Source organism: Nomascus leucogenys, chromosome 24, assembly GCF_006542625.1.
Source record: "Nomascus leucogenys isolate Asia chromosome 24, Asia_NLE_v1, whole genome shotgun sequence".
Taxonomy (NCBI): Eukaryota; Metazoa; Chordata; class Mammalia; order Primates; family Hylobatidae; genus Nomascus; species Nomascus leucogenys.
The window spans coordinates 10,992,676-11,198,736 of record NC_044404.1 but is presented as its reverse complement, the minus strand read 5'-3'; the positions used below and the strand labels follow the sequence as shown (position 1 = coordinate 11,198,736).

The window sequence follows — 206,061 nt, the reverse complement described above, 5'->3', positions numbered from 1 at the left end:
TGGGTGGATCACCTGAGGTCAAGAGTTTGAGACCAGTCTGGCCAATGTGCTGAAACCCCGTCTCTACTAAAAATATTTTTAAAAATTAGCCAGGTGTGGTGGCGGGCACCTGTAATTGCAACTACTTGGGAGGCTGAGGAAAGAGAATTGCTTGAACTGGGGAGGCAGAGGTTGCAGTGAGCTGAGATGGTGCCATTGCACGCCAGCCTGGGCGACAAGAGTCAAACTCCGTCTCAAAAAAATAATTATAGGCCAGGCACGGTGGCTCACGCCTGTAATCCTAGCAGTTTGGGAGGCTGAGGCGGGTGGATCACAAGATCAGGAGTTTGAGACTAGCCTGGCCAACATGGTGAAACCCCTCTCTACTAAACATGAAATCAGCCAGGCGTTGTGGTGAACGCCTGTAATCCCAGCTACTTGGGAGGCTGAGGCAGGGAGAATCGCTTGAACCCGGGAGGCGGAAAGTTGCAGTGAGCCGAGATCATGCCGCTGTACTCCAGCCTGGACGACAGAGTGAGACTCCATCTCAAAAAAAATAAATAAATAATAATAATTAAAAAATACAAAAATTAGCCAGGCATGGTGGCACACGCCTGTAATCCCAGCTACTCAGGAAGCTGAGGCAGGAGAATCGCTTGAACCCAGGAGGCAGAGGTTGCAGTGACCCGAGATCACATCACTGCACTCCAGCATGGGTGACAGAGCAAGACTCTGTCTCAAAAAGAAAAAAAAAAAAAAAAAGCCAACACAACACTACAAAATTATTGGAAGGCATACAAGGAGGCTTCAGGAGAAAAACGACAAATCTTCTAGCTAAAATAACCACTTACATCTTTGGGAGAAAAGTACTTTCAAAGAAACAGCACCGTATTAGCTTTCTTGGTTATATAAAAACCACCATTTTGAATATCAGGAATACTTAAGCGATGATATCGTGACTTCTGTCTTAGAAAGGTATTATCTTTGAAAATCAAGAAAAGAAATCTTTGTGTAATTACCTTTCAAGGGGTGCAAGAATAAATGCACATCGAGAGCCTTCTGATGCACTGGCTGTACCTTTATTATTTTTACCTCGTTCACTAATAGTTCCGTGATGCAAGGTTACCATACACAGTTAGATAATGTCTGCATTGCACATCTAAGGCTATACAGCAAAAGAATCAGAATTAGTACAAATACAAGAACTATATTTACAGTCTGTATACTCAAGCTCCAAACATCAGATAATATTTACAAAATAAAACATGAAAATGAAAATCCAAAATTCATGTACATTGTTGCTAATGTGCTCAACTCCTTCACTGGGGAGAGATCAGTTTGCAAAGTCTTGGTTCAAAAAGGCCACTTATGCTTTATGGGTTTTGTTGTCATGTGTGAGGATGGTGACAAGAGACTTGAAATCTCAACAGACAAGTACTTCAGAGCCGCAAAGTCTAAGACGATGCCTTAAATACAAGAAGGCTGATGGACTCAAGTGAACTGATGCCAGAATACGCAGAATGAAAAAAAAATGAACTCGAAGACATGAAGAACAACACACAACAGCCACAGTTTGGCAAGAGACCAACCTCAGCTCAGACTGAGCACAGCCATCTGAGCACAGCCGTTTGGCTATGAGCTTTTTACGTGAATTTTATAGCAACTCTGATTTCTTCCTTTAAATATTGGAGGCTTTTTAAAGATCTTATGGGGCTCAAATACTAACTTCATAAATGGCCTTTTGAACAACAGCAGCAAATAATCTCTCAGCTGGTATTTCAATTTACTAAGGAAGCACAAATTAAAACATTCCTGCTACACAGTCATGGCCTGGCCACACACCGGGGTGAATCACTGGCCCTGGTGAACAACTGTAGTGCACACAAGTTAGAGTCCTATGTAAACACATCCAGCAAACCTTCTGGGAGCAGCAGCAAAATGAATCTTTTCTTTTTTTTTTTTTTTTTTTTTGAGACGGAGTCCTGCTCTGTCACCCAGGCTGGAGTGCAATGGTGCAGTCTCAACTCACTGCAGCCTCCACCTCCCAGATTCAAGCTATTTTCCTGCCTCAGCCTCCCAAGTAGCTGGGACTACAGGCACACACCACCACACCTGGCTACTTTTTGTATTTTTAGTAGAGATGGGGTTTCACCATCTCGGCCAGGCTGGTCTCGAACTCCTGACCTCAGGTGATCCACCTGCCTTGGCCTCCCAATGTGCTGGGATTACAGGCGTGAGCCACCGCACCCGGCTGAATCTTTTCTTTTTAAGGGGCAGGTTAACAATCACATTTTTAAAAGGGAACCAAAAGGAAAACTGAAAGACCCAAGTCAAACAAGCCCTGATACTGTCCATTGGAACCCGAGCAGGACACAGCATGAGGGAAATGCGGAAAGAGTACCGATGAGTGTGCACACTGGAGAATCCCTTCTCTCCAATCCACTGTGCAAGTAAGTATAGCTGGATAAATATACACAGACCTGACAAAATTAAATATCCCTGTAAATTAGACAATAAGCAGCAGGCCACAAAGTCTTTGCTTTGGAATATGTGCCAGGAAAAGTCATCTTGTTTTTAGATCCCAAGAGACAGTTCACAATGACTTAGTTCCTTCATTTGAAATGAGCTGAAAAATCCATAAAAAATAGGAGCAGTTGTCTGAAGTTTATGTGACTGAAGGGAAAAAAATATATCAAGTAATACTGGTTTCTTAGTTGGGAAACTCACTCCATTGCCCCTTGCCATCAGCACGTTTAACAACGAGCTGGGGCTTAGGTGCCTGGCCACTGCCACAAGCAGCCCTTGCCTGTGCTCCTGACTAGCGCATGGGCTGGCTGGCCCTGCACAGTCCTGGCCTGAGCGCTGACTGACTCCCAGGAGGGCACACAGACACAGAGAGGGTCTGAGCACTGATTTGGGGCTGGTAGTGAGGCCATATTTTGCTTTGACGGGAGAAAGGAGGATGAGAGGAGGAGGTGATTAGTTTTAACTAGCACTTATTTCTCTGAATTTGCCTAAGAATTCTCTTTCCTGCCTTTTAAATTTTTTGCTTATTTAAAGGGGTAATTTAAGAAAATAAATAAAGGTGGTTTCCTTAAGGGCTCTGTTTCTTAACTTTCCCGCCACAACAGCAACAACTAGAGCCTCATAAACAGTTCCTGCCACAAATCTTCTCTCACAGCTTCACAGTGGGGATGGTTCTGTCGGGCAAGGGAGCACCCACCCTGGATGTGCTAGGGGCCAGCAGAGGCTGTCTGCACCTGCCAGCCGCAGCAGGGGCGCCCCAGAGGGTGAAGAGCACGCAGGACATGACCACTCTGCTCCCTCTGGCTCCCTAAGAGGCCTTCTTATCCGGGCACGCTATGAACAGACAGTCCAGTTTGGCCTGTTCTAATGACTGACACTTCCAAAGCAAAGACTTTCCAAACCAGTTTTCTATGAGTTAGAAGAAAAAATTTATTTCAGTGTATCACATAATTTCACTCTCTCTCAGGCTTCCCACCATCCTGTGTCACAGACATGGATCCTCTGTCACACTTTGTAACAGCAGCATCAATGACTTAATTTTAAAAGTGACCTTCAAATTCCATCTTCATTTCCCTGAAATTAGATTTGATTCCAGTCCAGGCAGCCATCTCTAAGCACCGACAGATCCTGCTGGTTTGAATAGAACCAGAAGGGCATATTGTGTCCATCAGACAATGCAACTTCTAACTACATTAAAAAAATCTCACATACCACTTAGAAAACAAATAACATCACAGTTAGTGACCTATGTTTTAACAGGAGGAAGAAAGTTAAAAAAAAAATCCGCCATAGAGTTTCCGCTGGTCACTTTTCAGGTACAGACGCAGCCTGTGATTCTATCCTCTCCTTTCTCTCTCCGTGATTCACTTTTCCTCCTCTTCACAATGAAGTGATAAGGAGCGAAGCTGGGAGACCTGTTCTTCAGAGATGAGCCCAACCAGGAAGTGAGAAACAAGGGTGTGGACGATGACACAAGTCTCCCTAGCAACAACTCTAGAGAGGCGCGCGAGCCCCTGGCCTTTGCTGCATGAAGCGGGAAGTCATCCAGCTGCCTATCGCCTGAGAGTCAGCAACCTCAAGGCCGAGGACCTCACCAAGTGGGAGTGAGCAGATACTTTCCTGAATGCCTGAGCGATGGTGAAACAGAGAGGTCTGAGCAAGGGAAGTAAAGGATGGTGTAAAACAATCCCAAGACAACTGAAGTCACTGGAGGCTTTTTCCCCTCTCATCCTGGAAAACTTACTGGCAGCTGAAAGAGACAGATTTATCTTCTCTGATGGTCTCGGAAGCCAGATGACCTGGTCTGTCAGAAGGAAAGAAGACTGTCCACAGTGAGCTTCCTCCTTCCTCCCTGGGCAGTGTTTCCACACCAGATGGAGAGGAGCAGGGAACATGCAACAAAGCCTGGGGCCTGGGCTCCCTGGACGCTCATCCGTGCCCCTAGGCATATTGTGTTTTGTTTGTAGTAGTGGTTGTGGTTAGTTTTAATCCTGGGATCCAGAAAGCAAAGCCTGCCACATTTGCTTATTTATGAGTATAGAGAGCATCACTGAAAGCATCTTCAACCTGAGAAGCATCAACGAAAACGACTGCTGGATTCAGAGGGAGACTTCCAAGTTTATGCCTGAAAGCTACATTTCTTTGATCAAAGGGAGCTGTAACAATCACAAGGTCACTACTCAGCATTATTATTTTTTTTTTCTGAGACGGAGTCTTGCTCTGTCACCCACGCTGGAGTGCAATGGCGTGATCTCGGCTCACTGCAACCTCCACCTCCTGGGTTCAAGCAGTTCTCCTGCCTCAGGCTCCCAAGTAGCTGGAATTACAGGCATGTGCCACCATACCCGACTAATTTTGTATTTTTAGTAGAGACGGGGTTTCATCATATTGGTCAGGCTGGTCTTGAACTCCTGACCTCGTGATCTGCCCGCCTTGGCCTCCCAAAGTGCTTGGATTACAGGCGTGAGCCACTGTGCCCGGCCTACCTGGCATTATCTTAATCATAACAATGACCATCGAGTTTATCACCAGAAAGTGAAACACTCCCGCCTTGTGGAACATTTGTGTATGACATGGCACTAATTCCAACTGTACCAACACCATCACTAATGCCAAAAACAGAACTGAGACACTCCTAGAAAAGAGCTTCCCTCCCAACAGAGAAAAAACAGTGGGCAGGAATCCTGCTGTGAGGAGCTACAAGCATCCCATCGCCTGCCGCCGTCATGGCCCACGGCCAAACCCTGGAGTCCCCTGAAGTCCACCAGAAGCATCCTTAGCATTTCCCTTCACACGAGGTCAAGAGCAGCCGCTGTCCCAGGCCCACTGAAAAAGCCTCTCGTCTCCTATCTACCAGTAAATAAAAATTCCATAATTATGCCCTAAAAAGCCCCAACTTTGACTCAGAATATAACTATTCCAGTTCTATGCTCACCACCACCTTTTCCCTGAATGGAAATGCAGGGATTAGCCATGGCAAAAAGAGACAGAGGGGAAAAAAAGATTGGTTTTTTCCTCTCAGGTTCTAAAAAGGCCAGATGTCTCCTCCCTTAGTCTCTAAGCCACCCAAGAAAAATTAAAGTGATATCACAAACAGAGAAAAGAAAAAAAAAGTATGTTGTCTTGAAAAACAAAGGTGCCTGGTGACAGCAGCACAGACATCAGAAGTGGTCATGATGGAGACCTATCATACAAAAGGAAGCCAAAGTACACCCACAATAATTTGGAGATTCACCAGATCGCCTCAGAGTTTTTGTGTTTTTTGTTTTTGTTTTTTTTTCTTTTTTTTTGTGTGTGTGTGTGTGTTTAAAAACATTTTTTCCTTTTGTTAGGCCACATGCTACTAACAAGATTCTCAGCACAAGAAAAAAGAAAAGAGTACAGAGCAATGGAGATGGGGAACGGGAGAGCTAGAAAAGTGCTGGACAAGGAGGGAGAAGTAGTTAAGCCACAGGATTACATACAAGAGTCACCGTCAAGAATCACAAAGAGAAATGAGAGGTAACGCTTTCTTTATCTCTCGAAGGCGAGTGAGGGCACTCGGCAGAGTCACTTAGTATTTCGGCTGGCTCGGGCATCTGCGGGAAAGCTTTGACCTATGGGGGACAAACGGGGAGGTAGGATTAGAAGTCTGGGTACAAGTGTTGTCCCCTCACAGCCCTCTCCCTCTGAGGCTCCCTCCTGGAGCATCTTCCTATTTGGCACCGCAGGCCTAGGCCTCTAAGCTGTCTCCTCCGGGACCCCATGACACAAGCCCTCAGAGAACCTGAGGCTGAATCACAGGGCTGGAGGTTGGGAGACCATTAAGGTTCTCACTGTCCTCCCTTTACTCTCTCCCCTGAGCTCCATCTGCAGACTTCTTGAGAACAAAAAGACAAAGAAGGAAAATAATTGGTGCACATGAGTCTCTCTGGTGGTTCAGAACATGACAATGCCTTACAAGATGCAGAGGCCTCATTACCACCCCACAACCAATTTACACTCCTGTCCTTCCTCTCTTTTAAATTTATTTAGAAAAATACTTCCTTTCAAGCCAGACGTGGTGGCTCACGCCTGTAATCCCAGCACTTTGGGAGGCCAAGGAGGGTGGATCACCTGAGGTCAGGAGTTCAAGACCAGCCTGGCCAACATGGTGAAATCCCATCTCTACTAAAAATACAAAAAAAAAATTAGCTGGGTATGGTGGCAGGCACCTGTAATCCTAGCTAGTCAGGAGGCTGAGGCAGGAGAATGGCTTGAACCCAGGAGGTGCAGGTTGCGGTGAGCCGATATCGTGCCACTGCACTCCAGCCTGGGCCACACAAGAGCGAAACTCCATCTCAAAAAAAAAAACAAAGAAAAGAAAAAAAAAAGAAACATACTTCCTTTCCTATTTATCCTAATATTCCTGAAGCCAAAAGCCAAAGAGAGAAAGAAAACACAGAACAACTTCTAGGCTGGGTGCAGTGGCTCACGCCTATAATCCCAGCACTTTGGGAGGCCGAGGTGGGTGGATCACTTGAGGTCAGGAGTTTGAGACCAGCCTGGCCATTGTGGTAAAACCCCGTCTCTACAAAAAATACAAAAATTAGCCAGGCATGGTGGTGCGTGCCTGTAATCTCAGCTACTGGGGAGGCTGAGTCAGGAGAATCGCTTGAACCAGGGAGCAGAGGTTGCAGTGAGCCAAGACCAAGCCACTGTACTTCAGGGAGAAAGAGTGAGACTCCATCTCAAAAACAACAACAACAACAACAATTTCTTACTGTATTGTGCCAGCGAGAAGTGGGTTGAAGGCATACAACCAGTCGTTCATGTCTTTGTCATTGAGGGCCTGCAAAAGGACCCCACGGTGCTTTGTGCAGACAGCAAAGGTGTTTGGTGTCTGAAAGAAAAATGCAGGTAGACATGAAAGTTACTACACAGACAGCAATGGGGACTGCCTTGCCATATTCCCTAGGCATACAGCACTTCACAAAGGAAGTTCAAGACCAGAGAGAAAGGGGAAATTTCACACCACATAACAGAGAGTGCAGAACTCAAAAGGGAAGGGCACATGTAGCGATAAGAAACCAAGACAGGGCAGGACGGACCTTCACCATGGCCTGCTGGTCCTCACTGTACTCCACCTGTGCTGTGGACAGGTTAATGATTCCACGCTCCACAGGGTCTTTGTCACTGTTATAGATGAAGACATAAGGCCGACGGACGACAACAAAATGTTTAGCCCAGTTACTGTAAAGTGGCTCCTTGAAATGAAGGTATCCTTTCTTAGAGACCACTGAGCTAAAAACGACAATATGACAAAAGTTAGTTTCTCACAAAAAGAAAATAATCGTGCTGAGGACCATCAAAATACGCCACACCTAGGCCAAGTCCTTAGATTCGATGAAACAGGCAAATGACCTATTTGGCCTAGCATCTTATCTGCCAAAGTAATATAGCAAAAGCGAAACCGTGCCATGGCAACATGCTGCGCCAGGGTGCAGATGCATCATGAGACCCACCTGGAGAAACCCAGGCCGGCCCTCTCACCCCAGACTCAGCTTGCATCAGACTACAGTACAGACCTCACAGGGAAGAGCTGGCCAGTCACTTCTTCCTGTGGATTTGTTTTTTATAGCTGGCATCCCTGCTCAATATAGTACTCACCCTGGTCTAATTTCTTCAATATCTGGAACAAGATTGAGAAATTCGTTTTTTCCTGCTCGGGCCAAATAGGGCGTTTCCACAGCTGGGACAATCTGAAACTGTTCAAATTCTGGGCAGGGACTAGAGGCCCGGGAATTGGCTTCTGGGGTCCTTTAAAATAGAGAGATTAGAAAGAAAAGGGTAATAAGAGCATCAGTTACGATCAAGGCATACTGAGTACTGTCTCACTGGGAGGAACACAATGCCCCTCCCTAAACCCCAGCTGCAAACTTGAGTTGCAGAGAGCTCAGCTGAGGAGACAAGCTGGCTTCAGAAAGTTAACTCTGAATTCAACTGGTGTCATCCTTCTGAAGTTATGAAAGGAAACTGATCATTGATGACCACTGGGTCACTTAGTCTCTCTGCCTATATTAAAGCCCTCTGAACACATTATCTGGAATATGAACTCTATTCCTTTATATGTTTCTTTTTAGTCCCATGGCCACACCAAAAACGGTGTTTCTCAAAGTGTGCTCCCAGCCAGCAGCATCAGCTTCACCTGGGAAACTTCAAAAACTCAAATTTTTAGACTCCAAGCCAGACCTATGGAACAGGAAACTCTGGGTGGGGTTGAGCCATGGGGGCTTCAGCAAGCCTCCCAGGGGATGATGATGTACACTGAAGTCTCAGAGGCCCACTGCCTTAGAAAATGGCAGAAAAAGCAAACAAATGGGAAGACCCAGGGTTCCTGAATGGCTGTGCAGAGTAGACCTGCACCACTGACCTGGACCTGGACCAGCCCTCATGACTATTGTGTGAGAAATAAATTCCTGTACTCTGTATTGTTAGGTATCTTTGTAGAGCAACATAGCATTGTATCTCACTAAATCTAAAAAGCCCATTTTTTTTTTTATACTTCATTCTTTTTTTTTTTTTTTGAAATCGAGTTAGCCGGGTGCAGTGGCTCATACCTGTAATCCCAGCACTTTGGGAGGCTGAGGTGGGCAGATCACCTGAGGTCAGGAGTTTGAGACCAGCCTGACCAACATGGCGAAACCCCATCTCTACTAAAAATACAAAAATTAGCTGGGCGTGGGGGCAGGCGCCTGTAATCCCAGCTACCCAGGAGGCTGAGGCACGAGAATTGCTTGAACCTGGGAGGCAGAGGTTGCAGCACTCCAGCCTGGGTGACAGAGTGAGACTCTGTCTCAAAAAAAAAAAAAAAAGGCCGGGCGCGGTGGCTCATGCCTGTAATCCCAGCACTTTGGGAGGCTGAGGCTGGCAGATCATGAGGTCAGGAGACCGAGACCATCCTGGCTAACATGGTGAAACCCCATCTCTACTAAAACTACAAAAAATTAGCTGGGTGTGGCCGGGTGTGGTGGCTCATGCCTGTAATCCCAGCACTTTGGGAGGCCGAGGTGGGTGGATCACGAGGTCAGCAGTTCGAGACTAGCCTGACCAAAATGGTGAAACCCCATCTCTACTAAAAATACAAAAAAAATAGCTGGGCATGGTGGTGGGCGCCTTGTAATCTCAGCTACTTTGGAGGCTGAGGCAGGAGAATCACTTGAAACCGGAAGGCGGAGGTTGCAGTGAGCCGAGATTGCGCCACTACAATCTAGCCTGGGCAACGAGAGCAAAACTCCGTCTCAAAAATAAATAAATAAACAAAATAAAATAAAAAATTAGCTGGGTGTAGTGGCGGGCACCTGTAGTCCCAGCTACTTGGGAGGCTGAAGCAGGAGAATGGAATGAACCTGAGAGGCGGCAGCTTGCAGTGAGCCGAGATTGCGCCACTGCACTCCAGCCCGGGCAATAGAGCGAGACTCCGTCTCAAAAAAAAAAAAGAAATAGAGTCTTGCTCTGTCACCCGAGCTGGCATGCAGCGGTGCAATCTCAGCTCATTGCAACCTCTGCCTCCCAGGTTCAACCAATCTTCCTGCCTCAGCCTCCCCAGTAGCTGGGATTACAGGTACATGCCCCTATGCCTGGCTGATTTCTTGCTCTGTCACCCAGGCTGGAGTGCAATGGTGCAAGCATGGCTCACTGCAGCCTCAACCTCCCGGGCTCAGGCAACCCTCCCAACTGAGCCTCCTGAGTAGCTGGAACCACAGGCGCATGCCATCATGTCCAACTATTTTATTTATTTTTTGTAGAGATGGGGGTCTCCCTATGTTGCCCAGGCTGGTCTCAAACTTGTGGGCTGAAGCAATCCTCCCACCTCAGCCCCCGAAAGTGCTGGGATTACAGGTATGAGCCACTGCACTCAGCCACCATTTCTTAAATTGGGATTCATCTTATAATTGATGGCATGCTTAAGTTAGTTGCCAGTGCTTTTTCTTCTTTTCTTAGTGGTACAGAATAGTCCCTACAGTCTGTGGCATCCTAAATTTAATGAAATTACCTGGTTGTGTTATTTTCTCCAGCCACCTTTGCCTGTGTCAGAGTTGGTACAATAAGATAGACAGGTGGATGATAACCTGGTGGGCATAATTGATGGAGATGCACAAGAGGGTGTGTTGCAAAGAATGGATTATGATGATGAATCATGGACTCGAGACTAAATTTGTCTTTTTCTTTCCTTTTTTTTTTTAGGGACAGGGTCTTGCTCTGTCGCCCAGGGTGGAATGCAGTGGTGCAATAATAAAACCTCACTGCAACCCTGAACTCCTGGATTCAAGCGATCCTCCCACTTCAGCCTCCCGAGTAGCTGGGACCACAGGCACAGACCACCACGCCTGGCTATCTTATTTATTGTTTGTAGAGATGGCATATCGCTATGTTGCCCAGCCTGGTCTCGAACTCCCAGCCTCAAGCAATCCTCCTGCCTTGGCATCCCAAAGTGCTGGAAGCCACTTCACCTGGCCTTGTCTTTATTTTTCTTACCTATATAATTTGCTGTGGAACCGAAATATTTTTTTCCAAAACAGTTTCAAAATATTTTTCCCAAGATAGCACTTCCTATGTCTGGTATTATGACTGGGGAGACAAGCAGGGGTAGGAATGGAGGACAAAACTAGCAGAAAGGGATGAAGAAGACAGTCAGGATGAGTTGATGATGCAGAAGGTTAGTAAGCTGTGATGTGAAGAGATGCCAGTAGCTAGCACCTCTCCAGTCACTGTGATAGCCAAAAAGGCTCCCACACATTTCCAAATGCTGCCTAGGGGGAAGGTGCTGCCTTCAGTCAAGAACCATTGAGCTAGAGGAAGGTTGACATTTACCTTGGTTCGCAGATTGACTTCTCTCAGTGAAATCTGGGTACTTACTTCTGATCCAGAGAGTTGCTCCTAGAGTCTACCAGAGAGGGACAGGTGGAGGAGGGAGTGAGGGTGGCACTGCTGAAACTGGACTCAGAGGGATCCCGTCCAATTGGAGAGATATCAGACAACTGGAAGCAAACCGAACACTACAAGTTACATTCAGCTGAAAAAAGCTGCCTCTACAATAACAATAGGGAGTTTCAACAACCAGAGCCTCACTTGGATACATCTTGTTTCAGAAGGTCATTTAAGAAAACAAGCCTATACATACAATTATTATTTATCAATAAATAAATACATAAATAAAATTTTAAGAGACAAGGCCTTGCTCTATTGCCCAGGCTGGAGGGCAGTGATGCAATCCTAGCTTCCTGTGGCCTCCAACTCCTGGGCTCCAGCGATCCTCCTGTGCCCTGGCTTCCTGAGTACCTGGGACTACAAGCGTGTACCACCACAACTGGTGAAAATATTTTCAAAAAAGAAAAAAAACAAGCCCACAAATATTTTATGGCCTAAGTGCCACACTAAGAATCAAGACATTTATAAAAGGGGCAAGGTTGGTTTTTTATGTTCCGACTGCCCTCCTGCATTGTTATTATTATTATTATTATTATTATTTTCTTTTTCGAGATAAGGTCTTGCTATGTCTACCAGGCTGGAGTGCAGTGGTGCGATGTTGGCTCACTGTAGCCTCAGCCTCCAGTACTCAAGTGATCCTCCCATCTCAGCTTCCTGAGTAGCTGGGACTACGGGTGCACACCACCACACCCAACTAATTTTTGTATTTTTTTGTGGAGATGGGGTTTTTGTCATGTTGCCCAGGCTGGTCTTGAACTCTTGGCCTCAAGAGATCCATCGACCTTGACCTCCCAAGCTGGCAGGATTACAGATGTGAGCCACTGTCACCGGCCTCTCCTGCATTATCTTTATTTATTTATTTATTTTTGGAGAGACGAAAAGTCTCGCTCTGTCGCCCAGACTGGAGTGCAGTGGTGCGATCTCGACTCACCGCAACCTCCACCTCCCGGGTTCAAGCAATTCTCCTGCCACAGCCTCCTGAGTAGCTGGGATTACAGGCATGTGCCACCATGCCCAGCTAATTTTGTATTTTTAGTAGAGACAGGGTTTCTCCATGTTGGTCAGGCTGGTCTCAAACTCCCAACCTCAGATGATCCACCCACCTCGGCCTCCCAAAGTTTTGGGATTACAGGCATGAGCCGCCATGCCTGGCCCATTATTTTGTTTTTTTGTTTTTTGTTTTTTCCTTTTTGAGGCGGAGTTTCACTCTTGTTGCCCAGGCTGGAGTGCAATGGCGCGATCTTCGCTCACCGCAACCTCCACCTCCCAGGTTCAAGCAATTCTCCTGCCTCAGACTCCTGAGTAGCTGGTATTACAGGCATGCGCCACCACACCCGGCTAATTTTGTATTTTTAGTAGAGATGGGGTTTCTCCATGTTGGTCAGCTGGTCGCAAACTCCCGACCTCAGGTGATCTGCCCGCCTCGGCCTCCCAAAGTGTTGGGATTACAGGCATGAGCCACCACAGCTGGCCCCCCAGTCCATTATTATTAAGAGACAAAAAAATACTGTCACACAGGTTGGGGTGCAATGGCACAATCATACCTCACTGCAGTCTCAAACTCCTGGGCTCAGGCAATCCTGCCTTGGCCTCCTGAGTAGCTAGGACTATAGTTGTGTACCACCACATTTGGCTAATTTTTCAAAAATGTTTTTGTAGAGATAGGGTATTTGTGCTATATTGCCCAGGCTGGTCTCAACCTATTGGCCTCAAGCGATCCTCTCATCTTGGCCTTCCAAAGTGCTGGGATTACAGGTATGCGCCACCACACCCAGCCCCTGAATTAATATGAGTGGTATTACAGTGGTGCGCCTTCCGTGTACTAGGCATTGTTCTAATAATATGGCAGAGGATCTGCCTCCCTGGAGCTTAAGACAGACAATAAACCACTCAACAAACACTTTAAAAAGCATCAGGTAGTAATTAGTGCTATAGCAAAAAATAAAGCAGGAAAGAAGGGTGGGTAGAAAGTTTCAGACACCTGTCAGATTTATTATCAGGTGTTAACAAGTCCACTCACAGGAGGTGATAATGGAGTAGAAAAATGAAAGATGTAAGGGAGCCAACCATGGCAATACCTGGAGAAAGGCAAGTCCAGGCAAAGAAACAGTAGGTGTGCAAAGACCCCAAGGCAGGAATGAGCTGGGAGGGTTTAAGGTCAAGCTGACTAGAATTGAGTGAATAACACAGAAATTCTCTGAAGTGTTTACTTCACTCTTTGCTGAAGTCAATAAAACTTTATGCCACCAGGAACCTCAGGGTTTCCTTGTACCCTGGCATAGAATAACATACCACCTCCCTATAGAATATTCTCCCCCAAAGTAGTCATGAAAAAGCCAAAATGTTTCCCATCTGATAATCACTCTAAGAGACACAAAGGAGTCCTTTTATCTTCAGAAGTCAGTGTTCAGACTCTGAAAAATCAGAATGAATACCAGAGCAGTATGTCATAAATTTTCAAATACAATGCTATGCCCATGACAAGTTGCTTAAAAGCAGCAAAAACCAGGAATAGGTAATGTGGGCTGCTGTGGAGAAATCAGTTATCAACACACTGGCTAAAAATTACAGTCAATGTGCTCACCTTACAGTCACTGATGCTGCCGTGCACCTGGCTGAATTCTCTGTTGAAAGTGTGGGTGAGAAGTTGCAGGCACTAAAGAAGAGAAAGAGAGTGCAAGCTGAACATAAAATGTCAACAGCCAGGAGCCTCGGGATAGCTGACCACGTGGAGGCTCCTGAAGGGCTGAGTTCCTGGGGAGGGCATGGAAGCTCCACATCTCTTCTCCCTATGCATTCGTCCATCTGCTGTTCAATGCATTGGTCTCCTTTGCACTGTCCTTTCTAATAAACCAGTAAATTTAAAAACAAACAAACAAAAACCTCATGACTAAATGAAGCCCTGGATGCAAGGCAGGAGGGGAAATAACAAATCCTAAACCAACAGTGCAGCTCCGATGTTGCCCAAACAGCTCTAGAAATTAGAACTAAGTATATAGCAAGGGAAGTTCTATGTATGTCTAATAAAGATAAAGCAAGTGGCTTAAAAAAGCCTTTCTCAAGATTACCAAAGTGAATTACTAAAAACACCATGGTTTTGGCTGGGTGTGATGGCTCATGCCTGTAATCCCAGCACTTTGGGAGGCTGAGGCAGGTGGATCACGAGGTCAGGAGATCGAGATCATCCTGGCCAACATGGTGAAACCCCATCACTACTAAAAATACAAAAATTAGCTGGGCGTCATGGTGGGTGCCTGTAATCCCAGCTACTCGGGAGGCTGAGGAAGGAGAATCACTTGAACCCAGGAAGTGGAGGTTGCAGTGAGCCGAGATCATACCACTGCACTCTAGCCTGGAAGCAGAGTGAGACACTATCCCCTCTCCAAAAAAAAAACCTACAAAAAATGAGCTGGGCATGGTGGCGCACACCTATAATCCCAGCTACTCAGGAGGCTGAGGCAGAAGAACCACTTGAACCTGGGAGGTGAAGGCTGCAGTGAGCCAAGATCATGCCACTGCACTCCAGTGTGGGCCACAGAGGAAGACTCCATCTCAAAAAAAAAAATTTAATAAAAATAAAAATAAAAAATAAAAACACCATAGTGATCTCTTGACCTCACAATCTGCCTGCCTCAGCCTCCCAAAGTGCTGGGATTACAGGCGTGCGTCACCGTACCTGGCCACCTCTGCCTTCTTTAAAAAGCTTTTATCTGGCTGGGTGTCCACACACCTGTAATCCTAGCACTTTGGGAGGCTGAGGTGGGTGGATCACCTGAGGTCAGGAGTTCAAGACCAGCCTGGCCAACATGGTGAAACTCCATCTCTACTAAAAATACAAAAATTAGCCAGGTGTGGTGGCACATGCCTGTACTCCAAGCTACTTGGGAGGCTGAGGAAGGAGAATCGCTTGAACCTGGGAAGTGGAGGTTGCAGTGAGCCAAGATCACACCACTGCATCCCAGCCTATGTGACTGGAGTGAGACTCCATCTCAAAAAAAAAATAAAATTTTAAAAAGCTTTTATCATTTCTCATCGGATTACTGTAATAAAGAATTCTCCCTTCCTCAGCATATCTCTTCACCATCAATCCATTCTCTTTATTGCTGCCAGAGAAATCTTTTTTTTTTTTTTTGAGACGGCATCTCACTCTGTTGCTCAGGCTGGAGTGCAGTGGCGCGATCTCGGCTTACTGCAACCACCGCCTCCAGGGTTCAAGCGATTCTCCTGCCTCAGCCTCCTTAGTAGCTGGGACTACAGGCGCATGCCACCACGTTCGGCTAATTTTTGTATTTTTAGTAGACACGGGTTTCACCATGTTGGCCAGGATGGTCTCGATCTCCTGACCTTGTGATCCACCCACCTCGGCCTCTCAAAGTGGTGGGATTACAGGAGTGAGCCACCGTGCCTGGTCAGAAATCTTTCTTAAACACAAATACCTGTTTAAAATATTTCTGCCTTGCTCCCATCATCCATGCTAAACTCTTCAGTGCAGTATACAAGATTCTTCACTCCACACCTCCTGTTCCAGTCCCACATGAATTCCCCCAGACTGATCACGCAGGACACCACTGCCTCCCTCCTGCGCATCCTTCCAAGGTCAGCTCATGAGCTCCCCACTATAGACACTTCTCCTCTGACTCCCATAGCATTTGAAACACACACCTCTATTATATGCTTGTGACCTAATATTCTGTAACCTTTATATTTTTAAATTTTTTATTATTTTATTTTATTTTTTGAGATAGAGTGTCACTCTGTTGCTCACACTGGAGTGCAGTGGAGCTATCTCGGCTCACTGCAATCTCCACCTCCCGGGTTCAAGCAATTCTCCTGCCTCAGGCTCCTGAGTAGCTGGGATTACAGGCACCCACCACCACGCCTGGCTAATTTTTGTATTTTTTGTAGAGATAGGGTTTCACCATGTTGGCCAGGCTGGTCTCGAATTCCAGACCTCAGGTAATCCACCTGCCTCAGCCCTGCAAAGTGCTAGGATTACAGGCGTGAGCCACCATGCCTGGCCTAATTTTTGTTTTTGTAGAGACAAGGTCTCACTATGTTAGCCTGGGCTTGTCTTTAACTCCTGGGCTCAAGCAATCCCTTTGCTTCAGCCTCCCAAAGTGGTGGGATAACAGGCATGAGGCACTGAGCCTGGCCCTGTAAACTTGTTGAGGGTAAGAACTGCATCTTTTTATTTCTACATTCACAGTATTATCACAGGCCTTCAAACACCTCGAACAAAGGTGTTGAAAATGAATAAACTGAGAGGCTAGTTTGTGGAGCCTTGTGGGAAGACGTTCAGCAAAGAGGAAGGGATTCACACCTTGGTAGCCAGCTCTTTCTCTCGGTCCACCAGGCTTTCGATGTCTGCTGAATCGTAGCCACTGCTCTCGCTGGGTGTGATGGCGCTTTCAAAGGTGGTGGTTGAGATCTGAGAGGAGATACTGGTGGAGGTGCTGAGGGTCCCACTGCTGAGGCTGGGGGATAACGAGTCGCTCAGGGATTTGGGGATGCTGTCACCAAGTCTGTCACGCAGCAGCAAAAAGTGGCGGGTTTTTTCCACCTGAGAAGATCAATACTACTGCTATAGCAAACACAAAGCTAGTTAAGATCTCAGGAGAGAAAAGTGAAAAGCTATGATCACATGCAGCAGGGGGGAGGAAGACTGATACTTTGGCAATCTTGTCCGAGAGTTCTTGCATCTGAGCAACCCTGCCCCTGGATACCTCATGTAGGAGCTCCAGCTTCTCCAGCTCCCACTGGTGCTCAAGGATGAGGCTGTCTCCACGGGGCCGCCAGCCTGCTAAGTTCTCTTCTCCCCGCACATATGCCACTGATGTATCTAAGATTTTTCTTCTCCTTCTCTGCATGCCTAAGACAAGAGGAAACAAGTTTTTTTTTTGGTTTTTTTTTTTGAGACGGAGTCTCACTCTGTCACCCAGGCTGGAGTGCAATGGCGCAATCTCGGCTCACTGCAAGCTCCGCCTCCCGGGTTCACGCCATTCTCCTGCCTCAGCCTCTCCGAGGAGCTGGGACTACAGGCGCCCGCCACCACGCCCAGCTAATTTTTTGTATTTTTAGTAGAGACGGGGTTTCACCGTGGTCTCGATCACCTGACCTCGTGATCCGTCCGCCTCAGCCTCCCAAAGTGCTGGGATTACAAGCGTGAGCCACCGCGCCCGGCCGGAAACAAGTTTTTGTTTCAGAAAAAAATTGAATTCCAAGTTTAGGTCAAAACGAATTAATAATTTTTTTTGTTTGTTTTTTTTGAGACGGAGTCTCGCTCTGTCGCCCAGGCTGGAGTGCAGTGGCGTGATCTCAGCTCACTGCAAGCTCCGCCTCCCGGGTTCATGCCATTCTCCTGCCTCAGCCTCCCGAGTAGCTGGGACTACAGGTGCCCGCCACCATGCACAGCTAATTTTTTGTATTTTTAGTACAGACCAGGTTTCACTGTGTTAGCCAGGATGGTCTCGATTTCCTGACCTCATGATCTGCCCGCCTTGGCCTCCCAAAGTGCTGGGATTACAGGCGTGAGCCACTGCACCTGGCCACGAATTAATAATTCTTATACGTAGCAAACTAAGACAGTTTGGTCTCAAGATATATGGGATTTTGTTTAAATACCAAAGCAACTGAACGTTTTTAAAAACTGAGTTTTACATTCTTTGATAATTATGAAGACTGGGATGCAATTTAAGAAAATGATAAAATTATGATGTTAGGTGAAAATGTAGAAATATTAAATAGTCTGTAATAGTCTATGCACTATGGAGCCGGGAGTGATGGCTCACGCCTGTAATCCCAGCACTTTGGGAGGCTGAGGTGGGCTATCACCTGAGGTCAGGAGTTCGAGACCAGCCTGGCCAACATAGTGAAACCCCATCTCTACTAAAAATACAAAAATTAGCCGGGCGTGGTGGCAGGTGCTTGCAAACCCAGCTACTCAGGAGGCTGAGGCAGGAGAATCGCTTGAACCCGGGAGGGAGAGGTTGCAGTGAGCCAAGATGACGCCACTGCACTCCAGGCTAGGCGACAGAGCAAGATTCCGTCTTAAAAAAAAAAAAAGTCTATACACTATGATTGCAAATAAATAAAAATATACCTAGATGAAACAAGGGGGAGGGCCAGGCACAGTGGCTCATGCTGTAATCTCAGCACTTTGGGAGGCCAAGGTGGTAGAACCACTTGAGCCCAGGAGTTCAAGACCAGCCTGGGCAACACGGTAAGACCCTGTCTCTACCAAAAATTAAAAAATTGGCCAGGTGTAGTGGCATGAGCCCAGGAGTTGGAGGCTGCAGTGAGCTCTGATCACACCACAGCACTCCAGCCTGAGCAACAGTAAGATCCTGTACCTAGGCTGGGCGCAGTGGCTCATGCCTGTAATCCTAGCACTTTGGGAGGCCAAGGCGGGTGGATCACGAGGTCAGGAGATCAAGACCATCCTGGCCAACATGGTGAAACCCCGCCTCTACTAAAAATACAAAAAAATTAGCCGGGCGTGGTGACGGGCGCCTGTAGTCCCAGCTACTTGGGAGGCTGAGGCAGGAGAATGGCATGAACCCAGGAGGCGGAGCTTGCAGTGAGCCGAGATAGCGCCACTGCACTCCAGCCTGGGCGACAGAGTGAGACTCTGTCTCAAAAAAAAAAAAAAAAAAAAAATAGATCCTGTCCCTAAAAATAAAAATTTTAAAAAAGACAGAAGGGAACACACACACACATACACACAGTAGCTCACTGGCTGACAGATGACAGAGAGCTTTAGCCTCTCTTATTTCCTGTTAATTTTTTTGAGTATTATACTGGTTTTACATATTAAATACATGAATTTATATTAATTTAAAAAATTCCTCAAGGAACTATCTGGATATTATAATAATTAGGTGCTACTTGGATTCATGCTCAAAGTCTTCTTTACTTATCTAAGTCTTGCCTGTGGGCCCTGACTTGTTTTCCATGTATATTCTGTAAAATGACTCAAACTCACATTAATCAAATGCTATTAGAAAACCTTAACTTTTGTTCATGTTTCAGTTTACAAACATAGAAATGCTAGGTGCTGCTTAATACCGCCTAGCTAGAGGAACAACAGCAGTTTAAAAACACATTAAAAAGAATACAGAACAAATCTGACTTAATAATTTGATTTTTTTTCTTTTTTTCTTTGAGACTGAGTCTTACTCTGTCACCTAGGCTGCAGTGCAGTGGCACAATCTCGGCTCACTGTAACCTCTGCCTCCCAGGTTCAAGCAATTCTCATGCCTCAGCCTCCTGAGTAGCTGGGATTATAGGCATGTGCCACCACACCTAGCTAATTTTTGTATTTCTGGTAGAAAGGGGGGTTTCACCATGTTGGTCAGGCTGCTCTTGAACTCCTGGACTCAGGTGATCCACCCGCCTTGGCCTCCCAAAGTGCTGGGATTACAGGTGTGAACCACCTGGTGCACGGCCAATAATTTGACTTTCTAAAACATGGGAAATTTAAATTGCAGTCTGATAGCATCTATAAAGTTATACTGCTAAGTCATCTTTGGGCTAAAGTGGGGAGAGAAATGATTATGAAGTTTTCTAAACCAAATTCATTCGAATTCACATGAATATTTTTTTTTTTTTTTTTTGAGACGGAGTCTCGCTGTCACCCAGGCTGGAGTGCAGTGTCGCAAACTTGGCTCACTGCAACCTCCGCCTCCCAGGTTCAAGTGATTCTTCTGCCTCAGCCTCCTGAGTAGCTGGGACCACAGGCGCATGCCACCATGCCCAGCTAATTTTTGTATTTTTAGTAGAGACAGGGTTTCACCATATTGGCCAGGCTGGTCTCAAACTCCTGACCTCATGATCCACCCACCTCGGCCTCCCAAAGTGTTGGGATTACAGGCATGAGCCACTGGGCCCAGCCCACATGAATTTTTTAACTCAAATTTTACTCATAGCCTAGTGATATTGTGATACAATTTTAATACAATTGTACATCATAAACCAAACAATGTTGCAACTCTGAAAAAGGTAACTCCTACCACCCCTCCTCAACCAAACTGGCTTGTAAAACACACATGGTTTCTAGAAGGTTTTATATCTATCCTACTTGGGTAGAATCTCCAGTTTTTAAATACAGTATATTTTTTATTTACTTATTTTTTTTTGAGATGGAGTCTCACTCTGTTGCCCAGGCAGGCTGGAGTGCAGTGGCACAATCTCAGCTCACTGCAACCTCCGCCTCCTGGGTTCAAGCAAGTCTCCTGCCTCAGCCTCCCAAGTAGCTAGGATTACAGGCACATGCCACCACACCCGGCCAATTCTTGTATTTTTGGTAGAGACAGGGTTTCACCATGTTGGCCAGGCTGGTCTCCAACTCCTGACCACAGGTGATCCGCCCACCTCGGCCTCCCAAAGTGCTGGGATTACAGGTGTGTGCCACTGTGCCCAGCCAGCCTAAATACAGGATACTTGAAACATACACAAAGATAACTATCACCTCCTCAATCCGCCAAGAGCTTACCTGGACTACCTGTGTCTGACATTTTGCATAAGCTGAGTTCGTAAATGCCAGTGACTCGATTCCTATTTGAAGAAAATAAAACAATTGTTTAATCTCTTACAGCACAAAAACAGGAAAATTTCAATTTCTGCTACTTAAAATAGTGTCTTCTCTGCAGGGACTCAAATATAATTATAGGCATTTCTTATTTGTCACCACTCTTATTTTGAACTTAAGTAGCATAACTTTTCCTAGAGGAGTCTGCTTTCATCTCAATTTTATTTTTTTAGAGATAGGGTTTCCCTGTGTCACCCAGGCTGGAGTGCAGTGATGCAATCACAACTTGCTGCAGCCTCGAACTCCTGGACTAATGTGATCCTTCTGCCTCAGCCTCCTGAGTAGTTGGGACTTCAGGCATGCACCACTATACCCGGCTAATTTTTAAATTTTTTTGTAGAGATAGGGTCTCACTATGTTGCCCAGGCTGGTCTTGAACTCCTGGCCTCAAGTGATCCTTCCACCTTGGCATTAGAAAGTGCTGAGATTATAGGCATCAAAAAGTGCTGAGATTATAGGCATAAGCCACCATGCCCCCACCTCATCTCTATCTTTTAAACACTATTTCAATAGGGTGAATAAAATTGAATGATAAACTAGAAAATTTAAAATATAAATGTGAAAACTAAAAATTTGTCTTTTCTTATTATAAGAGAGAAGATATGAGGGAAACAATGACTAGAATGAAACGATAATCAACAACTTCTGGGGACTGTGAGTAGTAGGAGGTATAATACCTTCTATTGTATTAGTAACACTTAATTTTAAGCTAGGCGGTGATACACAGGCATTCATTATATTGTTTTGTTTTGTTTTTTTCCTTTTCCTTTTTTTAAATTTTGAGACAGGGTCTCACTGTTTCACCCAGGCTGGAATGCAGTGGTTCTATCATGGCTCACTGCAGCCTCAACCTCCCAAGCTCAAGTGATCCTCCCACCTCAGCCTCCTGAGTAGCTGGGACTACAGGCGTGTGTCATCACACCTGGGTAATTTTAAAATTTTCTGTGGAGATGGGGTCTGTGTTGCCCAGGCTGGTCTCAAACTCCTAGGCTTAAGCAATTCTCAGTCCTCGGCCTCACAACGTGCTGGGATTATAGACATGAGCCACTGTGTCTGGCCTTCACTGTATTATTCCTGACATATTTTGTACGCCTTAAATATGCATAACAAATCTTAAAAAGAAGAAAATTTCAATGGTACTCTGTTAGAAATAATAATGATGACATTTAAAAGTCTTTGCAAATTTACTCTTTGCAAAATTGTTTTAGACGTGTTCACAATGTAATACTCCTTTCTTCCCTCATAACTCATCCATCCATCAACATTTTATTAAATGTCAGCATGCAAGTCAGTACATTTCAGGTGTCAGTTACCAAAATGGTTCATAAACTGTAAACTAACCGTGAGACAGTAAGCCGAGGATACTTAAGGACTAATGATTCTGTTGTACTGAACAAACAAACTGGAAGCTAACTTGTGTGAAAAACTTACGAATCTGGTGACTTTGAGTAGCCACTGCCAAAGAGGCTACGCAGAGAGCGTGGTGGTGAGATCTTGGCATCTCGGGAGTAGAAGACCATGCACACATCCTTGGTGATGACAGCTGGCTGGATGCAATGATCCAGCTGAAAGCAGACAGGGTAGGTGCTGATGAAGTGCAGGCAGAATACTGTGACTAGAGTCTATACACGAATGTATTTGGAAAGCTAGTCCCAGTTGTGAGAACTGAAGGATTTCAGCTCCACCAATTATTTCAACAGCCACCCAATGGATAATATATGCAAGAGTAGGTAGTACTCCTTAGAGATGCATTTATTTTTATCTGAGGCAAATGTTGTTTCTCCTGATAGGTGAGGAAACTGAGGCAAAGAGTTTCTCCAAGGACATAGAGGAAGTAAGTGGTAGCACAGGGATTTGAACCGACAGGCTGGGTCTTGGGTCTGGGCTGTTAACCACTATTACACTCTGTCCACAACTACAAAAACAAGAGGTGACATTTTCTTAAAAATCACACATTCTTCAAACAATGGTGATTAGGCTACTAAAGCTGAAGCTGGAATGAAAGTCATGTGATTTTTTGAGTAAACAGAACCCAGGAATAGAATCTAATATAATCAGAAGAGTTAGCAAAGTATAATAAAATGAAAAACTTAAGGATGTGGAGGAAGAAAGAGGACAAAACAAGTGGAATCTTCACTGACCACTTCCTGCTGTAACCTGCACACTGTTCAGGGCTGACTGTTGGCATCAACTGAAGTTCCGAGTCTCCTCACCTCTAGGTAGGCCGACAAGGTCATGTAGATCTTTTCTCCATAGGGTGTCACTCGGTTCAGAAGAAGGGAGTTATGCAGAGAGCTATCCCACACAGCCTCAAAGCGGTAGAAGGTCCTAAGGTCAGAAAGACAAGACAGAATCATCCAAAACAAGCTAAAGTCACCTTAGTCCAGGTACTGCCACTGTCAATCATCCTAAAGAACCGTATGCCAACCAATGGACACTTTCAATTTATCAAACTCTAATAACAGAGAGGAACCCTTATTTCCTAGAAGGAAAAGATAGGTCCCCATCCTCTTGCTCCCAACCCCACCTATCATTAAGGAACACTTAGTTGTGCTTTTTTTTTTTTTTTTTTTTTTTGAGACAGAATTTTGCTCTGTTGCCCATGCTGGAGTGCAGTGGCACAATCTTGGGTCGCTGCAACCTCTGCCTCCTGGGTTCAAGTGATTCTCTTGCCTCAGCCTTCCGAGTAGCTGGGATTACAGGCGCCCGCCACCACGCCTGGCTAATTTTTGTATTTTTAGTAGAGACAGGGTTTCACCATGTTGGTCAGGCTGGTCTCGAACTCCTGACCTCAGATGATCTGCCCACCTCGGCCTCCCAAAGTGCTGGGATTACAGGCGTGAACCACTGCACCTGGCCAGCCGTGCTTTTTTAAATTTTGTTTTGACAAGGCTGCCTCTGTCTATAAACATAAAAATAGTAAGGTCAATCAAAGGGATTAAGATGAAATGGATAAGTGAGTATGGACAGAAACTGAAAGAAGAAAGACTAAGCTCTCCTGTCAGTTAGTGATGACAGCAGGAAGTCAATGTTCGGTAGTTTGTCAGCTTCGATCTTCACATCACAAGAGGGCTAAACATCATTCAATCCAGTGCTGCTACGCCTCAGAAATGCCACAGATATATCTAAGGGGATTAATGGTAGAAGGGTTTAAGTATAGAGAGCCTTATTTTATTTTTGAGATGGAGTTTCACTCTGTCACCCAGGCTGGAGTGCAGTGGCGCAATCTCAGCTCACTGCAACCTCTGCCTCCTGGGTTCAAGCGATTCTCTTGACTCAGCCTCCTGAGTAGCTGGGATCATAGGCACGCACCACTACACCAGCTAATTTTTCTATTTTTAGTAGAGGAGGGGTTTCACCATGTTGGCCAGGCTGGTCTCAAACTCCTGACCTCAAGCGATCTGCCCACCTCGGCCTCCCAAAGTGCTGATTATAGGTGTGAGCCACTGTGCTGGCCGAGAGCCTTATTTTAAATAAAAGAATATGAGGTTATTCTTAACTGATGTTTCAGTAAAAGAGAATAAATTGTTAACACTAGAGCCAGCCAAATGCCATTTGTTAGCTTTAAAAAAAAGGCCATTTGAAAAATTAATCTTACATTTATATAACAAACGGAAACTTAATTTAATAGATACCCACAAACTGTTTTGTTGTTGTTCTAATATCATTTTTTTTCTACTGGTAAAACAACATTAACTCTAATTGACATTAAATCTTCCAGTTCTGCAAGTCTAATGTGAAATATGGCACTTAGTTTAAAAGCAGTGTTACAGATCGATTCCCAATTCTGCCCCATGTTTCCCTTCTCAGACCCCTATGACAAGTGGAGGGGAAGATGTCTGGTCTGCCCCACCATCACTAGTTCTCCGCAGATAGAACACAGCTCACCTGATTCACCTAGAAGAGTCTGTGCACACTCTTTCCTGCCCAATACATTCCTTCTTACTCCTTTTGAAATAGTGACCTCACTATGGCTGCCTTTTCTAGACTTCCTATGGCAAGTAGCTGGCATATCCTCCCTCTAAACACATCCCCATGTTTCTTCCTCCAGAAACGATCAACAGAGAGAACACATTTCTGAAACTGAACCCCATGACCACACCTCATCTTCCAAGTGGCAGTGTATGAGGTCTGATCATCTAACGTAGCTGCTTCTAGATCTGAGTCTTCTTCAAGTACTTAACACTCTCTCAAATGTCTAGTCTTTGAGGCAGTGAGTGTGGGTCAAGAAAATTCTCTACAAAGACACAGAAGATAGAGAAACAACTAACAAGTCAAAGACAAAGCCACCAAGTGACCCAAACAGGAACAGAAATGATGGACAATGAAGGCCTTTCTATAGTTCTTGGGCTCCCTGGGCACAGGAGGAAACCCTTCATGTGTCCATAAAACTCTGTGTAAAGGAAATTTTTAATTTGGTTTAAGACATATTCTAATACTGGGTGACAATATCCACTGCTTCAACAGATGCCACTTGAGAACTGACTCTATCATTGCGAGATGTTTTTTTTTTTGAGACAGTCTTGCTTTTGTCACCCAGGCTGGAGTGCGGTGGCGTGATCTCAGCTCACTGCAACCTCCTCATCCCAGGTTCAAGCAATTCTCCCGCCTCAGCCTCCAGAGGTCTGCTCTTTTATTGTGTCCCTGTTTTTGCCAAAGTACCTAGAAGGGGTGGGGCTTATTTGTCCCATTTCAGAGGCTGGATACATCCATGCTGAAGTTAAATAAACCCCTCTTCTTAGAGTGAGGGCATTTATGACTTTGGTGATATTTGACAGAAAATTCTATCAATGCTGCTGCCTTCATTAAGTTCCAAACCATAACGTGGCACCTCCCAGGACCACTGCTGAGGTTTCATGACACTGACTCTTTCAAGTGAGGCAAATGTTTTGAACTTGTCTAAGAAAGCCTCTTCACATTTCTGTTTTCAGGCTAAGCTTTCACTTAACGTAAAGAGAAAACTGCATTGGCAGAAACCTGGTTAACACAAAGGAAATTTTGACTCCACTAAAGTCTTCCTGTATTTTTTTTTTTTTTTTTTTTTGAGATGGAGTCTTGCTCTGTCGTCCAGGCTGGAGTGCAGTGGCGCGATCTCGGCTCACTGCAAGCTCCGCCTCCCAGGTTCACGCCATTCTCCTGCCTCAGCCTCTCCGAGTAGCTGGGACTACAGGCGCCCGCCACCACGCCTGGCTAATTTTTTGTATTTTTAGTAGAGACGGGGTTTCACCGTGGTCTCGATCTCCTGACCTCGTGATCCGCCCGCCTCGGCCTCCCAAAGTGCTGGGATTACAAGCGTGAGCCACCGCGCCCGGCCTATTTTTTTTTTTTTTTTAACGTGAATCTTTTTATTTTATTTTTTTGCACACAAAACAATAAACATTTTCTAAAAGTACATACGAACAAAAAGATGCATATCAAACATATTAGGAAGGTTGCACATGGGAAGATGGGGAATAGAAATGGGGGGGTGGGAATTAAAGAAAATAAATGAGAGAGGGACTTTGTATGGATCAATGATAATAACTCAATCCTCTATTTGACAAAGAAGAAGGAGAAGGAAGAGGAAGAAAAAGAAAGTGGGATAAAGGATCAGAAAGGGAGGAAAATAGAAAAAATTAGAGTATGACTCCAGGGTAGACCTGTTTTGTTGTCGCTTGGTTCGTTGGTTGGTTTGACAGTTGTATTTTTCATATGTTTCGCCATGTTGGCCAGGCTGGTCTCGAGCTCCTAGCCTCAAGTGATCAACCCACCTCAGCCTCCCAGAGTACGGAGACTACAGGCGTGAGCCACCACATCCAGCCCCCACATTGCTTCTGGCCTCTGTGGTAGACCTCCAAGATGGGGCGGCCAGGCAGAGGCGCTCCCCACATCCCAGACGGGGCAGCCAGGCAGAGGCGCCCCTCACTTCCCAGACGGGGCGGCCGGGCAGAGGCACCCCTCACTTCCCAGACGGGGCGGCCGCGCAGAGGCGCCCCTCACTTCCCAGACGGGGCGGCCGCGCAGAGGCGCCCCTCACTTCCCAGACGGGGCGGCCGCGCAGAGGCGCCCCTCACTTCCCAGACGGGGCGGCCGCGCAGAGGCGCCCCTCACTTCCCAGCCGGGGCGGCCGCGCAGAGGCGCCCCTCACTTCCCAGACGGGGCGGCCGCGCAGAGGCGCTCCTCACATCCCAGACGGGGCGGCCGGGCAGAGGCGCTCCTCACTTCCCAGATGGGGCGGCCGCGCAGAGGCGCTCCTCACTTCCCAGACGGGGCGGCCGCGCAGAGGCGCTCACTTCCCAGACGGGGTGGCCGGGCAGAGGTGCTCCTCACTTCCCAGACGGGGCGGCCGCATAGAGGGGCTCCTCACTTCCCAGACGGGGCGGCCGGGCAGAGTCGCTCCTCACATCCCAGACGACGGGCGGCCGGGCAGAGGCGCTCCTCACATCCCAGAGGATGGGCAGCCAGGCAGAGATGTTCCTCACTTCCTACACGGGGTGGCGGCCGGGCAGAGGCACTCCTCACCTCCCAGATGGGGCGGCCGGGCAGAGGAGCTCCTCATAACCCAGACGATGGGCGGCCAGGCAGAGACGCTCCCCACCTCCCAGACGGGGCGGCGGCCGGACAGAGGCTGCAATCCCAGCACCCTGGGAGGCCAAGGCAGGCGGCTGGGAGGCGGAGGCTGCAGCGAGCCAAGACCACGCCACCGCACTCCAGCCCAGGCAACACCGAGCACCGAATGAGCGAGCCTCCGTCTGCAGTCCCAGCACCCCGGGAGGCCGAGGCGGGCAGAGCGCTGGAGGTCAGGAGCTGGAGACCAGCCTGGCCGATATGGCGAAACCGCGCCTCCAGCCAAAGGAGAAAAACCAGGGAGGGGTGGTGGCGCGCGGCGGCAAGGCGGCAATCCCAGGCAGCCTGCAGGCCAGGGCAGGAGAATCACCGGAGCCGCACGCAGGGGGTCTGCAGTAAGCCGAGTTTACTCCAGCCTGGGCCACAGAGGAAGGAAGGAAGGGAGGGAGGGAGGGAGGGAGGGAGGGAGGGAGGGAAGGAAGGAAGGAAGGAAGGAAGGAAGGAAGGAAGGAAGGAAGGAAGGAAGTCTTCCTGTATTGAGGGAAAAATTTTTCTTTCATTTTTTTTTTTTTTATTTTGTCAAAAAAACTTTCTTTTTTTTTTTTTGCTTTGGACTTGCTGCAGCAAGTTCTGTTGGAATACCCACCAAAGGTGGTTAATTCAATTTTTTTAAAAAAAATTTATTTATTTTTTTGAGACAGAGTCTCGCTCTTGTCACCCAGGCTGGAGCGCAATGGCGCGATCTTGGCTCACTGCAACCTCTGCCTCCCGGGTTTAAGTGATTCTCCTGACTCAGCCTCCCAAGTAGCTGGGATTACAGGTGCCCACCACCAAGTCTGGCTAATTTTTTTATTTTTAGTAGAGATGGGGTTTCACCATGTTGGCCAGGCTGGTCTCGAACTCCTGACCTCAGGTGATCCACCCGCCTCAGCCTCCCAAAGTGCTGGGATTACAGGTGTGAGCCACTGCGCCTGGCCTATTTTATTTTTAGACAAGGGTCTTGCTCTGTTGCCCAGGCTGGAGTGCACTGGTGCAATCTAACTCTTGGGCTCAAGTGATCTTCCCACCTCAGCCTCCTGAGTAGCTGGGAATATAGGCACGAGCCACCACACCTGGCTAATTAAATTTTTTTTTTTTTTTCTGTAGAGACAAGTTCTACATTGCCCAGGCAGGTCTTGAACTCGGGCTCAAGTGATCTTCCTACCTTAGTAGGAAAGTGCTAGTATTACAGGTGTGAGCCATTACAGTGGCAATTCTTGAGAGGTGGTTGTAAGAAATACAACCAAGACTGGGGAGAAATGTCAATTTAATCAAGCTGGCAACAGAATTTAGGGTTACAAACAGGGCTGAATCCCAAGACATATTTTCCTATATGCCTCCTAAGGTGGTGAGAAGTAATTCCAAATGGATTTTTCAAGATGTTCTGAACAGCAGCAGCATCAGAGGAAAAACAGGTTTCAAGGTGACTGCTTTGAAGGATATATTCCTTTGAATTTATTATTTATGAAAAATTAAAAACCAACTTCTGGTCAGTCGTGGTAGCTCACACCTGTAATCCCAGCACTATGGGAGATAAAACTGGCAAGATCACTTGAGGCCAGGAATTTGAGGCCAGACTGGGCAATACAGCGAGACCCCGTCTCTACAAAAAAATTTTAAATTAGCTAGGCATGGTGGCACGTGTCTGGAGTCCCAGCTATTCAGGAGGCTAAGGCGGGAGGACTGCTTGAGCCCAGGAATTCAAGGTTGCAGTGAGCTATGATCATGCTACTGCACTTTATTTATTTATTTATTTATTTTATTTAGAGATGGAGTCTAGCTCTGTCGTCAGGCTGGAGTGCAGTGGCGCGATCTTGGCTCGCTGTAACCTCCGCCTCCCAGGTTCAAGCGATTCTCCTGCCTCAGCCTCCTGAGTAGCTGGGACTACAGGCACACGCCACCACGCCCAGCTAATTTTTCTATTTTTAGTAGACACGGGACTTCACCATATTGGCCAGGATGGTCTCGATCTCTTGACCTCGTGATCCGCCTGCCTCGGTCTCCCGAAGTGCTGGGATTACAGGTGTGAGCCACCGTGCCTGGCCGTATTTTTTTTTCTTTTTTTTTTTAAAGCATCTACAGGTATAGCTACTACACTCTAGCCTGGGCAACAAAGCAAGACCCCCCGTCTCAAGAAAACAAAACAGAAACCACCTTCTTATATTATGGTCACATCTGATGAACCCTTTTGAGTTCCTTAGGAGAATCTCTGAAATGTAAACTGAATGGAGTCCAAATTGAGGGATAAAATAATTATATCAGTAACATCAGTCAAATATATAAATATATTTATGTGTTGTTTTTTTTTTTTTGAGACAGAGTCTCGCTCTGTCGCCCAGGCTGGAGTGCAGTGGCACGATCTCGGCTCACTGCAACCTCCGCCTCCCGGGTTCAAGCGACCCTCTGCCTCAACCTCCTGAGTAGCTGGGATTACAGGTGCCCGCCACCATGCCAGGCTAATTTTTGTATTTTTAGTAGAGATGGGGTTTAACCATCTTGGCCAGGCTGGTCTTGAACTCCTGACCTCGTGATCCACCCGCCTCGGCCTCCCAAAGTGCTGGGATTACAGGTGTAAGCCACTGAGCCCAGCCCGTTTATGTTGTTGTTTTTTTTTTTTTTAACATTTTAGGTTATATTGTCTTGCATCACTTCCTTCAATTTTCTTCCCTAAATGAGACAGATTTTTTAAAAACTTCCTTTAATACCAAACCAGGATTTTTCCTATTCTAAAAGAAGAAAATAAACAGATGAAACAAGCAGCCCTGACAGGGGAAAGATAAATGTTAAAAAATATATATAAAATATTTCTCTCAGACTCAGCTATCCAAATAGCCAAACTTGTCTCTATTACCGCACAGGACAAAATGGAGAAGAAAGTGAACAGTTTTGCAAGGCTGCAATGGACTCAGGTTTTATAAAGCAATAAACCCTTCAAGCTTTTGACAGAGAGAAGACAGATAAAGAGGAGAACAGAAAACAAAACCTGAGATTCTGTACGAAATGAAGGGAGAAACATTCTACTTTGTAATGTAGAAGAGGAAAACTTGAAAGGGTCTAAGAACAAAATTGACAAGTTGAGCAAATGGAATGAGAAAATAATTTGAAACTCTAAAAATCATTTAAGAAGCTATAGGCTTCTTAGGGTACAGAACAGGGTCTACTCTATCCTAGGTACAGTAGGTTTACATGGGGAGGGGACTACAAAATTAAAATAGCAATCAAAGCAACATAAGACAGAAAGCATTCTGATAAACTAGAATCCTATGTGCAAAAAAGCAAACAGAAAATACCTAGGAATATCCTTATCAAGAAAGAGCCTGCAAAAACATAGAAAAGGCTTTAGTTAGTGCAGCAAAAAAACAAAAGAAATAAAGGGAGAGAATCAGAAAAAAAATATATATATAAAAGACAAAATTTGCTGATAAGCAAAGTGAATTCAAGTGGACAGACAATTAACAGAGAATCCCATGGAACACAATTCGATAGTGGGCTTACAATAACATGGGTCCCTCTCCTGAGACTTCCACCTAAGGAAAATGCCAGACATAGGAGGGAAAGTGGAGACCATCACCATCCCCTTTCAGTGGTGACTTAGTACTGAGAATAACAGGAAGTTGCTGTGGAGTTAAGGGAAAACCAAGTCAATGCATTAACATAAATGTAGGACTGGGAAGAAAAGGAATAATGGTCCCTTGTCAATTATACTCCACTATCAATATATTAGCAAGGCTCTCTAAGATACACACATAATATACCCAAATTGGAGGTAAGTTCAACTTTAAACATGAAACCTTAGACAAACAGAACAAAAGTTCTCTTAACCAAACTCCATTTTGCCACTTACCATATTAACCTATGTTTTCCATATCCCTAAAATATACAGATTGATGGCTAGTTCTCCTTGAGCATTCTAAACTACAAAGATGTCTCATTTGCCCAGACACCTCGCTCCGAAGAGTTGAGTGCTTATCAAATGTCAGTAGTATCTGGTCCCAAATCTGTTTATGCCAGTTGTATTTATTATTATTATCTAACTTCATTAAACATTAGGCAAATCAATGAAATATAAAAACATAAAATTTTTGTTCCTGTGAAAACTAAGTTGAATGTTTTCAAAAGGTTTGATAATGGTGAGTTGTTTAAAAATAACTGTTAAGTTTGGGTGAGATAAATGCAAAAGAAAGGGGAAAATGATAAAATGTTTAAATGATTAATGTTAATAAATGATAAAAAGTTTAAAGGATTTTGAACTTAGATTTTCTTCACAGGTTTCTAATTCTTGCTCCACCAAACTGAAAGTCATAGATGATGAATTATGGGTGTGGTTTTGCAAGAAAGACAATCAGAACTCCAGTAAATGATCTTATAATTAAAGAAAAGGCCATGGCCTTCCAGCAAAAGCTTGATAAATTAATATAGATTTATATAGTTTAAATGAGAACAGAAATATTTAAGGTGTTTTTTGTTGTTGTTGTTATTCTTGACTTCAGCCTTTTTTGATTAACTTTTTTGATTTTAACTCCCAAGATAAGCTGCTTCTGACAAAGCCAAATTCATTTCTTGTAGCACCTGACCTGTTGTTGGGCATGAATTAAAGGACTTCTTAAAGTTACTCTAATGGAGGCAAAATTAGAATAACCAGTATTTCAACCAAAGCCCATCTTTCCCTGTACATTTTACTAAGTACCCTAGGGAAATTTACAATACACTTTTCGTAGCTACAAAGAAAATGTGGTGGTAAAACCCCGCTGAACATTGGCAGAAAACAGAAAGCTATGCAGAATTACTGCTGACTTCAGGGAAATAGTATTGTTCATGATTTTGCCCATGGATAGTCAAAGCACCCCTCTTTATTTCTGCCACTCCTCCTCCCCAGACATACATATGTACCCTCTCACTCCCTCCCTGTTTCTCCACAGCCCCTGCCAGCAAACAGAAGTTTGTTTCTTTTTTCTCTTTCCTATGGTAAACTATAATACAAGAAAACAACACAAAGAAATTAATGCTGGTCCAAACCTTTCATTCCATTTCTGCCTATTGTCTTATTCCTTCCCTCCCTCCTCTCAACGTGGATATAAACAAGTTTTTCAGGAGCAGACTGAAGCACAGCAGAGTCCTGTGGGGGGAAGGCAGTATGCTCAGCCCACATTAGAAGAGGCAGCCGCTCCTGTTTCCCAGCCCCTAGGATATAGAGACGGAGCCTTTGAGACAATGAGAAGTCCTTTCCTAGGTGAGGTAAGAGGATCTCAGCTGGTTTAGTTCTAGTCTTACAAGGGAAAGTAGAATGGCTATGTACTTTACGAACTGTCTGTTATCACCTGATTATAAAAGATAATTTTAAGTGAAACATTTAAAATAAAAAACAAAGTAAAATCTATTATTTATGGCAGCCAATCTTGGTCATAAGAGTTCATATTATTTATCGCTTTTGTGCATAAATGAAAAACAAATACTAAGGATAATGGAGCCTACAGCAGCAGCAGCAAAGACTTAACACAAGAGGCTTCATTTTATCTCAGAGGGCACGTTTCCATGATACTTGAAAGTGAGAGAAACCTTTCTCTCCACAGCAACCATTTCACAGGAAAACATTTAGTTTTGGCAATAATTAATTTGTACTTTTAAATCTTTGGAGAATATACTGAGTTTTATTTCTCCAATTTTCATTTATCACTTGTTACATCTATTCAAACTTCACATGGGACAGATCACTTCCATTCTCTAAGAGTGACTGATCACATACAAATATCTCCAATACTTTCTTTCTTTCTTTTTGGAGAGCACAGCAGGCAGGTGAAGAAATAAAGAGATTTTTGAAGCTAGAAGGGAGAAGGGAGTTAATTTCTTAGTCTGAACTGGGAGTCATTAATGAATAAGGAACCTAACGGTGTACCAATTAACGCCCGCAAGTGTGGACTCTTCACACTGCTCTGGGTGTCCCACCTGCTAGAGTTGTGGGAAGACTTCAGGTACTTGGCAGAAATAATATTTAGGGAAAGGATGGCATCAACTGCAGCTTCATCCACCTCAGGCTTATTCCGAATACGACCTAAAAGAAAGGATAAAGAAAACAGAGCACGGACACATTTAAAAACAAAACATGAATTCATTAAGCCCAAAAGAGACTTTTATATCTATGTGTAAGTTCAGGAGCTGGAAGGGTCATTTGGTTACCTGTAGGGTCCTCCACGGTCTGACTCCATTACTTCCCACATTGAGTTAACTATGAAACCATATTGATTCTTTCTCACATTCATCCCAACTTTTATTTACAATATCATTGGCCTGATCACAAAAGGCCACCTCCTCTCTGATCTGGAACCTGCAACAGCCATTTAACTGGTCTCCCTGCTATTCACACCTCCCCTGTTCCAATCCATTCTACTCTCACCTAATAGCAACTTCTTAAGCCACTGACTGACAGTTTCTTGTTTTTTTTTTGTTGTTTTTTTTTTTTTTAAACAAGGTCTTGGTCTGTCCCGGCTGGAGCAGTGGTGCTCATAGTCCTGCAGTTTTCTGTATACCTACCAGAGTATGGACTTTAGGCCTGCACAACATGCTTTTTTTTTTTTTTGTAAACCCCACTATGTTGCTGGTCTTGAACTCCGAGCCAAACGCCTTGGCTCCAAAGTGCTGGATCAGGCATGGCCATGTGCTTACCCCTTTCTTGCTCAAAATCCTGCACTCTGTTTTCAAGTTAACACTAGGGGATGCAGCATTGCATAGAGGTTAAGGACTTGGCCTCCAGTGCTGGACTGCCTGGGTTCCAACTCCTACCACCTGTGAGGCTTTGGGCCTAAGGCTCAACCTCTCTGAGCCTCAGTTCCCTCATATGTCAAGTGATAATAACAATTCCTTCCATATATGGTTGTTATGAGGATTAAACAAACTAGTATTTTTGGAGCATTCAGAAAAGCACCTGGCATGTGGTAAATACTACATCAGAGTTTGTTAATAAAACAAACTAAAAATGTATCATAGGATTCTTCAGAGAAGCCATAGTAACCACTGCCTCTGCATCCCCGCTCTCCTTCTCTGGTCAGAAAGCATCTCTTCTGTTTCGGTATTAGGGTTCCATATAAACATTAATTTTGTCAAAGGACATTCAGTGCTTTGTAAATAAAGTTAAAAAAACTAAATTAAAAAAAAGAAAAATTTATTATGAAAAATATTGAAAAGCTACTACCACTGCTGCCCCAGACAAGAGAGAACATAATCTCCCTTCCAAGGATTCTTTTTTTTTTTTTTTTTGACAGAGTCTCGCTCTGTCATCCAATGGCATGAGCATGGCTCACTGCAGCCTCGACTTCTCAGGTTCAAGCAAGCTTCCAGCCTCAGCCTCCTGAGTAGTTGAGACTATAGGCATGAGCCACCACACCCAGCTTATTTGTAGAGAGACAGGGTTTTGCCATGTTGTCTAGGCTAGTCTCGAACTCCTGAACTTAAGTGATCCGCCTGCCTTGGCCTCCCAAAGTGCTGAGATTACAGGCGTGAGCCACTATGCCTGGCCCCAAGGTTCTTAATCTGGTCCAGAGAGACACAAGCACTCTGTGAACAGAATTCAGAGGGTCCTTGAGCTTGGATGGGGAAAAAAATTACATCTTTATTTTCATAACCTTTAACTAAAAATTGGCATCTCCTTCAATCACAAAGGAAGGCAATAAACCACAGAAGAATTGGCCATACCGTGACTCTGTCCCCAGTAAACCACAGATGTTTCCATGTGCAAAATATTTTTTTTTTTTTTTTTTTTTTTTTTTATTTTTTTTTTTTTTTATTTATTTATTTTTGAGACGGCGTCTCGCTCTGTCGCCCAGGCTGGAGTGCAGTGGTGCAATCTCGGCTCACTGCAAGCTCCGCCTCCCGGGTTCACGCCATTCTCCTGCCTCAGCCTCCCAAGTAGCTGGGACTACAGGCGCCCACCACCACACCTGGCTAATTTTTTTGTATTTTTAGTAGAGACGGGGTTTCACCGTGTTAGCCAGGATGGTCTCGATCTCCTGACCTCGTGATCCGCCCATCTCGGCCTCCCAAAGTGCTCAGATTACAGGCATGAGCCACCACGCCCGGCCTATTTATTTATTTTTAAACAGAGTCTCAGTCTACTGTCTTGGCTCACTGCAACCTCTGCCTCCCAGGTTCAAATGATTCTCCTGTCTCAGCCTCCCGAGTACCTGGGACTACAGGCGCCCGCCACCACAGCCAGCTAATTTTTGTATTTTTAGTAGAGACGGGGTTTCACCATGTTGGCCAGGATGGTCTTGATCTCTTGACCTTGTGATCCGCCCATCTCAGCCTCCTAAAGTGCTGGGATTACAGGCGTGAGCCACCGCGCCTGGACACAAAATATCTTTTTCATTGATCACTACTTGGAAATTATGGTAATTAGAATAACTACTAAATCTTGTTATTTCATGCATCAGTAAAGAAGAGCTTAATGTTTTAACAACTGTATTTCAATATCATCGGTTTCCTTTGTAATCCTAAATACTTTATTTCTCACATTTGAAAACATAATTCTAAGGCTTTGCCACTGCCAAAGAGGTCCATGGCAACAAAAGTTCCAAACTCTTGCCTCAGACTGCCATTCTAAAGTTCACACTATCTAGCCAATATGCCTTAATTTACTTTCTCCACTCTGGCCATGGGGTTTCTTGTCATTTGCATGTTAGACATATTCCTGAGTCTCTTACTCAAAATGCTTGTGTCTGGAAAACAAACAAACAAAAAAACCCTCTATTTTTTTCTTGAATCTATTCAGTCCCCCTGGCTTGTTTTCACTGTTAACTCTCTTAGCATAGATTTTCCTTTGTCTTCATTTTGGTATTTATTCATCAAAGCATTCTGCACATATATATGCTATCTCCCTAACTAAACTGCAAGCTCACAATTAGCAGAGATTTTTCTTTTCTTTTTTTTTGAGACGGAGTCCCACTCTGTTGTCCAGGCTTGAATGCAGTGGTGCCATCTCGGCTCACTGCAACCTCCACCTCCCAAGTTCAAGCGATCCTCCCACCTCAGCCTCCTGAGTAGCCAAGACAACAGGTGCATGCCACCATGCCCAGCTAATTTTCATATTTTTCTGTAGAGATGGGATTTTGCTACCTTGGCCAGGCTCAAACTCCTGGGCTCAAGTAATCCACCCATCTCCGCCTCCAAAAGTGCTGGGATTACAGGCATGAGCCACCACACCCAGCCAGCAGAGATTTCTTTTATGCCCTCTCACAGCCTCTACCACAGAACCATTCCCTGGTAACTGAGTTAGTTAGTTGGATAACATATCACTAATGATAGAGTGAAGAAACGGAATACAGAGTTTCAAACTCAAGGCCTCTACATCTCCATAGTCTGTGTTTCCCAATATGGTCTTCTACACATTCCGTGTACCGCAAACAGGGAAGAATAACATCTCTAACAGGGCACAGTGCCTCACACCTGTGGTCCCGGCTACTCGGGAACCTGAGGCAGGAGGATTGCTTGAGCCCAGGAGTTTGAAGCTACAGGGAGCTATGATCTCATCATTGTACTCCAGCCTGGGTGACAGAGCAAGACCCTATCTCAAAAAAATATAAAAATAAAAAAATAAAAATCTCTATAAGTCCTGGTTCTATCTTTGGCTGATGAAATGTACTCACCTACCACCAGTTCACGAACATCTTTCCAATGGAGCTCGCTCCCCTTCTCATGGATAATGGTCACTGTGATCCTTCGCTGGATGCCCTAGGTAATGAAGCAGGGTTGCAATTTAGCTGAAGCAATCTGTTATCTCCTCTCGTCTATTGTTTTCTGGCCTGTATGGCATGGCATGGGGGATGAGCAGGAAGGAGAGGTGTGGAAAGAGGGAAAATGCTATCCACATTGTTATTCAAAAAAAAGGGAGATGTATCAGGGACTAAGGAACAGTCAGGTTCTGATATGGTTTTCTTTGTTTTTTTAAAAATTATTTTTCTCTATGGTTTTAAGAATAAAACCATAATCTGTCACAGGAGATTATGTGGCTGCATCCCAGCCCCTTGTATAATAAGTATTCAACCATGCCCTGATTGTATGTCCCAAGTGTATGGTATCCCTAGCCCCCATGCCCACTTGGGTCTTAAGTACTTTTGAACACTGACTGAACCTACTTTTGAATTACCAAAAGGGGACCTATATTTCATAACCAGATTTTTAGTCCATAGAAACCTTCATCCTCTATCCCTATTAAGAACTTTTGGTGTGAAAGCACAGAGCTTCCAAACATCATGAAATGAAAAGTATTAAAAGTGACACAGGAGCTACACAAATTAGAGTAATTGAATGAAATAAAATATTTTTCAAAATAGCTATTCTAAATACATATAAAAGCAAGGATACATATAAGCCAAGGTCTGAGGAAGAAATATCTAAAAACAGACACAGGAAAAAAGAAAAAAAATGACAACAGGACAATGCCCCACCCACCCTCTGAAATAGAGATGAAAACAGAGAAAAAGAAAGAGCTCCGTCTCTTATTCTAAATTCTTTTCAGTATTCCCTCCGATGCCTGTTTTGGTCCCTCATTAGTACCTGATGAAGCAAAAATGTCCCCTGGCAAGGCAAGCCTGCTGTATGGTCAACCACAGCTGGGATATACCTAAAAAACAGAAACGCAAAAGAAAAAACTAAGTGCTACTTCATCTGCAAGGGTTAGCCCTGGTGGTCTTTGTTTCGATAAATTCTGATCCCATGTCTTTCTCACCCACGCTGACATTTAATCATACAGTCATTTGCATTTACTCATCCTTTCCACACATCTGTGTTTCAATCCTCTCTAGACTTGAGTAGTCAAAGGACAGTAACATCTTTTGGTTGTATCCAGCCCCTTGATATTAAGTACTCAATAAATAATGTAGAAGTGCGATGGCAATTGACAGGAGATAAGAAACACAGATAATACAGTTTTTTTTAAGATTCAGAAAGCAATTAATTCAGTAGAAACAATTACTGTAACTACCTCTCCCTCCTAATGCAACTTGTAATCACATCATAGGTCTGTCTATGAAAAGCCAAATTCCTCAAAGCACTGTCACTACTGACAACTACGTACAAGATTGACAGAACCACACTTAACACAGTATCCTACACATAATAGGAACTTAATAAGTGTTTCCCGATGATGACCATGATGGTGGTTCTCAGAATTACATATAGGAGAACATTAGGATAACATTTACCCCTACCCTTTACATTAACTGATACAGCCCCCTGCCTCTGTCCTAAGAGTAAGATCTCTTTCATTTGTGTTTTTCCAAAAGCATTTTAGAGATGATTATACACAACAATTAATCACTAACTCAGCTCATTGAGGCAGAGTAAGCTGATGGTATCACTTTGATCTAGGACAGTGGTTCTCAACTGAGGATGCCCTCCCTGGGGGATATTTGGCAATGTCTGAAGACATTTTTGGTTGTCACAAATAGAGTGGAGCTGCTACTGGCATCTTGTGGGTAGGGGCCAAGGATGCTGTAAAATATTCTAAATGCACAGGACAGCCCCTCACAACAGAGAATTATCCAGCCCCAAATAGTGCTAAGGTTGAGAAACCCTGGTCTAGGAAAATATTCTGCCCTTCTACGTCCTCCTCGACATTAGTAATATAAGTCTTTACCATATTCTATGCAATATGCTACTTTTGCTTTACTACTGATAAAACCCATTATGATAAAACCCTTACAACAAGGTGCTGCCGGGTGCAGTGGCTCACGCCTGTAATCCCAGCACTTTGGGAGGCCGAGGTGGGCAGATCACCTGAGGTCGGGAGTTCGAGACCAGCCTGGCCAACATGGTGAAACCCTGCCTCTACTAAAAATACAAAAATTAGCCTGGCGTGGTGGCACACACCTGTAATCCCAGCTACACAGGAGGCTGAGGCAGGAGAATCGCTTGAACCTGGAGGGCAGATGTTGCAGTGAGCTGAGATCGCGCCATTGCACTCCAGCCTGGGCAACAGAGCAAGCCTCCATCTCAAAAAAAAAAAAAACCAAAAAACAACAAGATGCCTGTCTCCGTGATTTTGCTGTTGCCAACAAGAAGGCAAATTATTATGCTGAACAGTCAGTTCTCTGATAAACATCTGATTCAAATACCAAGACCACCAAAAATCAATTCAAAACTGGAATTCGGCCAGGTGTGGTGGCTCATGCCTGTAATCTCAGCACTTTGGGAGGTCGAGGCAGGAGGACTGCTTGAGGCCAGGAGTGGTCAAGACCAACTTGGTCAACATAACAAGACTGCATCTCTATTAAAACAAAAACAAAAACAAAACCATCCCTGGAATTTGACAGCAACAATGATTCATGAACCCAAATACAAGAAGATTCAAAATTGCATTTCCTAACTGGAAACATTTTGCCTTATTTAAAAATTTATTAAGTTGGACTTACTCTCCTGTAGGCTCCAGTTCACTGATCTCAAACCAAACCAGGAGGTCATACTTGCTCATGCTCTGGCCAAGGCTGGTTTTGCTCATCGTGTTTAACTTGGTGGCTGGAACTTTTAAAAGTTTTTAGAGTACGTCAAAATCTGGTCCAAGACTACTCAGCAAAAATACAAGCTTCTCTAATGTCAGTCTTTAAAGACATACTTGGGAAAGGCAGCAAGAGTCAGAGGAAAGATTTCAAAACAAAAGACCCAGAGAAACACCAATATAAACTTTTAAGTTATTAGTTATCTCTACATTCAGAGAACAGGGAAAATAAAGAAATCAGTATCTTTTTTTTCTCAACAACTGTCTCTAATGATGAGAAAACAGCTTTTCTGTAGAAGGTGTGCTCATGAAACCTTCCAATTCCAGAACCTCAGATTGTGTGGCATGTAAAGCATGGGACTAACGTGGGAGAGACAATGCTTGGAAAGCCTCACACGTCACAGGGGCTCAATCAAAGCTGATGTCCTGAAGAAAAGACCCATCCTCCACCCCAGTGGTTCCCAAACCTCCCTGCACATAGGAGCACCTGGGGACCTTAAAGTCCAGGACACACCCCAGATCAATTAAATCACAATCTCTAAGGGAAGGACAAAGTTCTTCCTCCACGAGGGGTAAAGTTTCCCAGGTGATACCAATGTGAGGACAAAGTTGGAAACCACCCACTGGTCTCACTTATAAATACAGGATTCTGTAAATGATCTTATGTTACACATTTTCTTCAGATTTAAATTCCATATTCTTTTTTTTCTTTTTTATGGCGTGATCTCGGCTCACTGCAACCTCTGCCCTCTGGGCTCAAATCATCCTCCCACCTCAGCCTCCTGAGTAGCTGAGACACAAGGCGTGCATCACTGCACCCAGCTAATTTTTGCATTTTTTTGTAGAGACAGGTTTCGCCATATTGCCCAGGCTGGTCTCTAACTCCTGAGCTCAAGCAATCTGTCCGACTCAGCTCCCAAAGTGCTGGGATTACAGGTGCGAGCTATCATACCCGGCCAGATTTAAACTCCATATTCTTAACTGTACTGATGCTATGTGACTTTAGTTAAGCTGCTTAACCTCTGGGAGTCTGTCTCCTCATTTATAAACTGTAGATCCTAATATTTAGCCTGCTATCTTGAAAAGCAATCATGACGATCCACTAACATAATGTATATAAAGGGGCTAGCATCTAAGGGTCAGAAAGCAAAACCAGAAGTATTCTAACAAACCAACTACTAGTAAAATCTTCAAAATTAAAAATACTATTGCAAAGAATCCATAAAAACAAATGCAAGGGCCTCCCCCCTTGCGATGGTGATGTGAAAGAGGCACATGTAGAGAAGGTGCTTCCCAAATCTCTAGGAAGAAAATGTGATACAACCTTGAAAATGTGCTGAGCTCTACATTCAGCTCAAGTTGCAAACGGAAATGTCAGTGTTTCATATGCAGAGAGCCAGGCTTCAGGACAAGCGCCTGAGGTTGGTTCTACATCTAAGGTGGAGCTAATTCAGCTGCTACTAACCATCTCGTTTGGGTACCCTCTCGCTCTGGCAGCTGGGAACTGGCAGAAAGAGAAAAGGCGGCAATGGGTCAGCCTCATCCTGGAAGGTGGCAATAGCGGAGGATGCAAGCACACTGGCGTGCTCAGAAAATGTGTCCAACATATGCACATTCACATAGCCAGACACGAGAAACCGAATCAGCTCAATCTTTCTCTCATGGTCTGAAGGCAGATGAAGATGGGGAATACAGAGGGTGGAGAGTGAGCACAGGGTGGGGTGGGAATTTGGCAAATAGGCAATGAGGAAAAAGGACAGAAATAAAGAAAAATCAAAACAAGATCACTGAACATGCAGAATAAATTTACTATGCAAAGAAATGCCTAGTCCCTTGACAGTTATGGGAAGTTACATACAAAGCAGAAAGATTTAGGAACAGAGTGATTATCAAAATCTGCAAATAGAAGACCAGAGAGTTGGTAGATAAGGCCCCCTATTGTTTCTTACTTCTTATTTTATTATTTTATTTTATTTTATATTGTTTTGAGACGGAGTTTCGCTCTTGTTGCCCAGGCTGGAGTGCAAAGGTGCAATCTCAGCTCACTGCAACCTCCACCTCCCCAGTTCAAGAGATTCTCCTACCTCAGCCTCCCAAGTAGCTGGGATTACAGGCATGTGCCACCATGCCAGGCTAATTTTGTATTTTTAGTAGAGACGAGGGTTTCACCAAGTTGGTCAGGCTGTTTTCGAACTCCTGACCTCAGTTGATCCACCTGCTTCGGCCTCCCAAAGTGCTGGGATTACAGGCATGAGCCACCGCGCCCGGCCTTTACTTCTTATTTTAAATCAGGAACTAGGAATTCTGGTTCCTACTAGATATATACAAGAGGAGCAGGAATACATGTGGATATATAGAATAAGAATTTGAACATGACTTCTATTTGAAAAGTCATTCAGAATAAGAGATGTATTCACACAGAGATCATCATGCAAAAAGCGGAGCGAGTGCTCACCTGGCTTGGACAGTGGCATGGGTGGAGGGAAGAATCGGCGACACGGCTGAGGCGGACTGCAAAGAAAGGAAGACAAAGATCAAACTATAAAGAGTTATTTATTTTAGAAATTCTCCCCTTTGTGCTGGACTGCAAATTGAATTTCCTTCTCTTTAGGTGTTTCACAGCTAGGAGTGAGAATGCACGTAAAAGTTCTGTGACAGTACAGAAGGAAACAACGTTTTATGTATAGCTTTTAAAAGCAGGGAAAAAGAGAGAAACTGTTTGACTTTCACATGCCTATCTCAAGACATTCCATTTGCAGATTTGAAGTTCTGGATTCCAAGTTGGAGTTTTCCAACATTAACATAAACAGAACTGGCACACAGACATTAAGATGAATATAATTATTATTCCTCTTGCTGGTCATCACCATCGCTTTCTACTTCTCTTTGTGTGAATTTATTTAAAAGAAAAAAGACCTTTTTAATGACTATTTGCAGTGTAGAAATCAATAAGCCCCATTTTTTCAAGAGAAAGAAAAAGACCACAAAGAGTTGGATGTTGATATCAATAGCACGTTTTAATTCCCTTTAAGGAAGCAGACTTTTGCATTTTCAACTCTGGCATAATACCAGATAATACAGATAATCCTAGATAGTGAAACAGGCTAAATCTCATTTAAAAAATGTCTCCCTCTAAGTCTTAGCTAATAAATAAGAAAATTCTTCTGCCAACACCAACACTCTGCCATCATCAGAAAGGCCCACTGTTGCTTTCCTCAGCAGTTTTGATGACTGTACTTAGAGCTTCTGTTTCATAAAGCTGTGGGCATTAGGAATACTTTTTAAGAATTTTCATGTTATATTCCTATTACCTCAAATGTCTACCATATTCAAAGTCTCTTCCTACAAAAAGATGGTATTTGAGGTCACCTGGTCAAAATTTAATTTGCTCTATCTAAAATCAGTGATTAGGTGGCTATAAGATGATCGTGAAGTTTCTAAAGAGGAAACAGGGTAATATAGAATACTTATTTAGTTATCTTAATCCCTCAAAAGATTTCTTCCTTTCCAGCAATTGAGAAACTAAAAATCAAAACAATACCATCAAAAATGTTTGCTTATCTGGTCCAAACCTGTTAAGCTCCTGTCCTTGCAGATGAAGTGGGTGCTGCTGATAATGCCCAAAGACTTCAAATACAATAGGCTTGGTTTTGATGTAATCCACAAATGATTCAGTGACCTCCACTGCAATCTAAAGCAAGCAAGATTAGGAAAAGATTACAAGAAAATACACATTTTTGCTTCAGTCAGAACTTCAGTACTGTATTTTGGGTTTTTTGTTGTTGTTGTTGTCATTGCTTTTTTTTGAGGCAAGGTCTTGCTCTGTAGCACACAAACAAGGCTCATGTGGCCTCACCCTCCCGGGCTCAAGCAATCCTCCTGCCTCAGCCTCCGGAGTAGCTAGCTACAGGCATGCACCACCATGCCTGGCTAATTTAAAACAATTTTTTGTAGAGACAGTATCTCACTATGTTTCCCAGACTGGTCTTGAACTCATGTGCTGAACTGATCCTTCCACCTCAGCTTCCAAAGTGCTGGATTACAGGCATGAGCCACTATGCCTGGCCCAACTTTACTACTGTTGAGTGTCCAGTATCTGCTGGGTATTTTACTATGCAGGCCTCTTGCAACAAAAAACAGGGGATCCCCTATGTTGTTTTTAATTCTAAAGTAACTTTTCCCAGCTTCAGGTATTCAAGATCTTCCATAATTTGCCTCAACTGATCTTGGCCCCTGTTGTCCTTCCCACACTTACTATTCTGGCTCACTCACTCACCTGCTGCTCCTTTCACCTGCTCTCTCCTCAGCTGTGCCGAGGACTGGCCCAGGCTGCAACCCTGCCTGGAAGGCCCTTCCATACATCCATGCATGTACTGACTATGGCCTATGTGCCAGGCACAATGCCAAGTTTGATACACCTTTTCTTGCTTATACTACATCCTTCAGGGAGCTTCCTATCCCCTTTCTCCACCCAAATATCCTCCCCAACAAAAAGTAACTTAAAATAGCTTTCTATTATTAGAAATAACTTTCCCTTTCTCCACTCCCACTGCATTTAGTGAATATTTTCTCATGTTCATCTTTGCATGACTGGTGTTTATGTATGCATTTTAATTCCCCTATTGTAATTCAAAGCTCACTGGGAGCATCTGAGATTCATCTGCATTCCCCAAGTTGTCAGGCACAATCCTTGTGCACAGCAGCTGATCAAAGTTTATCAGACACATGCTTGCTTATATTTATACGAACATGAAAAAGAAGATGGCATATTTTGTGTTTGCTTGTTCCATCTTTGAAGTTCTCCTTTCCCCTCTTACTTTAGATAGCAGACATGGTTAGCAAGAGAATGAGAGTTTCATGTAGTAGTGAAGATCCTGAATGCCAGAGCTACATTTCTCTGAGCTTAAGTCCTATCTCTGCCTCTTGTAACACTGATGAGTAACTTTATTTTTATTATTATTTTTTTTTTTTGAGATGGGGGTCTCGCTTTGTTGCCCAGGCTGGAGTGCAGTGGTGCGATCTCGACTCACTGCAACCTCCCCCTCCTGGGTTCAAGCAATTCTCGTGTCTCAGATGGGATTTCACCATGTTGGCCAGGCTGGTCACAAACTCCTGACCTCAAGTGATCCACCTGCCTCGGCCTCCCAGAGTGCTGGGACAGGTGTGAGCCACTGCGCCCAGCCTGAGTGACTTTAATTGCTCTATGCTTCAGTCATCTCAGCTAACACAGGGATTATCTTAATCTATGGTATAAAGGTAAAGATTAAATTACACAAAAACTCTCAGAACAGTGACTAACACAAAATAAACTCTCAGTGAATGTTAGCTATTGTGATGAGGATGATGACTTTGGAATAGAGTTTGAGTGAAATTTCACGTAAGAGAGGGAAGGGTCTGTTTTCTTACTCCACGAAGGAATACAGTTGTAAAGGGCAATAATGTGTTAATTATACTATCAGTTGCAAGGAAAACAGATCGAAATCTTAATTTAGCTACAGAAGGTATCTGATATTTTTTATGTTATTTGCAATCGAGCAACGTTAAGTATCTTAGGGTTTAAAGGACAATGCATTCACTTTAACAAAACTCTTATTAAGCATGCTTATTTTTCTAGGACAGAAACACTAAAACAACTCATTGCTTTCAAACTGACGGAAGATTTTATTGGCAGACGAACCCACATTCCACTCACTAGGCCCATTGTAATACAGACAAGGCGGCTTGCTGCTCAGGCCACTGTGGATGACCTCACTACTCTAGCCACGCCCTCTATTGTCTACTCTCCCCTGCACAGCCAGTGACTTGTACCTCTTCTTATCACTCTTCCTGGGCTGAGAAAGCCAAGGTACCAGAAAGACATATGTTTGGCAAAAAGGTCTGCGTCACTTACATTCTGCACATGATAAAAGGCCAGGGGACTTCCTCTGCCATTGTTTTTGAGGGGCTCCGTGGAGAATGCTTCATCATGGCGATGCAAAAAGCTTCATAAAAAAAATAAAAAGATTCGTGAACACTGCGTTAAATGGTTTTATCAGAATCTGTTTCAAGAGCCCAATGTGGATCCTATAGAAAGAAGCATTCCACTTAAGCAGATTCTTTAAGTTATTTACATTCCTTGTCAAGAACCTTTTCCATATCGCACAGAGGGCATTTTAGATTTTATTTCAAAAATGGCTGAAAAATTAACTGACCCTGATCACTTAGCTATATGGAGGTATATGCAACAATGCTTTAGAGAGAGTGAAGAAGTAAATTCAATTAACTCCTCTTCCTTTGTAAAAGCTTTTTACTAAAAATAAAAACAATGTCATTTTGTACAGACAAAATTTAGCAGACTCAAGCTTCCACAGTTAGTGCGAAAGCCTGTGGATGGCATAGTTACCTAAGAGTCTGTTGTGGATTCAAATGTCACCTCTTCCAGGCAGTCTTTCCTGACTTACCCTGACAGTTTTGTGTTCCCACAGTACTAGTAACGTTTTTTTCCTTAATAGCAATGATTTCACTGTAATAATGTATTTACATGCCTCCCTCCCCACCAGACAGCAAGCGTTTTCCCACAGGTCTCGACACAGAAGATACTCTGGAAAGTTCTGTTGAACCAATGGGCTATATTTAGTTATTTTCATAGATAGTAAGATGTTATCGTTCTCTCTCTCTCTCCCTATTATTAGTCTGAAATAAAAAGAACTGCACAGTTAACGAGGACTCAACACAAAGATTTACTGCCAGATAGAAAAATCCATCAGAAGGACACCCCTTCCATCAAGAAAAAATGGAGAAAAAGAAAATATTTTCAACTGGGGGGACAGAGAGACTGGTAGTATGAACTTGTTGTCTTCCAAATTAGTTCACCAGTCTGAGAACACTCGCATGCTTTTCCCAAGTGCTCCAAATCCCTGATTCCTGTATTGCTGGCACTGCAGCATTCTTGGGGTTCCCTGATGACAGGTGAACTCATTCACAGTGCTCTGCAGCCATACCTTCCCGGCACAGGCCAGAGGAGCGACTATAAAAACACAGGATGCCTTTGAGGCTGCTTTCAACACAAGCAACATGCCCTTTTCCCCAGAGCTAACACCAGGTAGAGATGCTGCTCTTTTTAGGAGATTGTAGGACAAAGGTCAACCTACTATTATTGTCACTTCAGACATTAGTTAACCAAATAGATGTTTTCCATCAAATGTATCAGTTGCCTGATTAGAATAATAGCAACAGTTCCAAAAAACAGATTCATCTGGTCAACACTATCCTGCCCTAAGTTTGAGGGTATGAGTGAAAACACATTAAATAGGTGAAATCAATGCTCAATCGGTAATATTTCAACAACTACGAGTTGTAGCAAATGATATTAGTGGCTTACTATATAGTGATCACATTTAATTTAGATCACATTTAACTCAATTTTCTGTGATAAAACCTATACAAAAGCTTTATAAACTGCACTAGGACCCATGGGAAGGCCAAGGCACATTCTGAGGGGAGAGGGATGGCAGAACCCAAAGCAGCCTCTTGGTGGCACCAGTGGCAAACTGAGGGTGGTAGGTATGGAAGGGTCAGACTTCAGTCTCTTGTACTGTGGCCCTTTCCAAGTACTGAAAAGACACATTGAAGTTTGGAGGTATTAAAACTGAAGATTCACAAAAAAGTGTTTTCCTGGGGCAGTCTTGAGAAGAAAGCATCCAGAGCACAGGGTTTGAGAGGGCCGTGGGAAAGAGCAAGTCCTATGTAGATGAGAAATGAGAGTTATCACATCTTCTCTGTATACTAGCTTTTCTCAGTTGATGTAGAATTTATTCTACTTTACATTGTTTAAATTTTCCTTTTCCCGAGTATTAAATAGGCGTAATTGGTAGCTGGATAAGTCATTGCTTTCAGGCTTATTAATAAGACATTTCAACATGAAGAGGACTAGAAAGACTCATCAACAGGCTTATGTGATCAGACCCTACGTTCCTGGTAAAGGGAGACTGGTCACAGCAGAGCCCTGCAGCAGGATGCGCGGCAAGCTCCTCCCACCAGGGAACCCTGTTGCTTTCCAGGACAGGTTTCTGGTTCTCACTCCCATAGGAATGATGAAAGCATTTTCCTTCAGAGACTGGTCAGTCTTTGTCTCAAGAGTGTTAATCCTTCACACATGTAAAGCACTCTACAATGCACAAGAGATGTCACCTCAGTTAGCAACTAGCTGGGAGGCAGAGCAAAGGGGCAGCTTACTTGAACTGACAGAAGATATCTGCATACTCTGGGAGGATTCCACTGGCCTGCAACACTGTTACACGGAAAGTGAAGGCACTGCCCAGTTTCAGGTGGTTGCCAATCTCTTCAGAAAACCCTTCCATTACCATCTTACCATCCAGCAAAGTGCTTGACTTCAAATCTAAAGAGGGTCAAATGAAGACACAGATGGTTCAAATAATGCAAAGAGGAGGGAGTTGGGCATTCTTTCCATTCCTAGTTGATGAAGGCCACTATGTCCCTTGATAATGGTCAATATTTTCCCTTTGTCGAAAATGTCCCCGAGCACAGTAAACTCTGTCTACATACCTAAGTCATTCATTCGATTAATTTCTTCTGGAGGAGTGATGACCTCAGAACTCTGACCCTGTCCTTCCACAATCCTCAACTCCTCCAAGGACAGACCGGAACGAGTCATTGCAACAGATGAAAAGTCACTCTGAAAAAAAGGCAGGGGCAGGTACATGGTAAAGTAGTATAAAAACATATTTTTCCCCAGTTGCCTTACTTCTGTTTATCTGCCCAACAAATGATAGTGACTGGAAAATTATATGGACTGAGGGCTGTCTGAGGAAAGCCAATGAATAAAATATGAATGTTGAGTCTATACACCTTTACCTTCATAATTGTTAGACATGTCCCATATTCTATTGAACTACTCTGTGGCAACCAGCATCCTGTAATTTTCAGTTTTACAGGAGAACTGATCTCCAAGGCTGAACATTCTTTCTCTTTCCACAGGGTTTTCCTTCTTCCTGACGGTTTCTCACCTGATTAAAGTATTCATTATCAAAAGATATTTTAGCTGTTCCTGACTGTCGAATTCCAGAGCCATAATCAGGAGCTTCTTCATCCGCTAAAGCAGAAAAAAAAAATTAGCAAGATTTGAGTGAGACTACACAGGGTGAGGGAGGGAAAAGGCTCTTGCTGGATTATAAACTCAAGTCTTTGGCATGAGAGAATGATACCAAAGTAGTAACATGGCATGGGCTGCTTTGCACTCTATTCATGTAGATTTATCAACTTCCTCAGCTCAAATGAGACTAGTCAATAAAGAATCGGTTTTAGACCGGGTGCGGTGGCTCACGCCTGTCATCCCAGCACTTTGAGGGGCTGAGGTGGGCAGATCACGAGGTCAGGAGTTCGAGACCAGCCTGACCAACATGGTGAAACCCCATCTCTACTAAAAATACAAAAATTAGCCAGGCGTGGTGGCGGGCGCCTGTAATCCCAGCTACTCAGGAGGCTGAGGCAGGAGAATTGCTTGAACCCGGGAGGCGGAGGTTGCAGTGAGCTGAGATTGCGCCATTGCACTCCAGCCTGGGCAACAGAGTGAGACTCCGTCTCAAAAAAAAAAAAAAAAAAGAATCGGTTTTATTCTTGAGATTGTTCAAATGTCATACCTAGAAATCCTGACTGTCTCCATGCTGGCAAGATAATAGTCAATAATACCCAACAAGTACTTGAAAATATTACATTGTACTTTTGGAGGAGACTTCCATATACTCAACACTGGGGATTGTGTCACAAGTTTCCATGGGGGAAAGGCTGAAAGATCACTGGACACAGCACAGCATTTGGGAATTAAGACAGAAAGATTACAGAAAATGACCACATTCTTTCCTCAGAACATAGGCTGGATCATGGAAAAATGGAAAATACCAAAATCTTTTTTTTTTTTCAATTGTTTTTTAAGAGATGGGGTCTCACTGTGTTGCCCAGGTTGGCCTCAAACTCCTGAGCTCAAGCAATCCTGCCTCAGCCTCCCAAGTAGCTGGGATTACAGGCACGAGCCACCACAATCAGCTTATATCAGCTTGACCCGTGCATTACAAAACAGCAGCCAAATGTCTATTATAAGTACTCTGAGGAAAAAAAAAAAAAAAAAAAAAACCTAAGCAAGACAAAGGCCTAACAATCCTTTGTTAATAATGAAGCAGTTAAGATACATTATTTAGGCAAGGCTGGGCGCAGTGGCTGACGCCTGTAATCCAAGCACTTTGGGAGGCCAAGGTGGGCAGATCATCTGAGGTCAGGAGTTTGAGACCAGCCTGGCCAAAATGGTGAAACTTCGTCTCTACCAAAAATACAAAAATTACCTGGGTGTGATGGTGGGCACCTGTAATCCCATTTACTAGGGAGGCTGAGGCATAAGAATTGCTTGAACCCAGGAGACAGAGATTGCAGTGAGTTGAGATTGTGCCACTGAGCTCCAGCCCAGGCAATACAGCGAGACTCCGTCTCAAAACAAAATAAAAGGCCAATGACTGGCTGGGTGCAATGGCCCACACCCGTAATCTTAGCATTTTGGGAGGCCAAGGCAGGAAGATCGCTTGAGCTCAGGAGTTCGAGACCATGCTGGGCAACACAATGAGACCCCAAACTCTATAAAATTTATAAACTTAAAAATTAGCTGGGATGGTGGTGTGCATCTGTAGTTCCAGCTATTCAGGTGGCTGAGGTGGGAGGATGGCTGAGCCTGGAGGTGAAGGATGCAGTGAGATATGATTGCACCATTGCATTCCAGCCTGGACGACAAAGTGAGACCCTGTCTCGAAAAAACAAAAAACAAACAAAAAAAAACACGCCGATGACTTTTATATAGTTAATGCAAGAGCTGTTCTTTAACATGTTTAAGGAAATCTCTTTACCCCATTATTGCAAAGTGGCAGTAGTCTGGACTAAGCAGGATCTATTTGTGATACTTGGGAACAATTGCTAGAAAGGAGCAATAGGCCAGGCGTGGTGGCTCAGGCCTGTAATCCCAGCACTTTGGGAGGCCGAGGCGGGCAGATCACGAGGTCAGGAGATCGAGACCATCCTGGCTAACATGGTGAAACCCCGTCTTTATTAAAAACAAAAAACTAGCCGGGCATGGTGGCGGGTGCCTGTGGTCCCAGCTACTCGGGAGGCTGAGGCAGGAGAATGGAGTGAACCCGGGAGGCGGAGCTTGCAGTGAGTCAAGATAGAGCCACTGCAGTTCAGTCTGGGTGAAAGAGCGAGACTCTCAAAAAAAAAAAAAAAAAAGAAAGGAGCAATAAAGGCTTTCTCCAAAGTATGTGTATGTATATTACACATACAAACTCCCCACAGTTTGTATGTGTATGTATATTACACATACAAACTCCCCACAGTTTGTATGTGTAATATAAGTGTGACCCAGGCCGAATCAGCCTGCTTTGTCTCTAGACAAAGAACTCACAGCTCTCATTTCAGAAGAGAGTCACCTACCTGCGATGGCCTGTACAGCCACACGCAGAAATCCCCGCACTTCACCTTTCTCACTGACGATGGCCACCCTGTGGATCAGGGGCACGGGATACAGCAGATTGCTCAGGTAAACAAATGCCCTAGAGACAGAAACCAGGAGACAAATGTCAGAGCATCCATGGAGAGATAAACTGGCTTTCAGATTCACTGAGACAATCTTCCTGCAACTGTGAGCTGACTTCTGGCCTTGTCTTAAGACCCCTTCTCAGTCCTATCCTCTCAGATTTGCCTCCAGCTGCCTTTTCAGCACAGATAATGAACAAGCAAACGCTTGGCAGAACTGTTGACGAAGACCAACACACACCAAATCATGCTCTAAAACTTAACTACTGTAGGGAGAAGAGTCACACCTGGAAGCAGACATTCAAGATACTGCTCTATGAATGCTGCTGTGGGCAGGTTGGAGGAGGAGCCCATTCAAGAGCTTAATTTTTTTTTTTTTTTTTGAAACAGAGTCTCGCTCTGTCGCCAGGCTTTAGTACAGTGGCATGATCTCAGCTCACTGCAACCTCCAACTCCCTGGTTCAAGTGATTCTCCTGCCTCAGCCTCCCGAGTAGCTGGGATTACAGGCATGCGCCACCATACCCAGCTAATTTTTGTATTTTTAATAGAGATGGGGTTTCACCATGTTTGTCAGGCTGGTCTCAATCTCCTGACCTTGTGATCCACCCGCCTCGGCCTCCCAAAGTGCTGGGATTACAGGTGTGAGCCACCGTGCCCAGGCGAGCTTAACCTTTTAATTTAAGAAGTTATAAAGAGGTTTTGTTTCATTTTTCCCAACAGATAAAACAGAAACCAAGAGACAAAAAAGGCAGGGAAATGGGACAAAATACAGTTAAAAACTCTAAAATAAATTCCATATCACAGCATTACAGTCTTTATTGGTTATTTTTTGTTTGATTTTGAGATGGAGTCTCACTCTGTCACCCAGGCTGGAATGCAGTGGTGCGATCTTGGCTCGCTGCAAGCTCTGCCTCCCAGGTTCAAGCCATTCTCCTGCCTCAGCCTCCCGAGTACCTGGGACTATGGGCGCCCACCACCACGCCCAGCTAATTTTTTTGTATTTTTAGTAGAGACAGGGTTTCACTGTGTTAGCCAGGATGGTCTTGATCTCCTGACCTCGTGATCCGCCCACAACAGCCTTCCAAAGTGCTGGGATTACAGGCGTGAGCCACCGCGCCTGGCCTATGGGTCTTTATTGTTACCTTATTTATTTTGAGATGGAGTTTCGCTCCTGTTGCCCAGGCTGGAGTGCAGTGGTGCAATCGCAGTTCACTGCAACCTCTATCTCCCAGGTTCAAGCAATTCTCCTGCCGCACAGCCTCCTGAGTAGGCTGGGTTCCTCCCCATTGGTCAGGCTGGTTTCAAACTCCTGACCTCAGGTGATCTGCCCGCCTTGGCCTCCCAAAGTGCTGGGATTACAGGCGTGAGCCACCATGCCTGGCGATTTATTGTTACTTTAAGAAATGACTATTATTGGCTGGGCGTGGTGGCTCATGCCTGTAATCCCAGCACTTTGGGAGGCTGAGGTAGGCAGATCACCTGAGGCCAGGAGTTCGAGACCAGCCTGGCCAATGTGGCAAAACATTGTCTCTACTAAAATTATAAAAATTAGCCAGGCATGGTGGCATGCACCTGTTGTCCCAGCTACTTGAGAGGCTGAAGCAGGAGAATCGCTTGAACCAGGGAGGTGGAGGTTGTGGTGAGCCAAAATTGCACCACTGCACTCTAGCCTGGGTGACAGGGTGAGACTCTGTCTAAAAAAAAAAAAAAAAAAGAGGCCAGGCGCGATGGCTCATGCTTGTAATCCTAGCACTTTGGGAGGCTGAGGCAGGCGGATCACAAGGTCAGGAAATCAAGACCATCCTGGCTAACATGGTGAAACCCCATCTCTATGAAAAATACAAAAAATTAGCAGGGCGTGGTGGCAGGCGCCTGTAGTTCCAGCTACTCGGGAGGCTGAGGCAGGAGAATGGCATAAACCCAGGAGGCGGAGCTTGCAGTGAGCCGAGATTGCTCCACTGCACTCCAGCCTGGGCGACAGAGTGAGACTCCATCTCAAAAAAAAATAAAAAAAAAAAAGAAATGACTATTATCTTCAGGCAGGGTGACTGGCAAGTTGAGGTCAGCAGACACATATGGGCAGAGAAGCTCTGCAGCAAGAAATTTTTGAGTTCTAAGATTAGAGGAGACTCTGAATGGGCACCAAGATAAATGTTAAGGGCCGGGCATGGTGGCTCATGTCTGTAATCCCAGCACTTTGGGAGGCCGAGGCAGGTGGGTCACCTGAGGTCAGGAGTTCGAGAACAGCCTGGCCAACATGGTGAAACCCTGTCTCTACTAAAAATACAAAAATTAGCCAGGCGTGGTGGCAGGCGCCTGTAATCCCAGCTACTCGGGGGGGCCGAGGCAGGAGAATCGCTTGAACCCAGGAGGTGGAGGTTGCAGTGAGCCGAGATCGCGCCATCACACTCCAGCCTGGGGGACAAGAGCAAGACTTCATCTCAAGAGAAAAAAAAAAAGAAAAAAGATAAATGTTAAGGCAGAAGATGACAACTGATGCCTAAAATGTTTGCTTTTGCTCCTAGAGTTCAAAACCTAATTCAAGCTGGGCGCGGTGGCTCAAGCCTGTAATCCCAGCACTTTGGGAGGCCGAGGCGGGCGGATCACGAGGTCAGGAGATCGAGACCATCCTGGCTAACACAGTGAAACCCCGTCTCTACTAAAAATACAAAAAATTAGCTGGGTGTGTTGGCGGACGCCTGTAGTCCCAGCTACTCGGGAGGCTGAGGCAGGAGAATGGCATGAACCCGGGAGGCGGAGCTTGCAGTGAGCCGAGATCGCGCCACTGCACTCCAGCCTGGGGCACAGAGCAAGACTCCGTCTCAAAAAAAAAAAAAAAAAAAAAAAAACCTAATTCAGAAATGCATAAGTAAAAGGTAAATTATAGCTCTAACACTTTATATTTCAAGCAAACTAGCAAAGTCCTATCACATTTGTATTTTCTTCTTTATTTTGTAGCTATTACTTTTTTAAAAAAGCAATAAAAACTGGTGGTCACAAAGCTAAAGAGTGTTCATTCCAATTAGTGAAAGGGAAATAGAATCTAGTTCCTACTATGATTCCAGTCTTCCCATTTGGTATATGCTGATCTTCGAACATAAGACAAAATACAAAGATAGACACTTGCATCAATAAATCAAACAAAACCAAGTGACACACGTTTATCTGATGCTTCTCCTACTCTGAAATCTATTTTAAAACAAAGAGAGGAGGAGGATGGACTGGGTATTTGGGATTTCAACTCAAAGTAATGAAAATTATGAAAATTATGAAAACAGACATAATACATCACAGAAAAACAAATGTTAACATGACTAGAGCATAAATGAAATACAAATGAAAAATATAACAAAAATAACTGCAAATGAACATTAAATCAGATGAAATAATGCCACTTCCCTTTCAGTCTGCTCCAAAGCAGGAGAGAGAGAAATGCTAAGAAACAGAGAGCTGAAGCTCTGGTGTAAAAAAACGTGAGAATGAAAAGTTCTAAAAAGTTCTAAACAAGACCCCCAAACAACAACTACTGCAACAGAATTTAAAAGACTAAGAATTTGGCGTAAGGTATCAAATGGATAATTTCACTTTCAAAGACATACACAGATCACCCTCCTCTATTATGGGCACCCCAGCTAGACCTGCCCATTTCAAGGCCTGGGCCATTAAAGAGCCATCGCACATGTCCCCTGCCTGGAGTCCTCTCTGTACTCGATGCCTACACCTCATGCCTTTGATGTCTTTTTTTTTTTTTTTGGGACGGGGTTTCACCATGTTGGCCAGGCTGGTCTCGAACTCCCGATCTCAGGTGATTCACCCACCTCAGCCTCCCAAAGTGCTGGGATTACAGGCGTGAGCTACCACACCCGGCCTCATGCCTTTGATTTCACATCTTCAGGTCTTATTTCAAACACCACTTTCCTATAACAGGTCCCCCAATGTTATGTGATCTCCGGCAACACACACAACTATTTCATCACTGCTATAATTTACATTTATTTGTGCAATTATTTAATTTATGTCTGTGTCATCCATCAGACTATAAGTCTATGAGGGCAGAAACCATGTCTGGTTTTGCTCACCACTGTCTGCAGAGGGCTGGGCCACTCTATAAATATTTGGTAAGTGAACATCTACGTACATAAGGGAACAGGAAAATGATTTGCCTCTTATCTTTAAGTAGAAGTGGAAGCTTTTCTAGAAAAATGGGTTATACCAGAAGCAGAAAAGCAAAGCCATCCAACTGATACTAGGTTGGTTTTTCAGAGCCACCTCATAATGGATATTAACTATATAGAATATATTTAGATTCCTAACTATATCTAATTTATCTTAAAAATAGCTATTCAAAAACAGGAGCCACCTTTTTTTTTTTTTAAGAAAGCTTGTATTAAGCACACATTACATTAAAGTACTGTTTGCGCACACAGTAAAGATGAGATTGCCTTTCTGCCTATGGCAATGGCCAGTCCAAGTGTGGGAGCATTGAAGGCCATTATTATAGATTTCCCTTTCTAGATAATTCTGTAATTCTATGGCAGGGACATCAGCTCCATGACTATACAATCACACATTCACTAGGCAGTACCTTGTTATGTTACCAGAATATAGCCCTTAGCTCCAAATCAATGCTATATAAACATTCTATTCTGAGGCTTTTTAAACAGAATTTTGATAATTACTCTGCATTTTTAAGAATCCTTATACTTTGACCTAGCAGACTGAAGGAGAACAGGGATGAGAGAGGGGAATATGTAAAGGATACATTAGCAGAAAGTTCAATGAAGTTACTTCAAAAAGGGAAACAAACTGGTCAACATAAAGATAAGAAAAATTAGCAAAATTATGGTGCTACTTATAGAAAGAATGTCAGTTAAGGTACTTAGAGAGATCACAGAATAATCATCTTTAACCCCCTTTTAACCCAGAAGACTAGCTTAAATATTTTACATTTCATCGCAAATTATGAAGGATGGTTCATAACATCGCAGCATGCCATAAGAGAATAGCTAAAGGGACAAGCTCTTTTTCACTTGCAATATAAAGTTTTAGCAGAGGCAGTCATGGCTAAAAAACAAACTTACTAATGGAATTTCACAAGAAACTAATTTTTTTTTCCCCCTAGACGGAGTCTTTGCTTTGTTGCCCAGGCTGAAGTGCAGTGGTGCCATCTCGGCTCACTGCAACCTCCACCTCCCGGGTTCAAGCAATTCTGCCTCAGCCTCCTGAGTAGCTGGGATTACAGGCACAAGCCACCATGCCTGGCTAATATTTGTATTCTTAGTAGAGACGAGGTTTCACCATGTTGGCCAGGCTGGTTTTGAACTCTTGACCTTGTGATCTGCCCACCTCGGCCTCCCAAAGTGCTGGGATTACAGGCGTGAGCCACCGCACCCAGCCAGAAACTAAAAATTTTACAAGTGATTTATATTTGCAATTATATGCCAATTGGAGAAATCCAATCTTGTGAATCACAAAAACAGGAAAGTAGTTACTTTCCTTACACATATAATGACCACTACACAACTGGGTGATGTTGCATTATTGTAAATTTTGTTTGTAGAAGAGAAATGTAGTCAAGGGCAAAAATGGAAAGCTATCCTTCACTTTACTGATTGCTATTATATTATTTCACTTCCTCCCCCAGTCCTTTCTTGCAAGGTTAGAACTTGGGAACCTAAACAAATGGAAAAATCAATTCCTGAGCCATAGCTCCTTAAGTATTTTATGTGAAAATCAAAATAGAGTTGATTGCTTTATACTTATACTTACATCTGATATGATTAAAAGGAAGAAAACTATAAAACTAGAGAGAAAACAATACATGTATCCTCAGTTAATTTCCACATGAAGTGGGATTGTTTTGAGTTTCCATACAACTTCCTCAAAATACAAATGCTTCTTAGTAGAAGTCTTAACCAGGATATTCATTTTTGCTAGTGTAGATGACAGAATATGAAAGCTGAAAAAGATCTTTATGGCTCTTTATTTCTACCTGTTATTCACTTTACACTTGAGAGCCCAAAAGGCTTCAGTTTAAGTTGCTTGTCGTAGTGACAGAGATGGCCTAGGACCCAAGGCTTCTCCTGACAATTAGGTCAGGCTTCTCCTCACCATGTTACGTAAGATGAAGCTGCCTACTCTTCACTGCAATGGTATAGAACACAAGCGAACAGTTTTAGAAACTGTGTAATTAGCACTGGGACAAAGTTTATGGCCAGAAACTGGGTTTTAACTTCCAACTCCCTTAGAATAGGATAGAAATGTGCTGAAGAACACAGGCAGCCATCGAATGAAGCAAGCATTATTGTCCCATTATTTGTACATACCTTTCTCAATTTTAATAAAAATCAGCTTCTCTGAAATTCTAAGTATCTATTCATGGCGATACACCAGTAGAAAACAATATTCGTGGCCACATAATCCCTTTATGTTTATTCATGGAAAAACTGAATTCTAAATGCTCCTTTGCCATTGGAAAACCCAGAGACTGTCTAATACTATGACCTACGGTTACACTTGAGACTTTCATTTCTATCAAAAAAGCTTTTCTTTTCCCCCTTTCCATAACAATGATCATCTTCTAATTTAGTTATGAGGTTCTGACCATGTGACCAATACCATACTACAAATTCTGTTTTATTTTATTTTATATTTTTTGGTAGAGTTGGGGTCTTGCTCTGTCCCCAGGCTGGAGTGCAGTGGTGCAATCATGGCTCACTGCAGCCTCAAACTCTTGGGCTCAAGTTATCCTCCTGCCTTAGCCTTCCAAGGAGCTGGGACTACAGGCATGCACCACCACACCCAACTAATTGTTTTTTAAATTTTCAAAGAGACAGGGTCTCACTACGTTGCCCACTCTGGTCTCAAACTCCTGGCCTCAGCCTCCAGAGTTGCTGAGATTACAGGTGTGAGCCACTGCGCCTGGTGAGATAAATTTAAGAACCTATGTCTCTACTAGGTCAGCAGACTCGCTATCCTTTAATTTTTAGATAACTGGTACTCATCCATTTAACAATGACATAATTCCCTTATTTATAAAGGATTCAACAATATGTGATTCTAATGTACCATTAAAGTTAAATTTAATACTTTTAAACCTGGACATACTTTTTGGTTAATCCAATGCATGCTCTACTGTTGAACTTGTAATTTAAATTACCTCAGCATGAAGGCTGGAGATGAACAAAGACACCAGTATTAGGAACACGTGCATAGAGAGTTCTGCATCACTGAAAGATGGATGCACAAACTGAGAGCCAGAGACAATGCCTCAGTTTGGTGAACTAGTCTTAACACAAAGCAGTTTCATATAGCACCGAACAAATATTCATTGTTTTCTTTTTTTTTTTGAGACGGAGTTTCGCTCTTGTCACCCAGGCTGGAGTGCAGTTGTACAGTCTTGTCTCACTGCAACCTCTGCCTCCCGGGTTCAAGTGATTCTCCTGCCTCAGCCTCCCAAGTAGCTGGGATTACAGGCACCCGCCACCATGCCCGGCTAATTTTTTGTATTTTTAGTAGAGACGGGGTTTCACCGTGTTGGGCAGGCTGGTCTCAAACTCCTGACCTCAGGTGACCTGGCCACCTCGGCCTCCCAAACTGCTGGATTACAGATGTGAGCCACCGCACCCAGCCTAATTTTTGTATTTTTAGTAGAGACGGGTTTCACCGGTCAGGTTGGTCTCAAACTCCTGACCTCAGGTGATCCACCCACCTCAGCCTCCCAAAGTTCTGGGATTACAGGTGTGAGCCAAAGTGCTAGGATTACAGGGGTGAGCCACCATGCCTGGCCAGTATTCACTGTTGATGGGGTCAATAGATGATTTTGTGAGCTTTATCATTATAAACCCTATAGGTTAAAATTTTAGCAGATGCCAAAGATCCGTAGATAGGCTCAGTGAAACTGGCCAAAGAAAGGCATCCGTTTTAGGTAAAGGAGGAGCTTAACTTTCCTGATTCTTTTTAGGACTCAGTAGACTAAGCAAAAAATAAATTTAACTGTACTCCTGAATCTACTTTTGTCCTCTGACTCCTGCAGTACCACAAATTCTTCAGCCAAACCTTGGCCTCGCTCTGCCCCCTCTCTCATGTTACCTCCGTATGCTTTTTCAATCACAATCCTTTAAAAAGGAAACATCTAGACCATAATACTATTCACTGAACCCACTACATTTGACTCTTAGCTTTATTTTCTCCTTTGGGGTTCCCTTCTTCAGAACAAAATTTCTGGGCAATTTAAGACAAGGTGTCTTCCATGCAGTCTTTATATATTGCTATGTATTGTGCTGAGTAGACTGAGGACCTCACACACAATGCCTGAGAACTGTCTCAGACCAGCATTGACAAAGAGCTTGAAGTATTGGAGAACTTGAAAAAGAGCATTCATGAGTTGAAGTGGCTAATGCAAGGTTATCCAAAATTGCGCAAGCAGGGAGGCCTTCAGAGCAAGAGCTGGTCCCTTTTCGCCTTTCTCACAATAACCTCACCAACCTTCCCACTAAAATGAACCAAGGGGATCGGTCGTAAAACGGGTCATGCCCGTCACTGAAGAGATCTGATCCCTCCTCCGTCCCTGCGTCAGAGCCGGCGTCATCCACGAATGCCTCATCATCAAAATCCTCCATCTCATCTTGCTGCTCGTCAGCCAGCTCAGTGATGTCAGAATCGGCCGTGGAAAAAGTGGGGGAGGGTGTGCGGTCGGCAAGGCGCTCATTCACACAGCCGTGGAAAATGGGGGAGCTAGACACCAGGTAAGACGCCAATTAACACAGCCAGGGAGAGAGGAATAGTTGGTTAAACAGGAAGCAATAGGTGCCAACAGGACAGAATCCACTGGGGAATCAACACAATAAAAGCAAATGGAAAAGCAAAAGGATAAAATAAGCATAAATCATTTGGGTCAGGTGAAAGGGAACAAGGGCAAGTTGAAAAAGTTATGTAAGGACTGATCCTTAGAATAAGAAAAGCAAAGGAAACACGTGAATAGACCATCCTAGGTAAATACTGTGCTATAACACGTTTACATTCTCCAGTTCACATAAAAGATCAGCATCCAGGCCTCAAAGGACCCACTCAACATCAAAGTGAAACAAGAAGGCTTTCAATCTTTACTGAAATTCTCACGTCATTTTGGAGCAGAAACCAAAATGGATGAAATGGCATATGGCAAAGCAGCATGTGCTTTGCTAGGGTAAGATGTGTTTGGCCAATTCATCTCTTTGAAAAACTACTTTGCTATCAGAGTAAAGTGGAAAAGATTTACTTCATTTCCACAACATACTATGACTTCAGCAACTCCTTTTTACCCAGCCTCTTTAAAAACCATCACAGGGTTTTCTGCAATTGAAAAAGCAATTCAAATTCTGAAATCATAAGCTCAAAGTTAAATTTCCCTGCTTTGAAAATTCGAAACCTCTAAGAACACTTGACTCAATATGGACTCATAGAGGCACTATGTGTTTTCATTAAGTGCTGGAAATAATGTATAAAAAATGAGGCTGAAGGGGACTACCAAGGTGCAATTAATTTACCCTTGCAATGACTAAAGTGGGATGAATTGCTTTTTAAAAAAAGGAAGAACAAATCAGATCACGAAGAGATTGTGTCTGATAAGCTGTACTATGAATTTAAACTGTGTAGAATACAGGCATAAGTTTTCTTTTCCTTCTAAATTTATCTTAATCAATTACAGAACACTTTGTAAGTTTAAAGTCAGGGAAGATTTAAATACTTTGGCTGAAAGTTTGAGACTCGAAACAAAAATGCCTGCTGAATATAACTGAAGGGAAATATACCAAATGATGCAGTGGTTGTGAGTGGATAAGATTACAGACAAGGCCTTTTTACACCTTTTTTTTTCCTCTTAACTTTTTATATTATCTGCTCAGGTTTTAAACACTTAAAACTATTCATTATTTTAAAAGAAGACATCAACAAAATCATCACTTACCTCCCCACAAGTTTGAACCAGTGGAACCGATCATAGAAGGGATCGCTGCCAGTCACAGTGGTTTCGCTTTCATCTTGGGCACTGGAGGCCATCTCCCCTGCCCTATCATACATCTCTCGCATCAAATCCAGCCTCTGCCTATTTAGTAAACACAAAGCACATTGGGTTAATATAATGAGATTGCATTAAACTTTCACTTTGGAAGCATCTTCTGTTCAAGATTTTCTTCAAAAAAAAAGGAGTTGCTCCCACTATTTAATGTTACTTAAAAAGAATGAAGCCCAAAAATTCAGAAACCAACACTCAGTATCTAAAGTGTCTTGATTCTAGAGATAAGCCATCAAAAGTCAAGAATGGCCACCTATCCTCTACCGGGTGAAAAGTCATAAGAGGGAATATTGTAGGTCAACTGTATGTGACATCTCAAATACACTGAGACAGGGGGAAATACCTCATCATACTACATGTAAAAGAGGCTAGATTATAACTTCCATGTTTATTATTTATTATCCTGAGGTCCAGGATAGAAAAGATGAATAAGTTCTAAATCTGAAACAGAAATATGATGAAACTGGAATATTTAAAATTTAAAAGAGGGTCTATGGAGGGTAAACTTAAATATCTACAAATGTCAGAGTGTGTGAGGAGTGCATTTATTCACTTAAAAGAAAACAGATGGATGGTAATACCATTGGCCAGCAACAACATTTAGAAAGTACAGGGAAGTAAGCAACAGTGTCCCCAGAGAGAGGAGAGCTGGAGGGAGCTCACTTGAGCAGGTCATTGTTATTTCCTAAATAAAACAACCAGCCTTTATGAATGTTTTCATACTTGAGTTTCTCCAAAGACCAATAGTGTGTTGCTCCATTCTTCAAATCCTGGACTTCTACTGCTACCACTGTGCGAGGGAAAGGCCTGTCCTCATGAGTTTTTTCCATCTCAGTGGGAAGTAATTCAGGAGGCAAAGGGGAGTACAGTGTGTCAGTCAGCAGAACAAACTGAAACTGCACCTGAATGGAAAGAACAAACCATTGACAAACGGTTTTCAGCAAGCAAGCTTCAGAGATGAGACGATACAATCATGCCCAATGGGAAAGAGGTCTAATGTGCTCAACAAATATCTTGTGACTAACTTTCTACTGAAAAATATGGCCACCTGTTAGCAGTCATAGGGAATAACCCTAACTTCAAATTAAGCTATTTAAGGACTTTGTTTTCCTAGCCTGACAGTGTTTTTAGACATACTAAAGTCTTCTTGAGGGGAGGCACGGTGGGGACAAGGTTACACTCTGTCACCCAGGCTGGGTGCAGTGATGCAATCACAGAGCACTGTAGCCTCCACCTCCTAGGCTCGGGTGATCCTACCACCTCAGCCTCCTGAGTACCTGGGACTACAGGCATGCATCACCAGCCTAGCTAATTTTTAAAAATTTTTTGTAGAGATGGGGTTTTACCACGTTGCCCAGGCTGGTCTTGAACTCCTGAGCTCAAATGATCCACCCGCCTCGGCGGCTCAGATCACAAGCACAACCCACCACGCCCGGCATGAAATCTTTATAAATACATTTTGATTGAATGAATGAAGACTTTTATAGAATTTATACCAGAGACCAAAAGGTGGGCCACAAAATGCATATCTAGTCCCTCACTAATGAGAGAGGATGAAAACACAGAAAGGTTTCCCATTTTAAATTCAGAGGATTGCAACTACTGCTCTTAAAAGCGTTTATTTGGCTGGGCATGGAAGTTCACACCTGTAATCCCAGCACGCTGGAAGGCTGAGGCGGAAGGATCACTTGAGCCCAGGAGTCTGAGACCAGCCTAGGCAACACAGTGAGACCCTGTCTCTACAAACTGAGCCCAGCCCAGAAGGTGGAGGCTGTAGTGAGCCATAATTGCGCCACTGTACTCCAGCTTGGGCAACAGAGCCAGATCCCATCTCATAAAAAAAAGTGTTTATTATATGGTAAGTACTTCATGACATCGCATCATTTATTTCTCACTACCACGCTATAGTTTCACCAATAAATTATTAAACAATTATTTAATATTAATTAAATGCTATGCACAGTAGTAAGAAAAAAGGACAGTTACTGCCTTTATTTAGTCTACTTGAGGAGAGGAGTGGCTAATAAATAATTATAAAATGAGAAAGGCTGCCGAGATTATGAATGAAGAACGTATCATATTCCCTAAAACTAGAATTTAGTTCTAGGAGAAGATAATCAATTTCCCCAAAGTTAGGTGGTCCATGCTCTTACCTACTACACAATATGGTCTTCCACTGTAATCTTAGCAGTGAAGAAACTGATAAACATGGGGGCATACAGAAGACTGAATCTAAGGTTTGGTGTGAAGTTTTGGTAATACTTACAAAAATGAATAACATTTATTGCCTTTTACCATGCCAGGCACTATAAGTGCTTTATGCATATGCCCATTTTCATTCCTCACAAAATCCCTTGGTGCCAGATATTGCTGCCAACCCCATTATGTAGATGGGGGAATGGAGGCACAGGGCTAGGGGGATCAACACCACTCGTGGAGCTGGGACTGGAACCTGGACTGTCTGGGTCCAGGGTGCATGTGCTTGTCCACTACACAACAGTGCCTCTCAGACCCTAGAGGAGGAGCAGATCAATGGCAAAGGGGCATACCAAACTTAGAGGTGCAAACTTAATAATAGAAAAGCAGAAGAAAATTAAAATTATTCATAAACCTAAGAGAAGTATTTTTCTATTACTATGTTTCTCCAGTTTTTGTGAGGAATATAGTCTATTTGTAAAATAAGCTAGAAAACATCTGTTTTTTTAAAAAAATTTTATTTAACAAAAATTTAATTAGTGCCTACTATGTTCCAGGCACATATATTAAATAAAGACATATATAAAGCTGTTTTATAGCACAAAGTGGCTGAGTTCCCCCAAAGGAAAGGTTAATTCAAGGTGAGAGCCCAGATGCACCCACAGCAGGCTCGGCTTTGCCTCCAGCTCTCCTGTGTCCTCCTGCTCCATACCTTCTTTTTCAGTTCCACACTGATGGCATTGGCCTCCTTTAGGTACACAGCATTGCCCCAGAGTAAGTCCCGTAATGAAGTAAACTGATGAGACTTCCATTTCCGGAAGGCCCATTGGGCCAACTCAAATTCATGCTGTGTCCAAGGAACTGAAAGAATGAATGATGCATATTTAATGGCAATCTTACAACTATATAAAAATTACACCTCTCTTCTAGCTTATCTCTTTTATCAAGGTGAGGTGTTTTCCAGTTTCTCTCCATTCAGCTGCTTTTGTTTCTTCTTCTTTTTAGTAAAACTTAGCAAATTCTGTTGATATTATGAAAGCAATATATACATTTCAGAAAATCTTTAAAAATCCTACTTTTGTATTTATTTAAAATAGTACAACAAAGAAATAAATTTTTCTTGTTTTTAAAAAAAGGTATAGCATGTGGGCACAATAAAAAAAAAATACTCCTGGCTAGGCGCAGTGGCTCACGTCTATAATCCCAGCACTTTGGGAGGCAGAGGTAGGCGGATCACCTGAGGTCAGGCGTTTGAGGCCAGCCTGGCCAACATGGAGAAACCACATCTCTACTAAAATTACAAATTACAAAAATTAGCCAGGCGTGGTGGCACGCACCTGTAGTCCCAGCTACTCAGGAGGCTGAGGCATGAGAATTGCCTGAACCCAGGAAGGAGAGGTTGCAGTGAGCCAAGACTGCACCACTGCACTCCAGCCTGGGTGACAAAGTGAGACTCTGTCTCAAAAAAAAGAAAAAAAGGCCGGGCACGGTGGCTCATGCTTGTAATCCCAGCACTTTGGGAGGCCGAGGTGGGTGGATCACGAGGTCAGGAGATCGAGACCATCCTGGCTAACACGGTGAAACCCCGTCTCTACTAAAAATACAAAAAATTAGTTGGGTGTGGTGGCAGGCACCTGTAGTCCCAGCTACTCGGGAGGCTGAGGCAGGAGAATGGCACAAACCCGGGAGGCGGAGCTTGCAGTGAGCCGAGATCGCACCACTGCACTCCAGCCTGGGAGACAGAGCGAGACTCCGTCTCAAAAAAAAAAAAAAAAGAAAAAAAGACAAACTCCTGACCTCTGTTATATTGTATGACTTCATATATTTCTTTTTTTTTTTCTGTTACAGAGAGAAACAAGGTACCATCTTACTTATTTAAAAATAAGAAATTGGCTGGGCGCAGTGGCTCATGCCTATAATCCCAGAACTTTGAGAGGCCATGGCAGGCAGATCACCTGAGGTCGGCAGTTTGAGACCAGTCTGACCAACATGGTGAAACCCCGTCTCCACTAAAAACAAAAAATTAGCGGGGCATGGTGGCGCATCCCTGTAATCCTAACTACTTAAGAGGCTGAGGCAAGAGGCGGAGGTTGCAGTGAGCTAAGACTGCGCCATTGCACTCCAGCCTGGGTGACAAGAGCGAAACTCTGTCTCAAAAATAAATAAGTAAATAAATAAATAAATAAGAAATGTAATACATAAAGTAAAAGTTCCTTCAAAGTTAGTTTGAAGCCTTGAGATTGCCAAGAGGTTAGGTAGAAAAATGAATTGTGATAAGTGTTCATACTGCATTATAACGCAATAAGTAATAATGAAAGCCCCAACTCAACTAAGAAATGCTGGAAAACCTAAGATAAGCAAACATGACTAAGCAACATGATTAGAAATTTGCCAGAAATGGCTTCAAATTGAACAGACTGTCTTAACAAAGATTAAGCTCTATATTTGTAATAGATATATAAAAGTCACATCTACAGCAATATGAGAGACAGTGCATGTAAACTTTCTAAGGGATTTAAATGAAGATGTGCTCAGAAACCTTGTGAAGGTCTAAGAACACTATCACTCCCATCCCCATCTCATAAAATACGGCCTGGATTCTCAACACTGCACATCTATTCAATCATCTGTAAACTGGCTCAGTAAAATGTCAATAAATGATAGGGCCAACTAAGAGGAATCCAGCTTTGATTATGCATAAATGACTAATTTGATAATATAACTTCAAAAAGATATACACAGGAAAGTTTCGGTCTCTAGATTTCACCTTCTTCCTCTTCTTCCTCCTCTTCAGTTGTTTCTGCAGCTAGGGATCGGGTTTCAACCTGCTTCTGCAAGGCCTGCAATTTACTCTCATAGTCCTGAATGAAAAGAAAGGAGATAACATGTAGGAGAGGGAAGAAATAAGAGGGCAGGGAAGGAGAAATGGAAGGAATATTGGGGGAAGTAGAGAAAGCAAAGGACAAAGAAAAGAGACAAAGGCAGGAAACAATAATAAAAAGACATACAGAGAAATGTTTAGGAAAAAAACCCACAAAGCACACAAGATGGTCTGTAATGGGTAAATGTTAAAAAGAAAAAACTCACTGCACTACGTTTCTACTCCCTCAAAGACTCAAGAGTTCTTTATCTGGGGTAGTGGTAGGAGAAAGGAGGAACTTTTAGGTGAAATAATGCGTGTATACCTTAAGCGTTAGAATATATTCAAGTAATATCTTATATATCAATAATTCCAGAGAAAAACAATATTGAAAAGATTAAATTCACCAGTATCATCAAAAATCTCAATTATCTAACTCTTTGGAAGGAAAAAAAATTAAGATTGTAGACTTTGATGCTTCCTATGAGTGAAAAATTACTATCTTTGATCAGTAGGAGGATGAGTTTAGCCTTCAGGTAACCAAAAGCTCATAGTGCTATTAAGACTGAAATAATTTATAGACTGCATTTATTCAAGTAAGACACTTTATTTTCAATATGCAACTATAAGATGGATTACTGACCGGATGCAGTGGCTCACACCTGTAATCCCAGCACTTTGGGAGGCCGAGGTGGGTAGATCACCTGAGGTCGGGAGTTCAAGACCAGCCTGACCAACATGGAGAAACCCTGTCTCTACTAAAAATACAAAAATTAGCTGGCCGTGGTGGCACGTGCCTGTAATCCCAACTACTTGGGAGGATGAGGCAGGAGAATCGCTTGAACCCGGGAGGCAGAGGTTGAAGTGAACAGAGATCGTGCCACTGCACTCCAGCCTGGAGATAGAGCGAGACTCTGTCTCAAAAAAAAAAAAAAAAAAGGATTATTGTAATACAAATCAGATGTATACTTCATTTTTCCATCTACTCCATGCATTTTTCAATAAGGGTAATATCACCCCAAAGGGGCCAAAAAATGGTTCTCAGAGAATGAAAAAAATCTTAGTCTTTTAATATATGAAGTACAAATATATACAGTATACAGATACGTAGTATATCTGAGATATGAAACTCTCATGGTGGGGAGAGAATAGGGGACAAATGTCTAAAAAGTTTCCTTAGGTTGTTAATTTGAAAAACTTGAATTTTAGTGAAAATAAAATAAGTAGGGTTAAGAAAGAGACCTTCAAACAGCGCAATACTAAATTATAGCATAAGCATAGCATTTTAAGATTTACTGCCAGGGTTTCCTCCTTCTTTTTTGAGATGGAGTCTCACTCTATTATTGCCCAGGCTGGAGTGCAATGGCGTGATCTTGGCTCACTGCAACCTCCACCTCCCGGGTTCAAGCAATTCTCCTGCCTCAGCTTCCTCAGTAGCTGGGACTACAGGTGCCCGCCACCATGCCCGGCTTATTTTTATATCTTAGTAGAGATGGGGTTTCACCATGTTGGCCAGGCTGATCTCGAACTCCTGACCTCATGATCTGCCCACCCTGGCCTCCCAAAGTGCTGGGATGACAGGCGTGAGCCACCGCACCCAGCCCTGCTTCTTTTGGTTCCCTAGCAGTGACCCAATTACAGGCTGTCATGAGACAAAGGGTGTATGACCATCCACTGTTTCCAAACAGAGCTCTCCAAGTCCCACATCAAACATTCCATGCATCACAAAGCACTGCTGAAAGCCATTTAGCAAACTCCATTACAAAAGGAGCTCCCAAGCAATGCTCAGAAGGATGCAAATATCCTCTATGGTTCTGGTCATTTGTCAGTTACTCTCACAAAGGAAGTGTTCTCTTTAGATGGGCAGGCAGTGAGCAAGACCACGAACCAACTACGTAGCTCTATTAGATATCTAAACACACTTTTTAGGAGACTACATATTATGAAAAAAAAGGAAAAAAAATTAAACTGGTAAAAGGCTTGGGTTTGGGGTCCTGGCACTTGTTCTTACTAGCCTTATAATTCTGATAAAGTTAAATCCTCTCTAAACCTCACCTTCTTCATCTTTAAATGAAGATTTTAGCATTTGACCTGCCTACCCACACAGTACTAGAGGAAGGACCAAGAGATGAACCATTTTAAAAACACGTGAAAGCCCTCTTACATGGTAATACAATATCGAAATGTCAGGCAATTTTTTTTTTGAGATGGGGTCTCGCTCTGTCACCCAGGTTGGAGTGCAGTGATACGATCTCGGCTCACCACAACCTCTGCCTCGCAGGTTCAAGCGATTCTCCTGCCTTAGCCTCCCAAGTAGCTGGGACTACAGGTGCGTGCCACCATGCCTGGATAATTTTTTGTATTTTTAGTAGAGACAGGGTTTCACTATGTTGGCCAGGCTGGTCTCGAACTCCTGACCTCGTGATCCGCCCACCTCGGCCTCCCAAAGTGCTGGGATTATAGATGTGAGCCACTGTGCCCAGCCTCAGGCAATGTTTTTTTATAAAAGGTTATTTTTTAAGCATACATAGCACCTAGTTCTTGGTTTCTAAGTATCACTGCCACTGAAAGGAACCAGGGCTCCTTGAAAAAAATAGCTGATTCCAGGTCTGAAGCAAGGGAAGTACAAGGTGAGTCTGAAATATTTTGTGTCAGAAAAGATGCAAGAACTCAAACACCACTGCGGCCATTTCAAAAGGACACAGGATCCCACTGGCCAATAAATCAACAGAAAAATAACACAGTACATTGAATATAGAAAGAATTCACGATTCCATGGTGATACTGAAAGGAGAGAAAAAGGGGAAACTTTTCTTTAAATAAAATTTTTTTAAAAGCTAGCTAATTACCAGGCATGGGGCATGCACCTGCTCATTTCAGCTACTTGAGAGGCTGAGGCTGAGGCAGTTACTGGCCTCCCAAAGTGCTGGGATTACAGGTGTGAGCCACCATGCCCAGCCCCTGGGACCCCTGGAGCCCAGGAGTTGAAGGCTGCAGTGCTCTATGATCAGGCCTGTGAATAGCCACTCCAGCCTGGGCAACACAGCAAGATCCCATCTGAAAAACAAAAACCAAAAAAAAAAAAAAAAAAAAGGTGGCTAATAAATGCAGAAGAAATGGCAATTGGAAAATCACCATATTGCAACCCCAGATGTAATAACTGAATCATGCAAGGATAATAAATACTAAAATAGGCCAAGCACAGTGACTCAACGCCTATAATCCCAGCACTTTGGGAGGCTGAGGCAGGCAAACTGCTTGAGCCCAGGAATTCCAGACTGGCCTGGGCAACATGGCCAAACCCCATGTCTACAAAAGAATACAAAAATTATCCAGGTGTGATGGCACACACCTGTAGTCCCAGCTACTAGAGGGGCTGAGGTAGGAGGATCATTTGAGCCTGGGAGGCGGAGGGTGCAGTGAGCTGAGATCGTGCCACTGTACTCCAGCCTGGGCTACAGAGGAAGAGACCCCATCTTAAAAACAACAACAATAACAACAAACAACAAAAAGCTAAAATAATTGAGCAAAAGATGCATGGGAAACAGAATATGCATATGATCCAAAGTCCATGCCCAGATATCTAATAGTAAGAAGGGAAATGATGTATTTACAATGGAGAGAGCTGGGAAACATCACATTAACCAAATTTACCAAACTTTAACATTATTGATAATCGGACAAATTGACATTTTATGTCTACTGATGTGATGCAACAGGAAGTACACAACATCACCATTACAGCAATCTTTTTCCTTTTTTTTGGAGACAGGGTCTCCCTCTGTCACCCAGGCTGGGGTGTAATAGTACAATCATAGCTCACTATAACCTTGACCTCTCAAGCTCAAGTGATCCTCCTGCCTCAGCCTCCCAAGTAGCTGGGACTACAAGAGTGAGCCAACGTGCCTGGCCCCTTTATAGCATTCTTTTTTTTTTTTTTTTTTTTTTTTTTGAGATGGAGTTTTGCTCTGTCACCCAGGCTGGAGTGCAGTGGCACAGTCTCAGCTCACTATAACCTCTGCCTCCCAGGTTCAAGCAATTCTCCTGCCTCAGCCTCCCAAATAGCTGGGACTACAGGTGTGTGCCACCATGCCCAGCTAAATTTTGTATTTTTAATAGAGAGGGGGTTTCACCATGTTGGCCAGGCTGGTCTCGAACTCCTGACCTCAGGGGATCCACCCATCTCGGCCTCCCAAAGTGCTGGGATTAGAGGCGTGAGCCACTGCACCTGGCCCCTTTATAGCATTCTTAACAAAAAGATTTAACATGAATCTAATATTGAGGAAACAATCAGACAAATCAGAACGTGGCCTAGACAATTCAAAATACCGGTGTAATGAAAGATTTAAAAAATCACAACCAAATGAAATATATAAACCTTGACTGGATCTTGGATTAAAACACTCTTTCCTAATTTTTGATTTAATTAAGAAAATCTGAAAATGGACTGTACATGATATAATATTGAATCAATATGGAATCAGTATTAAATTTCCCAGATGGGATAGTGGTATTAGGAGAATATTCCTGGCTGGGTGCAGTGGCTCATGCCTGTAATCCCAGCACTTTGGGAGGCCGAGGCAGGCGGATCACCTGAGGTCAGGAGTTCAAGACCAGCCTGGCCAACATGGTGAAACCCCATCTCTACAAAAACACAAAATTAGCCGGGCATGATAGCAGGTGCCTGTAGTCCCGCTACTTGAGAGGCTGAGGCGGGAGAATCACTTCAACCCGGGAGGTGTAGTTTGCAGTGAGCAGAGATTGCGCCATTGCACTCCAGCCTAGGCGACAGAGCGAGACTCCGTCTTAAAAAAAAAAAAAAAAAAAAAAAAAGAACATTCTTGATTTTAGGAGGTAAGCATGGAAGTATTTGGGGTAAACTGTCATGATATCTATAATTTTCACATAATTCAGGAAAAATATATAAGTATGGGTATACAAAAGTTCATTATAGTATTTTTTTCAGCGTCTCTGTTTGAAATGTCTCAAAAAGCTGGGGAGTAGGGGGAAAACTATACATTACATGGAATTATTTTAGCAAAAAGAGAAAAGCTGCTGCTTTACCTAAAAATCATCAGGTAGAAAAAAATGTTAATACTTTATCTTGAGGATTTCTTCAAGAATAAGTTGACAGGCTGGTCAAACTACCAATGAACACAAAATTCTCAGACTCTGACAGTTAAGGTATGAGGATGACCTTCCCTAACAGCTGTGGCTGTGCTTTAGTAACCAAAACTAACATGAAAAGATTTCCCATAGCCCTATGAATCTAAAAAGTTTAACTAGGCCAGGTGTGGTGGCACATGCCTGTAATCCCAGCACTCTGGGAGGCCGAGGCGGGTGGATCACTTGAGCTCAGGAGTTTGAGACCAGTCTGGGCAACATGGTGAGACCCTGTTTCTGCTAAAAACACAAAAATTAGCCGGACTTAGTGGAGGGCATATGTAGTCCCAGTTACTCAGGAGGCTAAGGTGGAAGGATCACTTGAGCCCAGGAAGTGGAGGTTGCAGTGAGCCAAGATTGTGCCACTCCACTCCAGCCTGGAGGACACAGTGAGACCCCATCTCAAAAACAACAACAACAAAAACAAACAAACAAAAAACTTTAACTGCATTTTGACCACAATTGATAGTTAAAATATCAACATCATCTATTGAATTGGCCCCCTCCCCAAATATCATCACCATTTCCCACAACAAACGGCTAATTAATGAGATTCACATACTATTGTTCTGTTCATTTTGTGACAAAAACTAATTATGGAAGGCACATTAAAAAATAATATATTTTGGCTGGACGCTGTGGCTCATGCCTGTAATCCCGGCACTTTGGGAGGCCGAGGCAGGTGAGTTAGGAGTTCGAGACCAGCCTGGCTGACTGGTGAAACCCCATCTCTACTAATAATACAAAAATTAGCTGGGCGCCGTGGCACACGCCTGTAATCCCAGCTACTCGGGAGGCTGAGGCAGGAGAATTGCTTGAACCCAGGAGGCAGAGGTTGCTGTGCGCCGAGATCTCGCCACTGCACTCCAGCCTGGGCAACAAGAATGAAATTCTGTCTCAATAATAATAATAATAATAATAATAATAATTTTTTCAGTAGACATTTATGTTTATAAGAAATCCTAATAGCCAAGCGCGGTGGCTCACGCCTGTAATCTCAGCACTTTGGGAGGCCAAGGCGGGCAGATCATGAGGTGAGGAGATCAAGACCATCCTGGCTAACACGGTGAAACCCCATCTCTACTAAGAATACAAAAAATTAGCCGGGTGTGGTGGTGGGCACCTGTAGTCCCAGCTACTCGGGAGCCTGAGGCAGGAGAATGGTGTGAACCCAGGAAGCGGAGCTTGCAGTGAGCCGAGATTGCGCCACTGCACTCCAGCCTGGCTGACAGAGCGAGACTCCATCTCAAAAAAAAAAAAAAAAAAAAATCCTAACTAGTTCAAAATATGCCCCATATTTATAAAGGCACAGCACTGGCTGTTCTCTCTACTAGAATGTTCTCTCCTACCTATCTACCCTGGTTTTTAAGCTTATTTTGTATTAGGAAGTGTTCCTAATGTTAAACATGAATTATTACAATCTTCTCAATAACCTTATAAAGATGGTACTAGGCTAGGCGTGGTGGCTTATGCCTGTAATCCCAGAACTTTGGGAGGCCGAGGTGGGCGGATCACCTGAGGTCAGGAGTTCGAAATCAGTCTGGTCAACATGGCAAAATTCATCTCTACTAAAAATACAAAAAAATAAGCAGGGCATGGTGGCGTGTGCCTGTGGTCTCAGCTACTTGGGAGGCTGAGCCACAAGAATCGCTTGAACTGGGGCGGCAGAGGTTGCAGTGAGCCAAGATCGTGCTACACACTCCAGTCTAGGTGACAGAGCAAGCCTCTGTCTCAATAAAAAAAAACAAAAAACAAAACAACAAAAAAAATAAAGATGGTACTATATAGTTAGCCTCATGTTAAAGAGAAAGGAAGAGGTTAAGCAAATGCTAAAAATGGGACTTGAGCCCAGGCAATCCAGAGCATGATTTTTAAACCATTATCCATCCATCCATTCAGCAAATACCTTTTGTGCTCCTACTATGTGCCAAATGCTAGTGGCCAATAAGACAAGGGTTCCATTGACAAAGGAGACAGAGATGATAAAGAGTAAACAAAATATAGACGGATTTTAGTGGAGAGTACTAGTATGAAGAAAGATAAACGTAGGGTTAGAGACTACCAGGGAGAAGAATGGGAGACAGACTTCTAGACTGAGTGGTCTGGGGAGGGTTAAGCAAGCACGCAGAGGTCTTTGGCAGGGGTTATTCTACTCAAAGTAATAGTAACAGCAAGTGCCAAGGTCCTGAAATGGCAAGGGGCACCACATATTTCAGGAAAAGCAAGAAAACTTGTGTGGATGGAATGGCAGAGTAGGGAGACGGGTAGGAGATGCATCAGATGTAATCAGGTAGCAAATGAGGTATGGATGGCCTTATAGACCATGGTAAGGTCTGGGGATATTATTCTAATAGAAACTGCTGGGTGGTTTAGAGCTGGGATATGTTTTAAAAACATTATTCTCTGTGGAACTTAGGAGGAACTATGGAAATAAGAAGAATGGTCATGAGGCTGTCACAGCACTGTCCAGCACCGTGGTGGTTTGGACCAGGGTATTAGCAGCAAAGGTGGTGAAAAGAGATGGAGTCAGGATATGTTTTACAGGGAGAGCAAACAGGATCTACTCATGATCTGATCATGAGATGTGAAGAAAAAGAGAAACTAAAGATAACTTGGATTTCTGGCCTGAGCTAGCTGCTCCAGTTCAAATGGTTTAAATGTAAGGTGCCTGCCAGTGATTTGGATGTCAGGTAGTAGTTGTATGTCAACATCTAGAGCTCAGGGTAGGGGCCCAGGCTGGAGAGAGAGGACACCTGAGAGTCAGCAGAAGGCGAGGCGGGGCAGAGGTTTGCAGACACAATGACTCCCTGGGACTGGCTCTGGCCCTCCCGCTGAGTAGCCTGTTACACTGGGAAAGTATGTGAAAAGGAAATAAGCAATACCTACCTCACAGAAGAGGGGTGTTGTGAGGACTCAATGAGTCAATACATGTAAAAGGTTTATGTGTATTAATACATGTAATACATGCTCAATATACGAGTTATCATTATCTTCATCATCAGTACAAAAATGGAAGGGGGAACAGAGAAACATATAGAAATAGCCAAGGTCTGTGTCCAGAGACCATGATGGAGCAGCTAGAAAGGTTCAAGGAAAAGAAGAAGCTAAGAGAAGAAAGTGTCCCATGAAGAGTAGGCAACTGGTCAAATGCCAGAGACATTCAGGAAGATGAGGACTGAGAAAATGCACTGAATCTGTCATCAAGAAGAGCTTTCATGACCCTGATAAGAGCAGCTTTGGTGGTGAGGGGAGAACAAGAGTCTGACTAGATGAGTTCCAGCAAGAATGAGGATAGGAAATAATGAAAAGAAAAAATGGGGCCAGGAGCGGTGGCTCACACCTGTAATCCCAGCACTTTGGGAGGCTGAGACAGGTGGATCACTTGAGGTCAGGAGTTCAAGACCAGCCTAGCCAACATGGTGAGACCCCGTCCGTCTCTACTAAAAATACAAAAATTAGCTGGGTGTGGTGGCGTTCACCTGTAGTCCCAGCTACTCAGGAGGCAGGAGAATCACTTGAACCCAGAAGGTGGAGGTTGCAGTGAGCTGAGATTGTGCCACTGTACTCCAGCCTGGGGTGACAGAGTGAGACTCTATCTCAAAAAAAAAAAAAAAAAAAAAAAAAGAATGGGAGGTGGGCAAGTGGGACATAATAAGTACAGAAAACTTTTGCAACTGGTGACATGTTTGCATGCTGGCAGGAATAATCCAGGAGAGAAACTGATGATGTAAAAGAGAAGGGGGGGTAAATGTTCAACAAGTTCTTGAGAGGGCATGGAATGCAGGGAGCAAGGGCTGGGCTAGGAGAGGATCAAGGAACAGTTTATCCACTAACAGGAGGGAAAGCCCAGTACAGGTATGGATGGATGATGCAGGCAAAACTAGACAAAGGAAGAAAACAAAGTTTCTTCTGACTGCTTTTTTTCCTCAGTGAAACAAAAACATTGTCAACTAACAGCAATGAGAGGCCACCTTTCATTCCCAAAGGCACCCGTTAAACCCTTTCAGAGCACCTTCTATTTTTCCATCATGGCACTTGTCACAAAGGTACTGACTCACTACTGGTGTGGTTATTACAGCTGTCTCCCTCCATAACTCTGAGAACTTTATGAGGCCAGGGATCACACATTTGTCACTTACCACTTATCCCAGCAACTGGCATATATCTGTCTTCTAGATCACATACACAGTCACATACTGATCTTTTAGATAAATATTTATCAGAAGTAGCTATCTTCTAGATCTCCAGCCCACTGCCTGTTTCTGTAAACATAATTTGACTGGAACACGGCCACCCTTGTTCATTTCCATATTGTCTATGGCTGCTTTCCTACTACAATAATAGAGTTGAATAGTTTCACAAAAAAGACCACATGGTCCACTAAGTCTAAAATATTTACTATCTAGCGTTTTACAGAAAATGCTTACCAAGCCCCCATTCCAGATCACTGGTTATCAAAGTTGTTTACTGGACCAGCAGCATCAGTATCACCTAGGAACTTATCAGATATGCAAATTTATCAGGTTTCGCCCCAGACCTAGTGAATCAGAAACTCTGGAGGTGGGCCCAATAGTCTGTGTTCTCATAAGACCCCAAAATTCTAACTGACATTAAAGTTTAAGAACCATTCTTCCAGGTTATGGATTTATATGACTGGCGAAGTGAATAAGACAGATACGGCATTTATTCTAGGTGAGTTTACATTCTCATGGAAGAACCAAGCAAGTACAAAGAAAAGATAATTACAGGCCATCATTATTAAAACAGTGAGTCAACTTGTGGTGGGCTGGGCAGAAAGAGCTGAGGAGCTCAAGTTTGGAAGGGGAGGTAAGCATGATGGAAATGGGCTCCAGGCTTGAGAAGTGCAAGAGCCCAGAGGTGGGAAGAAACTTGGCATATACAAGGAACAAAAGGGCAGAGTGCCTGTGGTGTGAGAGTGACAGTGTTAAGAGTGATAGGTAAGCAGCCAAAACATGTAAATCCTTGGAGACTAAAGTAAGACTAAGATTCTTTCATGCAATGGAAAGCCCCTGAGGTCACTGACAAGATATGATTTATGTTTTTAAAAGATGATGTTGGTGACTATGTGGACAATGGATTATAGGGGTCAAGAACAGAAGCAAAGAGACAAGCTAGGGTATTGCAGTACTCTTGATGAGAGATGATGGTGGTACAATTCAGGCACCTCTGAGAAGGTGATATTTAAAGTAAAATCAATATCACCATTCTGAGTTTTCCGGTTAGGCTGTTTTAGACATTAGAGGCTTGGCTCCTAATGGCAGATTATAATTAGCAAGCAATAGCCGGAAGGAAAATATCCACACCCAAGATGACACCCCAGTTGTTGACAACACTTAACTTCGCTCCTCACCACCAGCAGCACTGTGTGGCCACAAGTCTCATCAGCACAGTGTCACTACACATATCACACTGTAATCTTCTGTGTCACCCTATAAATGGTGGGGACATTGCAACTTTTCCATCAGTTTCTCCGACAGCAGAGGAATACAAAGTACCTGAAGGAAAAGGGTATGAGGCCGGAAGCAGACCGATTCAGGCATAACACTTCTCTAAAGTTCCAGATTTCATATTAAAAATTCATGTGGATTTTGTATTCTATCCCATGATGCATGATTATGTTGTTTTTAAACATTAAAAAATAATGTCAGGTCAAAATTTTCAATGAGACTAGTGGTCCATTCCAGAAAAATATTCTGCTTTGTCTTGTTTCCTCTCTAGTGTACCACCGATACTCTGGGTGAAGAAAAGCAGAGGTTAAAGGAGAAAGAAAAGCTGCAGAGTCACTCAAAACTTTTTAGAAATTTAGTTTCTGCCCATATAAAGGGAAATAAATCATTTCATTTAAAAGAACTTCAAAGCAAGAGTATGTAGAGAAAAAACTGAAAACATGGTTCAACTAAACTCAAACCAGAAAGTAATATCCTTGTTCATCTTTTGTAAGAAAAGATTTTATGTAAGTGAAATGTGTCATAAAATAGGGCTGAAAGATCTCATTTAAGATAGAATTTTGTTAAACAGAAAAGGGTAGCTAAAGCAAAAGCTTTAAAACTAATCAAGTTCACATAGAAATATTAAAAAGAAGATTTAGTTTACAACCATCTTCAGATGAAAAAGCAATAAATAAAAGTCAAAACCAGGTTTAGTTAGCATTACCTTGGCTTTCCTTTTCCCTCTTCCCACATAGAGAGAAATCAGACTCTGATAAGATGACTTCAACTTTTATTGAATGAGGTCTTTATTTTTTAACATTACAAACTAACACTCCCTTTCTGAAAAGGCAGATCTTACACTCAAAGACAATCTTCAAGCATTTTTTGTTGTTGTTTAAGAAATTGAGGGGGGGAATCCACAGTTTATTAACAAGAAGATTCAAAACTTCATTTTACAGTAATAATGGGACAACACCTAATACATTTCACAATCAAAAGTGGTTCAAGCTAAGAATATCTAGAACAGATTTTAAAATCTGGGAAAGATGACATAAACTGGACAATTATCAGTATTGCTCATCACAATTTTGGCTCTAACAGTACAGAACAAATGCTTGTTCTGCACTGTGCCTAAGACGGCCCCTTCATTAAGGTTCACCAGGACACAGGCAGCATCCCCTCCTCCCAGTCATTTGTACAAATCATTAAGGCGAATCTACAAAGGACCAGTAAGGCACTGGGGCACAGCAGCTGACTGCAGGAAGTCTATGTAACTTCTGGTAGTAAAACAGCCTTTAATGCAGACATAGGTGTGACAAATTCAGTGTTTTGTTTTTTTCAGTGTCAACTTGCACCTAAAGCACAAAAGGTCACTTCAAGTCATTTCAATGTAATAAACAATTCCCATTCATCACATTACCGGTGAAAAGAGAAATAATTCACTGGGCTAGAAGGAATTAGAAGCAGGAATAAAGAAAATGCCCTTTGGTTTACACTTACTAAAGAGAATGTCTTTAACTCTCCAAGGAATACCATTCTGCTTTGTGAAATTATACCAATTAATTAGGACTCCTCTATTTCCCATTAATGTCGGATCATCACATAACTTCAATAGAATAAACACTTTTTTCCCACTTTGCTATAATAATAGCTAGGGATACCTCAACAATGTAATAATAGTTTAAATTATGACCATTTCTCTTTGGCCTTGTGGTATTTAAGCTTAGAGAAAAATCACATTAAAAAAACAAACAGGCCAGGCGTGGTGGCTCACGCCTGTAATCTCAGCACTTTGGGAGGCCAAGGCAGGTGGATCACCTGAGGTTAGGAGTTCGAGACCAGCCTGACCAACATGGTGAAACCCTGTCTCTACTAAAAATACAAAAGTTAGCCAGGCATGGTGGCATGCACCTGTAGTCCCAGCTACCCAGGAGGCTGAGATAGGAGAATTGCTTGAACCCGGGAGGCAGAGGTTGCAGTGAGCTGAGATTGTGCCACTGCGCTCCAGCCTGGGCGACACAGCAAGACTGTCACAAAACAACAACAACAAAAACAAAAAAACAAAGTAATATGGACCATACCAAGAGCTCACAAAAGCATGGCACTAGCTATTTATTTAGTAAGAGATTCAATTAAGCAATTTTATTCATACAGAATTATTCTCTAGGATAAGCATTTGCTCAGAAATGCATCATGGGACATACACAGCAGTCAATAAAACCTTGGTTAATTTCTTCCTGGTCATGTGTGAAATTAAGGGATATTTTAGCTATCTAAATATTTCAGCAACATGAGGACACCTGGGATTAACAGATGAAGCACAAATATAAACCCAATTCTTTGGAATATCACTGTGGACATAGTCCGTACCACAATCCACAGCTGTAAATGAATATATTATACAACTCTTCATTCTACAGTGTTACCTAATCACCAGTGGAGAGTAACTCATTCACTCCCATGAAAAGACCACTGTAAGAATGAAAATATATGGACCTACCCTATGTTATCTCAAGTTAGGGAAATGAGAGCCCATTTTGCTACAGAGTTGAAACCTGAATAATATAATAAATATTACCTTTTTTTTTTTTTAAAGACAGGTTCTCACTCTGTTGCCCTGGCTGCAGTGCACTGGCTATTCATAGGCAAGATCCCATTACCGATCAGCCTGGGAGTTCTGGCCTGCTCCACTTCCAACCTGGGGTGGGTTCACCCCTCCTTAGGCAAGTTTGTGGTTTCCCGCTTCAGGGATATCACCATATTGATGCCAAACTTACACCCAACTGGCATAGTGTACCACAGCCCAGAACTCCTGGGCTCTAGGGATCCTCCTGCTTCAGCCTCCCGAGTAGCTGGGGCTGTAGGCATGTGCCACCAAACCTAGCAATTATTATTTTTAATCTTAGAAAATAAATTGTGTCTAGAAAGGAATAGTTCGCACACTTATGTCTAAAGAGGAATAAAAAAGGACAACTGGGTTTACACAAAATGCATTGAAGTGACTGATTTGAAGCAGCCTATCAAGTACATTCAAACCAAATGGCACAGGAGATTGTCATCTCAGTAAGTCAACCCATTACAGACATCATTTACCCATGTCTAATCTGCTATAAAACCTCAGTTGAAGACTTCAACTTTTCTAGCTATGAAAGCAAAAATATCTCTCAAAGCTTCTCTTTTTAAGGGGAAAAAATATTAACTGGAAGCAACTTTCTGTGCATTAAGAAAGTATTTTCTTAGAGGCAAAGAAAAAATACTATGATTAAAAATATGTGTTCTAATAAAGCAGAGTGCCCACACGCAAAGGAAAAAAAAAAACATAATCACAATCTTTAAGGCTTCCTTGAATGCTAACTGCTATCTTGGCTGTAGTTTTTCACACCATTTGGAAGACAAGTGTTTGACAGATGATTTCATGTGACTTAGCAATCTTCCAGAACATGAAGTCAGGCAATTTCAGACATCTCTGGCTCTTCACACTGCCTCTTAGAAAAGTTTTTGACAAACTCAAGAGATGAGGAACGACGTAGAAAATAATTCTTTTCTTCCCATTAAAATCCATCTTTCTTAGTGGATTCTCCAGTGAGGCAAACTAAGACCACAACCAAATAAAATGAGGTATTGATACAATAAATGATCATCAGGACTTCGCCTTCCTTGTTTGAGTGTCTACAAGCATTACTACTGCTAACCAAAGAGTAGTTTATTATGTATCATCTCCTTTATTCCAAGCCCAACCAAAGTTAACTTTTATTTCACTATTTCATCAACAATTGGAAAAAAGCAGCACCACAGAGCCATATGCTGTAGCTTTGTCCTCATGTCTGTCCCACTTCTTCCCTCTCAAGCCAAATAACCTCCTTACAAGCTATACAAGTTTTTTGTTGGTATTTCTGTTGGCATGATTTTGGTGAATAGTTCACTTTGTGTGCATGTGTGTCAAATGACACACTGAACTTCAAAATGCAAACCACAAACAGAATCCCAGACACAGTGCCAATTTATAGATTCTGATATGACAAATTTCATACATATTCTGATACATTCAAAAGAAAAAAACCATTATATGAGTTTTTTGTAAAATACAGAATAAAAGAAGACGTGGAAGTTCTGTGGAAGATGCAAAGCTATGTATTGCAAGATATGTTTGAAGACCTTTAGTTTTGGCTTACGAAAATTCTAATTATATTTAAAGAAGGGAACAGACGTGGATGAGAAATCCAAAGCTGTGCCCACCCAGTTGCATGTTATTATTTTTAAACCAATTTCTAACATTTATGAAGAATAACAGACATTTAATTCTGCTTATCAAATTCTCCTCTTGAATTTCTGCATAAACTAAGAGGCAGGTCTTTCTGGATGTCAGATTAATTTATAGGCATTATAAAAACATAACAAACTTACATCAAGATGGGACAAGTCTGTGTAAGTAAGTATATTAATTATCTAGGCACTAAAAAAGGAGGAACGTTTCAGAAAAAGGAGTTTTGATGCTTTATCCAAAATTCCAGAAACTGCCCATTTATGGCATACAAGCAAAAAGGAGGTGTTGAAACTTTTACCAGTGTTTTGTCTTAACAATATAAAACCAGTTAATATTTATAATGTAAATAATAAGAACTCAAGGCCAAAGGTAGAACCAAATCAAATCATGAGCTAACACTGTCTGTTTCTTCCACCATGATTTCAAGTTTGTCCAGTAACTGATTTATACTGTGGTTTCTCGACCAGCTTTGAGATTGGGTGCTGAGAACTGTCTCCTCATCCGCGGAGGTGTCACAAACTGGCTACAGTGGCTGGGTTTGTCAGTCTGCTTCTGATAGGAAGTAGCTGCACTGCCCTCTAACTGACCTCCAGTGTTATAATTATAGTAAGACTGACGGTGTTGATGAATATGGCGCTTTGCCTGGAAAGTCTGTACATCAGCAGTGGGGTGACCACTGTGGGAGTTTAATGACTCCGCAGAGGCAGATGCCTGGCAGCGCGTACTTTTCGGCTGGCCATTATTGAGAGAATTGCTTCTCCAACGTAGTTGAGGTGGCTGTTGCTGATTATTAATGTGCTGCTTGCTAACTTGGATGTGATCTTGACTTCTCATTCCTTGAGAGCCCCATGGAAACTGGGGATCCTTAAAAGCTCCTTTACCCCCTTTTTCTTGGCTCTCTTCTTTATTCCCTTTCCTTGCTTCATCGTCTTTTGGAATCCTAAGCTCTATAACCTCATCTTCTGTTATGATGATATGTGTCCCAGGACTCCAAGAGTTTCTGTGTTTAGGGTTGCTCTTAAAGGGGAAGCGGGGCTTCCGGTTCTCAGGAGGGATGAACCTATGAGGTACATTCTGCCGACGAAGCTGCTTCGTTATCTCCTGCTGTTGCAAGTTCTTAAACCGAATTTGCTCTTGCCTCATCCAACGCAGACGTCCACGTCTAAAAGCTGGATCCCCATTCATCAGCTGGGAAACACGTTCTTCTTTTGCAAGTTCTCCATTGTCTCCTTTACTTACATTATTCTCAGAGGTGCTACTAACACCAGCACCAACAGGCTCCTTTGCTTTGTGGCTTCCTGGGCTTTTCTGTTCCTGAGATCCGATCAGTGGCAAGACTTTTTCCATTTTGAGCATTTTATTTCTTAAGACTTTTATCTCCTCGTCTTTCATATTATTTTGCTTTTTGACTTCTTGCAAAATATCTTCCAGCTTGTCTATATGAACCTTGAGGTCATCTACATCAGTGCTGCCTTTCCCAGTGGCCATGACGTCTTCGATCTTCTCATCCCCAACACCGACAGTATCCCAGACGTCCCTGGCCACTGCCCTCCAGGAGTCCCGCTCATTGGGGTCTTTCTTGCCATACATGGCACAAAGCTCCTTCATCTTGACAATGGCCAGGGCTTCAATCTCCTGCCGACTGTGCCTGAAGTCGTTGAGAGCAACCTCATAGCAAATCTCTTTGACAGCCTGAATTTTAAGATCTGAGATCGTGACCCACTTGGAATCTTTACTCAAGCGCCTTCTTTGGGGTATCTGATACATTTTAATTGGTTCACGTTTCTTCCCACTGCTGGGGAGGCCACATTTTTTAACAATGGTTTGCAACTTGCTGGGAGGTAGCTTTTCTCTCAGAGAAGTAATCAGTTTCCAGCTCTCTTCACACGACCTCTTGTCAGAATCGTCCCCGCTATCAGAATCCGCGTCCTTTGGAAAAACAAAATCAAAAAATGGCCCCAAAATAACCAAAATTAAAATGTAAAAAAGGAAAATTAAATCGAAGAAAAAGCAAGCAAAAAAGCCTTAACCAAATTTAAAAATAAAACCAAAAAAAACTAAAAAACAAAACAAAACAAAAAAACCCCTCAATAATGTGGAAGTCTATTAAGACATATGCCTATGTACATTTCTATTAATATAAAGATTTGCTTATTTGGTGTCCCTAATCCAAATTTCCACTTTCTGGCTTAAGTGATGAAATTTGCCACCAAATTTCTTAGGAGAATTGACAACAGGGATGAGTTTGTCACCCTATGGTCATACAAAATTCAGATGTGTGACTTAACGACCTCACTATCTAACGAAAATGAAGTAAAACCTAGGCCCCACACATCGTGCTAACAACCCATGCAGACACTTCCCCACATTTGCCTTGGTTATTGCTGTTGCTTCTTCCAGAATCTCTTTCCCCCATGAGTGAGCACAGATGCCATACAAAGATGTGACGAGCAGGCGGATTAACAAAGGTTAGTAAGGCTGTAGGACGCCAGGTTTTGTTTAGCTTTACTAAAAGGAGCAGCCCTAGAAAAAAGTTAGAAGATGAGAATGTAGAAAAAGAAGCAGTCAAACAGGGATGATGTTAAAAATGCTAAGAATCCCTATGAGCAGACCATGTCAGTTCTTAATCAACCAAATGTTTTCTTCTGTAAGACAAGAGGGTTTGAAAATCATCTTTCCATGAGCAGAGGATTTGCTATTTTTTGTCATGTTAAATTTATCCATTTCCATTGTACAATTAAAGTGTGTTATCTGGATAACAAGAAAGCTTTTTTTTTTTTTAAAGGATCCTCATAGTGGGTGTGTTTTGTCTTGTTTTTCACACACACAAATCAATAAAGACCTCACCTCCAAAATTTTGAGAAATAAATTACCCGAACAAAAATTAAGCTGGGCAAATATACTTCCACTGAATATAATTTAAAATTCCCCAAGTCATATTTTAATAAGTATAACTTAGAGATATTTTCTATCTAGAAAACCCAGGACATTTTTAGCTATTTGAGGAATATCACTTTAAGTGACAACTCTTCCAATAAACACATAAAACACAAAGATTATACTCTGGTTACACAAAATTGATCCACTTTAAAAGGTTATCTTTAACTCTGTCTTTCCAGCTGTCTTTGCACCATTACCTCTTTTTCAGAAAACCTTACTTAGCCCTTAAAAAGCAGCCTGACTTCACAACAATGTAATTTCAAGGGCTGTTTAGATAATAACCAATAGCTCTTAACTAATACAAGCAAATCTTGATAACATGGATCTCTATGAAAGCAATGTTAGATTTAGAATTCCAAATAATAAGTGGGATTAGAAAGAATTTCTATTCGGGAGATAAAAGTTGCTGGGAAAAGAAAATACTCAGCTGCTCTGCCTATGAAGTAGCCATTCTTTATTGCTTTACTTTCTTTCTTTCTTTTCTTTTCTTTTTTTTTTTTTTTTTGAGACAGAATCTTGCTCTGTCACCCAGGCTGGAGTGCCCGATCTCAGCTCACTGCAACCTCCACTTCTCGGGTTCAAGTGATTCTCCTGCCTCAGCCTCCCGAGTAGATGGGACTACAGGCACCTGCCACCACGCTTACCTAATTTTTGCATTTTTGGTAGAGATGGGGTTTCACCATGTTGGCCCGGCTGGTCTTGAACCCCTGACCTCAGGTGATCCGCCCACCTCGGCCTCCCAAAGTGCTGGGATTACAGGGGTGAGCCACCACACCCAGCTTATTCCTTTACTTTCTTAATAAACATGCTTTCACTTAAAAAAAAAAAAAAAAAAAACTCAACTCATAGATGAGTAGTTCAGGGCAGTCTAATAAATGAAAATAGTTACTAACAGTCAATCTTTTATTCACTGTGGTTACCAAAACTATCTCTAGAGGAGTTTGTTTGTTTGAAACTGATAAATAGTACCTTGCCTCTTAGACCAAAGTTTGTTGTTTTTGTTTGTTTCTTTGTTTGCTTTGTTTTTTGAGACAGGGACCCAAACTGGTCTCAAACACTTGCGCTCAAGTGATCTTCCTGCCTTAGCTGGGACTACAGGCACACATCACCACACCTGACAAAACCAAAGATTTGCCTGTATAGTCACTTTCTAAGGAACAAAAAAGTAACTTTCCACAATAATAATAATAATTTGGCCTCTGAATTTAAAAATCTTGCCACTGATTTGTATTATTTCTATTGACCTACAAATGAGTACTAAGCCCATTTATAACTCCCACCTATTTGATAACTTAGCAACAAAAGCTTGCTAAATTTATACAGACTCTACATTAATTTTTCTTTTCATTTTTAGTTTTAAAAATCAGAATGGCTAATTTTAAGTGATAAATATGACATTCATAAATATTAGATAAAAAACTATGTCTGACTCCTGAAGAGGTTTTGCAAATATGTATAAACTGAATTTTACAGAACATAAACAAATTCTCTTTGATTCTTTCCCACATAACTAACAACTATCACTTTTTTTCTGGCTGTTTTTCTTTTCCTCTTCAAATTGCTTAAGGATGAAATGAATATTACCTAACTCAGGAAATGACAAGTATTCTAAGAATTGTTTTAATATCATGCTTAAGAGACAAAAGTTATCTTTAAACTCTAAAATAAAATATAAATAAGTCTACATAAATCCAAAAGAACTCAACTCAAGTTAAATCTAGCAGCCATCATTTTCTTTCTTTTTAAAATACTGCCATTTTGACTCTGTAGAGTACGTCCTCTTTAAAGTTCAAATGTATCACCCTGTCCCATATTGATGGTAATACTAAAAACTGTATGCAAAGTTTATGTGATATAAATCCTATCTCCATGTCAAAAGAAGAACTTTTTATATTTATTTATTTATATTATTATTATTTGAGACTGAGTCTAGCTTTATCGCCCAGGCTGGAGTGCAGTTGCGCGATCTCGGCTCACTGCAACCTCTGCCTGCTAGGTTCAAGCAATTCTCCTGCCTCAGCCTCCCAAGCAGCTGGGATTACAGGCGCCCGCCACGATGTCCTGCTAATTTTTGTATTTTCAGTAGAGATGGGGTTTCACTATGTTGGCCAGGCTGGTCTCGAACTCCTGACCTCAAGTGATCTGCCAGCCCTGGCCTCCCAAAGTGCTGGGATTACAGGCGTGAGCCACCGCGCCTGGACAGATTTTTTAAATATTTAGATTCATTTATTAAGGAGTTCGAAAAGCTACTGAAGTCTGGTCAATTCACATGTCACAAAATGATCCTTTGGCTTTCATTAAACGCCAAATGCAAAGTAGGCCTCCTAAAGAGACTCTCCAAGGAACTTATGCAAATAAGAAGAGGGAAGATCCCAAAACTGTGTGTAAAAAGCAAGCACAGAAAGGACCAGTGTATCCTAGAGCACTAACTGAAGAAAATACTCAGCACCCTAACAATGTGATGCATTTGGGAACTATCAGAATAGAAAACTCATGAGCCTGAATTCCATTGGTTAATGCTGACATTATGCAAAAAATGATTACATATGGTAAATATTAAATAAATATTTACTGATTAATAATTCCTTTGTATTCTCTCAATGTTTATTCACAGGGTGCATTAGAAATACATCTGTTAATTGACCAATACAGGGTAATATATAAAGATGTTTTCCATTCAGTATTACTACTGGTAGATATTCTTCAGGCTAAAGTGTTAGAAATCAGCTCCTCCCTTAAGTCAAGAAATGAAAGTGGAACAAACAGACCTTTGAGAGGAAAGCAACTTCCTTGCTTTAAGATGCTGCTCTTGAAATCCTGGCTTGCTTTCAGATAAACAGAGCAAACAACAACCAGAATCTGATTATCTGCAGGGTATGTACATTCCCTAGAAACTAAATACGTCTTAGACATTCACTTTCTTTTTATTTAGTGGCCATCTTTATTTTAGAGCACAGAATGATCACCAACTCTTGGTTATGGACAGCACCAGGCATCCTTATTCTGCCGTGCTTAGTTACTCTAAGTGAGGTCCCAGGACCAGCAGCATTGGCATCACCTAGGAGCTTGTTGGAAATGCACACTCAGGTCCCAACCCAGACTTACTCAATCAGTATCTACATTTTTTTTTTTTTTTTTTTTTTTTTGAGATGGAGTTAGGCTCTTGTTGCCCAGGCTAGAGTGCAATGGCGCAATATCGGCTCACTGCAACCTCCACCTCCCGGGTTCAAGCGGTTCTCCTGCCTCAGCCTCCTCCGTAGGTGGGATTACAGGCGCCCGCCACTATGCCCAGCTACTTTTTTGTATTTTTAGTAGACATGGGGTTTCACTATGTTGGCCAGGCTGGTCTCAAACTCCTGACCTCGGGTGATCCACCCGCCTCGGCTTCCCAAAGTGCTGGGATTACAGGCGTGAGCCACCGCGCCCAGCCAAGTTTTGGTTTCCTCAACTGGAGGTAATATTACATATTTTATTTATACATATGCATAAGTAAACAAAGAGGGTTGTTTTGAGGGTCAAATAAATTGATGGATGTTAACGCTCTCTGTAAATTATAAAGCACTATACAAATACAAGGCATTATTGTTAATAATAGAGCTTAATTACACCTATCCTCGTTTGATCTCTCACAGACCATCAGAGGCATGTTATTAGAATGTACTACATTATTAAGATAAAAGACTTCCTGTGTCACAAACCTTTCAAGCCACTAATCACATTGTAGCTAGTTCTTTCTGTTTTCATTAAAAAATGCTAAAAAGGCCTCCTAAAGAGCCTCTGTCGGTAACACTGCTATTATCTTGCCCCAAACCCTTGATTTATTCTTACAATCCATTCTTTTTAGGGCTTTACTATAATTTACAAGATAACAAACTAACTGGTTTAATCCATACCCATGCCTGAGAACTGAGGTACTCTGGAAAAGGTTGCTCTTGCTCAAGTCCTTCGTGTTTCTGGCCCACTTAGCACTAGCCCCTTCTTCTCCATAGCACAGAGCATGACTGTAAGGCTGTAGTTTACATGCTGTATTTTATACTAAGGAAAGAAGCCAGCGTTTGAACTTTCTCCCTAATGCCCACTTGTCTTAAAAGAAAGATACAACTGAATCTTAAAAAATGAGAACTTCCTAAACTGCATCCACGGTATCCAAAGGTTAGTTATACTTTATTCTTACATAGCAAATGAATGCTGAGAAGGTTCTTATAACCACAGCTTTGTTAACCAAAATTGGTTGTTTGGTTGGCTTTAAAAATGAAAATCTAACTAATGGGTCAACTTATTTATTCATGAGATTCAGTTTCTATCAAATCTGGGAAATCAATTACCATTATAAAACGTTGAAGCCATTAGTATTGTATCAATAGCTGGGACCTTAAACAGACTTTCCAGCTGCTCACTCAAATCCTCCTTTCCTCAAAGGAAGCAGGCCTTCTGTCCTGTCCGGGCTGGGTATGCAGCCTCTGCTCCCACTGCTACCACACATGCCACTGAAAACCTGATTGAGAATTCAGACTCCATGCAGGGGAACAGGAAAGGAGTAACACATGCAACTGTGCAGCAACACTTTTAGACACAGTTTAACTTAAAAAAAAAAAATCTGCCCAGCGTAAGAACAATCCCAAAGTCAGCCCAAGAGCAGAGAATTAGTACTATCAAGTGATCAGAAACAAAACCAAGGCAAACTCTCACCAAATTCAATATTCAGAGTAATTATCATTTAAAGAACCACCACTGAAGCAAATTCCAAAACCACTATCAAGAGGCAAAGGCTACCAGAAAAGCTCTATTTCCTTAAAAAGTATTTGGCTGTAACAGAAGTAAAGATTTGGCTTTAAGACATAAAAAGCCCAAAAGAGTACCTCTGTGGACTCTTTTTTCAGGCTACGGCTACCGGGAGATTTAAGTTCATTCTCCATTAAGGAAATTAAGGAATAGTGCTTGGTATCATTGACACAGAAGCAATTCGGGTGAGTGCTGCTCTGTGGAACAGGGAAAGTATGGGAACAAGCTGCCCTTTTCCCAACAGTTTAGCAGATTCAGGACTCCTACCAGTCTCTGCTGCTCCAAAAGAAGATCTGCTTCTTCCTTCTCCTTTTTGTATAAGATCTCCATTTCCTGTAGCCTAGAAGTAAAAAAAAAAAAAAAAAAATCAAGAATGCTATTAATATTACATGTTTAAAAGAAGAAACAGTCATATGGGCTGCGTAACTGTGCATTACCTTTTCTCCATCTCTTGTTTCATATCAATTCCTTGTTTTTCCAGAAGCTCCCTCTGGGCAAACGTCCAGTCCACAGGCTCAGAGGGGGTCTCAGCAGAAGGAGTCTTCTCTCGCTCAGCTCGTGCTTGTTCCGGGTGGTTAAAGCGGAAAACATGGTTTTTACCCATGATGATACGGTTTCCTAGCACAAAACAGAAAAATAGGGTTAAGAAATAATTTTTTAAATATATAGTATCTATTTAATAACCTCACCCCTCCCTAATGTGAAAAGACAGCTTTCAGAGCTGCTGTTTTTACAGGAACAAAAATCCTAATGCTGACTATTACTTCAGCCTTTAAACAGTCAAAAATTAGAGTTGTCACAGAAGCCATGTGCACATTGCTGAAGACGGCAAACCTCTCCCAGTCTCACCTGAGCGCAGCTGAACAGGCTGGGACACCCTCTTGCCATTTACGTAGGTTTCTGAGCGCTCACAGGGCTCTAAGGTCACGATAACTAAGAGGAACAAACACAAACTAATGTTATCATCACAAACTACTGGAATCAAATAATGGAAAGCAGCTGCTTATCAGGATTTGTGGTAAGTAGAATAAATCCCTGCAATCAATCGAGTGGCTGAAGTTGTCTATACAGTAGTTCATTTTGGGGTACCAGAACTAGTCCCAATAGAAGAGGCTATCTGGGGCTATGGCTAACACAAGAACATTTAACTCTATTTGATAAACCTAAGAAGATGATAGGAAATATTAGTTTCAGTGATCTCTGACAGTTCAGTCAATAAAACTCAGAACCGTCAGAAATTGTAAGGATGAGACATAGGTAATAACCAGAAACTAAAGACTGAAAAGCTAATATTTTGATAAGGGAATGAGTGAATTATATAACAGAAAAAATATCATTAAATTGTTTTGTTAATAACCCAGGCAAAAATCAAGACTGACTTTTTCTTCCCTTTTAGATAAAAATAAATTCTGCTGGGTTAAGACTTAATGTCCTTCAAATCTCCTATTACCCAGGATATTTGCTATTTTCTTACTTTTCTATTAAATAATTAACATTCCAGACCAAGCCTAACTGCCTATGTCCTTCTCAGTTCTTGGCAGTAACAAAAGGGCTTCTTTTGTCCAAGCTATTTTCATGTAAAGTAGCCTTGTCCATCTCTGCATTCATAAGCAGCCCAGGTCTCTCCATTTTTCAGAATTAGATTATATAAGAAAGTACTACTGATAGACAGAGAATACAAAGTCTTAAGGATTTCTCATAATATAAAATGAAAAGGTTGTTGCTGAAGCTCCAGCCAGGAATGCTCACCTTCCCCACTGTTGTTTCTCTCACTCCGGAAGATACAATGTTCTTCTTTAATGTGAGCCCCGCTCAGCACTATGTCCTGGCGCCGCTCAGCATCTGCTTGGCCAACCCTGAACACAAGAGAAAGTGTTTCCCAGGGAAATTCAGACACAGAAAGCACTACAAACAACGAACCTCTTTATTCCAAAGAATACCCTTTGGTACGTACAAAAAAGGTTATTGCCTTGTTGCATCAGAAGCTTTCAACTACGAATTCTATCCTCACATATGATCAACCTCTCTACATTAGAATAAGAAACAAGGAGCACTGATATATCAATGTAACTCATACAGTATTATAAAAAGACATGAGTCAAATAAAATCCCTAAGGAATATATATTTGTTGAAGGAAAAAAAATTATTTAGGGTCTTCAGAGAAAAACTACATGTTAACTGGCTCCACTGGCAAAAACACATTATTTGGAAAGAGAGGATAGTTTGTAACTATTTCAGACAAAAAATACAGCAAATCATTACATCAATTTTTTCAACCCCTTCCCTTTAGTTATTCGATTATCTAAGAGGGGTAAAAACATGAAGTGACCAAAACAGGAAAGAAATATACCTTGTAATTCCATCTTTGATGTAATAAAGTAGGCACTCAGACATTAGTGGGTCTTCATTGAGGTTAACAAGATGTGGGGTCTGAAAAAGATTACAGATGATCAATTTGGAGCAGGGCACCATGAGAGAGCTGTGGTAACAACAGGGGCCTACAAGAGGCCAGGCTTCTCCAACTCTCCACAGAGCCTAGAGAGGGATTTATTTTTATCCCTGGTTGTAGTTCCATAATAAAGAGAAAACACTCTCTGCAGGCCTCACCAAATAGAACAAGTGCATTCTATTTTATTTTAATTAATTGATTAATTAATTTGAGACAGAGTCTCACTCTGTCTGGAGTACAGCGGCATGATCTTGATTCACTGCAACCTCTGCCTTCCAGGTTCAAGTGATTCTCCTGCCTCAGCCTCCCAAGTAGCTGGGATTACAGATGTTCGCCACCACGCCTGGCTCATTTTTCTATTTTTAGTGGAGACAGGGTTTCACCATGTTGGCCAGGCTGGTCTCCCAACTACTGACCTCAAGTGACTCACCCTCCTTGGCCTCCCAAAGTGTTGGGACTATAGGAGTGAGCCACTGTGCCTGGCATTCCATTTTAAAACATGAGTTCTGGGATAAAAAAACAAGACCCAATTTTTGATAAGGTCAAAGCACAAGGAAAAAATGAGGACAAGCCAATTCTCTGAATGGAATAATTATAATTTTTGTAAATGCCTGGGTAAAAATCTCAAGAAATATTTACTTTTATTAAAATGTCCCCATACCCCCCTACCACTTCCCACTATAATTTTTATCAGTTCTTCTATGATCTCAGTTATTATTAGTCTTTACCTTAAAAGATTTTAATTTATTAGTCTTTGCCTTAAAGAAAAAAATAAAACTACTGATAATTCGATAATATAAACATCTTCTAACAATCCTCTTCATCTAACTCTAAAAATATTAATTTCTAAAATCTTTTTAAAAAAACCAACCTTCCACAGTGAAAATAACCCACTGGAATCCAAAAATAAGTCACATGGTCTTGAGGCCAAAATCTACTCAAGAGAGTGCCAGCAAATGTGGAAGAATGAAAGAAGAGTCAGATGAGGGGGCAGGAAAAGCAACTATAAAAGATGGTTAAAGAGAAATTTGAAAAACCTCCACATCTTCTCAACTAGCATCCACCTTTGTAGTTGAAGAACTTGACTGGTTTGAGAAAGTCAAAGCCCTTTGTGGGTAGCATTGTTTAAAGCACATCATGATTTGAAAAATGGAATTTCAGAAACAGGTCCTAAGACTGAGTTTGGATGTGGTCACTGGTATATCCCTTCCTTTCATGCAGAAGTCTAGAAAGCTAAAGCAAGATGGGTAAAATTAAAGTAAGAAAAAGCTTTGGAAGCAGAGATCTCACTTTGGAATTCCATGCAGTTTACATCTCAACATTTGTTCAAGTTATCTATGATTTATGTTAAATGCATAATATTTTCACTAGTTGTTATAATAAAAATTTTCCAGCCGGGCACGGTGGCTCACGCCTGTAATCCCAGCACTTTGGGAGGCTGAAGTGGGTGGATCACGAAGTCAAGAGATCAAGACCACCCTGGCCAACATGGTGAAACTCTGTCTCTACTAAAAATACAAAAATTAGCTGGGCATGGTGGCACACGCCTGCAGTCCAGCTACTCGGGAGGCTGAGGCACGAGAATGCTGAAGGAGGGAGGCAGTGAGCAAGAACCACTGCAGTAGCTGGCAGAGCAGACTCTGCAAAAAAAAAAAAAAAAAAAAAAATCCAAGAACACTGAAGATAAAAACCTAGATATGCATAGGCAAAAAAAAAAAAAAAAAAAAAAAAAAAAAAAAAAAAAAAAAAAAAAAAAAAAAAAAAAAAAAAAAAAGCGGGCGGTGGCAGCTGTATCCAGCACTGGGGCGAGGCGGGGACACGAGTCGGAGAGACAGGTGAACCGTCTCAAAAAAAGAAAAAAATAGCCGGGGGGGGGGGGAGAGCACGGAGGGGGGGGAGGGGGGGGGGGAGCTGCAGTGAGCCGAGATTGCGCCACTGCACTCCAGCCTGGCAACAGAGTGAAATTCCGTCTCAAAAAAAAAAAAAAATATATAAAATACTTACTGTTCTATTCTACAATATGCATCTAAAATGTCTTTACATCAGTCTTTTCTGTTGAAAATAACACATTGGAATTTGGAAAAAAAAAAAAAAGTTATGTGGCCAGGATAGAAAAACATAACCAGAAGAATTGTAGCGAAAACCACAGGAATATTTCATATCACATAAAAGTACCAATTCAAAACTCACCACCCTTGTATCCTAACTTAGAGAGATCATCAACAGAACCTATGCATAAAGCTGTTTAAGTCACCAATAGCCAATGTGAGGTCACTTGAAATAAAGGACCATTTACTAGTGGCATAAAATACATGCTTTGTACATCGATATATGTTCTCCTATTCTCTGATACATAAGCACACAAAATAACCATTTGATAGTCATTTTCTAGTATCCAATAAGACCTTGCAACTTAGTTTAAGAAAAAAACAAAAAAACCCTTACTATTCTAATTAGCTAAAAGCTACCTAACTACTTTGTAACTATGATTATGTAAAAAGGAAGGTAACTATTGAAGACACTTTTTTAAAAATGAAGAAGGAAGCAGAGGAGTCTAGAAGGATAGGGACAGGAATTGCTTTACTCAGTACAGTGGCTGTCTATAATACAAATTGCAGAAGCAAATGGAAGCAGTATTATTTTCCACAAACCTGTACAGCTGAAATTGGTTCCAAAAAGTTATAAAGCAGGGTAGACGACTTCTATGGGAAAATCTACATGAAAGAGTAGCCAAAACTGAAAGTATGCTAGGTTAAGCTGGGAATTTAAGAGAAAGCAACAAATAAAGATGACTAAACAAACTGAATCATGGCCAAAAGTTACAGACATATTGCCTGTAGGTTTTTTCTTTTGTAAACAGTAAACAAGATAGGCATTTTAGAAATAGGCTGCCTTTGTACTTTAAGACCATGCTCTAAGATGAAATCAGAAATATCTGAAATTAAGGCAAATATCAAGATAATAAGGGGGAGAGTAGGTCCTGAAAGACATGAAGTGCCCCAGTAACAAGACAAACAAAAAGTGTCTCTGTCTGATTAGATTTCACAACATTGTTTCCTACCTTTTTAGGTGAGAAAACCCCTAGGGTTCCTCCATCTTCCCGAATGGCAACTCCCATCTCAGCCAACAAAGCCTCTCTAGGAAAAAACAGGTTTATCAGAATACTAATACCGAAATGTCAATTAAATCAATCTAATATGAATTGGAAAATAAAGCCTGCAAAGCATAAACAACTGGCCATGTTTATAGCCAATAATGCAAACATAAAATAATGTGCTTATCTCATCATTAATGAGAAGTTATTTTTAAAAGCAACATCACATTCAAAATAAATTAAATCTTGCTTTGTTAAAGTTATATTCACTGAGATAAGAACTTTGTCTCAACTGACTTTGGGATAGTCAATAATTCATAAATGATATGCATATTAATATAAAAAAGAAGAGGCTATTCCTTTTTTTTTTTTGAGACAGAGTCTTGTTCTGTCACCCAGGCTGGAGTGCAGTGGCACCATCTCAGCTCACTGCAAGCTCTGCCTCCCAGGTTCACGCCATTCTCCTGCCTCAGCCTCCCGAGTAGCTGGGACTACAGGCGCCCACCACCATGCCTGGCTAATTTTTTTTGTATTTTTAGTAGAGACGGGGTTTCACTGTGTTAGCCAGAATGGTCTTGATCTCCTGACCTTGTGATCCACCCACCTCAGCCTCCCAAAGTGCTGGGATTACAGGTGTGAGCCACTGCGCCTGGCCAATATTTTCCATTTTTTATGAATCCCTAGCAACATGTAATATGGTAACTATTAAACCTGTGACTCCCTAGATAATATTTAAATATGTAGATGTCATTTCAAAGCATAAATTCAACTGGCCATAAATCCTTGTCCATTTTTCTTGGTTTCGTTTTGTGTTTTAGAAGGGCAGATTATTTGATTTTAATTTATATTTTATCTTTTCTTATGATAAAGTAACCCACATCCCCTAGAAAACTTAGAAACATTTCCAGATTTTAACCTCCTGACCTCTCCATTCTGATGGCCTCTGTTTTACGAAGCTTCTCTTCCCAAGTTTCATTCAACTCAGCAATGATCTTCTCTGATTCCTAAGGAAGGAAGTGCACAGTTAAAGCGGCAAAGAGTCTTATAATTTAACATACCATGCTAGAAAAGCAAGAAGCAAATCATGCCCTTTGAGGATACAGGCCAGAATTAAATATAAAGAGATTTTTCCTTTATTAATATGTAAGACAAGAATCATAAAGATTAGACCTAAAACTAAATCAACCCCAAACAAATAAATCCTCCAAGTCTTTTTTTTTTTTGAGACGGAGTCTTCCTTTGTCACCAGGCTGCAGTGGCGTGATCTCAGCTCACTGCAACCTCACCTCTGGGGTTCAAGTGATTCTCCTGCCTCAGCCTCCCGAGTAGCTGGGACTACAGGCACGTGCCACCACGCCCAGTTAATTTTTGTATTTTTAGTAGAGATGGGGTTTCATCATGTTGGCCAGGATGGTCTCAATCTCTTGACCTCGTGATCCACGTGGGCGTGGTGGCAGGCGCCTGTAATCCCAGCTACTCGGGAGGCTGAGGAAGGAGAATGGCATGAACCCGGGAGGCAGAGCTTGCAGCAAGCCGAGATCACGCCACTGCACTGCAGCCTGGGCAACAGAGCGAGACTCCATCTCAGAAAAAGAAAAAAAAGAATAAAGTTCCCAAACGTATTTACTGCTTTTGTTTCACTACAATTTCGCCATAACACACTAACCTCCTGAACACAACCCAACAGTCAACACAGAAAGGTTTAGTATTAAATCGCATCTGAAGGCACACAGCACTGAAGTGACAATTTACTAATCACTTGCTGAGTGTTTACACTTATATAAATATAAGAACCTAATGCATATAGGGTTTAAAACCTAGATAACGGGTTGGTAGGGGCAGCAAACCACCATGGCACATGTATTCCTATGTAACAAGCCTGCACATTCTGCACATGTATCCTGGAACATAAAGTAAAATTTAAAAAATAAATTAATTAAATTTAATTTAATTTAAAAAGAACCAAAACATGTTTCCTGCCCTCAAGGAGGTTACTATATACTAGAGAGAGAGAGAAGTAAGTGATGATTTATTCATTCAATACTTATATACAACCCCATTACATATCAAGCCTTGTTCAAGGCACCTATGGATATGGCAGAGAACAAAATCTCTGCCTTCATAAGATCTACATAATAGTAAGGAGACTGATATAATCCTATTTATTTATTTATTTATTTATTTATTTATTTATTTTGTTTGTCTGTTTGAGACAGAGTCTCATTCTGTCGTCCAGGCTGGCGTACAGTGGTGCAATCTCAGCTCACTGCAACTTCCACCTCCCAGGTTCAAGCGATTCTCCTGTCCCAGCCTCCCGAGTAGCTGGGACTGCAGGTGCACACCACTATGTCCAGCAAGTTTTTGTATTTTTAGTAGATATGGAGTTTCACCATATTGGTCAGGCTGGTCTTGAACTCCTGACCTCAGGTGATCCACCCGCTTCAGCCTCCCAAAGTGCTGGGATTACAGGTGTGAGCCACCGTGCCCTGCCATGATATAATCCATTTTAATCAATAAGTACACAATTTATGCCAGATAGAGGCAAGTGCTCCAGAGAAAAATAAAGCAACAAAAGGAAAGAACACATGGGGAAGGGAAGGTGAGGGAGCAATCTAAAGTGGGGTTGTCAGGACAGGCCTCACAGACTCAGTGATATGTGAGCAGAGATCAAAGAAGAGCAGAAGCTGCCATGTGGGTATGCTGAGAGTGGGAAAGTACCTGGAGTTTTCTAGGAATAATGTGTTGCTAGAGCAGCATGTCTGAGGACTGAGAACGAATACAGTAGGAGATAAGAGAACAGTGTACTAAGCGCCAGAACTGGAGTATTCATAGGTCTCTGTAACATGGGTGAATCAAGGCTGAGTGAGGCCCAGACAGAGAAATGAAGGACAAGTAGCAATTAGGCAAAGAATGGAAGGAAAAGGAGTACAAAAAAGGGGGATGAGCACATGCCAAAACAGGTGAAAATGCTGGTCATGGAGATGAAGTAAGAAAGTCAGATGATGATAATGAAATGATAGTAACGACGCTAGTAGTGATTAACAAGGAAAAGTGTTATAGTTCATCAAACACTTCAATGTATGATTCATATGATAACAAGTTACTAAAGAAGCCTGTGACCCCAAAACATAAATATCTACACAGAAAGCACTTGTGAGTAATAAACCTTAAGTTGTCTAGTGTGTGACTTTCTGGATCTCTTGGACTTCCAGAATATTACATGATTGGATGTCACCTCAAAACAAAAAACATACCAAAGGCAAGGGAACACGTGAAAAAAGCAAGAGCAAAGATTCAAGGCAGCAGCTGCAAAAGCAAAATAGTATATGAGTTTGGTGGAACAAATAGGATGATATGATTTAAAATAAAATTTAAAAAAAAGAAAAAGAAAGATGAAGAACAACAACAACCAGCAAAGGTAGGCAAAGAGCAAAACAGATGAAAGAAGGAACCTGGGCATCAGTAAGGTTTACATCATGGCAGCCATGTAGGAGGTACTTTTTCAGAAAAGAGTTATACTTACAAGATGGAAGAAGCTAGAACAAGTCTGCGGTTGGGGGTGGCAAGGTGACAAAAACCACCTGAAATGGCTCTCATTAGGCTTCAGAACACACACAGAGGCTGAAAGCCTAAAACAGCTACCTGAATGGCATCTCTACACAGTCCTCAGCAGAAATGATTACCATGCAGTGCACGTGCCGCTCCACAAGTGGAGAACAAAAGTGTCATACTAGACGGCCAGCGAGCAAGACAAATCCACACAATTCCCTAAGGAGTGAGAAGGCCAAGGACCAAGTTTTCAATAGTTTATCTATAAAGCACCACAAAAGTTATTCAACAACCACTAAGAGTGGTGTTAAACGCTTCTGCATAAGTGAGCTATGACTGCACCACTACACTCCAGCCTGAGCAACACAGTGAGCCCCTCTTTAAAAAAAGAAAATGCTTTTGCATATGACTGCCTTTTTCCTTTTTTTTCTTTTCCTCCCAGCCCCACCCTGCATATGATTTTAAATAGGCAAATACAAGACAAGCTGATGATATAACCTACATAATTTTAAGGTCTATTAAAGATGGCTGGGTAGAAATCTATACAATCTTCTCAAAGTGAAAACCTTGAACAAACAGGACAACGGGATGCACCCGACCTAAACAAGGCATCTTGACTAGTATTTATTATAGTACTAACCACAACAAACCAACTGTTGATTATGGAATACAAACTGACATATGAGATATTTTAAAAATATTTCTTCCTAGTTGATTACCTTCAGAAAAAGGTTATTTCAGAGCGGAGGATTATCTGGTCATATTAAAGCCATCCTATTTTGGGGCAACTGTAGAACTCACTCTAAGAAAGCAAAGTTACTGTCTAGGAATCCACTTACCATTTTGGAGCCAACTCTAATATGACTTATCTAATTTTACTTACCAACTGAAGGGTAAATCAGAACATGATCTCTTTGCAGAAAAGAGATTTAATGAGTAAGGTACAACTTTTATTTTCATTACAGTTTTCAGCTGCAATTTTTAGGTTGTCTAGAAAGCTATTTTTAAAAACTTTGAGGGAAACTTAGAGAAAATAATAACTGTGAGTCACATTAGCACAACTTCAGGGCTGAAAAAAAGCCTGTGAAATCATTTATTCTGGAATCATTCTTGAGATAAGAAAACTGGACCAGAGACAGGAGTTCAAGATCAGCTGGCTAACATGGCGAAACCCTGTCTCTACTAAAAATACAAAAATTAGCCAGGCGCAGTGGCACGCGCCTGTAGTCCCGGTTACTTGGGAGGCTGAAGCAGGAGATTCACTTGAACCTGGAAGGCAGAGGTTGCACTAAGCCAAGATGGTGCCACTGCGTTCCAACAGACCAGAGAAGCTAAGTGAGGCCACACTACTCACTGAGACAGGTCTAGAGCTATTTGCTGACTCACTGTTCTTTCTTCAAATAAAGCAGGATCAGTAGGCTTTCAAGTAAATGTTCTATGAAACAGTTCACCCTAAGTTAAGAAAAAGTGAAGGATATTCTGTTCAGGCCTGAGTAGCAAACTTAGTATAAATAAGGGAAGCCAAGTGCAAAACAGCATTCAGTCTCAGGAGCATCAACTCATTCTGCTGGCAGGTAGGCATGCTGGTGTCCAGGGCTTCCCATACCCCACTCTAGGGGCCTAATGTAACATGAACTTGAAATGTGGATTCATGGTTCAGAAATGAGGGGTTGAGGAGATAAACCTTTAATCCTCCTCCCTTTCTCTGAAAAAAAAAAAAAAAAAAAAATTCCAAAAAACAGAGGGACACCAGGAACTCTTCTTTAAGCTCCGAGGAATGCCGGGCTCAGGTGTCATTCACTCTTTGGTCTCACATCATATCTGTCTGCATCTCTAGCTATTTGTACAGCACTGGTTAATAAATTATGTTCATATAGCTAAACAATTTAATCTCTTCTTGATGATTCAGTTAAGAAAACAGAGAAATCACCAGGACAAGTTAGAAATATTTCCATGAAAAACACTTACTACACAGAACATTTGTTGAAGCCATTGAATCACCAAGGTTTTACTGTACTGAACATAGCATGCTTCCTAAGTGGGTTCCGAATGTGGCCCTTGGGCTGCTTAGCACAGCATTTGCCCTTGCCTGCTTCTGTAATGGATATTTGTGGATATTTATAGGCTAAGCCTAAGCAACGGCACTCACAGTACTGACTGTGATGCCAGACTAATAAACACAAGAGCTGTGGCTACAGCTGCATGTTTAAAACCTTATTCGTCAGGAAGACCTGGCATGGGGGCTCATGCTTGTAATCCCAGCACTTTGGGAGGCCGAGGCAGGCGGATCACCTGTAGTCAGAAGTTTGAGACCAGCCTGGCCAATATGGCGAAACCCCGTCTCTACTAAAAATACAAAAATTAGCCAGATGTGGTGGTGCACGCCTGTAATCCCAGCTTCTCAGAAGGCTGAGGCAGCAGAATTGCTTGAACCTGGGAGGCGGAGGTCGCATTACTGCACTCCAGCCTGGGCAACAGAGCGAGACTCTGTCTCAAAAAAAAAGAGATATTTACAATGGTGTGACATGAGTACCTAACATATGGAAAAAGGCTATTCAGTGAACAAAGCCACAGCAACATCATGTGTAAAAACAGTATCCAATCAACTCACCTTTTTTAAAGTCAAAAAGAAACAAACGGAAATAAAATGTTAGGAAAATAAACTAACTTCCTCTAATGCTGTTTTCCATTATAATATTTTTCTCCTGCAGCACCATGCCTTAGGAACCCAGTTCCTAGATATTCTCAAGCATTTTTACTGCACAACCATTGCCCTGGCGCTATGGATGAAAGATGTTATCTGCCTGCAGCATTAAAATGCAGGTCTGCCCGAAAGGAATTCTCACCATTCACAAAATAAGAGCAGAACTAAGGCGCTTATGCCTCAGTGAACTACCACACTGCATTAAAAACTCAAGACAACACAAAACCCTAAGGAAGCTGTTTTCTTTCTAGAATAAAACTAGGGAAAACAGAAGAGTTCTTTATTTTGGTGTAAGGAAGAATTAAAACAGAGAAATTTGTTTTCTGATTGAAGTAATACAGTTTTGTTTTGTCTTGCTTTAGTAGGACATAGGGAAGTTGGAGGGACAGTTCCCTGAATGACAGTGTTATTCTCTAGAAATGATTTGGAAGACACTGGGTAACCTGAATCTTGAAGTCTGGTTAATGTCTTGACTCCTAACATGTGACATTATTTTCAATTGGTCCCACTTGGCAGTTAGGGAGAAATTTCTCCTTTACATCAAGAGGAATGTCAAAGGAAAGGGTAATCTCAAGTGCATGCGCTAAGGCTTTAATAAGCAAATAGTTAAGACTTAAAATCCCCAAAGAAAAAGAACATTTTATATTAAGGACTCAGTAGTGGGAGTTTTACTTCTCATTCCCAAGGAGCTCCCTATTTCTCACTCTGGCTCTGAAAAGAGCCCTGCAAAGCCACATGGTCACTGACGCCTATTGTGAGAAAATGTGTGAATGGAGTCTTACCACTCCTCTTCAGTAAGGTCTTTAGTAAAATTTCAAAGTCAATTTTACCAACAGCAAAAGTTACCCTGCAGCCTACAACACTTAATGGAAAGATTTCTCACTAGTTCTCCCTTCGCTAGGTGTTGCAGAACTTCACTTACTTTCCACTTACATGTTCTGAAGGAAGAAACAAGAACATTTTTTTTTTTTTTTTTTTTTTGAGATGGAGTCTCGCTCTGTTGCCCAGGATGGAGGGCAGTGGCGCGATCTTAGCTCACTGTAACCTCCGCCTCCTGGGTTCAAGGGATTCTCCTGCCTCAGCTTCCCAAGTAGCTGGGACTACAGATGCACGCCACCACGCCTGGCTAATTTTTCTATTTTTATTTATTTATTTTTTGAGACAGAGTCTCACTCTGCCACCCAGACTGGAGTGCAACGGCGCGGTCTCCAGGCTGTGCAACCTCCGCCTCCCAAGTTCAAGTGATTCTTGTGCCTCACCCTCCAAGCAGCTGGGATTACAGGCGTGTGCCACCATGCTCGGCTAATTTTCTTATTTTTAGTTGAGATGGGGTTTCACCATGTTGGCCAGGCTGATCTTGAACTCCTGATCTTAAGTGATCTGCCTGCCTCAGCCTCCCAAAGTGCTGGGATTACAGGCATGAGCCACTGCGCCTGGCTTAATTTTTTTGTATTTTCAGTAGAGATGGGGTTTCACTGTTGGCCAGGTGGGTCTTGAACTCCTGACCTCAGATGATCCGCCCACCTTGGCCTCCCAAAGTGCTGGAATTACAGGCATGAGCTACCGTGCCCGGCCTTATTTTTGTTTCTAAAGCATTTTTTTTTTGAGATAGAGTCTTGCTCTGTCACTCAGGCTGGAGTGCAGCAGTACAATCACAGCTCACTGCAGCCTTAAACTCCTGAGCTAAAATGATCCTCCTGCCTCAGCATCCCAAAGTACTGGGTTTACAGGTGTGAGCCACCATGCCCGGCCCACACTGTACTTTTGAAGTAAGTAAAATGTCAAGGGAAAAGGTAGGCTGATTAAGAAAGAAAAAGCAGAACCTCTTTCTTCATATAAAATCTTTTTCAGCCTCACATGAAAATTAAAATGAAAGCATCTGACATATTCAATCATCAAGCTTAATTCACTTTAGTGTTAGAGTTTTTCAGCAAGCCTTTTACCTATTAAATGTGTCAATGTGTCACTGTTCTCTATCATCCTTGCATGAGTGGTAGTCAAGGAGAATACCAAGCGACTGTGAAGAGGACTACTGGCTGGCAGCATGACTGCAACTTCTCAGACTCTTAAAAAGTGTTGCTTGTCCTCCCTGTGTCCCCTACTCTAGCACTCTTGAACACAATGGCTAAAACGTATGGGTCAAACTATCTTCCTGGAGGTGACAAGTAGGGAAAGAAAAAATATTTGCTTCAAAGCAGATGATGCTGTCACAGTCATCTGATGGGTGGTAGGATTCCTGCACAGCTTTCAGCACTGCAGGTGACAACTGTCTGTGCATTGAATTAATTGAGGAGGATGAGAAGCAGCTATCAGTCAGAAGGCTCTGCTGCTCTTAACTTTCGTATTCATACAAAGAGATAAGATCGAACCTGACAGAGCCAGCAAGGGGCTGGGAAATACCTCCAACAGCAAAGCTGGGAGCCATAGGCCAGTAATCTGCATACATGCAGCACTATGGCCCTGTGACTCCATGGGTACCAGCGTAGGAGGAGATAACCTTCCTGTACAGTAATCATAGGGTATCAAGGCTTTCTGTGAACTTCTAGAAGATATAACTTAATAAGTATCTGAATAAACCTGGAACAGCTACTCAAATGTTCAATCTTTTTTTTTCTTTTTTTTTTTGAGACGGAGTCTCACATGTCCCCCAGGCTGGAGTGCAGTGGCACGATCTCGGCTCACTGCAAGCTCCGCCTCCCAGGTTCATGCCATTCTCCTGCCTCAGCCTCAGGAGTAGCTGGGACTATAGGCGCCCGCCAACACACCTGGCTAATTTTTTCTATTTTTAGTAGAGACAAGGTCTCACCGTGTTAGCCAAGATGGTCTTGATCTCCTGACCTCGTGATCCACCCGCCTCGGCCTCCCAAAGTGCTGGGATTACAGGCGTGAGCCACCACGCCCAGCCCAAACTTTATCCTTATTAACAGAGGCATGGCTCTACACAGAATTCCATCTTTGAATGAAACCACATTTCCAAATAAGTTTCTAACAAAACAATTTCACTGTAACTTGAAGTACTACCCCAGAATTAACGTACACATCTATTAATCCGTTACTCCGCCTTGCCAGCCTATGAACTGCCCATGCACTTCTCCCAACTCTGCCTGGCCATGTCAGACTCAGGCATTCTAGTGAAAAGAAATTAACTTACAAAGCAGAAAATTCAATTTTCAGGATACCTCTAAGAGTCAGAGAGTTCTCCATATGCTGAGTCGAAATCTTAGTGATTTTTACTCCTAGTTCTTCCTTGTGGAGCTATATAGAATACCTTGTATTCAGTCTGAACTATTACTTACCTTTAAACGTTCAATAGCTTCCTCTCCTCCAGGTGTAGACATGATCCTCTCTTGAATACTGGTCACAGACGTCAAGCCCACCTGACTACTGAGTGAGCAGGAAGATGGGGATGAAGTGAGGGACCCCATGGATGCTGTGGAAAAATGGCCAGGGCGTTGATTCTCAGAGGCTAGCAAGTACCTATGCTTATTGTTCTGAAAATCTTTCAGATCTGGGAGATAGAAAGAAGAGAAGGCAGAAAAAGTAGGGAAAAGGGAAAGAAGCAGAGGAAGAAAAAGACAGGAAGGAATATCGTTGTAAGAAAGGACAGCATTAAAGCGCCAAGACCAAGACACGCTATAATACAAACACAGGTTACAACTGTTCTAGATGGCAGTTCTAAAACATGTCTGTCTTTAATAGTGGTATCCTAGAGATTCAGAATCATTTCTGCATTTACAAACTAAAAGATTCCAATGTAGGTTAACACTGTATCTCGCAGGGGGATAAACCAGAGCCTCAAAGGATACTGCTTGGGCACTCTCCCTAAAAAGGCCAAACTATCTTCCATTTAGTCTTTCTAGTGTTCCTAGTCTACAATGTCTTCAGATTTACACTTTTCCAGTAGTTTGTAATAGTAAGGGGAAAACAATGATCATTTATTTATCAATAATAATCCATATTAGTCTGGCTCAGTGTTATATGTAATTCAGCAAAAATTTCCAAGAAAATGTTATAGTTAAAACAAAATTTGTGCACTGAGTAGTATGCTTTGTATGGCAACATTTCAACATGCTAAAAGGATTTTTAATATGTCTTAAATAAAAAAGGGGTAATTATAGAAATGAGAGGAATTTTGTATAAGTCCTAGTTAAAAACTCAGGACTAATTGATTGCCTCAACAGGGAAGAACAATTAGCAGATTAATGAGTTTTAGTGTAGGTTCCATTCTTCTGTCACTGCAAGCAAAAAATAAGGCTGATTATTTGCTAATTTAAGGCCCTTAATTAGCCTAACAGTACAATCATGGGTCACTGATAAGCCTGCTTCCTAGTATAAAATGCAAGTTTTAGGAACATACTTCCATTTACTAAGTCTCTAATAGAACTGTTAATTTTGCTTTTAAACTCAGTATTGGTAAAAGAAAAAAAAATTTAAGCCACAAACAACAAAATTAATTAATTTGCTGTTTGTACTTTCTTTCATTACTTTCTTTCATTAGTCATCCTTCACAAAAAGATACCAAAGGTAAATCATAAGTATTGGTGCAATCCAACTTTAAAATTAGCTTATTTTTAACTCTGAGAAATTAAAATTCATAGCAAAACTAAGTAAGTTTTCCTTAAAGGAGATGAGTCAATACACATAGCTGGAAAAAAATACTATTAGTTCTCCCTGGGCTTACTCATCTCTACTATTTAATTAAAGCCAGTTTTTTAACTCCCTTAAAGCCAGTGGTTGCTTCAAGACAGTTTGAAAACCACCATCTGCAAATACAGAACATAGGGCAACAAGCAAAGAGGCATCTTTTAAAAGGGGGATAGGGATTAGAGCAAAAAATTAGCCATCGGGGGAAAGGACCAGGATGGACAGAGTTTAGGTCCAATGGTCACATGCAAGCCCTAAAGGGAATTAAGAGAAATAGATCAAAATGGAAACTGAGAAGTAGTCAGGGCTGCTTTCCCTCAGGAATACAGAATTAAAACTTAGTCATGCATGGTCTTTCAGGAAATGCCGCAGCTGCTAAGAAAAGAGGTAGGCAACAAGCTGGCAGCAGCAACACCTTGAGCACAAAAGCAAAAAGAAGAAGGCACCTTTTCCACACCAGTATCGTTGAGCTTTGGAAATCTCAGACAGAGCTGTTGCAGTCCAAGAGTCACTTCTGTATCAGGACATTATAGTGCCTTTAAGCCCTAACCTCATAACCACAGCCAGGGCTATATTTGATTTCTCCTATACATTTTCTCACTGTCTGTCAAGCCTCATTACATGCCTTACTGTAGAAAAAAGCAACTCAGGTGGCCGGGCTCGATGGCTCACACCTGTAATACCAGCACTTTGGGAGGCCGAGGCAGGAGGATCACGAGGTCAAGAGATCGAGACCATCCTGGCCAACATGATGAAACCCCATCTCTATTAAAAATATAAAAATAAGCTGGGCGTGGTGGTGCGCACCTATAGTCCCAGCTACTCGGGAGGCTGAGGCAGGAGAAATCCCTTGAACCCGGGCAGCAGAAGTTGCAGTGAGCCGAGATTCTGCCACTGCACTCCAGCCTGGCGACAAAGCAAGACTCCATCTCAAAAAAGAAAAGAAAAAAGAAGAAACAACTCAGTACGAATTGAAAAATTAACCCCAAAATCAAGACATTTTTCTTCTAAGATAACAATTTCTTGATGAATTACCTTAAAAGGGTAAGAAATAATTTCCTCACCAACTTAAGATATATATGGAGAGAATAATGGGGGGTTCATGTGACTCTTTAAAAATGTTTGAGTCATTTTAGACACCTAAGTTATTTTAATTTGTGACTTATGAAAAGAGGAATAGCTGGGTGTGGTGGCTGACATCTATAATCCTAGCACTTTGGGAGGCCGAGGCAGGAGGACTGCTTGAGGTCAGGGGTTCCAGACCAGCCTGGGAAACATAATGAGACCCCTCACCTCTACAAATAAAAAATTAAAAAATTAGCCAGGTGTGGCAGCGAACAACTGTAGTCTCAGATACTCAGGAAGCTGAGCTGGAAAGATCACTTGAGCCCAAGAGTTCAAGGCTGCAGTGGGCCATGATCATGTCATTACACTCCAGCTTGGGTGACAAAGTGAGACTGTCTTAAAAAAAAAAAAAAAAAAAAAAGGAAAAAACGTTTATCTAATCATTCCGAGGCCCAAGATATGGAGAAAAGCAACTTAGCACAAGTACTCATGAGTCTTAGCCCAAAATTTACAGAGCTCTTAAATCATAGATAGTTTTGCTGACTAAAAATGATTATTGGTAAAAGGAACATAAGAAAATATTTTCAGAGCCATTAACAGAATTAAAAGGGACAATATATTCAAGGTGCCTAGAAGAGGGCCTGGCATATTATGCACAATCAGTAAGTGTCAGTTGCTATCATCTATGATTTTTGGATTTAATTTAATCACAAAGGGAAAAACTGAAGAGTAGAAGCAGCAAGAGATTCTTAAGCCTTTCAACTTCACTCAAGCCACAAACTGAAATTCAGCAAAGATTAGTTTGCTAAATGAAGAAGGGCAAAAATAGGATCATTTCTGATTCTATACTATGCTCTGTCTGGGATTTCTCTGTAAGGATTGCCGGCATGCAAAGCTCATTTTAAGGCTGATCCAGCAGAGGCAGATTAGCAAGTCAGAGTACTGGAAATAACCAATATGTGAAATACACACATTTGCTTCCACTTCCAGAGTAATCATCGATCAATGGATCAACTGAAGGTAAGCAGGAGGGAAAATACGAGAAGGGTCAAAGTTCAGGTTCAGTAGTGACACAGACAGGGAACAGAGCAGTTTTTGGCATTTGGGGAGATGAAAATGTTAATACTTAGAATATGGTATCATTTTTACAAACGGTATTCATCTAAACTCGGACTCTAATCAATAAGAAGAATTAAACTAGAAGAGGCCTTGAAAATCTTATTAGAACTTCAAGGAATATAAGATTAATTTTACACTAAAAAAAATGCTTTACTAAACTAACCCATATTCTACCATATTCTATTCCTATATGAATAATCCATTTTACTCACTTAAGAGAACTTCTGAATAAGCCATTGGATAGGCACATCACGAAGATTTTTTAAGATATTTTAAGATAAATTTTAATACAACATTGTAAAACAATACTCTCTGGAAGTGTAGTTCTTGAACTTCATAGGAATTGAACTTTTCCCCTTCATATATTCATAGGCAGCAGGGGGCACTCTAGCATTTTACAGGAGGCGGGGGCCATTCAAAGGTGAATCTTATCTGAAGGTAGGCTTGAATGGTACGTTTCTTATATTACTGCCACTACACTAATCCAGAGCGACCCATGACACAAAACTCAAAATTTCAAATAACATTTCTATGAAGTAATTAATTGCTCAGTGATAACGGTTTAACATTCCAAATAAACTTCACTGCTGATCTAAAACAGAATTCTAACAAAAATACTAGTGACATATTTGTGATTTAAAAACTAATTTCATGAGTTCAAATGGATAGCCTGGTACATATTACATAAAGGAATCTAGAGATCATTTCCACTGGGTTTTTTAAGGAAAAAGAAAAAAAACAAAACATTTTCACTACCATTTAGCTTCATCATGCTCCTTAACTTCAAGTTTATTTTAAATATAAGAACCCTGAATAAGAACCTTGAAGAAGAAAGAATTAGATTTTGTAATGATCCTTAATTCACTTACTATCAATAATATCTCCCAGGCCCTGAGCACGAAGAAGGTCCTTCAGCCGTGTCACCTCCTCCTTTAATTCACGAACCAGTTTGGCATTGGGGTCCTCATTGATAACAGCATTGCATTTAATTTGTTTTGCACGATCTGCATATCTAGATCCAAAAAGAAAATTCATTCTTGTCATTTCTCATACGTTCTACTTCTCATAAGTAACATACTATTATCTCTAAATCAAATATCCTGAGTGTTTACATTTTATGAGCCTTGATAATAATACATTTGTATAAAGCTTTATAGTACCTATTAAAGATGAAGAAAAAGGCTCAGACGAATTTAAGCGATTTGCCCAAGATCACAATGGAAATAACAGCGAGAGGACTTAAACCCAACTATGAGACTGTATAGTGTTTATTCCATTACATCAAGTGTCTTTCATGGAAGAAGGGTAGAGAGTTCCAAACTAAAGTAATGAAACCTACTCATACATAAAAAAATAGGCCTCGGGCGGCAGCTCACATCTGTAATCCCAACACTTTAGGAGGCCAAGTGGGGAGGATCACTTGAGGCCAGGAATTTGAAACCAGCCTGGGTAACATAATAAGACCCCCCATCTCTACAAGAAATTTTTAAAAATTAGCCAGGCCTAGTGGCATGCGCCTACAGTCTTAGCTACTTGGGAGGCTGAAGTAGGAGGATCACATGAGCCCAGATGCCTGAGGCTGCAGTGAGCTACAATCTTGCCACTGCACTCCAGCTTGGGCCACATAGCAAGACTCCATCTCAAAAACAAAAACTAACAAACAAAAAAAACTTCTTATGAACATTCTGTTGGTAATTGTTTTTTCTTTTTTTTTTTTAAGAGACAGAGTCTATGTTGCCTAGGCTGACCTCAAACTCCTGTGCTCAAGTGATCCTCCTGCCTCAGCTTTCCAAGTAGCTAGGACTACAGGTGCACACCACTGCACCTGGCTATGTTGGTAATTTTTTAATATTGCCACATATTCCTATAATTTTATTATTTATTATGATTTCAGAATTTCTTTCTTTCTTTTGTTTTTTTTTTTTTGAGACGGAGTCTCGCTCTGTCTCCAGGCTGGAGTGCAGTGGCGCCATCTCAGCTCACTGCAACCTCCGCCTCCCAGGTTCAAGCAATTCTCCTTCCTCAGCCTCCTGAGTAGCTAGGATTACCGGTGCATGGCACCACGCCCGACTCATTTTTGTATTTTTAGTAGAGATGGGGTTTTCACCATGTTGGCCAGGCTGGTCTCAAACTCCTGACCTCAAATGACCCGCCCACCTCAGCCGCCCAAAGTGCTGGGATTACAGGTGGGGGCCACCGCGCCTAGCTGACTTCAGCATTTCTATAATGACAAACACCACAAGAAGGGGGACACTTCTTTTTATAGAAATGAGTAAGAAAATGTCACTATTATCTAAAAGTTACCCAAAATCTCACTTGAGCAATTTAAAAATCTTTCCTATGAAAAAGCTCCTGCCTTATCTAGGTATCCATGAGGGATAAAAAAATAAAAAGTTCGTACCTTTCCTAATGAAACTGAAAACCATAAAGAGGTAAATTCTATTATAATACAAATCACTTTTTCCCTAAGTTTTCCCTGTTATGAGAGGAAAGGAACATTATTTACATAAATAACTACCCAGACAGCATAAAAACATCCATGGTATCACAAAATGGCTTCTGATGGCAATGTGGTCTATGTTGCTACTGAGATCAAAAGAAAGTACCTCAGAGTGCTCAAAGTCTCATCATAGTTGATATCCGCGGGGCTCAGAGCAGCAACCATTGCAGTCCGGGAATTGCCACCTAAAAAGATTAATCATGAGTATCTCAAATCACACTCATTTTAAAAGAAAAATTTATGGACTGTGTCAAATCTGTTATTGTAACCTCAGATCCTAAGATTTAATGTAATGTCAAATTTCTTTTTTTTTTTTTGAGAGGGAGTCTCACTCTTTCACCCAGGCAGGCGGATCACCTGAGGTCAAGAGTTCGAGACCAGCCCGGCCAACATGGCAAAACCCTGTCTCTACTAAAAGTACAAAAAAATTAGCCGGGCATGGTGGTGTGTGCCTGTAATCCCAGCTACTCGGGAGGCTGAGGCAGGAGAACTGCTTGAACCTGGGAGGCGGAGGCTGCAGTGAGCCAAGATTGCGCCACCACACTCCAGCCTGGGCAACAGTGTGAACTCCATCTCAAAAAAAAAAAAAAAGAAAAAAAAAAACAAAACAGTAGGAGAGGTGAATGAAGAACAGTGATTTGAAGGTCTGAAAACATCAGCAATGAGGAGGAATAAGGGTTGGCAATGTCTAATTTTGTGCACCTCAGAGAAACATGGAGTTTTGAAATAACTTTGAAGAAAGAGCAATAATCTGAAGCAGGTATGGGGAGTTGGGAGGAACAACTACTGCACAGTTCATGCCCTGAAGTAAATGAGATACGGGAGTATACCCTGGCTTAAAACCAAGGGAATCCAACCAACTGAAATTAGGAATAAAAATGAAAGCAGGCAAGGAACACTCAAGTAGTGACATGAATATCTAGAGATTGTTTGTCTCCAAAACAGACACAGGACAATTAACCACAAAAGATAATCAAAGTTAAAAAGATAACTACTTTTCACTAGTGGTCAACATACCTAAATTTTCTCGAAGGAGCCAAGTAAGTACAGAATCCCTGTAGGGAATAAAATCTGTTTTCTTCTTCTTTTTACTCTATTAAAGGAAAAGGAATGGTCTTAGCATTTTTTGTTAGGGAAAAAAATTCCCAAGAAAGGCAAATCAGTCTAAAATTCCCAAGTAAATTAAATTACAGTACAACCCCAACACTGTGGAAGTTTATCATTCATAGTTTCAATTCTTCACAATACCAAAAACTCACGCAATAAGGTAATTTTTTCATTTTACATTTTATTTTGAAAACTGTGTAATATATACAACAGTTGAGAGAGCAGTATAATGAGCTACCATACCCAATGTGCAGCTTCAACCATTATCAATACTCTGCCAATCATCTTTCAATTATCCCCCAAACACTTTTCTACAACTTTTTATTTTCCTGACCCATTTTGAAGTCAGTTGCAGACCTCATCTCCATTTACCCCTAAACACTTCAGCATATGAGAACATTCTCTTACACAGAAAACAATGACCAAATTCAAAAAATTTAACATCAACACAATACTATTACCTAATATCCTGTCCATATCATTTTTTCCCCTTTTTCTTACTGTGAAGGAAAAGCTCATGTTTTTTAAAAACAAAACAAAACACCACAAGACCATTATCACACTTACCAAAATAAACAATAATTCCCTAACATCATCGAATACCCTATCCTCAATTTTTATTTTTGCACAGGGGAAAATACTAATCTTGTGCATTCCAGCTTGGATGTGTAGGAGCAAGTCATCCAGTCAGTGAATTTACTTGGCCAACCACCATGTCATTGGTTGGGTTGTTGCAAATCTAGTAACTTGTAAAATAATACTCATTTGGTCTCTTTGAAAGAAAATTATGCCCAAAATAATCCAATTATTAAAGCAAAGACTAAAAGTAAAAAGATCTAAGAAAGTGATATGATTTGCTAATTTAGAAAGATGAATGTTCTATTAAGTCTACTTATTCTGCTTTCTTCATGATCCTTCTTATTACCACAGGATAAAGCAAAAAGCACCAATGAAAAGGCAGTGCTTAAATGAAAAAAAATTATATTCTCTAAAAGTAAAAATTAATGCAAATGCTTTACAGGTAACAGCTACTCAAATATATGCTGGCTGACTACTGCGTTGTGACACTTTAAGAAGCTACTAAGGGGAGGCCGGGTGCAGTGGCTCATGCCTGTAATCCCAGTACTTTGGGAGGCCGAGGTGGGTGGATCACTTGAGGTCAGGAGTTCGAGACGAGCCTGGCCAACATGATGAAACCCCGTCTCTACTAAAAATACAAAAAATTAGCCAGGGGTGGTGGCGGGCACCTGTAATCTCAGCTACTTGGGAGGCTGAGGCAGGACAATCACTTGAACCCGGAAGGTGGAGGTTGCAGTGAGCCGAGATCATGCCACTGTACCCCAGCCTGGGCAGCAGTGTGAGACCTGGTCTCCAAAAAAAAAAGAAGCTACTAAGGGGAAAGCCAGGGCCTCACTGATAAACACCACTCCAGCAAATCAGCGTTTTATAATTCAGTCCTGGTATAAAGCAAGGTTAAACTAAGGATGATCCTACTATTGCACAAGCACTTTTTCTATTCAGAAAAAGGGTACTACATGGCTAGCCTCTTAGTGGCTGGTCTTGTGGTGTTTTTTTTTTTTTTCTTTTGAGGAGGAAAGGGAGTAGGCAAGGAACATTTTAATTCCATCTCTTATTAAATATGTCCACATCATCTCATTCCACTCTACCCACAGACATACAATCCACCAATCAGAAAGTCATTTCCAATAGCAGGTTCAATTTTAGATTGCACAGACCTCAAGGGAGAATTAAGCCTTTCAGTCATTCAGATCAGTGGAACAAACTTTCACTCCACTATGTAATTCTTGAGGCCTAAAACTTCAGTTTAAAACCCGTGAATAGTTGGGACACTATGGGCATGCGCCACCATGCTCAGCTAATTTTTGTATTTTTGGTAGAGATGGGGCTTCACCATGTTGGCCAGACTGGTCTCGAACTTCTGACCTCAAATGATCCGCCTGCCTTGGCCTCCCAAAGTGCTGGGATTACAGGCATGAGCCACGATGCCCAGCCTTGTTCCTTTATTCTTAATTCCTTCTCCAAAGCATATCATGTTCTAGAAATTAATTTTGGTGTGAAATCTCATGATTTGTGGTCACCCTAAATTTACAGCCACTCTAAATTCCAGAGCCAGAGAACAAATGATGAAAAGATTTTTGAAGGTTCCATTCCTGCTTATGCCTCCATACACCCTGGTGAGGATTTAAAACATAAAAGTCAATTCTAGTTTATCTCTACCAATCCCCACTGTACCTTGCTAGTGCAGTTATCCTACAGGTGAAAGCATTTAAAGGAGAAAATAAGAACACAGTTATAGCCTCCAAGTAGAAAATTAGATTTTGTTTAAATTTCATGTCATAGATTATGATTTCTCCAAGGCAAGCAAGAAAGCATTTCATTCTTCTTAGCAATTAAAAAGAGGTTTTAAACTAAACTAGAACACACAATGACTAATTTAAATAATGTGGACAATGAAGCCCCTAATTAAAAAAAAAAAATTGTTGTAGTTTTACTGTTCTACCATTAAGGAGTAGGAAAGAACAAAACTATTAGGAAAAAAAAAAAAAACTACTGGCCCTCAAATCAACAGCATTCACCAAAGCCAAACTGCTCAAAATACTCCAAAAGATACTGCATCCTACTCAGAAAAGATTACACGGGAAAAGAAGAGACAATAAATCGACTTGGTTTTTGAGAGAGACATAAAATAAGGCTCAAAAAAATGAGTCAAACCTTAGGTGTTTGCTCTAGTTTTTACAGATCTATATTTACTTTTGTTCTCCTTAGTATCTTTTACTTTCAGTACAAAGTCAAACTGTGTTATACCTAATATCTTATCTGAAAAGCTCTAAAAGGAGAAAGGCAAGATTACAGAAAAGGGCCACAAAAAGACAGCCTTCATAAACAATAGTAAAATGTCATCAAGTATATTTGCTGAACAGACACAACTCCCCTTATAATGAAGTATAAAACTTACCACCTCGGCCAAGGCTGAAATGACTTTGCCCAAAGTTGTAAGAGACTTATTAATATTTGCTCCTTCCTAAAATAAATACCAAATATGAAAGAATGATGAAGAATTTCTACTACTGCTATATCATACAGGACATAAAATATGATTTGCCATATGCTAGCATATTTCTTTATTATTACAAGTTCTAAAAACAACCTTTAGTCCTCAATCTGTCCTTTTCCACTTGATAATAACATTCTGAGACCACATGCCTAACTCACAGTCCTAAAGTATCTTCGAGATATATGTGCTCCAAAAGCTTACAGATGTGTGCAGCCTTCTTCCCTCAACTTATCGACAGTTCTCACATCTGAATCTTGTATATCCTATTCCCATTGCCATCTCTTAATTCCATCTAGCCAAATTCTGCCTGTTCCTTAAAATGCAATTCAACTCTCACCCTGACTATGATGTCCTCCCTAACTATTTAGTTAGATAACTTATCCTTCCATTGAAGTTACAGATCAGGAGTCAGCAAAATTTTTCCGTGAAAAGGACAGACACAAATTATTTTAGGTTTTGTGGGCCATATGGCCTCTGTCACAACACTGCCATTGTAGTGCAAAAGCAGCCATAGACAATACATAAACAAATATATGTAGCTGTGTTTCAATAAAATTTTATTTACAAAAACAGATAGTGGCCATTTATTGATCAGGCTATTATTTGCTAAAATAAATACCTTTAATCGAGTCCCTTTGGCACCAGTTGAATCAGCTCGTTCACTTCCTGCTAGATCCACCAAGCTGATTTTGCTGACCTGATAAAGAACAATAACATGGGGACAATTCAAATATAAGCAAGATAGAAGCAGGAAATATTTAGAGGCAGAATGCTTTTTTAAAAGATTAAGGTATGGAGAAAACTAAAAGTATTAGAGCTTTTAAATATGGCACAAAAAGATCAAGACAACATCTATCAGAGTCAGTTTAAACAGTATGCACGGCAGGTGCAGTGGCACGCCTGTAGTCCCAGCTACTCGGGAAGCTCCTTTGAGCCCAGGAGTTCCTCTAAAGCAGTCTGCTGCACTCCAGCCTGGCAACATAGAAGACCCTTGTGTCTCTAAAAAAAATTTTTTTAATTAAAAAAAAAGAACATGCACAAAGTTCATAGCAATTATCATGGTTCAAAAAAAGTAACTTTAGGATAAACATGACATAATTTACTAGAGTATGTTATAAAAATATATAAAACTCATCAACTCATTAAATGGCATACTAAAAATGAAGCTTTAAGCAACTGGAACTCACATATTTCTGGTGGGAATGTAAAATGGTACAATCACTTTGGAAAACAATTTGACATTTCTTTTTTTTTGAGACAGAGTCTCGCTCTGTCACCCAGGCTGGAATGCAATGGCACGATCTTGGCTCACTGCAACCTCCACCTCCTAGGTTCAAATGATTCTCCCACCTCAGCCTCCCAAGTAGCTGAGCTTACAGGCACCCGCCACCACGCCCGGCTAATTTTTTTTTGTATTTTTAGTAGAGACGGGGTTTCACCATGTTGACCAGGCTGGTCTCAAACTCCTGACCTTGTGATCCACCCGCCTCGGCCTCCCATAGTGCTGGGATTACAGGCGTGAGCCACCGTGCCCAGCCTTGACATTTCTTAAGGAGCTACAATAAGACTCAATCATCCTACTCCTAAGTACTTACCAACAGAACAAAAACAAATGTCCACACAAAGACTTGTACACAAATGTTCACATCAGCTTCATTTGTAATAATCAAAAACTGGGAACAGTTTAAAAGTCCACCAACAGTTGAATTAATAAACTGTGGTGTATCTGTATAATGCAATACTCATCAACAATGAAAAGGAACTGTTGATAAACACAACAACATAGATGAATCTCAAAATCACTATGCTAAGTGAAAGACTTCAGACAAAAAACAGTAATACTCTATGATTCCATTTATATAAAATTCTAGAAAATGTAAACTAATATATACTGACAAAAGGGCAGGTCTGGAATTGCCCGGGGATTGTCACAGAAGAAGGGATAGAGAAAGACTACAAGGAGGTATGAGGCAACTTTTGAGAATAATAAAAATTATCATTATCTGGATTGTGGCGCTAGTTTCACAGGTATACAAATACGTCAAAACTGACCAAATTTTACGCTTTAAATATGTGCCATTTACTGTATACTTCAATAATGTCTCAATAACATTGCAAAAAAATAAAGCTTCAGGAAAGTTTAGACAAAAGTATCCAAAATGAATTATCAAGAAAGCTATGATTATGGGATTAACATTAATTTTGTAGATTCGACATCATGGGAGAAGGGCAAAAAACACTTTCATATACAATGTTCTTTGCTGGCATTCAGATAAATACTAACTAATAAATAGCACTAATATTATAACCTCTGGCTAAGCAAGTTATTTGATCACCTATATAAGAAATTTTTTTTTTTTTTTTTTGGGACGAAGTTTCGCTCTTGTTGCCCAGGCTGAAGTGCAATGGCGCAACCTCAGCTAACTGCAACCTCCACCACCCAGGTTCAAGCGATTCTCCTGCCTCAGCCTCTGGAGTAGCTAGGATTACTGGCACACACCACCATGACTGGCTAATTTTTTGTATTTTTAGTAGAGACTGGGTTTCACCATGTTGACCAGGCTGATCTCGAACTCCTGACCTCAGGTGATCCACCCACCTCAGCCTCCCAAAGTGCTTGGATTACAGGTGTGAGCCACCGTGCCCAGTAGGAGTTTTTGTTGTTATTTGTTTGTTTGTTTGTTTTTTTGAGACAGAGTCTCGCTCTGTCACCCAAGCTGGAGTGCAACGGCATGATCTCGGCTCACTGCAACCTCCGCCTCCTGGGTTCAAGCGATTCTCCTGCCTCAGCCTCCTGAGCAGCTGGGACCACAGGCGCGTGCCACCACACACAGCCAATTTTTCTGTATTTTTAGTAGAGACAGGGTTTCACCATGCTGGCCAGGCTGGTCCCAAACTCCGGACCTCTTGATCTGCCCGCCTTGGCCTCCCAAAGTGCTGGGATTACAGGTGTGAGCCACCACACCCGGCCCAGCAGGAGTATATTTTAAAAAATCATTTTCAGCTAGAAATAAGTCAACAAATAAAAGGTGATGCTAATAATTAGTGACAGTGGTGTCTAAAGTACTCATTTTATAAGGCAAAGGATCTTTTATAATTGCCAGTACAATAAACCTAACTTGAAGTTTAAAAATCCAGTTGCAGCCTTCTTAGGGATGTAGATAGAGCAGTATTCAACATAAATTTTTTATTACTAACAATAACAATAAAATTAACATTATTGAGTGGCTACTCCGTGCCAGACATTATTGTATGCACTTAAGCTATATTAACACTTAATCCTTTTAACAATCCTATCAGGCTGTTATGGATGGGGAAACTGAGGAACAAAGAGGTTAAGTAGTTTGCCCAAAGCAATATAGCTGAAGAGTGGCAGAATCAGAATTCAAAGCAAGTGATCTAACTCTAAAGTCTGTGACATTTAACCACTATAGAAAATGAAAAATCAATAAGCAAAGAAAGGTATTTGAGGAACATCAGAACTGTTGTGGAGTTATTTTCCAGGAAAAAAACATATCATTTGCTTAAACATTTAATCCTACTATAACATTATCATAGCTCAAAAAAAAAAAAAAGGAATACACATACCAAAGGCAGCTAATAAGGTAATAATAAAAAGGTTCAATCAAGAAGAAGAAAAGAAAGAACTTTCTCCTGCAAGACTGCTTAACTGTCTTGTATTGAGTAGTTTTTGAGACCCAAAGTCCTGGATTGTTTTTTTCTTAACCCTATTCTCTATCTTGCAACTTCATTTAAGAACCTATACAGAAAACTGGTGTAGGGTGGAAGAAAAATGATAAGAAAGAGGTATAAAACACCCTCCATTAAGTAAAAGAGCACCCCCCAACACCCAACCTTCCACAAAATGCAGAGGGCAACAAAAGGGACTTCTCAAAATCTCCATCCTTCACAACTCATGCCTAGAGACTGAAGCTCTCCTACCTTCTCAGTGGAAAGGTTGGTCTCATTATCGTGTTTCTTCTGGGTGAAAACAATCGTAAACACAGCATGGGAACGGCTACTTGTTTCATTCATGTTCGTAGCTGCCACTGTCCTAAATAAACATAAAGGTGACCACGTGACAATGGAATTCTTAGACGACAGTTGAAATGGACAGCAGGCTCCACATTATAAGCATAACAATCACAAGCAATAGTCTTAAATTTATTCACAGATTACAAGATTGTCACTTACACAATTGCTCTCAATACTGCCTTATTTGTGAGCCCATCAAGTTACTCTCCAATTCCAAAGGCACCCCATCAGAATCATTTTTCATACTCCAGCTATCCCTTTAGAAACCAATGAAGCATTTAATTTTTATTCTTTATTGGGGCTCATTTATTCCAGAATCAATTACTACCATAGCCACATATATACATGATAACTAACATTTTACCATGACTTGATCAAAACCTAAGAGTAAAACTTAACGAGAGCTCTAACATGTTTCAGCAATGCACTATTTAGATGAGAAGATACTTAACACGCTGAAGCCCTCACTGTTACAGCACAGTCAAAGGATCAGAGGACTCCACAATTAAAGCAACTTTCATAGCTATAAATGTGGCCTCAAACCCTTAACTGGGAAAAAAGGACCTCAAAAGGTGCCAAAGACCTCAGTCATTACTCTATTTCCTACCATACCTGGCTTTGTTCCCAGCATCCATGAGGTCAGCAATGTCTGTGTAGGAAGTAACTGCCAACTTGGACAGATCCTCCACATAGGGTCCAAGAAGTGGGTGTTCACGCACACGCAAATTACCCTTGTTTTTTGGATTCAGCAAATCTCGTACTCTTTCACAGTAAATTTCCATGTAGCTCACCTATGAACAAATTAGTAAAGTGAATTAGAAAAAGAAATCACATACAGAGGCTGGGTGCAGTGGCTCACGCCTGTAATCCCAGCACTTTGGGAGGTCAAGGAGGGCGGATCACTTGAGATCACTCGAACTAGGAGTTCAAGACCAGCCTGGCCATCATGGTGAAATCCCATCTCTACTAAAAATACAAAAAGGAGCCAGGCATGGTGGCGCATGCCTGTAGTCTCAGCTACTCGGGAGGCTAAGGCAGGAGAAATCGCCTGTACCTGGGAGGTGGAGGTTAGAGTGAGCCGAGATCACACCACTGTACTTCAGCCTGGGTGACAGAGTGAGGCTCTGTCTTAAAAAAAAAGAAAAAAAGAAAGAAAAAGAAAACAAAAGAAATCACATACAGAAAAAAATTTTTTTAACTTTTATTAAAAGCTCTAAGATTAGAGATCAGCAACCTTTACAAAGTGAAATGCCATGACTCTAGGCCCTTTTATTCTATTAACAATACACACAGATAATTACACTGAATAGGTTAGAACCACCCTTCAGATTTTCTCTGTAAGGGAGAGGTAAACAGATTATCTCTGGAATGTAGTGACTGCTAAAAGATATTTTAGTAGCAATTTATCAGTAATCAATATGTTTTTTAAAATGTATACTGTTGTCAGTAACTGGGATTTGCATTGAGGTTACTCCAAGAACGCGGAAATAAGACTTCTATTAGAGTTAAAACCAAGGAACAATATCAATATTACAGAGCAGAGAAGACAAAACAGATGGGTGATGCTAATTCTTTAAGGCTCACCACACTGTTACTAACTATGGACAATGTATCTTCCAGAAGGGATGAGGGTTGACCAGCATGAAAGCTGGTGGTGGCAGGACCTATCCAAGATTTGTGAGGGAGAAAGAAGCCTCAGACAATACACTTCATAAATTCTTGTCTCATTGGCAGGACCATTCATTCGATCATGGTGATTATGCATTGAGCTATCATTTCTTAACTTGGGGCAATTAAACATGTACCTAAGCAACTCCTCTCCCTCTAATTCCATGCACACCAAACAACCCACAGGGTTCCAACAGAGAGATCTGTCCACAGAAAGATAATATATTAAATAGTCTTGCAAATGGCTTGAGTGTTCTAGCCTTAGTAATAGTTATTTCTCATGGGAAAGTAACAAACCAACAAGTTGGTTTCATAACATCAGTCAAATGAGCTTTACTCAAGCCTTAACTTTTAAGGATAGTCCTTTTCTTGGTGAATCTATAAAATCAGACTTCTAAGCAAACAAGGCTCTGAACCAGGGTAAATTCATCACAATAGACCACATTATGATGCTACCCAGGAAACAGATCCTTCTGTATCATGGAGCTATTCAAGCTTACATTACAGCTCCTGCATTTTTAAACTTTAAATGTCTATGGACATGTTTTCAGAGTACCTGGAATGGAACCTTAATTCCATTTCTATTGCCTTTTTCTTTCATTCAGTCTCTAACTGTATTTTTATACTGTATTTTATTTTTATTTTTACTGTATCTTACTCTGTCACCCAGGCTGGAGTGCAGTGGCTCAAACATGGCTCACTGCAGCCTCGACTTCCTGGGCTTAAGCAATCCTCCTGCCTCAGCCTCTGGAGTAACTGTGACTACAGGCACATGCCACCACACCTAGCTAATTAAAAAATTTTTTTTGCAGAGACAGGGTCTCACCATGTTGCCCAGGCTGGTCTTGAACTCCTGGGCTCAAGCAATCCTCCCATCTCGGCCTCCCAAAGTGCAGGGATTACAGGTGTGAGCCACCGCACCCGGCCTTATTTTGTATTTTAAAATCAGTTAAAGGCCGGGCGTGGTGGCTCATGCCTGGAATCCCTGCACTTTGGGAGGTCGAGGCAGGCAGATTGCTTGAGCTCAGGAATTCAAGACCAACCTGGGTAACATGGTAAAACCCCACCTCTATCAAAAATACAAAGAATTAGCCAGGCATGGTAGTGTGTGCCTGTGTTCCCAGCTACTCAGGAGGCTGAGGTGGGAAGATCACTCAAGCCAGGAGGTTGGGGATGCAGTGAGCCGAGATCACGCCACTGCACTCCAGCCTGGGTGACAGTGAGATCCTGTCTCAATAAATAAATAAATAAATAAATACATAAATAAATAAATAAATAAAATAATAATAAAATCCTTTTTTTTTTGAGACGGATTCGCTCTGTCCAGCTGATGCAGTGACATCTCCTCACTGCAAGCTCCGTTACCATTCTGTCAGTTCAATATGGATAAGCGAACGGCTAATTTTGTATTTTAGTAAGACAGGTTCACCGTGTCTCGATCTCCTGACCTCGTGACCGCCCCCTCCCAAATGCTGGATTACAACGTGAGCCACCGGCCAATAAAATCCATTTTAAAAAATTGAGAACTTGGCCAGATGCAGCAGCTCATGCCTGTAATCTTGGCACTTCGGGAGCCACGCACTGTGGCACATGCCTGTGGTGCAAATTACTCAGGAGGCTGAGGCAGGAAGATCACTGAGCCCAGGAGGTCAAGGCTGCAGTGAGTCCTGTTTACACCACTGCACTCCAGTCTGGGTAACAGAGCAAGACCTTGTCTTAAAAAAAAAAAAAAAGAAAAAGAAAAAAAGGCCGGGCGCAGTGGTTCACGCCTATAATCCCAGCACTTTGGGAGGCCAAGGCGGGTGGATCACGAGGTCAGGAGTTCGAGACCAGCCTGGCCAACATGGTGAAACCCTGTGTCTACTAAAAATACAGAAAATTAGCCAGGTGTGGTGACAGTAGCCTGTAATCCCAGCCTCTCGGGAGGCTGAGGCAGGAGAATCGATTGAACCTGGGAGGCGGAGGTTGCAGTGAGCCGAGACCGTGCCACTGTACTCCAGCCTGGGCGACAGAGTGAGACTCCAAAAAAAAAGACAACTCTGAAAGATAAAGTAATTAATCTATTATGAGAGTAAAATAACAGAACAACAAATATTCTTTCTGACAGCAAGTCATCCTAGAAAGTGAGATGATTCTTCAATCATTGCTGTGTACTTAAATTTGTACATACAATACTGAATCCCTGGAATATATTACATCTTTTGGAACGCTCGTCCCTTTTCACACAAATGTGAGGCAAAGAGAACCCAAATAATCTAGGTAAAAGTTTATGTGCTCCATTCCTTATGCTCTGATATGTGAATCCATCCAAAGCCATCATCATTTCTTTTACTTCTGCACCAACCACTCTAGATGCCACCTGGCAGATCCAACTCACTGAGGACCGTTCTCTTACAGGCACTGTTCTATGTAATTGGTATACACCACTAAATAAAATAGACAAAGAACCCTGCCCCAGTGAGCTTCTGCTTCTAGCAAGGGATACTGATAATAAACAACAAACATAAAAAACAGGTAACTGAGAAAGCATGTTAGAACATGATTAGTATGATGGAAAGAAGAAAATAGAACAGGGGAAGAGAGCTCAGGATGTGGGGTAAAGGGCAAAATACAGTATTAAATAAGGTGGTCAAGGTAAGCCTCACTGAGAGTGTGTGATTTAAGCAGACTTGAAGAATGTGAGAAACTTAGTCAAAATGACATCCAAGCGAACATTTCAGGCAGGAGAAGTAAATGTAGAGGCCTTGAAGCAGGAATGTTTCTGGCACATTCTTAAAACAGCAAAAAAGCCAGAATGGGTGGAGCAGAGTAAACAGGGAAGAAAGTAGAAGAGGCAGGTAGAGAGGTCCTGCAAATGTGGCAAGAAACCACAGTGTCAACTAGGAATCTATGCTCCACTCCAAGTTAAGCCTGGAAACTCTAATACAAAAGAAAAGGGCATCTTCTTTTATTACCTGTAAGCTCAAAAATTCTATCACCTGATTCAAAAAAGAATAACTATGGGATAAGCTATTCAGAAAATTCATTTTAACGCAAAATATGCTTAGGGCAGCACATTCTCTTTTTGGTGTATGACAGTCACAAGACAGAATTCCTTAGAATTTACATATTTACGCAACACCGTCTAGGTGAAGAAAAAAACTCCAAAGCAATTAAATGAATTAACTAGGAATGAAATGCTGTAAGGCTACAGAGAATCAGAACAAATACCAAAAAGAAAAGAAAAAAAATCTTGAGATTGCTTAAAAGGCAGCCTATTTTTTCAAAACAGACTCATGGTAACAGAACACTTTAATAATTTCAGTTACTATGAAAGTGAATACCAAAAAAGGGTGTGGTGACGGGGCGGTGAGAGAGAGAGGGAGGAAGAGAGAGAAACAGCAGCTTCTTTTTAGTTTGAGACAGACTCCAGGCTGGGGTGCACTGGCATGATCTCGGCTCATTGCAACCTCTGCCTCCTGGGTTAAGGCGATTCTTGTGCCTCAGCCTCCCGAGTAGCTGGGATTACAGGTGTGCACCACCACAGCCGGCTAATTTTTTGTGTTTTTAGTAGAGACAGGGTTTTGCCAGGTTGGCCACGCTGGTCTCAAACTCCTGGCCTCAAGTGATCCACTCGCCTCCCGAAGTGCTGGGATTACAGGTATGAGCCCCAAAACAGCTTCTTTAAGCATATACCAGAGAGAATGTTTATCAAATAAGCAAATGTGTATAAAGTAATTCTACAGACTTCATGAAAGAGCCAGGGTAAACACAGGATGGATAATTACTTTCCAAGTTTTTATAAGCAATTTAAAAAGTGGGAAAGGGGGAGATTTGATTATATATATTTAAAACCTATGCCTGTCAAAAACCAATATTAACAATATTAAAGGAGAAGAGTTCCCACAAATGAATCAGAAAGACATTGTGAACCCAAAATGTAAACAGGCATATGCATAATTTACAAGATGTTCAACCATAGTAATAATCAAAGAAAATCAAAATTTAAGTAAGAGAATACTTACATTATCAAATTAGCAAAGATTAAAAAATAGAAAAATGTTGGCAAGGGCACAATGGGTGCTTACACCCTCCTAGTGTGACTGAAAACTGTTACCCAACTGTTACTTTCCAAAAAGGTATTTGGCAATTCAAATGTATTATTTAAAAACCAAGAAACATACAAAAGATAGTAACTGAAAATAAATGCACAGACTTATGAACAAAGATTTAATTGTGGCTGGGCTCAGTGATTCACACTGCAACCCCAGTACTTTCAGAGGTGGAGGAGGCAAGATTGCTTGAGCCCAAGAGTTCAACACCAACCTGGGCAACACAGGGAAACCCCATCTCTACAAAAAAATCAATTATCCAGGGGTGGTGGTGGCACACACCTATTGTCCCAGCTACTTGAGAAGCTGAGGGGGTAAGATCACTTTGGCCAGAAGGTCAAGGCTGCAGTGAGCTGTGATCATGCCACTGCACTCCAGGGCCTGGGCAACAGAGTGAGACCCTGTCCCCACCACGCACCCCCCAAAAAAAAAATTAAATCAGGACACTATTCATTATACCCAAAACCCAGAAATAGCCTAAAAGGACAAAAATGAAGGAATGGTGAAGTGATCTGTACCACAGTCATAATTTGAAGCCATTTGCGTGATGCTTGAGAGAATGGAAAACAAGGGCCTATGGTGTCAACCCATGGCTGTACTCACCTCTACAGAGTAAGACATTTCTTCATTACAGTTGTCATTGATCTTCTCAAAAAGTTCTTCACATAACTAGGGAAGTAGAATGAGAGAGGCATGAAGAGCACAAATGAGTACTAAGTCATCCACGCGTGCTCAATGAATTAGCCAGATGTCCTTTCTCGCTCTATCTCAAAATATATTATGTCATAAATGTCAAGATATGATTAATGCTTTGAATAAAGTCAGTCATGCGCTGCAATAACCATGATTCGGTCAATGATGGACTGCATATATGATAGTGATCCCCATAAGATTATAAGAAAGCTGGAAAATTCCTATCACCTAGTAATATCTTGATGATCCCGACCCTGTGTAGGCCTAGGCTAATAAATGTGTGCCTTAGTTTTTAACAAAAAAGTTTAAATTTTTTTTCAAAAATTAAAAATTTGGGCTGGGCATGGTGGCTCATGCCTGTAATCCCAGCACTTTGGGAGGATAAGGCAGGCAGATCACAAGGTCAGCAGATCAAGAACATCTTGGCCAACATGGTGAAACCCCATCTCTACTAAAAAGACAAAAATAGTCCCAGCTATTCTGGAGGCTGAGGCAGGAGAATCGCTTGAACCCAGGAGGCGGAGGCTGCAGTGAGCCAAGATCGTGCCACTGCACTCCAGCCTGGGCAAGAGGAGTGAAACTCTGTCTAAAAAAAAAAAAAAAAATTGGCCAGGCACGGTGGCTTACGCCTGTAATCCCAGCACTTTGGGAGGCCGAGGCGGGCAGATCACGAGGTCAGGAGACCATCCTGGCTAACACAGTGAAACCCCGTCTCTACTAAAAATACAAAAAATTAGCCGGGCGAGACAACGGGCGCCTGTAGTCCCAGCTACTCGGGAGGCTGAGGCAGGAGAATGGCGTAACCCCGGGGGCTGAGCCTGCAGTGAGCCGAGATCGCGCCACTGCACTCCAGCCTGGGCGACAGCAAACTCTGTCTCAAAAAAAAAAAAAAAAAAAAAAAAAAAAAAAAAAAAAAAAAAAAAAAAAAAAAAAAAAAATTTTGGCCAGGTGCAGAGGCTCACGCCTATAAATCTCAGCACTTTGGGAGGCCAAGGCAGGTAGATCACTTGAGGCCAAGAGTTCAAGACCAGCCTGGCCAATATTGTGAAACCCTGTCTCTACTAAAAATACAAAAATTAGCCAGACGTGGTACGTGCCTGTAGTCCCAGCTACTTGGCAGGCTAAGACACAAGAACTGATTGAACCCAGGAGGCGGAGGTTGCAGTGAGCTGAGACGGCGCCACTGCCTGGGTGACAAAGCAAGACTCTGTCTCAAGAAAGAAAAAAAAAATTAAAAAATACAAAAAAGCTTATAGAATAAAGATATGAAGAAAGAAAATATTTTTGTACAGCTGTACAAAGTGTGTGTGGTTTCTTTTTTTTTTTGAGACAGAGTTTCACTCTTGTTGCCCATGCTAGAGTGCAATGGCGTGATCTCAGCTCACTGCAACCTCTGTCTTCTGGGTTCAAGCGATTCTCCTGCCTCAGCCTCCCAAGTAGCTGGGATTACAGGCATGTGCCACCATGCCTGGCTCATTTTTTTGTATTTTTAGTAGACACAGGGTTTCGCCATGTTGGTCAGGCTGGTCTCGAACTCCTGACCTCCGGTGATTCACCCACCTTGGCCTCCCAAAGTGATGGGATTACAGGCACGAGCCACCATGCTGGGGCTGTTTGTGTTTTAAACTAAAGGTTATTATAAAAGGATCAGAAAGTTTAAAAAATTTTAAAGTTTATAAAGTAAAAAAGTTATAGTAATTTAACTAAGGTCAATTATTGAAAGGAAACTGTTTTTAAAACTAAATTTAGTGTAGCCTAAGTGTGCAGCATTTATAAAGTCTACAATAGTGCACAGCAATGTCTTAGGCCTTCACATTTACTCACTACTCGCTCACTGACTCACCCAGAGCAACTTCCAGTCCTGCAAGCTCCATTGTAAGAGTACTATGCAGGTGTGCCATTTTAAATCTTTTATATCATATTTTTACTGTATTTTTCTATGTTTAGATACACAAATACTTACCATTCTATTATAATTGCCTGTAGTATTCAGTACAGTAACATGCTACACAAGTTTATAGCCTCGGAGCAACAGGCTATACAATGCAGTCTAGGTGTGGAGTAGTTTATACCTTCTAAGGTTTGTGTAAGTACACTCTATGATGTCTGTACAATGACAAAAGCACCTAATGACTAATGATGCATTTCTCAAAATGTACCCCCACCCTTAAGTGATGCATGACTATAAAAGGAAAATTTTAAATACAATCGTCTCACTTAATCTTTTTTTTTTCTTAAGTTTTTAGGCCCCACACAGTGGCTCATGCCTGTAATCCCAGTACTTCCAGAAGTCGAGGTAGGCAGATCATCCCAAGCCCAGGATGGAGCCCAGGTCCATTCGAGACCAGCTTGGACAACATGGTGAGATCCTGTCTCTAAAAAAATATTTTAAAGGCCGGGCATGGTGACTCATGCCTGTAATCCCTGCACTTTGGGAGACCGAGGTGGGCGGATTGCCTGAGGTCAGGAAATCCAGACCAGGACCAACATGGTGAAACCCCATCTCTACTAAAAATACAAAAATTAGCCAGGCATAGTGGCGGGTGCCTATTGTCCCAGCTACTCGGGAGGCTGAGGCAGGAGAATCACTTGAACCCAGGAGGCGGAGGTTGCAGTGAGCCAAGATGGCGCCATTGCACTCCAGCCTGGGCAACAGAGCGAGACTCCATCTCAAAAAAAAAAATTTTTTTTTTAATTAAAAAATGAGCTAGGTGTGGTAACACATGGCTGTAGTCCCAGCTACTCTGGAGGCTAAGGCAGGAGGATCACTTGAGCCTGGGAGGTCAAGGCCTCAGTGAGCCATGATCACACCACTGCACTCCAGCATGGGCAACAGAGTGAGACCCTGTCCCAAATAAATAAGTAAATAATGAAGTTATTTTTAAATACTTATGTCTTTCACCATTAAATCTTAAGTGAAACGAATAATGAAAATAAAAATAAATAAATATCTATGTCAGAACTCTTCTTCTTTCCCAAACAATAAAGGATCAAATCCAATAATACTAACTGCTCTAAAAAAAAAAAAAAAAAAAAAAAAGAGGGAGAATCTCAGAGTGTTTGAAGTTTAAAGTAATAGTATTAAATTAGGAAAATAAAATGAAAGTATCTCCGAATAAGGCTATCAAAAAAAAAAAAACAAAAATGATCACATTCTTCAGAGGTAATCTACACATGGAATTTGAAAAAAAATCAGATCAACAATATTCCCCCATCTGCAGGACTTAGAACAGAGCTTTAACAAGCTGGTAACACTTTTCAAATGATAAAATAATATGGCACTGGATATATGGCAAAATCATTACAAAACACTGACTTTCCCACCTTTAATGACTGACATGTGTACATGTCAATCCTTCCCATTCAATTGTAAGCTCCTCTGAGGGAAAATAATGGGTTGTTCATCTTTGTGCCTGACATAAAATAATCCCCGCATAAATGTTTGCCAAATAAAAATAACTGTTAAAGCAATTTAAGACTAACAGTAATAATGAACAGAAGATTTTTGTTTTGGTTTGTTTTTCACCTGTGGAATGATGCCAGCCTGGCTTTCTTCCTGTTTACCCATCATTGTATAAGATTTTCCAGCACCAGTCTGCCCGTAGGCAAAAATACAGACATTATATCCCTCAAAGGCGTGTAAGAGCATTTCCTTGCCAATGTCATTGTACACACGGTTTTGAGATGCAAAACAGGGATCTTCGGGCTGTAAAGAGTAAAAGGAGAAATAAATGACCTTTTATTAATATTTCTTCCTATACTTACTTGATTGCTTCCATAATAAACAAAAGTGTCTGGAATCAGAACAGTCACCTAAAATTCACTACATATTTTTTAAGCCTCCTATACACAAGTTTACTTTTCTCATTAAATACACGCACATGCACACAAACACACTCACAAACACATGCACTATTAGAGTCATCCAGGTCAGCCATGCATAAAAATATCTATATAAAATTATCTGGCATGATTACATTTCATTTTCTATAACCTTAAAAGTATCACTCTTTCATTCACAGAGCCAAGATTTTCTTAAGTGGAAAATGAAAATAAAAGACCAAAGGTCAAGTCCACATATAAAAATACTTCTTTGAACTCACTCCAGCTACTGGGACTATTTCTCAATAACCACAGCTTTCAGGAAACAGCATTTCCAATCCCCTTCTCAGTCCCTTCCCTTGACAATTAGGCTTTGTCAATAGTTTAAAACATCTGTTCCCCAGGGCGGGGCACAGTGGCTCATGCCTGTAATCCCATCACTCTGGGAGGCCAAGGCGGGCAGATCACTTGAGGATAGGAATTCGAGACCAGCCTGGCCAACAAGGCGAAACCCCATCTCTACTAAAAATTCAAAAAATTAGCTGGGTGTGGTGGCACCTGCCTGTAATCCCAGCTACTCAGGAGGCTGAAGCAGGAGAACTGCTTGAACCCAGGTGGCGTAGGTTGCAGTGAGCTGAGATCACACCACTGCACTCCAGCCTAGGCAACACAGTGAGACTCAGTCTTTAAAAAAAAAAAAAAAAAAAAATACAAATCAGGAAAAACAAAACCAAAAACATGTAACGAAGAGATGAATGATGCAGAATTAAACTCTATGAACAATCCCTAAGAAGCAGCAACATTTGGGGTTCCACACTGAGTAAGGGTACCAGGAAGGGCCCTACTCTGCATTTTCCTAAATACTGGTGATCTTTTATTTCCCGTGTGGATCTGCAGCCTCTTTCCTTTTTTTTTTTTTTTTTTTTTTTTGAGACAGAGTCACGTTCCATCACTCAGGCTGGAGTGCAGTGGTGCGATCTCGGCTCACTGCAACCTCCACCTCCTGGGTTCAAGCGATTCACCTGCCTCAGCCTCCCAAGTAGCTGGGATTACAGGCACCCGCCACCAAGCCCACCTAATTTTTTTTTTTGAATTTTTAGTAGAGGCACGGTTTCATCTTTCAAAATGTTCAGAACCCACATTGCTCTACTACAATTAAAAAAAAAAAAAATTGGCCGGGCGCGGTGGCTCACTCCTTTAATCCCAACACTTTGGGAGGCCGAGGCAGGTGGATCAGGAGGTCAGGAGTTCAAGATCAGCCTGGCCAAAAACAAACAAAAAAAAACAATTTCTCTGTGGTCATTCCAATCTTGCTGGCCATTCCCTCAAAATTCAACTTAAAATTAACAGTACTCGAAGCAATTTTAATTTGGCATTTCCGGCCACGCGCAGTGGCTCACACCTGTAATCCCAGCACTTTGGGAGGCATACATAGGTGGATCACTTAAGGTCAGAAGCTCGAGCCCAGCCTGGCCAACATGGTCAAACCCTGTCTCTACTAAAAATACAAAAATTAGCTGGGCATAGTGCCACACGCCTTCAATCCCAGCTATTTGGGAGGCTGAGGCGGGAGTATTGCTTGAACCTCGGAGGAGGAGGTTGCAGTGAGCCAAGATGGCACCACTGTACTCCAGCCTGGGCGACAGAGTGAGACTCCGTCTCAAAAAGAAAAATAATAATAATTATTATTATTTGGCATTTCCTAAGATCAATGGGCAATAATGTTGGTAATGAGGATCCTAAGATACTGATAAATAAATCCTTGAGAAATGTCTAAATCAGTATAAATTTGGTGTAAACTACATTCAGCATAAATTTGGTGTAAACTATGTTCTACATGTATATATGTGTATATATTTATGTATATGTGTACATAAACTTTCCATCAACCCAAATACTTTATGAATGAAAATACTATATCACTATCTCAAAGAATGAACTCATGCTAGACAATACTTAAGAAGCAAAACTTGAATCTGCTCAGCTAAGAGAAAAGACAAATTGGCAAGGAAAGAGGAAAGATGTAGGAGCTGGCAGCGCTGTGGCATGAGGGTACTCACTGAGGTATGAGACCAGTAGGAATAGTCGAAGCTGAAGGACTTTGGAGCTTCCTTTGGATTCTTTGGGTTAATAATACCTAGAAGATAAAAATGTTTCATTTTATAAGTCACTCAATTACAAGTTCTTAGTTAAATATGTTATTCTGTGTGTTCAAAACATCCCAATCAGTAAATTCATACCATTAAATCTGAATAGGGCAATCAAAAATTAATAGGCTGGGCTCAGTGGCTCATGCCTGTAATTTCAGCATTTTGAGAGTCCGAGCTGGGTGGATCACTAGAGGTCAGGAGTTCAAGACCACCCTGGGCAACATGGTGAAACTCTGTCTCTACAAAAAATACAAAAAAAAAAAACTAGCCAGGCATGGTGGCACACGCCTGCAGTCCCAGCTACTTAGGAAGTGGAGGTGGGAGGATGGCTTGAGCCTGGAGGTTTGAGGATGTAGTTAGCTGTTATCGAGCTACTGCACTCCAGCCTATTTTAAGACCCGGTCTCAAAAATGAATGAATGAATGAAAATAATCATAGTTTTAAGAGGCAATTTATACATGGAACATGAAAAACCAGACCAACAGCATTAACTGCGTGTTACCAGTATTCAGAACAGACCCTGGTATAAAGTAGATGCTCAGTAAATATTCTGTGACAATGTTTATCTTCCTTAGGTAAGTTAGCAGCCAAAATTTGGAAATGAACAACATTTCTATTTCTTTTCTTTTTGAAGACAGAGTCTTGCTCTATTCCCCAGGCTGGACTGCAGTGGTGTGATCTCAGCTCACTGCAACCTCCTCCTCCCAGGTTCAAGAAATTCTCCTGCCTCGGCCTCCTGAGTAGCTGGGATTACTGGCACCCACCACTACGACTGGCTAATTTTTGTATTTTTAGTAGAGACAGGGCTTCACCATGTTGGCCAGGCTGGTCTCAAACTCCTGACCTCAGGTGATCTGCACATCTCCGCCTCCCTAACTGCTGGGATTACAGGCGTGAGCCACCGCACCTGGCCCACATTACTATTTCAAGGCACCTGTTAAGCCTTGAAATATTGGAACACATCAGAAATGGAGCTGGGCGCGGTGGCTCACACCTGTAATCCCAGCACTTTGGGAGGCCAAGGCAGGTGGATCACTTGATGTCAGGAATTCGAGACTAGCCTGGCAAACATGGTGAAACCCCATCTCTACCAAAAATACAAAAATTAGCCAGAAATAGTGGTGTGTGCCTATAATCCCAGCTATTGGGGAGGCTGAGACAGGAGAATCACTTGAACTCAGGAGGCAGAGGTTGCAGTGAGCTGGTATCAATGCACTGCACTCCAGCCTGGGTGACAGAGTAAGACTTCATCTCAAGAAAAAAAAAGAGAAATGAAAATTAAAAAATTATTGAATGAATCCAACCACTATTTGAAAGAAGCTTTTTTCTTTTTCTTTTTTTTTTTTTTTTGAGACAGAGTCTCCTTCTGTCGCCCTGGCTGAAGGGCAGTGGCACGATCTCGGCTCACTGCAAGCTCTGCCTCCCGGGTTCACGCCATTCTCCTGCCTCAGCCTCCTGAGTGGCTGGGACTACAGGCGCCCGCCACCACGCCCGGCTAATTTTTTTGTATTTTTAGTAGAGACGGGGTTTCACCATGTTAGCCAGGATGGTCTTGATCTCCTGACCTTGTGATCTGCCCGCCTCGGCCTCCCAAAGTGCTGGGATTACAGGCGTTAGCCACCGCGCCTGGCCATGAAAGCTCTTTTTAAAGATCTTACTATGTACTTCAGAAAAGCATTTGGTAATGAAGCATTCATTACAAATATAGTGTTATTTCTGAAATCTAAGGTTGACGAGTATGTAAATGATTAGTGTGTGTGTATTTATGTAATGTAGTATATAGTGGAATCACAGACTAAGTCATTTTGGAGTGTAATTAACTGCATGTTACTGAATACTGACCTCAGGTCTGTATTCAAAACAGACCCTGGTATAAAGTAGATGCTCAGTAAATATTCTGTGATAATGTTTATCCATCCTAGGTAAGTTAGCAGCCAAAATTTGGAAATGAACCACATTACAGCAAAATTACTTTTTTAACTGAAATGCATGAAGTCTCATCACCCACATTAAAAGTGATTTATCGGGTCATTAATCCAGTCACACTATATTTCAGGGACGGACTATGAATGCTTTAAAGCTTAATCTTTCTCCCTCACTCATACACACAAAGCTTTAGCTCCTCATATTTCAAATGAAACAGAATCTTTATGGCATGTGGTCATGAAATCTCCTCAAAGACTGGACATCTCAACCAATCTACTCCTTTGAGGCAAGGCCACATCCCAGGCTATCAGTGAGATCAGGATTAAAAAATAAATCTGTCTCGCACAGCTGTTGCTCAGTACACAAATAGCAACAGTTGCTACGGTGCTTAGTTCTCTCTCTTGCTGGATTCCACTGGGTATAGCCACGCATTTATATTCCAACCTCAAATGCTGACAGAGTATTAATAAAGCTCACACTGTACATAATCATGTGACAAGGAGACATGGTTCTAGAAAGAACATCACTCCACATGCAAATGGTAATCCAAGCAAAGAAGTGTACTTCTAACCAAAGAGGTATTAAATGCAAGATTTAAGAAACAGTCAACATTCACAGAACACTTACGCTGAGCCATAAGTACTTCCCATCTACTAACCTTTTTTTTTCTGAGACAGGATCTCTCTCTGAAGCCCAGACTGGAGTACAGTGGTACAACCACAATTCACTACAGACTCAACCTCCTGGGCTCCAGTGATCCTCCCACCTCAGCCTCTGGAGTAGATGGGACCACAGGTTCATGCCACTACATCTGGCTAATTATTTTTATTTTTTGTAGAGATGGGCGTCTCACTATGTTGCCCAGGCTGGTCTCGAACTCCTGGGCTCAAGCCATCCTCATGCCTCAGCTTCCCAAAGTGCTGGGATTACAGGTGTGAGCCACCACACCAGACCTACTAACCTATTTGATGCTCCCAAGCACTCACTGAGGCAGATGTTTCATTACCCCATTTTACAGATAGATAAACCATCACAGAGAGGTTAAATAAGTTATTCATGGCTCCAGAGCTAGCTAGTGGCAGATTCGGGATGCAGTTTTGGAGTCTGGCTCCAGAGTTCACACTCTTAGCCAAGACACCATCATTTAAATGCTCATTCCCTATATGCGCATTGTCAAAGCTAAAGGCAGGAAGGCATTTTCATGGAAATACATGTACACACCTACATGTACGTGGCCACCCCACTAAAATCACACTGTAGGCATTGTTTAAAATTCTCTTTATTGGCCGGGCACAGTGGCTCACATCTGTAATCCCAGCACTTTGGGAGGCTGAGGTGGGCAGATCACCTGAGGTCAGGAGTTGCAGACCAGCCTGTCCAACATGGTGAAACCCCATCTCTGCTAAAAATATAAAAAATCAGTGCAGCGTGGTGGGACACACCTGTAATCCCAGCTACTCGGGAGGCTAAAACAGGAGAATCACCTGAACCCGAGAGGTGGAGGTTGCAGTGAGCCAAGATCACGCCACTCTACTCCAGCCTGGGCAAAAAGAGCAAAACTCCATCTCAAAACAAAACAAAAAAAACTGTCTTTATGGCCTGGCTCGGTGACTCACACTTATAATCCCAGAACTTTGGGAAGCTCAGGCAGGAGGATCGCTGGAGTACAGGAATTTGAGACCAGCCTGGGCAACATGGTGAAATCTCATCTCCACAAAAAATACAAAAGTTAGCTAGGCATGGTGGTGTGTGCCTGTACTCCCAGCTACTCAGGGGGCTTAGGCAGGAAGATCACCTGAGCCCAGGGAGGTCCAGGCTGCAGTTAGCCAAGATTGTGCCACTGCACTCCATCCTGGATGACAGACTAAGACCCTGTCTCAAGTAACAACAACCACAACAACAACAAAAAACCCCACAAAAACAAAAAACCTCTCATTTAAAAGTGGGAACTGATGGCTGGGCATGGTCACTCACGCCTGTAATCCCAGCACTGTGGGAGGCCGAGGGGGGTTGATCATTTGAGGTCAGGAGTTTGAGACCAGCCTGGCCAACATGGTGAAACCCTGTCTCTACAAAAAATACAAAAGTTAGAGAGGCATGGTGGCATGCACCTGTAATCCCAGCTACTTGGGAGGCTGAGGCAGGAGAACTGCTTCAACCTGGGAGGCGGAGGTTGCAGTGAGCCGAGATTGCACCACTGCACTCCAGCCTGGGCAACAGAGCAAGATTCCATCTCAAAAATAAATAAATAAATAAATAAATAAAAAAGTGGGAACTAGGAGGACTGTAGTTCCTAAAAGATCTAAAAGATGAATGACGACACAAACTCTACCAAGAAAACGGAAATGAGTGTCATATTGTGTGAGTCAGATTCTAGGCTTCAGTAGCTCAGCGATAAGAACAATGATGAGACAAGGCCTGCCCTCTGAGGTAGTCCTCACCGCTCAAGAACATGGTTATGATAAACACTCCTAGCCTCTAGAAAATTTGCTGTCAAAAAACTTTTAGGCCTCTACACTATAAGACAGGGCCAAAAAATAAATGATAAAGCTTTTTTTTTTTTGAGACGGAGTTTTGCTCTTGTTGCAGGATCTCGGCTCACTGCAACCTCCGCCTCCCGGGTTCAAGTAATTCTCCTGCCTCGGCCTGCCACATATCTAGGATTACAGGCATGCACCACCACACCCGGCTAATTTTGTATGTTTAGTAGAGACAGGGTTTCACCATGTTGGTCAGGCTGTTCTCAAACTCCTGACCTCAGGTGATCCACCCACCTCGGCCACCCAAAGTGCTAGGATTACAGGGGTGAGCCACCGCACCCAGCCAATAAAGCTTTTAAGCCATTATTTCACTCAGTCTTTTAGCTACCAATTCTACCAAAAATGACTGAAAGACTACTCAGATTTTATCCCTTTGTTCTCTTCTCCTTAGTAAAAAAAGAAAAAAGAAAGAAAGAAACTACACCAATGAGTTAACTTCCTCAATTCACACGAAATCCTTTTCCTCTTCCTCAATATTCCTTTTTCTCAGACTTTTAAAGCTTCTGAAACTAACAGATTTTCCTAACTTATATCTTCAAAACCAAGCTGCTTTTATTTTATTTTATTTTTTTTTTTTTTGAGACAGTCTAGCTCAGCTGCCCAGGCTGGAATGCAGTAGCACAATCTTGGCTCACTGCAACCGCTGTCTCCTAGGTTCAAGTGATTCTCCCGTCTCAGTCTCCCGAGTAGCTAGGATTACAGACACCTGCCATCATGCCTGGCTAATTTTTGTATTTTACTAGAGACAGGGTTTCACCATGTTGGCCAGGCTAGCCTTGAACTCCCTACCTCAGGTGATCCACCCGCCTCGGCATCCCAAAGTGCTAGGATTACAGGTGTGAGCCACTGCACCTGCCCCCAAGCTGCTTTTAAAATAACTGCTTCTATCAACAACAAATCCATTTTTTTTTCCCCAGACAGTGTCACGGTCTGTCACCCAGGCTGGAGTACAGTGGCTCAATCATGGCTTACTGCAGCCTGCAACTCCTGGGCTCAAGTGAACCTCTCACCTCAGCCTCCCAAGTAATTGGGCCTATAGGCGTGCACTACCATAGCAAGCCAGATTTTAAATTTTTTTGTAGGGATGGGGCTTTGCCATGTTGCCTAGGCTGGACTGAAACTCTTGGCTCAAGCAATCCTCTTTCCTTGCCCTCCCAAAGTCATGAGCTACCATGCCTAATATTCTAAACATATGAAAGAACAATTTAAAAATACTGTATTTACAAAAATTAGCTGGGCGTGGTGGCGGGCGCCTGTAACCCCAGCTACTTGGGAGGCTGAGGCAGGAGAACTGCTTGAAACCAGAAGGCAGAGGTTGCAGTGACCCGAGATTGCACCACTGCATCCCAGCCTGGGCAACAGAGCAAGGCTCTGTTTCAAAAAAAAAAAAAAGTTAAGAAATACTGTATTTAGGTGTTTTTTGTGACCTTGAGTATGACTACACTTCTGTGTCCTCTCTAAAATTGAGGTAATACCTAGTTTACAGAATTAAATGAGTGAAACACTTACACATATGTTAATTTTTCTTAAATAGGTATTTTACCTTGTTTTAAACTCTCAATATTCAGTAGGTATGATAATATTCCATTTGATCTTCAAACCAAGGTAAGAAAAACACACTAGGCCCAGGTTCAGTGGCTCATGCCTGTAATCTCAACATTTTAGGAGGCCAAGGTGGGAGGATCATCTGAGCCCATGAGTTCGAGACCAGCCTGGGCAACATAGTGAGACCCCATCTCTACAAAAAATAAAAAGCAACAACAAAAAAAGAAAAGTTCACTAACTGATAAACTAAAGCACAATGTAAGAATTCTGTTTCTCTTTTAGAGACAGGGTCTTGCTCTGTCACCCTAGGCTGGAGTACACTGGTGAGATTACAGCTCCCACATCCTCAGCCTCCTGGGCTCAAGTGATCCTCCCACCTTAGCCTCCTGAGTAACTGGGACCACAGGCACGTGCCACCATGCACGGCTAATTTGTTTACTTTTTTGTAGAGACAGGGTCTCCCTAGGTTGCTCCAGCTGGTCTCGAACTCCTGGGCTGAAGCAATTCTCCTGTTCTAGCCTCCCAAAGTACTAGGATTACAAGTGTGGGCCACCGTACCCAGCCAAGAGCCTATTTCTTGGCAACAAAGTACGACATTCAAGTCCTTACTTAAATGTGTCAACAAATCTCTGGTGCTCCCCTGACATCATATATCCTGAAAGTGCTTGGACCAAGTCTTATGGATCCTCTATACTGCCCTATACCAAGGACTCAGATGAATGCCCTCCATGTGTCATGTACAACTCTGATTAAATTCCGTACCATTTTCAAGAGCATAAAAAGAAAAACAGTGTATAGCTGTGCAATATATACATAAAATGCCAGTAGATTTTACTAACATTCACAGAAAAAAATAGAGAGAGGATGGTATTACTGAAAGACTGGGCATAATTAACACAGTAGTTCTTGTATCAAGGTCAACTGAGCTAAAATAGTGTGTTGGACTTCTAGTTTGTTTCACAGAAAGCATGAACATAAAAATGGAATTACAGTAATTAACGAACACATTCAACATATAAACCATATTTTCACCCACAAGCTGTTACGAATTTAGTACCCACCCCCAGGGTCACATGGAATCAGTATGTAGGCTTTGTCTAGGACAAGTCGCCACTTTTCCCGCAAAGAATGGACTCCAGGAATATTTTTGAGGACTAGAGTCAGAAAGTAACTCTTTTATAAGTATTATAGACTTCATATTGTTTTACTTCCTATAATCCACCTATTCAAGCTGCTTTTCAAGCCCTCTTTTACAGCTTCTGTGCCTGAGGCCTTTTCTTCAATCTGGGTTGCTCTGGACACACAGCATACTCCAGACGTGGACCCTACAAGCAACATTCCACAGATGGTGTAGGAGCCATCTTTGGCTTTTTTCTTTCATCCTCCACATCTGACGTATCCTATCAGTTCTACTTTCCAAATACGGCTTCTCCCCACCACCATCGTGACCACTCTGGTTCAACTACCACCTCTCTCACTTGGATGACTGTAATAACTCCAGTTATTACCAGATGACAGAACACATCAACCACTGCAGCATGTTTGGGAACTTTGCTCTCCATCTGTATAACATAAAGACTCCCATGAGAACTACATCTTTCATCATCAGAAATCCATGAGTCCCAGTATCTGGTATTGCAGGGGCAGTGAGAGAGATGGGTCCATTCATACATCAAAAGATTATGTCAGCTGAGCACAGTGGCTCACACTTGTAATCTCAGCGCTTTGGGAGGCTGAGGTAGGAGGATCACTTGAGCCCAGGAGTTTGAGACCAGCCTGGGCAACATAGTGAGATCTTATCTCTACTAAAAATACAAAAAATTAGCCAAGTATGGTAGCATGCACCTGTAGTCCCAGTTATTCAGGAAGCTGAGGCAGAAAGATCACTTGCACCTAAGAAGTTGAAGCTACAGTAAGCCGTTACTGCACCACCACACTCCATCCAGGCTGGGCAACATAAAGAGACCCTGTCTCAACAACAACAACAACAACAAAATTGACCCAATATTCAATGATCAAAAGGTAAAGTGACCTTAAAAAAATATTTCTAGAAGACATTTTCAAAGATTTTACTGATGAAGTAGAACGCTGTAGATCAGGGGTCCCCACCCCTGGGCCACAGACCGGTACTGTCCATGGCCTAATAGGAACCAGGCCACACAGGAGGAGGTGAGCAGCAGGCGAGCAGCTGTCAGATCAGTGGCGGCATCAGATTCTCATACCAACACAAATCCTATTGTGAACTGCACATGTGAGGGATCTAGGTTGCCCGCTCCTTATGAGAATCTAACTAATGTCTGATGACCTGAGATGGAACGGTTTCATCCCAAAACCATATGCCCCCACCCCCATCCATGGAAAAATTATCTTCCACAAAACCAGTCCCTGGTGCCAAAAAGGTTGGGGACCACTGCTGTAGAGGTTTTAATGTGATCCCACTCTAAGTATCTAACATTACCCTAGGTCCATCTATAAGCATGTAATAAACTCTGTAAGCCTTAATTTTTAATTTTCTTATCTGTAATATGGGCATATTAATAATAGTGCCTAACTATACAGAACTGTCATTAATTCTCACATTTTGGCTCAAGGCCTAGCATAAAGTAAATGTTCAAAATATTCTTTCATTTAACAAATACTTGCATGTCTACCACGACCTATAGATACCTAGTGAAAACAAGTCCCTGCCCACATGGAGCTTACATTCTAATGACGGCATCAGACAATTAACTAATACAAATAGCATAATGTTGGAAAGAAAAATAAAGCCGGGTTAGGAGATAAAAGATCACAGTGAAAGTGGTAGAGGTGGCTATTTTAGATAAAAGCAAACAAGCTGCAACCTCTGAGGAGATATTTGAGCAGGAACTGAATGAAGTTTAAGGAACAGCAAGACCAGCAGTGTAGCCAGGTGGGCAAACAATGATCAAATGTGAAATCAGATAGCCAGCCAGAGGCCAAATTCTGTGAGGTTGTGTGGCCAAAGTGAGGATTTTTAGTTTTATTCTAAAAGTGATTAGGACTGGGTGCAGTGGTTCACACCTGTAATCCTAGCACTTTGGGAGGCCTAGGTGGACATATTGCTTGAGCTCAGGAGTTCGATACCAGCCTGGCCAACATGGCAAAACCCTGTCTCTACTAAAAATACAAAAATTAGCTGGGTGTGGTAGCACACACCTGTAGTCCCAGCTATTCGGGAGGCTGAGACACGAGAATAGTCTGAACCTGGGAGGCAGAGGCTGCAAGTGAGCCAAGATCGTGCCACTGCACTCCAGCCTGGGCGACAGTGCAAGAGTCTGTCTCCAAAAAAAATTAAAATTACAATTAATTAAAATAAAATAAATGTGACAGGAAACCAGTGAAGAATTTTAAGCAGAGGGGTGAAATGATCTGAATGCAAAGGGGTGACATAATCTGATTTATATTTCTTTTTCTCTGAGACGGAGTCTCACCCTGTTGCCCAGCAGGCTAGAGTGCAGTGGCACGATCTCAGCACACTGCAAACTTCATCTCCCAGGTTCAAGCGATCCTCCTGCCTCAGCCTCCTGAGTAGCTGGGACTACAAGCATGCACCACCATGCCCAGCTAATTTTTGTATTTTTAGTAGAGACGGGGTTTCACCATGTTGGCCAGGCTGGTCTCCAACTCTTGACCTCGTGATCTGCCCACCTCGGCCTCCCAAAGTGCTGGGATTACAGGCGTGAGCCACCACACCCAGCCCTGATGTATATTTCTAAAATATGACTGGCTACTGCATGGGAACAAGAGCAAAAGCAGAGAGACAGGAGGCTATTGCAGTACTTATCTTGACTAGAGTAGAAATGGCAAAAAGTAACTGATTCAGGATATATTGTGAAGGCAAAGATGGCAAGACTTACTGATTGATATATGTGGACTATGAGAAAAATGGAGAAGGTAAGAATGACTCCAATATTTTTGGTCTGGGCAACTAAAAGAATTGATAAAAATAAAGGAGGAGCCACTTTGGGTGGTCAGGAAGGGAAAAAACAATAGTTATGTTTAGGACATGTTGAGTTTGAGATGCTTCTGTGGCCTTCAAGTAGAGTTCAGTTAGCAGCTGGGTAGACAAGTCTATACTTCTAGAGAGAGGTCCAGCCTATAGAAGTGAATCTCGGAGTTATCATCATCTCAACGACATTTAAGCCCCCAGAACTAGAAGAAATCATCTAGGGGGTCTCTCTTCTCTGGAGAGAGAGATCTGAGGACAAAAGCCTGGTGGACTTTTAACCCAAGGAGGTAAAGAATAACCAACCTGGGAGGAAGGAAGGCAATTAGGAGAGTATGGGGTACTAAGAGCCAAGAAAATGAACTGTTTGAAGTAGTCAGTCACGCTATGTTCCCTACCTTTATTACAATGATTATCATCATAACCACTTACAGGACTCTCTAAAAGAATGAGTTCAGGCTATCTCCTGATTTCCCCAATAACTTGCCCTGCTCACTCTCACCTCAGGGCCTTGCCTCTTGGTTACCATCCAAATCCCATCTGGTTTCAAGGCTGTTTTCCTAAATTTTCCTTCATAAATCGGAAAGGCAGCTTTAACATCTAAGACCTGAACATATTTTTTTCCAAGTCCAAAGGAAAGATGATCCTTCCTTTATCCTCTCCATACAACTTTTGTACCTTTTCCCTTTTGTCTTCAGGTTTTTTATTCCTAATGGTGTAGCCAACACTAACCTGAGGAGAGCTGGAGAAGGGCAGGACACTATAATTTCCATAAAGGCTGACTTGAAGACTTTTATCCAAGATAAACGTAAATGCCATCAAAATGACTATCACAAAATGTTTCAAAGGTCTTAGTTTACTGATGAACCACAACTGACCATCTTCTCTTTCTTGAAGAAGCTTCAAGTTAAGACTTAAGACAGTCTATTAAATTCCCTAATTTTACTCCCTTTTCTCCCTGCCTTATTCACAACTTTGCTACTTTAGCATAAAGATGCAGAAATAACACTTTAATTACTGAGCCCTAGAAAATAAGGCAGTCAAAACAAGATTAGTATTTAAAGGCCTTTTAATTCTCCAGAATAAATTTATCTAATATCTCAGTCTCTAGTAATTATACTGTTGTTGGCAAACTACTAAAGATTTCGCCTGCAACTATAATTAATGTTATCTGTGTGGCAACACTGTAACTTTATATTAACTTTAGTAACCAAGCATGTTTAGGGCTTGTTAAAAATTCCAATGACATCTTCAGCACAATCTTCCGCTCTAAAAGCCTCCTAGAGCAACAATTAAGAAAAATGGCGGCCGGGTGCGGTGCCTCATGCCTGTAATCTCAGTACTTTGGGAGGCCAAGGCGGGCAGATCACGAAGTCAGGAGATCGAGACCATCCTGGCTAACACAGTGAAACCCCGTCTCTACTAAAAATACAAAAAATTAGCCGGGCGTGGTGGCGGGCGCCTGTAGTCCCAGCTACTCAGGAGGCCAAGGCAGGAGAATAGCATGAACCCAGGAGGCGGAGCTTGCAGTGAGCGGAGATCACGCCACTGCACTCCAGCCTGGGTGACAGAGCAAGTCTCCGTCTCAAAAAAAAAAAAAAAGAAAAGAAAAAAGAAAAAAAAGAAAAATGGCACACAATAAAAATATTTTATACACTGCTTATATTTTAAAACCATAAAACCAAACCCATAGGCAACTGCTCCCCTCCTCACAATAAACATAGTAAAACACATTGCCATAAAGAAGATTTGAGCAAAAGATCTATAATCATAAAGTTCCTTAATCATTTACAACAAATTTAGTTTCCTATTACTTTACAAAACAGGGATAAATGTACTATATATATTCACTGTATACTCGATCCCAGAATATTAATAAATATACAATAGGAAAATAGGAAAAAAATTATAACTCTTCTATAAAACATGCTACTTAGCATACACATTGAATAAACTCTCAATTAACAATTCTGCTCTTCCTAAGCAAATTTTGAATGATTCTAAAGAGATATGATTTGGAAGGCCTGGATCTCACTCAACCTAACATGCCCAAAGACATGTAAACTGATAATCATCTGCCCCTTCCCCCCAGCTTTTTCCTCACAATTTCCCTCCATCAAGAAAATAAATCAAAATAAATTTTAATCTAACAGTTAAATTCAAATTAAGCATAGACATTCAGCATTACTGCACAGAATAGTAAAACTTACTTAATAAATATTGAGAGGTGATATGCTCTCCAATAGTAAGGGTTCTGGAGACAGCCCAACTTCATTTTCTACTTCCCTCAATTAATAGATATGTGAGCCCAGGCAAGACAGCCAATAATACCTCTTTGTCTCAATTCTTTCATCTGTGAAATGGGGAAAGAGTACCTGCCATATAATTATTGCAAGGATTCAGTAAGTTAAAATCTTCCTAATTGTGCCTGGCACAACTTAAGTGTTTGTTGTTGTTAATTACTAATTATGGTATTTTTTTTTTCCCCACTAAAAGGCAATTGTTTTTTGAGACGGAGTCTTGCTCCACCCAGGCTGGAGTGCAGTGGCACGAACTTGGCTCACTGCAACCTCTGCCTCCCAGGTTTAAGTGTTCTTCCCACCTCAGCCTCCCGAGTAGCTAGGATCACAGGCATGTGCCACCAGGCCCAGCTCATTTTTTTGTATTTTTAGTAGAGATGGGGTTTCACTATGCTGGCCAGTCTGGTCTCAAACTCCTGAGCTCAAGTGATTTACCCGCCTCGGCCTCCCAAAGTGCAGGGATTACAGGCGTGAGCCACTGCACCTGGCCTAAAAGGTAATTGTAAAATCTCCCATTTTGCCTCCTCAAGTTTATTCACAGCTAAAGGAACTCTTCAGTAACAGACCAGAACAATGTGGTGCAGAAAGAGTAAGTGTAGTTAAATCATTTCCTCATTGTGTTGCTTCTGATATTTCTGGCCCCACAGTTTTCTGGTAAGCCAAAACCAAAAGGGCTTCTCAGACATGACCTACCTTTCCCTGCCATCCCTCTCAATTACAAGTCATGCACCGCATAACGACTTGTCCATCAGCGGGCTGCATACATGAAGGTCCGCATATATGAGTGGTCCCATAAGATTATATTAATAGGCCGGGCGCAGTGGCTCATGCCTGTAATCCCAGCTCTTTGGGAGGCTGAGGCAGGCAGATCACGAGGTCAGGAGTTTGAGACCAGCCTGGCCAACATGGTGAAACCCTGTCACTACTAAAAATACAAAAATTAGCTGGGCATGGTGGTGGGCACCTGTAATCCCAGCTACTCGGGAGGCTTAGGCAAGAGAATCGTTTGAACCCAGGAGGCAGAGGTTGCAGTGAGCCAAGACTGCACCATTGCACTCCAGCCTGGGTGACAGGGTAAGACTCCGTCTAAAAAAAGATTATATTAATAATATCGTATTGTTACTATCATATTTGTATCCTTTCTATGGTTAGATATGTTTAGATCCACAAATACCCACCACCGTCTTACAATTTCCTACAGTATTCAGTACAGTAACATGCCATTCAGGTTTATAGCCTAGGAGCAATAGGCTATACCACAGAGCCTAGGCATAGAGTAGGCTATGCCCTGTAGGTTTGTGTAAGTACACTCTATGCTGTTCACACAACAAAATCACCTACCGACACATTTCTCAACGCATGACTGTATTTAGATGCCCTTTCTCGGTGCTTTCCTAATAGTCATCACATTGCTTTGATTATTTATCTCTATCTAAGGCAATACTAAAATCTCTCTGAAAGCTTTGACACCTAGGCTTGCTGAATAACAAAAACCTAATTTCCTATAGGTGCTCTCAAAAACCTAACTTCATATTTCTTATTCTTATCACCTGTATGTAGGTACAAGGCATTCATCCCTAAACAACGCAACTAAGAACAGCTTTCACCTATACAATGCACATTCCTTGATAAACAGGTACTACCGAAAACTGAACTATGAATGCCTGCTTTGTCTAACACAGAGACAGAAGTAGCATCCCTTTCATGGTCTCGTGAACTGCATTCCAGACTTTGCTAGCTGCCATTACACCACTTCGCACTTCACTAGGCAACTACCAAAAGCAATCACCACCACAATATTGGCTAGACTTTAAAAAATGAATTCCAAAACACCTCTTGAGAGTTGCAAAGAAGGCATTAAAAAAAAAAATTGGGCATGGTTGCTTTCTCCTATGAGAAACCAACAAATGCACATATAAAGGCAGCACAAAGTTTACTTTGGATTTTAATTATGACAATCTCAAAGACTACAACAACAACATGCAAAGCACAAAGAAAGAAGACGTTTCCACCAAGATGATTTTTTCCAGTATTTCTCTTAGCCATTTTGATGTGAAAAATATTTATTTAGGTAAAGAAGCTTATTAAATTATATCATGTAATAAAAAGAAATTCCGAATACACAATAGCAAAAACTGCCTCCAACTTAGTGATAGGTTCAATTATTTCTGCTTTTAAACTTATATTCCCACTGAAAATTTAGACACTAAAACTAACCACAGGCTTGGCATGGTAGCTCATGCGTGTAATCCTAGCACTTTGGGAGGCAGAGGCAGGAGGATCCCTTCAGCCCAGGAGTTCAAGACCAGCCTGGGCAATATAGTGAGACTCCATCTCTACAAAAAAATTAAAAATTAGCTGGGTGTGGTGCCTGTAGTCCCAGCTACTAGGGGAGTGAGGTAGGCGGATCACTTGGCACCAGGAGGCTGAGGCTGCAGTGGGCCATGACTGCGCCACTGCATTCAGTCTGCGCAACAGAGCAAGACCTCGTCTCACACACACAAAAAACTAACCACAAAAACAACTTACATGATTTTTCAAATAGTATGCTATATAGTATACATTATTTCATTTGATCCTCACAACCTGAGACAGCAGACTGGGAAGGCATCAGCAATATTTCCACTCAATAAATGAAGAACCTAAGGCTCAAGTGTCTGGTAACAGAGGATGAATAAAAATGAAGTATGGTTCATAAATAGAATAGAATATTAAGTAGCTACTGAAATCATGTTCTTGAGGAATATTTAAGAAATGAGGGTCAGGTGTGGTGCTTCACACTTGTAATACCAGCATTTTAGGAGGCCAAGGTAGGAGGATTACTTGGGGCCAGGAATTCAAGACCAGCCTGGGCAACAAAATGAGAACCCTGTCTCTACCAAAAAAAAAGAACTACCCATAAATTCTTAAATCCATTCAATACATTTTTATATTGATTTTTCATGTTATTGAAAGTAATGGGTATATCACAAGAAGAAAACAATATTTAAGGTAATTTCCATTACATCTTCTAGCCATCCAACTCTATGTAATCCCCTTTCTGCACTCTGAGTGCTATTTGCGATGGCACTTCTAGATCACTATGGAATTAAAAATGGTTCAGGCCGGGATGGTGGCTCATGGCTTTAATCCCAGCACTTTGGGAGGACAAGACAGGCGGATTACTTGAGGTCAGGAGTTTGAGACCAGACTGGCCAACACGGTGACACCCCGCCTCTACTAAACATACAAAATTAGCCAGGTATGGTGGCACCCACCTGTAGTCCCAGCTACTTGGGAGGCTGAGGCAGGAGAATCACTTGAACCCAGGAGGCAGAGGTTGCAGTGAGCTGAGATCGCACCACTACACTCCAGCCTGGGTGACAAAGTGAGAGTCCGCCTCATAAATAAATAAATAAATAAATAAGGTTCGGCAGGGTGTGGTGGCTCACGCCTATAATCCCAGCACTTTGGGAGGCTGAGGTGGGCGGATCACGAGGTCAGGAGTTCAAGACCAGCCTGACCAATATGGGGAAACCCCATCTCTGCCAAAAATACAAAAATTAGCGGCTGGGCGTGGTGGCTCATGCCTGTAATCCCAACACTTTGGGAGGCCGAGGCGGGCCGATCACGAGGTCAGGAGACCAAGACCATCCTGGCTAACACGGTGAAACCCCATCTCTACTAAAAATACAAAAAATTTAGCCGGGCATGGTGGCGGGCGCCTGTAGTCCCAGCTACTCGGGAGGCTGAGGCAGGAGAATGGCATGAACCCGGGAGGCAGAGCTTGCAGTGAGCCAAGATTGTGCCACTGCACTCCAGCCTGGGTGACAGAGCAAGACTCCATCTCAAAAAAATAATAATAAAATAAAATTAAAAATAAAAATGAAAACGGTTCAATATCTAGGAACACATTTGTGTTCCAACATTGGTCCTGAATATTAAAGCATATAATTACACTTTAAAAAAAAAAAACAAAACTAGTTGTAATATACCCATATTACAAAATTTCAAAAGTTGTATAGAAAAATAGTAACATTAAAAATATTAGAAAATAATTTGCTCAGCAGCAATAGAATAAAAAAATTAGAAGATAGAAAAAGCAAACTAAAAAACAGTACATATAATCCAATTACATAAAAATCTTCATATGTGTAAAGTGCAAGGAAAAGATCAGAGGAATACAGATCCAGAAGTTAATGGTAGTTCTCTCTGCATGGTGACATTGGAAATAATTTTGCTTGTGTCCGTATTCATCAAAACTGAAAGAACGGGCAGATCACTTGAGCCCACGAGTTGGGACCAGCATGGGCAACATGGTTTTTTGTAGAAACTCTCTCTACAAAAAATATGAAAATTAGCCAGGTGTGGTGGCACACGACTGTGGTCCCAGCTACTGGAGAGGCTGGGGTGGGAGCACTACTTCAGCCAGGGAGGGCAAGGCTACAGTGAGCCAAGATCGCACCACTGCACTCCAGCATGGGTGACAGAGTGAGACCCTGTCTCAAAACAAACAAAAACAAAAAAACTGAAAGAAAAAAGCACCAAAAAAAATCCATCAAAAGCAGCAGTACGCTGTGGTTAAGGAGGTAAGAATACAGATGACTTTTCTTTCTCGTTTCTTTATTATTCACAATGTTCATAATTTGTATGCATTTACATTTATTTTCATGTGGTTATAGTAATTTATACTAGAAAAAGTATACAAATTTAAATGCATTACTTTCTTTTGGTGTTTTGTTTTTTGTTGTTGTTGTTGTTGTTGTTGTTTTTGGATGGGGTCTCACTGTCTCACCCAGGCTGGAGTGCAGCGACACAAGCTTGCCTCACTGCAACCTCCACCTCCCGGGCTCAAGAAATCTTCCCACCTCAGGTTCCCAAGTAGCTGCAACCACAGGCACGCACTACCATGCTCAGCTAATTTTTTGTATTTTTGGTAGAGACAGGGTTTTGCCATGTTGCCCAGGCTGGTTTCGAACTCCTGAGCTTAAGCAATCTGCGCATCTCAGGCTCCCAAAGTGCTGAGATTACAGGCATGAGTCACCACACCTGGCCTAAATGCATTACTTTCTGTATTTTTTTTTTTTTTTTTTTTTTTTGAGATGAAGTTTTGCTCTTGTCGCCCAGGATGGAGTGCAATGGCTCCATCTCAGTTCACTGCAACCTCCGTCTCCCGGGTTCAAGTGATTCTCCTGCCTCAGCCTCCCTAGTAGCTGGGATTACAGGTGCCCACCACCACACCTGGCTAATTTTTGTACTTTTAGTACAGATGAGATTTCACCATGTTGCCCAGGCTGGTCTCGAAATCCTGACCTGAGGTGATCCACTCGACTTGGCCTCCCAAAGTGCTAGGATTATAGGCGTAAGCCTATATGCATTACTTTCTAAACTCTTCCTTTCCAAATCTCCATTTTGCCTTTCCTCCATCCCAAATTTTCTTTCTTTCTTTTTTTCCTGAAACAGTGTCTCACTCCATTGCCCAGGCTAGAGCACAGTGGCGTGATCACGGCTCACTGCAGCCTTGACCTCCAGGGCTCAAGTGATCCTCCCACCTCAGCCTCTCTAGTAGCTAGGACTACAGGTGCGCACCACCACACCCAGCTAGCTTTTTTGTATTTTTTGTAGAGACAGGGTTTCGCCACGTTGCCCAGGCTGGTCTCAAACTCCTGGACTCAAGCAATCCGCCTGCCTCAGCCTCCCAAAGTACTGGGATTACAGGCATTGAGTCACTGCACCCAGCCCCAAATTTTCAATAGTGGACATGAAATCATTATTTGTATCAGTTACGCTGTGCGGCATTTGGTTTAGAAATGTATGTGTGAATGAAAAAGCCTATAAGACATATAATGTGAGTAATAAACAGGAAAAGCAAGTCAGGGCTACTTCTATCCCAACCAAGATTGGGCACTGGGGAAAAAAAAGGTCCTGGCAAAGGAAGGTTGTTAAATATATAAACGAAATTCACCAAAGGGCAAGAGACAATTTGTGGGTAAAAATAAAGTAAAATATCACAGTTCAGTCACTTGATGGAGTGTACCTCATATTATAAGTGAAAACCAATTTTATCTACCTCCTATTTTTGAGTGCATTTATACAGGTTTAATGTCTCCAGATTTACACAAATAACCTAACCATAAATGTAAGCGGTTAGATCATTCACTTTGGCTCATTTCCCTTTTTACCAAGTAATTAGACAATAAGAAATGCTTCTAAAGTGGGAGAACCTTGGAATATAATGGGATATTATTGAACAGAGCCATTTGCATGTGCTTGGGACTCCAAAATGTCAAGGCAGTAACATTTATTTGTGCCATGGAAAATATTTCCTCCAAGACCAGAAAGTGCTTAAATAAAATAGCTACTTCTCAGTTTTCAGATTTAGCACATTCCCTAAAGTACTCTTCATACTCTTCTACTTTTTCATAAGAGAGTTTATGGCAGAAACATTCTAGTGCATTCCATCTGCAATCAGTTATAATCCTTGTGAGCAGCAGTCCAGGCCAGCTTGCCAGCAAAGCAGCCTTTTTAATGCAGCTAACGCATGTGTACAGCATATTCATTTCCAACAAGTCTATGTTCAAAATGCATGCCCACTTCCAATCTAAGCCCAGTGGTGTTTAAAAAAAAAAAACAAGCCAATAATACTTTCTAAACATATCATCTTTCACACAAATGTTAAAAATCTCTCACTTAAAAATTATTTGGCATACATATTAGTCAAATTACTAAGAAATTGCCATAGAAGGCTGAAAACAGAAACAGAAAACAAGTAGAAAACGGAAAATGCAAATATTCTACAGAAAAAAGTTCCTCATACAATAGATATAATGGTTCTCATATGATTAATTGCCTTCCAAGAACAGATATCTTTCAAAGGAACCAAACTGACTGTAAATCTCTGAGCCAGGACAAAGTATTTAGCTAGAAAACTAACCCGCATTTTTGCAAGGCTGATTAACCTACTGAGGATTTTTGTTTCAGCAGACTAATGCTAATTTAAAAGTCACAAATTACTCCTGCCGAAATTGTACATGCAGGGAAACAATGTGTTATAATCAGCTGAGGGTAGGAGTACCATTATCTAGTCCTAACACTGCCACTAATAAGCTGTAATAAGCTACAAATTCTGAAATTTTTCCCAAATATACTATATGGGTTTTTTTTTTTTTTTTTTTTTTTTTTTGAGATGGAGTCTTGCTCTGCCACTGAGGCTGGAGTGCAGTGGCATGATCTCAGCTCACTGCAACCTCCGCCTCCAGGGTTTAAGCGATTCTTCTGCCTCAGCCACCTGAGTAGCTGGGACTACAGGCACGCATCACCATGTCTGGCTAATTTTTGTATTTTTAGTAGAGATGGGGCTTCACCATATTGGCCAGGCTGATCTCAAAACTTCTGACCTTGTGACCCATCTGCCTCAGCCTCCCAAAGTGCTGGGATTAGAGGCTTGAGCCACCGTGCCCAGCCCAAATATACTGTATGTTTAGCTTAAATCTTACATCCCAAGGTCCAGCTTAAATGGAATATCATCAATAAATCCTTATATTTGCTCTCTGTCAAACTCACATTTACGCTTTTTTTTTTTTTTTTTTTTTTTAAGACAGTGTTTTGCTCTTGTTGCCCAGGCTGGAGTGCAGTGGTGTGATCTCGGCTCACTGCAACCTCCACCTCCCGGGTTCAAGTGATTCTCCTGCCTCAGCCTCCTGAGTAGCTGCGATTACAGGCACACTCCACCACGCCCAGCTAATTTTTTGTATTTTTAGTAGAGACGAGGTTTCATCATGTTGGTCAGGCTGGTCTCAAACTCCTGACCTCAGGTGATCCACCCACCTCGGCCTCCCAAAGTACAGGGATTACAGGCATGGGCCACTGCACCTGGCCTATACTTTTTAATAATCCTTTATTTTGGCTGGGTGCAGCGGCTCATGCCCATAATCCCAGCACTTTGGGAGGCCAAGGCAGGTGGACTGCTTGAGCTCAGGAGTGGGAGACCAGCCTGGGCAATATGGTGAGACCCCATCTCTACTAAAACTACAAAAACTTGCCGAGCATAGTGCTGCGTACCTGTGGTCCCAACTACTAGGGAGGCTGAGGTGGGAGGATCGCTTGAGCTCAGGAGGCGGAAGTTGCAGTGAGCCGAGATGGTGCCACTGTACTCCAGCCTGGGTAACAAGAGTGAGATCCTGTTTCAAAAAATAAAATAAAATAATAATCCTTTGTTATAGCAATTACCACTTTGATCACTTTTTATCCTGTATTGAAATTATTTTGGCCGAGCACGGTGGCTCACGCCTGTAATCCCAGCACTTTGGGAGGCTGAGGCAGGCGGATGACCTGAGGTCAGGAATTCAAGACCAGCCGGGCCAACATGGTGAAACCCCATCTCTACTAAAAATACAAAAATTAGCCAGGCGTGGTGACAGGTGCCTGTAATTCCAGCTACTCAGGAGGCTGAGGCAGAAGAATCGCTTGAACCCGAGAGGCAGAGGTTTCAGATCAGGAGTGGGAGACCAGCCACTGGTCTCCCAGAGACCACGCCACTGCACTTGAGCCTGGGTGACAGAGCAAGACTCCGTCTCAAAAAAAAAAAAAGAAATTATTTTAGTATGTCTAGTCTCTCCAACCATAAACTTTAAAAACTCTTTAAGGGAGGCTGGGTACAGTGGCTCATACCTGCAATCCCAACACTTTGGGAGGCCAAGGCGAGGATCACTCGAGCCCAGGAATTCAAGACCAGCCTACACAATATAGTGAGCCCCCGTCTCTACAGAAAATAGAAAAAAACTAGCCGGGCATAGTGGCACATGCCTGTAGCCCCGGCTACTTGGGAGGCTGAGACAGGAGGATTGATTGAGCCTGGAAGGTCAAGGCTGCGGTGAGCCACGATTGCACCACTGCACTCCAGCCTGCGTGACAGAGCGAGACCCTGTCTCAAAAAAAAAAAAGAAAAAACAAAAAAAAACGGCCAGGCGCAGCAACTCGTGCCTATAATCCCAGCACTCTGGGAGGCCAAGGCAGGTGGATCACTTGAAGTCAGGAGTTTGCAATGAGCCTGGCCAACATGGTGAAACTCCATCTCTACTAAAAACATAAAAATTGGCCAGGCATGGTGGTGGGTGCCTGTAATCCCAGCTACTCAAGACGCTGAGGCAGGAGAATCACTTGAACCCAGGAGATAGAGGTTCCAGTGAGCCGAGATCACACCACTGCACTCCAGCATGGATGACAAAGTGAGATTCTATCTCAAAAAAAAAAAAAAAAAGTTCCTTAAGGGCAGGGTCCCATGGTATAACTCTGTGATCCCTACAGCCTAACATTATAGCAAACTTGCAAATCTGATAGAAGAGATGGAAAGGATACTCAAGGCAGAGCAGAGCCACTCAGCCTATTCTCTAGAAAGGTTTTGGACAAAGCATGGTGGAAAAGCCACTAGGCATTCAGCACTGTGCTGAAAACAACCCTCTTTGGTAGCCACCTACATAAGTAAAATATGTAATATTACCTCCAGTTTATAGTTGAGGAAACCAAAACTTGGCCAGGCGTGGTGGCTCATGCCTGTAATCCCAGCACTTTGCGAGGCCGAGGCGGGTGGATCACCTGAGGTCAGCAGTTTGAGACCAGCCTGGCCAACATGGTGAAACCCTAAAAATATAAAAATTAGCCAGGTGTGGCGACAGGCACCTGAGATCATGCCACTGCACTCCAGCCTGGGTGACAGAGTGAGACTCCATCTCAAAAAAGAAAAAAAAAAAAAAAAAGCTTTATTAGATACAATTTATATACCAAAAAGTTCACCAATTAAAGTATTCAATTCAATGTTGACTTTAGCATCTCTTTTTCTTTGACAATTTTTCATAGGATATAATTCACAGAACTGTTCGCAATATTGACATAGAAGAGTGAACTACAATGGTACAGCTGTTTAGCCTTCTACTTTTAAGTTTTTTAAAATATATATATGGGGTCTCAAGAACAGACCCTTTTTTTGAAGCAGGGTCTTGCTCTATTGCCCCGTCTGGAGTGCAGTGACATGAATACAGCTCACTGCAGCCTCAACTCCTGGACTCAAGTAATCCTCCTGCCCTCGCCTCCCAAAGTGCTGGGATTACAGGCATTAGCCACCACACCCGGCCTTCAGATGTTTTTTTTCAAAAAAGATTGTTGCAAGCTGTTATCTGTCAAGTTCAGAGAAGAGTATAAGCAGTGGAGCATTCAAAGTTGTATGTGAACTACCCGAAATGTGGGCTGCAATATCTAGCTAGATTTTGATGGAACAAACATTTCCACCAGTAGATTCCTCTACACAGAACACTGGCAAATGGAGCACAAGCTAATGAGGTTAGAATGTGTACTTCAGCAGTAACTTGTGCCTGAAAGGGTGATGATTCTTCTGTATCACAAAATTACAGATTTAAAGACAATAGAGCCTATCTCTATTTTAATTGATAATTTGCCTATGGAACCATATCAAGAAGTTTGGTAGTGCAGGTATGAAAGAAACAACTTAAGTCATTTTTCACCTAAGCAATTCTATAGAGAAACAAACCATGAAGCAATTACTGATAGCTTTAGTAATAATGTATAAGTTTACTATATATTATATCCATTGTTCAACTCAAAGAATCACTGAAAAGTTCTAAGATCATCTTGGCAAAATCAAGTATTATTTAAAATCTAGAAAGAAAAACAATGAATCTTGCAGCCTTGATAGGTATATTTCACATTAGGACTTGGCAAAAAGCACTGTTTATACCTTTATTATCATTAAAATTTCAATTTAATAAGCATAAACACTTGCTAAATTAGTTCAGTTATTCAGGGTTTCTCAATTGTACAGGGTAAAATAAATAGTCCATATTTAAATATACCATAGCAAATACCACAGACGAGAATACATTCAGTGGATCATTCAGAATAGCAAAGTTCAAAGTGTTAACATACAAATGTTCATCTATTCTGAACACAGCAAGAAGACAGGGAAAGGAAGAAAGGAAAGTAAGATACACAGCTGAGAGAAAACAACATGTACTCACTGGTCGAGTTGCCTTGCATCTGAATGATGCATTTGGATTCCTTGCTGGTCTCTCGAGAATTGAAGGGCCTTACCCGGACAGCCACCTTCACTGAGGCTCCCGACATTTTAATGGCCTTGTTATATATATATATATATATGTATATATATATGCAGTGCAGAAATAAAGAATCAAATCTTCTTTTGAAGTTATAGCCAAGTTTCCTTTGAAAAGAAAAAAATTCCATATGAGGTAGTCAGAATTAAAGCAAGAACTGGCTAACTTAAGCATAAGAACTACTATCTTAGTTCTATTTCTGTTTCCATTTATAAAAACGACATTCATCCCTTTTCTCCCATGCAAATCTTTTGTTTTGTTTTGTTTTGTTTTGTTTTTTAAGAGATGGGGTCTTGTTATGTTGGTTTTGAACTCCAGGGTTCAAGTGATCCTCCTGCCTCAATCTCCCAAGTAGCTCAGACTACAGGCACACACCACTGTGCCTGGCCTCCCATATAAATCTTATATTCCCCACAGTAAATTATTAAATAGAAAATTAAAGACTAAAATTTGTTTTCCTTTTCTATTATCTCCTTCTTATACCTAAAAAGTCCCTATTTATTAATAAAAAGCATAACTATAAAGTAACAGGTATCTCTCTCTGTATGTGTTTCTGGATCGATCTTCAATAATAAACGAAAAACACAAAATGTTTATTTGCTAAAGAAGTTCCTTAAACAGATAACTTTCCAAGAGCAAACCACTTACTACTTCTCTTTAAAGAAGTGCGTTGGGCCAGGCGTAGTGGCTCATGCCTGTAATCCCAGCACTTTGGGAAGCCAAGCTGGGCGGATCACTTGAGGTCAGGAGTTCGAGACCAGCCTGGCCAACACGGTAAAACCCCATCTCTACTAAAAATACAAAAATTAGCCAGGCATGGTGGTGTGCGCCTGTGATCCCCGCTACTAGGGAGGCTGAGGCAGGAGAATCACTTGAACCCAGGAGGTAGAGGCTGCAGTGAACCTGAGATCCCCCACCACTGCACTCCAGCCTGGGCGACAAAGCAAGACACCATCTCAAAAAAAAAAAAAAAAAAAAAAAAGAAAGTGCACTGAACTCTCTATACATTAATTATAGTTTGAAACATTTGGTTACATGATGTAACCAAATTTGGTTACATGATTGTGTAATTAAACAGCAACGGACAAAGACACTTTCTAGTCAATTCCTTTAACTATGCAGTAATTTCCTTTAACTTCTGGGTTTTCTTTTGTTTTGTGCTTTTTTAAGACGGAGTTTTGCTCTTGTCGCCCAGGCTGGAGTGCAATGGCATGACCTCGGCTCACTGCAACCTCTGCCTCCCGGATTCAACAATTCTCCTGCCTCAGCCTCCTGAGTACCTGGGATTACTGGCGTACGCCACCACGCCCAGCTAATTTTTGTATTTTTAGTAGAGACGGGGTTTCACCATGTCAACCAGGCTGGTCTCGAACTCCTCACCTCAGATTCACCTGCCTCGGTCTCCCAAAGTGCTGGGATTACAAGCATGAGCCACTGCGCCTGGCCAATTTCCTTTAACTTCAAAGATCCCTCAGATATGCCATTGACTCATGGCAGAGTCAAATCATTACATTTCACTACTGAATGAAGTAATAGGAAAAATGTGAACATTTTTTAGAGGAATAGTTTCCCTCCCAACAGAACAAAGCCAACACTACTATGTGAAAAGAATCCAAGTAAGTAACTTCTGTAAGAAACAACCGGCCGGGTGCAGTGGCTCACACCTGTAATCCCAGCACTTTGGGAGGCCAAGGTGGGTGGATCACTTGAGGTCAGGAGATCGAGACCACGGTGAAACCCCGTCGCTACTAAAAATACAAAAATTAACCAGGCGTGGTGGCACACACCTGTAATCCCAGCTATTCGGGAAGCTGAGGCAGGAGAATCGCTTGAACCCGGGAGGTGGAGGTTGCAGTGAGCTGAGATCGCACCACTGCACTCCAGCCTGGGTCACAGAGTGAGACTCCGTCTCAAAAAAAAAAAAAAGAAAGAAAAGAAACCACCAATTTTTCTAGTCAGGAAAAACTCTACACTCTATCCAATATAAAATCTTTTTCAAGAATAACCAAACAGGCCGGGCGCGGTGGCCCACGCCTGTAATCCCAGCACTTTGGAAGGCCGAGGCGGGCGGATCACAAGGTCAGGAGATCAAGACCATCCTGGCTAACACGGTGAAACCCCGTCTCTACTAAAAATACAAAAAAATTAGCCAGGTGAGGTGGCGGGCGCCTGTAGTCCCAGCTACGCGGGAGGCTGAGGCAGGAGAATGGCGTGAACCCCAGTGGGCGGAGCCTGCAGTGAGCCGAGATCGCGCCACTGCACTCCAGCCTGGGCGACAGCGAGACTCCGTCTCAAAAAAAAAGAATAACCAAACAAAGGAAAAATCTAAAAAAGAAAAGTAGTTACGATTCCAATTATCAGGAACCACAACAGAACTTAAATCTGACCAATATTTTTTCCAGATAATTAGGAATGCTAACCTCCAACTACACAACACTATAACCGATGTGTTCCCAAGAAAAGGATAAATAAATAAAATAAAAACCAAAGTCACTCTCTACCTCAATGCCCTACCCGTCCAGACTACCATACAGTGGCACAATCATAGCTCACTGTAACCTTGAACTCCTGGGCTCAAGTGATCCTCCCACCTCAGCCTCCCAAATAGCAGCGACTACAGGCACACACCAACACACCTAACTAATATTTTATTTTATTTTATTTTATTTGTAGAGACAAAGTCTTGTTATGTTGTCCAGTCTGTTCTCAAAGTCCTGCCTCAGCCTCCCAAAGTGCTGGGATTACAGGTGTGAGCCACCACGTCTGGCCCCTAATTATCTTTTCTTTTTTTTTTTTTTTTTTTTTTTTTTGAGAAGGAGTCTCGCTCCATCGCCCAGGCTGGAGTGCAGTGGCGTGATCTCGGCTCACTGCAAACTCCGCCTCCCAGGTTCACGCCATTCTCCTGACTTAGCCTCCTGAGTAGCTGGGACTACAAGCGCCCGCCACCGCACCCAGCTAATTTTTTGTGTTTTTTTTTTTTAGTAGAGACAGGGTTTCACCATGTTAGCCAGGATGGTCTTGATCTCCTGACCTCGTGATCCACCCACCTCAGCCTCCCAAAGTGCTGGGATTACAGGCATGAGCCACCGCACCCGGCCATCTGGCCCCTAATTTTCTTAATAGCATCATCACTATTTGAAATTCTTGTTTTTTGGAGCATGTCTATTGTCCATCTCTCACACTGTCTGTCTCTCACTCTACCACCAGAATGCTCAGAGATCTCCTGTCTCGTTTGCTAGCACTTACAACAGTACCTGACATAAGACCTCAGTAAATGTTGATGAAATGAATGAAATGTATTCAGTTGTGAGAATTATCTGTTTAAGTCCTTTGCCTAGTTTACTGATTTTTTTGTTTTTTGTAAATGTTTACATATTTTTATATTAATCTTTTTCTATTTGCTACAATGTTTTTTCTAGTCTGTTTCCCATTTTATTTTACATTAAACTGATGGTTCTTTATTTAAATATCAAATATTTTTATGATCACACGTATCAAATGAAAACAGCATTTATTAACCTTCCCAATCAATGTAGCATGATTTATATTCACTAGTTGAGTACTATGCCAACAGAATGAATGATACATTCAGAAAAAGCAAGACATAAAACACATTGCAACCTCCCAGAGTTCCCTTTGAAATATAGCCATCATCTTAACTCTCCTCATGCCCCAAAAACCATTATCTTCTCCCCTAAACTAGCAATCTCTGCCAATCTTCCCTGTCTATCAACAGTATTCTCCCAGGCCCCAATACCATAAATGTTGGAGTCATCTTTATCACTACTCTTTGAAACCTTGTATTACTACCAACATCATTCACAAAATACCATATGGAAACTTCTAAGATATAAAGTTGCTTTATTCTATCCCTCCCTTCCTCTCATTCCCACTGACATTACCTCAATCCATGTCCTTACTACCACATACCTAGGACACTTGCAATAGCTGGACTGTTCTTTGAGCTTGTAGTCTTTGATCCAATAGTCCTTAAACAGAGTTGTATGAAACAGAATGACATGGGGGTCTTTTGAAAAACAAAGGAGTCTAGATTCTCCCAGTATGGTATTCAACAGTTTCCAGATAGGCCCCAGATAGGGATTTGTTGATTTGGGTTAATTTTCAAAGATTATGTTATAAATACCCAGCTAAGAAGCACTGCTTTAAACCACTGCTTAACCCTGTTGCAAGATCAACCCCTCTAAAGCATGACTTTCAACGTCACTTCCAATAGTAAGAACGTTCTCTTGTTCCTAACATGTAAAAAATGACTGCAAATTGATTTTTAAAAATCAAATATATAAATTCATAAGCTTATGATACTTTTTTTAAAAAACTTCATTAATAGATCAATGGTTACAGAGGGGAAAAAATGCATTATCCTGAAAACAGCAAATAAAACAGAATTAAGCATACATCTAGTCTGTATAGCCTGTATAAAATATTCCAGGATAACCAAATAGTCGATGAAGGTAAGTTTTTTCTTTTCTTTTCTTTTCTTTCTTTTTTTTTTCTGAGATGGAGTCTCACTCTGTCACTCAGGTCAGGCTGGAGTGCAGTGGCATGATCTTGGCTCACTGCAACCTCCTTCTCCTGGATTCAAGCAATTCTCCTGCCTCAGCCTCCCGAGTAGCTGGGATTACAGAAGCCCACCACCACACCCGGGTAATTTTTGTATTTTTAGTAGAGACAGCGTTCACCATGTGGGCCAGGCTGGTCTCAAACTCCTGACCTCAGATGATCCGCCCACCTCAGTCTCCCAAAGTGCTAGGATTACAGGTGTGAGCCACAGCACCCAGCTGAGGGTAAGTTCTTTACAGAAAAATTCTAGCTAATAAATGCAGAAGAAATGAAAGAATTATAGAATGTTACCTTTTCCCAACTCTTTTTTTTTGAGATGAAGTTTCGCTCTTGTCACCCAGGCTGAAGTGCAGTGGCACGATCTCGGCTCACTGCAGCCTCGACCTCATGGGTTCAAGCGATTCTCCTGCCTCAGCCTACCGAGTAGCTGGGATTACAGGTGCCCAACACAACACCAGGTTAATTTTTGTGGTTTTAGTAGAGATGGGGTTTCACCATGTTGGCCAGGCTGGCCTCGAACAAAGGAAATACACAGCTTAGTAAGTATTCTTGCCCCACTCCCCTTAAAATAAAAACTTTTTAAAAAACCAAACCCTGAATAAAATCAAGCTTTAGATCTGACTACCAGTTTAGAAGACATACAGGGAGGAAAGAAGCAACTCAGATGACACATCAAAGATGTAAACAGGCAAATTCAGTATATGAAACAATCTACAGAATAAATCAACCAGTTTCTTCAAACAAATAGCATAATTGGGGAGACAGGGTTTTATAACCCTGGGCTTGTAGGCCAGGCACGGTGGCTCACGCCTGTCATCCTGGCACTGTGGGAGGCTGAGATGGGTGGATCAAGAGGTCAAGATATCAAGACCATCCTGGTCAACATGGTGAAACCCCGTCTCTACTAAAATACAAAAATTAGCCGGGAGCGGTGATGTGCACCTGTAATCCCAGCTACTTGGGAGGCTGAGGCAGGAGAATTGTTTGAACCCAGGAGCCAGAGGTTGCAGGGAGCCGAGATCACACCACTGCACTCCAGCCTGGTAAGATAGCGAGACTCCGTCTCAAAAAAAAAAAAAAAAAAAAAAAAAGACTTGTGTTATTTATCAACCAAGTACAATGTTTTTGTTTGTTTGCTTGTTGGTTTGTTTTTGAGACAGGGTCTCACTCTGGTTGCCCAGGCTGGGGAGTGTAGTGGCACGATCTCAGCTCACTGCAGCCTTGACCTCCTGGGCTCAGGTGATTCTCTCACCTCAGCTTCCCAAGTAGCTGGGATTACAGGCACATGCCACCACGCCTGGCTAGCTTTTTGTATTTTTAGTAGGGACGGGGTTTCGCTACGTTGCCCAGGCTGGTCTCGAACTCCTGGACTCATGCACTCTTCCAGCCTCAGCCTTCGAGTGCTGGGATCATAGGTGTGAACCACCACACTCGGCCTAAAAATACATTTTTTAGATAATCAGCGTAGTCTGAAGATAGGCTGGGTATTAGATGATATTAAGGAATTTGTTAGGGTATGACAGAACTAAATTGCAAAATGTTGATAGTTGTTGAACACTGTAGATATTTAAATTTTAAAAAACAAACAAGACTTTTTTCTTTTGTGTTCTACCTAGGACCTATCAAAGTGTTGAATGTTACAAACAAGACAAGAAAGGCTGAAACCTCTTTGGTGGGCTTTAGATATAAAGTACTACGTATTTGTAACTATGAACCAAAACATTAACATCTCTAATACCTAATGTCCCCATACATACACACATACATTTTTCTACAGACACTTGACTCCTCTACCTAGCCATCCTTCCAGCATTTCATTCAGTCTCACATAACTAAAGCCGAAACCTCTCTCCCCAAAACAATACCAGCTCTTTGGCCTCCTTTCTATTTCTTTTTAATGTTCTCACCATTCTGCTGTTCTCACACAGGCTAAAAGCTTGCTTTGTCTATCCATCTAATCAGTCACTAAATTACATGGCTTACATCTATAAAATCTCTCCATCACTACCACCACCATTACCTTTTAGGCTTTCAATTCTTCTCACCCAAGGCCTTCTTAACCAGCTTCCTCTCTCTTCCTCCTACCCTATCCATACTACACAATATCCCCATTTTCTTTTTTAAAAATCTTTTTTATTATCTTTACCACAGTTATCCAATTAGGTGAATTATCCCTTTTCACCTGCCCTATCTGTACCACATAATATTGCCAAGATTCAGCTTCCTGAAGTACAGATCTATTTCTATCACTGTCCACTTCAAAATCCTCCAAGTTCCCCTCCTGTCTACCAAGCAATGACTGAACTCCCCACAATGGCATTCGAAGTGTTCTGCAACATAAACCACCTATTTTTACAAGCCCACATGAACACTGCCTTCCAGCCACATTCTTTTACAACCACCCACCAGAGGGCTTCCAGAATGCATCCCAAGTTTTTCTGCCCCCGTGTTTCCGCTCCAACCTTCCCTTTCCCCACTGTGTCCTTCGTCTTGTTCTTTTTAAATCCCAATTTATTCTTCCAGGACCTTCTCACTTGCTCCCATCTAAAGTCTTGATGGACTCTCTCCACCCCAAAACCAAATACAATTGCTCCTCTATTTAACACTTTTCAAATCATTGACCTTACCCAAGGCAGAATAAATTACTTTTTTTATTGTTTTGTTGTTTTTTTCAGACAAGGTCTTGCTCTGTCAAGGGAATCATGGCTCACTGCAGCCTCAACCTCCCAGGCTCAAGCGACTGTCTTACCTCAGTTTCCCGAGCAGCTGGAGCTACAGGCGTGCACCACCATGCCCAGCTAATTTTTTGTTTGTTTGTTTGTTTGAGACAAGGCCTCACTCTGTCCACCCAGACTGGAGTGCAGTGGAACCATCTCAGCTCACTGCAGCCTCAGCCTCGAGTAGCTGGGACTACAGGCATGTCCCACCACACCCGGCCTTAGTCAAGTTTCTAATCCTCTACAAGAGGGGTCCTCAACCCCTAGGCCACAGAGTGGTACGGGTCTGTGGCCTGTTAAAAACCAGGCCACACAGCAGGAGGTGAGCGGTGGGCAAGTGAGCATTATTGCCTGAGCTCCTCCTCCTATGAGATCAGTGGTGGCATCAGAGTCTCATAGAAGTGCAAACCTTACTGTGAACTGTGCATGCGAGGGATCTAGGTTGCACACTCCTTATGAGAATCTAATGCCTGATGATCTAAGGTGGAACAGTTTCATCCTGAGACCATCACCCCAACCCCGTCTGTGGAAAAACTGTCTTCCACAAAACCAGTCCCTGGGGCCAAAAAGAATGGGGACAGCTGCCCTACAACACAGGATGGGTCTTGAATACAATAGTTAATTTTTTTGGTTGAATTCCTATTTAACTGGATGTCAACAAACTAACATTTAAACAGCATTAAATAAAAACCATGAACTGGGGCCAGGCATGGTGCCTCACGCCTATAATCCCAACACTTTGGGAGGCCGAAATGAACGAATCACTTGAGGCCAGAAGTTCAAGACCAGCCTGGGCAACATATTGAGACACTCTCTACCAAAAAATATTTTTGTTTAAATTAGCTGCGTGTGGTGGCATGCACCGGTAATCCCAGCTACTTGAGAGGCTGAGGTGGATAGATCACTTGAGCCCAGGAGTTGGAGGCTGCAATTAGCCATGGTTCCATCACTGCACTCCAGTTTGGACAACAGAGCCAACAACATCTCTTAAAAAACACACACACAAAACAGGCTGGGCACAGCAGCTCACGCTTGTAATCCCAGCACTTTGGGAGGTCGAGGCGGACAGATCACAAGGTCAGAAAATTGAGACCATCCTGGCTAACACAGTTAAAGCCCATCTCTACTAAAAATACAAAAAATTAGCCAGGCGTTGTGACACGCACCTGTAAACCCAGCTACTCGGGAGGCTGAGGCAGGAGAACTGCTTAAAGCCGGGAGGCGGAGGTTGCAGTGAGCTATCGCACTACTGCACTCCAGCCTGGGCAACAGAGCAAGACTCCATCTCAAACAAACAAACAAAAACCATGGTCAGGGCTGTACACTCTGGCTCACACCTGCTGTAATCCTGGCACTTTTTTTTTTTTTTTTTTTTGAGACAAAGTCTCACTCTGTCGCCCAGGCTGGAGTGCAGTGGCGCAATCTCGGCTCACTGCAAGCTCCGCCTCCCGGGTTCACGCCATTCTCCTGCCTCAGCCTCTCCGAGTAGCTGGGACTACAGGCACCCGGCCACCACGCCCAGCTAATTTTTGTATTTTTAGTAGAGACGGGGTTTCACCGTGGTCTCGATCTCCTGACCTCGGGATCCGCCCGCCTCGGCCTCCCAAAGTGCTGGGATTACAAGCGTGAGCCACCGCGCCCGGCAATTCTGGCACTTTCAGAGGCCAAGGCAGGCAGATGGCTTGAGCTCAGGAGTTCAAGACCAGCCTAGGCGACATGTGAAACCCTATTTCTACAAAAAAAAAAAACACACACACACAAAAATTAGCTGGGCATTGTGATGTGCTAATAACATCTATCCTTTTTAGAAGTTTATATTTAATTACTTTCCCAAAACGACCTAAACCTAAATATTTTTTCTGAATTTACTGTCTCTTGGTAAAACCTTCAGGCTGGGTGCGGTGGCTCACACCTGTAATCCCAGCACTTTGGGAGGCCGAGGCGGGCGGATCACGAGGTCAAGAGATCAAGACCATCCTGGCCAACATGGTGAAACCCCACCTCTACTAGAAATACAAAAATTAGCTGGGTGTGGTGGCACGTGCCTGTAGTCCTAGCTGCTCAGGAAGCTGAGGCAGGAGAATTGCTTAAACCCAGGAGGCGGAGGTTGCAGTGAGCCGAGATCGCGCCACTGCGCTCCAGCCTGGCGACAGAGAAGACTCCGTCTGGAAAAAAAAAAAAAAAAAAAAATCTTGTGACCATCTTCAAAATTTAATGAAAATTTTATGCAGTCATTTGAAGCTACAGTTAAGTGGACTACAGAAAGTTATTCTGTTACTTCTCTACTACTATAAACAGTACCCATTATAATAGACATCCATCAAAGACTTACAGCTTCAAAACTCCCTGCTCCTTTAAAGAATTACTTATGTAAGTCTGAAATCAAGTTTAAAATTCAGCGAGAAACAATAATTTTACAGAGGTGTTTTTTGTTTTGTTGTTTTGTTTTGTTTTTGAGACAGTCTTGCTATGTCACCCAGGCTAGATGGAGTGCAATAGCCGTCTCGGCTTACTGCAACCTCTGCCTCCTAGGTTCAAGCGATTCTCTTGCCTCAGCCTCCCGAGTAGCTGGGACTACAGGTGCGTGCCACCACACCTGGCTGATTTTTGTATTTTTGGTAGAGACAGGCGTTTCACTATGTTGGCCAGGCTGGTCTGGAACTCCTGGCCTTGTGACCCGCCCGCCTCGGCCTCCCAAAGTGCTGGGATTACAGGCATGAGCCACCACACCTGGCCTACAGAGTATTTTTAAGAAGTTACAGGAAAACAACATTTCTTAATAATTAGCAAAAAAATACATCTTCCAAGTTTTGAAAGCCAGAGCAGAAAGACAGGTAGAAAAGGTAACCATACATACTCTAAATCAGCCTGAGTTTTCAAAACTGCTCTGAAAGATTCAAATTGATCTTTCAGTAAAGTGATAAACAAGAATGAAATAATACTAGTTTTTTGGTTGGTTTGTGTTTGTAACATCCCTTTTCTACAGAAAACAGCCAGGATTATATTCCTAAAAAAATGATCAGTTCATGCCATTGTCTCTCCTTAAAAACCTTCAGTTGGTTGCCACAGCCTCAGAGCATAACCTAAAAGTTCAAGGGCCTCCACAATCCAACCTACTTCCCCTGTCTCAGCTTTCCTTGCCCAACTCTAAGCCTTCTTCTCCACTAGCCACCACCTTCCTACACTACACACATGGATTCCTAGAAGCCCAATCTCCCTTCTCAACCTATTACAAGTTCACATCTTTCAAGGACAAGGTCAAATGAGACCATGGAGCAGGATGCATTAATTCATTTCTTAATATCCGTCTGCTTTTCTGAGTAAAAGGGCATACCTTTTATTTTTCTGAGTAAAAGGGCATACCTTTTTTTTCCTTTGCTCCATAAAATTGCTCTACTGATTCCTCAGTTTTCCATTTATTTCATTCTGCCCCTATGTTGCAGTCAGTAGTTCCCTTACCTCTCATATACTAATACTTTATTCAGTAAGTTTGTTAGAATTAAACAGAAATGCAGTCTTTTAAATTCCATACTAGAATTAGCCAGGCATGGTGGCGCACGCCTGTAGTGCCAGCTACTTAGGAGGCTGAGGCATGAGAATCGCTTGAAACTGGGAGGCACAGGTTGCAATGAGCCAAGACTGCACCAATGCACTCCAACTTGGGCGACAGAGCAAGACACTGTCTAAATTAATTAATTAATTCAATATTAGCACAGTTTGTTATACAAAAACAAATTTGAAACAAGTAGCTATTTAAAAGATAATATTTTCCTCTGGATTACATTTTAAAGCGTGAATTATAACTTAAAGAATGAACATGTACCCAAAAATAAATTTTTGTAGCTAGAGATCCCCTTTTGAGATGCTATGAAAAAGTCCTCCTTATATCACATTTTGCATTTCTCAGTCCAATACTTTCCATGAAGACCAAGCAGGTTTTCGGACCAAACACTGTGCTGTTGACAATGGATATACTGATAAAATGGCCCCCCAAAACTTAAGCATTGGTGTGTGTGTGTGTGTGTCTGTATGTAGTCACTATTTATTCTTGATTTTTGACTCTGTGGATAAAAGTTAACCATGGGGCATGCTGTGGAAGTTCAAAATGAATCATACATTAGAAAAGCAGGCCAGGCGCAATAGCTCATGCCTGTAATCCCAGCCCTTTGGGAGGCCAAGGTGGACAGATTATTTGAGGTCAGGAGTTCGAGACCAGCCTGGTCAACATGGTGAAATCCCGTCTCTGCTAAAAATACAAAAATTAGCTGGGTGTGGTGGTGCACGCCTGTAATCCCAGCTACTCAGAAGGCTGAGGCAGGAGAATTGCTTGAACCTCGGAGGTGGAGGTTGCAGTGAGCCAAGATCGCACCATTACACTCCAGCCTGAGTGACAGAGCGAGACTCCATGTCAAAAAAAAAAAGCCTCTTTCTGTATTCTAACCCAATCCAAGAATCAGACTACACAAGAGTAGTCTCCTGACATATCAGATTTTCAATCTCCAATATGGCTAAACAGGCTCAGTCACACTCCCCAAATGTTTTAACTACTATCTGGCCAGGCTCAGTGGCACATGCCTGTAATCCCAGCACTTTGGGAGGCCGAGGTGGGTGGATCACTTGAGTCAGGAGTTCGAGACCAGCCTGGCCAACACGGTGAAACTCCGTCTCTACTAAAACTACAAAAATCAGCTGGGCTTGGTGGCAGACGCCTATAATCCCAGCTACTCAGGAAGCTGAGGCAGGAGAATAGCTTGAACCTGGGAGGCGGAGGTTGCAGTGAGCCAAGATGGTATCATTGCGCTACAGCCTGGGCGACAAGAGCAAAACTCTGTCTCAAAAAAGAAAAAAAAAAAAAACAAAGAAAAGGGGTCTCACTTTTTCACTGCCCAGGTTGGAGTGCAGTGGTGTGATCGAAGCTCACAGCAGCCTCAAAACTCCTTGGCTCAAGCAATCCTCCCACCTCAGCCTCAGGAGTAGCTGGGTACTACAGGCATGCATCACTGCCCTGTTTATTTTTTATTTTATTTTGTAAAGGTATTTGAAGAACATTTCTTCCTTTTACTCAAAGAAGCTGTTGAAAACATTTAGTACATATCTATCTATCTATCTATCTATCTATCTATCTATCTATTTATCTATCTATCTATCTATGTATCTATCTATCTACCTATCTATCTATCTACCTATCTATCCATCTATTTATTGAAACAGGGTCTCACTCTGTTGCCCAGGCTGGAGTACAGTGGAACAATCACAGTTCACTGCAGCCTCAATCTCCCAGGCTCAAGCAATCCTCCTCCCTCAGCCTCTGGAGTTATTGGGACTACAGGCACATGCCACCACACCTAGCTAATTTTTTTTTTGAGACGGAGTTTTACTCTTGTTGCCCAGGCTGGAGTGCAATGGCTCGCAATCTCGGCTCACCGCAACCTCAGCCTCCCGGGTTCAAGTGATTCTCCTGCCTCAGCCTCCCGAGTAACTGGGATTACAGGCATGTGCCAGCACACCCAGCTAATTTTGTATTTTTAGTAGAGACGGAGTTTCTCCATATTGGTCAGGCTGGTCTCGAATTCCTGACCTCGGGTGATCCGCCTGCCTCAGCCTCCCAAAGTGCTGGGATTACAAGCATGAACCACCGCGCCCGGCCACCAAATTTATTTTTAATAGAGATGAGATCCTGCTTCACTGCCCAGGCTGATCTCGAACTATTGGGCGCAAGCAATCCTCTCACCTAGGCCTCCCAAAGTGCTGGGATTACAGGTGTGAGCCACTGTCCCCAGCCCTAGTAAGTCTTTATTTTTTATTTTTTTGAGACGAGTTTCACTCTTGTTGCCCAGGCTGGAGTGCAATGGCACGATCTCAGCTTACGGACAACCTCTGCCTCCTGGGTTCAAGTGATTCTCCTGCCTCAGCCTCCCGAGTAGCTGGGATTACAGGCATGCACCACCACACTCAGCTGATTTTTTTGTATTTTTAGTAGAGATGGGGTTTCTCCATGTTGGTCAGGCTAGTATCGAACTCCCGACCTCAGCTGATCCGCCTGCCTCGGCCTCCCAAAGTGCTGGGATTACAGGCGTGAGCCATAAGGCCCGGCCTACTTTTTACTTTTAAGATGGAGTTTTGCTCTTATTGCCCAGGCTGGAGTGCGATGGCACGATCTCGGCTCACTGCAACCTCTGCCTCCCAGGTTCAAGCGATTCTCCTGCCTCAGTCTCCCGAGTAGCTGGGATTACAGGTATGCACCACCATGCCTGGCTAAATTTGTATTTTTAGTAGAGACGGGGTTTCTCCATGTTGGTCAGGCTGGTCACAAACTCCTGACCTCAGTGATGCACCAGCCTCGGCCTCCCAAAGTGCTGGGATTACAGGCGTGAGCCACCGCACCCGGCCGTACGTATCTCTTTATATCAGGATGTTTATAACAATTTTCTCTTAGAACGTCTTTAGAATTTAATACTAGGAAAAAAGGTTTCTCTCGACAAACTATTAGGCTTTCTTTTACCAGAATGAAAATTGTACAATTTATCTTTCCCTTTTTGCACTAAATTCCATGTTTCCAAATTAAATTACAATAACCACATTAGCCGAGGCAATCTATACATTTACTTTTTCTTGTTACATAAATTTTTACTTATTTATATTTTAAAAGCTTCACTGTATATATTTGTGGTAAGCTGCTCAAATCCTTTCTAGAAGTAGTAACTGGTATAAATTATAAATAAATAAAAACTTCCTGTAATAGCCTATTCTGCTATTTAACACTGTAAATATGTTATGTAGTTGAAGTTCTAGTTCCTAAAAACAAATAAAACCAAACAACACAGCAAGCTTTTAAAAGTTACATAAAGATCGGCTGGGCATCGTGGCTCACACCTATAATCCCAGCACTTTGGGAGGCCAAGGCGGGTGGATCACTTGAGATCAGAGTTCAAGACCAGCCTGGCCAACACGGTGAAACCCCATCTCTATTAAAAATACAAAAATTAGCTGGGTATGGTGGCACATGACTGTAATCCCAGGTACTCGGGAGGCTGAGGCAGGAGAATCGCTTGAACCTGGGAGATGAAGGTTGCAGTGAGCCAAGGTCACACCGCTGCACTCTAGCCTGGATGACAGCGAGACTCTGTCTCAAAAAAAAAAAAAAAAAAAGTTACACAAAGATTTATGTTGAATGAATTTAATAGCCATGTGAGTGGCCAGAGAAACAGCAGTTTCAGAAGACTGAAACCAGCCCACAAACAGAAGTAGCCAAAAGTTCAAGGAAGAAAAAAACGAAATGAGTAACATACTTAGTACTCCAAAAGTGTGAAGTGTGCCTCCTGGTTTCAGCAATAAAGGCTGGAAACCAGAGCAACGGCAGTATCCATGAAGTGGGGGGGCAGGAGGGGACACTGAAGCCAGTCTGTAGTGGGTTGGCGCAGAAGTGGGAAATGCCAGTATCCATGATACTGTCAGAGCCTGCCTATGATGAGCAGGAGAGAGCAAATAGGAATGAAGGATTTATTGGAAGGAACAGAAATGAAGGAGGGCTTTTCCTCCCCCCATTCCTTTATTTATCATAGGAAAGACTTGCACATTTCTATACTTTATTCAATAGCTATTTACTGGGTGCCTACAATGCACCAGGCAGTTCCTGGGAAAAATAATCAGTGAACAAAAAAGATAAACCTCCTTGTCATGGAGGAATTTACATTCTAGTAGGGAGAGGGAGAACATTAAAAATAATAAATCAGGTATAGAGAATCGAGAATGTAATCAGCATCATGGGGGAGTACAGCAAAGTCAGGGGGATCAAGATTGTGGTGGGAAGGAGTGTTGTGCAGGTGCATAAATGAGGTCAGGGTGGGCCTGCTGACGTGCTGAGATTTAAGCAAAGACTTGAAAGAGGTGAAGGAATTAGCCAAGAAGATCTCAAGGGGAAAAGTATTCCAGGCAGAAGAAAGAGTAAGAGCAGCCAGGTGCGGTGGCTCACGCCTGTAATCTCAGCACTCTGAGAGGCTGAGGCAGGCGGATCACCTGAGGCCAAAAGTTCAAGACCAGCCTGGCCAACATAGTGAAACACCGTCTCTACTAAAAATACAAAATTAGCCAGGCTTGGTGGTAGGTGTCTATAATCCCAGCTGCTCAGGAGGCTGAGGCAGGAGAATTGCTTGAACCCAGGAGACTGCGCCTCTGCACTCCAGCCTGGGAGACACAGGAAGACTGCCTCAAAAAAAAAAAAAGAAAGAAAAAGAGGAAGAGCAAGGGCCCTATGGTAGGACTGTGCCTGGTGTGTTAAAGAACAGTGGAAAAGGCTGGGCACAATGGCTCACACCTGTAATCCCAGTATTTTGGAAGGCCGAGGCGAGCAGATCACCTGAGGTCAGCAGTTTGAGACCAGCCTGGCCAACATGGTGAAACCCCATCTCTACTAAAAATACAAAAATTAGCCGGGCATGGTGACACATGTTTGTAATCCCAGCTACTCGGGGGCTGAGGCAAGAGAATCACTTGAATCCGGGAGGCAGAGGTTGTAGTGAGCCAAGATCAGGCCACTGCACTCCAGTCTCAGTGACAGAATAAGACTCTGTCTCAAAAAAAAAAAAAGAACAGTGGGTAAGTACTGCAGGGAAAAGAAGAGTAACCAATACTGCAAGTTCCTACAGATGAGAACAGTGCTATCCCTAACAGAGGCCAAGACAGAGTAACCTCTTTCTCACACTGGGGGAAAGAATGGAAGAAGGAGGGCAGAGAAGTTTATAAGTAGAGGAAGGGAAAGCTCAGGGAGTTCATGTCCTTTTTTCCTGTGAGGTGGCAGGCAAGGTATTCTGCCAAGCATGGGGCAGTGAGAGGTTTGAGTCAAGGGGTCCAGATTTTATAATAGCAATTGTGGAGAAATGGGGAGGGAACTAAGCAGAACTGCTCCGACAGGGACCAAAGACAGATTTAAGGGAGACCTCAGATTACACCTTAATTGTGGCACTAATCCCCAGCACTATGTAGGTTTCTCCATGACACAGAGTAAGACTGGAGGGTATGGATGGTAGGGATGATGTGAGGCTGGCTTCTGCATAGTAAGTCCTGAAGAATAATTAGAAAGAATAAAAACTGCAAGCAATGCAACCCAGAAGTCGTAGTATAGAAAAGGAAGGAAAAGAAGTAAAATCTGGAAGAAGCTGACGGTTTAGGAGACTTAGAGTAGGAGAACACACATAAAGTGATTATGAAAGTGAAAGCTATCAATTATCACAGTTTAAGACTTGAAGGTGAATTTGAGACCTTAACATGATGACTAAGTTAAAGATGTGGCCATAACACTAAACAACTAGAGCAGAATGAAGCCAATGTTTGCTTAAGTTCAATTCAAGAAATTTTACAGTTAAGGGTAGTTACAAAGGAAACTCAGCATAGTGATTACTTACTAGTACTTATGATCTTGGGGAAGTCACTTGGCCTGTTTTAGTTTCATCTGTAAAATGGGAATAATAGTATTTATTTCATATGGCTGCTATTAGGATTAAATTAGTTAATAAATGTAAAGTGCTTAGAAAAAAGCCTGGCACACAGAAAGTGTTCAATATGAGTAAGCTATTTTATCACTATTGTTGTTCCTGTTATTATTTATATAGTCATTGACATCTGCCAAGATGATGTCAAAAATCTGGATGAAAGAGAGAACTAAGCCAACAATATAGTAATCCAAAAGAGCAATGGGGCTGGGCACAGTGTCTCATGCCTATAATCCCACCACTTTGGAAGCCTGAGGTGGATCACTTGAGCTCAGGAGTTCAAGACCAGGCTGGGCAATATAGTGACACCCCCATTTCTACAAAAATTTAAAAATTAGCTGGGCACGGTAGCGCATGCCTGTAGTCCCAGCTACTCGGGAGACTGAGGAGGATCACTTGAGCCCAGGAGGTCAAGGCTGCAGTGAGCCATGACTGCGCCACTGCACTCCAGCCTGGGCAATAGAGTAAGACCCTGACTCAAGGGGGGAAAAAAAAGGGCAATGGTAGAGGATAGTATGGTTGAATGATATGCTTTGGTATAAACAATGTGATATTAAATATAAAAAATAGGCCGGGCATGGTGGCTCATGCCTGTAATCCCAGCACTTTGGGAGGCCAAGGCGGGCGGATCACAAGGCAGGAGTTCGAGACCTGCCTGGCCAACATGGTGAAACCCCGTCTCTACTAAAAATACAAAAATTAGCTGGGCGTGGTGGCAGATGCCTGTAATCCCAGCTACTTGGTAGGCTGAGGCAGGAGAATCATTTGAACCCGGGAGGCGGAGGTTGCAGTGAGCTGAGATCACACCACTGCACTCCAGCCTGGGCAACAGGGCGAGATTCTGTCTTAAAAAAAAGAAAGAAAGAAAGAAAGAAAGAAAGAAAGAAAGAAAGAAAGAAAGAAAGAAAGAAAGAAGTAGTAAAGTGTGAGTTCCTTGAAGGTAAAGAACTAAATCTCTACATGCACCCTCAGTTAATGGGTAATGCCTATAGTAAAAGAGCATCAATGAATCAGTGGCCCATTAACCAAACAGTTCAACTCCAAGAAGTCCAAGGCATCTTTTTATTTTTGGCAGGCAAGGTCTGAGCCCAGAGTGGAGTGCAATGGTGCTGTCATAGCTCACTGTAATCTCGAACTCAAGCCATCCTCCCAACTCAGCCTCCGAGGCACTAGGACTATAAACACACACCACCCACATCCAGATTTTTTTTTTTTTTTTGGTAGAGATGGGGGTCCTGCTATGTGGTCCAAGCTTGTCTCAAACTCTTGATGTGAAACAATCCTCCCGCCTCAGCCTCCCAAAGCACTAGGATTACAGATGTGAGCCACTGCATCCGGCCCAAGGCACCTTTTGCAGGTTTTTCCTACCACAGTCACATCTGTTTAATTTCTATTCTATCCTGATAAGCTGCACAAAAAAAGTTCAAGAAGTATGCATATTTATTCACACTCTTTCATGGAATCCAGATATTCACCAGTATCTGTTCAAACGAGGCCATCTTTCAAAAAGAAATACATGAAACAGACAAAAAATATCTTTAACTTCAGAGCATTATGAAATTATATCATGTTAGTTTACAAGACCAAAAGGATATGCTTCCTCCTGGAAAAGATCTACTATGATTAGCAGCCTGGGAAGGGGATTACAAACAGGAAGGCAGGGGGCCCATTGTCCTTTACTTTGTACCCAGGACAAGACCACAGTGGGAAAATGGGCTAAAAAGCTTTGGCCTTAAGAAAGACCCCGTTGGCAGACTTTCTTGGACACTTATTCCCTGCACAAAATCAAAATGGGAAAGAAGAAAGAGAGAAAAAAGGAAAAGTGCATTCATATCTGGTCTTGAAAAGGAAAAACAGTCTGTTTTAAGCCTTAAAAGTTATACTTAATTGGATAAATTTTGGAAAAACACTCATCAGAGCAGAGCTACACATACTCATAAAATCTGGCCTCCGTATCAGATTCACAATCAGGTCTGATTTTACCAAATGCTGAAATTATTTTTAATCAAAAATGTTCAGATCTTTATACTAATAAAGTAACTCTAAAAATTAAAAACTTAGAAATATTTCTAACTTAGGGCATGGAATTTCAAAAGAGACATTCTGTATTTCTCTCTTATTTGGTGTAATGCAAAAAACACTAGTTTCTGTTGAAGTTACATTTGATTCAACAAGTTTTAAAAGTAAAGCTTGATGACAAAAATAACAAAAAAATAGTGTTAAGACTTTGCTTAGCAAAACCTATCTAAATTTTTAAAATGTATACACACACACACACACACACACACGCACACACATATATATACACATTTTTTTTTTTTAGCCAGGGTCTTGCTGTTGCCCAGGCTAGCCTCAAGCAAGGGAGGGCTACCTCAGTAGCCACCTTGGGAGGCCACCTCAGTCTCCCAAATAGCTGGGAATACAGGCATGAGCCACCATGCCCAGGTATTTATTTATTCATTTATTTTTGTAGAGACAGAGTCCCACTGTGTTGCCCAGAGTGGCCTCGAACTCCTGAGCTCAAGGGATCCTCCTGTCTCAGCCTCCCAAAGTGTTGGGATTACAAGGCATGAGCCACCGCACCCAGCCCAAAATTTTTTACATAGTTCAACCTGAGAAGTTATGAGAATGTATTTATTAACAAATTGAACTTGAATGAAAGCAAAGGCCACAAAGAAGAAAGCAGGCATGCCATCTCTCCAGGTCCTGTCCACATCTAGGATGTAGGAAAGAACAGATGTACAGACTCATGCTGAACCCAGTTACTGATCATCTCCAGATCTGCTTTACAATACCAACCTATGTGCAATTCTCATATTCCACCCTCAAACGGTACATTAACAACCCCACTTGCTCTGTAATCCAACAACCATACCAACTTAATCAGAAAGCACCATCTCACTTCTTAGAGGAACACAAGAACTAGATTTTGTTATGACTAAACTAAGGAGACAAAATGCCAGCCTTTAAATAAAATATCCACCATGATATCACCTCTTAAGAGTTATTCAAATCTCATCAGCACACTTTCATCAGGCTCAGACAGGCACATCATGACACAAAGCGGAATGTTCAATGGTGGCAGAACAGCTGCCCAGAGCAGTAAGAGATATGAGCAAGGGATCTGCTGACAATCTAATTTCAGCTACCTCGAGATTCCACAAAGATGACAGCCTGCGTCCTCAGAAATGCCGCCACTAGCCTCGCCCACTATCAGAATACTCTGGTTTACTTCTTCTCTGCAAGTTGAGCGACTCTGAAAATCTATCCATCCAATGCTCTATGGCTACTCGAGGCCTCCATACTGATACAGTGGCCTTAGCAATTCTCAGATCGGCCTATGCACATGTAAAGCATCGGCAGGCCTTTCACAGCCCCCGCACTGGACGCAGAAGATGAATAGAGAAACACGGAATTTCACCCCAACAAGAATGGAATCTTCAAGGCAGTTCACCTTGGAAGCTCACTTAGCAATCAAGGAAAAAAAAAAGTGATCTGGAAGCTCCATTCTGGCATTAGGGGCGGGAATGTTTTGTGTTGCATGAACAATGACTAGCTTGCTCAAGCAGCCTCCCAACCCCCACAACTTGGCTTCTGGTCTGGCCAGTCACCCTGAAAGCTGCCAGGGCTGTCACTCGGTGCCTTCCAGCAACTGGACTTGGCTCCTAAAGGATTTGTCAGATCATCCTCCCAATATGGCTGCCCGAGTAATCCCAGTCGGCTGAACGCCGAGACCACACCAGCCTTCCTCACACCTGGCCAGCATCCAACAAGCCCCCTCCCTTCCCATCGCACCCCTCTTTCCAGGCCTCGAGCCCTCGGCTCCCCCAGCGCCAAGCGATGACCTTTCCTATCGCCATCTGGCAAAGGGCATAACCACATTCCCAACCGAAGCCCGATGCCCACCATAAGGGGGCAAAGGGGAGAGGGAAAATGAGAAACCATGGCTTCAAACGGAGCACAGCCGTCCCCCCGGGCTGCAACGTGCGTGGAGCCCAGGGAACAGCCAGGCAGCGGCGGGTCTGGAGAGCGCTGGGCACAGCCGCGGCCTGGCAGCGCGGGGGAAACGGAGGGCCGGTGCAGGGCACTGCGGGGGCCCCAGCCGACCGCTGGACGCTAGCCTGGGACTCGCTGCTGGCCTAGGGAAGGGTCCCCTCCCCCGAGGGCGAGGCTCCCGCACCCGGCGCCGGTCCCGCGCTACCTCCCCTCAAACCCCGCCCGGACCCCGACCCGGCCGCTCCTCCCCGCGGGAGCGGCCCCCTCCCCAACCCCGCGGCCGCGGCGCCAACCGCCGCCCGCCCCCCCCGCCTTACCTCAGCCGCGCTGCAGACCGACAGGCGGACCGGGTCAACAGGAGCCGCGGGGCGCGGGGGCGCGGGGGGTCGGGCACCGACGCACCTCAGCGCGAGCAGCGGCCGCCGCGAGCCGCAGGGCGCCGCTCCGCAGCCCCATCACGCAGCAGCCCCGCACCGCATCGAGGTGGGAGGTGGGAGGTGGGCAGTGGGCGGCGGATAGGAGTGCGCGAGTGCGGGAGACCAGGGCGCAGCGACGGCCGGCGGTGACGGCTGCGGAGGACGGGGAGCGGCTCCGACGCGCGCGGGCGCCTCCCAGGACCGCCGCCGTCAGACTGCCCCGCTTCGGTCCTAGCGAAACTCCGCCCGCAGTCGCCGGCGCGGGACACCGCCCCGAGCTGGGCCACTGCGCGTCACCTCGTATCCGCCCCGGCGCCCGCGACGGACGCAGGCTGTGACCAATCACAGCACAGAGCTCGGGGCGGCCAGCCAATCGCAGGGGGAGCCGGGGAGTGGGGCTGCTGCCGGGGGCTGCAGGGACATGGAGCGCCCCCTGGTGGCCCTCGGGCCAGCTCGATGAGGGGGTGTGGGTTGGCCAAAGCCGGAGCCCGGAGTTCCCTCCCGGGTGACCCCCAAGGGCATTTGTCGGAATCAGCCGCCCCCAGCCACCCCGATAATCCGCCTTATACGGGGACAAAAGATTGACTGAGTGGAGCGGGGCGGGGCCCAGGGGTCCTGACGCCCGCAGAGGAGCTGGGACCAACATGGGAGGCGCCGAGAGTGGAGTCATTGTCAGACGGAAAACATCTCGCAGGCTGAACCGGCCGAACGCGGCGCGGTGGGAGCGGAACCCCGAGAAGGGATGAGCGCATCCCGCGGGAAGCTGCCTTTGCCTATTCTTACCGAACCCGAGCACAACACCTCCCACGCGCCACCTCGGGAGAGAAGGCGGAATGAGTAATGGAAAAGCATGACTTGGTGGGCATTCCACTTGTCTCCTTGGGAGACCGCGGAAGGGCTGTGAGGAGAGGAACAAACGCTTTGCACCGTCCCTAAGTTAATGAGCCCAGCCCCCTTCTGGGAGATGCCCTTGAAGGAGGGAGAGTGGAAGTCAGAAACCCGGAGGACACAAAAGAGGTGATTTCTTTAAAATCAGATTTAGGTTCAGCTGGAAAGAAAAATCTCACTGTTCAGAAACAGTTCAATTCAGTACTTAATAAAATATAATCTTCAGTGATAATATATTCAATTATCAGGCCCAGGCCGAGCACTATTACTTTATAAGGTTGTGAATTTTATTTTTTTATTTACTAGCAGACATTGAAAGTAAAATCACATTTCTTCCCCTGAATTAAATACAGTATTATTGTGAGTAAAAGGTATTATGTACAAGCATATGCACTAAAACATCGAAATTAATTTTCTACACTAATAATTCTGGAAAATCTCCACCACCACTCAAGTCCTCAGACTCTTCATCCGCTTTTATTGATCGCTTCTCATTTTACTTAGAATTTAAACTCCACCTACCTGCAAAAGGATTTGACATAGCTTACATTAAAGCATAGAGCAGTGAAATCGTATAGCATTAAAATAGGCATAAAATTCATAATAATAAAATAAACAAAAGACTTTTTAAAAGATGTTTGAGAAAGAGGCATGCCTAGAAAGAAAAATGTTTTTGTTTTGTTTTGAGACAGTTTTACTCTCACCCAGTGGCATGATGTCAAATCTCTGCAACCTCCGCCTCCCAGGTTCAAGCGATTCTCCTGCCTCAGCCTCCCGAGTAGCTGGGATTACAGGTGCCCGCCACCACGCCCAGCCAATTTTTTTATTTTTAGTAAAGACAGGGTTTCACTATGTTGGTCAGGTTGGTCTTGAACTCCTGACCTCAGGTGATCCACCCGTCTCAGCCTCTCAAAGTGCTGGGATTACATGCATGAGCCACCGCGCCTGGCCAGAAAAACAGTATTTTAAAAATCCAGAGTCAAGGAAATAGGTTGCCACTGAGCACAGAACTCAGCTCTTAGCTTCCTGAAGGCTAAGAGTAAAATAAAACTATAGTAGGTTAATAAATAGGAACTCATCAATTCAACAGTAGACACCACTTCATCATAGCGTGGACCTCCTTGGGTAAGTGCTGTGATGAGCACCATGGAGAGTTACAAAAACCTGGGTGGCTGTATTGTTTGAGCTCTCAATGGAGCACAATCTAAAAAGAATCTAAAACGTAGTGAAGAACCAGGCGCGGTGGCTCACGACAGTAATCCCAACACTTTGGGAGGCTGAGGAGGGTGGATCACTTGAGGTCAGGAGTTCGAGACCAGCCTGACCAACATGGCAAAACCCCGTCTCTACTAAAAAATACAAAAATTCGCCAGGCGTGGTGGGCATGCCTGTAATCCCAGCTACTTGGGAACCTGAGGCAGCAGAATCACTTGAACCCGGGAGGCGGACGAGGCAGTGGTTGCAGTGAGCTGAGATCGTACCACTGAACTCCAGCCTGGGAGATAGAGTGAGACTCTGTCTCAACAAAAAATAAAATAAAATTTAAAACAAAAACGTAGTGAAGAGGGTGTGATTGTGATTGGCAGGAGAAGAAGCTAGCCAAAGGGCACACAGAAGGGTCAATAAAGGCAAAGAAGGCTGCTCCGGGATCCAAGGCCAAACAGCCCACTCTGCTTTAGCCTTTTGCCTCTCTGACAGATGAAGTCACACTGTCCAGCCAGTTTCTCAGATTACAAATTCTGTATAAAAGCATCTCTTTAAAATAACAAATAAATTACTAGAAAATTGAATGTAGCCATGATCTGGTAGGGCTGTCTCTGAAATGCAAGGATACGAGAACATCAGAAGGCCAGTCATGTGGTGCACTGCCACACTCCCATCACAATCACAATCACAATCAGGTTTCTGGATACAAAATCAATACACAAAAATCCAAAGTGTTCCTTTTTGATAGGAAGACTTTATTATTACTATTATTTTAGACAGGGTCTCACTCTGTCACCCAGGCTGGAGTGCAGTGGTGTGATCACAGCTTACTACAGCCTCAACCCTTGCCCCCTGGTTTAATCCATCCTCTCACCTCAGCCTCCTGAATAGCTGGAACTATAGGCACACACCACCACACCCAGCTAATTTTTCTATTTTTTGTAGAGACAGCTGGTATCCAGCTCCTGGACTCAAGTGATCCATCAACCTCAGCCTCCCAAAGTGCTGGGACTACAGGTGTGAGCCACTGAGCCTGGCCGTTATTGCTATTTTTAATGGGATCTTTTTAAAAAATCAAGTCTTCCCGGCCAGGTGCTGTGGCCCACGCCTGTAATCCCAGTACTTTGGGAGGCAGAGTAGGCTGATCTCTTGAGCCTAGGAGTTTGAGACAAGCCTAGGCAACATAACAAGACCCTATCTCTACAAAAAATACAAAAAAAAAAAAAAAAAAAGTAGCCAGACGTGGTGGTATAGTCCCAGCTGCTTGGGAGGCTGAGTGGGAAGATCAATTGAGCCTGGAAGGTCAAGGCTACAGTGAGCTATGATTGCACCACTGCACTCGAGCCTGAATGACAGAGTGAGATCCTGTCTCAAAAAAAAAAAAAGAAAAAGAAAAAAGCAATAAAAACTATTTAATATTTAAGAATAAATGCACCTGTAATCCCAGCAATTTGGGAGGCCCAGGTGGGTGAATCACTTGAGGTCAGGAGTTCGAGACCAGCCTAGCCAACATGGTGAAACCCAGTCTCTACTAAAAATACAAAAAATTAGCCAGATGTGGTGGCGCATGCCTATAATCCCAGCTACTCGGGAGGCTGAGGCAGTAATCTCAGCTACTCTGGGAGGTGGAAGTTGCAGTGAGCTGAGATCGTGTCACTGCATTCCAGCCTGGGCGAAAGAGCGAGATTCAGTCTCAAAAAATGTAATAAATAAATGAGCAAGATCTATATGGGAAAAAGGTATATACAACTGTACTGAAACACATTAAAGAAGCCCTGAATAAATTGAGAGGTATTCTTTATTCTGCAACAAGAAAAAAAAAATAAAGATGCCAGTTCTAAGCAAGTTAATCTATAAACAATGTAATTCTAATCAAAATTTCAACATTTCAGATTTTCTATGGAATTTGACAAGGCGATAGTAAAATTTATATGATAAATATATCCCATGTCCTTTTTTAAAAAAATCATATAACAAAGCCACCCATGGCAATTTTGAAGAATGAGGTGTAGGGACTTGCCCATAAGTTAGCCAGATTCTCAGTAACATCGTGCAGATTGGTACTCTGTTGTATTGACAAGAATATAGAAATATAAAAATGGAACATCCTGGCTACTCAGGAGGCTGAGGTGGGAGAATTGCTTGAACCCAAGAGTTCGAGGCTACAGTGTGCAATGATCACACCACTGCACTCCAACCTGGCAACAGAGCCAGACCTTGTTTCTAAAAAAATAAAATAAAAAAGAACAGAATAGAGTTCAGAAACAGACCACATGGGTATAGGATCATAACATATGACTGCATTGGCATTACAAATTAGCGTGGGGAAATGGAAAATATAAATGATAAGTAGCACTGAAATGATTGCTTAACTATATGGTTAAAAAAAAATAGATCCTGGCTGGGTGTGGGGGCTCATGCCTATAATTCCAGCGCTTTGGGAGGCTGAGGCAGTAGAATCGCTTGAGGGCAGGAGTTTGACACCTGGGCAACATGTTGAAACTTTGTCTCTACAAAAACTACAACAACAACAACAAAAATTAGCTGAGTGTGGTGGCGTGCCTGCGGTCCCAGCCACTAAGGAGGCTGAGGCAGGAGGATCACCTTAACCCTGGGAAGGCGGAGATTGCAGTGAGCAGAGATTGTGACACTATAGCCTGGATGATAGAGTGAGACCCTGTCTCAAAAAAAATAAAAATTAAAAAGGTGCAGGATAATAGGTGCAGGACAGTGGCATTTATACATAAAGCCTGAAGCATGCATATGAGCACTATACTGTTTAGGACTAAATTTATGTATAGTCAAGTGTGAAAACGTGGATGACAATGACAATCATCAAATTCAGGATGAGATTAACGCCTATAATCCCAGCACTTTGGGAGGCCGAGGCAGGCAGATCACGAGGTCAGGAGATTGAGACCATCCTGGCTAACACGGTGAAATCCCGTCTCTACTAAAAATACAAAAAATTAGCCGGGCGAGGTGGCGGGCGCCTGTAGTCCCAGCTATTCTGGAGGCTGAGGCAGGAGAATGGCATGAACCCCAGGGGGCAGAGCCTGCAGTGAGCCCAGATCGCGCCACTGCACTCCAGCCTGGGCGACAGCGAGACTCCGTCTCAAAAAAAAAAAAGAAAAAGAAAAACAAAATAACAGGAAGATGGAAATGTTGACTTGGGTGGAAAAACCAGAGAATTTATTGATTTCATTAATTCATTAATTACTTATTATTCATTAATAACTTATTGTCATTTCATTATTATTATTTTTTGCTTGTTTTTTGAGATGGAGTCTCGTTCTGTCGCCCAGGCTGGAGTTTGGAGGTGCTATTTCTGCCATTGATGATTTTCTGCCTTCCATTTCTTCTCTGGAAATGTCTATTATTGATAGATTGATTGACCAATTGATTGATTTAGAGACAGAGTCTCCCCTTCTCACCCAGGCTGGAGTGCAGTGGCTCGATCTCAGCTCACTGCAACCTCTGCCTCCCGGGTTCAAGCGGAGCAATTCTCCCGTCTCAGCCTCCCAAGTAGCTAGGAATACAGGTGCCCACCACCATGCCCAGCTACTTTTTGTGTTTTTAGTAGACATGGGGTTTCACCGTGTTGGCCAGGCTGGTCTCGAACTCCTGACCTGAGGTGATCTGCCCACTTTCGGCCTCCCAAAGTGCTGGGAGTGAACCACCACGCCCAGCCCTGTCATTATTATTATTGTCTGTTTTGTTTTGTTTTGTTTTGTTTTGTTCTGTTTTGTTTTGTTGGGAAAGTCTCAGTCTCACTCTGATGCTCAGGCTGGAGTGCAGTAATGTGATCTCGGCTCATTGCAACCTCTGCCTCCTGAGTTCAAGCAATTTTCGTGCCTCAGCCTCCTGACGTAGCTGGGATTACAGGCATGTGCCACCACACCCTGCTAGTAGAGATGGCCAGGCACAGTGGCTCGCGCCCATAATCCCAGCACTTTGGGAGGCTGAGGCAAGCGGATCGCATGAGGTCAGGAGTTCGAGACCAGACTGACTAACATGGAGAAACTTCGTCTCTACTAAAAATACAAAATTAGTCGGGCGTGGTGGCACACGCCTGTAATCCCAGCTGCTCGAGAAGCTGAGGCAGGAGAATCGCTTGAACCCGGGAGGCAGATGCTGCAGTGAGCCGAGATCGTGCCATTGCAATCCAGCCTAGGCAACAAGAGCAAAACTCTGTCTCAAAAAAAAAATCGTAGTAGAGATGGGGTTTCACCATGTTGGCCAGGCTGGTCTTGAACTCCTGACCTCCAGGGATCCACCCACCTCGGCCTTAGCCTCCCAAAGTGCTGGAGTTATATACATGAGCCACCACGCCTGGCCTATTGTCATTATTTAATAAGGTGTTTAATACAGTGTATGGGTATCATGTTCGTTTTTTTGTTGTTTTTTTTTTTGAGATGGAGTCTCACTGTGTTGCCCAGGCTGGAGTGCAGTGGCATGATCACAGCTCACTGCAATCTCCGCCTCCCGGGTTCACACGATTCTCCTGCCTCAGTCTCCTGAGTAGCTGGGATTACAGGCTCACACCACCACGCCCAGCTAATTTTTTGTGTATTTTGAGTACAGACAGGGTTTCACTATGTTGGCCAGACTGGTCTCGAACTCCTGACCTTGCGATCCACCCGCCTCAGCCTCCCAAAGTGCTGGGATTACAGGTGTGAGCCACTGCGCCTGGCCATCATGTTAGTTTTTATACTTTACTACCTGTTTAAAAAATACATATGTAATTTATTCTGGGCAAGGTGGGATGCACCTGTAGTCCCAGCTACCTGGGAGGCTGAGGTGGTGGATGTCTTGAGCCCAGGAGCTCTAGGCTGCAGTGCACTTTTATTGTACCTGTGAATAGCCACTGCACTCCAGCCCAGGCAACAGAGCAAGACCCCACCTGTAAAAAAGTAAATGACTTCATAACTTAAAAAATGATAGGTCAGGCTCAGTGGCTCACACCTGTAATCTCAGCACTTTGGGAGGCTGAGGCAGGTGGTTCACCTGAGGTCAAGAGTTTGAGACCAGCCTGACCAACATGGTGAAACCCTATCTTTACTAAAAATACAAAATTAGCCAGGCATGGTGGCACAGTTCTATACTCCTAGCTTCTCAGGAGGCTGAGGCAAGGGAATCACTTGAACCCAGGAGGCAGAGGTTGCAGTGACCTGAGATCATGTCATTGTACTCCAGCCTGGGCAACAAGAGAGAAACTCCGTCTCAAAAAAAAAAAAAGATATTTGTCCAGAGGCATCCCAGCTGTGATGCCACTAGTAATCCTCTGCAGACTGGGTCGGCAGCTACATCAGAGGGCATGGGACCCATCCCCAGCAGCTGAGCCATGTGTGAGGAGCCGAGTGGGTGGGAGACAGCAAACCATAATCCTCTCTCTCTGACCTGGTTTTCAGCTGCCCTAGTCTCACAGCCTGCACTGTAAAAGGCCACAGCGTCTCAGCCACACATTTGGTAAACATGTTATGGAAATCCCTTCCTGACTGAGTCCATATTCACTCAAAACTGCCACATGCCGACTCTTGCACTGACAAAAATGTGGGAAGAGCCCAATTTCATTTCTGGCAAAATCCTCTACAGGACCATCCATGCCCATAAAGAGAATTACTTTCCAGTTATTTTAACCAAGGTCAGGTAACGCATGTACTTGAGTCCTAGATCATGTTGCATGAGTAAAAATAGGAACTGCTTATATTTTTGGATTTAAGAGCCTAGGCAGCTCTCTACCCCATTAAATCTAGAAAATATATGCTTTCCTATGCAAAGTCCTTATAAATATTAATTAATGTCTACTTTATGTAAGTATGTATCTATTAAACACTGAATTAAATAATGACAATAAGGAGTTCAAGACAAATCAATAAATTTTCTGTTTTTTCCCAGTGAATACTTTAACAACCAGGATGCAATCTGGTTTAACTCATTAATATTAATGTACAGTGGCACCACTTATGCCAGGGTTATTTGGAATCAGAAAATCAAAACTGGAAGATGCTTTAGAACTGGTCTGCTACCTAGTCAGGAAATAAGCACAGCAAGTCTCTAGTTTGCTGAGGACCAATTTTTTTTTTTTTCTTTGAGACTGAGTTTGGCTCTGTCGCCCAGGCTGGAGTGCAGTGGCGCAATCTCTGCTCACTGCAACTTCTGCCTCTCAGGTTCAAGCGATTCTCGTGCCTCAGCCTCCCAGCCTCCCTAGTAGCTGGGACTACAAACACCTGCCACCACGCCTGACTAATTTTTGTATTAGTCAGAGATGGGGTTTAGTAGAGATGGGGTTTCACCATGTTGGTCAGTCTGGTCTCAATTTCAAGTGATACACCCGCTTTGGCCTCCAAAAGTGCTGGGATTACAGGTGTAAGCCACCATGCCTGGCCTAGGGCTGATTTTTTTTTTTTTTTTTTTTTTTTTTTTTTACGGAGTCTCGCTCTGTCACCCAGGCTGGAGTGCAGTGCTGTGATCTCGGCTCACTGCAACCTCCGCCTCCCAAGTTCAAGCAATTCTCCTGTCTCAGCCTCCCGAGTAGCTGGGACTACAGGCGTGTGCCACCACACTCGGCTAATTTTTGTATTTTTAGTAGAGATGGGGTTTCAGCATATTGGTCAGGCCGGTCACGAACTCCTGACCTCAGGTGATTGCCTGCCTCGGCCTCCCAAAGTGCTGGGATTACAGGCGTGAGATACCACTCCTGGCCTAGGGCCAATTTTTATATGGTGGCTTCAACTGCCTAGAATCCAGAGGGAAGGAAAAGAAAATTAGCCCAAGAGATTACAAAACTCCTGCACCTTCTTCACTGGAAAGTTCCTCAACCTGCGTTGAATGTCTCTTTATTGATATTTCACCACTAATTCTAACATGCTGCATTGCTGGAAATCTTAGCTAACCAGGTCGATAGGGGCAAAATGGAAATGGGGGTGGGGGCAATGCTGGAAGAAGGCTTATTCCAACAAAGATGAAAATTTTAAAAGCATATGTAAAATGTCAGAAAACAGCTATTTGACGACATGTGAGTCCAAAGGATGTTTGGCTTTTTCTTTTTTTTGAGATAGAGTCTCGCTCTGTCACCCAGGCTGGAATACAGTGATGCCATCTCAGCTCACTGCAACCTCCGCCTGCCAGGTTCAAGCGATTCTCCTGCCTCAGCCTCCCAAGTAGCTGGGATTACAGGCACGTGCCACCATGCCCAGCTAATTTTTGTATTTTTAGTAGAGACAGGGTTTCACCATGTTGGCCAGGATGGTCTCTATCTCCTGACCTCGTGATCTGCCCCCCTTGGCGTCCCAAAGTGCTGGGATTACAAGCTCATGCGCCTGGCCGGGAAATTTTAATTTGGTGTGTTCTCTTAATTTCCAATGATAAATTCAAGATTTTGTTTTCATCAGCTGTGGGCTCTCGCACACGTGGCCAGCCCTGTAATCAGCATGTCTTGCTGTTTTCCCTGGTCCTGACTGGGGAGCTATCATTTAGGCTAGGTAAGAATACTCTGCATAGATTTCCTTCTTGTGAATTGCAGTTCGTGCATCATTTTTCTGTAACAGGCATTTTTACTAATTAAGAACAACCTTGTATCAATTAACTTTGGTCTTAAAGCCATGATTAAGGAAACCAAATTGTTGTTTACTGAAATTGTTGTGCCAGTGACAGATGGCCCTGGAACACTTGGGCAGGACACAAAGCCTGAAATGGGCTCCCTACAGCATCAGAGTGAGTTCAGTTGCCAGGAAGGATCCCAGAACACAAGAAGAGGGACATTCTAGGCAAAACAGAGAGCTTGGAGCACGATGCCCACAGCTGAAAATACACAGCAGAGTCATGGTATCTCAGGTGACCCCATCGACTCCTCTGTTCTCCAATGACATCACTAACCCTATTCGGGCTCCAGCTCCCAGTGCCTCATAGAAACTCAACTTTATATATATTTTTTGAGACGGACTCTTGCTCTGTCGCCCAGGCTGGAATGCAGTGGCGCAATCTCGGCTCACTGCAGCCTCTGCCCCCCGGGTTCCAGTGATTCTCCTGCCTCAGCCTCGTAGGTAGCTGGGATTACAGGTGCGTGCCACCACACCTGACTAATTTTTGTGTTTTTAGTAGAGACAGGTTAAGTTTTGCCATGTTGGCCAGGCTGGTCTGAACTTTATATTTCTCTTGCTTAGAGCACAGTCACTTGAGATGAATATATAATTCATGCTGACAGAGAGCATCTACTAGAGAGAGGGCATTAGAGAGGGCTTGAGAGCACCTGGTCGTTCCAGCTGGACTGTTTGGATTCTAATTCTGTCACTTGCTCTGTACTGCGGAGCAATTGCATCGCTTCCATCATCTGGTTTCCTGGTCTCTAAAATGGGAATGAAGATAATACCCAACTCACCCTCATGTTGTGAGAATCAAAGGAGAGAGTGACTGTAAATCGCAATGTCTGCCCATGTTCATAACTAGAGAGCCATGGTCTCCTTCAAGTCAAGAGACCGGAACTCAAGAAACCCACTCTCTGTCTCTCTCTCCATCTCTCTCTCATCCTTATCACTCCTGTGATGAGCTTTCCTATCTACAGATTACAGAATCACAGTATCTGAAATGTTATAAGGAAATGAACCTGCTACCTCCTAGCTGTGGAGTCATGGGCAGGTCAATATCTCTGGACTTCAGTTTTTGACATATAAAATAAGGCAATTAGAGTAGATGAATTGAATTCTAAAGTATATTCAGGCTCTAATATCTTAGCACTCTGTACCTACTGTATTTTTTTTTCTCCCTATCCGTAGAGAGGAAGAATTTAAGTTGTTGGCGATAACAGTAATGACAATGGCTGGTATTTATTGAGGATTGACTATCTATAAACCAAGAATCATATTAAGCACTTCACATTAATTATCTTTTTTTTTTTTTGAGATGGGGTCTCACTCTGTTGCCCAGGCTGGAGAGACGTGGCGTGATCTCAGCTCACTGCAACCTCTGCCTCCCAGGTTCAAGTGATTCTCCTGCTTCAGCCTCCCAAGTAGCTGGGACTACAGGCGTGTGCCACCATGCCCAGCTATTTTTTTGTATTTTTAGTAGAGACGGGGTTTCACCTTGTTACCCAGGGTGGTCTCGATCTCCTGACCTCATGATCTGCCTGCCTTGGCCTCCCAAAGTGCTGGGATTATAGGCATGAGCCACCGTGCCCGGCCTTAATGATCTTTTATAATCTTTACAGCAGCCCTATGAAATAGATTCTCTTATTGCTGCAAAAAAGGGAACTCAATAAAAGTTATGGAGCCATGGCTGGGCACAGTGGCTCATGCCTGTAATCTGAGCACACTAGGAGGCTGAGGCAGGCAGATAGCTTGAGCCCAGGAGTTCGAGATCAGCCTGGGCAACATGGTGAAACCCCATCTCTACAAACAACAACAACAACAAAAACGGGATTATGGAGGCTGAAAAATGTCCTACCCTACAACCCTACCAAAGGTACCAGGTCTTAATCCCTGGAACTTGTATATTACTATATATAAATTAGGATCTTTGTAGATGTGAGTAAATTAAAGTTTTGACATGGGGAGATTAACTGGGATTATCACAAAAAGCCCTAAATGCAATCACATGTAGCCTTATAAGGGGGAGGCAGGCACTGGAGGCCAGGCATGGTGGCTCCTGTCTATAAACCCACATTTTGGGAGGCCAAGGCAGGAGGATTGCTTGAGTCCAGGAGTTTGAGACTAGCCTGGGCAACATAGTGAGACCTCATCTCTACTAAAAGAGGCTGGGTGTGGTGGCTCACCCCTGTAATCTCAGCTACTCTGGAGGCTGAGGTGGGAGTATCACTTGAGCACAGGAGTTTAAGACCGGCCTGGGCAAGATGGCAAGACCCTGTCTCTACAAAAAATTTTCAAAAATTAACTAGGCATGGTGGTGCACACATGTAGTCCCTGCTACTTGGAAGGCTGAGGCAGAAGGATCGCTTGAGCCTAGAAATTCAAGGTGATAGTGAGCTATGATCATGATCATGGCACTGCACTCCAGCCCGGACAATAAAGTGATACCTTGGCTTAAAAAAAAAGGCCGAGCAAGGTGGCTCATGCCTGTAATCCCAGCACTTTGGGAGGCCGAGGCAGGGGGATCACTTGAGGTCAGGAGTTTGAGACCAGCCTGGCCAACATGGTGAAACCCCGTCTCTACTAAAAATACAAAAAATTAGGCATGGTGGCGCACACCTGTAATCCCAGCTACTCAGGAGGCTGAAGCAAGAGAATCACTTGAACCTTGGAGGCGGAGGTTGCAGTGAGCCAAAATCGTGCCACTGCACTCCAGCCTCGGCAATAGAGAGAGATTCTGTCTCAGAAAAAAAAAAAAAAAAGGAGGCAGAGGGAGATTTTACTAGACATGGCGGTGTGAACATGGAGAGACATATCAGGGAGATGAGGTCACAAGTCAAGTAACTCTGGCAACCACCAGAAACTGGAGGGGTGAGAAACAGATTCTCCCCTAGAGCCTCCAGGGGCATAGCCCTGCCAGCACCCTGATTTTAACCCGTGATACTGATTTTGGACATCTGGCCTCAAGAACTATGAGAGAATAAAATCCTGGTGTTTCAAATCACCCAATTTCTGGTAATTTGTTACAGCAGCCACAGGAAACGAACAGAGAGGTAAGTAATTTATTTATGGTCACAATCAACAGTGGTGGAAACAGGATTCAAATCCAGGAACCACGGCTCCAAACCTCATGCTCTAAAGCACAACACTGGATTTCCCTTTAGAATACATGAAACAGCCAGACACAGTGGCTCACGCCTATAATCCCAGCACTTTGGGAGGCTGAGGTGGGTGGATCACCTGAGGTCAAGAATTTGAGACCAGTCTGGCCAACATGGTGAAACCCTGTCTCCACTAAAAATACTAACAAAATTAGCTGGGTGTGGTGGCGCTTACCTGTAATCCCAGCCGCTTGAAAGGCTGAGGCAGGAGAATTGCTTGAACCCAGGAGGCGGAGGTTGCGGTGTCGAGATAGCGCCACTGCATTCCAGCCTGGGAAACTCCAGCCTTGGAAAGAGCGAAAACTCCATCTCAAAAAAAAAAAAAAGAGGGCCAGGCACGGTGGCTCACACCTGTAATCCCAGCACACGAAGTCAGCAGTATGAGAACAGCCTGACCAACATGGTGAAACCCCGTCTCTACTAAAATACAAAATTAGCTGGGTGTGGTGGCACACGCCTGTAATCCCAGCTACTTAGGAGGCTGAGGCAAGATCACTTGAACCCTTGAGGCAGACGTTGCAGTGAGCCGAGATCGAGCCAGTGCACTCCAGCCTGGGTGACAAGAGCATAACACTGTCTCAAAAAAAAAAAAAAAAGAATAGGTGAAACAAACAGAGATCAACTAAGTATTAACTAACAAAAATAAAGAAGGAGGAAAAAATCTGAAATTCTATCAATAGCAAGGTAACATTCTAAGTGGCTGATTCAACCACATTCATCCTCTCTGCTGCAAACATCCCAGCTTCAGATGTGTTACTTTAAAAGTTAATTCTCCCACACACTTTACATCAAAATTAGGTCATACCTGCATCCCCGCCAAGAATGGCCAAGAATGAGTGCGCTTGAACAAAAGGATATAGTTTGTAAAAAGAAAAAAGATGAGATATTTATGGCTAAAGAGATTACTTGGCAGCAATTTCAGGCTCTTAGTCCACTCCTGGCAAAGAGAAACAGAAACTGCTTATCTTTTTTCTAAAGATTTGTTTCCTTTTTTCCCCTTCAACTGGGACTCTGTCCTTGATTTTGTCAAAAGGAAAATTGGTAAGAACTAAGAAACTTGATTTTTATTCCCCTCACTTGCTACCTTCCTGACTGAGTTCCCAAGCAAGTCAATTAATAGGAAAGTTGGGATTTGGGGTTTGAATTCAATCCTGGTCTATAATGAGCCCATATTTTTCTCTGCAGGAATGAACCCTCAGTTCCAACTCTGCACACACATTAAATCGTCTGGTTTTTACTAGAAGTATCTTATTTTCATCAGTGCATGGCTCCTAATCCACCAATTTGATTCATCTCATCTCTCTCCATCCCCTTTTTTTGCCATTTAAATGGATATGCACACTTTTTTTTTTTTTGAGATAGAGTTTCACTCTTGTTTCCCAGGCTAGAGTGCAATGGCATGATCGCCACTCACTGCAACCTTCGCCTCTCAGGTTCAAGTGATTCTCCTGCCTCAGCCTCCAAGTAGCTGGGATTACAGGCATGTGCCACCTCACCCGGCTAATTTTTGTATTTTTAGCAGAGATGGGGTTTCACCATGTTGGCCAGGCTGGTCTCGAACTCCTGACCTCAGGTGATCCACTTGCCTCGGCCTTCCAAGGTGCTGGGATTACAGGCGTGAGCCACTGCACCTGGCCACAAAAATTTGAGATAAACGGTCATAACATTAGGCCAGCCTGCAATGCTCTAGGTGAAATATTGTTTGCACCCTAGATTTATAGGACACAAAGCAATAGGCATGGAGAGACCTGCAAATGGGGCTCCTTTGGCTGCCATAGGATTTCTCAATCATCCTAAAGAAATCAGCTGGTGCTGGGCACGGTTATTCACACCTGTAATCCCAGCACTTTGGAGGCTGAGGCAGGCAAATCACTTGGAGTCCAGGAGTTCAAGACCAGCCTGGGCAACATAGGGAGACCCTGTATCTACGAAAATAATTTTAAAAATTAGCCAGGCATGGCTGGGCATGATGGCTCACGCCTGTAATCCCAGCACTTTGGGAGGCCAAGGCAGGCAGATCACAAGATCGAGAGATCGAGACCATCCTGGCCAACATGGTGAAACCCTGTCTCTAGTAAAAATACAAAAAAATTAGCTGGGCATGGTGGTGTGCACCTGTAGTCCCAGCTACTTGGGAGGCTGAGGCAGGAGAATCACTTGAACCCGGAGGCGGAGGTTGCAGTGAGTCCAGATTGCGCCACTACATTCCAGCCTGGTGACAGAGTGAGACTTCGTCTCAAAAAAAAAAAAGAAAAAAGAAAATTAGCCAAGCATAGTGAAGTACACCTGTAGTCCCATTTACTCAGGAGGCTGAGGCGCGAGAATTTTCTGATCCTGGGAGGTCCAGGCTGTAATGAGCCATGATGGCACCGCTGCACTCTAGCCCGTGGTAAAGAAAATGTGCGTTGGCTCACGTCTATAATCCTAACACTTTGGGAGGCCAAGGCCGTGGGATTGCTTGATCCCAGGTGTTTGAGACCAGCCTGGGCAACATAGGGAGAACCTGTCTCTACAAAACATTTAAAAATTAGCCGGCGTGGTGGGAGAATCGCTTGAGGCCAGCAGGTCGAGGCTGCAGTGAGCCGTGATTGCGCCACTGCACTCCAGCCTGGGCAACGGAGACCCTGTCTCAACACAATAACAACAAAAAAACCCTGGCAGGGCGCTGTGACTCACACTTGTAATCCCAGCACTTTGGGAGGCTGAGGTGGGCGGATCACTTGAGGTCAGGAGTTCGAGACCAGCCTGGGCGACACTTTCAAATAAAAAGAAAAACGTTTTTGCATCACTGAAGGCCTCCCTAGATTGTAAGCAAAGACAGTAAAACACAGCCCTCTAAGACAAGGCAACTCTAAGGAAGAAGCTAGGCATTTATTTATTTTTAATTTAATTTTTTTTTTTTTTTGAGATGGAGTCTTCCTCTGTCGACCAGGCTGGAGTGCAGTGGCGCGATCTCGGCTCACTGCAACCTCCGACTCCCAGGTTCAAGCGATTCTCCTGCCTCAGCCTCCCAAGTAGCTGGGATTACAGGCAGTGCAACCACGCCTGGCTAATTTTTTAATTTTTAGTAGAGATGGGGTTTCACCATGTTGGCCAGGCTGGTCTCGAATTCCTGACCTGAGGTGATCCGCCTGCCTCAGCCTGCCAAAGTGCTGGGATTACAGGCATGAGCCACTGTACCCAGCCTAAGCATTTAGATCTATAATATTTATATAAACAATTGACTGTAACTAAAAATTAACCCTACTTATTTATAGCAGGCTTTTCCTTACAAGAGCTCAAAGTTTTCTAAAAAGCGAGGACATCAGCAATTTCTTTGTACACCTGTGATCTTGAAGGTAACATGCTCATTTACAAAAAGACTGAAAGGTAGAGAAATAATCTCCAAAGAGGCTGCAAACCCATCAGTGCAGGGAACAGAGACCAGAGACCTAGTGACCAGATAGCCTGACCATCAACTGGCTCTCTGTGTCTTTCGTTTTTTCTCTCTCTCTCGCTTTCTCTTTCTCACACACACACTCTCTCTCTCTCTCTCTCTCTCTCTCTCTACACCAACAGACTTTTGAGGTCTCACAAGGTTGGAGATACCACGTTCGATCACAATGCAGTCTGCCTGTCCCCTTTTTACTTTTCCGTTACTGGCCATTTCTCCAACGTGCTTAGCTTTCAACAAAACAGCATAAATAATTTAAACCATCATAAAAAGCAATACGCGATACAGAAGGACACAAGATTTAGAGACTGCCTGCTGGAAACCGGCAACATCACGGTTTCTTTATTCATCCTGGTATCCCACAGGGGTTGGAAAGATGGAAGCAAAGCTCTGGCTGGTGTTTCTTTATTCTCCCAAGAGTGGCTTATAGCATTTGGGGGCAGGGAGAAAAGGCTGAGCTGCAGTGATTTCAATGAGAGGCTGTGTGGTCGCAGGCAAGTAACATAACCTCTCTGAATTTTGGTTTCTTCATCTGTAGAGTGAGTATCTACCACAAGGTTCTCGGGATTGTTAGATGGAGGGTTTTTTTGTTTGTTTGTTTGTTTATTCTTTTTTGTGTTTGTTTGTTTTCAGATGGAGTCTCACTCTGTCACCCAAGCTAGAGTGCAGTGGTGTCATCTCGGCTCACTGCAACCTCCGCCTCCCGGGTTCAAGTGATTCTCCTGCCTCAGCCTCCTTGGTAGCTGGGATTACAGGCACGTGCCACCATGCCTGGCTAATTTTTGTATTCTTAGTAGAGATGGGGTTTCACCATGTTGGCCAGGCTGGTGTCGAACTCCTGACCTCAAATGATCTGCCCACCTCGGCCTCCCAAAGTAGTGGGGATTATAGGCATGAGCCTTTAAGCCCGGCCAGATGGAGTTGTAATCTACACCACCGAAGTGGAGAGGCCAGAACAGAGAAGGAGGCGGATGGAACTGAGAAACCACATCGAGACTGAGAGATCCTGAGGAGAAAGAGGCATTTGGGTTCTGGGAGAGGAGGTGGTGGCAGCTTGGAAAACGGGTGCAGCTCCGGGTGGAAGGGAAGCTGGGAGAGGCTGTCGTGTCTTCTGCCTGCCCCCATCACCCTGTGGTCCTGCACCTCTCAAAAGCAACCCAGGGTGCAGAAGGAGTTTCAGGGAGGCACAGATGCCTGACTGTGTTGAGAGGAGCACAGAGATGGCCAACGTCAATAGATGGGTTGACCCAAAGTGTCCCCTTCTCTCCATTCCCTAAAGACCAGCTGATTAAAACAAATGTAAGGCCAGGAGCGGTGGCTCACGCCTGTAAACCCAGCACTTTGGGAGGCCAAGGCGGGCAGATCACTTGAGTCCAGGAGTTGGAGACCAGCCTGGGCAACGTAGTGAAACCCTGTCTCTACAAAAAAATACAAAAATGAGGCCGGGCGGCCGGGCGCGGTGGCTCAAGCCTGTAATCCCAGCACTTTGGGAGGCCGAGGTGGGCGGATCACGAGGTCAGGGGATCGAGACCATCCTGGCTAACACAGTGAAACACCGTCTCTACTAAAAAATACAAAAAATTAGCCGGGCGTGGCGGCGTGTGCCTGTAGTCCCAGCTACTTGGGAGGCTGAGGCAGGAGAATGGCGTGAACCCGGGAGGCGGAGCTTGCAGTGAGCCGAGATCGTGCCACTGCACTCCAGCCTGGGCGACAGAGCGAGACTCCGTCTCAAAAAAAAAATGAGGCCGGGCACGGTGGCTTATGCCTGTAATCCCAGCATTTTGGAAGGCCAAGAAGAGTGGATCACCTGAGGTCATGAGTTCAAGACCAGCCTGGCCAACATGGTGAAACCCCATCCCTACTAAAAATACAAAATTAGCTGAGTGTGGTGGCACAAGCCTGTAGTCCCAGCTACTCGGGAGGCTGAGACAGGAGAATCACTTGAACCCGGGAGGTGGAGGATGCAGTGAGCTGAGATTGAACCATTGCATTCCAGCCTGGGTGAGACAGAGCAAGACTGTCTCAAAAAAAAAAAAAATTAGCTAGGCATGATGGCGTGTGTCTGTGGTCCCAGCTACTCAGGGGGCTGAAGTGGGAAGATCACTTGAGCTCTAGAGGTCAATGCTGCGGTGAACCATGATTGTGCCACTGCACACCAGCCTGGGCAACAGAGTGAGACGCTGTCTCAAAAATAAATAAAATAAAATAAAATAAATGTAAAAGGCTCTTGGAAAAGAGCAGTGCTGGAGGAGAGGTACAGGAAGGTTTCTTGAATGGCAGGGTGATGTGCGGGGACGGCAAATGGGGACTTATGAGGCCTATAATTTAATGCCACAAACTCTGTCCACCCCCAACACACACACACTCACCAGGAGGGCACAGCTTAGGGCCTGAGCCTTGACCTTGCTCAGTACACACTGCTGTTGCCATCCAGGTGGGTTATAACACCCAGAGGATTATGCAGCCCTGGGAAAATAACCAGACATCTGAGGAGCAAATGACCAGAAACTGGAGACAATAAACTGAGCAGCTTATATCAGGAGAAACAGAATGAATGGACTGGACACAACAGAAGTTTTAAATAAGCATAATAAATATCTTCAAAGAGATAAGAGATGCTATTGGTAACAAGTAATAGAATAAGCCTTTTTTTTTTTTTTTTTGATACGGAGTTTTGCTCTTTCACCCAGGCTGGAATGCAATGGCGCGATCTCGGCTCACTGCAACCTCTGCCTCCCAGGTTCAAGCAATTCTCCCGCCTCAGCCTCCTGAGTAGCTGGGATTACAGGTGCCTGCCACTACACCCAGCTAATTTTTGTATTTTTAGTAGAGACGTGGTTTCTCCATGTTGGTCAGGCTGGTCTCTAACTCCCAACCTCAGGTAATCCGCCTGCCTCTGCCTCCCAAAGCGCTGGGATTACAGGCATGAGCCACCACTCCTGGCCATTACAGATTGCATTGTAGACATGTATTGAAATTTCACACTGCACCCCATAAATATGTACAATTATTATGTCAATTAAAACTAATAATAAAAAAGTAAGCCAGGCACGGTGGCTCACACTTGGTAATCACAGCACTTTAGGAGACTGAGGCAGGAGATGCCTGTCTCTACAAAAAATTAAAATTTAGCTGGGTGTGGTGGTGCATGCCTGTAGTCCTAGCTACTTGGGAGGCTGAGGTGGGAGGATCAGTTGAGCCTAGAGTTTGAAGCTGCAGTGAGCTAGGATCGTACCACTACACTCCAGCTTGGGTGCCAGAGACCCTGCCTGTCTCTAAAAAAAAGAAAATAAACATAAATGTAAATATATTAATAAAATTTATAAAACAGACAAAATAAATGATAGTGGTTAGGGATGTATATCTATATGACAAAGACATGAAGAAGAGTAAGGAAGTGGTGACCATAGAAAGCAGATAGTGCACCCCTGCACATGGAGGTTGGGAGTGTTGTGATAGGAGCAAGCACATGGTGGGCTTCTGGGACACTGGGAGTGTTCAGTTTCTTTGCCGGAGTGGTTATTACCCAAGTATAAGCCTTTTTTTTTTTTTTTTTTTTGAAATAGAGTCTTTTTTTTTTTTTTTTTGAGACGGAGTCTCGCTCTGTCGCCCAGGCTGGAGTGCAGTGGTGCGATCTCGGCTGCCTGCCTGCAAGCTTTGCCTCCCAGGTTCACGCCATTCTCCTGCCTCAGCTTCCTGAATAGCTGGGACTACAGGCGCCCGCCACTACGCCCGGCTAATTTTTTGTATTTTTAGTAGAGACGGGGTTTCACCGTGTTAGCCAGGATGGTCTCGATCTTCTGACCCTGTGATCCGCCCGCCTCGGCCTCCCAAAGTGCTGGGATTACAGGCATGAGCCACCACACCCAGGCTGGAGTGCAATGGCGCAATCTCAGCTCACTGCAACCTCCACTTCCCCAGTTCAAGCAATTCTCTTGCCTCAGCCTCCGGAGTAGCTAGGATTACAGGCATGCACCACCACACCCTGCAAGTTTTTGTGTTTTTAGTAGAGACGGGGGTTTCACCACGTTGGCCAGGCTGGTCTCGAACTCCTGCCCTCAAGTGATCCACCCACCTCAGCCTCCCAAAGTGCTGGGATTACAGGCGTGAGCCGCTGTGCCTCGCGTATAATAATTTACTGAATTGTACATGTATGTTTCATTCATTTTGCTGAATAAGTGTTGAAATAGCTTGGATATTTGTCCCTGCTGAAACCTCATATTGAAATGTAATCTCCAGTGTTGGAGGTGAGGCTTGGTGGGAGGTGTTTGGGCCGTGGAGGGATCCCTCATGGCTTGGTGCCGTCTCTACTCGTGATAGCGAGTGAGTTCTTACCAGATCTGGTTGTTTGAGAGTAAGTGGCGCCTCTCCACATCTTGCTCCTGCTGTTTCTCTGTGAAGTGTCTGCTCCCCCTTCACCTCCCACCATGAGTAAAGGCTCCCTGAGGCCCTCCCCAAACACCAAGCAGACACCCATGCCACGCTTGTACAGCCTGCAGAACCATGAGCCAGTTCAATCTCTTTGCTTTATAAATCACCCAGCCTCATATATTCCTTTACACTGCAGAGGTGTCCAATCTTTTGGCTTCCCTGGACCACATTGGAAGAAGAAGAATTGTCTTGGGCCACACATAAAATACACTAACACTAACAATAGCTGATGAGCTAAAAAAAAAAAAAAATCGCAAAAAAAACCTCATAGTGTTTTAAGGAAGTTTATGAATTTACGTTGGGCCGCATTCAGAGCTGTCCTGGGCTGCCTGCAGCCCACAAGCCACAGGTTAGACAAGCTTGCTTTATAGCAATGCAAGAACGGCCTAACATAGGTGTTATACTTTATTTATTATTATTATTATCATTATTATTATTATTTGAGATGGAGTCTTGCTCTATTGCCAGGCTGGAGTGCAGTGGTGCGATCTCAGCTCACTGCAACCTCCGCCTCCCGGATTCAAGCGATTCTCCTGCCTCAGCCTCCCAAGTAGCTGGGACTACAGGCGCGTGCCACTACGCCCGGCTAATTTTCGTATTTTTAGTAGAGATGGGGTTTCACCATGTTGGCCAGGATGGTCTCGATCACTTGATCTCGTGATCTGCCTGTCTCAGCCTCTGAAAGTGCTAGGATTACAGGTGTGAGCCACTGCTCCCGGACAGGTGTTACACTTTATAATAAAAAGATGGGGCCCAAAGATAAACAAACAAACAACAACAACAAAACAAAGAAAAGGTGGGCAAGGCACAAGGGCTCACGCCTATCCTAGCACTTTAGGAGGCCGAGGCGGGAGGATTGTTTGAGCCCAGGAGTTTGAGACTAGAGTGGGCAACATAGTGAAACTCCATCTCCACAAAAAATACAAAATACAAAAAAAAAAAAAATACAGATGTGATGGTGCACACCTGTAGTGCCAGCTACTCAGGAGGCTGAGGTGGGAGGATCACTGGAGCCTGGGAAGTTGAGGCTGCAGTGATCTGTGATCATGCCACTGCACTCCAGCCTGGGCAACTGAGTGAGGCCCTGTCTCTAAATAAATAAATTAATTAAATAATTAAAATAAAACTGACTAGGAAGTAAGTTCTAGAATAATACAAACAAAAAACTAAAAAACACGAGAAAAAGGGCAGAAAAGCACATACATAGGATAGACAGTTTACAAAGGGAGAAACCTGTGTGGCTGGTTCTATTTTCTAAGACGGCTGCAACAAGACCTCCAGTCCTCTGTGCTATTCTTGAAACATGGCATTGAGACCCCTCCTACTGAGAGGTGGGGTCTGTGTTTCCTCTCCTGGAAACCAAGCATGCCTGTGGCCACAGCAGAAGTGACACTATAAGACCTCTGGGCTGCTGGGCCATAGAAACCCAGCTTCTGCCTGGTCTTCTCAGGGTGCTAGCTCTTGGAACCTAACTCCAGAGAGGGCACACATGGGTGTGCCAGCCAACAGCCAGATGTGGGTGAGGAAGCCCTAAGAATGACTCCAGCCTCAGCCACCATCTGACGGTAACAGCGTAAGAACCCTGAGTGAGGACAGCCCAGTGCGCTCAGTCAACCCCAAAACCATGATAGACATTAACAATTTCTTTTTTTTTTTTTGAGACGGAGTCTGTCGCCCAGGCTGGAGTGCAGTGGCGTGATCTCGGCTCACTGCAACCTCTGCCTCCCGGGTTCAAGCGATTCTCCCACCTCAGCTTCCTGAGTAGCTGGGGTTACAGGCACCCACCATCATGCCTGGCTAATTTTTGTATTTTTTGTAGAAACGGGGTCTTACCATGTTGGCCAGGCTGGTCTTGAACGCCTGACCTCAGGTGATCTGCCTGCCTCGGCCTCCCAAAGCAAAGTGCTGGGATTATAGGGGTGAGCCACTGCACCCAGCCCATGATAGATATTAATAGATTCTGTTTTAAGCCACTAGATTTGGGCGATTAAGATTCAGGTCTTTGGAAGCGGGTGCTGTTGAAACAAAGTATAATGCATGTGGCTTTGGCTTTGGGATGGAGTAGCAGGCAGAGGATAAAAATGTATTGAGAACACTGTTAGTGAGGCTTATAGGAAAGTGAGTAAATACTGCTGGAAACTGGAGGAAAGGGGACCTCTGTTATGTAGAGGTGGAGATTTTGTCAATGCCGTTGTCTGCGGTGACGTGGAAAGGAGAAAACCTGCCTAGCGAACTCGATGATCTATGTCAGGAGATGTGAAGGCAGAATAATGAAATACCATTTGGCTTCTTTCATTGCCTGTAGAAAAATGTGAGATGAACTGGCAAAAAAATAAAAATTAAAAAAATTAAGAAATGGCTTCTGGTCAGAAATCAAAAACAGCACACTTTGGGGAAGATATCTAAAGATGGGGTAAAAAATGTGACTGCAGGTGGGGCGCGGTGGCTCACGCCTGTAATCTCAGTACTTTGGGAGCCCGAAGCAGGTGGATCACCTGAGGTCAGGAGTTCGAGACCAGTCTGGCCAACATGGTGAAACTCCGTCTCTACTAAAAATACAAAAATTAGCTGGGAGTGGTGGCTCACACCTGTAGTCTCAGCTTCTCGGGAGGCTGAGGCAAGAGAATTGCTTGAACCTGGGAGGCGGAGGTTGCAGTGGGCTGAGATCACACCACTGCACTCCAGCCTGGTGAGAGAGTGAGACTCAGTCTCGAAAAAAAAAAAAGTGACTTCAGAATCCTTTGTTGAGACCTCAGAAAGATTTAAGAGTTACATAAGTAATCCAAAATAGAGAAAAGTTTATCCAGAAGAGACTTGTAGCTGTGGCTTTTGCCTAATAGAGCAAACTCCAGGAAGATTCATAGAAAACCCACAACATTTTAAGGTGATTGGTCTGGTCAAAGTGCCTCCAGCTTAAATGAAAAGGGACAGGACAGAGAAAGTACAACATCAAAAGAGACTTTTAAACCCCTATATATATAATATTATAATATTTAGTATATAATTATGTATTATATAATATATAATATTATATATATTATATTATATATATATTTTTTGAGATGGAGTCTTGCTCTGTCACCCATTCTGGAGTGCAGTGGCTCCATCTCAGCTCACTGCAATCTCCGCCTCCCAGGTTCAAGCAATTCTCTGCCTCAGCCTCCTGAGTAGCTGGGATTACAGGTGTCCAACACCACACCTGGGTAATTTTTTATATTTTTAGTAGAAACGGGGGTTTTACCATCTGGGCTAGGCTGGTCTTGAACTCCTGACCTTGTGATCCACCCAGCTCGGCCTCCCAAAGTGCTGGGATTATAGGTGTGAGCCACCACGCCCGGCGTTACTGCAACATATATATATATATATATATATATATATATATTATATATTTTTTTTTTTTTAATAAGCAGGAAACGTACTGAGAAGGCTTAGTTGCAAGCTCAGTTTTTGTTTTTTTGTTTTATGGAAAAGGAAGAAAAGATTCGGAGAAAAAAAAGAGCCAAGAGGGTGGAGCTGAGAGGCTTGGTGAACAATTCCTGGGCTGTAGGACTGAGCCCTGAACAAGGAACTGGTGACATATGCCTGGCTGGATCTCAGAATTATTAATACTATGGACCAGTGACTCCTGTGGGGTACCATTTTCCACCTTTTTGAACAGGATCATCCAGAATGGTTTTCCCATGCCTGTCCCATCATTGCATGCATGGTGTGTGTGTGCACATGTTGTGTGTGCATGTGGTGTGTGTGTGCACGTGTGTCTATGTGGTGTGTGGTGTGTGTGCACGTGGTGTGTGTGTGTAGGTAACTTGTATCTTTCATTAACAGATCTTTAAATCCGGAAGATGAACACTCAAGGAACTACGTTCAAAGAATCCCATCTGAGAAGCCTCATCTGCAGCTGGACTTGATTTCAATGATGAGATGCTGGACTTGAAGCAGATGCCCTAATGGGATGCAGTTTGGGAATCTCACAGGAAGGAAAGAATGCATCATTTTGTAGATATGAAGAATGTAAATTGTTGCCAGAGGAGGAAGGTGGCAGATCTTATTTGCAAGATGGTCAGAACGACATCTCCCATCCCAGAAGCTCTTCTCACAGAGTGATGCTGACCTCCCTCCCAGCATGAGGTGGGTTCTGCATTTCTTCCCCTTCAATCCAGGCAGGCTTGTGACTGCTGCTGAAGTGACACTATGTGACTTCTAAGCCTAGGCTCTAAAAGGGCAATACACAGCTTCTGTCTGGTCCTCTTGGAAGCTTTCTCTTGGATCCTCCAGAACTGTGGAGGGTAAAATCACTGTTATTGAACCAAGCCACTCACTCCATTTTGGGGTGATTTTGTTATGCAGCAATAAATAACTGATACAACTAGAATAACAAATATAGGAAGAGATTCATTCATTCAACACATATATTTGCCAGGCACACTTATAGCTGCCGAGGATACAGAAAAAAATCTCTGCCCTCCCTGGGCTTACATTCTAGTGGGGGGAAGTAGACTGTAAACAAGTAAATAATAGATATAGCATGTTAGATAGTGATAAATGCCAAGGAGAAAATGCAAAGAAAGGGAATAGCAAGGGATGGCAAGGTTAGGTGAATAAATTACATTTTTAAATAGGGTGGACAGGGAAGGACTCACCAAGGTGATATTTGAGTAAAGATCTAAAGCAAATAAGGGAGTGACTGACCCATATGTACATCTGTGGGAAGAGGATTCTTCATAGAGGAAGTAGTCTGGTCCCCTAGCAAGGGCGGAGAGCAATGAGGCCAGGATGGCTGAATTGTTGGAGTGAGGGGAGGGTTGTAGGAGATGAGATCAGAGAGAATGCGAGATGAGAGTTTTGCCTTCCAGGTTATTGTAAGGATTTCTTTTTTTTTTTTTTTTTTTTTTTTTGAGATGGAGTCTCAGTCTGTCACCCAGGCTGGAGTGTGGTGGTTAGATCATAGCTCTTTGCATTTGCTGGAGCTGCTGCTCCAGCAGCCTTGAATTTCTGGGCTCAGGCGATCCTCCCACCTCAACCTCTGGAAGTGCTGGGACTACAGGCACACACCACCACACCTGGCTTTAGGGTTTTTTTCCAACCCCTTTCTTTCTTTTCTTCTTCTTCTTTATTTTTTTGAGACGCAATTTTTGCTCTTTTTTTGCCCACACTGGAGTTCAATTGCACACGATCTCAGGTCACTGCAACCTCTGCCTCTCGGGTTCAAGCAATTCTGCCTCAGCCTCCCAAGTAGCTGGGACTACAGGCACGTGCCACCATGCTCGGCTAATTTTGTATTTTTAGTAGAGACTGGGTTTCACCATGTTGACCAGGCTGGTCTCGAACTCCTGACCTCACGTGATCTGCCCATCTCAGCCTCCCAAAGTGTTGGGATTACAGGCTGTGAGCCACCGCGCCCAGCCTCTTTCTTTTTCTTGAGATAGGGTCTCACTTTGTCACCCAGGCTGGTGTACAGTGGTACAATCTCAGCTCACTGCAGCCTCAACCTCCTGGACTCAAGCAATCCTCCTGCCAAAGCCCCTGAGTAGCTGGGTCCACAGGTGCGCACCACCACGCCGAGCTATAGTTGTTTTTTAGTTTTTGTTTTTGTTTTTGAGACAGAGTGTCACTCTGTCACCCAGGCTGGAGTGCAGTGGCACAATCTTGGCTCACTGCAATCTCTGCTTCCTGGGTTCAAGCGATTCTCCTGCTTCAGCCTTCTGAGTAGCTGGGATTATAAGTGTACATCACCACATCCAGCTGATTTTTGTATTTTTAATAGAGACGGGGTTTCACCATGTTGGCCAGGCTGGTCTCAAACTCTTGACCTCAGGTGATCCGCCCACCTCAGCCTCCCAAAGTGCTGGGATTACAGGCTGTGAGCCACCACGCCCAGCCAAAGTTTTAACAAGATCATCCCACCTGCTCTTCTGAGAAAGGAGGTTAAGGGGAGAGGCAGAAGGACCAGTGATGCTGTTGGAATAATCCAGGAGACAGCCAGCAGCAGCAACTCAGACCAAAGTGACAGGAGGGGAGCTGGGGAGAAGTAGTCGAGTTCTGGGATACATTTTGTAGGTAGAACAGAGGGACTTTTTGTTTGTTTAGACAGAGTCTCACTTTGTAGCCCAGGCTGGAGTACAGTGGCCCGATCTTAGCTCACTGCAACCTCCGCCTCCCGGGTTTAAGTGATTCTCGTGCCTCAGCCTCCCAAGTAGCTGGGATGACAGGCGCCTGCCACCATGCCCAGCTAATTTTTGTATTTTTAGTAGAGACGGGGTTTCACCATGTTGGCCAGGCTGGTCTCGAACTCCTGCCCTCAGGTGATCCACCCACCTTGGTCCCCCAAAGTGCTGAGATTGCAGGCGTGAGCCACTGAGCCCAGCTGAGCAGAGAGATTTGTGGACAGATTGGACATAGGAGGAGAGCACAACAGTGGAGTCAAGGATGACTCGAAGGTTTGTGGCCTGAGCGACTTGGAAGGATGGAGTTGTCATTTACTGTGATGAGGAGACTAAGAGGAGCGGGCGTGGGGTGAAGTGTATGGAGTTCAGGTTGGGATATGTTAAGTCTGAGGACCTTTTAGTCATCTGAGATGGCCAGTGTGTACAGTACAGGAGAGAAGTGGGGGTTTGAGATATACATTTGGGGTCAACGTGAGTGGCTAGTAATGAATGAAAGCCGTGATATTGAAGTTATCTAATTATTTAAAATGGGGGTTAGATCTAGAGCTGACCTCAAGGCCAAAGTCCCTTCCAAAATGCTATGCTGCTTCTCCTTGGGCATTCTGAGCTATTCTGAACTTCTAGCATTCTGGAACTCTGCCATACAGCAGGAGTCGGGAAAGAGATGAGGCTGGAAAGGCCAGATGGCCTAGATTCATGTGCCATTTCCACTACATTATGGTTGTGGAGGGTTAAATTAATTAATACATGTGGCCAGGTGCGGTGGCTCTCATCTGTAATCCCAGCACTTTGGGAGGCCGAGGCGGGTGGATCACGAGGTCAGGAGATCGAGACCACCCTGGCTAACACGGTGAAACCCCGTCTCTACTAAAAATACAAAAAATTAGCCAGGCGTGGTGGCGGACACCTGTAGTCCCAGCTACTCGGGAGGCTGGGGCAGGAGAATGGCGTGAACCCGGGAGGCGGAGCTTGCAGTGAGCCGAGATCGTGCCACTGCACTCCAGCCTGGGCGACAGAGCAAGACTGTCTCAAAAAAAAAAAAAAAAAAAAAAATTCATACATGTAACAGTGGCTTGCACATAGAATATGCTCATGAAATGCAAATGATCATCACCAATTCAGAATGACTTTCTTACCAACACTATCTGACACCAGCATCAAGCTCATAGGCTACTGTGTCTCCTTCAATCAAAAATGTACCTTGAGGCCCGGTGTGGTGGCTCACACCTGTAATCCCAGCACTTCGGGAGGCTGAGGCAGGTGGATCACTTGAGGTCTGGAGTTCAAGACCAGCCTGGCCAACATGGTGAAACCCCATCTCTACTAAAAAAAAAAAAAAAAAAAAAAAAAAAATTAGCTGGACATGGTGGCATGTGCTGTAGTCCTAGCTACTCAGGAGGCTAAGGCAGGAGAATCACTTGAACATGGAAGGTGGAGGTTGCAATGAGCCAAAATCACACCACTGCACTCCAGCCTGGGTGACAGAGCGAGACTCCGTCTGAAAAAAACCAAAAAGCAAAAACCAAAAAAAGTACCTATTCAAATGAGGCCTATTCATGTCACTTTAGCACTCCAATCAAGTTGCTGTGAAATTCACTACTTGATGTACCAAACCCAGAGGTTACAAAAAGTGAATGGTGTGCTCAGCTTTTCAAAAGATATTCGATCAATATCTTTTTAAAACCTACACAACACTGAGTCACAACACAAGGCAGATTTTAATCATCTTTCTCTCAAGGATCATTTCTCTTCTGCCAATCCGATTCTCTTATTTGATAATCTTCCTTTTAGCCGAGACCTACTTTTAATATATTTTGGGATTTATTTCAATATCCACAATTAAGAGACTGCAGACAAACACAAAACAGGAACTCTCGGGACTCTAAAAATGGAAACCCAAACCATCTTCCCCCTGGAGATAGCACAGGCGGGAGACTGACTGTGTCTCTGTCCTATCCGGCGGGTCCTTGAAACCTCTGAATTATTCAAAATGACAAGTGCAGATGGCAGTATAAAGCAGCATTTTATTACATTCATGGGGACAACTGGAGGATTAAAATAAGAGTTGGGAATCTGGGATGGAGAGGAGACAAGCAGTACACACTGGTCAGATAACCACACAAACAAAATTAGGCAAGATGCCAGTCAGTATCCTAATTCTAGAGGCACTAAGCTTAGATATGTAAGTTTAGTAAAAAGTAAACCCAATTAAACAGAATCTTCTGCATGGTGAGAATATGGATTTTTTTTTTTTTTGCTTATATTGTCTAAAATTTTTGCTATCATGAACTTTTTCCTTATTTATTTTATCTATCTATCTATCTATCTATCTATCTATCTATCTATCTATCTATCATCTATCTATCTATCATCTATCTAATTTTTTGAGACGAAGTCTCACTCTTGTCCCCCAGGCTGGAGTGCAATGGCGCGATCTTAGCTCACTGCAACCTCCACCTCCTGGCTTCAAGCAATTCTCCTGCCTTGGCCCCCCGAGTAGCTGGGATTATAGGCACCCACCATCATGCCCGGCTAATTTTTGTATTTTTAGTTGAGATGGGGTTTCACCGTGTTAGCCAGGCTGGTCTAGAACTCCTGACCTCAGGTGATACACCTGCCTCGGCCTCCCAATGTGCTAGGATTACAGGCGTGAGCCACCGTGCCTGGTCATTTTATATTATATTATATTTTATATATATAAATGTTTTATATTTATATATTTTATATTTTAAATATATTTTAAATACATTATATTATATATAAAATAAATATATATTTTTATATATATATATTTTTCTTTTTTGAGACAGAGTCTCGCTCTGTTGCCCAGGCTGGAATGCAGTGTCGCGATCTCAGCTCACTGCAGCCTCCGCCTCCCAGGTTCACACCATTCTCCTGCCTCAGCCTCCCAAGTAGCTGGGACTACAGGCGCTTGCCACCACGCCCGGCTAAGTTTTTGTATTTTTAGTAGAGACGGGGTTTCACCATGTTAGCCAGGATGGTCTCAATCTTCCGACCTCGTGATCCGCCAGCCTCGGCCTCCCAAAGTGCTGGGATAACAGGCGTGAGCCACTGCGCCCAGCCTAATATATGTATTTTTAAAAATAGAGAGAGGGTCTCACTATGTGTCCAGGCTGGTCTTAAATTCCTGGGTTCAAGTGATTCTTCCACCTCAGCCTCCCAAAGTGCTGGGATTACCGGCATCCGCCACCACACCTGGCCACGTTGTTTAGTTCAAATGTGAGCAAGAGAAGCAGACATAAGAGACCAAGGGCCTGGGCTCTGGAGCCTAGACACTGGGTTCTTAGCCAAGCAGTCAGGTGACACTGGGCAAGTTATCTACCCTCTCTACATCTCACGCACTGATCTACTCTTAAAAAACAGAGATAGGCCGGGAGTGGTGGCTCACTCCTCTAATCCCAGCACTTTGGGAAGCTGAGGCAGGAGAAGTGCCTGAGCC

General features: G+C 43.0%; 1 protein-coding gene across 12 annotated transcripts; it reads right to left on the bottom strand.

Moving 5' to 3' along the window:
- Window positions 1-1,036: 1,036 nt before the first annotated feature.
- KIF1B (kinesin family member 1B) lies at window positions 1,037-154,640 on the bottom strand. 12 transcript variants are annotated; one of them, XM_030805033.1, is made up of 48 exons: window positions 154,442-154,640; window positions 131,065-131,141; window positions 128,709-128,888; window positions 125,093-125,158; window positions 119,343-119,521; window positions 118,638-118,749; window positions 115,315-115,392; window positions 114,597-114,662; window positions 113,873-113,890; window positions 111,530-111,605; window positions 110,619-110,697; window positions 108,882-109,024; window positions 107,866-107,907; window positions 104,481-104,692; window positions 95,856-95,935; window positions 94,899-94,974; window positions 91,739-91,818; window positions 91,137-91,243; window positions 90,237-90,320; window positions 89,825-90,005; window positions 89,655-89,727; window positions 66,696-66,789; window positions 64,641-64,789; window positions 62,456-62,634; window positions 61,625-61,762; window positions 60,166-60,414; window positions 51,576-51,694; window positions 49,115-49,200; window positions 48,654-48,783; window positions 48,324-48,486; window positions 46,000-46,090; window positions 43,682-43,800; window positions 42,565-42,620; window positions 40,027-40,135; window positions 38,171-38,237; window positions 37,261-37,345; window positions 33,569-33,674; window positions 23,254-23,368; window positions 22,472-22,605; window positions 20,945-21,006; window positions 17,178-17,323; window positions 16,775-17,014; window positions 14,039-14,110; window positions 11,383-11,504; window positions 8,134-8,283; window positions 7,575-7,767; window positions 7,248-7,366; window positions 1,037-6,101 (listed from the first exon to the last, which is right to left on the bottom strand). In XM_030805033.1, the coding sequence occupies exons 1-48, from the start codon at window positions 154,545-154,547 to the stop codon at window positions 6,059-6,061; spliced, it is 5,451 nt and encodes a 1,816-aa protein (XP_030660893.1). In that variant the 5' UTR covers window positions 154,548-154,640; the 3' UTR covers window positions 1,037-6,058. The 12 variants fall into 12 exon arrangements, with proteins under 12 accessions (XP_030660893.1, XP_030660898.1, XP_030660895.1 ...); XM_030805043.1 differs by having other exon boundaries at window positions 4,246-4,309; XM_030805038.1 differs by lacking the exon at window positions 60,166-60,414 and having other exon boundaries at window positions 154,442-154,639.
- Between the last annotated feature and the right edge of the window lie 51,421 nt (window positions 154,641-206,061).

Bases quoted from the DNA above. Each gene is read 5' to 3' on its own strand.
- KIF1B (XM_030805043.1), bottom strand. From the start codon at position 154,547: ATGTCGGGAGCCTCAGTGAAGGTGGCTGTCCGGGTAAGGCCCTTCAAT. The intron at 119,522-125,092 runs GTGAGTACAGCC...ATTTGTTCATAG, and splicing joins AAATGTCTTACTCTGTAGAG to GTGAGCTACATGGAAATTTA. The intron at 7,367-7,574 runs GTCCGTCCTGCC...TTTTTCTTTCAG, and splicing joins ACCAGCAGGCCATGGTGAAG to ACACCAAACACCTTTGCTGT.